The sequence below is a fragment of the Podarcis cretensis genome (assembly GCF_951804945.1).
Source record: "Podarcis cretensis genome assembly, chromosome: 9".
NCBI lineage: Eukaryota > Metazoa > Chordata > Lepidosauria > Squamata > Lacertidae > Podarcis > Podarcis cretensis.
The window spans coordinates 74,795,920-75,080,380 of NC_137178.1; the positions used below are offsets into that span (position 1 = coordinate 74,795,920).

The 284,461-nt window shown below is 47.3% G+C and overlaps 9 protein-coding genes and 2 pseudogenes across 21 annotated transcripts in view; 6 read left to right on the plus strand and 5 right to left on the minus strand.

Moving 5' to 3' along the window:
• Positions 1–10,361: 10,361 nt before the first annotated feature.
• Positions 10,362–24,349, minus strand: UBL7 (ubiquitin like 7). 2 transcript variants are annotated; one of them, XM_079991684.1, is made up of 11 exons: positions 24,196–24,349; positions 19,177–19,422; positions 18,244–18,363; positions 17,925–18,007; positions 17,691–17,775; positions 15,597–15,654; positions 15,264–15,397; positions 14,385–14,434; positions 12,705–12,872; positions 11,983–12,105; positions 10,362–10,981 (listed from the first exon to the last, which is right to left on the minus strand). In XM_079991684.1, the coding sequence occupies exons 1-11, from the start codon at positions 24,257–24,259 to the stop codon at positions 10,844–10,846; spliced, it is 1,269 nt and encodes a 422-aa protein (XP_079847810.1). In that variant the 5' UTR covers positions 24,260–24,349; the 3' UTR covers positions 10,362–10,843. The 2 variants fall into 2 exon arrangements, with proteins under 2 accessions (XP_079847810.1, XP_079847811.1); XM_079991685.1 differs by lacking the exon at positions 24,196–24,349 and adding an exon at positions 24,035–24,148.
• Positions 24,350–28,870: 4,521 nt separating this feature from the next.
• Positions 28,871–68,496, minus strand: LOC307224656 (actin, cytoplasmic 3 pseudogene; annotated as a pseudogene). Of its 3 annotated transcripts, none has more exons than XR_013843868.1 (2): positions 68,475–68,496; positions 28,871–30,413 (listed from the first exon to the last, which is right to left on the minus strand). The product of XR_013843868.1 is annotated as an actin, cytoplasmic 3 pseudogene (transcript). The 3 variants fall into 3 exon arrangements; XR_013843869.1 differs by lacking the exon at positions 68,475–68,496 and adding an exon at positions 38,504–38,583; XR_013843870.1 differs by lacking the exon at positions 68,475–68,496 and adding an exon at positions 31,285–31,399.
• Positions 46,479–48,728, plus strand: LOC307223527 (actin, cytoplasmic 3 pseudogene; annotated as a pseudogene). Its single transcript, XR_013843871.1, has 2 exons — positions 46,479–46,598; positions 47,360–48,728. The product of XR_013843871.1 is annotated as an actin, cytoplasmic 3 pseudogene (transcript).
• On the plus strand, positions 58,769–63,090 carry LOC307224653 (actin, cytoplasmic 3). Its single transcript, XM_079991700.1, has 2 exons — positions 58,769–58,910; positions 61,931–63,090. The coding sequence occupies exon 2, from the start codon at positions 61,942–61,944 to the stop codon at positions 63,070–63,072; it is 1,131 nt and encodes a 376-aa protein (XP_079847826.1). The 5' UTR covers positions 58,769–58,910; positions 61,931–61,941; the 3' UTR covers positions 63,073–63,090.
• Positions 67,217–124,902, plus strand: ARID3B (AT-rich interaction domain 3B). 2 transcript variants are annotated; one of them, XM_079991604.1, is made up of 9 exons: positions 67,217–67,329; positions 73,236–73,894; positions 90,641–90,712; positions 91,154–91,226; positions 111,055–111,238; positions 112,102–112,361; positions 115,459–115,719; positions 117,504–117,608; positions 118,148–124,902. In XM_079991604.1, exons 2-9 carry the CDS (start codon positions 73,316–73,318, stop codon positions 118,303–118,305), a joined length of 1,692 nt encoding a protein of 563 aa, XP_079847730.1. In that variant the 5' UTR covers positions 67,217–67,329; positions 73,236–73,315; the 3' UTR covers positions 118,306–124,902. The 2 variants fall into 2 exon arrangements, with proteins under 2 accessions (XP_079847730.1, XP_079847731.1); XM_079991605.1 differs by lacking the exon at positions 67,217–67,329 and adding an exon at positions 67,426–67,446.
• Positions 124,903–132,240: 7,338 nt separating this feature from the next.
• LOC307224635 (synaptotagmin-5-like) lies at positions 132,241–153,451 on the plus strand. Its single transcript, XM_079991658.1, has 5 exons — positions 132,241–133,041; positions 145,116–145,963; positions 147,234–147,399; positions 148,839–149,005; positions 152,059–153,451. The coding sequence occupies exons 1-5, from the start codon at positions 132,966–132,968 to the stop codon at positions 152,218–152,220; spliced, it is 1,419 nt and encodes a 472-aa protein (XP_079847784.1). The 5' UTR covers positions 132,241–132,965; the 3' UTR covers positions 152,221–153,451.
• A 2,293-nt stretch (positions 153,452–155,744) lies between these two features.
• Positions 155,745–185,015, minus strand: LOC307223800 (uncharacterized protein; the record flags this gene model as incomplete). The annotated part of the gene is made up of 15 exons (XM_079990102.1): positions 155,745–157,006; positions 159,018–159,078; positions 160,144–160,260; positions 162,248–162,349; positions 165,606–165,698; positions 168,437–168,659; positions 170,191–170,426; positions 171,390–171,578; positions 173,705–173,788; positions 175,338–175,445; positions 176,145–176,247; positions 177,639–177,733; positions 181,241–181,505; positions 183,971–184,122; positions 185,001–185,015. 15 exons carry the CDS (start codon positions 185,013–185,015, stop codon positions 156,450–156,452), a joined length of 2,400 nt encoding a protein of 799 aa, XP_079846228.1. The 3' UTR covers positions 155,745–156,449.
• A 3,223-nt stretch (positions 185,016–188,238) lies between these two features.
• On the plus strand, positions 188,239–208,162 carry CLK3 (CDC like kinase 3). Of its 3 annotated transcripts, none has more exons than XM_079991615.1 (14): positions 188,239–188,392; positions 193,665–193,816; positions 194,604–194,820; positions 197,718–197,811; positions 198,078–198,144; positions 199,193–199,309; positions 201,651–201,698; positions 202,050–202,216; positions 202,572–202,666; positions 203,026–203,155; positions 204,534–204,616; positions 205,381–205,460; positions 205,776–205,866; positions 207,100–208,162. In XM_079991615.1, exons 2-14 carry the CDS (start codon positions 193,665–193,667, stop codon positions 207,283–207,285), a joined length of 1,527 nt encoding a protein of 508 aa, XP_079847741.1. In that variant the 5' UTR covers positions 188,239–188,392; the 3' UTR covers positions 207,286–208,162. The 3 variants fall into 3 exon arrangements, with proteins under 3 accessions (XP_079847741.1, XP_079847740.1, XP_079847739.1); XM_079991613.1 differs by lacking the exon at positions 188,239–188,392 and adding an exon at positions 188,759–188,905; XM_079991614.1 differs by lacking the exons at positions 188,239–188,392; positions 201,651–201,698 and adding an exon at positions 188,757–188,905.
• Positions 208,163–208,354: 192 nt separating this feature from the next.
• Positions 208,355–284,461, minus strand: part of EDC3 (enhancer of mRNA decapping 3) — a 296,364-nt gene continuing 220,257 nt past the window's right edge. The window contains exons 1-7 of one of the 5 annotated variants that reach the window (XM_079991631.1): positions 230,408–230,524; positions 228,557–228,734; positions 224,915–225,234; positions 217,594–217,926; positions 212,206–212,359; positions 210,996–211,213; positions 208,355–210,167 (exon numbers count right to left, since the gene is read on the minus strand). In XM_079991631.1, coding sequence (XP_079847757.1) covers positions 209,833–210,167; positions 210,996–211,213; positions 212,206–212,359; positions 217,594–217,926; positions 224,915–225,234; positions 228,557–228,734; position 230,408 — 1,539 coding nt within the window. In that variant the 5' untranslated portion in view covers positions 230,409–230,524 and the 3' untranslated portion in view covers positions 208,355–209,832. Of the gene's footprint in view, positions 210,168–210,995; positions 211,214–212,205; positions 212,360–217,593; positions 217,927–224,914; positions 225,235–228,556; positions 228,735–229,833; positions 230,031–230,399; positions 230,525–284,461 lie in introns of those variants that run through there. The other 4 variants (XM_079991632.1, XM_079991633.1, XM_079991635.1 and 1 more) reach the window with 4 other exon arrangements.
• CYP1A1 (cytochrome P450 family 1 subfamily A member 1) lies at positions 235,790–244,406 on the minus strand. The gene is made up of 7 exons (XM_079991626.1): positions 244,266–244,406; positions 240,731–241,586; positions 239,556–239,682; positions 239,085–239,174; positions 238,862–238,985; positions 238,271–238,357; positions 235,790–237,254 (listed from the first exon to the last, which is right to left on the minus strand). The coding sequence occupies exons 2-7, from the start codon at positions 241,565–241,567 to the stop codon at positions 236,966–236,968; spliced, it is 1,554 nt and encodes a 517-aa protein (XP_079847752.1). The 5' UTR covers positions 241,568–241,586; positions 244,266–244,406; the 3' UTR covers positions 235,790–236,965.
• LOC307224627 (cytochrome P450 1A5-like) overlaps positions 277,970–284,461 on the plus strand; it is an 11,530-nt gene continuing 5,038 nt past the window's right edge. The window contains exons 1-5 of the mRNA XM_079991625.1: positions 277,970–278,090; positions 280,475–281,345; positions 281,979–282,090; positions 283,258–283,347; positions 283,594–283,717. Coding sequence (XP_079847751.1) covers positions 280,512–281,345; positions 281,979–282,090; positions 283,258–283,347; positions 283,594–283,717 — 1,160 coding nt within the window. The 5' untranslated portion in view covers positions 277,970–278,090; positions 280,475–280,511. The remainder of the gene's footprint in view (positions 278,091–280,474; positions 281,346–281,978; positions 282,091–283,257; positions 283,348–283,593; positions 283,718–284,461) is intronic.

Below are 284,461 nucleotides of genomic sequence, written 5' to 3' on the forward strand. Positions count from 1 at the left end.
CAGTTCCATGGATTAAAGTGATCAAGCAGGAGCATGTGGGGTAAGGCCGTTTTGCAGGTAAACTGGTCCCAAGTTGTTATGGACTTCATATGCTAATAGTAACACTTTGAGCACCTGGTAGCGAATCGGCAGCCAGTGCAGATCTCTGAGCGCAAGTGTGATACACTGAAGAGGCCTCACTCCCATCTACAATTGTCCTCTCTAGCTAGTCTTTGAGGATTTCATCAAGCCACACCTTGCCCTGCTCCTGCCACCTGTGTCACCCTTTGCACCCTCCTCGAGGGTTTTGCCCGGCTGGGATTCCTCCTCCTTGAACTCTGACAAATGGTTTTCTGCTCACCTGGAATCAGGAGGAAGAGGTGTGGAAATTGGTGTTTGTTGCCCCACCCACTTTCATCTCTGGCCCTGGGCATGTGGCCCCTGGAAGAGAAAGTGGCCATTGGGCTGGAAAAGGTGCTTTGCACCTTACATAATTAAGATGGTGCAGCAATAACAAAACTTCCGTGCATCTTCTGTAAATATTAGACAATAAGGAATTTTTATGCACATGTCTGTTTCAACGTAACTTCCTCTGCAATTTCTGAAACTGCCACACATTTAGCAATTCTGCTCTTGGGAGATGCCACTATAATCTGAACTTCTGCATTTAGTGAGCCGGTTAAAAATTAGCTATGGCTTCCTCCCTTGGAAATATGGAGAGGAGGGGGGGGGGATATACCAGGTGCTCAAATCCTTGCTCAGAATTGAGTACCACAGAGCTGCCTGCATCCCAAGGAAATGAACACAAAATGGCAGAGCCTTTTATTGCCTCAGGACACAGCATACCTTTAGGGCACATGGCTCCCCCCAAAGAATCCTGGGAAGTGTAGTTTAAGGGTGCTGGGAAATGTAACTCTCTGAGGAGTGCAGTACAGTTCCTGGGGTTTTTTGTGGGGGAAGCAATGTGTTTTAAGGATATGGTGTGTATGCAACCCAGACCTCAGTGCCAAGTGTTTTAGAGCTAAGATCAGGAGAGGAAGGAACCTGCCTGCCCTTGAGGCAACGATCCAAGGGCACGTCAGCTCTTTCCTCTCAGTTTTCCCGCTGAAGGTTCTCCCCCCCACCACCACCCAGCTGCTTTTTCCCTGCCAGCAAACAATATGGGTATTAATACCTTTTGTGTGTCTGCATGGAAGACTTTTAAGGGAATAAGTTTCAGCAGAAAAATGGAACAAAGATGGGCAAGAGTCGGAAACCCCTTCTCTCCTGCTTCCCCCTCAAATGCCAACAGGTCTTGTTCGGTGGTTGCGTTGCATAGGAATTAGAAATGCTTTAACATGGCATTGTATTTCGGTGTTGATGTAATAAGGCATATATTGGATTTTTGTAATTGAAAACTAATAAAAAGTATTTATATAAAAAAAAGAAATGCTTCAACATGGGAATTTATCCTAAAACTCCTGTATTGGGAAGCTTTTTCCTTCTTTTTGTGGTCCACTAAGACCCCTAGAAGAGGGACGAGGGTGGTGCTGTGGGTTAAACCACAGAGCCAAGGGCTTGCCGATCAGAAGGTCAGCGGTTCAAATCCCCACGACGGGGTAAGCTCCCGTTGCTCGGTCCCTGCTCCTGCCAACCTAGCTGTTCGAAAGCACATCAAAGTGCAAGTAGATAAATAGGTACCACTCTGGCGGGAAGGTAAACAGCGTTTCCGTGCCCTGCTCTGGTTCGCCAGAAGCAGCTTAGTCATGCTGGCCACATGACCCGGAAGCTGTACGCCGGCTCCCTCGGCCAATAAAGCGAGATGAGCGCCACAACCCCAGAGTCGGCCATGACTGAACCTAATGGTCAGGGGTCCCTTTACCTTTTTAAGACCCCTAGATCCTTTTCACATTTACTTCTGGAAAGCCAGGTGTCCCCCATCTTATATTTGTGCATGTTGTTCTTCCAGTGTCACCTGCAAATTGAATGAGCATCTCCTTGATTCCTTCATTTGCAGACATTGAACAGCAACAGGCCCAGGACAGAACCCTGCAGCACCCCACTTGTCACTTTTCCCCAGGATAATGAGGAGCCCTTGGGGGGCACTCTTTGGGTCAGTCAAACCAGCTAGAAATCCACCCAACAATAAGGTTACCAGATAATTTTCAATGAAGCCGGGGACACTTTTCAACTGCAATGGATTTTGTCAGGGGACTGATTTGTAAATCTGGGGACTGTCCCCGGGAAACGGGGACGTCTGGTAACCTCACTCAACAAGTGCCTTGTCGGGTCCACATTTTACCAGCTTCCTCGGAAGAATATCATGGGGAACTTGGTCAAAAGCTTTACTGAAACTGAGATACACTGTTTCCACATCATTCCCTTGATCCACCAAGCTTGTAACTCAAAAACAAACCAAACCAAAAAAAAGCAATGACATTTGTCTGGTATGACTTGTTCTTGAGAAACCCATGCTGGGTCTTAGTAATCACAGCATCCTTTTTTAAGTGCTCACATGATCAAAAAGGATAGAGTGAAAATAAAGGGGTGTTTGTGGGTGGGTGTAGCAGCCAGTCTACAGACAAAAGGGGATTCCATTCGGATTCTGTTCTTAGACCAAGGTAAAGTTCTCAAACCAAGACACTATTTCCGGTTTTGCGGAGTTTGTAAACCAAATCATTCTTAAACCGGACTGTTCTTAAACCGAGGTATCACTGTGTTTCCATTTGTTGCCCTGCCCACACCCACCAGGATCGTGTGGTTGCCAGAAGGAAATGTGGCCCTTGGTCTGGAAGGCACTCTCTGGCCACAGGATGGAGGCCCCCAGAGGTCTTGTTGTTGTGGAAATCTCCTCTGCCATTGCTGCTCCACCAGCAATTGCAGGGGGGGGGGGAGAGAGAAATGGGGGAGGGGTTTTTTCCACAGGGTCCTAAGTCCCCACATTCACCCAAGGTGCTCATAAGCTGCACCCATTCTGGAATTGTGCCCGTTGGTGTTTAGGGAAGCTTTTAATATTTGATGAACCATTGTATTTAATATTCTGTTGGAAGCTGCCCAGAGTGGCTGGAGAAACCCAGCCAGATGAGCAGGGTATAAATAAATAAATAAATAAATAAATAAATAAATAAATAAATATAATAATAATAATAATAATAATAATAATAATAACCAGAGGTGGTGGTGAGGAGATTAAGAGGAAAGAGATATAAGGACACAAGAACCCTGCCAACTCCTGAACTTCCCTCCAGGACAATGAGCCCGTAGGGCATTGGATGAGATGGGTGGGCTACAAAGGATTTCCAACACATTCACTGAAGGATTGTGCTGTAAGGATGCCTGCCTTTAAGTTTCACCAAAATTATTTTGTAGGCAATGACCGACTTTTGGATTGTCTCTGAAAGCTTTTCCTCTTTCAGCAAAATTGTTTTCAGATAATCCACTTTTAATGTATGATGGTTAGTTCCACACAAACACATTGGTCAGCAACTGCACTGCACTTCTCTCCTCCAGGTCATTGCACAGGAAATAACCTCCACAGTTTCTTGCGTACAGGAATTGATGTACATAAAGTCCACCAACCTCTTGTGATACCACTGAGTTTGTGGCTGGACGCACCCTTCCATGGCATTTCCCCCGAGAAGATTCCAGTTAACAGGCTACAGGCATGGATGAAAAAATGCAAGCGGAGGCATAACATGGAAAGCCGCTGACATCAAATATAGCAGGAATCCGCAAGGCCAAAGTTAGACAGGGCCCACCTGCCTTTCAAGTGGGAAAATAGGTAATTGTGTGTGATGGAAACTGCTAGCTCATAACTTGTTCTCTGAGATTACAAAATGTATTTGTCCTTCCCACTAATTGCATTCAATGAGATAAAAAGAGGCACTTAGAGTGGAATATCTGGAACATTTTGTCTAGGGAAGCAGGAGAAATTTGTTTCAGTCCCCGGCCCAGGTAAAGGCAAATCTATCAAAGCTGCTCTTTTAGAAACAATATGCAAACCAACCCACAGCTCTGATCCAAAATGTTCATTTATCCAAATTTTGCAATGCAGCTCTCCAACCAATGTTTATGAATGTGCATAAATTAGGAGGAAGTGAGCTAAAATTGAATATATTACTGCAAATAACGTGTAAGTTCACCTTTCTTGTTCCATTTTGAGCCCTAGCTTTCAAAGCAGGTTTACAGAGCTGGCCTGGGTTTCCTCAGGCACAAGTCACTCCTGTTGGCTCTCAACATTGGGGGGGCCGGCACCAGTTCCCCACCTTTCCCTTTAAAAACATTGTAATTATACACACCCACAGCAGTTTCCCATATTTTCCTAAGAATTTTAAGATGCTTTAAAAATTTATGGATCTGTGGTGAAGTCATTGTAAGCTCCAGAAAGGAAACTACTAAGGGTTCCTATTAAAACAAAACATCATGTACCGTATTCTGTTTCCAGTTAACTACATCATAGAAATTATTATCACCACTTGCAGTTGCCTCTACACCTAAAACTATGCCTTATTATTATTATTATTATTATTATTATTATTATTTATATCCCGCCCTCCCCAGCCGAAGCCGGGCTCAGGGCGGCTAACATCAATAAAATAATACAACATTCTAAAATCATTCCATTAAAATCAATTCAGAATCAAATTAATGGCAACCATTGGGCTAGAGTTCTATGAGGATTGCCAAAGGAGGGGGTGAGACTGTGCCTTGGCCAAAGGCCTGGTGGAACAGCTCCATCTTGCAGGCCCTGCGGAAAGATGTCAAGTCCCGCAGGGCCCTAGTCTCTTGTGACAGAGCGTTCCACCAGATCGGGGCCACAGCCGAAAAAGCCCTGGCTCTGGTTGAGGCCAGCCTAACCTCCCTGTGGCCCGGGATCTCCAAGATGTTTTTGTTTGAAGACCGTAAGTTCCTCTGTGGGACATACCAGGAGAGGCGGTCCAGTGGGTACGAGGGTCCTAGGCCGTATAGGGCTTTAAAGGTTAAAACCAGCACCTTAAACCTGATCCTGTACTCCACCGGGATCCAGTGCAGCTGGTATAGCACTGAGCAGTGGCGTAGCGTGGGTTGTCAGCACCTGGGGCAAGGCAAGTAATTTGCGCCCCCTAACCCGTGGATTTGCGCCCCCTAACCCTAACCCCCAGATGTTGCGCCCGGTGCGGCCAGCCCCCCCTGCACCCCCCACGCTACGCCACTGGCACTGAGTGAATGTGATCCTGCAGCGAGGACCCCATAAGGAGTCTCACTGTGGCATTCTGCACCCGCTGGAGTTTCTGGGTCAGTCTCAAGGGCAGCCCCACGTAGAGCGAGTTATAGTGCACGTAACACACTCTCCTGCTTCATGGTTTGTCTTCATGGCCTTACTACACATTTAGGAACTTGTTGACTTTCTCCAGAAAAGCTCAGGGCCAAAAATGTGTTGAGCATGTGGCTGCATTTGGCAAATCCTCTTCTCTTTCTCCTCCTCCTCATCATCATCAGGACTGCAGTGTAAGGCTTACCTGGGAGTCAGCTTCATTCAATACAATGGGACTTACTTCTGAGTAGACAGTGTCAGGCTCCATTTGCAATAAAGGAATAAACATTCCCCATGCAACTGTTGCAGGAATTTATGTATAGGTTTGGGGGGGGGGGGTTGCCCCTCCAGCAGATATCATGCACATGCAGCCCACTACCAAAACCAGCACAATCACTTTTGTGACTTTGGTGATTTGTCCCCACAAAACACTTCATCACAGTTTATTCCTATCTATTCAAAGGGCCCTTGCTGCACGATACCAAATGTAAGAATTCACTGATAAATGTATCTATGTACTGGCTCACGGGGAAAACTTCAGAATTTCATATAGACACGTGAGCTCAGCTACTCAGCAGCCCCTCTGCCTGAGTGATAATCCCTGGCATCTTGATACCTGAGTGCCGGACAGGTAGCCATTCCAGAAATAACAAACCCAGATGAAGACAAAAGGGTGTGATTAACTTGGCTGGGAAACAGGGAAATGTAAATATCTCTTTTGTTACACTTGATAGGTGTTTGGTGGAGGGCAAGGAGAACCATGGGGCAGGGTCCAGGATGCTCAGATTACTGCCACCAGACCTCCCCTTTCATGATGTAACTGTGATGCATGAGTGATGTAGTTTGGGGGGGGGGTGTAACATGGGGATTAGCAGCTAATAAGAGTTTGGGTTCTCTTTTGTTTGGGGCTCCCATCTTGTTCCACCTTGTGGCAGGTGGGAGTCCTGTTATGACAGTCTTCAATAAAGACCAAACCTACTGGCTGCTGTTTTGCTCTGATATTCCTGGCTAGTGTCCTTGTTTTTTGTCCAAGGGAGCCTTCAGATTTCTCCATTAACATTTCCTTAAAAATGGCTGGCTTCAGAAGCATTGCAATTTAATAATTTAAAGCGGATTGATGAGCTTTTTCTTCAAAACTATAGGAAGGGCTTCGAAAGCCAGCTTCATTTCCTTCATTTGGTGCAGGTATTTTCAGACCCTCCAAGTGTCCCTATTTTCCAGAGATGTCCCTGATTTAGAGAAGCCATGTCGGTTTCTGATTTGATCCCGGAATGTCCTGCTTTTCCTTAGGATGTTGCTATTTTCATTTGATAAATGTTGGAGGGCGTGGAGATATCCAACCTGTGAGCCATCTGAAAGCAATCTTGTATAGGAAAGTTTTTTTAAAAGTTTAATGTTTTATTATGTTTTTTATATATGTTGGAAGCTGCCCAGAGTCGCTGGGGCAACCCAGTAAGATGTGTGGGGTATAAATAGTAAAATTATCACTATGGAATGGGGTATCCCTATTTTCATCGGAGAAATGTAGGAGGGTATGCATTATTTTTCTTGTAGAAACAGAAGCCCATTTTTTCACCTCTACACACACAATACTTTTCATTGTTCTCTGAGATGTGGAGGGGAGGAAAAAGGAAAAGCGGGACATTCTGAGATCAGATCAGAAACTGGGACAGCTTCTGTAATTCCGGGACCATACCTGGAAAATCAGGACTTTTGGAGGGCGTGTTTTCTACCAGCTGATCAAAGCAGCTTACAGACTATGAAGGTCAAGAAAAACAGCATCAGAAGGATGATGGTTGTGCTATTGGGGCAGGAAGTTGTGGAGAAGAAGAGAAGAAGAGTTTGGATTTGATATCCCGCTTTATCACTACCTGAAGGAGTCTCAAAGCGGCTAACATTCTCCTTTCCCTTCCTCCCCCACAACAAACACTCTGTGAGGTGAGTGAGGCTGAGAGACTTCAGAGAAGTGTGACTAGCCCAAGGTCACCCAGCAGCTGCATGTGGAGGAGCGGGGAAGCGAACCTGGTTCACCAGATTACGAGTCTATCGCTCTTAACCACTACACCACACTGACTCCAGAACTCCAGAAAGAGCAGGACAGCCCCCCAACTCTGGAGAGATGGTTTACCGAATCTTAAAGTTAGGGGAAATAACGCTCCTCTTGTAAAGGTGATGGCCTATAAAGCTTTAAACATGCCTCTCTCCATGTGAACTAACCTGGATCCTGACCCTGAGATCATCCTCTGCGGCCGTTCTTCGTGTGCCTCCTCCAAGAGAGGTCCAGAGGGTGGCAACACAAGAACGGACCTTTTCTGTGGTGGCTCCCTGGTGGTGGAATGCTCCCCCCAGGGGGGCTCCTCTGGTGTTTTCATTATGTGTCTTTAGGTGCCTCTTCACCCAGGCCTTGGGCAGTTAAACAATCTATGGCCTTTTAAATGTGCTGGGGGTGATCTATAAACATAATGCATCAATAATAATTGTGGAACCACCAAGTGCAAAGTCTAAAAATTCCTCCTCTATCCTGTAGCTATGGCACCTCCCAAAAGCAGAAGTGCTCGCTAAGTCTTGCTTGTTCAACATAGAGTTCTTTCCACAACTCCAGCCTGAAGATTGTCTCAGATTAAAGTTTCCACCCCGTGCCTTGCGAGTGGTTTGCTTTGCACTCCGTTTCCGAAATCCTGCTTATTGCTTTATCACAGCAACATTCCACAGTGAAGAGAAGAATGCTGATAAGTGAGAGAGAATTTCCAGAGAAATGAATAACAAGGTGTGGAATGGAGCATCTTGAAAGGGGCATGGCTGGCTTGCACCCTGAGCAGGACTCCACACTGCAACACTTTGTTGCAGGCCTTCCTTGTAAGGTAGAGTTCATAGAGAGACTCCAGTGTATATACACCATACGTCCAAAGGTCGTTTAAAGCGCATAACTTCGCCCAAATAATCGTGGGAACTGTAGTTTACCCTTCAAAGAGCTACAATTCCTGACACCCTTAACGAACTACAGTTCCCAGGAGTCTTTTGAGGGAAGACATGCGCTGTACACAGCCAGTTTACTAAACGTCAGCCCCCACTGAGGCTTCTAATAGGGAGAAGTGTAACAATATTTGGGTCCCACCCCTTTCTTCCTTCAAGCTTATGGTTGCCTTTTACTTCCACCCAAAAATGGTTTATCATAATAAAGATACAGTGGTACCTTGGGTTAAGTACTTAATTTGTTCTGAAGGTCCGTTCTTAACCTGAAACTGTTCTTAACCTGAAGCACCACTTTAGCTAACGGGGCCTCCCGCTGCTGCTGTGTCGCCAGAGCACGATTTCTGTTCTCATTCTGAAGCAAAGTTCTTAACCCGAGGTACTATTTCTGGGTTAGCGGAGTCTGTAACCTGAAGCGTATGTAACCTGAAGCGTATGTAACCCGAGGTACCACTGTACATGTTCATTGCCTTGCGTTTTTGCTTTTGTAGTGGAACAGAATGCCAGAACAGCGCTTGGGAATTGGGAGTTTCAGGATGTGGGGAGATCACCCCTCTCTCGGAGACCTGCCCACGGATTTCTATTCAGTCTAAATGCTCTTCCTTCCCAGCTCATCCTGGCAGGCAGCTGGGACTTCCCTGGAGCGCTGCACACCCTCCGTGCGAAGAGCACCGCCTGCTGCCTCTGAACTTCATGACAGCCAAAGATGTGGAAACTGTGGGCCTCTAGAGGTTCACAGAATCGTAGAGTTGCAAATGCAGGAATTACAGCTAAATGGTTTTTTGGATTACAGCAACATGGCCAGTTGTCTGAAATGACGAGAGTTGGGGGGGGCAGCAACATCTGGAGGACATGTTGACTAAGAGGTTAAGAAAAAAGTTGAGAGTATTCTTGAAGATTCAGTGCTTTCAAGGTTGACGTAATATGTAGCCACACCATTTACTGTTGATCAACACATTGCCAAATTAGAACTGAAACCCTTCGTGCATTTTCAGAATTTACAGATAATGATGTTGCTGGTGTGTGCATTTTGGTAAACTGAGCATCATACCATTGGGTCTAATTAAATAAATGTTGATAATTTTATTAAATATTCAAGGTACAGTCATACCTCATGTTACGTTTGCTTCATGATACATTTTTTCGGGTTGCGTCCTGCGACGACCCGGAAGTACCGGAAAGGGTTACTTCTGGGTTTCACCGCTCGTGCATGCGTAGATGCGCAAAATGACGTCACACGCATGCACAAAAGCGGCGAATCGCAACCTGCGCGTGCACAGAAGTGCCACTGCAGGTTGCAATATATTCATGTTGCGAGCGGGCCTCCGGAACGGATCCCGTTCGCAACCAGAGGTACCACTGTAATGCATATTTAGCACAGCTAATTTTATATTTTCTTAATGGGTTTATTATGTATTGTTTTTATTTTTTAACAGAGGATAGTCTGTTACTCCATGCACCACCAGAAGATGTCCACTGGAATCACCTGCATATTTAAACCTACATCTCAGGCAGAGATCTTTCCCATTCACCTGCTACCTGATCTTTTCAAAAAATCCAGGAGCTGGAGATGCCATAATTGAAACTCGGTCCTTTTGCATGCATGAAGCAGGCACTCTGCACTCAGCTACAGTCCCTGCCTTAATCCTGATCTGCCTTCTGTCCTCCCATAAGAACACCAGAAGGTCCTGCTGGATGAGGCCAATGGCCCATCTGGCCCAACCTTCTGTTCTCACAGTGGACAACCAGACGCCTGTGGAAAGCTTGCAAACAGGATCCAAGCACAAGAGAAACCCTCTCCCCTCTTGTGGTTTCCAGCAACTAGCATTCAGAAGCATTGCTGCCTCTGACCGTGGAGGCACAGCATAGCCATGGGGGCTAGTAGCCATCAATCCCCCTCTCCTCCATGAATTTGTCCAATCCTCTTCTAAAGCTGTCAGGTGGCCAGCCCTGTCTCTTGGGAGAGCCAGTTCCATACCTTAACTGGGCACTCCACGAAAAACTCCCATTTTTAAGCTGCTCTAAATCTTCCAACATTCAGCTTTGCTGGATGCCCACCCTTGTTTCATGAGAGCACTAGGCGGCTGTCAGCTGGGCACCAGAGGCTCAAAACCTTAATGGACAACAGAAGCACAGCCTGTTGGGAGAAGGGCAGCTTTAATTAAGGTGCCTGAGAGTCATATAGACTAGACAAGAGTCATGAACACAGGAGGAAAAAGCATGCAAGTTACTCAGAACGATGGAGGATCCCTTCAGAGAGGGCAGGGCCCGATCTTCGTCCACAGGGGAACATGGGCACCCAGCTGTCTGGGGTGCAGAGTCTTTTCACCCAGCCCTGGAAGCAGCTGCTGGTTCATCACAATCCATCCCAAAGTCAGAGCTTCTGCCTTGTTGCTGTCCATCAGCCCCTCTGCCTTAAAAAGGCTTTTCTTCAGACAAGGAAAATGGAGGGTGGGGGAGATTGTGGGCTGGCCCAGTGCAGCGTGGACGGAGATCAGGGCAATGATGGGTGCTGGGTGCCCAAAGACGGGCTCAGTGGGTGCAGGGATCAAGCGCAATAGAATAACCTCCCAGGGTCCAAGGCCTCTCCGTCAGAGGCACACAGGTAAGCATGCAGAGACATTAGGGGGCTCCTCCAGCAAATATGAGCTCCAGAGCGGCCTGGATATCCCCCCCAGTGGCCTGGAGGGCTCGGAGGCTCAGCTCGTCGTCGTGGATGCCCATGTCCCGCAACTGCTGCAGCTGCAGCTGCCACTGGCTCTGTAGGCGGAAGAGAGGGAAGGAGCAGAGTTAGCCCAAGTCCCAACACAGTCAAGTGGGATGGCTGGATTTGGAGGGGCAGTGGGAGAGAACCAGAGCCAGGGCTGCTTAAGTTGGCACGGTGCTCTTGGGCAAGTCAGTGGTTGCCAGTTCATTTCCAGGCCCAATTCAAGGTGAATGTTTGAAAGCCCTAAATGACTCAGGCCCCAAATACCTGAGGCCACCTCCTTCCTTGGCAGTTCCTCTGCCTGCAGAGATGGGGGACAAGGGGAGAGGGCCTTCTCCGTGGTGGCCCAAGCTGTGGAACGATTTTCTCCAAAGCTGTGCCCGACACATTTATTGCACAGCTTCTGGTGGATTCTGAAGACACAGCTGTATCCCTGGCTTTGAATACTCAAGGTGTATGTTTTTAGGACCCACCTTAATTTTATGGTTGCAAGTTGTTTTAAATTGTTTTAAATGTTGTGTTTAATGCTATCACCTGCCCTGGGACCTTAATCAATCAATCAATCAATCAATCAAGATAATCGTCTGCCTGACCCACCTCATAAAGCTGCTCAGGGAGAAGGAGGGGGCACATGGAGGCTGCAGAACACTAGGCTTAACTCACAGGAAATCTCCAGGGAAAATCCAGGTCTGCCTGCAATCACCTCAGACAGCCTCAGGCTTGGCTTCCCTGCCCCTGCTGGGTTGTCATGAAACTAAATGCTCACTTGAATTAGCTTCAAGCAGGGGAGACAGGGTAGGGGAGAGATAAAGAAATTGGGCAAGTTGCTAGCCCTGAGCCTAACCCATCTTGTGTAGGGTGGTTAAAGAGGATGTAATGTCACCAGGTTGATTTATTTATTAATTACATTTCCACCCCACTCTTTCTCCCAAAGGAGCCCTCCTTGCAAAAGTGGCTTGTGGGTGCATTGCGCTGCAGGCCACAAAAGCAAGGAAGGCATCAGCCAAGCCGACTGCGCCACTGGGGTGGGCAGGTGCGCCTGAAGGTTACGGACCTGAAGGTTTGGCTGCCCGGAAGCCTGCAAGGCGTGCTGCAAGGCCTGGCTGAAGAGGTCATTGGTGATGGGTGTTCCTGACTGGACGCTGGAGGACATCGGAGACGTGCCTGAAGAATGCCCCTGGGAAAGGAAGAGGAGGAAGAAGAAGAAGGTGCTTTTGGTGCATAGAAGGGAATGGAGGATTTCCCATTATAGGTCTCTTTACCGCAGAGGTGGAGAAACCTGTGGCTCTACAGGCAATATTGGACTCCCAGCCCAGCAACCAGGGCAGCAAAGTCAATGGTCAGGCTGGAAGGGAGCTAGAGGCCACCAATAACCCCTGGAGGGCCACAGCTGCCTCATCCCTGTTGCAGGGGGAGCAGAATATTCCCCTCCGAAGTTCCTGTACCACTAAGGCAGTGCTGTGTCCCAGAGGGCACTGTAAAGAGGTGGCCCACAGGGCCCAAGCCCTAGGGCTTCTTCTGCCAGGCCCCTCCCACCCCTGGCCTCCAGCAAGTTGTCAATGAGGGGAATGTGGCCCTCAGCTGGAGAATAAACCCCTCACCCTTGGCACATGTATGTATACAGCATGGGCAGGAAACGGGCCTGCACCCCAGGTCTTTTTAATACCATAGAATCCTAGAGTTGGGAGGTCCTCCCAAGGTCATCTAGTCCAGCCCCCAGGAATGCCTCTGAAAGGTGCCCAGCAGCATCCGGCCGCACCCCTGCTTCCCCTTTACCTGGGTCCCGGGGGTCGGAGTGTGGGAGCTGCTCTCAGGGGTACTGGCCAGAGCCAGGGCCGTCGCCAATTCGCTCTGGGTGATGGGCCGGGGGCCGGCTGCCCCAGTGTAGCCAAGGGACGCCGGGCGGGACCCAGAGGTGCTGCTGGAAGGCGTGCTCCTTGTGCTCTGCAAGAGCAAAGAGGAAAAGATGCTGCTTACTGCTTGCACAAAAAGGTTCGTTTCAACTGCACAGCTGACTCCCCAACCCAAGTGAGCAGAGACCAGGAGCGGGACCTCCAGGTTCTGTTTTTTTAAAGAGTGATTCTATTTCTGAACCAGTTGGGAACATTCAGAATCCCCACTGGAGGAGTCTCTGCCTGCCACAGAGACACCTGCTCCCTCTCTAGAAAGGAAATACGGCAGAGTTCCAGGAGATCTTTGGATGACTTCATAGACTGGCTGCATTCACACATCAGGATAAGCCAGCAAGCACTCAGCGCACTTATGAGAAATTCATGGCGGAGAGGGCTATCAACGGCGCCAAGCCAAGATGGCTGCACTCTGCCTCCACTGTTGGGAGCCGTAAATGGTTCTGAATACCAGTTGCTGGAAGAGGAGAGGCTCTTGTGCTCGGATCCTGCTTGTGGCTTCCCGCAGAGACATCTGGTGGGCCACAGTGAGGGCAGCATGTTTGACTGGGTGGGCCATTGGCCTGATTCTGCAGGGCTATTCTAACATTCATTCTGCTCCTACTACACTTCTCTCACGATGCAAACAACAGGAGGAATCAGCTTCTAGACTCTTGCTATTTTTGAGTGCAATTCAGTTGCATCCTTGCAAATCCAGTCGATACACAGCTCCTGCCAACTGCCCAGCATAAGAAAGGCCCTTCTGGATCAGACCTGAAGCCCACCAAGAAGGCTGTTTTTACCCCAAGCACCTGGTATTCGGTGGTATAGGCTGTGTTTTGAACAAGGCAGCTCAGTAACTTGAGAGTCGGAGGTCCATGTTTTTGCTCTGAGAGATTCCCATTCAGTGCTGAAAAATCTAAGTAGCACTTAATATTTAAAAGGCACTCCAAAATATAAAAAACAGACAGCTCCCTCTCAAAGCTTACAAGTCATATCAAATTCAACCCCAACGTATTTTTCAAGGCAATGTGTGGTCTTGCTGCAGATACATATTTCAACTTTTTGAACTAAAAGGTATGGAGAGGGGACATGATCAAGGCATAACATTAGGCACAGTGCAAAAATCTTTTCTCCCTCTCTCACAATCCTATAACTCAGGACCATCCAATGAAACCGAATTGTGAGCAATTCAAAACGAAACGAAACACTAGGAGGCCCTCCAAGCAGAGTGAAACTACTGAATTTGCTGTAAGAGCTAGGAATTTCTGCTAACGTGAGCAGCTTCTTGAACAATTTAGACACATGCATGGGGCATAAGGCTACCAATGACTAGTTGCCAGGGCAACTGTATGCTGAACTCTGGTAACAGAGGCCGTATGCTTCCAAATGCCAGCTGATGGCCAGCACAATCGGGTTGAGTACAGTCGCCTTTCTGTCCTGCAGTTGGGCTTGTCAGAAGAGGCATCTGGTTGGCCCCGTGGGAACAGGAGGCAGGAGTGGCTGGTCCTTTGGCCTCGTGTCCTTTAGAGAGACACCCCACGCAACTCTCAGGTCTTTTCAACATTACCTGATGGAAATCGTCTTCATCATCAGAGAGACCTTCAAACAGGAAGCCACCTGCCCAAGGAAAGAGGCCAGAGGGAAGGAAAGGGTTCTCTTCAAACTCAGGTACCATTCAAAACCGATGGCACAAATTCTGATGTGCTAACTTCCCATTTTGGAATTCCAAAACATCAGAAATGCACTACATTTGATACTACCATAATGGGTCTAATTACAGGTGGAGATGAATCAGTGTACAGGGGGGAGGTTCAAAAAGTATCTACATGGTGCCTAGAGAATAACTTGCACCTAAATATTAGCAAGACTCCATTTCCGCAGGGTCTTGTGAAAGAACAATTTTAAGCAACAATTGATGACCTCGTTCTACCGGTCCACAATAGAAAGTGTCCTCTCATATTGTATCACAGTGTGGTATGTTGGCTTGACAGCCACGGACAGAAAGTATTTACAGAGGGTGGTGAACACAGCACATGATATCATGGGCTGTCCCCTGAGCCCGCAAGGGATCGATGCTTTAGGAGAGCGAGAAAAATTCTCAGGGACGATTCACACCCCAGCCAGAACCTCTTTAATCTTCTACCCTTGGGCAGGAGATACAGAAGTATAGTTAGTCATACCAACAGGCTAAAAAAAAGTTTCTATCCATGGGCTGTTAGGTTGCTGAACAGAAAATAATATAGTACAGCTGACTTTCAGGCTTGGTGTGTTGTGCGACAAGCACACAGAGTGCAATGAGATTGAGTGTTTGTGGGGCGGGGGGTGAGGCTCGGTTAATTTCATTGTACACAGGTTGTACATTGACAGTAAAGGTATTATTATTATTATTACATTTGCTTCTCAGCCCCTCAGAGATCTGTGCCCCACGCGGGAGTACCTCACTCACCTGGCATGTCCCGGTAGGAGCTGGAAGGCATGCTGCGCGAGGAAGTCTCTCCCGTAGGCAAGGGGGTGCTGCTGGCCACAGAGTGGAGAGCCAGGATAATGGCATTCACCAAGGCAGGGTGGGATGGGATGAGCCTAGAAAGAGTGGCAAGAACAAGTAAGCTGGGGGAGGCCCAACAGCCACAGGACCCCCCAAGGACATCTACCCTGGCCCCACCAATGGCAGAAATCAGCTCCTACAACAGGAAATCTGTTTTGTCTGTGAAAACCTCTCTCCGGAGTGACTCAGGAGGACACCAGGACTCAGGTCTATGATGCTTAAACAAAAACTTACGTGTCCAACATATTCGGGTCAGCAAAGACAGAGAAAAGATCCTTATCCTGCAAGACACCTGTCAAACAAAGAAATTATTGTATTCAACAAGAAAAATCTGTAACATCCAATCCACCAATAAATGTTATTATTATTATTAAATTTACATACTGCAGAATTTATATACTTTAGAAGAAAACTTACCGGTATATACTTCAGATATATACTGGTATATATCTCAGGAATATGTGAGCAGTGTTAGAAACTGATACAGTGGAACCTGAGGTTGTGAACGTGATCCGTGCGGGAGGCATGTTCACAACCCACAGCATTCGCAACCCGCAGTGCCGCATCTATGCACGCACAGGTTGCACTTCTGCACATGTGTCAAAACCTGGAAGTAACCCATTCCGGTACTTCCAGGTTCGGCGCGGTGCGCAACCCAAAAACACATGACCTGAAGCGTCTGTAACCCAAGGTACCACTGTATATGAAAGCTAGGAGCTAAATGGCACCATGTACCATGGTTATGGGTGCAACAACGGAATGTCTAGGCACACTTTTTTATAACAAGAATACAAAGCCGAAAATGAATGAACTGCAGCTAAAATATTATGTTCATTTTTCGCGCGGTCTAGTCCTCCCCCTGCCCAACCCCTCTATTATTCTTAAAAGAGTCTTCTCCAGACTTCAGTGAGTAACTGAAAGTGGGGAGGCAGAAGAAGGTCCTCCTTTCCTTCCACTCTGCAGTTTTAACCTGCAGTACCGTGGTCACAGCTCAGAAACTACTAACACTAATGAAATTCTCTGTTGCAAAATGCGCCTAGAACAATGGGAGTTTCAAACACCATCTGTGAGCCTTGTCTGAAACTGCAGAGGAAACCCCTTCCTTAAAAAGGGCAAACCTGAAGCCTGTAAGCAAAACAGACCTAAACTGACTTGGCATGAAGCAATCAATCCTATCAGTCAGGAAGCCAAATATGATTGGAAATCTCATTAATTTAGTGTTTTCCTAGGGGTAGGGGTAGTGCAACAACATTTTGCTGCAGCCCCAAGAACATTTACAGTGGTGCCCCGCAAGACGAATGCCTCACAAGACGAAAAACCCGCTAGACGAAAGGGTTTTCCGTTTTGGAGGTGCTTCGCAAAACAAATTTCCTATGGGCTTGCTTCGCAAGACGAAAATGTCTTGCGAGTTCCTGCGGGTTTCCCCCCCTTTCCCCAAGCCGCTAAGCCGCTTATCAGCTTATCCGATAAGCCGATAAGCCGCTAAAAGCCGCTAAACCGCTAATAGCGCTAATCCGCTAAGCCATCAATGGGCTTGCTTCGCAAGACGAAAAAACCGCTAGACGAAGAGAATCGCGGAACGGATTCTTTTCGTCTTGCGAGGCACCACTGAACTTGGAGAGAAGATCCACTGAAACCACAAGGACCTCCTTTCAACTGAAAGTACTGAAGATTAGAGCACTGAATGATAGAACTGCAGAGTCATCTTGTACAACTCCCTGCAATGCAGGAATCACAGCTAAAGAATCCGCAGCAGATGGCTGTCTAACCTCTGAGGATACAGCAGAAACATTCCTGGATCAAATCAAAAGTCCTCCTTTTCCAAAATCCTACTTCCCAAATGGGTCCATTGGTGTACCCCACTGGTCCCGGCCCCCCTATTTCACCCCCTCTATTTCCAGTCTACAGAGGGAGAGCCCTGTCACTTACTTTGCCATCACCCACCAAATTGGCACCACTAAGACTCAGAGGAACCCCAAGGTACGCATTAAGCACATTTTGGCGGGGAGAACCCCATAAAAAGCCAGCCCAATGTGGACTGAGCGTGCTCAGTGGGCATAACATGCTGACTGACCACCTGGTTTGGGGAGGTGGTCAGAAAACTGGATGATAAGGGGAATTGAAGGCAGTATCCAGACAGAAGGAAGGCAGGCCTGATTGCAATGCTTCTGGTACCTGCAGTAGGTGGTAGGAGGGGTTTCAAGAAGACAAGACAGGTTGACCTCACACAGTTAAATCCTAAGTGTCAAACTTTTGCCAGCTCAGGTATGACAGCCTGAGATAAACACAGAATAGCAGTGTCTTTGCCTACACACCAAGCCTACCTACCCAAAGCGACTGGGTCGCTGCTGAGGCCAGGGGTAGCAACAATGATCTGATCGAGCGACTCCTTGTTCCCCAGCATCTTGAAGACCTGCGTGGGGGACACAGAGAAATCAGCAAGGCTGACAGAGAAAGCCACAAGCTGCCTTTGAGAACAGCAGCAGCAACGTATCGACGCTTCCCACTTCCCTGTGAAAGGGGCGCAGTGGGCCCAGGAAGGGCAGCGTCAGCCACGCTCACCGAATCCCTGAAGACAGGACTGCTGTGCAGAGCGGTGTGCAGGACCCGGAACTCCCGGACTGCGGCAGCTTTGTCCACTGGCTCTGGGGGGAAGAAGGGCAGAGAAAGAGATCAGACACTCGGTGGAATCAGTCAGCAAAAGGCGACAGCAGCAGCTGGCATCCATGAGACAAGGGTCAAGCATATTTTGCAATTCCACTGTCTGAGGTGCCAGAAGGGGACACAGAGCAGGGATTTGATGATGCAGGGACATCTTGGCCTTCATGCGCCATGCGCTGGATCAGTGGTTCCCAATGTTTTTGGTCCCATCCCGGCTTACCTGGCTTCTGTTCTGGCTCTGGCCAGGACTTTCGGAGGACATGGACTGTGGAGCCGGACTGGATGCCATAGAATTCAAGTGTCTGGTCATCCCGCAGCTTCCGCCCACAGTAGATCAGATCTGAAAGGCAGGCAGTGCAGCATGGCACACGTAAAAAAGCTGGGCTTGTGGGCCGGGGAGGTACCAGCCCCATTTTCTGAACCAGAGCTGGACAACATGGTGCCCCCCTCCAGATGTCTGATTGTTTGTTTCATAAAAATTAATACACTGGTTGATTGTAAAAAGAAAAAACCCTGAAAGTGCTTTGCAAGAAGGTAAAACATAAGATCAAGATAAATTTACAAGAACATTTTAGCAGACACTAAAAGGAATACAGTGAAGGTGCCTGCTTGAGATCAATAGGCAGGGAGTTCCAGAGTTTAGGTGCTGCCACACTAAAGGATCGAGTTCTTACAAATGTGGAGTGGGTCTTGTGTGGCGCCTGTAATAGGGTGAATTCCACCAATCAAAGCTGTTGAACGGGCACATGCAGAGCAAGGAGATCTCATGGGCACACTGGTCCCTAGTTGCTAAGTGCTTTCTAGTAACACCAATCTTTCTAGCAACAACAATCATGACCAGTGGTCAGGGATGGTGGGAGCTGGCGTTCAACAATAGCTACACCTGGATGAAACAGAGTGGTTAGCCTTGTCTCTGAGAGACCTGGATTGTTCTTCCCTGGAACTCCAGGAACTGTAGCTCTGTGAAAGGAATGGGGTGCAGATCTCTGATCAACTTTCAGCACCCTGGAGAAACTACATTTCCCAGGATTCTTTGGGGGAAGCCATGACACAGCTTTAAATGTGTGGTGCAGGTGTGGCCAGGGCATTTCACGACCTTGAGTTCTGATGATGGTGATGATGATATGGCAGGAAGTTAAGAACAGCAGCTCACCAATGAGTTCCGGGTCGGGGACAGATTCCTGCAGCTTCCCTGTGATGAGCTGCTTCAGGTAGGAGATGCTGCAGCCCCCCAAGGGCCACTCGCCCAGCTCCGTTTCTGGCAGACGCAAAATAGACTTGGGAGCCAGCGGCTGATCTGCCAGCTTGACTGCGATGTAGCACTCAGAGAGAGCCATGGCGTCCGATTCCCTGGGAGGACTTGGTCCGGTGAGGCCCCAATCTGAGCTCCAAGTGGAATCTGTAAAAGGAACACAGGGAGCTGCCTTTTACTGAGTCAGACCATGGACTCATTGAGCTCAGTACTGCCTACACTGCCTGGCAGCAGCTCCCCAGGGTTTCAGGCAGGGGTTTGCCTATCGAAAGCACACCATTGCAAGTACATAAATAGGTAGGGCTCTGGCGGGAAAGTGAACGGCATTTCCGTGCACTGCTCTGGTTTCTCCAGAAGCGGCTTAGTCATGCTGGCCACATGACCCGGAAAAACTTTCTGCAGACAAACGCTGTCTCCCTTGGCCTGTAAAGCGAGATGAGCGCAGCAACCCGAGTCGTTTGCGACTGGACTTAACTGTCAGGGGTCCTTTACCTTTTTACTACTGTACAGTGGTACCTCAGGTTAAGTACTTAATTTGTTCTGGAGGTCTGTTCTTAACCTGAAACCGTTCTTAACCTGAAGCATCACTTTAGCTAATGGGGCCTCCTGCTGCTGCCACGCCGCCAGAGCACAATTTCTGTTCTCATCCTGAAGCAAAGTTCTTAAACCGAGGTACTATTTCTGGGTTAGTGGAGTCTGTAACCTGAAGCGTCTGTAACCTGAAGCATATGTAACCCGAGGTACCACTGTATATAAATCTTGCAAGTTAATAACATTAATTTCTTTTAATGCATTAATGCTTCTTTCCCTATCCTTCAGCTAAAAGCCTGGATGGTCATGTGTTGGGATTATTGGGGAAATGGCTGGAATAAAGACCTCACTTCTGTACTTCCAAAATTGTTCTCTGTGTCGTTCGTGACTGGACTTAACTGTCAGGGGTCCCTTTACCTTTTATGTACAGTGGTACCTCTAGATGTGAACAGGATCCGTTCCGGAGGCCCGTTCACATCTAGAAGCAAACGTAACCTGCGTCCGCACGTCACATTTTGGCACTTCTGCACATGACGTCATTTTGAGCGTCTGCTCATGCGCAAGCGGCAAAACCCAGAAGTAACACACTCCGTTACTTCCAGGTTGCCGCGGAGCGCAAATCGAACACGCTCATCTCGAAGCACATTCAACCTGAGGTATGACTGTATATGTAAATATAATTGCCTCTGCCTTACCCTGTCCTGTATTTTGCCAGAACAAAGGCAGCAACCCTACAGTCCGCCCCCCCCCCCCCCCCAGTCCTTGAAGCTCTCACAGAAGAAGAAGAAGAAGAAGAAGAAGAAGAAGAAAGAGTCTGGATTTGATATCCCGCTTTATCACTGCCCTAAGGAGTCTCAAAGCGGCTGACATTCTCCTTTCCCTTCTTCCCCCACAACAAATACTCTCTGAGGTGAGTGGGGCTGAGAGACTTCAGAGAAGTGTGACTGGCCCAAGGTCACCCAGCAGCTGCATGTGGAGGAGCGGGGAATCGAACCTGGTTCACCAGATTACGAGTCTACCGCTCTTAACCACTACACCAGTGTTTCCCAACCTTGGGCCTCCAGCTGTTTTTGAACTACAATTCCCATCATCCCTGACCACTGGTCTTGCTAGCTAGGGATGATGGGAGTTGTAGTCCAAAAACAGCTGGAGGCCCAAGGTTGGGAAACACTGCACTACACCAGTGTTTCCCAACCTTGGGCCTCCAGCTGTTTTTGGACTACAATTCCCATCATCCCTTGCCACTGCTCTTGCTAGTCAGGGATGATGGGAGTTGTAGTTCAAAAGCAGCTGGAGGCACAAGGTTGGGAAACACTGCACTACACCACACTAGCTCTCAGCTCCTACTTGTATGCCAGCAGCAGCGGGGACGGGGATCTCTCAGCTCCGAAGGGATGCTTCGCTGCCTATCGGAGCTGGAGTGCAAGCAGGAGCAGGGACGGGGATCTCTCAGTTAGGCAATGGGAAGCCTCCCTTCCCAGCTGAGGGATCCCCGGCCCTCCTGCTTGCACGCAAGTAGGAATGCCGCTCAGAAAATTAGGTGGTTTTGGTAGAAATGATATAAAGGATTAAGTAAAAATGAGTTGATGAAAATGATGAAAGAAAGGACGTTAATTATAAATATATTAAATTAAATTATTTAAATGGAAATAAGGTTGGAAGGATTTGCTGAAAAAACGATTTGAACTAAAATACAAAATTGGGAGGTGTGAGGTGGTCAAGGAAATAAGTAAAGGAAGAAAGCTATGTAAAGGTTTAATCTGTTCTTTTTTTTTTCTTTAAGTGAATGTATTTTTATTTTTTATTTTTTTTTCTCCGTTGTTGGTTTTTTTTTTGTATTTTGTATTTTTTTTTTAAATTTCATATTTATTAAGATTTTTGAATACAAATGCATAAATAAAAATTACTTATATCATAACATAATTTCGTCTCTTCTTTGGACTCCCTCTCATCTCCCGCTCCCACTTACATCGTTGCAAAAGATTTTTTCCAAGCAAATTACCCACTTGTTTACAATATTTATCACCGCTCATTTAGGTAAAATCTAACAATTCTCCAAAATAAATTTATATTTTCCTTATTTCTCACTTATCATCAAAATCATATCTAATTCAATGGTAGGCAATTATTTATGATCTAGCATCCTTCTTAGCATTCAACCAAATTGCAGTATTTCTGTAAATAAGTCTTAAATTTCCCCCAGTCCTCCTCAACCCTCTCTTCTCCCAGGTCTTTTTTTGTATTTTGTATTCTTTTCTTTTTGTAACTCTTAAACTCTGAATAAATATTTTATATATATATATATATATATATATATATATACAGTTAGAACTGGATATGGAACAACTGACTGGTTCAAAATTGGGAAAGGAGTACGACAAGGCTGCATTTTGTCTCCCTGCTTATTTAACTTATATGCAGAATTCATCATGCAAAGGGCTGGGCTGGATGAATCCCTAGCCGGAATTAAGATTGCCGGAAGAAATATCAACAACCTCAGATATGCAGATGACACAACCTTGATGGCAGAAAGTGAGGAGGAATTAAAGAACCTTTTATTGAGGGTGAAAGAGGAGAGTGCAAAATATGGTCTGAAGCTCAACATCAAAAAAACGAAGATCATGGCTACTGGTCCCATCACCTCCTGGCAAATAGAAGGGGAAGAAATGGAGGCAGTGAGAGATTTTACTTTCTTGGGCTCCATGATCACTGCAGATGGTGACAGCAGCCACGAAATTAAAAGACGCCTGCTTCTTGGGAGAAGGGCAATGACAGGCCTAGACAGCATCTTGAGAAGTAGAGACATCACCTTGCCAACAAAGGTCCGTATAGTTAAAGCTATGGTTTTCCCAGTAGTGATGTATGGAAGTGAGAGCTGGACCATCAAGAAGGCTGATCGCCGAAGAATTGATGCTTTTGAATTCTGGTGCTGGAGGAGACTCTTGAGAGTCCCATGGACTGCAAGAAGATCAAACCTCTCCATTCTGAAGGAAATCAGCCCTGAGTGCTCACTGGAAGGACAGATTGTGAAGCTGAGGCTCCAGTACTTTGGCCACCTCATGAGAAGAGAAGACTCCCTGGAGAAGACCCTGATGTTGGGAAAGATGGAGGGCACAAGGAGAAGGGGGCGACAGAGGACGAGATGGTTGGATAGTGTTTTCGAGGTTACCAGCATGAGTCTGACCAAGCTGCGGGGGGCAGTGGAGGACAGGAGTGCCTGGCGTTCTCTGGTCCATGGGGTCACGAAGAGTCGGACACGACTAAACGACTAAACAACAACAACAACAACAATTTCGTCTCTTCTTTGGACTCCCTCTCATCTCCCGCTCCCACTTACATTGTTGCAAAAGATTTTTTCCAAGCAAATTACCCACTTGTTTACAATATTTATCACCGCTCATTTAGGTAAAAATCTAACAATTCTCCAAAATAAATTTATATTTTCCTTATTTCTCACTTATCATCAAAATCATATCTAATTCAATGGTAGGCAATTATTTATGATCTAGCATCCTTCTTAGCATTCAACCAAATTGCAGTATTCCTGTAAATAAGTCTTAAATTTCCCCCAGTCCTCCTCAACCCTCTCTTCTCCCAGGTCTTTTTTTTGTATTTTGTATTCTTTTCTTTTTGTAACTCTTAAACTCTGAATAAATATTATATATATATAGGTAAAGGTAAAGGTACCCCTGCCCGTACGGGCCAGTCTTGACAGACTCTGGGGTTGTGCGCCCATCTCACTTAAGAGGCCAGGGGCCAGCGCTGTCCGGAGACACTTCCGGGTCACGTGGCCAGCGTGACATCGCTGCTCTGGCCAGAGCCAGAGCCAGAGCCGCACACGGAAACGCCGTTTACCTTCCCGCTGGTAAGCGGTCCCTATTTATCTACTTGCACCCGGAGGTGCTTTCGAACTGCTAGGTTGGCAGGCGCTGGGACCGAGCAGCGGGAGCGCACCCCGCCGCAGGGATTCGAACCGCCGACCTTTCGATCGGCAAGTCCTAGACGCTGAGGCTTTAACCCACAGCGCCACCTGCGTCCATATATATATATATATATATATATATAGTAGGAATGCCGCTCTTGGCCCTCCTCCACCTTCCATGCCTGACCCACCGCTTCCCCCCCACCACCACCGAAGAACCAACAAGTCAGGGGCTGCCCAGGCTCGTGGAGAAAGCAGATAGGAGCCTCGGAGGAAGGGGAAACTGGCCCACTCAGCCTGGCCCACCTCGCAGGGTTGTTGTGGTGCGGATAAACCGGGGAGGGAGAGGCGTTTGGCTGTCCTACTTGCGGCCCTGGGAGGAAAAAGCGGGCCACAAATGCCGTAAAGAACAGCAACCGCAGAAGCCCCCATTTTCCTACAAAATCCCCCCTCCTCGCTCTGCCTACCGGGATGTTTACAGCCGACGGTCTCCTCCAGCCGGAAGCGCTTCCCTGACCCCGCGCGAGGCATGCTGGGGAGTGGAGTCCGCGCGGAGGAAGCGGCCTCGCGTCTCTCGCCTGGGCGGCCGGAGAGGGAAGAGGAGGAGCGACGGTAAGCTCCGCCCCCTCGAGAGTCGATCCGCAAGGCATCCTGGGAGCGGCGGTCCCAGCTCGGATGGTGCGGGGGGGGGGAAGACTGAAGCCCATGGATCGGGGTAGAAGAGCAGCGTCGTGACGTTCAGCGCCCGAGCCAATCAGAAGAGAGGAGGGTGCCAGGAGGGGCCAATAGGCCGGCGGGAATTCGGAGCTGCCGTGAGTTTTGAAAGAATCTGGGCGCGCGATGTTTCTAATGCGCTTCTCTTCCTCAGTTACGGTAGTGGGAGGTCTAGCGCCTTTCGTCCTTGAATTGAGTTTTGCTTTTATTTTTAATGTCATTAGTGACTGCTTAAAGGAGTTGGAAGAGTGCAAACTTTCCTTTTATATATATAATTTTTAATATTTTTTTCTGTTTTACAATTTAGAATACTCATTTAAACATTCTTAAAATATCAGTGAAATTCTTCTCTTTCCATGGTTCATTTTGCATATCATAAATTCCTGCATATTAAACATAAACTAAACCATTCGGTATTCAGTTATTACATCCATCAAATTTACATCGTTGAATTTATCTTAATGCTGCCATCAAGTGTACACAATTTCCCCCATATATTTAATAAACATTTCCCAATCTTCTTTAAACGTATGTTCTTGTTCTCTTATTCTATATGTTAAAACAAAATAAAAAAATTCCTTCCAGTAGCACCTTAAAGACCAACTAAGTTAGTTCTTGGTATGAGCTTTCGTGTGCATGCACACTTCTTCAGATGCCTAATGACATCACATGCATGTGCAGAAGCGGCGAATCACAACCTGCGCACACACAGATGCGGGGTGCGTCCCTTTCAGGTTGCAAACGGGCCTCCGGAACGGATCCGTTTGCAACCAGAGGTACCCCTGTACAAAGATACAGTGCAGCTCCAAAACTGACGAAGTCTTGACTCATACAAGGATTGTCTTTACAAATCACTGACTGGCATAAAATGCATCTTGTTTTGCAAACGCCGCAGCCTTTGTGCCATTCGCAGGGGCAGCTCACCCGCTCCCCAGCACCCAGCCTTGCAGAAGCCCAGTTCACAGAGTGAGTGGGCTAGGCTGGGGGCAAACACCCTCCCAGGTCCACTTCCCTCTACCTAGGCTTCTGCCTTTTCCTGCCCTCTCCGGGGGGGGGGGGGTGGCAGCCTCTCCTCTCTTTTGCCACATGTTCCCATGTTCCGACAAGAGCGGGTGGCCAGGGAGCATGGGGGATGGGGCAGGGGGTGCAGCTGGACTTTGAATAAAGCTCCATGGGGGACAGTAACAAAATGGTTGCAGGTGGGCCGTGGAGAAACAAAATGCTGACAGAGTTGGGGGCACAATGGGTGGTGCATCATAAAGAGCGGAAGAAGAGGAGCGCCAGATGCCCCTGTCCCGAGGGGAAAAGCACATCAACCACTGTCACAGAGATGCTGCTTGCACCTTGAAACAAAAGGGTGGGTGAAGGGTCCAATCCTGACACACAATTAAGTGCAGGCCTCTTTTAAGTCCCTTACCTTTCCTGCCCCGATCTGGCCACAGTGATCCATGCGACGGTCACCTCCAGGTTTGACTACTGTAATTCGCTCTACGGGGGGCCGCCCTTGAAACTGTCCCAGAAACTCCAGTGGGTGCAGAATGCTGCAGCGAGGCTCCTCACGGGGTCTCTGCCATGGCAGCATATTCACCCAGCACTTTACCAGTTGCACTGGTTCCCAGTGGAGTATAGGGTCAGGTTTAAGGTGCTGGTCTTGACCTTTAAAGCCCTTTGTGGCTTAGGGCCCTCGTATCTATGGGACCGCCTCTCCTGGTCTGCCCCGCAGAGGACCTTAAGGTCCATGAATAACCATAGTTTAGAGGGCCTGAGCCCTAAGGAAGTTGGATTGTCCTCCATCACGGCCAGGGCCTTCTCAGTGATGGCTCCGACCTGGTGGAATGCTCTGTCCCATGAGACCAGGGCCCTGCAGGATTTAACCTCCTTCCGTTGGGCCTGTAAGACAGAGCTATTCCGCCTGGCTTTTGATTTGAACTTAGCCTGATCTTTTATTCCCCTTTCTTCCCTCCCCCTCCCCTTTTTATGAAGATCACCTGCTCTGGGATCCCACAGCTAATTCTCCCCTGGTCTCCTCGCTGGCCCAAGTAGGACTAATTTAGCCAGCTAGCCCTGGTGATCATCTAATGTTTATTGGATAGATTTTCCCCCTAAATTGATTTTTGAATTCTGAATTTATTGTTATTCACGTTTTATACTGTATTTTATGCTGTTTTTTGTTGCATCAATTAAGTGTTTTAAATTTGTTGTTAGCTGCCCTGAGCCTGGTTTTCTGAACAGGGAAGGGCAGGGTATAAATAAAATATTATTATTACTATTATTAATTATGTACAGCCAGTTGCTCACCCTCAGACTAACGCAAGGTTAAAAAGGAGGCAACACGTCGTGAGGATCAAATGGGAAGAACATGCATGCAAACTTGAGTCCCTTGGAGGAAAGGTGGGATATAAATCATACAATGTGAAGGGACCCTGCGGATCATCTAGTCCAATCCCCTGAAATGCAGAAATCCCAACACCGTAGAATAAATGCAGACTCTCCAAGTGTCAGGCTCCATTTACAAGAAAGGAATAAACATTCTCCATGCTTCATAAAAAATGGCTGGCTGAAGAAGCATTGCAATTTAATAATTTGAAGTGGATTGGTGACCTTTTTCTTCAAAACTATAGGAAGGGCTTCGTAGGCCAGCTTCATTTCCTTCATCTGGTGCAGGTATTTTCAGACCCTCCAAGTGTTCCTGTTTTCCAGGGTCAGTTCCAGATTTACAGAAGCTGGGCCGGTTTCTGATTTGATCCTGGAATGTCCTGCTTTTCCTTAGGACATTCCTATTTTCATCGGAGAAATGATGGAGGGTATGTAAATGACATAAATGAATATGCCCCGTGGCTATAGAGACAGGGCCTTGTCTGCTGCAGCACCCAAACTTTGCACCTATTCTTGTCCTCCCATGTATTTATGGTATTTAGGATCATTTACCATATTGACCCAAATATAAGCCACACTTTTTTTTCAAATTCTGACCGTGAAAAGTTAAAGTGTGGCTTATATTCGCGACCTTACAAAAATGGGCTTTTCTGATATCGTTGCTGAAACAGCTGCCCTAGGTCTGTGGCTGTGCCTTGCCTACCAAGGCCCAAATGGAGAGCGCCCCCCCTCCGCCCCCCAGGATGCCACCATGAGGGCCGTCGGGGGTGCGGGACAACAATGCCCGTCTGAACCGCTGTTCACAAGCCTCCCCAGAACCGCTGGAAAGAAGGGGGAAGGGGGGAAGGCCGCCGGCAAAGTGGTGTGGCTCCCCCCCAGGAAGCAGACTAGGAGCGCGGGGGAATGGTACCCGTAGGATTTTCTTCTACTTTTGCCATTTACGGGCGTGAGTGCCTGCAGAATTTTAAGTGAGCGGCTTATATTCAGGTATTGACTTTTCCCCCCTTTAATTTTAAAAGTGCAGCTTATTTGCAGGGGCGGCTTACCGTATATTCTGGCCAATACAGTAATTGGGTTTAGCACCCATTTTTATCATGCTCTTGATTATTATCTGTCTTTGTCATTTTTTTTTAGAAAACACTCTAATAAATTCTAGTAAGGCACAAAATTGATGGTGGTTTATAAGGATTGGCCTTCTAAGGTACTTTGGTGGTACCTGTCAAAAGGTAGATTAAATCCAGTTAATAAACAAACCAAAGGTTCCTATTACTTCCTCCAGCTGCTGCTCAGTGATCAGGGATGATGGAAGCCAGAGGTCATATTCATAAGTTAGGCCTCCCCTTTGCTAAATTCAAAGCTTAGCATTAATTTTAACTACCTTCTCAAATTTTAAGAGCAACCATGTCTCAGATTAAAGCTGGAGAATGTGAGGCATGATCCCTCTAGGACAGGGATCAGCAACCTTTTTCAGCTGTGGGCCGGTACACCATCCCTCAGACCATGTGGTGCGCCGGAGTATATTTTGAAGGGAAAAAATGAATGAATTCCTATGCCCCACAAATAACCCAGAGATACATTTTAAATAAAAGCACACATTCTACTCATGTAAAAACACGCTGATTCCTGGACCGTTCACAGTCCGGATTGAGAAGGCCATTGGGCCACATCCAGCCCACGGGCCTTAGGTTGCCTACCCCTGTTCTAGGGAGCAAACTGCACTGGGGAGATTGTATTTGTAGCCTTTGTAACCCTGGGAACTTCCTCAGAGTAAGCCCTGGGTCAGTGCAAACATGCGATCTGGTCGTGGTCTGTTTGGAACGAGACCAACCATAAGGCCCGTGTCCAGAGGTGATGCTCAGCCAAACTACCGCTCAGCTCTGGACATTGTGGCAGCAGGACATGGGGACAAGTGAAGCAGAACCACAAGTGTGGCTCCCTGTACCCCCAATCTGACTCACTGCAACGCTGAGCAGTAGATCTGCTTCATGTTACGTGTTAGCTCCAAAAATTTGTGTTTATCAAAAGAGTCGTTTACTACAAGAAGCACGCCAATTTTTACTTCATTTAGCATGACTTTATTGGCTTGTTTTGTTTGACAGAGAAAATGGATAGTAATAAAGTACTGAACTCCACATGAATCAGAAAAAAGGAAAGGCGAAGGTGGTACACAATCAGAGTGGCTGGGGAAACCCAGCCAGATGGGCGGGGTATAAATAATATATTATTATTATTATTATTATTATTATTATTATTATTATTATTATTATTATTATCATCATGAGTGCAGCTGTGGACAAGTCTAGGCAAAGCGGTGGACAAAGGTTGCCCCATGCAGGAGCCAAAGCAAGAACTGGAGAAATGTTAGATATCCTGCAAGAGAACAGAATTCAACAGAAAAAAAAGCAAGGCCCCCAATATATATTGACTTGGCCAGAAGAGGTTGGCTGCTTGGATTGTTAGAAGCATATGCGGTGGACGATGGATGGGCCAGACTCATCGTACTCCTGCTTGCTGATCCACATCTGCTGGAAGGTGGAGAGAGAGGCCAGGATGGAGCCCCCGATCCACACCGAATATTTGTGCTCTGGCAGGGAGATGATCTTGATCTTCATCGTGCTGGGGGCCAGGGATGTGATCTCCTTCTGCATCCGGTCAGCGATACCGGGGTACATGGTGCTGCCACCAGAGAGCACTGTATTGGCATACAGGTCCTTGCGCATGTCCTTATCGCATTTCATGATGCAGTTGTAGGTTGCCTCATGGATACCAGTCCACTCCAAGCCCAGGAAGGGGGGCTGGAAGAGGGCCTCGGGGCACCGGAAGCGCTCGTTGCCAATGGTGATCACCTGCCCATCCGGCAGCTCATAACTCTTCTCCAGGGAGGAGGAGGAGCTGGCTGTGGCCATCTCCTGATCAAAGTCCAGGGCCACGTAGCAGAGCTTCTCCTTGATGTCCCGAACTATCTCCCTCTCAGCTGCGGTGACAAAGCTGTAGCCCCTCTCAGACAGGATCTTCATGAGGTAGTCAGTCAGGTCATGGCCCCCAAAGGGCATGGGCCTCTGAGTGCGTTGCAGGGCATAGCCCTCATAGATGGGCACGGTGTGGGTCAACTTGTCCCCAGAGTCGATGACAATCCCGGTGATGCGGCCAGAAGCATAGAGTGACAGCACGGCCGGGATGGCCACATACATGGCTGGCGTGTTGAAAGTCTCAAACATGATCTGTGTCATCTTCTCACGGTGGTTCTTCAGGTTATTGGGGGTTTCTGTGAGCAAGACTGGGTGCTCCTCGGGAGCCACCCGCAACTCGTTGTAGAAGGTGTGGTGCCAGATCTTCTCCATGTCATCCCAGTTGAGGACGAGGCCAAATTCAATGGGGTACCTCAGGGTGAGAATGCCCCTCTTGCTCTGTGCCTCAGCCCCCACGTAGCTGTCCTGCCCTAAGCCTGCCATGGCATCTTGGTCCCTGGGCCTCCCCACAACCATGGGGAAGACCACCCGGGGGGCGTCCTCTCCTGAAAAGCCTGCTTTGCATGTCGCAGAGCCATTGTCAATGACCAGAGTGGCAGCCCCATTCTCAGCCATTTGGAGCAAGTCTGCAGGAAATAAGCAAAGAGTTGTTTACCCCCCCAGATAATATTCATGTTGGGGTTTATGAATATTCCAGAACTCACTGCAAGGGAGGAAATGTGCTCATATAAACAATTATCAAGTACAGTGGTACCTCGGGTTACAAACGCTTCAGGTTACAGACTCTGCTAACGCAGAAGTAGTACTTCGGGTTAAAAACTTTACCCCAGGATGAGAATAGGAATTGTGTGCCAGCAGCGCGGCGGCAGTGGGAGGCCCCATTAGTTAAAGTGGTACCTCAGGTTAAGAACAGTTTCAGGTTAAGAAGGGACCTCCAGAACGAATTAAGTACGTAACCAGAGCTACCACTGTATCTAAGACTGCTTATTCCCATGTTCAACTCTCCATTTCCATCCCTTTTCCCTGCCAATCTTTGGAGAACTGGAACGACACATGGAGGAGCTGTCTCAGTGACCCAAACCAACTGCCACTAGAACAGTTCTCCTAATTCAGGGTCTCCTTCCGTAGCCACTCCATTTCATGGTTTTGTTGGTAATGGGTTTTTTAAATAATAAATATCTATGTACAGTGATGCCTCGCAAGACGAAAACAATCCGTTCCGCGAGTCTCTTCGTCTAGCGGTTTTTTCGTCTTGCGAAGCAAGCCCATTAGCGGATTAGCGCTATTAGCGGCTTAGCGGCTTTTAGCGGCTTAGCAGATAAGCGGCTTAGCGGCTTAGAAAAAGGGGGGGAAAGTCGGAAAAACTCGCAAGACATTTTCGTCTTGCGAAGCAAGCCCATAGGGAAATTCGTCTTGCGGGCCTCCAAAACGGAAAACCCTTTCGTCTAGCGGGTTTTTCGTCTTGCGAGGCGTTCGTCTTGCGGGGCACCACTGTACTATGACTTCCGGCGAGGCATCATGGCGGAAGCCACGGCAGCGAGCAGCTCCTGAAGCCAGCCAAAATCAGTTGGGTTACCTGCTGGCGCCGGACCGCTGGGACTGCTGCTGCTGCTGCTGCTGCCGCCAGAACCGACAAGGAACCAGGTGAGCCCAGCTGCCAGGAACGAAAGCCAGGACACTCAGCCACCCGGCCGACTGCCCAGGGACAATCGGAGACCTAAGCCAGGAGAGAGGAGAGGGGAGAAAAGGGGGGGGGGACAACCAAACAACAAACATAGAGCCCCACCTGCTGCTGCTGCTATCTGCAACCCTGCTGCCGGGAGGGCAAGGGAAGCCGTGTTGAAAAGGGTGGCTGAGCCTGACCCGAGCTTCCCCCCCAAGCAGGAAGAAAGCAAGCAAGAGGAAGGCTGCGCAAAACCCTGTCCTGCTTTTTTCAATTATTTTTTTTACTTCCTTTTTGTGTGCGAGTGTTTTTTACTCCCCCCCCTCTTTTTCTTCTATTTTTTTAAAAAAAACATATTACCAAGCAACTTTTTTATATTATATTATTCTCATTAACTCTATCCTCTACTTTTTTTAATACACAAAACTCCCCCCCCTTTTCATGTATTTTAACCCCCTTTTTAAAAAAACAAAACTCCCCCTTTTTCCCCCTTCCCCCCTTCCCTAAATCTTCAGCCCTCTTGCTAAATTATTATTACCACCATTTTTAAAATACGTCAATATATTACCTAAAAACACATTTTCCATCCCCCCCAAAAGGGAGGGACTTTTTGCTGTTGCTGTTGTCCTCTTTCCTTCCCTCCCAATATTTTTTACTTTATTTTTATCAGACAAGCTGCCCCTCACTAACATATTTCCCCTATTTTCTGTATTTCGTTTTATTTTTACCCCAGTCTCTACCCCCATTTCTATTTTTTTTAAAAGGGGGAAACACTTTGTTTTTAATTAATATTTTTTATCATCATTATTTTTTAAAAAATCCTTATTATTATTATTATTATTATTATTATTCCCCTTTTCCTCTTAGTCCCCCTTTAGTTTCTTAGTTTGTCTGTTTTTGAGGAGGGAGCCTTCCCTTCCCCCCTTTGTCCTGCAACTACAATATTACCATCCTCTCTGAAAATTAAAATAAAATAAAAATACTTTCCCCCCCCCCCCCATATCAGTGCTATTGCCACTGGTGCCCTTCCCCCCTCCCTTTTTCTTTTCCTTTCTTTTCCTTTCCTCCCCCCCTCTCCTTCTCTCTCTCCCCTTCCCCCCTCCTTTTTAAAAAGAACACATACATGTTATTATATTAAATTTGCCCCTCTCAAAAGGGCTCTTTATACATTTTCATTTCTTTTTTTTTTTCCAAATACATTTTTATTGAGGTTATACACATAACAAACATACAAACAGATACAAAAGAAAAAATTATAACAAAAAACAAAAAACAAAAAAAGCGTCAGGATATATAAGCCAACTTTTTCCTCTCTCTAACTATACAAAGATAGATTAATCTGGCTGTTTCACAAAACAGTAAACGATTAAAAAAAAAAAAAAAACCACACGCAAAAACCACCTCCTGGACTTCCTTCCATACATTTTCATTTCTACATTATTTTTACCTTTGGCATTTGATATACAAATACTACTGCCAGGCCTCACAACTTCAACATCTTCAGATCTCTCACCTTCCTAACCCCCCCCCCACTTTCACTCTTTGATTTAGTCTGCTTCTCTACTCTCTCTTACCCTCCTAACCCTAAAATCTACATACACACACCTCCCCACACACTTTCATTAACAATCCCCCCCCCCCGGGGTCTTACCTCATACTATAACTAGAACCACCACTGCAACCAAACATTTTCATCTTTCCTTGTCTCTTCCCCCCTTTTTCTCTTTCCCTTCCTTCCTTCCTCTCCTTCCCTCCTTTTCTCTCTCCCCTCTTTACTTTACTCTGACCTCCATCCCTCCCCTCCCCTGCTTCTCCCCCTTTCCTCCCCTCCTTTTTCACCTTCAACCTCTATACTGCTTTGCTGGGTTCTGTTCCTGAACACATCCTTGCCAACCTTAAATATCTTAATTCTTTACTACGAACCCCTAACCCCTCCCTCCACCCTCGACTGGACCCCAATACTCCTTTCGTGAGGATCCGTGCACAGACGTGTACACACAGGTGCACCCACGAATAACCCCCCCCAAACATACACTCTCCCTCTGACCCCACCCCACCAATCTCTCATACCCTTGCCTATCAGCCCCTTTATGTGAGCCGTCTGTCTGTTGGCTTACGCATCTGTCTGCTTGGCTGCCCCCCCCCCCCGGCAACACTGCTGAGGTGACTGCGGGAACCCCAGAGAAGCTCTTAAAGCACAGCCCAGACGGGACACTAAAGGTAAAGGTAAAGGTACCCCTGCCCGTACGGGCCAGTCTTGACAGACTCTGGGGTTGTGCACCCATCTCACTTAAGAGGCCAGGGGCCAGCGCTGTCCGGAGACACTTCCGGGTCACGTGGCCAGCGTGACATCGCTGCTCTGGCCAGAGCCAGAGCCGCACACGGAAACGCCGTTTACCTTCCCGCTGGTAAGCGGTCCCTATTTATCTACTTGCACCCGGAGGTGCTTTCGAACTGCTAGGTTGGCAGGCGCTGGGACCGAGCAGCGGGAGCGCACCCCGCCGCAGGGATTCGAACCGCCGACCTTTCGATCGGCAAGTCCTAGGCGCTGAGGCTTTAACCCACAGCGCCACCTGCGTCCCTTAGCGCCACCTGCGTCTCTTAGCGCCACCTGCGTCACTAATGACACTAATGACTGCCTAATCTAAGCCACCAGTCAACAACGCCTGTTTAGCTCAACAGATCAGCAACACCCAGGAATCACCACAACTCTAACCACAACACGCCCTCCTCCAAGAGGATGCCAAGCAAATTTGAAACCAAAAACACCAACGAGACTGCGATGACACCAACCAGGGAGATGGCAAACTGCACCAAGAACACAACACCCCCCCCCCAAGATGACAACGACCCAGCAACGAAACAAGAACTGAAGGAAGCGAAAATGAGACTAACAGAACTACTCAAAGCATTCAGTGACATGACCTCCAAAGTGGAAACCTTAGAAAATAAGAACCAAATACAAGAAAGAATAATAGAGAAGTACCGAGAGGAAAACACACGTGTCAGTAATGAAGTGGCTAAACTGGAAAGCCACCTGGAAATAAGAGATATGGAAAACACAGCCATGAAAATCAAACTGGCAGACTTAGAAGACCGTAGTAGACGCTGCAACATCCGCTTCTGCAACTTTCCTGAAAAAGTGGAGGAGAAAAGCCCAGTAGACCTAATTGTACGCTGGCTGAAAAATACAATCCCAAACCTGACACTCAAGGTAGACGACCTGGAGAGGGCTCACAGAGCCCTAAAACCTATACCGAAACCCAAGGCCCCCCCACGAGACATCATTGTAACAACACCAAACAATTGGACAACAGTAAAGATGAAAACAAAGACGAAACAACACCAAACAATTGGACAACAGTAAAGATGAAAAAGAAGCAACAGAAGTGACACAACAATGCAAACCAGCACATCCAACCAGTGGCGTAGCGTGGGGGGTGTAGGGGGGCCAGCCGCACCGGGCACAACATTTGGGGGGGGGGGGGCGCTCGCACTCGCAGCTCTCTGCCCCTATCTGGCTCACTCACTCTCTCTCACTGCAGTGCTGGCTGTGCGAATCCGATCCGAGCTGCCGGGTCGCCGCCCACTGTGGGGGGGGGGAGGGTGCCAGGCGTGCGTTGCGGTGCGGAGCGGAGAGAGCGAGGGAGGGACTATCTGGGGGAGGGACAGTGCAGCGGCCGCCCAGCGCAGCGCTGAGCGCGGGAGAGAACCACACCCGACCAGCCCAGGAAGCAGCAAGAAGAAGCTGGCAGCGGCGGCAGGTTAGGGGTTAGGGGTGCAAATTACTTGCCTTGCCCCGGGTTAGGGGGCGCAAATTACTTGCCTTGCCCCGGGTGCTGACAACCCACGCTACGCCGCTGCATCCAACCACCACCACGCACAGAAGCATCCTGCCGAACATGCAGCACAAGGCAACAGACCAGGATCAACCAAATCAACACATCACAGATGGGCGACCCGACAACAACAACCACAGCTGAATGAAGCACCCAGAAAACACCTCAAACTGAAGGACTGGTGATTCCCCCCCCCTCCCAGGTCATAAATATAGCCAACACTATCAGCACCCCCCCCCAGCCCTGCATCTCCACCCCAACACCAGTCCAGATGACTTCAAACCATATTCCCCACCACCCAACAACCCACAAACAAGCTAAAATCTGACACCCAATCAGCACAATGGTGGCACCAGAATGTACCAACACCCACATCCCCACCCCAACATATTGCTAATAACATGTTGCTAATAACACTGGCAACACTGCTTATGAACCCTATACCCGACATTGGCGTCACAAAGACGCTTAACACCGTCTCACTGACCACCCCCTATCGCAAACGACAGGGAGGATGGTCTGCCCCTGAACTAGGCCATCCACACCAGCTAAGACCCAGGGCCAAGAAGCTAAATGCCAGATAGCCCAAAATACCCCTAACAAACACCTATATGACTACATATAGGATACTCTCTATAACCTATCCCCCACTCTTTAACCCAAATTTGATCCTAATCCCACTAATCCCCCACCCACCACATGCTAGGTCAGTGCAACCCCATTGGTTTGTTAAACAACACAAAGTGAGACACACAGGACAATCTGGATGGGTTGGCAAAGAATCACCCTACATAATAGATAAGCAAGATGGCTAGCCTAAAAGCAATTACACTAAATGTGAGGGGGCTGGGAAACCCCATAAAAAGAAAACGCATCACCTCATACATAAACACCATGAAACCACACATCACCTTCCTACAAGAAATACACAACCCACCCAAAGGGAGCAAACTCCTGAACGACACCCCCCCCCCAGTCAACAGTGGGCCACACGAGGCTCAGAGAAAGCTCACGGTGTAGCCATAATACTCAGTAGAGACCTGAACTTCACTGCCACAACAGTCCTAAAGGACAAAAAAGGCAGATTCATTTTTGCTAAGGGGACACTAGATGACAAAATCAAACTGACAATCGGCTCCATATATGCCCCAAACTCGAAACAACTAGAATTCTTTCAGAAGACACTAAACAAATTCCTCTCCTTCTCTGAAGGGGAAGCAGTCCTAGGAGGGGACCTCAATCTAAATATGAAAGGTATATCTCTGAAATACATCCACCCTACAACCCCATGGGCAACCTTCCTCCAAAGGAAACCCCCAACAACTAGGAACTCTTACAGGTTATTAAAAATGCTAAAAAACAGGGGTCTCTACGGCATTTGGGGTGAGCAAAACCCGGGAGACACCAGCCATACATTCCAATCCGGACGCCATGGTACAGTGTCCAGACTGGACAGCATTCTGCTCACACAGGGTCTGATCCCCTCAGTGGAATCAACAAACATAGGTAACATTAAAATCACAGATCACGCTCCAGTATAAGTCACCGTTAAAATAGGAGGAACACAAACCACCCAATCATGGTCCTTCAGTCCCATCCTAACTACAAACAAACAAATTAGAGAGAGTCTCACAAAAACTCTCCAAAACTACTTCAAGGAAAACGATGTAGACAATATAACAACTCCCCTCCTATGGGATGCAATGAAAGCGGTCACCAGAGGAGCTTGCATAAAAGAGAAAACATTCCTTAAAAAACAAACCTCAAAAATTAGCAAAATAGAACAAGACATCAGAGCCCTCTCATCACACTACAAACAAACAGGGTCTAAAAAACTCCTCAAACTTAGAGAACAAAAAAGGAGAGAACTAGACTCCCTAGAAATCAACAAAACAATGATCAACATTCTATACTCTAAACAACATTTCTATGAATATGGACGGAAAAACTCCAGATTACTAGCAAATGTAGGAAAAAAGCACTCAAAACAAGAATGCACTGCATCACCAAAAAAGACGGCAACATAACATTCTCCCCCAAAGAAATAACCTCAGAATTGCAGAATTCTACTCCAACCTATACACCTCCCATAACCCACCAGAGAAGGAAATCAGAAAATTTCTAGCAGGACTGACCATGCCTATCCTAACTGATGAGGAACAGGAATTCATGGACAGTCCTATCACCCCAGAGGAAATAGATACGGTCCTCAAAAATCTGAAACCACACAAAGCCCCAGGCCCAGACGGCTTCACAGCAGGAAGGAAATTGAAAGAACCCTTGATGTCCTACATGACCCGCCTATTCAATGACATCATAAAAGAGGGGGCCATCCCCAAAACCTGGACCCACTCCAAAATAGTCTCCATCCCAAAATCACTAGAAGACAGCCTCAAAGTAGAATCATACTGCCCAATCTCATTAATAAACCAAGACTACAAGATATTCACATCAATCTTGGCCAACCGCCTAAAAATCTTCCTACACAAGTTAATAGCCCCAGTCCCTGGCCGCAATATAACAGACCCCATCAGGAAACTACTGAACCTGATTGAACACAGCAAGGCAACTAAACTCCCATGGACAATTATGTCCCTAGACATCCTCAAAGCCTTTGATTGCTTAGAGTGGAAATACATATTAACAGTACTAACTAACATGAAATTTGGCCCCAACTTCCTACAAATCCTCAAACAAATATACTCCCAAGCCTCAGCAAAATGCAGAACTAACAATATGGATTCTAATACTATAGCTATCGAAAGAGGCATGAAACAAGGGTGCCCACTGTCTCCCTTCTTATTTATCCTGGCTCTGGAACCCTTAGCAATCTTAATCCGAGCAGCCACAGACATCAAGGGTGTGGAAATAAAAAGAACCTATAAGTTCTTAACCTGAAGCACTATTTCTGGGTTAGCGGAGTATAACCTGAAGCGTATGTAACCTGAAGCGTATGTAACCTGAGGTACCACTGTATTAAAGCAAAGTAGGGGTGTGTATGGCAGGCTGAGCTGCTTGAAGGGGCTTTCTATGAAATAAATAATCATGACGGGTTAGCCAATTTGGTGTTTTGCGTACGTTGCATTGCAGACTAGATGAGCTTTGTGGGTCCCTTCCAGCTCTACAGTGATTCTTCAGAGAAGAGAGGAGACAAACAGTACAGGTAAGGATCAGGCAGAGAAACCGTGGGTGCTGAGCCCCATTTCATACTTACATGAGGGAGATGCGGTCGCCTTTGCTGTTAATCTCACGATGCTTCCAGTAATCACAAAATCTTTTCCTTCCTCATCACACATACCTGTTCCTGGCCAATCTGTCCTTGATCTTATATCTCTGCTTCTCTATTGACACAAGTTTTATTGGAAACCATGTGTGCAATTAAAAAGTATCATAAATACACCTGCTGTGGCTTTTCAGGGCAAAGAGCAAAAGGGCAAAGAGCATTTTGCAATATGGCCAAATATGGTCAGATTGAAGCATCTCTGGCCATATTCTAGCAATTCATGGTGTGGCTTTGAAAAAAAAGTCCTGCTGATTCAACATCTCCTTTCCGTTGCCAGATTTTACGAGCTCTCTCTGGAAAGCTGACGGCAGCCTCCCACATATCTTTGGAGATGGATTATTGGTTTTGCTCAGAAACGTATCCCAGATTGTGCCTCTGTAAAGGCCAAGTAAATGGTGGGCTTAGGATGCAACGCTGTTAACACCTGTTTAGCAGTAGGGATGGAGGAAAAATTCATTTGCATTTAATGGTGAACCCAGCTAGTGGAAATAAAAGGTAGAGCCTATAAATTAGGGCTCTTTGCAGACGACCTAATGGCCACAACACCAAACCCCATAAACACAGCAACCTCCCTAATCAGAGAGCTCAACACATTTGCAATGGTGTCGGGCCTTCAGGTAAATTTTGCCAGGTCTGAGGCTAAGTGCTTCAACAACCCCCTCAATTCACCAACATCACCAAGATAAAACTTTGCCACACCAAGTTCAGATACCATGGGGTACAAATAACCAGAAAGCTCAACAAATTATACCTCCACAACTACAACTCTTTGTGGTGACAAATCAACAAAGACCTGAAGGAATGGAACAACACCAACTTCACTCTCTCAGACAAAACAGCCATGATCAAAATGATCACCCTCCCAAAATTAACCTCCTGATCCCAGTCTGGATTTCCCCAGCCCAGCTTCGCAAATGGCAGAAAAAATTACACTCATTTATCTTCTCACACAAAAAAACAAGACTAAGCCCCAAATACCTGCACCTCCCCTCCTCAGAAGGAGGATGGGGAATCCCCAACACAGAAGCCTATAACATTGCCAACCAAATATGCCACATAATCCAACCCCCTTCTCTTGCGGGGGCCCAATTAGTGCCATTGCCTTCTGTTAAGAGTTTGGGTGTAATCCTTGACGCCTCCCTTTCCATGGAGGCGCAAGTTACAGCAACAGCCAAGGCGACATTTTTCCACCTTCGCCGCATCAAGCAGTTGGTCCCTTACCTTTCCCGCCCTGACCTGGCCACAGTGATCCATGCGACAGTCATCTCCAGGCTTGACTACTGTAATTTGCTCTACGCGGGGCTGCCCTTGAAGCTGTCCCACAAACTCCAGTGGGTGCAGAATGCTGCGGCGAGACTCCTTACGGGGTCTCTGCCATGGGGGCATAATCACCCAGTGCTTTTCCAGCTGCACTGGCTCCCGGTGGAGTACAGGATCAGATTTAAGGTGCTGCTTTTGAACTTTAAAGCCCTTCACGGCCTATGACCCTCGTACCTAGGGGACCGCCTCTCCTGGTATGCCCCATGGAGAGCCTCAAAGTCCATAAATAGCAACACCCTAGAGGTCCCTGGCCCTAAGGAAGTCAGATTAGCCTCAACCAGAGCCAGGGCCTTTTCAACACTGGCTCCAGCCTGGTGGAACGCTCTGCCTCATGAGACCAGGGCCCTGCAGGATCTGATTTCTTTCCGCAGGGCCTGTAAGACAGAGTTGTTCCGCCTGGCCTTTGGCTTGGAGCCAATTTGATTCCCTCTCTTTCTTTTTTCTTTTCCTTCTCCTCCTGCAATGAGGCTACATTTTAATGTTTCAATATTTTAATGTTGTATTTTAATTTTGATTTTAAGTTGTAATCATTCAACTTGTTTTCATATTTCTTGTAAGCCGCTCTGAGCCCAGCCTTGGCTGGGGAGGGCGGGGTATAAATAAAAATTATTATTATTATTATTATTATTATTATTATTATTATTATTCTGTATATATTATATACATTAGAAGATGAGACAAAACAATGGGTACACCTGGAGAGGGACACAATTGAAAATACCTGCACCACAGCATACTCATTCCTCCCGAACAAACTAAGGAAAATACCCACAACACTAAACAGGTTCACACAGACCATGCTTACAGCATGAAAAGAAGAAGTAGGTAAACTGTTCCCAACCCCATCCCCACTAATTCCCCTGGCACACCACCCACTATTCCACCATGCAGCACAAAACCTCCAGTTAAAAACCTGGCCAACCAAAGGCTTATACAGCCTAGCAGACTTCTACAGAAATAAAAAATCCACATCAACGCAAGAAATACAAGACAAACTAGGGGACACTCAAATGCCCTGGGCTAACAAACCTCCAATTACTGTATTTTTTGCCCTATAGGACACACCGGCCCATAGGACACACCTAGTTTTCAGAGGGGGAAATCAAGGAACAAAATATGATTCCCCCCCCCCCCCGCGCAGCTCTGGAAGCAGCGGACAGACTGCACGCAGCCTGTGTGCTACTCCAAGACCTTCTCCCTGCTTTTGCGGGGGGTGGCGGAATTCCCCCACCTCCCGCAAAAGCCCACAAGAGCCGCGCGCGACTCCTGCAAGCTTTTCGACCAGGAGGGAGAAGGGACTGAAACGGCCAGTCAGTCCCTTGTCCCTCCTCGGGGAAAAGCCCCCAAGAGCGGTGCGCTCATTAAAGAGAGCGTGGCTCCTGTGGGCTTTTCAACCCAGATTGTGCCACCACCACCCCCCATCCTCTGGGGCTGGCGATGGGGGAAGCGCTGTTTCCCCCCACTGCCAGCCTCAAAGCCGGGTTGGAGAGTAGTGGGAAGGCGTTGCGCGCCTTGCTGCTGCCCCCCATCCTCTGAGGCTGGCGATGGGGGAAGCGCTGCTTTCCCCCACCGCCAGCCTCAAAGAGCAGACTCTCCTGGCTTCAGCAGAAGCAACACAAAGCCTCCGGAGCACAGGCTTCAGAGGCTTCGCGTTGCTATCGCTGAAGCCAAGGAGCCTGCATTCGCCCCATAGGACGCACACACATTTCCCTTTCATTTTTGGAGGGGAAAAGGTGCGTCTTTTAGGGCGAAAAATACAGTACATGCCCTCCTAAACAATCCAGTAGTGAAATCAGCAGCAACTAGGCCCTTGACAACCTTTGAAAAACCCCTCCTAACAACAAAGGGACACAGCAAAGGGATGGTATCCACAATATATAAAATACTGCTCCAAAATCCCACAACCCCCCTAGACGTAATCTAAAAACAATGGGAGGGTGACATAGGCTATGAGATCAGCCCCATCCAGTGGACCAGAATGTGGTCTAAACGTCCCTTTAAATCCATATCAGCGAAAAGAACTTACTCTGAAACTCACTAACAGGTGGTAACTAACACCACGGGAACTAGCACTAATACGCTCACCAAAATGCTGGAGAGGGTGCACCTCCACAGGCACATACCTCCACACGTGGAGGGAATGTCCTAAAATCCAACTCTTCTGGACATCAATCATGCAAGAAATAATGCAAAATAACTAAGCAAGTCACCCCAGAACTGGCCCTACTAAATATCTTCCAATATAATAATGCCCACTCACATCACAAAGAGCTCAGAAGCATCATAGCCAGATACTGGAGAGAGCTGTTAGGCGTAAGCATAGACCAATGGTATCAAATAGTATGGGAAACAGCTTTATTAGAAAAACTAATGTAACACTACTGTCTCACAACAAATGAAACTGACCTGCAGAAAACATAACTTGAAAAAAGAGACATTGTACATACTTTTGTAAACCAAGAAACCTTTAATAAAAATAAATAAATGGTGAGCCCAGCTAATTTGTGCTTTCCAAAACAAGAGATGAACTGAAGCACAGCCGTCAAAGTTGACATTTCGACAATTTTGGCAATACAGCTTTCCAGTTAAGTACAGAAATGCATATACCCGGGCAAAGTGTGCGTGCAAATGCATATGTGAAAATACATATAGGAAAAGATACCTAAATGCAATATTTAAATGCATTCTATCAGGGGAAATTTTTTTGCAAAAATATGACTATTAAGCTAATTAGAACACAAACATGTGTATATTAGAAGATAATCAGCCTGATGAAGACAATATCTTGGGGCAGGATGTCACCAACACTCCATGCATCAGCACTGGTGAGGGGCAAGACTATGTTGTCTCCCTGGGTTCCACCATAACTAGCAATCTCTCCATTGACACCGAACTGGACAAGAGTATTGGTAAGACAGCTATGGCAATCGCCTTTCCAAAAGGGTATGGGAAAATGTGATGCCAACTGCCAATACCAAGTTGAAGGTCTACCAGGCTTGCGTGTTGAGGACGCTGCTTTATGGAAGTGAGTCGTGGGCAACTTTTTTTTTTTTTTTTAAATATTTATTAAAGTTTTAAATGTTACAAAAAGAGAAAGAGATAATTCCAAGTTAAACAAAAACATAACAACACATCACAGTAAAAAAAGAAGAGAATAGAAAAAAAAACACCCACAGAAAAACAGAAAAATAGAAACAATTAAAAAACACAACGAACCTTCCCATAACTTATCTTTCATTTACTTGTTTCCTTGACCTCCTCGCACCTCCCTTTTTTTGTATTCTAGTTCGGTTAGCTATTTCAGCAAATCCTTTCCATCTTTCCCAATTTTTATCCTATAATTTATCTTAATATAATGTAACTTTACCTTTCCTCCTTTCATCCATTAACAAAGACTCTCCTCCCTGAAAGAGAGGGGAGTGGTTGTGGGCGGGAGCCCGAGCACCGCCCAGCAGGGGGGCATTTGCCCCCTGCCTCCAGCTCACCTGGCTGGTGCTCACGCCCCCCTCCTGTGGCCATCCAACCAGGTGCCACGGAGGGGGCGTGTTCAGCAGCCTTTTGCTGCAGCACTAGCCTCTCCCTGGCCTCATTCCTCATCGTCGTCCCGTGGCGAGTCACCCACCCTCCACTCCCTTTTAGTTAGGGCCTAGGTCATTGGCCTTGCTATGGACCTTAGGTTGGTCGCCCTGGTTGTCCGGGGGGCCTGGTAGGAGTTTTTCCATTGGCATTAGGCTTTTTGGTTTTTTCGCCTACCTCGTAGCAATCGTCACAACTTTTGTGGTATTGGTGCGTAGGTTAGGCATTGGAATAATGTGTTGTGGTGTGTCAAAGTGCTAGGTGTGGCCATCGCCTATGCCTTCAATGTTTAGGGGTATTCCGTTAAAGGAATCTGGCGGTCGTGTATTCTGTCCGATGCCTGCTTGGCGGGAGGCCATGGCACGACCCTCGGTGACAGCAGGAGGTGAGCCTATAGTTGGATCAGCATCAACAGGCTCCACCTACTGGTGAATAAACCCACTTGTTTCTATCCAGTGCCTAAGCCAATACCTTTTCATTGCTGTAATCAATAAAGTTGTGGCCTTTTCTAGCCCATTAACCTTATATCACGTGTCCTTGTGTCTTCATTTCACTTCGCGGGGTCGGGTCCTCGAACCACAATCTATTTTTACTTAATCCTTTATAATATTTCCACTAAAGCCACATAACTTCATTCCAGCCTCCTTCTAACATTCCTCAATTTTACAATGTTTCTGTAAATAAACTTTAAATTTCTTCCAATCTTCTTGTCGTGGGCAACTTACAACCGTCAGAAGCAACTCCTCAATGGTGCCCAGATGTGCTGCATCAGGAAGATTTTGAGCATCACCTGGCAGGACAGAATCTCAGACAAAGATGTGCTCCCCCAAGCCCACATTCCCAGCATGTTCACACTCCTGTCTCAGCGATGTCCATGCTGGCTTGGTCATGTCAACAGAACAGAAGATGGCAGGATCCTGAAGGGTGTGCTCTATGGGGAGCTGGCTTCATGCACCAGGCCCGTTGGCAGACCAACTCTGTGTCACAGAGATGTTTGCAAATATGACATCAAGGCTGGCAACATCAACCCCACCGGGTGGGAATCCCTTGCAGACAACCACTGTGTCTGGAGAATTCCACTCCTCCCGCGCTGCAGATGTGTGGGATTGATACATGTCACATGTCTGTTTGCATTCCAGGACAGATTGTTGGAGTCTCATGAGCGGAACATCCGCTCTGTATTGCGTTTGTGTTCTCTCTCCAAGAAGAACGAGGAGAGAAGCCATGTTTTCTTTGTCCTGATATATGTACAATAAACGTAGCCTAGTATCCATGGCTTGAAAAGCAATGACAAACCTAGATAGCATCTTAAAAAGCAGAGATATCACCTTGCCAACAAAGGTCCATATAGTTAAAGCTATGGTTTTCCCAGTAGTGATGTATGGAAGTGAGAGCTGGACCACAAAGAAGGCTGATAGCCGAAGAATTGATGCTTTTGAATTATGGTGCTGGAGGAGGCTCTTGAGAGTCCCATGGACTGCAAGAAGATCAAACCTATCCATTCTGAAGGAAATCAGCCCTGAGTGCTCACTGGAAGGACAGATCCTGAAGCTGAGACTCCAATACTTTGGCCACCTCATGAGAAGAGAAGAATCCCTGGAAAAGAACCTGAGTTGGGAAAGATGGGAAAGAAGAAGGGGACGACAGAGGACGAGATGGCTGGACAGTGTTCTCGAAGCTACCAACATGAGTTTGACCAAACTGCGGGAGGCAGTGGAAGACAGGAGTGCCTGGCATGCTCTGGTCCATGGGGTCACGAAGAGTCAGACACGACTAAACGACTAAACAACAACAGTATCCACGCTTCAAGCCAAATCTGTTGTGTGTTTACTCTGCTGAGTAACGTATGCTCACGCACAGCAGCATGAGTCGCAGACGTCCGTTGGAGGAGGGTGACTCATGGATCTCCGCAGTGGCAAGGCTGAGAAGGGAGACGCTTCAGGTGGGGTCTGTCCAGCTGGCTTTCCATCCCACGGTTCCGACAGCAGTGACCAGAGGAGGAATGACTGCGCAACGGGGACGCCTTCCTCTGCCCCAGCTGCAGATGAAAACTTGTCTCTCATGTATCAGTCTCTACAGCCACAGAAAGTGCTGTAACTCTGCAACAGTTTGTCTTCACCCCTGATGGTGCACTTTTCCACGGTTTCTCAAGACAGACGGATGCCTACAACAGGCCAAGGGCTGCGAAAAAGATTTTCAGTGCGATTTTAAAACAAACCAAGGCTGACAGTGAAGCAATGCCCAAGTGAATGGCTCACTTGCCAAACCTTCACAGCACCCATCAAAACCAACCCTACATGTGCCCACATCTCCCCACTTGAACCACTGTGAACGGTGGAATTGGCACTCTAACAGGTGCCACGTAAGACCCCGTCCCACATTTGTAAGAATGAGATTGCTGAGTGTGGCATCACCTACATTTCAAAACTCCCTGCCTATTGGTATCAAGCGGGCACCTTTTCGGCACCTGCTAAAAACATTCTGTCCAGATACTTAGAAGGTTGGTGTGAATTTTAACCTGTTTCAGTATTTTAACTTTTTGTGTGTTTTAAAGTACTGTAGATCTTTCATGCTTTTATTGTTTTGTGATTTTGTAAGCCACCAAATTTCTCCCCCACCCCTACTTCTAAACAGGTGTGGACAGATTTGCATCCTAAGCCCACCTTTTACCTGGCACCTCAGAGGCACAGTCTGGAGCACGTTTTTGCAAGAGAGCGAATAATCAATCTCCAAAGAGCAGACTGGATCAGTCACCTCTTTAAATGGATTTCCAGAGGAAGCTACTGAAATCTGGGAACAGAAAGGAAATGTTGAGTCAGCAGAAGGACTTTAGACAAACCAATGAATTGCTAGAATATGACCAGAGATGCTTCAATCTGACCATATTTGGCCATACTGCAAAATGCACCCCTTTTGCTCTTTGCCCTGAGAGGCTACAGGAGATGTATTTATGTATTTATGATATTTCTTTATTGCACATGCAGTTTAAAATAAAACCTGTTTCAGCAGATAAGCTGAGGTATAAGACCAGGGGCAGATTGGACAGGTAAGTGGAACGAGGAAGGAAAAGATTTTGCGGTTACTGGGATCCCCGTGAGATTGACAGCAAAGGCGACTGCATCTCCCTCAGGTAAGTATGAAACAGGACTCAGCACCCACGTTTCTCTGCCTGATCCTTCCTGTTCTGTTTGTCTCCTTTCTACTCTGTAGAATTACAGAACTGTAGAGTTGGAAGGGACCCCCAAGGGTCATCTAGTCCAACCCCTGCAATGCAGGAATCACAACTACAGAATCCCTGACAGTTGGCCATCCCACCTCTCTTTAAAAAAACTCTAACTTATGATCAGAAGCAAGGTGAGCTGTGGTGGAAATAATAGCTTTCTTGCCTTGCCTTTGGGCAAAAATGGCAATGCAGAGAGAAAACCGGCAGCACTGATTTATCAGGGAGAGGCAAAATGCATCAGTCTGTGCTGGGTAAGTTGACCAAACCAGGGGCAAATTGAGTGGTGCCATCTTAATTCGTATTGACACCAGAAGGCACCTTTGCTGTACTGTTCTCAGAGCCTGATGGCACTTTTTTCCATCAGGCAAGCTTCTCTAAATGTGTAAAGTTGACGTGTATTCCAAGGAGTAATTTTTTTTGTATGTGTATGTACTTAAACGCCAGCTTTGTTTGCATTTGGCAGATCTCTTAGCTTGATTTGTTTCTTACTTCTGACTCATATGGATAATTCTAAAGTGCATTTTTAGAGAGTTGTACTCTCAAGGTATATGAAGCTGGAGAATACATTAGTGTTGTATAGCTTGTCTCTAATCTCTGTTGTCTAAAGTGTCCCCGCCCTTGTCCTAAAGCAGCTGCCTGAAGTCTGTCCCGTCTTGCATTCCCTACAGATCCATTCAAAATGGCGGAGGATGAGGTTGCCGCTCTGGTCGTGGACAACGGCTCCGGAATGTGCAAAGCGGGATTTGCGGGAGACGACGCTCCACGGGCCGTGTTCCCCTCCATCGTGGGGCGGCCCAGGCACCAGGGGGTCATGGTGGGGATGGGCCAGAAGGACAGCTATGTGGGGGATGAGGCACAGAGCAAGAGGGGAATCCTCACCCTGAGGTACCCCATCGAACATGGCGTCGTTGGCAACTGGGATGACATGGAGAAGATCTGGCACCACACCTTCTACAACGAGTTGCGGGTGGCCCCCGAGGAGCACCCAATCTTGCTCACGGAAGCCCCCCTGAATCCGAAGGTGAACCGCGAGAAGATGACGCAGATTATGTTTGAGACTTTCAACACGCCAGCCATGTACGTGGCCATCCAGGCCGTACTGTCGCTCTATGCTTCTGGCCGCACCACCGGGATTGTCATGGACTCCGGGGACGGGGTGACCCACACGGTGCCCATCTATGAGGGCTATGCCCTGCCCCATGCCATCAGGCGCCTGGACCTGGCTGGTCGTGACCTGACTGACTACCTCATGAAGATCCTGACTGAGAGGAACTACAGCTTCGTCACTACGGCCGAGAGGGAGATAGTGCGGGACATCAAGGAGAAGCTCTGCTACGTGGCCCTGGACTTTGATCAGGAGATGGCCATGGCCAGCTCGTCTTCCTCTCTGGAGAAGAGCTATGAGCTGCCGGATGGGCAGGTGGTCACCATTGGCAACGAGCGCTTCCGCTGCCCCGAGGCCCTCTTCCAGCCCGCCTTCCTGGGCTTGGAGTTGGCTGGCATCCACGAGGAAACGTACAACTCCATCAGAAAGTGCGATGTCGACATACGCAAGGACCTGTATGCCAACACAGTGCTCTCTGGTGGTAGCACCATGTACCCCGGCATTGCTGACCGGATGCAGAAGGAGATCACATCCCTGGCCCCCAGCACGATGAAGATCAAGATCATCGCCCCACCAGAGCGCAAATATTCGGTGTGGATCGGGGGCTCCATCCTGGCCTCTCTCTCCACCTTCCAGCAGATGTGGATCAGCAAGCAGGAGTACGATGAGTCTGGCCCATCCATCGTCCACCGCAAATGCTTCTAACAATCCAAGCAGCCAACCTCTTCTGGCCAAGTCAATATATATTGGGGCCTTGCTTTTATCTGTTGAATTCTGTCCTCTTGCAGGATATTTAGTATTTATCCAGTTCTTGATTTGGCTCCTGCATTGGGCAACCTTTGTCCACCGCTTTGCCAAGGCTTGTCCACAGCTGCACTCTTAATTATAATAATAATAATATTAATAATATATTTCTACTCCAGCCACTCTGATTGATTGTGTACCACCTTTGCCTTTTATTTTTTTCCGATTCATGTGGAGTTCAGTACTTTATTACTATACATTTTCTCTGTCAAACAAAACAAGCCAATAAAGTCATGCTAAATGAAGTAAAAATTGGTGTGCTTCTTGTAGTAAACGACTCTCTTGATAACCACAACTTTTTGGAGCTAACACCTAACATGAAGCCCATCTACTGCTCAGCGTTGCAGCAAGCCAGATTGGGGGTACAGAGAGCCACACTTGTGGTTTCTGCTTCACCTGTCCCCATGTCCTGCTGCAACAGCATCCAGAGTGAGTAAATTTTTATTTACTGTTAAGTTGTGGGCGAACATATCAGACGACACAGCGATTCTTCAAACAGCTCTTCTTTATTCTGAGGCCAGAACTGAACTGAACTGAAAGTCAGCCTGCTTATATAGAGCTCCAGTACCTTGTTACTGTAACAACTTTCTAAAACTATCCAATCACTGAACGTCACTTTCGATCCTTCATTTGCATAACTATCTACAGTATCCCCCTGCTGGCCCAGGGTGAGAACTTCAGTACATAACATTTACCGTATTTTTCGCTCTATAACACGCACCAGACCATAACACGCACATAGTTTTTAGAGGAGGAAAACCAGAAAAAAAAATATTCTAAACGAAATAGTGGATATATGATTTTTGTGGTTCATGCTGTGGCCACAGGCATGTGATCTGACAGTGAGTTTGGAGTAGCCCAATGCAAAAATCCTGAGGATCCATGTGGATCCATGCTTTGTAACCACGGAGGAGGGAAGGAAGGGGAACCATGGATCCTCTGCTCACGACTGCAGCAGATCCCCCCCCCCCCCGCTCACCAGGCCCAACTGTTTGTGCTGAAATTATATGGGCCTGTGAGAAAAAATTGGGAGGCCACTTTCATGCAAGTTCTTATGAAAGGGGAGAGGGAGTCAGACTGAACCCTGACCAAAGGCCTGGCAGAACAGCTCCATCTTGCAGGCCCTGCGGAAAGATGTTAAAACCAGCACCTTAAACCTGACCCTGTACTCCACCGGGAGCCAGTGCAGCTGGTATAGCAGTGGGTGAATGTGATCCAACAGCAAGGACCCCATAAGGAGCCTCGCAGCAGCATTCTGCACCCGCTGGAATTTCTGGGTCAGCTGCAAGGGCAGCCCCGCGTAGAGCGAATTACAATAATCAAGCCTGGGGGTAATTGTCGCATGGATCACTGTGGCTAGATGAGGGCGAGAAAGGTAAGGGACCCACAGCTTAGCATGGCGAAGGTGGAAAAATGCCGCCTTTGCTGTAGCTGCAACCTGCGCCTCCATAGAGAGGGAAGTGTCAAAGGTTATACCCAAACTCCTGACAGAAGGCGCAGGCACAAATTGAGCCCCCGCAAGAGATGGGAGTTGGCTCCCCAACCCCATGTCGTCCCAACCCAGCCAGAGGACCTCTGTCTTCAAAGGATTTAACTTCAACCGGCTCCCATGCAGCCATCCAGCCACAGATTCCAAGCATCTGGTCAGTGTGTCCGGGGCCAAGTCCGGATGGCTGTTCACCAACAGATAAAGCTGGGTGTCAACCCAGCTTGACAACAACCCTGCCAAAAATTCCAGACGAGCTGGGCAAGGGTGCGCATAAAAATGTTAAAAAGCAAAGAAAGGAACGCAGCCATTGTAAGACTTTGCCCTGAATCCAAAAGTTGGTGGTCGAGAGCTAAGCGGCATTTTGGCTGAGCGTCCCCTCTGGACACGGGCCTTATGGTTGTTCTCGCTCCTAACGGACCACGAGCTGTAACCAAGGCTTGCTTGTTTGCACTGATGCAGGGCTTACTCTGAGGAAGTCCCCAGGGTTACAACGGCTGCAAATGCAATCTCCCCAATGCAGTTTGCTCCCTAGAGGGATCACGCCTCACATCCCCCAGCTTTAATCTGAGACATGATTGCTCTAAAAATTCGAGAATGTGATAAAAATGAATGCTAAGATGTGAATTTAGCAAAGGGGAGGCCTAACTTATGAATATGACCTCTGACTCCCATCATCCCTGATCACTGGGCAAGGTGGCAGCAGCTGGAGGAAGTATCAACCTCTGGGGGTAACTCTGAATATATAGCTCCATGCGAGTCAGTAGTCAGGATCATTGAGCAGTTTATTTATTATAGATTGCATTTATGCATCTCCTCAAACGTCATAATCAGGGCAACCTCCATCCAACTCAAAGCCACCTTGCAATATCTGTTTGTTTTATTAGCTGGATTTAATCTGCCTTTTAACAAGTGCCCCCAAAGTACCTGAACAGACAAATTCTTATAAACCACCACACATTCTGTGCCTTATTAGAACACCGTTTTCTAAAAAAGGATGAAGTCTGCTGTGAAAACCGGTGAAATGGATGAAAATAAATACCTGGGAGAATAGGTGCAGGGAGAGAGCCCCAGAATTTGGGTTCCACAACAGAAAGGCCCTGTCTCTGATAGCCATGGGGCACATTTTATTTATTTCATTTATTCTATGGTATTGTGATTCCTTCCTGCCAACCTAGCTGTTCCAAAGCTCGTCAAAGTTCAAGTAGATAAATAGGTACTGCTCTGGCGGGAAGGTAAACGGTGTTTCCATGCGCTGCTCTGGTTCGCCAGAAGCGGCTTAGTCCTACTGGCCACATGACCCGGAAGTTGTACGCCGGCTCCCTCGGCCAGTAAAGCGAGATGAGTGCCGCAACCCCAGATTCAGCTGTGACTGGACCTAATGGTCAGGGGTCCCTTTACCTTTACCTACATTGTGATTCCTGCATTTCTTTTTTTTTTTTTTTAATAATTTTTTATTGATTTTCCAACACAAATTATAAACAAAACAGCACACACAGAAAAACAAACAAAAACATATAAACATGTATAATTTCAAAACCTCTTTTTCATAACCCTTGCTTCCCAGACTTCCCCTTACCTCCCCTTTTCTGCATCCTGTTTTAAACTTCTTTCCAGCAACCCCTCACGTCAATCAAATAATAACATTTTCTTATTTTAGTTCCATTCTCATACTTAATCAGTTACAGCTGTAATTCTATATTTTCCTTTCCCTTGACATTTTAACCCTCATTAATTTTGCAGCAGTTCTTGAGATATGCTTTAAATTTCTTCCAATCTTCTTCCACCGTCTCTTTTTCTTGGTCATGGATTCTGCCGGTCATCTCTGCCAATCCCATATAGTCAATCACCTTCGTCTGCCATTCTTCCAGCGTGGGTAGTTCTTGTGTCTTCCAATACTTTGCTAAGAGAGTCCTTGCTGCTGTGGTAGCATACATAAAAAACGTTCTATCCTTCCTTGACACCAATTGGCCGACCATGCCCAGGAGAAAGGCCTCTGGTTTCTTGTGAAAAGTACATTTAAGTACCTTCTTAATTTCATTATAAATCATTTCCCAGAAGGCCTTAATCCTCGGGCAAGTCCACCAAAGGTGGTAGAAGGTACCTTCAGTCGCATTACACTTCCAACATTTGTTGTTGGGCAAATGATAAATTTTTGCAAGCTTGACCGGGGTCATGTACCACCTGTAAATCATTTTCATAATATTTTCTCTTAAGGCATTACATGCCGTGAATTTTATACCGGTGGTCCATAACTGTGGTCCAGTCAGCAAACATAATGTCGTGACCAAAGTCTTGCGCATTTCAGGGGGTTGGAATACTAGATGATCTGTGGGAGTCCTACAGTCAGAGACCTTCAGGGTCAATATTCCAACCCCCTGCAAAGCAGGAATCAGCTGGACAACATGCTGGCTGCAAACACCGAACCGGCTGATCCTGGCTGCCCTCCATGCCCTGCCTTTTAGCATGGCATGGCATATATATATATATATATATATCCGGGATCGAACCCGCAGCCTTCCAAGTGCGAGTTTCAGGCGCTCTGCCTCCAGGCCATGGCCCCCATCGAAAGGGAGCGCCATAATCTGAGCGAAGAGCTACTGGTGCGCGTGCGCACTACCTCTGAGGAGCCGCTATCAATGCTGCTGCGCCACAAGCCGTTCCTATTTCCCGGAACGAACTCATCCTGATGCCCATTGGCTGTTGATTATAGAGTCCCGCCCATCCACTCCTTGGCCCCGCCCCTCTCCCTCCTCGGCCTGCTTCTTATCGGTTGCTATGGTGATTTTGCAAAAAGAGGTGCCTGCCCCGCACCCTCAGTCTCTATGGTTGAGTCCTTGGTGGAGATCTTTCCCTCTTTTTCTTTTTCTTTTTTTTTAAAAAAAATATTTTATTTAGGGTTTTATTGTTTTACAGTATGAGTGTAATGCCTCGTATTTTTTTTTTCTTCATGTAACATTTTTACAAATCTGTTTCATTTGTTGAGGCATTAGGGGGAGAAGAAAAAAAAGAAAAAGAAAAAAAGAAAGGGGGTGGAGGGAGGGGAGATGGGTGGGGGTGGGGTCGGGTAGCGGTGTTTCTATTATGCTTAATGTATGTAGAGTTTGGTGTCAGCGTTGCTTGTGCTGTTCACTTGTGTTTCTTTGGTGGTGAGAGAGGTTGGGGTTGGCCTAGGGTGTGGTTGTTCATTTGTGGTCTTTGTTTTTGTGTGTGAGTGGGGTGGGTGGGTGTTTTGGATCAGGTTAGCCATATTGATTTGTATGCTGTAGGTGGATTATTGTCATTGTCTTGTTGGGCTGTGTATGTGATAAAGGGGAGCCATACCGGGGTAAAGGTGTCTTCTTCTGTTTGTCCCCGTGTCAGTTTCAGTTTATTAGTTAATTTTTCTGTCAGGAGTAAGAATGGACCAATGGTACCAAATAGTATGGGAAACAAGGGACGCAGGTGGCGCTGTGGGTTAAAGCCTTAGCGCCTAGGACTTGCCGATCGAAAGGTCGGCGGTTCGAATCCCTGCGGCGGGGTGCGCTCCCGCTGCTCGGTCCCAGCGCCTGCCAACCTAGCAGTTCGAAAGCACCTCCGGGTGCAAGTAGATAAATAGGGACCGCTTACCAGCGGGAAGGTAAACGGCGTTTCCGTGTGCGGCTCTGGCTCGCCAGAGCAGCGATGTCACGCTGGCCACGTGACTCGGAAGTGTCTCCGGACAGCGCTGGCCCCTGGCCTCTTAAGTGAGATGGGCGCACAACCCCAGAGTCTGTCAAGACTGGCCCGTACGGGCAGGGGTACCTTTACCTTTTACCTTTTAGTATGGGAAACAGCCCTCTTTTTCTTTTTAGTGCCACCTTCATTTTGTCCATGCACCTGCCTGCCTCCATGATTTCCATGCGGCGTACCCCAGCAAGCTGAGTCCGGACCCTCGGTTGAGGGATGGTGTGATGGCCTGGGAATCTGATTCAGAGGCTGAACCTGAGGAATCCCAGCCTGCACAGGAGTCCCTGCCTCCAGGACCGGCTGAGCCAGGGCAGGGGCTTGAATCTGAAGGGCCCTCACCTGTGCCGGATCCTCAGGAGCAGACACCAGATGAATCCACTCTGGCTCCAGAGGCGATTGAGGACCCATTGCCTGCAGGTGCTCCTCTCCCAGCCCTGTCAGGGGAAAGTGAGGTTGCCTCTGGGTCCAGTAACCCTCCAGCTTCTCCTGAGCTGCAGAGGCTCAGGGCAGAGAGGGGGAGGGAACTAGGTTCTCTCAGGAGGAGTGTTCACCTTAAGGCCGGGAGAGGCGGGTCACCTGTGGGCCAGGACCACCCTAGACCTCAGAGGAGATAAAGGCCAGTCAGCTCAGTCCCAGGTTGCGGGAGCAACATCGCTGGAAACATGTTCCTGCCAACACCCTGACCTGCTCTTCCGGAGGTCCCGGCCACGCCTGGCTCCTAGCCTTGGACCCCACTTCGCCCTTGATGGACAGTCTCCAGACCCTCGACCCAGGACCAGACTCAGACCACGCTGCACGGGACCAGCACAAAAACAAGAATAAGCCCCAAATACCTGCACCTCCCCTCCTCAGAAGGAGGACGGGGAATCCCCAACACAGAAGCCTATAAAATCACCAACCAAGTATGCCACATAATCCCGTATATATTAGAAGATGAGACAAAACTATGGGTACACCTGGAGAGGGACACAATTGAAAATACCTACACCATAGCATACTCATTCCTCCCAAACAAACTAAGGAAAATACCCACAACACTAAACAGGTTCACACAGACCATGCTTAAAGCATGAAAAGAAGAAATAGGTAAACTGTTCCCATCCCCACTAATTCTCCTGGCACACCACCCACTATTCCACCACACAGCACAAAACCTCCAGTTAAAAACCTGGCCAACCAAAGGCCTAGCAGACTTCTACAGAAATAACAAATCCACATCAACGCAAGAAATACAAGACAAACTAGGGGACACTCAAATGCCCTGGGCTAACAAACCTCCAATTACATGCCCTCTTAAACAATACAGTAGTGAAATCAGCAGCAACTAGGCCCTTGACAACCTTCGGAAAACCCCTCCTAACAACAAAGGGACACAGCAAAGGGATGGTATCCACAATATATAAAATACTGCTCCAAAATCCCACAACCCCCCTAGACGTAATCTAAAAACAATGGGAGGGCAACCTAGGCTATGAAATCAACCCCACCCAATGGACCAGAATGTGGTCTAAAGCTCCCTTTATATCCATATCAGCGAAAAGAAAAGAATTCACTATGAAACTCGCTAACAGGTGGTAACTAACACCACGGGAACTAGCACTAATACGCTCACCAAAATGCTGGAGAGGGTGCATCTCCACAGGCACATACCTCCACACGTGGAGGGAATGTCCTAAAATCCAATTCTTCTGGACATCAATCATGCAAGAAATAATGCAAAATAACTAAGCAAGTCACCCCAGAACTGGCCCTACTAAATATCTTCCAAGATAATAATGCCCACTCACATCACAAAGAGCTCAGAAGCATCATAGCCAGATACTGGAGAGAGCTGTTAGGCGTAAGCATAGACCAATGGTATCAAATAGTATGGGAAACAGCTTTATTAGAAAAACTAATGTAACACTACTGTCTCACAACAAATGAAACTGACCTGCAGAAAACATAACTTGAAAAAAGAGACATTGTACATACTTTTGTAAACCAAGAAACCTTTAATAAAAATAAATAAATGGTGAGCCCAGCTAATTTGTGCTTTCCAAAACAAGAGATGAACTGAAGCACAGCCGTCAAAGTTGACATTTCGACAATTTTGGCAATACAGCTTTCCAGTTAAGTACAGAAATGCATATACCCGGGCAAAGTGTGCGTGCAAATGCATATGTGAAAATACATATAGGAAAAGATACCTAAATGCAATATTTAAATGCATTCTATCAGGGGAAATTTTTTTGCAAAAATATGACTATTAAGCTAATTAGAACACAAAACTGTGTATATTAGGAGATAATCGGCCTGATGAAGACAATATCTTGGGGCAGGATGTCACCAACACTCCATGCATCAGGACTGGTGAGGGGCAAGACGATGTTGTCTCCCTGGGTTCCACCATAACTAGCAATCTCTCCATTGAACTGGACAAGAGTATTGGTAAGACAGCTATGGCAATCGCCTTTCCAAAAGGGTATGGGAAAATGTGATGCCAACTGCCAATACCAAGTTGAAGGTCTACCAGGCTTGCGTGTTGAGGACGCTGCTTTATGGAAGTGGGTCGTGGGCAACTTTTTTCTTTTTTAAAAATAATATTTATTAAAGTTTTAAATGTTACAAAAAGGGAAAGAGATAATTCCAAGTTAAACAAAAACATAACAACACATCACAGTAAAAAAAGAAGAGAATAGAAAAAAAAACCCTAGAAAAACAGAAAAATAGAAACAATTAAAAAACACAACGAACCTTCCCATAACTTATCTTTCATTTACTTGTTTCCTTGACCTCCTCGCACCTCCCTTTTTTTGTATTCTAGTTCGGTTAGCTGTTTCAGCAAATCCTTTCCATCTTTCCCAATTTTTATCCTATAATTTATCTTAATATAATGTAACTTTACCTTTCCTCCTTTCATCCATTAACAATCTATTTTTACTTAATCCTTTATAATATGACGTCCAGCGCCGAAGGCCTTCTGGCGGTTCCCTCATTGTGAGAAGCAAAGCTACAGGGAACCAGGCAGAGGGCCTTCTCGGTGGTGGCGCCCGCCCTGTGGAACGCCCTTCCAGCAGATGTCAAGGTGATAAACAACTACCTGACATTCAGAAGACATCTTAAGGCAGCCCTGTTCAGGGAAGTTTTTAACGTGTGATATTTTACTGTATTTTTGGTTTTTATGTAAGCCGCCCAGAGTGGCTGGGGAGGCCCAGCCAGATGGGCGGGGTATAAATAAATTATTATTATTATTATTGTTATTATTGTTATTATTATTATTATTATTATTATTATTATTATTATTATTATATTTCCGCTAAAGCCACATAACTTCATTCCAGCCTCCTTCTAACATTCTAACATTCCTTAATTTTACAATGTTTCTGTAAATAAACTTTAAATTTCTTCCAATCTTCTTGTCATGGGCAACTTACAACCGTCAGAAGCGACTCCTCAATGGTGCCCAGATGTGCAGCATCAGGAATATTTTGAGCATCACATGGCAGGACAGAGTCTCAAACAAAGATGTGCTCCCCCAAGTCCACATTCCCAGCATGTTCACACTCCTGTCTCAGCGATGTCCATGCTGGCTTGGTCATGTCAACAGAACAGAAGATGGCAGGATCCTGAAGGGTGTGCTCTATGGGGAGCTGGCTTCATGCACCAGGCCCGTTGGCAGACGAACTCTGTGTCACAGAGATGTTTGCAAATATGACATCAAGGCTGGCAACATCAACCCCACCGGGTGGGAATCCCTTGCAGACAACCACTGTGTCTGGAGAATTCCACTCCTCCCGCGCTGCAGATGTGTGGGATTGTTACATGTCACATGTCTGTTTACATTCCAGGACAGATTGTTGGAGTCTCATGAGCGGAACATCCGCTCTGTATTGCGTTTGTGTTCTCTCTCCGAGAAGAACAGCAAAGAGAGAAGCCATGTTTTCTTTGTCCTGATATATGTACAATAAATGTAGCCTAGTATCCACGCCTCAAGCCAGATCTGTTGTGTGTTTACTCTGCTGAGTAACGTATGCTCACGCACAGCAGCATGAGTCGCAGACGTCTGTCGGAGGAGGGTGACTGATGGATCTCCGCAGCGGCAAGGCTGAGAAGGGAGACGCTCCAGGCGGGGTCTGTCTAGCTGGCTTTCCATCCCATGGTTCTGACAGCCAACAACAGGCTGCGAAAAAGTTTTTCAGTGCGATTTTAAAACAAACCAAGGCTGACAGTGAAGCAATGCCCAAGTGAATGGCTCAGTTGTCAAACCTTCACAGCACCCATCAAAACCAACCCTACATGTGCCCACATCTCCCCACTTGAACCACTGTGAACGGTGGAATTGGCACTCTGCAGGTGCCACGTAAGACCCCGTCCCACATTTGTAAGAATGAGATTGCTGAGTGTGGCATCATCTACATTTCAGAACTCCTTGCCTATTGGTATCAAGCAGGCGCCTTTTCGGCACCTGCTAAAAACATTCTGTCCAGATACTTAGAAGATTGGTGTGAATTTTAACCTGTTTCAGTATTTTAACTTTTTGTGTGTTTTAAAGTACTATAGATTTTTCATGCTTTTATTGTTTTGTGATTTTGTAAGCCACCAAATTTCTCCCCCACCCCTACTTCTAAACAGGTGTGGACAGGGTTGCATCCTAAGCCCACCTTTTACCTGGCACCTCAGAGGCACAGTCTGGAGCACGTTTCTGCAAGGGGAGCCAATAATCCATCTCCAAAGAGCAGGCTGGATCAGTCACCTCTTTAAATGGATTTCCAGAGGAAGCTAGTGAAATCTGGCAACGGAAAGGACATGTTGAGTCAGCAGAAGGACTTTTTTTTAAGACACACCAATGAATTGCTAGAATACGACCAGAGATGCTTCAATCTGACCATATTTGGCCATACTGCAAAATGCAGCCATTTTGCTCTTTGCCCTGAGAGGCTACGGGAGGTGTATTTATGATATTTCTTTACTGCACACGTGGTTTCCAATAAAACCATTTTCAACAGATAAGCTGAGGTATAAGACCAGGGGGCAGACTGGATAGGAACAGGTAAGAGGAACGAGGAAGGAAAAGATTTTGCGTTTACTGGGATCCCCGTGAGATTAACAGCAAAGGCGACCGCATCTCCGTCAGGTAAGTATGAAACAGGACTCAGCACCCACGGTTTCTCTGCCTGATCCTTCCTGTTCTGTTTGTTTCCTTTCTACTCTGTAGAATTACAGAACTGTAGAGTTGGAAGGGACCCCCAAGGGTCATCTAGTCCAACCCCTGCAATGCAGGAATCACAACTACAGAATCCCTGACAGTTGGCCATCCCACCTCTCTTTAAAAAACCTCTAGCTTATGATCAGAAGCAAGGTGAGCTGTGCTGGAGGCTGGGCGAGGGAGGAAAGGAAAGGCTGTAGCTCAACGGGAGAGGACCTGCCTTGCACTCAGGTCCTGGGTTCAATCCCAGATAGGACTGGGAGAGGCCCCTGCGTAAAATCCTGGAGAGCTGCTGCTGCCCACCAGTGTGGACCACCCTGAGCCAGATGGACCAAAGGTCTGATCTCATACAGGGCAGCTTCCTGAGCTCCTAGGCTAAATTCAAAACAGCAGCCTGAGCAGTTGGAGGGGCCTTGGCGCAGCAGCCGAGCACAGATGTTGTTCCTGGCATCCCCAGGTGGAAAGCAGCAGTTGTTCCGGAGACCCAAGAGCTGCTGCTGGTCAGGGTAGGCAATGCAGCCGGCTAAATGGACTGACGACCAGACTTGGTATATGGGCAGAGTTTTGCCTAGAGAGTAGCTGTAGCCTGTGGTCTGAATCGGAACACAGGAATCATTTCCAAGAAGCCGTAGGACTGAGCAGCTATGCAGGAGCAACTGGAGAAATGGTCACAATCGTCCCTAGACCCTGAACTTCCCACCTTACATTCCAGGGAAATGGGGTACCCACCAGATGCTGCTGAACTACAACTCCCAGCGGCTCCAGCTAGCACAACTAGTAGGGCAGCTATAGTCCAGAAACATCTGCTGAGCCCCATATAGGCTACCCTGTCATGATTACTTATTTCACGGTTATGCCACCTTTCCTTCAAGCAGGTGTGGGTGCCATACGTGCCCCCTGCCCTGCTTGAATCTTCACAACAACTTTGCAAGGTAAATTATCCTGAGAGACAGTGACTGCCTCCAGGTCATCCGGTGATTTGAACCCAGACATTCCTGGTCCTAGTCCAACATAACATCTGGATCAGGAGAAAGCTTTGGACCGGTGTCTGGATGCAGTGCTGGACTGGGCGAGGGCCCAACGTCTGTACCTGACTCCTAGGAAGATGGGGGATCTATGCAAAGGTAGCTCCCATGTTCGGGAAACTCCATCCACCTGTTCTGGATGGAGTTGCACACCCTCTGAAGAGGCAGGTGGGACGACATGGAGAAGATCTGGCACCATGTCTTCTAAAACAAGATGCAGGTGGCTCCCAAGAACATCTGGTCTTGTTTAGCAAACATGCAACAGTGAAACTGTGTGGTCTAGTTACCCCTGCTTCCAATTTGTTTTTATTTATTCATATACCGGCACCCTCATCAAATAAATCATTTGCTTTCTCTTCTGAATCTTCCGACATTCAGCTTCATTGGATGTCCACAAATTCTCATGTCACAAGAGAGGAAGTAAAATTTCCCCCGTCCAATTTCTCCACGCTATGCACAATTTGTTAGAAGTCTATCGTGTTGCCTTTCTTTCTTTAAACCAAAAAAGGTCCTAATGCTAATTTCTCATAGGACGGAAATATCAAATACTTCAGTAATAGAAAAAGATTTTTAAAATACTAATAAATTAAGCAGTTCAGAACTATAATTAAAATGATTGGCTAAATGTAAAGGGACCCCTGACTGTTAGGTCCAGTCGTGGACGATCTGGGGTTGCGGCGTTCATCTCACTTTACTGGCTGAGGAAGCAGGCATACAGCTTCCGGGTCATGTGGCCAGCACGACTAAGCCGCTTCTGGCAAACCAGAGCAGTGCACGGAAACACCGTTTACCTTCCTGCTGGAGTGGTTCCTATTTATCTACTTGCACTTTAAGGTGCTTTCGAACTGCTAGGTTGGCAGGAGCAGGTACCGAGCAACGGGAGCTCACCCTGTCACGGGGATTCAAACCGCCAACCTTCTGATTGGCAAGCCCTAGGCTCTGTGGTTTAGACCACAGCGTCACCCACCTCCTAAGGAAAATGACTGGCTACTCAAGAAAAATTAAAATGACTGCATAAAAATGTAACTGATGGGGCAAATACGGCTTTATATAATCATAGAATTGTAGAGTTGGAGGGGGCCGCAAGGGTCATCTAGTCCAACCCCTGCAATGCAGGAATCTTTTGCCCAATGTGGGGTTTGAACCCACAACCCTGAGATTCAAAATCTCAGGCTCTAGTGACTGAGCTATCTTGAGTTGTCATAAAAAAATACACATGCGCTTTTCCTAAAATGGGGGAACAACCTGGTAATGAAAATGCTTATTAGTGTGATGTGAAACTTTTTCAGAAAACCTCTGCTTCTTTAGAATGGGCTGAAGTTTGAAAGTGACTGCAGAATAGTTTTAGGGAGAGAAGCACTGTGACTCCTCACTCATGAGAATGGGTGGCCGTAAAGGGGAAATAGCAGCTTTCTTGCCTTGCCTTTGGGCAAGAATGGCAATGCAGAGAGAAAACAGGCAGCACTGATTTATCAGGGAGAGGCAAAATGCATCTGTCTGTGCTGGGTAAGTTGACCAAACCAGGGGCAAATTGAGTGGTGCCATCTTAATTCGTATTGACACCAGAATGCACCTTTGCTGTATTGTTCTCAGGACCCTCTGGCACATTTCTCCGTCAGGCGAACCTCTCTAAATGTGTAAAGTTGATGTGTATTCCAAGGAGTAATTTTTTTTGTATGTGTATGTACTTAAACGCCAGCTTTGTTTGCATTTGGCAGATCTCTTAGCTTGATTTGTTTCTTACTTCTGACTCATATGGATAATTCTAAAGTGCATTTTTAGAGAGTTGTACTCTCAAGGTATATGAAGCTGGAGAATACATTAGTGTTGTATAGCTTGTCTCTAATCTCTGTTGTCTAAAGTGTCCCCGCCCTTGTCCTAAAGCAGCTGCCTGAAGTCTGTCCTGTCTTGCATTCCCTACAGATCCATTCAAAATGGCGGAGGATGAGGTTGCCGCTCTGGTCGTGGACAACGGCTCCGGAATGTGCAAAGCAGGATTTGCAGGAGACGACGCTCCACGGGCCGTGTTCCCCTCCATCGTGGGGCGGCCCAGGCACCAGGGGGTCATGGTGGGGATGGGCCAGAAGGACAGCTACGTGGGGGATGAGGCACAGAGCAAGAGGGGAATCCTCACCCTGAAGTATCCCATCGAACATGGCATCGTCGGCAACTGGGATGACATGGAGAAGATCTGGCACCACACCTTCTACAACGAGTTGCGGGTGGCCCCCGAGGAGCACCCAGTCTTGCTCACAGAAGCCCCTCAGAATCCGAAGGGGAACCGTGAGAAGATGACGCAGATCATGTTTGAGACTTTCAACACGCCAGCCATGTACGTGGCCATCCAGGCCGTACTGTCGCTCTATGCTTCTGGCCGTACCACCGGGATTGTCATGGACTCCGGGGACGGGGTGACCCACACGGTGCCCATCTATGAGGGCTATGCCCTGCCCCATGCCATTAAGCGCCTGGACCTGGCTGGTCGTGACCTGACTGACTACCTCATGAAGATCCTGACTGAGAGGGGCTACAGCTTTGTCACCACAGCCGAGAGGGAGATAGTGCGGGACATCAAGGAGAAGCTCTGCTACGTGGCCCTGGACTTTGATCAGGAGATGGCCACGGCCAGCTCGTCTTCCTCTCTGGAGAAGAGCTATGAGCTGCCGGATGGGCAGGTGATCACCATTGGCAACGAGCGCTTCCGGTGCCCCGAGGCCCTCTTCCAGCCCTCCTTCCTGGGCTTGGAGTTGGCTGGCATCCATGAGGAAACCTACAACTCCATCATGAAATGCGATGTGGACATACGCAAAGACCTGTATGCCAACACAGTGCTCTCTGGTGGTAGCACCATGTACCCTGGTATCGCTGACCGGATGCAGAAGGAGATCTCTTCCCTGGCCCCCAGCACGATGAAGATCAAGATTATCGCCCCACCAGAGCGCAAATATTCGGTGTGGATCGGGGGCTCCATCCTGGCCTCTCTCTCCACCTTCCAGCAGATGTGGATCAGCAAGCAGGAGTACGATGAGTCTGGCCCATCCATCGTCCACCGCAAATGCTTCTAACAATCCAAGCAGCCAACCTCTTCTGGCCAAGTCAATATATATTGGGGCCTTGCTTTTATCTGTTGAATTCTGTCCTCTTGCAGGATATTTAGTATTTATCCAGTTCTTGATTTGGCTCCTGCATTGGGCAACCTTTGTCCACCGCTTTGCCAAGGCTTGTCCACAGCTGCACTCTTAATAATAATAATAATAATAATAATAATATATTTCTACTCCAGCCACTCTGATTGATTGTGTACCACCTTTGCCTTTTCTTTTTTATGATTCATGTGGAGTTCAGTACTTTATTACTATACATTTTCTCTGTCAAACAAAACAAGCCAATAAAGTCGTGCTAAATGAAGTAAAAATTGGTGTGCTTCTTGTAGTAAACGACTCTCTTGATAACCACAACTTTTTGGAGCTAACACCTAACATGAAGCCCATCTACTGCTCAGCGTTGCAGCAAGCCAGATTGGGGGTACAGAGAGCCACACTTGTGGTTTCTGCTTAACTTCGCCCCATTTCCTGCTGCCACAACGTCCAGAGTGAGTAAGTAAGTAAGCCTGGTCAAGACCGGGCTAAGGGTGGCTATCAAATATCAAATACATTAAAACACAATCAAACAATTGATTAAAATACAGCTTAAAAATTAGAATCAGGATAAAATTAAATGACTGCTCATGAATTACAACCATGGGGTCGGAGACCTCAAGTATTCATCAGGACCAGCTATCCATGTTGGTCCCACATGAGCTGATAAAAGGGCCAAAGAGGTAACTTACAGGGTCCCATAGGGTCAAACTGGGCCCAGACCGAAGGCCAGGCGGAACAGCTCTGTCTTGCAGGCCCAGCGGAAGGATGTCAAGTCCCACAGGGCCCTAGTCTCCTGTGATAGAGCATTCCACCAGGCTGGGGCCAAAGCCAAAAATGCCTTGGCCTTGGTTGAGGCCAGTTTAACCTCCTTGAGGCCCGGGACCTCCAAGATATTATTATTTGTGGACTGTAAGGTCCTCTGTGGGGCATACCAGGAGAGACAGTCCCATAACACGAGGGTCCTAGGCCACATAGGGCTTTAAAGGTTAAAAGCAGCACCTTAAACCTGACCCTGTGCTCCACTGGGAGCCAGTGCAGCTGGTATAGCACTGGATGAATGTGGTCCCGTGGCAAGGACCCCATAAGGAGCCTCGCAGCAGCATTCTGCACCCGCTGGAATTTCTCGGTCAGCTTCAAGGGCAGCCCTGCATAGAGCGAGTTACAATAATTGAGCCTGGAAGTGATTGTCGCATGGATCACTGTGGCTAGATGAGGGCAAAAAAGGTAAGGGACCAGCAGCTTAGCATGGCGAAGGTGGGAAAATGCCGCCTTTGCTGTAGCTGCAACCTGCACCTCCATAGAGAGGGAGGCGTCAAAGGTTACACCCAAACTCCTGACGGAAGGCGCTGGCACTAATTGAGCCCCCGCAAGAGATGGGAGTTGGCCCCCCAATCAACAGATAAAGCTTGGTGTCATCAACATATTGATGACAACCCAGCCAAAAATTCCAGACAAGCTGGGCAAGGGTGCGCATAAAAATGTTAAAAAGCATCAGGGAAAGGATTGTGCCCTGCGGCACTCCACACACCAAGGGGTGCTGCGACAACTCCTCCCCTAGAGCCACCCTCTGTCCCTGACCTGAAAGGAAAGAACGCATCCGTTGTGAGGCTTTGCCCTGAATCCTAAAGTTGGTGGTAAAGAGCTGAGTGGTAGTTTGGCTCAGCGCCGCCTCTGGACATGGGCCTTATGGTTGGTCTCGCTCCTAACAGACCACGAGCTGTAACCAAGGCTCACTTGTTTGCACTGACGCAGGACTTACTCTGAAGAAGTTCCCAGGGTTACATCGGCTACAAATACAATCTCCCCAGTGCAGTTTGCTCCCTAGAGGGATCACGCCTCACATCCCCCAGCTTTAATCTGAGACATGCCTGCTCTAAAAATTCGAGAATGTGATAAAAATGAATGCTAAGATGTGAATTTAGCAAAGGGGAGGCCTAACTTATGAATATGACCTCTGGCTCCCATCATCCCTGATCACTGGACAAGGTGGCAGCAGCTGGAGGAAGTACCGGTACCAACCTTTAGGGGGGTAACCCAGAATATAAAGCTCCATGTGAGTCAATAGTCGGCATCATTGAGCAGTTTATTTATTAAAGATTGCATTTATTCATCTCAAACGTCATAATCCATCCAATTCAAACCCACCTTGCGATATCTGTTTATTAGCTGGATTTAATCTGCCTTTTAACAAGTGCCCCCAAAGTACTTGAACAGACAAATTCTTATAAACCACCATACACTTTGCCTTACTAGAACACCGTTTTCTAAAAAAGGATGAAGTCTGCTGTGAAAACTGGTGAAATGGATGAAAATAAATACCTGGGAGAATATGTGCAGGGAGAGAGCCCCAGAATTTGGGTTCCACAACAGAAGGGCCCTGTCTCTAATAGCCACGGGGCACATTTTATTTATTTCATTTAAAAGGAGAGACATCACCTTGCCAACAAAGGTCCGTATAGTTAAAGCTATGGTTTTCCCAGTAGTGATGTATGGAAGTGAGAGCTGGACCATGAAGAAGGCCGATCGCCAAAGAATTGATGGTTTTTGAATTATGGTGCTGGAGGAGACTCTTGAGAGTCCCATGGACTGCAAGAAGATCAAACCTTTCTATTCTGAAGGAAATTGGTCCTGAGTGCTCACTGGAAGGACAGATCCTGAAGCTGAGGCTCCAGTACTTTGGCCACCTCATGAGAAGAGAAGACTCCCTGGAAAAGACCCTGATGTTGGGAAAGATGGAGGGCACAAGGAGAAGGGGACGACAGAGGACGAGATGGTGGGACAGTGTTCTCAAAGCTACCAACATGAGTTTGACCAAACTGTGGGAGGCAGTGGAAGACAGGAGTGCCTGGCGTGCTCTGGTCCAGGGGGTCACGAAGAGGCGGACACAACTAAATGACTAAACAGCAACAACAGTATTGTGATTCCTGCATTTCAGGGTATTGGAATACTAGATGATCCGCGGGAGTCCTACAGTCAGAGACCTTCAGGGTCAATATTCCAACCCCCTGTAATGCAGGAATCAGCTGGACAACATGCTGGCTGCAAACACCGAACCGGCTGATCCTGGCTGCCCTCCGTGCCGGGCCTTTTAGCATCGCATATCTTTCTCTCCCACTTGGGGATCGAACCCGCAGCCTTCCAAGTGCGAGTTTCAGGCGCTCTGCCTCCAGGCCACGGCCTCCCACGAAAGGGGGCGCCATAATCTGAGCGAAGAGCTACTGGCGCGCGTGCGCACTACCTCTGAGATGCGGCTATCAACGCTGCTGCGCCACGAGCCGTTCATATTTCCCGGAACGGACTAATCCTGACGCCCATTGGCTGTTGATTATGGAGTCCCGCCCGCCCACTCCTTGGCCCCGCCCCTCTCCCTCCTCGGCCTGCTTCTTATCGGTTGCTATGGTGATTTTGCAAAAAGAGGTGCCTGCCCCGCACTCTCAGTCTCTATGGTTGAGTCCTCGGTGGGGATCTTTCCCTCTTTTTCTTTTTCGTGCCACCTTCATTTTCCTTTCCCCTCACTTTTTCCTGCGGAAACAGAGAATAATTACACAAAAAAACCCTCAGGCAGAGATAATAAATAGCAAACATTCTACAAATTTTAGTCCAAACTTCCGGTCGGAAGTGTCCCGTCTATGGCCACAGGGGTCACTCTAGCTGCCGTCTCTATGGCGGGAGAGGCATAGAGATGGCAAGGGCCAGAGAGTATCGGAGAGCGAGCCATAGGGAAACGGAACAGAGCGTCGTCTCCGGAGTCGCGTGACGCGCCTCTCGAGCCGTTCCATTTGCAGGGAGGGGGGAGCTTCTCCCTGGAATAAGCTCCACTTAGCCTAACGGGTCTCCCACCCTCTCTTTTCCCCGATTATCTTAATTGTTATTCATTTAATAATTAAAAAAACCCGTCTTTTTTCCCTCAACCCGGAAGTGGTTGTTCGCCTCCCGAGTCCCCGTTGGTGACGCTGCTTCCGGTGCTCTGTCAAACAGGTCCCCCGCACCGCCTGTGTCCTCCGCTTCCGGTCCGGCCGAGGGAGGGACCACGGGACGGGGCGGGGGTGTTTGGGGGCGCGGCTGAGGCGGCGGCTGCTGCTGCTGCTGCTGCTGCTGCGCGCGAGACCCGCCGGAGCGGGCGGTTGCCTGCCTGCCTGCCTCCCTCCTGGGCTTCCTGGCTGTTGTGGTCGCCGCGCTGAGGTAAAGAGGCGGCCTGTCGGCGGGGGTGGGAGTGAGGGGAGTCGCGGGGCTGCGGGAGTTGGCTCCGGGGAGCGTCTTGGCGCTGCCTCCGCCCGGCGAGAAGGGGCTTCCTCGCGAGTAAGCCGGCGGCGCTTCCTCCCTCAGGTTCGGGTTGCAGAGCAGCTGCTGGTGGCTCCGGGCGCGCGTCGACCTGGCGGTCTCGGCGGGGCTTCTCTCAGGACCGTGGCGGGGGCCTTGGGCGCCCCCGGGGAACGCGGCTCGCCCGCAGCCTCCGCCACGCGTTTTTCCCCGACCCTGACTGAGAGGAATCCCATCCTGCTGCGCGCTCTTACTCTCGAGGAAGGGCCGCGGGGCGCCTTTGGGCTGCTCCACCTCCCACTGACTTGAACAGTCGTTCCTATCGGGAGCCGCTTTTGAGGAGGGATAAGAAAGTTCTCTATAGTCTGTGTAAAAAAGAGCTAAGTCTAAAGAGATCCTACACACGAATCAAGTAACCCCCTATTTATTACAGTGGGACTTATTTTCTCTGAGAGGGTTTGTGTCTCTGTGTGTGGAAAGCATACAATTTCGTAGTGAACTTCAGAGGGTGTAAGAAATGCCTTTTCTGGGAAGGGAAGTGTACAAACTTTCACCATTGCCACAGTTTGAAGTTGAAGAATTCTGGATGCTCAGTTGTCTTTTCTACTTCAGTTGAATGCACCATATCCTGAATCTGCTGCCACCAATTGAATTCCACTTGGGATCTAGTGTCAAGGGGGTGAGAGAACTGTTTTTAGTTGTGGCCATAATTTTATAGACCTATAACATTATAAAGCTTCTGTGATTAGAAGCTAGGATAGGTGCAGCCCAGAGAAGTCTACGGAGAAGTGACTGTTGAGCGCTCTGGTTGTACCAGTACAAACCATTAATTCATCAGATGGGGCTAAAGCTTACTATAGGAGATAAGGCAGGGAAAAGGTTAAGAATAACAGGGCTTTTTCTACCAGGACACCTAAAATCAGAGCAGCCTAGTTATGTGTACATCCAATCCCATTGTAGCACAATTTCCAGCAAGCAGCAGTGACTCTTACCCCCAATTATATTTTTTCAGGTGTGCTTTTACCCAGTGCTCCCCCAACCCCCCAAAAATAGGGGCTGGTACTCACCAAGGAGTTGTTGCAGTAAGTGCAACACTTTTTAACAAAAGAGAGAGAAAGTGGGTGGGGGTGCGCACGCCGGTACTGCACACCCTTGAGTACCCCCTGACAAAAGCACTAGTTTTACCAAGTTCTTTAGTACTGTTTTGGCTGTGACCTGCTGTTTTTGAACATACACATTTGTAGATAATGTGTACTGTTAGTGAATTTTCTTATTTTTATTCATCATTAGTAGTCAATATGATTGCGTGTTATGTGAAGAAGGGGATGTGAGTGATGGAAACAAGTACACACATATCTGATAAAGGACCCCTGACCATTAGGTCCAGTCGTGGCCAACTCGGGGGTTGCAATGCTCCTCTCGCTTTATTGGCCAAGGGAGCTGGCGTAAAGCTTCCAGGTCATGTGGCCAGCATGACTAATCCGCTTCTGGCGAACCTGAGCAGTGCATGGAAATGCCGTTTACCTTCCCGCCGGAGCGGTACCTATTGATCTACTTGCACTTTGACGTGCTTTTGAACTGCTAGGTTGGCAGGAGCAGGGACCAAGCAACAGGAGCTCATCCCGTCACGGGGATTCGAACCGCCAACCTTCTGATCGGCAAGTCCTAGGCTCTGTGGTTTAACCCACAGCGCCACCCGCGTCCTCACATAGATGATACTAGAGTATTAATTGGAATGGGCAGTGATGTTGGTTGTGTTTTTCTCAGAACATTTGCAGAGGGTTTTTTTTTAGTATATTGGGGGGTGTATATTGATCTTTAGGGTCTTGCATGGTGTACCCTGAAGAAGTGATGGTACGGTGTCAGCAGGCTTTTCTTTCTCCTTTAAGGCTGCAATCTGAAGTACCTATATCAGGATGCAGGACTTGGTGGGGCTTAACATGCACATAAGCATGGTTAAAGTCAGTGCACAGATACTGTTCCAAGATTGAAACGCAGATGCAACTGGATGTCCACAAATGGACACCACAAATCCAACCTGTATTTGCTGGGGACAGGGATATTTCAATGAAACAAAGGGTATGGCAAGCACATGCAATCTGAAATTGATTGTGCACATTGAAATTTGGGGGAAGCACTCTCAGGACTGAACTGCTATGATAGGGATTTGATGGTTGCCTGAATACTTAAGGTGTGGCTGCCCTTGCTCAGGTCCCTTTCTTTGGCACTGGAGGCTGGTAGGGTTTTGCATTCATGTCTAATTGTAGCCTTCGGCAAGGATGCATCCGTCTTGCTGGAACCTGCCAAGTAGAGTTGTTCTGGACCTGGGTAAGACCTGCAGGAACCAGAGAGAGAGCACAGCAAATGTTCCCACGCCTGAAGTGTTTACTGGACACAGCAAGAGAATACCAGGTCATGAATTATAGTATTGGACCTGTAGCACATGTTCCCTGTCTGTTCTTTTGTGGATCTTCACCTGAGGCACTGTAAACAACTTACAGTAATGTCCTTAAAGCATGTTCCAAGAAAAGTAGAGATTTTATAGATGTCACAGCTCTTTTATCCAAAATCCATAGTTGTCCTTGCAGTTTATAAACAGTATGTAAACAGTATGTCAAGTACTAGTTCAGGCATTACAAGATTGTTTGTGGCATTCTAATCTAACTGAAAGCATGGGGTTGGGATTGATGGGATGATTGCACTATGAGCTCTTGAGCATTTCTCCCTGACTTATAGCTAAGGGATTAGTTTGATTTTGATTTACTGTAGCTTAGCAGAACATTTGAGACGCACACTGGAAATTCTTGGTCTTCTTTTGGTTGTTTGGTGTTCTCCAAAATGAGATATGGGCTTGTTCTACTTGTTCTTGAAACTGCATACTTAGTCTTAGCAAAATAGCCTCTTTCATTTAGAGAGAAGTTATTTTGCTAAATGTCAGAATACAATCTTAAGAGGGTAAGAAAAAGAAGCAAGTTTATTTTAAAGTTTCAGTAGATGGACGGGGGCTAGAGGAGTAAAGGGTCAACACTTTGTTCAGTTGCTGTTTGCCTTTTGCCTTCTTGTATATTAAAATTCTGTTTCCTGACTATCCTTCTTGCCTTTGTAAAAATGATGTGTACAAAATTCACACTGGGAGGTGAATTTTTTCATTAAGTGCCATCACTGCATATGGCACTTTTGGCAGGCCGTTCCTCTTATACTTTCTAATGTAAAATTTGATATGGGGAAGAAAATTGAAGTATTGCAGAAAATGGGAGCATAATACGTTTAGTTCAACTATGTGTATTAGGCACAGCTACAGTAAGGGACAGGGAAAGGGCCTTCATGTCTACCTTATGTTTACCCTTGTACAGAAGAGATCTCACCAGGACCACTGTTACATTTAAAACCTGCAATCGCTAGCTTAGTTCTTAGTTATCAGGAGGTAACTTTCCTTGAGGAGAGTTGATCACATAATTACGAATTGCAAGTTTTCTTGGTGTATCTTGTGAACCATTTGATATTCGCAGGTTGCTATTGTGCTGTATTTTCCTTCATCCAAAACTGTGAGGCAGGTCTTACTATTATTGGGGCAGTTGCTAAGGGAGAGTGGAACTCTTTCTTGGCACCCTGTTGTTGCTGCCCTGTTGATTGATAGTGCTGAGGCTTTTCTCTCGCCTCTTCTCCCCCCCCCCCCATCAGTTTTCACACACATTTTGCTTCCCAAGTTGTATGAATGAGGGGCCTGTTGCTTCAACAGTTTTGCAACTGGAGACAGAGTCCAAATGAGTATATAATTGTGTGAATACAAAAGTAGTGAAATCCCTAGCATGTACAGTTGTTGTTGTTGTTGTTTAGTTGTTTAGTCGTGTCCGACTCTTTGTGACCCCATGGACCAGAGCATGCCAGGCACTTCTGTCTTCCACTGCCTCCCGCAGTTTGGTCAGACTCGTGTTTGTAGCTTCGAGAACACTGTCCAACCATCTTGTCCCCTTCTCCTTGTGCCCTCCATCTTTCCCCACATCAGGGTCTTTTCCAGGGAGTCTTCTCTTCTCATGAGGTGGCCAAAGTATTGGAGCCTCAGCTTCACAATCTGTCCCTTCAGTGAGCAATCAGGGCTAATTTCCTTAAGAATGGATGCGTTTGATCTTCTTGCAGTCCATGGGACTCTCAAGAGTCTCCTCCAGCACCATAATTCAAAAGCATCAATTCTTCGGCGATCAGCCTTCTTTATGGTCCAGCTCTCACTTCCATAGCATGTACAGTAGTCACGTAAACAATAATAAGTAAAGGTAAAGGGACCCCTGACCATTAGGTCCAGTCGTGACCGACTCTGGGGTTGCGGCGCTCATCTCGCATTATTGGCCGAGGGAGCCGGCGTACAGCTTCCGGGTCATGTGGCCAGCATGATGAAGCCGCTTCTGGCGAACCAGAGCAGCGCACGGAAACGCTGTTTACCTTCCCACTGGAGGGGTACCTATTTATCTACTTGCACTTTGACATGCTTTCAAACTGTTAGGTTGCAGGAGCAGGGACCGAGCAACGGGAGCTCATCCCGTCGCGGGGATTCGAACTGCCGACCTTCTGACTGGCAAGTCCTAGGCTCTGTGGTTTAACCTACAGCGCCACCCGTGTCCCACGTAAACAATAAGCCCCTATTCAGAGTGTGCAGATTGGGCACACAAACTCTTGTGTCGGATGCCTTATCACCTTAAGGATGTTTCCACATCTTTGATCTAATCAAAACTGATGCAAAGGTAGTTTCTTGTTTAAAAACATAATAAGAGCTCTTCTGGATCAGGCCAGTGGCTCATGTAGTCCAGCATCCTGCTCTCACAATCACCAACCAGAGGTCTGTAGGTAGCCTGTAAGCAGGATCTGAGTGCAACAGCACTCTTCCCCTCCGGTGGTTTCTAGCAAATGGAATTCGGCAGTATCTGTTTTATGACATTTTATCCCATCCTCCCACCTAGGAGCTCAGGGTGACGCGTGTTCTTCCCACCTTCCCATTTTATCCTAAACTGGTGAGATTGATTAGGTTGCAAAAGAGTGACTGGTCCAATGTCACCAAGGGAGCTCTGTGGCTCAGTAAGGGATTGTACCCAAGCAAGCCTCCTCACTTCTGGGCACATACTCCAAACTCTGCACCACGCTGGCTTTGGCCAGCCTAATCTGATGCACTGACATAACTGGATGCTGGAGAAAAGGAACAGAGAGAGTTAAAACAGCCCCTGTTAGCCCCTCGTTGAGTCTAAAAGGCTCCTGCCTGGGTTTTGACTGCCAATGCATACAAACAAAGCTCCAGATTTTCTTATGTTCCTTAAATACTATTGAATGATCAGATCAGTCCATAGTAAAATAGCAGGCAAAGGAAAAAGTTTATTTTGTATGCAAACAAGCTTCTGAATAAAGAGTCATCTGGGGCACGTGATTCAGGATAGGACTCTGAGTACTTAAATAGGTCTCAGTGCTGCTTTTTACTGCTTGGATTGGATTTTGTTTGCTTCTAATTGTGCAAAATTTAAGTATTTTGGGTCTCATTGTGGAGAGATGACAAGAGGTATGGACTTAATAAAAATAGGCTAAAATCTAACACTCAAATATTTCGTAAATTTGACAAGATGGGAGGATGTTCCTTTTGCACAGATCATGAAGCTGCTTCAGAGGCTACACTTCATTAGGGAGAGGAGTTGTAAATGAAAAGGTGCCAAATATGCAGTGAAATCTGGAACTGAATGGCGTGGTTTATCATTCAGGGGGCGGGGGAATATGAGCTTTGCGTTTTTTCTTCTTGTCCTGGTGGGAGGACAGCGGCAAGTAGCTTACACAGGTCAATATTTGTTTTTCAGATTCCACTGCTCTCCAAAGGCTTTGGCTGGAGTCTTCTCCAGCAGAACTCTCACCTTATCGCAGCCATGTTAACAGCAGGATGAAACTGGAGGCTGTCGTGGAGCAGCTGCAAAAGCAGAAGCAGCAGCAACAGCAAGCAGCCCCTCTGCAGATGGATTCCAGGGAGAGGCAACAGAGGCAGATGAGGGAAACCCAGCTGCATTATGCCCAGCAGCTGACAGTGCAGCAAGCTGCTCTCGGTGCCACATCTGGAAAGGCTCCAGGTGGCCCCCTCCTTGGTCCTTCTGCCCGAGTCCCACCTGTGCTTGGGGCTGCCCAGACGTTTGATCAGAGCAGTATGAACTCGGAGGAGGAGGAGGAAGAAGAAGAGGAGGAGGAGGAAGAGGAGGGAGGAGAAGAAGATTTGGAAGATGGTGACCTTGAGGATGATGCACCAAGAACTGGGAAAGAGTCATGTTCCGCTTTGAAGTATTTTCATGCTTCCAAAGTTGTCCCCCACAACCAAAGAGTGGCTTCTTCCTCTAATCCTTTGCCTATTCTAGGAGGGCAGCGGGGACAGCAGGGAAAGGATGAGCAGAGTAATGAGTCTGCCAACCCTCCATATTGTGGTTCATCATCTGGAAGGCAGGCCTGGAGGCTGGATGAGCAGCTCAAGCAGGTCAGTAATAGTGGTTGTTACCCCTGCCACTCGGGTTGACTGTTGGTGGTCCTGGAAGCAGGCACTTCCCTTGAGGGGATTCCATTGGTGCAGCCTTTGCCAACCTGGTGCCCTGCAGATGTTTTGGACTGCAAGTTCCATCAGCTGGTCAGGGCTGATGGGAGTGGTAGTCTAAAAGCACCTGCAGGTAGTAGGTTGGCAGAAAGCTGTGTTAGAGCTTGCCAAATGACTGTCTTGGGCAGATCAAGTATCAGTCAATTAAATCTTTATTACGGTCATAGACCAGCATAAGGGCAGATCAAGTAGTTTACCTGCCTATAATATAATAGGAAAGACTGCAGCACTGTGGTGAAGGCTATTGCAGTCCAATCCCTTGAGAAATGTCAGTTCTGAAAAGGGGGAAAGGTAAATCATAGAGTTGGAAGGGACCCTTGACGGTTCACCTAGTCCAAACCCCTGCAATGCAGGAATCTCAACTAAAGCATCCAGGACACATGACCCTCCAACCTATGTTTAAAGACCTCCACCTTTCATGGGAGTCTGTCAAACTGCTCTTACTGTCAGAAAGTTCTTCCTGATGTTTAGTCGGAATCTCCTTTCTTGAATCCATTGGTTTAGGTCCTCTCCTCCAGAGCAGGAGAAAACAAGCCTGCCCCATCTGCTGTGTGACAGCCCCCTAGCCATTTGAAGATGGCCACCATATCTCCTCTCAGTCTCCTCCCTCCCAGGCCAAACGCACCCATCTCCCTCAACCATTCCCCACAAGACCCTTTCTCATCCTGGTCACCCTCCTCTGCATACATTGCAGCTTCTCAATATCCTTCTTAAATTGTGCACCAAAACTGGATACAGTATTCCAGATGTGGTCTGGCCAAGTTATAGGAGTGGTCCTATAACTTCCCATTAACCTAGACATTATACTTCGATAGATGAAGCCTAGAATATCATTAGCTTTTTTTGCTGCTGCATCACTTTGTTGGCTCGTGTTAAGCTTGTGGTCTGCTAAGACCCTTAGATCCTTTTCACATCTACTACTAGCAATCCAGGTGTCCCCTGACTTATATTTGTGCAGCTGGTACCTGTAGACTGTCATGCAGCCCCTTTGTAGCTTTTTCAAAAACAGAAGGGAAGCCTTTTGCTTTTTGCAGCTCCTGCCTGCCACTGTGGGCCCAGGAAGGGAAGGTGAAGTGCATGGCATGAATGTGGCGAACCCTCTGAGCACAGCCTGGGACGTCTCCCCTGCTCTCTTAACATTTTCCATTTGCAGCTAATGCTGGCAGTTTGATATTGTTGATATTGTGTGACTCTTCTGTGGTCAAAGAGCTTTTCGGGTGTTGCAATTCAAATCATGCAGTGTGATGCAACTGGCAGAAGTTCAGCCAGTCTGCTGAGTCAATTATAAATTGGTCTCTAGGTGTTCATGAACCATTTTGCATGGGGGTTGACTGACCTTTAGTAGCACATCCTCTTTGCTTTTTTCTGAGGAGTGATTACTCTAAATGGTTCTAGAGAATTAGCATGTTGGTATTTTACAGCAAGTACAAAAGACACAGGTGGCGCTGTGGGTTAAACCACAGAGCCTAGGACTTGCCAGTCAGAAGGTCGGCGGTTCGAATCCCCGCAACAGGGTGAGCTCCCGTTTCTTAGTCCCTGCCCCTGCCAACCTAGCAGTTCGAAAGCATGTCAAAGTGCAAGTAGATAAATAGGTACCGCTCCAGCGGGAAGGTAAACGGTGTTTCCGTGCGCTGCTCTGGTTCGCCAGAAGCGGCTTCATCATGCTGGCCACATGACCCGGAAGCTGTACGCCGGCTCCCTTGGCCAATAAAGCGAGATGAGCGCCACAACCCCAGAGTCGGTCACGACTGGACCTAATGGTCAGGGGTCCCTTTACCTTTATCTTACAAAAGAAAAAAGGAAAAAATCCTGTGGTACCTTAAAGTTGAGCTGTTTTGCAGTAGCATCAGTGTTTGTGAAGTATAGTCTATTTCTTGCTCCTGATGAAATGTCATCCTCAGGTGAGAGAGAGATATGACAGAAGTGTGTGTGTGTGTGTGTGTGTGTGTGTACACACACACACAGAGAGAGAGAGAGAGAGAGAGAGAGAGAGAGAGATCTGTGTACCCATATGGGAAGAAAACACAATAAAGGTCATAGCATGCAATAGGTTCAGCTTCTGCCATTTCTGTGCATGGATGAAATGTATACAGATTAGTCCCATGACCATTCACAACAGCAGTAACTGGTGTTGCAGTGAGCACATCTGCAAAAGGAGCAGGGGGAGTGTCAGTCAGGTGGTGGCAAGCCGTCTGGCAAATGATCATTGGCCCTCCACAGATAAACTGCACAGCTCAGTTGAGCTTTTTTTTTTTTTTTTTTTAATAATATTTTATTAAGTTTTCTCAAGAATAAAGACCACAAAGATAACAAAAAAAACAACAACATCAGAGACAGAAAAAGAAAAATTACAATAATCAAAAATCAAAAATTCCACACAGAAAACAAAAAGATAAGAAAAATAAAAATAAAAATCTCTCCTTTCAAATTCTCAACATTCTTTAACTTATTTTCCTGACTTCCTCTCACCTCCCTCCCTGTATTCCATTTTAAATTTAATTCAGCAAATTCATAGCCACTTGTCTTACCCTTAGTTATATGTCCCCATGTGATATTTACCTCATATTTTCATTTATAATCAACCCATTCTTACAAATTCTTATTTCCCCAATTTCATCTTGTCCTCAAATCTTTAAAATTCTTAGATTTAAACCATTGCTAAAGCCAATTACTTCCTTTCCGGCATCTCAGTATTTCATTAGAATTACACTAATTCCATAAATATGAATTTATTACAAAAGCATTTCTCATTTTAAGTTTCTCCAACGTCCCTTTTCCTGGTTCCGGATAATGTCAGTCCTTAAGTCTTTAACCCTTGTCAGTCCGGCGTTCTAATATCTGAGGCACTCAAGTCACCTCCAGGCCCCCTCTGCGAGTTTTCTTGTTTCTGTTTGTAGTTACATAGATCCTTGTTCCCTGTTGTATTCTTTCGCATTTTCTTCTCTTTCTCTTTTCTTTCTTTTTCTCCCCAAAGAGAAACAGTTGAGCTTTTGATGTATAGAAATCCTACTGGACAATTACCATCTGCCATATCACAACCTGCTCGATATAAGCCGACCCTGACAGAGGTGTGCAATCTGTGTCATTGTAAATAGTGTGATGTGAATTCTGTCACTATTCTGTCATGCTATGTGAAGGTGCTGTGCTGGCTGTTCAATGTGAGCAGTCCCTAAATAATTCCAGAAATTCCTGGCCTTTAATGTTATAAATAGCCAATGGTGAAGGGAGTGCTGGGTGCCAACGGTTTGCATTCCTGTTTGTTTACTTAGAACAATAGAATTGTAGAGTTGGAAGAGACCCCCGAGGGTAATCTAGTACAACCCCCTTCAGTGCAGGAATCTCAATACGTGGTTCCCCATCCAATTTGAAATCATACTGGACCCTGCTTAGCTTTGTAAATGGGCTTGCTTGCTTGCTTGCTTTATTTTAGGATTTTTATTCTGGCATTTTACTTTACAGAGTTTTCATATCTAGTTAAAAACAATACATACCTTTAAAATAAAAACATTCTAAACAATAAAATAGCAGATATCAGGCAAACTGAAAACTAATGAAATGAACAGGTCTTCAGCCTACATTGGATGGTCCACAGAGAGGGGGCTAAGCAAGTTTAACAGAATCGTTGAATTGTAGAGTTGGAAGTGGTGCTCAAGGGTCATCTAGTCCAACTCTGCAATGCGGGAATTACAGCTAAAGAGTCCTTGACAGGACCAGCCAACCTCTGTTTGAAAACCTCCATGAAATCAGAGCCCATCACCTTCTGAGGGAGTCCGTTCTACTGTTGAGCAGCTCCTACAGCCAGCAAGTTCTTCCTAATCTTTAGTCGGCATCTCTTTTCTTGTCATTTGAATAGTTTGGTTCTCCCATCTGGAGCAGGAGAAAACAAGCTTGCTTCATCTTCCATGGGACAACCCTCTAACTATTTGAACATACCACCTCGGTCTCCTCTTCTCCAGGTGAAGCATGTAGCCTCATGAGACATAGTTTCTAGCCACATCTGGAAACCACATCTGGGCACTGCACTCAAGTAGGCCTTTCCCTCTGTGCCCACCAGCTGTGCTTCTGATGGTGGCAGGATACACAGAAGGATCTCTCTCACTGACTTCAGTGGACAGCTGGTGTGTATGGGGAAAGCTGGTTCTCTTCCGTTTCCTAAGCCCATCTTGCTTAAGACTTTAATGGACATACTGAGCAGTTTCAGCTGTGCTTGGAAATAGACCCACAGGTCGAGCAACATGCTTCAAGGCCTGGGTTTGGTCAGCACTTTTCACAGCTATAACCGAAGTTCCTGAATGCCCTCCAAAATCAGCCCACGTGGAGTTTGTTATCAGTCATCCAGTCCTGATGTCTCAAGGAGGACAGTGTTACAAGCCAGGACTGGTCAGCCTACAGTACTCCACCTGCTTTTGGGACTCCCTCTTCCAGCAGCCCCAGCCATCATGGCTACTCATCAGGGAAAATGGGGGTTATCTGCCCATATCTGAAGGAGCTACAGGCTACCCACCCTGTTTCAGGCTATGGTGGGCAGTCGCTCCAGAGCATTCATGGGCACATGATATAGTGATGGCTACTAGCTTAGTTGGCTTTGAAAGAAGGCTAGGTAAATTTGCAGGAAACATCTGTCTTTGACTGTTGGTCATAGATGGTCATATGTAAACTCCAGGTTGATTTAGAAGTTGATCAGGAGGCAAAGATGAGAGCTGTTGCCATCATACCCTGCTTACTGGCTTCCTTAAGGCATCTGGTGGACCAGCTCCCCTCACCCCATACCCTTGGCAGAGCCTAATGAGATTGTAGTCCCACAACATCAAATGCTTACCCTTGTGCAGGTGGAAGAAATGGAATCATTTGATCTCTCTTGGTAATGTTCTTCTGTCAGATAGTTAGCATGTTCTCCTTAAATGGTGTTTTACATTGACCAGTACATATGTTTGATCTAAAAATGGCTCTCTGCTGCAGTAACTTCACTTGAAATTGACACTCTGAACCAAAATGTGTTTTTGGCATGATGCCACTTTCCCCGCTCTTCAAACTCATTTTAAAACTCGAGCTCCATCCCACTGTAGGCAAGTCCTGTTTTCAGTTGCTAAATACTACTGGAAGGCAGGCAGGTGGTGATGCCTGGCTGCTTGGAGTTCCATTCAGCCTCCCACAGTCAAGTAAATAATTGTAGAGCACCCTTGCAGACAAAAGAGCTGGCTCAGCTTATGACACAGGGGCGGTGAGAATCTTGTCAGCACAAAATGAGGAGGGAAGGGTTGGCCGCTTGTCAAGGGACTGGCAAATCCCCAAAGGAAAGCAGAGGGAGCCATTTCGGCTTTTTAACTCCCCTAAGCTTCCCAGATCCATCTGGGCTCAGTCGGCTACAGTAGGAAGGTTATTATGGCCGGCTGCAATTGAGCAGAGGAGAAATGAAAACTTTGCAGGGGAAGGGTGTTCCTTGCAGAGGTGTGGGCCCCTCTCCAGTTGTAGGCATAGCTGAATACTTACTCAGGTTACCAGGGAGAAGAAGAAGTGCAGAGAGAATTGCATCAAGTTCTGTTCACTTGGGGTAATATTTCACAGCAAGTTACATAACTCTTCCACTGCATGTTTAAAATTTATATGACTTTGTTGCATAGAAACAGTGGCACAGATTTTCAAGCAGATAAGTTTATCTTAATATGTGTACACTTGTGGATGTTTGAGTTCTCCATCAGATCCATTTAAGATGTGTCAGATTGAGGTCAAAAGCGAAGAAACAGTCTTGAAGTCCGGAAGCTGAATGTGGTATGGTATGGGTTTATTATTATTTTAAGCCTTGCACATGCAGCACAATGCTCAGTTTAGATGCTGATGATGAATTTGGAATCTGAAGCATCTCTGCCATGAACATAAAATCTTCGAATGCTCTCACACACATAAATTTATGGCTGGAGGAGAAAATGTGATGCTCCTAGGACAGTGTTCAAAATAGTCATGTCCTTGCATTGAAATTTGTTATTTATTTTCTCTTGATGTCCCAAGTCCATTTGTGGTACCTCGGGTTACATACGCTTCAAGTTACATACGCCTCAGGTTACAGACTTCGCTAACACAGAAATAGTGCTTCAGATTAAGAACTTTGCTTCAGGATGAGAACAGAAATCATGCTTCGGCGGCAGCAGGAGGCCCCATTAGCTAAAGTGGTGCTTCAGGCAGGTTAAGAACAGTTTCAGGTTAAGAACAGACCTCTGGAACGAATTAAGTACTTAACCTGAGGTGCCACTGTAATATGAATTTTAATCTGCTTGGGACAGGAACTGCTGTCTTGTTTGTTGCACTCTTTGCAAAGTTCTGTCACTGTATAGTGACTAAAACATCTGGAATGTAGCTAAGCAGACAGAAGCAAGGTTGATTCTGAGTGACTGAGGCCATTTATGTCTCTGGGACAGGACACCTGCATCTATCCCAGTGGCCAGTATTAAGGATGGACAGCAAGTCCAGCCTTCATTGCAACCAGGGCTTTTTTCAGCTGGAACTCACTGGAACTCAGTTCCTGCAGCTCTCAGAGGGATCCTTTGCTATTTTAGGAGAACAAGGAAGGTGTCCGTGGTGAGTTCTGGCACCTAGAAGAATTGCACAGATTGTAACCAAGAATGCCATTGAATGTGGAGATGCACAGCAACTATTTACTTAGTTGAGAGAAAATAATAGAGGCAGTGGTACTTGGAGCACTGCTGGGGTAGAGGCAAGTGCCCTGTCCCAGAGACATGATTGGTCCCAATCCCTGAAAATCAACTTTGCTTCTGTCTTCTGAACTACATCCTAGATTCAGTTTTGTAGCGGTTGCTGTGGAAAGTGAGGGGTGTGTGTGCAAAGATGTGTGATCAAACTGGTGTCTGGATGCAGCAGTGGGATGGATAAGGTCTAATGAACTACTTCTGGATCCTGGCAGGATGGACACTCTGTCGGTGAGTGGTTCCCAGGTCTAGGAAGTAATTCAGATGCCTGTGCTGGATGGGGTTGCTCTCTCCCTGAAGGAGTAAGTGCGTAGTTAAGAGGTGCTCCTGGATCCAGCTCTGTTGCTGAATGCACAGGCGTTCTTGGTGGCTAGGAGTGCCTTTTACGGCCTTCAATTGGTAAGATCACTACGGTCAATCTTGGATTGGGTTAGTTTGAGCACAGTTGTCCATGCATTGCTAATCTCTTGGTTGGATTACTACAATGCACCATGTGTGGGGCAGCCTTTGGCTGAGTTGGAAGGTGCAGCTAGTGCAAAACCAAATGACTAGGTTGCTGGGGCGGGGGGCAAAATAACCTCAGCCTGCTTGCAGGATATGTGCTGGTTGCTAATCTGCTACTGGGCAAAGTTCAAAGTGTTGGTACCAACATATAAGGCCCTTTACAGCTCAGGACCAGGTTACTTGAGACCCTGCCTTATCCCGTAAATGCACAGGGGATAGTTGCAGTCGCAGGACAGTTTCTCCTGCAAGTTCCAAAGATTTCAGAATCCTGCTCCACAGTAACCTGGAGCAGGGCTTTTCTGTGGAATAGTATTCCTGTCAAAATAAGACAGGCACCCACTGTCTGCACTTTCCAGAAACAACTGGAGACATTTTTGTTCCAGCTGGTTAAATGGGTCTTTGCCACGAGTGTCTAGTTTGTATGGTTTTATCATAGGTGTGTAATCTGATATGTGTAGCATCTGGGAGGGACTTAGTCAGCCTGCAGGCTTCATTTTGAAAATAGGTCTCTAAGCTGAGCTCATGGTTACAGCGTAAACCTAGTATTTGTTGCCCCCACTGCTGACCTGCCCACTCTGAGTAACTTGTGTGTTGAAGAGTTCTGGAGAACTAAGCAGCTTGCCACACTTTTGTGACATTTTGGTTGGTCCCAACTGGGGCGTTGCCTAACCATGGATTTTAAAGTTGTTAAGGAAGTCTAACGAAAGAGTCAACTGGTCAACTACACATGCAAAATTTAGTGTATTTCCTTTTTTGTCATACTTAACCTTGATTGGTTTCATGTTTCTCAAGCATTTAGAAAGCCACAGGAGCTTTCACACCACTTGCTGGTGGGGGGTGGGGTGGGAGAAGGATTTCCCAGCTCTTATTATTATACTTATTTCTTAGTCTTCTGCCTTTTCCCCAGAAAGGGACTCAAGGCAGCTCATGCAAAGTATAACAGGCAATAGAAGGTGTACATTGGGGGGCGGTGTATGTGTGGGAGAGAGAATTACTACAGCATTCTTCTCTGCTAGTGCTTAAGAGCTTCCAGCACAGGATAGTAAACCTGATCTTATCATAGTGTTGTACTACAACAGTTTTTCTTTTTAACAGCATCTGGTTCACTTCTGAGGGCTCCTCTCTCCACCCACAGAAGGAATTTCTGCTGCTTCCCCAGGAATCTTCAAATACCCCACCACCACCACCTCTCTCACTTCTGTGTGTGTGTGGCAAAGCTGGTGGGCAAAACCAGAACATATCCTTGGTCAACCTTTCCTTGTCTCAAAATGAGTGCTTATTCCTGGAGAATCCACCACTTTAGATATTCAAGCCTTGCTATTTTCTAAATAAATAGAATAGAAAAGGGGGGGGGGGTTACAAATCAAAGAGGACTAAAATAATGAAGATGGTTAGTCTGTGATTTGAAGAGCCATCGTCAGATACGCCTGAACCTCTTAATTTTCACGGCATTCACATTTTCAAATGGTCCTACATTCACTGCTGCTCCCATAACCTCTCAGTGGTAAGAACAATTCTCACAAATTCAGGCTGATGATTGGAGAAGGCTTTGGCCTTTCCCTGCCGGAGATTCTGGTTCAGCCATTGTGATTTGTACTTGAGGGCCTTGAGACTAGGCTACAGCAGCAATCTGTATGTGAGATTTGCTCATGTAGAACAATGTGGACCACAAGCTTAACATGAGTCAACCATGTGATGCAGCAGCAAAAAAAGCTAATGCTGTTCTAGGCTGCATCAACAGAAGTATAATGTCCAGATCAAGGGAAGTAATAGTACCACTCTATTATTCCTTGGTCAGACCCCACCTGGAATACTGTGTCCAATTCTGGGCCCCACAATTTAAGAAGGATGTTGACAAACTGGAACAGGTGCAGAGGAGGGCAACCAAGAGGATCAAGGGTCTGGAAACCAAGCCTTATGAGGAATGGTTGAAGGAGCTGGGTATGTTTAGCCTGGAAAAGAGGAGACTGAGAGGAGGTATGATAACCATCTTCAAATATATCAAGGGTTGCCTGTCACATGGAAGAGGGAACAACTTTGCTTTCTCCTGCCCTGGAGGGTAGGACTCAAACCAATGGCTTCAAGTTACAATAAAGGAGATTCCAACTAAACATCAGGAAGAACTTTCTGACAGAGCTGTTTGACAGTGGAACGGTCTCCCTCAGGAGATTGTGGACTCTTCTCCCTTGGAGGTTTTTAAGCAGATGTTCGGTTGCCATCTATCATAGATGCTTTAGTTAAGATTCCTGCATTGCAGGGGGTTGAACTACATGACTCTACGATTCTATGATTCTAAGACTAGTCACAGGTTGTTCCGCATTAAATGCCATGGCACTTCTTCGACAGGGTGAAACGCATTACAGCAACTGAAGCAACTGCAGGGTTGCAGTTTGCAGCCTTTCTGCTCTTAAGTTTGTTTCTGACATTTATAGCCCTAAATAGCTTGGGTGCGGCATATAGCAATATCAGATGCCTTTGTAGACATTGCTTTGAGCTCTTGGAGTGATTTTATAAGAATCTAGTGCACAAATATCTGAAATTACTTCCCTCTCTGAAAAATTGAGTGTTTCTATTACAATCATATCTGGGCCCAAAGGGCACAGTCCACTGGAAGTTTTCCTGTGTGGGTGCTGTTGGTAAAGGCTTAGCAGTGCTGGAATCCTTTTTCCATGGCCTGAATTTCTTGTGGAGGTGCTGCAAAACCATTGCTCTTTGGGCTGGCATTTGGTGGCTGAAGCTAAGCCACTCTGGAGTTTGTCAGTTCAGCCTTATATTTAGGTTTTGGTGCAGTTTTTATTTGGATGATGTGCTTTAGATTTTTATCTTTTTCTTTTAGTTTTGTTTTCAGGTGGTTGTGACCCCCCCCCCTTTAGGCTGGGGCAGGATATAAAGTCTCACAGATAAAATTAACTGCAAGTGTAATAAATAATAGGAAGCAAAGTGTTCAGTGGAGTGGGTGCATGGAGGAAAGCAGTTCTGGGAAGCACCAACAGAGAAATGGAACCGAGGGCGGCTGCCCATTTGACAGCAGTTGTTGAAAGAGTTGCACAGTATTAGGCAAAACGTTTTTGTCTTATGCTTCAGTTTTCTGTTGCACCAGTTTTTATAAGGTTTGCAGCAGCAAGTATTGCAATAACGGTAATAAATGCCTCTGATGGTCCTTGGCATGTTCCTCCAGAATGAAGGTGTCATAGGACTTTGATGTGAGAGATCTTAAGTGCTGCTACATCCCCTGCCAAAAGGCAGCCTTTTGAAGGCTAGAGTTCTGCATAGGCAGGGCCCATGGTGCATAAATGAAAGAAATGGTTCATCCTTTTGGTGGGAAAAGCTGCCCCATGGGAGGGGCCCTCCAACCATTTACAAGTTTGGCTTCTGAAGAAATAGAAATGGAGAAGTGTCGTTGTGTCAGGAATTTCCACTTCAGTCTTTGAGGAAAGGGTTAAGTGGCTTTGGGGGTGGGCAGTACTAGGGAAACTGAAATTGTTTTGGACATCTGAATTCCACTCTAATAAGATGTCCCAGGTGGCTGGGGAGTAATCCTAAAATAGCTGCAGCTCTTAATTGCTTTTGTAAAGTCAGGCTTGCAATCTCTGGGGAGGAACAGCTCCCTGGCATGCTTTGATAGCTGACTAACCTTAGAAGGTGTGTTTGTGGATCAGAGATGAAGGGGAATGTCGCCAGCAGGTTTTAGGGATGCCCCTAAGGCCTAAAGCTGCCTCTCTTTTCTTCTCTCTCTCTCTCTCTCTCTCTCTCTCTCTCTCTCTCACACACACACACACAGAGAGAGAGAGGAATCCTTATCTGTGATATGTCTGTTAGAGATTTCAGGTGAACACAAGGAACACAGCATTTACCACCACCCCTCTGCTTTGTAAAAGCTTTCTGGTGTTGATCCAAAACATGCCATAGCTAGCATGCACCATAGCCAAGTATGTATTCTAGTAAATATGCAGGAAAAGAAACTTCTAGAGTAACTACAAGTTGCCAGTGTGCAGCGAGTGGTCCAAGATCAGATGGGAGCAAAGACTTAAGCAGGAACAAGATGTGGAGGAGCAGGCAGGAGTTCAGTTACCTGCTCAGTTGCTTGAGGCAGGCAGGGGAAATGACTGCTAGGGTGAATCGGTTGGGGGAGGAAGTCCAGAAGCTTTTGTTTGTGTGCCTGGAGAAGGAGTGTATGACCTTTTTTACTTGGTTAGTGCCAAGGCTTTTTGTATTCTGTGTATTATTAATACAGTGGTACCTCGCAAGACGAAATTAATTCGTTCTGCGAGTTTTTTCGTCTTGCGAATTTTTCGTCTTGCGAAGCATGGATTTTGGAAAAGCTTCAAAAATCACCAAAGTCTTCAAAAACCTCAAAAAAGCCTACCACACCGCGTGCTATGAGTTGCTCCTCAAAGTCAAGTCGCAACTGCACCCCCTGAATGCACCCTGGGTATTAACGGTTTTAAGAAAAAGGAAACAAACTTGCAAGATGTTTTTGTCTTGCAAAGCAAGCCCATAGGGAAATTCGTCTTGTGAAGCAACTCAAAAAACGAAAAACTCTTTCGTCTTGCAAGTTTTTTGTCTTACGAGGCGTTCGTCTTGCGAGCTACCACTGTAATAATAAATATTAAGATGACTCATGTTGTGCAAGTGACCAAGAAACATGAAGGGTGAGAGAGCTGCTGCAGTAACCCGCAGCACCTGTGCCATATTTGTCTGGAGAACATGTAAATCTACTTGTAGCAAGTGCAAACTGGTTGCCTTGCTAGAAGAGAAGGTATAGCAACTTGAGGCCCACCTAGTCACACTTTGAGCTGTAGGACAAGACGCATAGTTTCTTGATAGAGCTGAGTGGACTGTGCTGGAACAGCAGCACAGGTGGGGTGCCACTACAGAGGAGAAAGATTGCCCATTGCAAGAGACAGCCCCCTGGAGGAACATGACACGCACAAGTAGGACTGTCAGGGTCCATGCTGTGTCATTGGAGCTGCAAAAGCAATTTTATGCTCTCATCTCAGATACCGATTCTGGGCCTGAGGAGCTAGGACAGCAGTTGCCAACCTCAGAATATACCAAAGTGGCTGTGAAAGGTACAGTGCACAGAATGATTCCTGCCACCCCCCAGAAGACGAAGAGACTGGAGGAGATGGACTTGGAGGAGTCATTTTTATTCTTGACCTTAACCCTTCAGATGTGGATGAGTATGATGATAACCCGCTTGCTACCTTTCAAGGAAATGAACTCTGAGAAAGAGAATTGCAGTCTGAAGAAGACAAGCCAAAAGGAAGTAGCAGCAAGTACTTGAGCCATTAGGCTCCTGGCTTTGTAACCTATCCCAATAATATCCAGCTAAGCTCCAATATACAAGAGGGGAAGACTCAACAGCAGTTGCAGACCTTAGAACATTCCAAGGAGCCTTTAGAAGGCACACTGTATAGGACGATTCCTGCCATTCCCCCGAGGAGGAAGAAACTTGTGGTGGTGGTAAGTGACTCCCTGCTGAGGAGGAAAAAGGCAATAGTGTGTGAAGGAAACAGGATGTCCCAGGGGGTGTGCTATCTTCCAGGTGCAGAGATTCACGATGTGACAGAGAAGTTGCCGAGTCTTATAAAGCCCCCTGACCACAACCGCTCCTTCTGATTCATGTGGATACAAACAATACTGCCACAGACAGCCTTCCAGCTAGGGACGATGAGACTCTGGGCAGAAGCTGTAGAGCCTTGGGGCACAGGTAGTCTTTTCATCACTTCTTCCTGTTGAAGGTCATGGCCCAGGAAGGAAGAGGAAAATACTGAAGGTAAACCACTGACTGTGTAGGTGGTGCCATCAGGAAGGTTTGGCTTCTTGGATCATGATCTTCAGTTCCTTGAGGAGGGACCTCTGGCAAGAGATGGGCTGCACCCCACAGGGGGTAGCAAGAATATGTTTGCTAAGAGTCTCACAAACCTGATCAGGTGAGCTTTAAACTAGATCTTGAGAGGGAGGGAGACAACATTACAGATGACAGAAGACCACCTGGTTCTGGAGATAATAGCTTCATTGATGCACAGGAAACTGAGGTGGTACTCAAAAAACCTGTCAAAGGGCAAGAAACTACAATAAGGAAGCAGAGAGAATGACTTTTGGTTTCAGTTGTCTGTACTAATGCACAGAGCATGGGAAACAAGCAAGACAAATTAGAGCTCTTAATACAAGGTGGCAAATATGACCTAATAGGTATTACTGAAACCTGGTGGGATGAGACTCATGAATGGAATGTAGAAGTTAAGGGGTATAATCTATTCAAAACGAATAGACCAAGCAGGCAGGGAGGAGGAGTAGCATTGTATGTAAAGGGAGTGTCCACTTGTGAACAGATCCATGACCAGAAGACGGATTGAGAATATATGGATAAAAATGGTAGGAGAGGGAAACAACAGTGACCTTACTGTGGGCGTCTGCTATAGACCTCCAAGCCAGACTGAAGACTTAGATGATGCCTTCCTACAACAGATTACCAGACATTCACAAAGGAGCAATATAGTAGTCATAGGAGACTTCTACTTCCCCTATATCTGTTGGAACTCAAACTCTGCCAAGAACGTAAGGTCGAACAATTTTTTCCATTGCCTTGCCAACAATTTAATTTCCCAGAAAGTGGGAGAAACAACAAGGGGATCATCCATCTTGGACCTGTTTCTCACCAACAGAGAAGAACTGATTGACGAAGTGGTGGAAGTACTCTGAAACTTGGGAGGAAGTGATCATGTTGTATTGTGTTTCATTTTATACAGGCAAGGGAAAGCTTTAGGAGGAGCTTTCTGAGGGTAAGAGCCGTTCGAAGGTAGAATGAGCACTCTCAGAAAGTGGTGGACTCTCCTTTGTTAGAGGTTTTTAAGCAGAGGTTAGATGGCCATCTGTCTTTTATACTTTAGTTGAGGTTCCCTCACTGCAGGGGGTTGGACTAGATGAACCCTCAGGGGATCCCTTCCAACTATGATTAATATAATGCCAAATACTCCCAACTCTATACCATTAAGTAAATTCTGCAACTTGTACGATTTAGGTAAATGAAGCAAGTTTGTCTGACAACTCTCTCTGTATAATTCTGCTTTTTCACTATTTCATACATCTATATATTTTCCTTCTGCCAGTCATGGGAAAGAGCAAGCTGCCATGTCTTGCCCTGAAGCCTTCCCACCTGCTGGAAGTCAGAGTGTATTGGTGTATTGGTATGCTATAAATAAAGTTTCCATTTTTTGTGATTCATGAATTCCCTGAATATGAGTGCGTAGAATGAGTGCGTACAGCAACTGTGGTTGCTGTAACAATTCAAAATAGTTGTTTGCAACCAAATGGAACGTTTATATTGCTGAGGAGCATGAACTAAAGCCTCTGGTTATGCAGTTCACAACCCTTTTGCCACTGCACAGTTGTTTCTGCTTAGTAATAAGGGCTGCAGTTATAAAATTCATATATTTCTTCTTGGCTCTCAATATACATAAGGACACTAAGTAAGATCACTTATTTAAGGACAAGTGCTACTAACACATTGGATGTGTTGGATTCTGGGCTAAGTGCCCAGAACTCTACAGAAACAAGGCGTAGTGTTAGTGAGCAAAAGTGTTTTCTCTAGTGAAATGGAAAGTAAATGTCCATGTTGTCTGTTTGAATAATGCATATTTTTAATTTGTTGCAATAAATACATTAACAATACAAAAAATTAATGGACGCCCAGTTGCATCATACCTTTAACCCAAGACAAATATTTCCCCCCATTCTTTCTCTCCCCCACTTTTAACAAGAAAAGCAGGTTTTAATTCAGTGGCTGCCTTCAGATGACACACTAAAATATGGTGAGATGTGAATGAGCCTTTCTCTGCCTCTGTGTTCTTTACCAGTAAAATATGAGCATTCGTTGACTGCCTTTGACTATGTCTTTGTGCATCTCTGCTGATCAGTTTTAGACGTTTATGTTTAAAGTCCTGATCTGTAGTCTGGGACCTTCATACTAACTGCACAGGATTGTGTCCAGGGGAGGTTACTTTGATGCTGCTAATGCAGTGGTTTGAATTCACCCCTGTAGGTGCACTCCCATTGTCTCTCAAGACAGACGGATGCCAACAGTCCACAAACGAAGGAACAATTCAGCTCCTGTTTATTTTGGGCTGGGGGTGGGGGATCTTCCTCCAGCTTGTGTGTCAAACAGTCCTCACAGGGTGGTGGTAGTCGTAAACTACTTGCTTTTCCAGTACATTTTGGAGCATCTGTTGACCGATGGTGCAGATGAGCGTGGAAGAAAGGTGTGCATGATTTCTGCATATGATTTCTGCACAAAGGGTAGATGAGTGGTCATCCTTCCATATATACAAAGCTTGTTTTCTGAGCTCTTTCTGAAGAAGGGCTGGGAAAGCAGTGTGCTGTGATAAACAGCTGACATAACAGAAGTGGCAATAATCCTCCATTAAATATCTTTCAGCTGATGGGGCTCACCGGATAATTGACTTTCCAGCAGGAATTACTGGCTCAAACTAAATCAGCAGGCATTAGGGCAGCCTGCTGCTGTTTCGAAAGGGAGAATGTAGCTTTGCCTGACTCTGACAGGGACTATTCATCTTGGTAATTCAGTGTATGTGTCACTACCAGATGACACTAAGACTGTAGACACTAAAGTGGCTCTAATTAAAAACTGTTTTTGTTTGGAATTCCCTTCGTGAATTCAGTAGCTTTTTATCTGATTTAAGATCCTATGTGCTCACCACCAGATGGTGGGTGGGTGACCTGAACCAGCCGGTGGTGTTTGACCTCCCCCAGTTCGCTTTTTGTCTGTTGCCCAGGCTACCTTTTACACTGTGGTGTTTGCAGTTCAGATGGCAGCAGAATTTGTCCTTCCGTTCCCACAACCATTAGAAGCAAATGCTGCTTGGCCACTTCTTCCTGCTCTGGCAACTCCTTGGGATGATGAGTTTCTCATTGAAACGTGTCTGCAGTGGGAGCAGGTCCTAGTGGGAGGGCAACTGCACCTCAGTCCCATGAAGTTAAAAGGTTCACATAATCACAAAGTGGGTACATGTTAAATGGTGTTCAGGGGTTTGCTTGAATGTAAGATGTTAAATATAGGGCTGAAGCAAGGTGCACATGCCGTGTCTTGTGGTTCCATTACAGTGGGGGGGGGCGTGTAACCCATATACACAAGCAGGCCATGTAAAGGGCTTGAAAAGAGTTTGTGCAAATTGAAAAAAAACAGTTGCTTTTCATATGCACTGTTCCAGAACAGAGTCAGAAATCGCCCTTCCTTGAGCAGGGGGAGGTCTTCAACTCTTAGTTCTTGCTGATGTTGACCCACAGAAGGTGGCTGTAGCAGTTAGGATTTCCTGTTTCTTGACCTAAATGCTTCCTCTGTTGTAAATAACCCATTAGCGTTCTACCTTTTAATCACTGCCTCTTTGTTCATTTTCTTCTTTAGAATGGGAGCCTGAGCTGGAATGAAGAAGCTGATGGCAGCAGAGGAAGAGAGGTATCTCGAGACTTTGCCAAGGTCAGTACAATGACTTGAGTTTGAGTGTACATTTGAGCCTAGTGGGAAAACAACATTTGAGTTGCATTCTTTAGGGTGTATCTGATGCTGCGTCGAGCCTGCTTTCACTCACACAAGACTTTATCCTCTCCTCCCCACTGTAGCTCCCCATGCACCCCAAAATCTGTTTGGAGCAGAATTTGAGGGGGCACTGGTGGGGTGGGCTTCAGGCGAGGATAAGAGGAAGGGGTAGTCCTGTTACACAAACAGCAGTGCTCAATGCAGCCCATTGCAGTGAAGACTGTGTTAATCCCTGGTATGGTTCTGCAGCTGGAAGAGAATCCAACAAACTAGATTTCAAGGTCCAAAGATGCAGCCCAAATTCATCATATGTCTGGGTTGCCTTGTTTTTTTCCAAACCCAACCCAGCATGAATTATAATCTACTTGCTTTATTCCCCAGTTGTATGAACTGGATGGTGATCCTGAACGGAAGAAGTTCTTGGATGACCTCTTCATTTTTATGCAGAAGAGGGGTGAGTAGAACTCTTACGCTGAGTTTTGTTTCGATAACCTGAAAAGTCACAGAGAGGACTACACCTGCTAGTGTCCTTTGCTAGAATTGGAGTCCTTCTAATGAAGCTGCTGCTTGGATTGGCTTCAGAGATTTTGTTTCTTGGTGGGTGGGGAGGAGAAGAAACAGTACCTGTTGCTTCGAAGGTGGAGCGTTATGAAAGAGAATCCCATGAAACAGACAGCTTAGTTGAAGTTTAAGTAAAAGAGATACTGTCGTTTCCCCCGCTTCCAGACTTGGTTTGAAACAAGGATAGACTCATTATTATTGAGACCTGTTGCGAGGCGGTTGCAGTGTAAACATTGACAGCGGGAATGGAAAGAGGATAGGAGGAAAGGAAACAGCAGGAATGACAGCATTTGCGCATACATGGGTTTCCATTTGCCCTACGCCAACCCAAGTAGAAGCAAGAGGTCTGTTAGGTAAATGTGCCTCACTCTGCAACCACAAGTTTCTTGTCCTCGTGGTATGTTGAAGTATTTAAATAGCAAATGTTCTTAAAGGAGCAAAGAAAAGAAGCTGCGTGTGTGTGTGTGTGTGAGAGAGAGAGAGAGAGAGAGAGAGAGAGAGAGAGAGAGAGAGAACGAGCTGGGGGGGCGGGGAGAGCGAGAGGCTTCTAAACAATCTCAACAGCTAAGGCAGCCCATAAAAAACAGGTTTTTCTGTTACTGTCAAATAAATACAACAAATCTCCCTGCTTAGTGCCACTAAATTTGGAAGCAAAAACATAACCTCTGTAGTCTGTAGTGTGTTTTGCTTGCGTCAGTCACAAAATTCAGGGTTGCTGTGAGGCCCTTTTAGCTCTCTAGATAGATTTCTGAAGTTGAACAAGCTGCTCATCCTTTCCTAGGTGGCACCAGTATTGTAAGGTTGAATCGGCACAGGCTGGTAAGTTGAGGATTGATCTTGGAGGCCCAGTGTGAAAGACAAACAGCAGATTTCACATGAGCTCCCGAAAAAAGAGTTGAGGATGAAAAGCCCTGGCCCTGGATACCATCCCCTGACAGGCTATTTGTGTCCAGTGCCCTGCTGCATCAGGCCTAATGCAGATCAAATGTGCGGGCCTCCTCTGAGCACAGCAGGTTGCCACAAAGCAGCTGCACCTGCAAGTGATAAAATGCCTCTTCAGTGGCAGTAATGACGAGAGAGGAGAGGAAGGCTTTAACACACTGGGGAGGGGGGAGATTGCCCCCTCTGTGACACTAAAATAGAGAAATGAGAAAAAATGGAGCTGGTTCGTCAACCTTTAGCCCATGCCTTCAAATTATAGGACTGTTTTGGATTCATGAAGACCTCGTCCCTTTCTTGGGCTCTCCTGAAGATGAAAGGTTGCCTTGGAGAATTGCATTTCTGCAAAAGCACTCTCATCTGTTTTAGGGCCAGCAGACTTCCTGAGAGCTATTCAGGTGTTATGGCTAAGGTTTGGTTAAGCAACCGACGTCCTTGTCCCTTGTGCATAAAGTTACATGAGTTTAAAAATGGATTAAAACAACAAATTTCAGAGGAGTGGAACTACTGCTACCTGGCGCACCCACCCACAGGCACAGGCTGCATCCCAGAAAAGAGGGAGGGATTTGCTATATAAGCTTAATGAGAGTTATCATGGTGGATTCCTTTTCATCAGTGTCTGGATTGATCCTGCAATGACTGAGTGAGAGGAAACAAGGAGGAGATCAAAGCAATAGGGCTCTGTCTGGAAAGACTGAATCATTCAAATTGGATGGTTCAGTCTGTAGAGCAGGCATAGGCAAACTCGGCCCTCCATATGATTTTGGACTACAACTCCCATCATCCTTAGCCAGCATGACCAGTGGTCAGGGATGATGGGAATTGTAGTCTTAAAAAACCATCTGGAGGGCTGAGTTTGCCTATGCCTGCTGTAGAGCATGAGACTCTTCATCTCAGAGTCATGTGTTCAAGCTCCATGTTGGGCTAAATATGCATTGCAGGGTGTTGGACTAGATGATGCTCGTGGTCCCCTCTGTTTCTATAGAATTGTAGAGTTACAAGCGACCCCAAGGGTCATCAAGTCCAAGCCCCTGCAGTGCAGGAGTTTCAACTAAAACATCCAAGACAGTTGGCCATCCAACCTCTTCTTAAAACCTCCAAGGAAGGAGAGTTCATAATCTCCCGAGGGGGACCGTTTCACTATTGAACAGTTCTTGATTGTCAAAGAGTACTTCCTGGTGTTTAGTAGGAATCTCCTTTCTTGTAACTTGAAGCCATTGGTTTGAGTCCTACCCTCTGGGGCAGGAGTAAACATGCTTGCTCCATCTTCCATGTGACAGCCCTTCCGATAGTGCCCAATGCTGTCATACACTTCCCCTTGTCAGAGAGCTCTTGCCAGAGAATCTTTGTTTCTCATAGCACACAATAAATGCAGAAAGGGACAATGCCATAAAAGTAATTTATTAAGGAGAGAGAAAAGGCCAGACTTTGTTAGACCCTCCACGAAAATTTTGTAGGCAGCCTCCCCCTTCCTAGTATTGTCTTCCCTACAACATTCTATGTCAAGTAGGGATTTTTAGAGGTGGGGCATGGGGGGGGGAGAGTTTCTGCTTACAACCCTCCTGGATGATTTGGTGGCTGTTGTGTGAGAGAACTGACATGTGATGGTCATGACTTTGGGAGCTCACTTATTATACTCATGCGCCCCAACAGCTGTTTTCCTCTGCTTATCGAGGCTGCCTGTGACGGAACTTGAGCTCTAGTTCAAAGCTTAAACAAGGTAATTCATTGTAAGAATATAAGAGCCTGGCTTCTGGATCAGACCCATCTAGTCCAGCATCCTGTTCTTAAAGTGGCCAGCTAGATGCCTCTAGGGGAAGCCCACAGACAGGACTTAGGTGGCCCAGGCCTCTCCCCGCTTGTAAGTCCCATCAGCTGGAGGTAGAACATAGTCATCATGGCTAGTAGCTAGTCACCTTGATCAAGTGTTTATTTGTGAAAGATATTTCTATCCTGTCTTTCCACATCTGAGGAAATGCTCTGAGTGGCTCATGTAGTAATCATATAGTAAAAACAGGAACACAATAAAACAAATAATTAAAGTAAGACAAGCACCATAAAAATATTCCAAGCAACAGGGACCAATGCCTCAAATTTCAGCAGGCAAGCTGTCAGTTTGCTTAAACTTCTTCATTAGGTTTTGAGGGGAAATGGGAGCAAGCATCTCCAGTGGCAGATAGTTCCACATCCTGTGAAATTAGTCTTAGGTTCAAGCTATAGAATTTGTGTTTGTTTATTATTTATTAAATTTGTATACCATCTGAAGACCATGGCGTGGTTCACAACATAAAAATACAAAATGCATAATGAAACAAGAGCAAGAACAAACAAAATAACACCCCCCCCCAAAAAAAAGACACTTTTTAAAAGCCATAGAATGTTTAATCAGCCAAAGGCCTGGTTATAGAAAAACATTTTTGCCTGGGCCCTAAAGATATGTAAAAGTGCCAGGTGAGCCTCCCTGACCGGATCATTCCGCAAATGGGGAGCCACCACAGAAAAGGCCTGTTCTTGTGGACCTCTTGTGGAGGAGACACATGAAGAAGGGCCTGACAGCATTATCTTTCCCTTTCCCTTTCCATTCTTCTGCTAGCTCAGCATCTTATTCTCACAGTGTCCAACAGATCCATTATATCAGAATACCATTGTCTGGATTCGTTTAGAAATCTTCTGGAAAAGGTAGGTTGTTTTCCAGGCGAATAAACTATGCTACATAGGGAATATGGGTGTGCATCAATTCTCAAGAAGGCAAGGATGCTGGATTGCAAATGGTGTTGTAGCCAGGAAAACTGTTTTGTTCATTTAAGTTCCTCCTTTGTGGAGATCTCATAAAAAGCTTCTGATTGTGCCATTCTGCTGCTGCTCAAGGTTTCCTACGTGACCTTAGTTTTCCCAGATGGCTTGTCCGTTCTGAGTTTGATGTATATATACATAGAAGAGGCTTTGTAAGCCCAAGCGTGTGGTTTTAATGTTTTCCTGCTGTTGTATGCCTTATCTGCATGTTTTCAGATGTGGAAAAGCTTGCAGCAAATACTGATATTGATGAAAGCGTTTGGCAGGGGGTTCTTTTATCTCCAGGCAGCAGTGGCACTTAACAAGCCTATCTAGGGAATACCCTTAATACCTCCCCCCCCCCTTTCTTTCCTGCAGCTTCACCACTAAGTTTTTGCTACCTGGAGGATATCCTAGAGTCTGAATATTGCCGATATTTCTCCTTCAGTAGCAGGCCAAATCAAGTGAGCTAACAGGAGCATGTTTACCCTAATTCCACTATACAAATTCCTTACAATGGTGTTGTGGACTTTCTGTTGCGGGTCCTGGAGGAGATTAGTGATGAGCAAAGAAATAAGGAAATTGTGCTCTGTTGCTTTGAACTAAAACTAGTGAAAAATTCCCATGCCTTTTCAAACTCCTGAGCTCCAAACTATTGTGACACTATAATTCAGTTATTTGCTGCTGTGGGCAAATTGGTCCATATCATGAACTTGGAGTATTTGTATTTGTATGGAAAAGATAAGAGAAGAATACTGATGAAAAGCGGAAGTTTCTTTTACCATATACACGGTTATTGGCTACTTTTTCCATCTCTGAGCTTGGAAGATGCTATTCCATTAGGCTTTTGTCTGTGGAACCTTCTGTGGCACTGTCTTGAGGAATTTGGAAAGGAAGTCATGGCTTCAGAGAGAGTTAAGCCATTTACCGATTCTAGCTTTCGGATACTTTAATTACTAAGTAAGAATGAAGGAACATACAGAGTGCTGTAAAACAGCCTGCTCCTTCTTTGTTGGAATTTCCCTCAGAAGGAGCCTTTTATAACTATGTAGAAGTGCCAGTCTCTTTCCAAGTGTGAATTAGGTGTGAGCACGGAGAACTTTTGGAGAGGGTATCAATGGTTCATACCAGCAAGATCTCCCGCCTTTCTCTGGAGCTCACAGGACTGTGCATTTTGTTGTTGTTGTTGACTGCCAGTCTTCCAAATTTGTGGGCCCTTGCTCATCAGAGAAATCTCGATGCCCTGTTTCACTTCATAGCAGCGTACGTCTCATGTTAGCATAGCTCCTTATGAGTCTGAACTTCCATTCATCCACACTTAGCTTTCTTTAAGGTAAGTCACATGAAGATACTTCCGTCTTCCTGTGTTGCTAGGGATACCCTTGGGCTCTTTCCCCATCCAGCTTAAGAGCTGGTGACTTCTGTTCAGATGCTTCAGTTAATGTGTTTTACTAGTTTAATGCTGGGCACTCAGGCCACATGATGAGGCCGAGTCTCCTGAGTGCCAAAGGAAAAAGCAGGCCTCTTCGCCAACATGCCTGTGGAGGCCTTTGCTTCATATCTGAAGCCAGTGGGCTCAAGCCTGCCCATTTAAACCTTTAAGACATCAATGGATCTGCTTTTACTTCTTGAAAAACTGTGTTTCTGCTTCAGATATCGCTGGGGGAGTTAGTTCAAGGGTCAGAGGGGTGAGAACCCCACCAGTAGCAGAGCTGTTGAACATCTGGTAAAGATGTTATGAGCGTGAAGTATATTGAACCCAGCTGTGCCAGTAGCCATCGAGCAACTGAACACTAGCGAGGCTTTACGTGAACAAACTCCATGAGAACAGGCCTAGGGAGTAGTGTTGGGACACAGTGGGCGCATCGGGGCAGATTAGGCAACTTTGGGTCGGTCGCCTTGACACAAGGACACATGTGTCTGTTAAGTAGCCTTCAGTTTGGCAGCTCATCTAATAAGCAGAAGCAATCCGTCAGTCTTGTGTTATTCAGGGGGTGAAGGGGAAGCGGAGCCCAATGGCATTTCCATGGCTGCAGATAAGAACTGGGCCTCACATCAAATAGAACATGATTAATTGCTCTCCTGCCTAGCTCCTGCTTTGATAAACATATGTGAGGGCCCACAGGTTAGCAGATCAGGTAATGACTATCACATCAGGAGGTGTGAAGATTCACTGTGGAACTAGACTAGGGGCTTTGGGCATGGGATGAGTGATGACGGCTGCTATGTGATGGCCGGGGGGGGGGGGGCAGACAGACAGAGAGGGCTTCTTTCTCTCCGGACTGTATTTTCTTACCTTTCAAACAAGTCCTAAGGGCAGAGCCTGTAACTTCTTGCTTTGCCACATGCACAGAGATTCTGGCAACAGACGTCAGTTGTGTCTGATGGGAGTGGAAGTCCAGAGCATCTGAGGGCACCAGGTTGTAGAAGGCTGATCTGGAACATTTTTGGCCCTTTATTGAAACATTGAGGTATGTTATTTCCTGCATACTGGAAAAGTATGCAGGATTGGTTGCTCTTTGCCGCCTGTGACATAAAAACATAAGAAGAGCCTTCTGGATCTGGCCATTGGCCCATTCAGTCCAGGATCTTGTTCTCATAGTGGCCAAAGAGATGCCTCTTCCAGGAAACGAGCAAGCTGAGCCCCAGCACAAGAGCCTTCTCCCTTCCTGTGGTTTCCAGCAACTGGTAAAACCAGATGGTGGCAATTCCTCCAGGGCCTCCAGTCACCTCCCCCAAGCACCATTATTTCTTATACTTGTTAAAGCTTTTCAAAACCACATTTGGGCCCAAATGAGGGCCCCCAAGATTATTTTAAAAGCCAATCACAAATACAAATTTTAAGCAATAACTTGAAATAAACCAGAGCGTTAAAACAAAGACGAGCAGAATTTAATACTTTCTTACCATTCAAAGTGGAGGGAGGGGAGACCTAAAAGGGGTCTAGCATGGGGCCAACTTCCCTTGGAAGGGAACTGCAAAATTGGGGTGCTGCCACTGAAAAGCCGCTTCCATCAGCAAGGTATCCTGCAAGGTTGGGGCATACAACAGATTTGGGAGGTGACAAATTAGAAAGGGTTTCCCCACAGGTGCTTTCAGAAAGCCCACAAGCAGGAATTGAAGACCCTAGCCCCCATCCCCACCCCCATCCCCGCCACCATAACTGTGTCTCTCCTGCATCAACTGGTGTTCAGAGGTACACTAGCTCTGAATATGGAGCTTCTGTCTTAGCTAGAGTAGCCACTGATAGGCTAGTCCGCCTACAGTTTGCTTAATTCTGTTTTTAAATCTATCTGAGACAGTTTTCCCAGTGCAAAAAGAGTATTTAAGCTCTTTACCATGCTTGCTGAGAAGGGCTGCTCAGCACACCTGCTCCAGAAGGCTAAGGATGCTTGTGTGACATCTTTCAGAAGCTCTGATGCCCCTGCGAGCACCAGGAAACCCTGGAGCAAAAATAACTCCTCTGCCTTGCTTGTGTTAATTTGCTGGATTTCAGCTGGCGACATTTACCCTCTGGGTATAGGGCGGTATATAAATTCAGTAAATAGTAATAATAATAACCATGTCTGGCTGAAATTGTGCAAGTTAAGTGTGTGCAAGACTTGATTGTACTAGGACATTGACTCCATTTTGGGGAGGCAGAATTGTGGCACAGAGCAGAAGAGTGGAGTTTTGGTAAATTTTCAGGCTCACAGAGAGCAAAGGATCCAGGTCTCCTGGTCGTGATCCTTTTGCATGCCCATTAATACTACCACACTGTCTTCCTAGCCAGTATTGAGATTCAATAGGAAGTTTTTTTTTTATTTTTCTAGCAAAGTGTGTAGGCTGCTGAGCAGTGAGAAGGAAGGGCATAGTGTTATCATTGTTTCTTTTTTTCTGTCCTATGGTGATAGGACTCTCAGGCCTTTGTTACCATGTCTCATTTTGCAGTCTTAACTGTGTTTGTACTTTGTGAATGGATAATTGGAGGTCAGAGGGAGTCATAGAATGGTAGAGTTGGAAGGGGGGGGACCCCAAGAGTCACCTAGTCCATCCCTTTGCAATGCAGGAATCTCAACTAAAGTATCCCTGGCAGATGGCTAGAGTCATCTCTCCCAAGACCTGACATGCGTGTTCCCCACTCTGATGCCTTCCAGCTGTTGCTGGACTCCAGTTTGTATCAGCCACATGCATGAAGGCCAGTGGTCAAGGCTGATGGAACTTGTACTCCAGATTCTATGGAGGGCACCAGGCTGCCATGCATAGAGCTCATGGCAAAGGTAGGATTTGAATACACATCTGTCAAGAGGCAGGCCTTGCCCTTCTGCTTAGCAGAGGTGTAGTCAGCACAAAGCCCTCCCAATATTGCTGGCTCACAGTTGCCGCCTCCTTCGACCATTGGCTGGGTTGGAAGGGAGCTGTAGGCCCACAGCATCCGCCAGGCAGCACGTTGGCTACCCCATAGCAGTGTGTGGTAATTAGCTTGTGTTCTTACATTCTGCTGTAAATTGGAAAGGTGTCAGCTAGCCACTGGAATCTCCTTTCCTTTAAAATAAAGTCATGGTCTCAAAGCTAAGCTGCCGGGATGGGCAGCTGCCTAGGAACCACAGACATGCCACCTTATTTGGCAGGGGACATGCTGTTGGGTGCACAATATTTGCCACCAGCCTGTGTCTTGTGACAGCAAATACCTTTCTTAATTTTGCCCTACCTCTGGAGTTGGGCACCAAGCACCACAGCTCAAGTAGCACCTTTGCTGTCCTGGAGATCTTTCTACCAAGGTCCCAAACATGTCGATTTTGGGGCAGGGAGTCATGCATGCATGCAAGTCCGTTGCAGCAACTGAGCTCCGTTTATTTTCTTTAGATTAGATTACATTTATATACTGCCCTTCATCATAAGATCTCACGGCGGTTCACACAATAAAATACAGGATAAAAACAAATAAATAAGTAAAACCAAACAGCAAAACAATACCACCACCCTTCCCGCAGACACATTTGAAAGGGTGTAGACTATTAATAAGCCAGAGGCTTGGTTGAAGAGGAATGTTTTTGCCTGGTGCCTAAAGGTGTGTAATGAAGGTGCCAGCTGAAGCTCCCTGGGGAGAGCATTCTACAAACGGGGGACCACTACAGAAAAGGCCCTTTCTCATGTTGCCCCCCCTCCGGATCTCACATGGAGGAGGCACACAAAGAAGGGGCTCGGATGATGAACGCAGAGCCCGGGACAGTTTATATTTTAAATTGCTGGCACAGAGCCCTGGAGAATTATTCCTCTCTCCAGGCTATAGACATTTTGTCATCTCCAGTTCTGGACTCAGAAAAGCCTCTGTAGTCCCCTGCGCCTGAAAGCAGACTCCTTGGGCTGCTGTTTATTATCTGTGCCCAGGGCTCCATCTGATTTTGATTACCCTGTATCAGAGGTGAGGTGGCTTGGGATCATGTAGCAGCAGGAGTGAAGCAGGGGGGGGGGGTCCTCTCTTAGTGAAAAGGGGAAGTGCATGCAGAATGTAAGGACAGAGGAAACAGCCCATTCCCTTTGCTGGCAAGAGGTTGGGCCCTCTGTCTGCATCGCCGCAATCCAAGAGGTCCCTGCGTGCTGTCGGAATAGAGAGAGACACTGGAAAGTACAGTAGAAACGAGCTTGCCATCAAAAGGCAACAAGTCCTGCCCCGTGCCCCCGGTCAGTGACCTTTCCCTCTGGAATTCTCCCCTCTGACCCCCAGATCATTAATCCCCCCACTGCCAGATGACAGTAATCCATCATGGGCCCTGACAAGCCTCGCAGCCGGCCGTGAAAGGATCTGCTCAGCCTCCGTCTCTCTCTTTCTGTCCCATGATGCTCATTTCTCAGCCTTTCCTGTTCAGCACTGGGGGCTTCCAATAAAGACTTAACGCCTTTCTCTTCCTACCAGGGCGCTTTGAAGGGAGGCGGCTGAGGGCTGTACCAGGAACCTTTCCACACTTACTGTGTCTTGTTTGCTTCTCTCAGTCTCCACCTGTGAACGGCTCGAGCATCCAAAACAGCACTGGAATGGAAAATGGAGTCTGCTTTCCCTTTACTGCTAAATCTATTTTTAAAATATATTTTAAATGGCTTTTGTCCAGCCTTTCAAATAAGCACCAAACTGTGCATTTAAAATTAAGCAGTTCATGTTAAGTAAAAGCAGCACAGTATTAAAACCTGGAAAACCAGCACTAAAAGCAGAGGAAATACGAGAATAAAACTGGTCAAATAAAATTTTCCAAAAAAACCACCAACAAAATAAAAATAAAACCCAGGCAAGCAGATGCTGAGCATGTGCTGGAGAAACAGCATCTAGCAGGATTTAATGCCCGCTTATCAGCTGATGAGACAGAGGTTAAATCCTGCTTTGGCTGTCTGCTGCTTACTCCCCTGTTGGGAACTGGCTGGGGCAGCCAACACATAATTGACCCCACCCCACATCAGCTGATGTCTCCCAACACAGCTGATTGACAGGTGGGTGTTGTGTGGGGGAAATTGGCTGGACAGATTGGACTCGCTGGCAGGCCAAGATTGGCCCCTGGGCTGGAGTTCCCAGCGGCGTAGCGTGGGTTGTCAGCACGCGGGGCAAGGCAAGTAATTTGCGCCCCCTAACCCGGGGCAAGGCAAGTCATTTGTGCCCCCTAACCCGGGGCAAGGCGAGTAATTTGCACCCCTAACCTGCTGCCGCTGCCAGCTTCTTCTTGCTGCTGCCTGGGCTGGGGTATTTACGGTAAGGTAGCCACGGCGACGGCGACGGGTCCGTGCCAGGTGATCTGAGGCGAGTTGTCGCTGGCGCTGCCGCCCAAACGACGCCGCTTGCCCGGAGGAGGAGGAGGAGGGCAGAGAGGCGAGGAAAATGCAACATGGCCCAGCAGCTGCAGCAGCGGCGGTGGGGCTGTGAGGAGGGGCTGCCTGGCGCGCCCTCCGCGGCCAACGCTGAGAGCCGCTGCCTGCCAGATGCCTTCAGCCCAGACGCGCACACAGCTCGTCGGTTGCGCGAGACATGGGGCTCTGCTACAGCCTGCGCCCGAGGCTCTTCGGCGACTCTGGAGGCGGCGAGCGCCCCCCCACCCCACCCCAGATGTTGCGCCCGGTGCAGCCGCCCCCCCCTGCACCCCCCACGCTACGCCACTGGGAGTTCCTCAGCCCTGGTGTAGACACAAGGCTATAACTCTGTACAGGTAACTTCCTATTTTCTTAACACATATTTGTATCGTGGATTTCAAATACGCATATAGCCCACGTGGTTTATTTTTTAAAAATTCACTGTATATGAGGAAGTTAATGCACTGTTCGCATCTGTTACCCCAAGGCCAAGCAAATACTGATGCAGTTCTTTAAAAATGAGCAGTGCTATTTGGGCTTTGCTTTCTGCTACTATTATTGTTATTGTTATTATATAGAAGTTCTGCACAAAGAAACAGTGCTAACAAATAACATTTCCATATGTTTGCTGGTCCTTATTTATTTAGTCAGAGGGAGCAGTGACTTCCACAAAGACAATGAATCACAAACGTATCCTTAGACCTCCTCTGATTTCAGATGGATTTTTTAGGCATTATTGGTGGCTGGCTGATTGGTATTTTGTTTATAGACCGCTTTTCAACCCCAGGGAACACCAAAGCAAAAAGGAAACTGGGTAATTCTGGAAAGCTTTTTGGAAGGGTAAACAGAGCAATATAAATGCCCCCTTGATTGGAGCACCTACTTATCTTGAAATATGCCACTTTAGTTGCAGAACTATATTCTTTGGGCATAGGCATTTAGAGCAAAGAAAGTTGAGAATGATGTTAACCTATTTGAGTCTAATGATCTTAAGATTAAAGAATCAAGGAGCTGGCAGATTTGTAGATTTTTTAGAAAGAGTACAGGAAACAGATAGGGCTGGTTTATTCTACCCCCTCCCCCCAAGAAATAAAACTTAGATCCCTTCTGAATGGAGTGTGTGTGTGTACTCATGTGCGCGCGCGTGCACACACGCAGGAGTCTTTAATTTTAGCTCTCCATGTAATAAAAGGGTTTCTTCCCCTCAGAGGGTATAGACCAGTGGTTCTCCAAGTGGGCAGTAACAGTCCCTGGGGAGTGTTGGGGTTACCTAGGGTGGGTGGTAAGAGGCATGGTGGGGCAGGAGAGTGCTGGAGGTATAAATGACTATCAAACTTTGAAAAGTGGATCAGTTTTGTTGAATGAATTAAACTAAATAGCTTGAATTGGATTTTAATAAAATGGCAATTAATTGTTACTGTTTTGAATTGGGGATGAGTTTATGGGAACCAAGTGGGTAGTGTCCCAAAAACATTTGGGAACCCCTTATATAGACTGATGGTAGGATGTCTGCCGTTGTCTTTTAAGATGGTCACTTGTTCATTCTATGGCCCTTTACAAGTGTGAGAGAGGCTATGTCCTCAACATCTTGTTTCTTCAATGTGAATTTGACTTCCCCACTCCTTGGAAGAAGCAACACTCTGAAGTTGTAAAACAGCCTAACTACCCTCTGAAGATGGTTTGGTAATTTCAGCTAGTACAGATGGCAGACAGCTTGTTCACTGGGGCAAGACAGTTTGAGCTTATTGCACCGATCCTGGTCCAACTGCACTGGCTGCCAATTACCTTTTGGTCCCAATTCAAAGTGCTGGTGTAGACCTATAAAGCATTAAACAGCTCAGGACCCCAATACCTCAAGGACTGCCTCTCCCTGTATGAACCTGAGATCATCCTCTGGGGCCCTTCTTTGTGTGACTTCTCCACGAGAACAGGGCCTTTTGTGTGACAGCACAAGAACAGGGTCTTTTCTTCAGTGGCTCCCCATTTGTGGAGTGCTCTCTCCAGGGAGGTTTGGCTGGTGCCTTCATTATACACATTTAGGCACCAGGCAAAAACATTCCTCTTCAGCCAGGACTTTGGCTGATTAAATGTGTTGTGGGAGTGGGGATTATTGGTTTTTGTTCTTATTTTTATTACGTATTTTGTGTTTCATATATTGCTGTTTTATGTTGTGAACTGCCCTGAGATGAAGAGTGATATTCAAATATAATAAATCTAAATCTATATCTATATCTAATAATGTAGTAATATATATAATAAATAATAATGCTTGGTGATTTTGTGCCCCATTCAGTGTTTGTACGCGGTGCATTTGGTGTTGGGTCCAGGTTTGAAAGCGCCTCATAGGCGAGATGCCTTCAGATCTGCAGTCTGAGGGCAGCATGCAAACATATTTTTAAAATGCAACTATAATAACGCAAATAAGCCAACAACATAACCCACATTCAACCTCCCATTCATTCAGAAAGTCACAATAGTGTAAAAACTGTAGAGCACCATCTCTGAAATCATATCAGTGCAGGCAAACTCAGGTTTTCACTTCTGGCATCCCACTGTAAATCCTGCTGTCTTGAGCGTTTGACAGTATGTTCTGCACGTGGCATCCAATGTATATTGCAGGGACCCAGGACTTGCCAAGCTGTCTTCCTGCAGCCACCCTACATCTGTCCATTGGTTACATAGACCAGCCTTCAATGCTGCCCCTTGTCTTCCTGGGAAAATTTGTTAGTTACCTCCCCTTTCACTCTCTGCCTTCCCCATCTGGTCACTGGATCAAGCATGCTTAGGGATAAGTTAATACCATACGCTAAATTGGATTGGGGAAGAGTGGGTGGGTAATTAGTCCCACAGGAGGCCACAGGGGAGTGTAAAAGTGCATTTACTGGATATGCAAAGCATGCATTCTGGGCTTAATCTTTATTAATGTTTTCACGCACTCAGCTCTCTCCTGCCTTTCTCACAGAGAATTCACCAGGGCAGAAGAATGACACCCATCAGTGAAAGGAAACACTTGCACACACAAATGTGCATATCAGTTTTATTTCTGCTTTTGTGAAAGCAAGACTATGGGTAGTTGGCCTTGTTCTTTATTTGCAGTTTTAGCTGGTGGCTCCGCAAAGCTCTGCAGTGCCTTTTGAATCATGTCATGTCTTGCACAGAGCCACTAGCACAGATGTTAAGTGGGCTGCCATAAAACTGGTTCAACAGAGGATTGGGAGGTCTGTCGGATACTTGTAAAACCATTTCATGCAGAGGCTGGATTCCTCTTTGTTCTCACAACTGATTCCCCTATTTATGTATTATTTATTTCATAAAATTTATACACTGCTTGACTTTAAAAAACATAAAACAAGAAAATCAAGAAACATACAGCAATACTTTAAAACATACAAAAAGTTAAAATACTAAAGATTAATCTAAACTTTCCAAGCATCTGGGTGGGTTTGTCTACACAAGAACAAGTACAGTGAGGGCACCTGCTTGATACCAATAGGCAGGAGGTGCTGCTACGCTAAATGACACATGTCTTACAAATTCGGAACACCTGTGGCACCTGTAATAGTGCCAGTTCTGCTGATTGAAACGGTCAAGTGAGCCTTTATGCTTATGGGGTAAGGCAGGGGTCAGCAAACTTTTTCAGCAGGGGGCCGGTCCACTGTCCCTCAGACCTTGTGGGGGGCTGGACTATATTTTTTTTGGGGGGGATGAAAGAATTCCTGTGCCCCACAAATAACCCAGAGATGCATTTTAAATAAAAGCACACATTCTACTCATGTAAAAATACCAGACAGGCCCCACAAATAACCCAGAGATGCATTTTAAATAAAAAGGCAACACGCAGTCCAGATTTAGAAGGCGATTGGGCCAGATCCGGCCCTCGGGCCTTATAAGGGCTTTATATACTAATAGAAACACCTTGAACCTGACCTGCTAGCAAACTGGCAACCAGTGGAGATCTCTGAGCACAGGCTTATATGCTGACAAAGCCGGACTTGTGTCAGCAATCATGCTGCAACATTCTGCACAAACTGCAGCTTCTGCATTTTTGGTACTGATGTATGTATTGGAAGTAGAACATCTCAACCAAACTATGTTTTAGGCCAAACCCATGTCTGTGAGGACTGGCCTGGTGTATCTACCTCTGCCGTGAAGTTGTTTGATGCAAGGTGAATTCTCTGTCTCAAGCCAATGTGCAATATGGAGATGATGATGATAATACTCTCATACCTTGCAGGGCTGTTGCAAAGATCACATTCCAAAAGTGTACATAAAGCTCTGTACAACATTCAGCAGCACTGTACAAATGCTAACTACTCTCATTGATTCTTATTAGTCTTTCTTCAAATGTTATGGCCCTGTCTGTACAAAAGTATAATGTTGGGAATATTTCCTCAAGAGTACCACTGAGGCGGTATGTGGCTGAGTACAGGTTGCTGCAGAGGGAGAAGGCTGCTGCCTTCATAATCTGCTTGTTGGGTCCCTAGAAGATGCTGCTTGGCCACTGTCAGAAATGAGATGCTGTTTCTCCGATCCAGCAGACCATTTCTTGTAGGGCTGCAGCTTAGTGAGGACGGTCATGCTGCTTGTTTAGTGGCCACAAGGCTTAAAACTTCTCAGCATCTCCAGGTTAGGCGTAGGAAAGTGTCTCATCTGAAGCCCTGGAGTGTCACCATCAGTCAGTATAGGCAGTTCTGAGCTGGATTGGTCGCTGGCCTGACTCTGTAGGACTCAGCTGCCTTTGAGACCCATAAAAGCAGCAAGAAACATCTGGATCTCTTAACTTTTGGAAGGACGGACCACTAGGCTGGAGCAACCATTATTCTGCACCAGTAAAGCTGCTGCAGCCCCCAGAGTATTACATTTTAAGCATATGGGATGGTAGTCAACTATTTTTTGGTCAAAGTAGACCTCTTGGACCTAACTTAGTCCAGTTCATTCATTCCAGTGGGTCTACTTAGTTGCAGATCACCCATGAAAGGTTGAAACACGCACACAAGCATACATACCCTGTTAACTTGTCAGGCTTTTTGACATTAAAAATATGTGGCATAAAAGAATTCCAGAGAGTTGGTTAATAGGAACTTTTGCTTATCCTAGGAAGAGCTGCAAAGCAAACTCAAAGGATTATGAATGTTTTCTGCTGCGGAGCCTGACAACATTTTGCAGGAAATCTGTCCTCTGGGCAGCATCTGTCATCTTTGGTTGGGGATTCTTGCCCTTTCCTGTCAAACTGGCCCTTAATATGTGATCTACCCACTGTGGCATTTCCTATTCTGCCTTGCTTGCCTGTTTTTGTGGTATTCCATTGCCTAGAATTGTTTACAATGTATATGAAAAGAAAAGAAAAGGAGCAAGCTTAAGTTCAGAAGTGATAAAGTAGTTTTTAAAAACATCCCTGCCAGAAGAGGAATTTCCTTACAGAGGCTTAAAACTCCTGAGGTTGTAAAAACCAAAGTAATCCTTCAAATCAAGGACACTTTTTTATTCTTAGCCGTTTTTCGCTTGCCTCAAACAATCAAAATGAGAGTTGCATGCTTTAATCAGCTTGATTGATTTAAAGCTTTAGCTTAATTATTGGGAGACTGATTTTATTCAGCAGTGCTTAGACTGAAAAGCCAACTTAGGTGTTTTTTGGGGTTTTTTAATGTTTTGACCTGGTGGTGTAATAAAGTTGACCTTTTCTTTTAACATTAAGGAACGCTTAGTTTAATCACGTGTACGTGTCTCAGACCCTTACTAATTATCTGGGAGCAACATGGGCTGCTAAGACTTCCGTAAGCAAGTGTTTTGCTTCTGTCGGACAGGTGAAGACAGCTCAGAAATGATGCCACAGCCTGGCTTGGCATTATTTGAGTGAGCAGCCAGAATACTTGGAACTCTGGAGCTCTCTCATGATTGTCAACCCTCCCACTCATTTTTTTTGGCTTGAAGTAAGCCATAGTTTAGGGACGCAGGTGGCGCTGTGGGTTAAAGCCTCAGCGCCTAGGGCTTGCCGATCGAAAGGTCGGCGGTTTGAATCCCTGCGGCGGGGTGCGCTCCCGCTGCTCGGTCCCAGCGCCTGCCAACCTAGCAGTTCGAAAGCACCTCCGGGTGCAAGTAGATAAATAGGGACCGCTTACCAGCGGGAAGGTAAACGGCGTTTCCGTGTGCGGCTCTGGCTCTGGCCAGAGCAGCGATGTCACGCTGGCCACGTGACCCGGAAGTGTCTCCGGACAGCGCTGGCCCCTGGCCTCTTAAGTGAGATGGGCGCACAACCCCAGAGTCTGTCAAGACTGGCCCGTACGGGCAGGGGTACCTTTACCTTTACCTTTAAGCCATAGTTTGCTATTTTTTTACAAACTGGCAATGGTTTGTTTCACACTAGGATCGGAGGGAGAGAAATCTGTGGGAGGGAAAGAGGGAGTACCTGAACCCAATAATCGTTATGCTCATTAAAGGCAACACCAAACCATGGCTTGCTATTTATGAACTGCCATATAACACAATAGTGTTTGCTAATGTTGCCAAGAAATCCCTTGCTTGCAAACTTTCTGGTTAGGGAGAAGTTTTGATTTAAAGCTTTGGATCTAACTGTGTGCAAGTGTCCTGACACCTCTTTCTCCAAAAACAAAGGCACCAGAAAAACAGATGGGGAATTTAGCTCAAAGAAGCAATGGCATGGGAGGGACATTTCTCAACTCTATATCACCCCCCCCCCCAAAAAAAAGCACAGTTATGGTGGCAAGATATAATGATCCACCTTTCTAATGCATCCATTGAGCTCCAGCCTCTACTCCAGGCCCAGTATTGGGCTTCCTTGAGAACCATAGATTGGGAGTTCTGTTTCAGCTATGCATTGTGTTCACAATCCATCCAGCAAAGAGGACCTGCTGAAAAGGGCTTGTCTTCCATTTGAGGGTTTTGTAGTGTTCCTCTAGTCATTAAGTATATATCACTTGAATTCTGCTTCCTTGTGTGTGTTTTTTAAAACGTGCCAAACCCTACTGTGAATTTGGCCCCCTAGTTTCCAGCATGTCAGCTGAGCTTTGTTCCTTGACAAAGGTGTTGGCCTGTGTTCCATTTTCACATTTCTGGCAGGTGGCGTATGCTTGGCTTGTTCTTTCCATCTTCAAAATATTAGGAGACTTAACAAGACCAGATTGTGCTGGCTGACAGAAGGAAGTTGTGCTGGAACAGAAAGGAAAGTTAGAGGCAACGACCCTAAAACATGCAACCTCCAGTCAATTTTGAAACCCATATGTTGCATGCTCACCGGCTGCCCATGACGGGGTGGGAAATAAATGCGTCATTTTGGTTACCAAAGACTTGAGTGGTTAGGAAATAGGTCCGGAATGGCACCATGGCCAGACTTCAAAAGAGTTGTTCAGATAGTTAATACTATTGCACCATAAAACCTCTCTTTTACACTCCTTCCTAATGAAGCAAATCAGAAACAAAACACCACCTTGTTATACATTCGTACCTTGGAAGTTGAATGGAATCTGTTCTGGACTAAGAACTAAGCTGTTGAACACCAAGGTACGACTGTATTCTCCCCTGAGCTGTGCTACCCAAAAGCATGACACTTACACAGGCACAGTAGGCAGCACAGTGTTCCTTCTGCAACGATTATGCGGTGAAAACTTTGGGATCAATTTTAGGGCCTGAAAAAAGGGGTGTGACTATTATGCGGTGGCGGTGATTATGTAGTGAAATACGGTATTTAATTATATAAAAATAAGACAAGAAGAGGGCCAGGTGCTTTTCTCTCCCCTCCTCACTCCAGCTCAAAAAACAAAGTATTTTGTTTTTGTTTATGTTTCCATTTCTAAAATGAAGGTGCTTTCAGCTCGCTTGCTCTCTCCACACCCCCCCCCCCCCGCCCGAGTCACCATTCCAGGTTGTGAGTGCTGCAGAACTGCCATGCAATTCCCAGTGGTTGCAATTTGACTTCTGCCACGGTCAGGGAAATGGAAGGCAAAACTTAAACCACAATAAATTCAGTTAAATACAGGAAAAGCTGCCCATATCTGGTGTACTGGTACATGGGAACCCCTGAGGAAGAGCATTAAAATCGTGCTCAGAAATGCCATAGTAATCCTGCGCATGAACCAAAACTGTAGGGTTTTCACACCTTGGCCCTCCTAAACATAATAATGCCGGCTGTTCCTCTTCCCCTAAGCCGGGCCTCTTCTCTGTCCGTTGCCTAGGTGCAGAGCTCTTCCGTATGGTCGGGTGTTTTTGCTTGCCCTAAGGGGAAGCGGGTGCCAGGAGGAGAACTTTAGTGGTGTTACTGCACTTCTGTCACAAATAGGGACCCTTTTCTTCTTGCTGGGTAGGTGGGGATATTCTTATATTTTTTAGAATGCACACAGCACCAACAGTGTGAATAGCACTTTGAGTAACAGGCAAAGGACAGGTCACTCATAGGATCATAGAACTGTAGAAGTGAAAGGGACCCAAGGGTCATTATCTGAGGGATAGCTCAGTTGGTTGAGTGTGAGACTCTCAGTCCCAGGGTTGTTGGTTTGAGCTCCACTTTGGGCAAAAAGATTCCTTCATTACAGTAGGTTGGGCTAGATGACCCTTGTGGTCCATTCCAGGTCTACAGTTCTATGATTCTGTGTTCTAGTCCATCCCTCTGCAATGCAGGAAGCACAGCTAAAGAATCCCTGACAGATTGCCATCCAACTTCTGCCTAAACACCTCCATTGCAGTAGAGTCCACCTTCTTCCAAGTCAGTCTGTTCTACTCTAGAACAGCTCTTACCACCAGAAAGTTCTTCCTAGTGTTTAGTCAGAATCTTGTTTCTTGTCGATTAAATACATTGCTTAGGGTACTCCTCTCTGGAGTGGCAGAAAACAAGCTTGCGCCATCTTCCATGCCCTCACCTGCCATTCAGATATTTCAAGATGGCTAGCCTATCACCTCTCAGTCACTGCTCACAGCAACTTACAATCTTAACTTCGGCTCCAGGAGGGCAACGGAAGGAGGAAAAACAGAGAGAGAGAGGAGATGGGAAGAATACACATGCACTGGGGTTTACACATACTTGGATTTGGATTTAGGATGGGACTGAGTGGTTGAGGCAAAGGCTTTACAGGAACTGTGGGATCACAGAGGTAGTCCAGCTGGAGTCTTAAGTGGCTTTTCCTTGCCCTCATTCTATTCTTCCCCTTCTCTTTCTTTCTTTCCTGCTTCCTTCGTTTTGGCTGCAGGGACGCCAATCAACCGCATCCCCATCATGGCAAAGCAGATCCTCGACCTCTACATGCTCTACAAGCTGGTGACCGACAAGGGAGGGCTGGTGGAAATCATCAACAAGAAGATCTGGAGGGAGATCACCAAAGGCCTTAACCTACCCACCTCCATCACCAGTGCTGCATTTACACTTCGCACCCAGTAAGTCCTGGACCTTCCACAAGCCTGTGTGATATCTCAGTCTAGAACTAGATTAAGAGTTTGCGGCTGAATTCTAAATGGTGTAGTTGCAAGGAGCTTCCAGTCTCCTTGCAGCTACCCTAGGAAAGGAGACAGGGAACACCTGATTCCGAGGCCCATCACAACTTTTTCCCATCTCAGTAAACTGTGATTCAGAACCCTGAAATCTCTACATTCCTGCTGTAATTAGTTATAGAAAAACATACTATTTTGCTTAGCTTCTTCTGTATTTTGGGTTGTGCCTTCTTCCAGCAACTGATAGAACTGTTGATTTACTGAAGTTATCACCAAATTGAAGCCTGCCATCTCCATCTCCTTCTCCTTCCACCTTTTTAATAGCATTTCCATAATGCCATTTTTTAACTTACTTTTATCTCATTTATTCTCACCCTCCCCTGCAACCCCTATGTAGTATAACTGCAGTCAAATGAAATTTCCTGGCATTATATCTGAAATTTTGTCTGTTTATGAACCATGCTTTAAAAAGAGCTTCCAAGTTGGCCTGTCAAACCACAGTTTGTGCTAACTGTGGTTCGTTGTTATGTTTGGATCCGCAGATCATTGGCAAATGACAGGGCGCAAAGACATGAACACAAATTTACAGGAGCGGAGTCCTGATCAGATGAGCACTAAACAGACACGCAGCTCAAATTATGGTGGGGTCTGTTGTAACTATGGTTAGCACAAACCATGGTTTGGCTTGATGTCTGATTGAGTCCTGTGACTGGGCCTGGGCTGAGTGTTGACTAGAGTCCATCTCTGCTGTACCAAATGCAGCATTCTGTCTGGTTCTGCATCTCCTGTTCTTTGTTTTGTTTTTCTAGGTATATGAAGTACCTCTACGCCTATGAATGTGAGAAGAAGTCCTTAAGTTCTCCCGCTGAGCTGCAGGCTGCCATTGACGGCAACAGACGGGAAGGCCGGCGGCCCAGCTACAGCTCCTCCTTGTTCAGCTACTCCCCTGCTGCCACGGGGCCTCCTTCACTCCTGTGCCCTCCAAAGATCCGCTTCCCCATCGTTAGCCTCGCCCCTGGTGGCGGAACCAGCAACCCTCACCTGTCTTCAGCAGGCGCTCTCAGGAAAGGTCAGCCACTTATCTGGTTCGTCATTTGGGTGGCCCGAAGGGCCAGGTGCTCAGGTTTAGCAGTCAGATGGATACAGTGGGTGAAGGGTGTGTTTGCACACACACACATACATGCACACACACACACACACACACACACATGGTGTGGCTCACAAGTGGCCACTTCCTCCAACAGATGTGCGCATTTCAGCTGGTTGTGTGCTACATTGGCATCCACCATTTTTAGTCTTCTTGGGTCAGAGCCATGTGAGCGAAGGCAGCAAAGTTTGTCACCTGGTCTTGGGACTGGTGTGTGGAAGGGAAAGGTGGCTACCATCTTCCTATTTGTTCCTCAGCTGCATTGACTGGCTCCCCTTCCCTCATGCATCCAGAATAAACTTCTTTTTTCACCCCTAAATGTGTTCTTCCTACTCTCTGCCTTATTCTCTCTCTTCACCATTCTTCATCCTTTTGACTCCTTTGCTTTTTAGCCGTTTCCATCATAACCGTGCAGTCCTTCCCTGAATTCATTTACACTAAACTTCTTTACTTCTGCCCCCTCTTCTTTTGTCCTAGTTTTAGCAGGTTGTCAGCTGCCTGCTTGTGATCTCCCTGAAGCATTTACATTCCTGTTAGTGCAAGGAGGGGGAACAACTGTCATCCCTTCCCTGCCAAGTACCACGGGGGGGGGGGAGCATAATAATAATAATAATAATAATAATAATAATAATAATAATAATATATTATTTATACCCCTTCCATCTGGCTGGGTTTCCCCAGCCACTATGGGCAGTTTCCAACAAAATATTAAAAATACAATAAAACATCAGACACTAAAAACTTCCCTAAACAGGGCTGCCTTCAGATGTCTTCTAAAAGTCAGATAGCTGTTTATTTCCTTGACATCTGAGGGGAGGGCATTCCACAGGGCGGGCACCACTATTGAGAAGGCCTCTGCCTGGTTCCCTGTAACCGCTTCTCGCAGGGAGGGAACCGCCAGAAAGCCCTCGGAGTTGGACCGCAGTGTCTGGGCTGAACGATGGGGTGGAGATGCTCCTTCAGGTATACTGGGCTGAGGCCATTTAGGGCTTTAAATGTCAGCACCAACACTTGGTGCTCGGAAACGTACTGGGAGCCAATGTAGGTCTTTCAAGACTGGAGTTATGTGGTCTCGGCAACAGCTCCCCGTCACCAGTCTAGCTGCCGCATTCTGAATTAGTTGTAGTTTCCGGGTCACCTTCAAAGGTAGCCCCACATAGAGCGCGTTGCAGTAGTTCAAGTGGAAGATAACCAGAGCATGCACCACTCTTGCGAGACAGTATGCGGGCAGGTAGGGTCTCAGCCTGCGTACGCCTCCATGGGCAGCTGTGAGTCCAAAATGACTCCCAAGCTGCGCACCTGGTCCTTCAGGGGTACAGTTACCTCATTCAGGACCAGGGAATCCTCCCCATCCGCTCACCTCCTGTCCCCCCAAAACAGTACTTCTGTCTTGTCAGGATTCAACCTCAATCTGTTAGCCTCCATCCATCCTCCAACCGCCTCCAGTCACTCACACAGGACCTTCACTGCCTTCACTGGTTCCGATTTGAAAGAGGTAGAGCTGGGTATCATCTGCATACTGATGAACACCCCTGATGATCTCTCCCAGTGGCTTCATATAGATGTTAAAAAGCATGGGGGAGAGGACAGAACCCTGAGGCACCCCACAAGTGAGAGCCATGGGGTCTGAACACTCATCCCCCAACACCACTTTCTGGACACGGCCCAGGAGGAAGGAGCGGAACCACTGTATAACAGTGCCCCCAGCTCCCAGCCCCTCAAGGCGGTCTAGAAGGATGTCATGGTCGATGGTGTCAAAAGCCGCTGAGAGATCCAGCAGAACTAGGAAACAGCTTTCACCTTTGTCCCTAGCCCATCGGTGATCATCGACCAGGCAGTTTCAGTCCCATGGTGAGGCCTGAATCCTGACTTGAAGGGATCCAAATGGTCCGCATCCTCCAGGCATGCTTGGAGTTGTTCAGCAACTACCCGCCCAGTGACCTTACCCAAGAATGGAAGATTTGAGACTGGGCAATAGTTGGCCATATTGGCTGGGTCTAAAGATATTTTTTTTAAGAAGGGGTTTAATAACCTCCTCTTTCATTGGGTCTGGGAAGGCTCCCTTGTAGAGGGAAGCATTCACCACCCCGCAGAGTCCATCACCCAGCCCTTCCCGGCTTGCTTTTATTAGCTAGGATGGGCAAGGATCAAGGAAACAGGTGGTCGGTTTCACTCGAATCCTTACCTTGCACGAGAAGAAGAGTTTTGGATTTGATATCCGCCTTTCACTCCCTTTAAGGAGTCTCAAAGCGGCTAACATTCTCCTTTCCCTTCCTTGCCCACAACAAACACTCTGTGAGGTGAGCAGGGCTGAGAGACTTCAGAGAAGTGTGACTGGCCCAAGGTCACCCAGCAGCTGCATGTGGAGGAGCGGAGACTCGAACCCGGTTCCCCAGATTAGAAGACTACCACTCTTAACCACTACACCACACTGGCTCTCTTTTGCTGTCAAACTGCTCTTTCCTTCAGAAAGTTCTTCTTAACATATAGCCAGGATCTCCTTTCTTGTCATTTGAATCCATTGATTTGAGTCCTATCCTCTGGGGCAGAGATTTATAACTGCTCTCAGCCAGTCTCAAGCATCCTCCTCTGGGGCGGTGTACTTAGTAAGTGGTGGCTGGGCAACACTGTGCTGTGTCAGATGAAACTGAATTTCTGGACCTATTTCCAAAACCACTTTAATCGCCACTATGGATGATGACCAGGAGAAAGACAGCGAGCAGAACCCTACTGATTTCTTTCAGACCACCTGGACCCAGCTCTTCCTTCTCCCCAGAACCCCTATGTTCTCTTTCCTCATTGGCCTATTATGTATTTAACATATATACTGCCCTACACCCAAAGATCACATAATTTTTTGATGTCAGTGCCAGGGATGAAGCAGTTGCTGCCTTAGAGGGGAAACGGAAGGGCAGTGCTACTAATAGCATTGTCAGGATGGTGCTTCCAGCCTTGGGCAAGTTGCTGGTTGAGCCTCAGCTTGCCGCGAGGTCCCTGAGTGGCCCATTTGCTTTCCTAGGTGACGGTGTCCCCTTGACCGTGTCCACGCCAAACCGCATTGCCGTGCCTGTGGCCTTGGCGAATCAGCAGGCGGCTGTGACGGCAGCGGCACGAACCGCTACCCTGGACCAGCTGAGGGAGAGGCTGGAGTCTGGGGAGCCCGCGGAGAAGGTGGCGCGGATGACGGAGGAGGAGCAGCGCTTCATCCAGCAGGCCTTTCAGCGGAACCTCTTCAGCATGGCCCGGCAGCTGCCCATGAAGATCAAGATCAACGGCCGAGGTGAGGCCGCCCTGGCTCTGCTGCAGCCTTTGGACTTTAACTCCCATCGGCCCCAGCGAGCCCACATAGTTCAAAGCATCTGGAGAGCGTCAGGTTGGCAAAGGCTGATGGGAGTCATAGTCTAAAACTAGCCGCCAAAGTGGGTGGTAGCATCCCCTGGGGGGGGGGGTTTCCCTAGGGGGCTCTAAGAGGCAAGGAGACAGCAGGGGGGCACTGGAGGTGGTGATTTAAATCTCTTGCTAAGTGACCTTAAACCAGTTACAGATAGGTAGCCGTGTTGGTCTGCCATAGTCTGCCATAGTCAAAACAAAATAAAAAATTTCCTTCCAGTAGCACCTTAAAGACCAACTAAGTTAGTTCTTGGTATGAGCTTTCGTGTGCATGCACACTTCTTCAGATATCTGAAGAAGTGTGCATGCACACGAAAGCTCATACCAAGAACTAACTTAGTTGGTCTTTAAGGTGCTACTGGAAGGAATTTTTTTATTTTGTTTTGACCTTAAACCAGACATTGGGAAACAGGTGTCACCATCAAGCCAACCCATCGCATTAAGAGTTTGCTGAACAGTGAAGCCATGACTAAATATGGTATCTAAGACTTGTTCAGTGACTGACAGGCTTATCTCATATCAGGTTCATCAGTTAAGCTGAATTAATGGAACTAGCTTTAATTGGATGTTGAATAAAAGTGCAATTAATTGCTACTGTTTTGAATCTTATTGTGTTATTATCTTCCTTAGTGGGCTGTGCAGACTGCTATTCTGAATAATGCTTTTTGGAGGGGAGGGACTTGATGCATGAGGGAAGCCAGATAGGTGCAACTTCTTGGTTTAAACCAGTGATGAGCAAACCACAGCCCTCAGACCACATTTGGCCTTGTGGGAGTTTTTACCCCTTGAGAATCACCCGGCTTCTCCTCCTTCTCACTCCTGACCCACTTGGAGTGGACCAGAGAGCTGATCTGTCCCTTCCCAATAAAGCTGGCTTGGCAAACTGTGCAAGCAGGGGGGGGGTTTTCAGCCGGAACTCGCCGGAACTCAGTTCTGGCACCTCTCAGGTGGGCGCCATTGCCATTCTAAGAGAACGAGGGAGGTGGTGTTGATGCATTCCGGCACCTCTTTTTCCAGAAGAATAGCACTGATGAGGTGCCTGCCAGAAGTCTCATGAGATGTACTGGACTTGCTTTGTCACTGATGCGTCTTCATCACCTCAGCCACAGAGGCATGAGCACAGAATGGTAGTTGGAAGGGACCCAAAGGGGTGGCGAGAACGGCAGGTCTACAGGGTCTATCACAGTCAGCTGCATGTTGGAGGAGGAGGGTGCTGGGGGCCGTTGCCCAGCCTCAAAGCCCACCGCCAGCTGGGGTGTGGTGTTTTCCAGATGCAGGGATCAGGCCTGCATGCTGAACAGTTTCCACGCCAGATGTGACCCTCAGTCCAAGCAAGAAAAATCGCCATCCCTGGTTTAAACCCCTTGTGCATGGTTTCCCGTGTCCAGTGTTTCTCCAGCTGGTACTTTGAGCCATTCAGGGCCTGTTGTTCCCTTCCATTTATTTTAATGGTGGGTTAAGGCGTAGTGCGGAGCAAGGTGAAATCTCTACCAGTTGACCAACTATGTTACAACTATCAGGTCTGGGGAGGTGTGTGTGTGTGTGTGTGTGTGTGTGTGAGAGAGAGAGAGAGAGAGAGAGAGAGAGAGAGAGAGAGAGAGAAATACCCAAGCCGGGTCTGTAGTGGGATGAGCATAACACAACTCTCACTATTCTTTTGTCCTCCCCCACCAGAGGATAAATCAGATTCAGCAGCGACATCAGCAGCACTGAACTGGACCCCCTCTGGCTTTGGAAGCATTAATATGTCTGTGGAAATCAATGGCACAATCTATGCTGGTGAGAGAGAAAGAGTCCACTTCTGAAATGGGGCAAGGGATGGAAGCAGGTGGATCCCTTGGAATCAGCCACCCAATATTTGGAATAATCCAGCTTCAGACTGAGCATTCTGCCAAGCTGCGGAATGGCTGGTCTCTGGAGAACAATTCAGAACAATCCTCTGATATCACACACACACACACGGCTATTGATACGCCATTGCTGCTCTGAGGAAGCCAGAGCAGGGAGCTGCATGAATGTGGGTGGCTTTAAAAGAGGAGAGGGCTATCGATGGCTCCTAGCCAGGATGGCTATGCTTCTGTCTCCACAGATGGATGCAGCAATGCTTCTGAATACCAGTTGTTGGGAACCACAGGAGCGTAGCGGGCTCTTGTGCTTGGATCCTGATTGCTCGTTTCTCACAGGCATCAGGAAGGCCACAGTGAAGAACAGGAAGCTGGACTAGATGGGTCCCCTTTGGCCTGATCCAGCAGAGCTCTTTTTGCATTCTTATGTTATCCTTGTCCTGCTAATCTTCCTCCCTTCTCTCTGCCCCGCAGGGGTCTTGTTTGCCCAGAAACCTGTCGTCCACCTCATTGCCGGATCCAGCACGCAGAGCACCGGCGGCGGCAGCAGCAGTTCCTCCCACTGTTCTCCCAGCCCGACCTCCTCCAGGGGCACACCTGGTGTTGAGCCCTCAACCAGCTGGTCTCTCTGAGGGGGAAGCAGGGAGGAGGTGCTTTCTCTCTCCCTGGCCCCAAGCGGTCCTGCCGGTGACCTCGCCTCGAGGAGCCCGCTTAGAAGACCAGCCAGTGGCAGAGAAGCAAAGATCCTGTGCTGGCAAGGATCCTGCCGAGGTGGTCTCTTGCTGCCCATCTCACCTTTCTTCAGGTCTTGCTGTGTCCTCGGTGGGAAAAGGAGGGCCATGGGGCGGGGTGGGGGGCGGGAGGGGACACAGGGCGTGTTTCAATCAGGGATTCTCTGGACGGGCTGTGTGAGTTTTTGTAGATGACTGAGCATCGCCACTGTAGCAAAAGGCGAAGGCAAGAAACCCATTTTTCCATGCTTCAAACGACTCCCCCCCCCCAACGTGACTGCAGTGTATTGACAATCCTACCCCCCCAGAGGCAGGGGGGGAACATAGCTCTCTTCTCTCATATACCACCCCCACATCCTTTAATTCCTCCCTCCAGCTTGCTTTTACACACAGAGACACACAAACCCACATTTCATCCCTCTGTGTGTTAACATGCAGGTCTTACTGGGTCTCTTTCCTCTTCCCAGTTAGCCAGCCTTGACTCAAACAGCCAGTGCATCTCCTGCCTCCCTCTCTCCTTCTGGCCTTAGGTTTGGCCTGCTAGCTTCCTCTGGAGGAGTCTGACAGCATGGAAGTTCCCTTTCGTGCTGCTTCTGCAGCATTGAGCAAGGCCCCTGGGAGGCTGGACAGGCCCCTGGAGGAATCTGCACCAGCTGCCCTTCGCAGCTTTGCCCAGCCTTCCCTGCAGAACTGGGGCTCAGGCGCCAGCATTGGCAGGTTCTTCCACAGCCTCACTCCTATCCAGCCTCCCCATGAGGTCAAGTTGTGCAATTCTGTTTCTCCATTCTTTCTGCCTGAGGGGCGGTTGGGGATGCATGGAATTTTTAAATTTTATTTTAAAAACTCTACCAGTCAGAAAGCTAAAGGTGAAAGTGGTTAGGGGCTCATCTAGGTCAGGCACATTTTATGCTCCACCCACCCTTGCTTCCCTGTCCCCCCCCCCCAAATGTAACTGGGATTGGGCACCTTGATGCTGAAAGAACACAGCTGTGTCCACTCACTTAACACTTGCCGAGAATCCTCTGTGATCCCAGCCTATCAAAGGGGGATTGGTTGCTTCCTTGTGCATTGGTGGGGCCAGCCCTAATTGACTGCCCCACAGCCCTAGAACAACCAGGGGCTTCTGAGCACCTTCCCCCACATCTTCCCTTCTAAAATCTTGATGAGGGAGCCATGTGTTGTTCCTCAGGACAGATGAACTCCTCAATTGCTTCCCCCTCCACACTTGTGCACACACTTTGCACTTCCGTGTACCTGCCCCCTTGAACGTCTGCCTGTTTCTGCTTCCTCCTTGTAGCAGAAGCCCGCTGCCTGTCTGTGCACCGGCAGCCCCCACCTCCTTGCCAACAGGGATCCGCCCTCCCTCTCCTACCCTGACGAGTCTCAGTCATGCTACAGATCTGCATCAGCTTCTCCCGAGCAGATGAAATACCTCAAAAATATGTACTTATTGCTGTGTTGTTGTTGGGATTTTTTTTCTCTTTCTCTCTTCTGGAAGGATTTGCATATGTTAAAGCTTCTTTTTATATGTCTTGTTGACTGCTTTTTATTTTAAATTTTATATATTGTAGCACCAAAGACACACCAAAAAAAGGAGCCCCCTGAGTTGAAGGATCAGAAACCTTTGATGTCCTCAAGATAGCATGGAAGCACTTGGCTCATGGGGTAATAGGTGGTGGTGGAAGATGCAGGTTAATTTCTCAGGCTGACTTTCTCTCTTTCCCTCTTGTTGTTTTGATGTTGTTTTCTCCTCGAAGGGCTTATTAGTTGTTCAGGATTTTCAAAACAATCCATGTTAGGTGCATCTCAGTCCCAAAACAATGAGAGGACTTTGTTTCCTTATTACCCTTGAAGTAAAGTCCTGGGCTGCAGTTCTGATTATTTCTGGCCTCTTGAGAGCTCGCTGGTTCTCATGGGATTCTAACCCAAGTCCTGCATGGTAGGCGGAGCTCTGGAGGCAGCTAGGCCCTCTCAGAAATGCAGGGTGTTTCTCTCCCCTCCCCTCTTTTTTAAAGGCTCCCTCAGAGGGAAAGCAGAACCCCCAGCTTGGAAAAGCTAGGCACATCTGTAACTGTGAAGCTACTGGGAATGGCTGAAGTGATTTTTTTTTTTTTTCTGGCTACAAGAAATCGATTGGGGAACACACATGTACTAAATCCTCTTCATTCCACGATGTTGCTTTTGGACAAATCCCTGCAGAGGAAAAATACGCCCTTGGGAGGGAAACGATTTGTATTTGAAGGGTGCATTTAAAATGCATTATGAGTTAATAAATAAGAATGTTCCTTTCTGGACACATCTTTGAGCACAAGAATGGACAACCTGAGAAGGCAGTGGACTCTCCTTGCCTGTATGTTTTTTAAGCAGAGGCCGGAAAGCCACCTGTCAGGGATTCTGTAGTTGTGATTCCTGCATTGGAGGGATTGGACTCGACGGTCCCATCCAACTCCACAATTCTATTAGTCTTTGATGGTGCTCGGTCCTGCAGGTTTTCCGTTTTTAAAAAAATACTGGATTTCTAGGTCCAGTATGTTTCTCCCAGGCATGTTCCTCTGCAGTTACTTACCCAAGGCACTCCCAGCCGCTGTGTATGTGAGCATGTACCACTGGGCCAAGGAAATTGCTGTGGTGCCAAGTTCACACACCCTTCCAAGTGACGCCACATTCATCCCTCCACCAAGCAGATTTATCAAAGAGGACGTGAGCAAGAGAACACGCCATTCCTGCTGGAAGGCCTCAAGTCTGCACCAGGGAGGGTCAGCTGGCAAGCCAGATGTGGCCTGCACAGCATTCTTTCCTGGCCTGCAGCCACCCTGCCAAACTTCAAGCAAGGCATTGTAAAAAGTCTAGCCTTTGTAGGAGAGAAAGAGATTCCACGCTTCAGTGTTATCTCTCTTCAGCCAACAGCTGCTTGGAAAAGCAATGGGACACTGGATGCTTTCCAGCAGACCAAAACTGCAGAGAGCCAAGTCGGTCCATCAGAATCTTGTTTTTAAAAATGCAACAGCAGATTAATCCTGCAACTAAATTGTCACAGAATACAAACAAACCTTGAAGAAAAGATCTGCTGAAACTGAAAGCTTGCTCATAATTGGGGTGTTTTAGTTGACCCGATAAAGGTTTTACACTGCTGTTACTGTAGGAGATTCCCTACCCATTTCATTGTATTGCTGTCTCATGCAGATTCTGGGAAAAACAAAGCTCCACACCCAAGCTACCTCTTCTGCAGATCTTTGCGAAGCAATTCTGCCCCCCTCCCCCAACCGATTGCCTTAGCCCAAGTGACTGCATGGCTCCCAAACTGTGACACTCATTCGTCCTGGATGATTCGGGGCAGATAGTGTGTCAAAATACACCTCTGGCCCCTGGGCCGCTGCTCTAGGGAACACAGAAGCCTGGGTCAGATCTGGCCAGCTGTGGACCGAATAGTCTGCAAACATATTTTTTTTCTCCCTTGCCACAACCTTGCTAGATTTGAATGAAACATGTGGCTGGAATTCTCCCCGATACTCAGTGATGGGGATTCCACAGGATAGCATTCTTTTTGTGTTTGGGGCTTTGCAAATAATATCCCAGACCTGGCTACGCTAAGGTGTGTTGCAGATTGTGCAGCAAAATCCAGCTCTCTCCCCTGCAGCAACAGCGACCCCCCACCCCCACCCCCAGCTGACTTGATAAGGCCTTATCTGTGGCCAGTTCTCAGGGCCCCTTGCGATTCTACTTGGCTCCTTTACTGTCAAGAGTATGGCTGTTCCTCCTCTTGAAACAGAGAAGGTAGGAGAAGTGGCAGCTGGAGGCTGTGGTGTCGAAAATCCAAAGGCTGCCTTCAGCTTTCCACAACGGCATATTGCTTGTTGCTCCCATTTGCATTGGAAGCCCCCAGCCAAAAACATTTTGTCCTTCTAGGTGTTTCCTCCACCAGGAGCCAGGAGCTAAAGTATCTGTTAGCAGTAAAACCTGTAGTCCACCTGCTTTCCTTTGGCAGAGATGGTCTGGTTGTAAAGGCAGCTGGCTGACTTTATTCTAGCAGGCAGGAAGGTTGCCAAACTTGGCATGAGATTTGTGCCCGTGGGTCTCTTGGCTCATTGCCTCAGGCCTCCTTCACTTTTAAGCAGAACCTGCACCACAACCAGGGTTGGGTGTGAATCTTCTCGGGCGTTTTGCTGGCTAATTCTTTTTCTTCCTCTATTGTTTGTGTGTGTGTTTTCCCCCACCACCACTCCCAGCAATGGAAGGTTGTCCCATTTGCAGTGGTGGTTGTTTTCCAGCTTAGCATCCTACAAGGCTGCTTTGTACAAAGCCAGGCCGTGGGTCCATGGAGCTCAGCACCCTCTGCACCAACTGGAAGCAGCTCTCCAGGGTTTCAGGCAGGCCTTTGGGGACAGAAGCTCCAAGCAAAACAGGTGCTGCAGCACTGAGCTGTTCCCCTTCCATTAGGAAGTTGAGATCCGCTGAGTAATTCTAAGGAATCCTGATAAGACTGCTTTTGTCTTGTAAGCGTAGGCTTCCAGGCCTCAGTTTTGGGGGCTGGTGGTGGTGGATGAGCACTTGAAGGTGTCCAGTATGGTTTCTGCATTTAATACGGCTCTAACCTTTCCTGCACAAATTTCCCCAATACTCATGTGACTCTGACACTTCCTCTCCCAATCCCTGCCCAAGTGGAACACACAGAACAAAATCCTGTAACCATATAAACATGTGAATATTGTGCAGAGTTGCCTGATCTGCATAGCTCGGTTTCCTGGTTTCAGAACTTGTGGCTTCAGCTTTTCTTTTCTTTTTTACCCTAGTGCAGAGTTCTAAGTTTGGGGGGGGTGGCTTTTTCCTAAACACCTTCTCTCCCCCCACCCCAAGCTCTGTCAGCAGTGGATTCTGGGATTTCTTGCTTTAATGTGTACCAAGGTAGACACAGAAGTGGCAGAGAGAACTTGGGTCTGTTCTGATTTATGTGTGAAGCAGGCGTGGGAGGATAAGGGGCCTGATTTAATAATAAATCACTGAAAGCATAAAAGTTCATATAGTTACTGGGAGGTGAACCTTCACCCTCCAGCACTTTCCTCTCAACGCTTTCCTGGGTGTCACAGTTTGGCTCTGGGCACGGGGAACACCTGGAGGGTGATGGGAACTGGCTTGGAAGAAGGATAAACTGTGGGGCAACCTCCAAACCCATGTGCCCCAATTGATTTAAAAAGGAGCCCACTCCTCCCAGTCATCTGCATTACCTGGAGTTTCAGGCAGAGCTGAGTTTCCTCCAACGGGTCTCTCACTGCTCTGTCCAGTTTGGTCCCATTGCACTCAATACCATTTGCATTTCTTGCACAGGAAGGTGCTTGGAGCCCTGGTGTGGCCTCTGCCCTCCAGGCCCATCAGTTTCCTCACTCACCTAAACTGAAAGCAGCCAGGGAGCTAAAGGGTCGTTCTGAACCCAGTTCAGGGAAAAGGGTAGATTTTGGGATTTGTAACGACATATATAAGTATATACCTCATTAAAATAAGCTGCAGCATCAAACTTCAGGCCCTTGGCTGTTTTCTGGGTCGGCCATTTCAGGTTGTAGAAATCCACCCCCTCTCCTTCCTTCCCCTCTTTTGGGTGGGCTGGGTTGTATCTATGTTTGTGCTGTGCTTTGCCAGGCTTTGGAGGTCGGTGGAGAAACCAGCAGCAGGTTTTTGGCTCGGTAAGGTGTAGGTGAGCAGGGTGGGGCATTACTCACCTTACCCAATTCTGAATATTGAAAGATTGTATGACGCTCAGGGCTTTTGATATGACAGAAAGGGCTGCTCCTCCACCCTGGTCTTAGTTTCATTTGCAGAGGCAGTTTCCTTTCCACCCCCAACTCAAGCACGAAATCCCACAGCAGACATGCTGGTCTTGTGGGTGAGGTGCATCCCCACAAGAAAGGATCCTCCAGGCTCTCCTTGGCTTAGCTCTGGATTGTGCAAAGGGTTGCACACAGCCTGTGCTCTGCCACTGAACTACGGTCCCTCTCTCACAAAGTCTTTTAAAAAACAACAACACCCCTCCTTTCTCTTGCCCTGGGAAAGAGGGCCCAGTGCTTTTCAGGTGTCACCAGAAGACTCCAGGACAAGGTCCCTTCAGCCATGGAGGTGGAAGTGGGGTTGCTGTCCCAGAGAGGCGCTCTGGGTCCTCCCAAGCAAATAGGACATGACAACACACACACACACACACACACACACAGCCATTTCTTAGCGGCTGCCTCTTCCAGGCAGATCCAAAGGAGGGAAGGAGGCAGGTGGTTCTGAGATATGCCACCACTTTTGCAGCAGCTGCACAGCTAGGGGTGTTTTTCTTCTCTCTCTCTCTCTCTTAACTATTTAAAGGAAGAAATAAAATGTGATAGCCTAGATGGTGAATAAATAAATACCTCAGATGTTTCCTTCCAGCAAGTGTCTGTATATGTTGTTGGTGGGTTGTTTTTTTCTATCTTACATGTTATCTGAATGTTTATATTCCAATAAACTTCTACCTCTTCATACAACGGCTATGCATGTCTTCCTCTTTGTGCTGTTTTTTGTTTGTTTCCCCCCCACTGCTGCTTCCCCTTTTGTAGCTCCCTGGAAAAGCCAAACAGCAGCTCTTCCATTCCAACACTTTGGCAGAATCCTGTTGTGGAAAAAGATTTAAAAGCCCTTCCAGGAAGCGGACATTGTTCTTGTTGTTATTTAAATTTATGCACTGCCCTTCATCAGGAGACCATGGGGCAGTTTACAACACAGAACCTAAAATACATAACATAATATCAAACAAAACAGAACACACCCACCTACCCAAAGGGTGCTCATCAATGGTTCCTCTTCATCCTGGAGAAGAGTGACTAGTGGGGTGCCACAGGGTTCTTCTGTCTTGGGCCCCGTCTTATTCAACATCTTACCAACGACTTGGATGATGGACTCAAAGGCATCCTGATCAAATTTGCAGATGACACCAAACTGGGAGGGGTGGCTAACACCCCAGAGGACAGGATCACACTTCAAAACGACCTTGACAGATTAGACCTTGACAGATTAGAGGACTGGGCCAAAACAAACAAGATGAATTTTAATAGGGAGAAATGTAAAGTATTGCACTTGGGCAAAAAAAAAAAATGAGAGGCACAAATACAAGATGGGTGACACCTGGCTTGAGAGCAGTACATGTGAAAAGGATCTAGGAGTCTTGGTTGACCACAAACTTGACATGAGCCAACAGCGTGACGCGGCAGCTAAAAAAGCCAATGCAGTTCTGGGCTGCATCAATAGGAGTATTGCATCTAGATCAAGGGAAGTTATAGTGCCACTGTATTCTGCTCTGGTCAGACCTCACCTGGAGTACTGTGTCCAGTTCTGGGCACCACAGTTCAAGGACACGGACAAACTGGAACGTGTCCAGAGGAGGGCAACCAAAATGGTCAAAGGCCTGGAAACGATGCCTTATGAAGAACGGCTAAGGGAGCTGGGCATGTTTAGCCTGGAGAAGAGGAGGTTAAGGGGTGATATGATAGCCATGTTCAAATATATAAAAGGATGTCACATAGAGGAGGGAGAAAGGTTGTTTTCTGCTGCTCCAGAGAAGCGGACACGGAGCAATGGTTCCAAACTACAAGAAAGAAGATTCCACCTAAACATTAGAAAGAACTTCCTGACAGTAAGAGCTGTTTGACAGTGGAATTTGCTGCCAAGGAGTGTGGTGGAGTCTCCTTCTTTGGAGGTCTTTAAGCAGAGGCTTGACAACCATATGTCAGGAGTGCTCTGATGGTGTTTCCTGCTTGGCAGGGGGTTGGACTCGATGGCCCTTGTGGCCTCTTCCAACTCTATGATTCTACCCATACACACAGTTTAAAAGGCTATACATTGTTTTATTAGCCCAAGGCCTGCCTGAAAAGGAAAGCTTTTGCCTGGCACCTAAAGATATGTAATGGAGGTGCTAGGTGAGTCTCCCTGGGGAGAGCATCCCACAAATGGGCAGCCACCACAGAAGAGGCCCGTTCTCATGTTGTCATCCTCCAGACCTCTTGTCGAGTAGGCACACAAAGGAGGGCCTCAGAGGATGATCTCGTGTAGGTTCCTATGGAAAGAGCTGGTCCTTGAGGTTTTGTGGTCCTGAGCTGTTTAAGGCTTTATAGGTCAAAAGCAGCACTTTGAATTGGGCCCAGAAACTAATTGGCAGCCAGTGTAGTCAGGCCAGGATTGGCATTCTCTGCATGGCTGATGGTTGGCATGGTGGCAACATCTAGAAAGTCCACAGGTTCCCTGTCCCTGGCTTGCTTTGACAGCTGGGTCTTGGACAGAGATGAGTCTTTCCCCTTCTCTGCTCCCAGATGCTGAACATCCTGCTTTCTTCTTTGTGAAGCTCAAGGTGCCATAGAGGCCCAAAGAGGTCTCCCATCCAGGGAGCGATGGCCAGAACTGCCACCTCTTGATTTGCTCTTATTGCATTTGCATTCTGATCTCTTAAGAAGAGAGTGGGGGGGGCTTTCACATGTTGTTGGACCCCAACCAACATAGCCAATGGCCAGTGAGGATGGGAGTTGGAGCCCAGCATCATCCGGACCAAGGGTCAGCAAACATTTTCAGCAGGGGGCCGGTCCACTGTCCCTCAGACCTTGTGGGGGGCTGGACTATATTTTTTTTGGGGGGGGGGGAAGAATGAATTCCTATGCTCAACAAATAACCCAGATATGCATTTTAAATAAAAGCACACATTCTACTCATGTAAAAACACCAGGCAGGCCCCACAAATAACCCAGAAATGCATTTAAATAAAAGGACACATTCTACTCATGTAAAAACACACTGATTCCCACTGTCCACAGGCCGCATTTAGAAGGCGATTGGGCCAGATCCGGCCCCCGGGCCTTGGTTTGCCTGCCCATGGTCTGGACAGACAAATGCTCCCTAGCCTTGCGCTTGGGAAATTTAGGTGCTGCCCAGGGTTCCCCCTTTTATCTTCACACCAAACCTATGAGGTAGATTAAGCATAGAGCTATCTCTATCAAAAATTGTTGACCTATAAATACATCTTATGAGCTGACAACTTTAAAGTCAGTAAATAAAAAACCCCAGTAAAAATACTGGGAGAAAGAGAGCACCTCGAATTACCACATCTGATATGTCCTTTGTGATTGGTGAGCTGAAATCTGTCAGAAGGCCCAGATATTCCATAGAAATCACTTGGGCTTCCTTTATAGCAGGCACGTACAAAGTCCGTTTTGGGGTGTAACCTGGCGGCCCCTCAACAACTTTGGTTGGCCCCTTGGTCCGTCTCCTCACGGCCCTTCATTTCATCAAATTCATCCTCACTGTACTAAAAAAACAGACTGGGGCTGAGTGGTACCAGGTTTTCAGTATCATGCTATATCAGAAATTAAACTGTGATATTCCAATACAGTGGTACCTCGGGTTAAGTACTTAATTTGTTCTGGAGGTCCGTTCTTAACCTGAAGCACCACTTTAGCTAATGGGGCCTCCCGCTGCTGCTGTGCCGCTGGAGCACAATTTCTGTTCTCATCCTGAAGCAAAGTTCTTAACCCAAGGTACTATTTCTAGGTTAGCGGAGTCTGTAACCGGAAGCATATGTAACCTGAAGCGTCTGTAACCCGAGGTACCACTGTAGGTCACAATGTCAAATTGGGAGATCAGGCGTGGGGATGATTGGGTGGGTGAGAAGAGGTGAAGCAGCATAGTCGCCTCCACCAAATGGGGATGTGGGTGCATCAAGCTGCGTCTACTGTGGCGGAGGCTGCTTTCCTGCTGGCTGAGAAAAGCTGTTCCTCCTCAGTGCCAGGGGAAGGCAGTGCTACGGTGCCTTGAAGTGAGGGCAACCAGCTGCCCTGTGAGGGAAGGCAGCTCAGATCAGCAGTGTTACTGGCTGAGATCATTGTGTGATATTGGTGATGCCTTGAAATTGGACGCCCTGCTCTCCCTCACGAGAGGAGTGATATATTGCTGCTTATTGGAGGGTCAAAACTCTTATTGTGGTGGGATTTCAAAACAGAGTTTGGCCAATGTGCTAAAACAGGCCATAAAATCTGTGATATTACTATGCAAAAATGACCAAAAAAAAAAAAAATTAGTTGGGGAGAGGCAAGGGATGGATTCATGGTCCCCCGGGGGTCCCCGGACCCCTAATTGGGAACCACTGCTCTAGAGGGTTGTGCTTCTTTCTCTTAGGTCGGGGTCAGCAAACTTTTTCAGCAGGGGGCCGGTCCACTGTCCCTCAGAACATGTGGTGGGCCGGACTATATTTTTTGGGGGGGGAATGAATGAATTCCTATGCCCCACAAATAACCCAGAGATGCATTTTAAATAAAAGAACACATTCTACTCATGTAAAAACACCAGGCAGGCCCCACAAATAACCCAGAGATGCATTTTAAATAAAAGGACACATTCTACTTATGCAAAAACACACTGATTCCCAGGCCGTCCGCGGGCGGGATTGAGAAGGCGAATGGGCCTGATCCAGCCCCCGGGCCTTAGTTTGCCTACCCATGCCTTAGGCTTTATTGCCTGTTGATGTTTGGGTTGCATTTCTGTAAATAGATGAGCACAGTTACAAAAAAAAGAAAATGTCAATAAGGAAACACAGATATGAGTCTCTGCGGAGCTGTGGTTAAGAGGCTTGTAGGAGGATGTGATAGGCTTGGTTCAGAAACCCAACATGGCTGCACAGCTCTCGATGAGTGACCTCGAACCAGTGACCCTGGGCTCTTTGGGCCTGACCTACTTTGCAGGCCTTCTTCCCCTATCAATTTCAGAGCATGTTAGAAGCCCTCTCGGCTTGCAGTTCTCTACGCTTCTCACTAGATGGCAGTACTGGCGAGGAACTTGAAGGAACTCCCGCAAGGAGTGTTACTCCTTTTTGCACCCATGTTTCTTCCTTTGACTGATTGAATTAATCATGGTTGCTTGAATCAATAAAGGTGGTGACCAGTGAAGACCGTCCTTCCTTGGAGGTTTTTAAGCAAAGGTTGGATGGCCATCTATCATGGACACTTTAGTTGAGATTCCTGCACTGCAGGGGGTTGGACTAGATGACCCGCGGGGTCCCGATTCTATGATTCTATAAATTGATCGGTTGCATTTCTAGCCCACCTTTTTTCCTCCAAGGAGCTCAAGTACAGTGATACCTCTTCTTACGTGCCCCTCTTGTTACGTATCCTTCGGGATACGCATGCGGCAAACCCCGAAGTATATTTTTGGGCTTCACCGCGCATGCATGCGCAGTAGTGCTCTACTGCGCTGCACGTATGCACAGAAGTGTTCTATTGCGCCACATGCATGCGCAGAACAGGCACCTCCGGTTATGAAAACCTTGGGATCCAACCGGAGCTCCGGAACGGATCCCGTCCGCAACCGGAGGTACCACTGTATATGATTTTCTGCCTCCTCATTTAATCCCCACAATTAATTTCATACTGTGTCTTAATGTTGTAACCTGCCCTGGGACCTCACGGTAAAGGGTGGGTAATTAACAACAACTAAAACTACAGTAATTGTGCAGTAAATCCACTTTTAAAAAGAAGCTGGCTTTTCTTTTTGCAGTTTGGAAAGTGACAGGGAAATAAATTGAAGCGTGGGATGAATGAATATCAAAAGGGAAATTGGGGTGAGTGCCAAATGAGCACCTCTTGTCGTATGACCTTCCTGCAAACAAGTCAAAACTCAAAGACCAGAGATAGTCTAACCCAGGGGTCAGCAAACCTTTTCAGCAGGTGGGCCAGTCCACTGTCCCTCAGACCTTGTGGGGGGGGCTGGACTATTTTTTGGGGGGGGTGTAAATGAACGAATTCCTATGCCCCCCCAAAAAACAGAGATGCATTTTAAAGAAAATGCACCCAACCATAAGACACACCTAGTTTTTAGAGGAGGAAAACAAGAAAAGACAGCAAGAGCCACAGCCACGCTTGCTCGGCGTGGCTCTTTAAAGATAGAGTGGCTCTTGCTGGCTTTTCTGGGTTGCTGCCCTCTGTCCCTTCTCCCACCTCCCTGAAAAGCCAGAGCAAGCTGCGCAGCTATCTTTGTTTTTTTTCCCCTTCTTTCTTTCTTTTTCTTTTTTTAAAATAATATTTATTAACATTTTTAAGGGTTACAAAAAGCAAAAGTAAAAACACCATATTAAACAAAAACAAAACAACACATCACAATAAGGAAAAAAGAAGAAAAGGGAAAAAGGGAAAAAAACACAACTAATCTTCCCATAACTTATCTTTCATTTGCTTGTTTCCTTGACCTCCTCACACCTCCCTTTTTTGTATTCTAATTCGGTTAACTATTTCAGCAAATCCTTTCCATCTTTTCCAATTTTTGTTCTGTAATTTATCTCAATATGATGTAACTTTACTTTCCCTCCTTTCACCAATTAACAGTCTATTTTTTCCTAAACCCTTATAACATTTCTGCTAAAACCACATAACTTCATTCCAACATCCTTCTAACATTCATTAATTTTACAATGTTTCTGTAAATAGTCTTTAAATTTCTTCCAATCTTCCTCCACCGACTCTTCTCCCTGGTCTCAGATTCTGCCAGTCATTTCCGCCAGTTCCATGTAGTCCATCACCTTCATCTGCCATTCTTCCCGGGTGGGTAGATCTTGTGTCTTCCCTGCGCAGCTATCTCTGAAGCCAGCAGAGCAAGAGGGAGAGCTGCACAGTGCCTCTTGTTGTGCTGCCTTCCCAGCAAAGCAGGATGAGGGACAGAAGGGTGCCCTTACACGAAGCCCCTTCCGTCCCTCATCCTGCTTCACTGGGAAGCCAGCAGACCAAGAGGCGCTGCACAGCTCTCCCACTTGCTCTACTGGCTTCAGCGATCGATGCAGCCTGCATTCGCTCCATAAGACGCACACGCATTTCCCCTTACTTTTTAGGAGGAAAAAAAGTGCGTCTTATGGAACGAAAAATACGGTACCCAAAAATGCATTATATTTGGCAGGGGGGGGGGTGCTTTGCAAAAATATGTGCTTTAGGCAAAATTGCTTCTGAAAAAATGTGCCTTTTAGGTGAAATGCACACTAACATGCTGGTGCATTTTCACGAGGACTTTAAAACACACATAAGACGAAAGGAGGATACAACTTTTTTTATGTACGCCACAACAACAGCAAGAATACTCATCGCAAAGTGTTGGAAAACACAAGATCTACCCACCCAGGAAGAATGGCAGATGAAGGTGATGGAATTAATGGAACTGGCTGAGATGACTGGCAGAATCCGGGACCAAGGAGAAGAGTCGGTGGAAGAAGATAGGAAAAAATTTAAAGTTTATCTTCAAAAATATTGCAAAATTAAGGATTGCTAGAAAGATGTTGGGAAAAGAAAATTATGTGGTTTTAGCAGAAATGACATAAAGGATTAAGTAAAAATGAATTGGTGGAAGAGAGAGTGTAAAATTATAGTATATTAAGACAAATTATTAAGATAAAAATAAGGTTGGAAGGATTTGCTGAATACAAAAATGGGAGATGTGAGGAGGTCAATGAAATAAGTGAATGTAAGCAAGTGATGTATAGGTTTGATTTGTCCTTTATCCTTTTTTCTTTTTTCTGTTTTTTGATGGTGCATTGTTTTTTGTTTTTTCTTTATTTTGATTGTTATTTAATCTTTAAAACTTTAATAAAAATTTATTAAAAATTTAATAAAAATAAAACACACATAAGAGCATAAGGAAAGCCGGCCAGATCAGGCCAATGGCCCACCTAGTCCTGAATGCTGTTCTCACAGTGGACAACCAGATGTCCCAAAGGGAAACCAGCAAGCGGGAAATGAGCACAAAAGCAAGACTTTCCCTCCCGTGGTTTTCAGCAGTGGTACCTCGGGTTACAGAATCGTGCTCCGGCGGCGCGGCGGCAGCAGGAGGCCCCATTAGCTAAAGTGGTGCTTCAGGTTAAGAACAGTTTCAGGTTAAGAACGGACCTCCAGAACGAATTAAGTTCTTAACCCGAGGTACCACTGTATTTAGAAGCATTGCAACCTCCAACTGCAGAGGCAGAGCAAAGCTGATCGAGGCGGGTAGCTGCAGAAATGTGGAGAAACTGAATTGAAGAATGGAAAACTGAGAACTCAAGTGGACAGGCCTGTCTGTCCCTGGCCAGTGCACTCCTGCATTCCCCTTGTGCTGGGCCTGCCCCTCCACCCTGCTGCTTGGCTGCCCCTCCTGCCATCCTGCCTCTCAAACACCACATTCCCTGGCAGCAAACACTTAAGAATGGGCTTTGACTCCACCGCTGTTCTGGCATCCTCCCTCCCACCCTCTGCTTTGGGAGCCCGCCCTTTCCCTGGATTGGAAGGGGAGTAAACACTCCAGAATATATTTTTTTTTCCACCTGTTTGCTCAGCTCTGTGGGCTTAGAGAACTTTATTGGCTTCTGTTTATCAACCCTGCCAATGCCACCCCGCTCTCCAGCGCTGCCAGCGACAGGCACCTGCCGCCTGCAAACCTTACTGCCAGTTCTAAGCGGCTCCCGGTTGGGGACCTAGCACTTATTTCTTTTTCCTCCTCCTCCTCCTCAACCTCTCCACAGTGACGCTTTGGGCACCTTCCCTTTGTTCCTGCCAGGCGCCTCCATGCCAGGACTTCCAGGGCCGCTACAGGACTCCTCCATCCTCTCAGCTCACTTTGGGAGGAAGGCTGTGGAGAGAGGTAAGTGGAAACTAACAGGCCTGGTTTGGGGGGCATCTTGGGGGGGTGGATGGGGGAGAGCAAGGCCAGCGACCCTTATTGGGGCACAAGGTTCTTTTAAAATGAAGTGCAAAGGCCTCGGGCTATTTTCCACTCTAGGGATCTGTTTTCCACATCACTTTGCAAGAAAGAAGAATTTGAGTTATGTGAAAAGTGCACCAGCATTTTACAGTGGTACCTCGGGTTAAGAACTTAATTCGTTCCAGAGGTCTGTTCTTAACCTGAAACTGTTCTTAACCTGAAGCACCACTTTAGCTAATGGCGCCTCCTGCTGCTGCCGCACAGCCGGAGCGCAATTTCTCATCCTGAAGCAAAGTTCTTAACCCAAGGTACCATTTCTGGGTTAGCAGAGTCTGTAACCTGAAGCGTCTGTAACCCAAGGTACCACTGTACTGCAAATTTCTCCTACTGTGCCCATCCTGCATGCAATTTTTGCAAAGCGATCTCCCCTAATATGCTTGTTTGTTATTTTCGCTGTACAATGCATTTCCAATCACCCCAGTATGTATGTTATGCGTACACATTATAGGGGCACCTCGGGTTAAGAACTTAATTCATTCTGGAGGTCTGTTCTTAACCTGAAACTGGTCTTAACCTGAAGCACCACTTCAGCTAATGGGGCCTCCTGCTGCTGCCGCACAGCTGGAGCGCGATTTCTGTTCTCATCCTGAAGCAAAGTTCTTCACCCAAGGTACCATTTCTGGGTTACCAGAGTCTGTAACCTGAAGCGTCTGTAACCTGAAGTGTATGTAACCTGAGGTACCACTGTACTTGGTTGGAGAACTGCCTTGCAGCGAAGGAAGCAAAAATACAGAGACCCTGAAACAGTGGCACCAGCCTGCTTGTAGCTTTTGCTTGGCTCACTGAAAGACGCCTGATACCAACTCAGACCAGTGCTGTCTACTCTAGCTAGCAGAAACAACTCTCCAGGGTTTGAGGCAGGGGACTGACTTCCCAGCCCCACCTGGAGATTCTGCTCCTGGGGACTGAGCCTCCTGCATGCAGAGCAGGTGCTCCAGCGCTGAGCTCTAGCCCTCCCCTCGCAGCATAGGTGGGCAGCGGAGGAGGGATGCTGAGGAGCGGCTGCAGGAGGCCAGTCCATTTCCTCTCTGAGCCTCTTTTGTTTGCTTGTGGGGAGAGGACGGCCCTTCTCCCAGCAGAACAGCAAGGAGCTTTGTTCAGAGGGATGGGAAGGAGGGGGCCGCAGACGGGTTGCAGCCAAGAGGTTGCTGCTGGCTGCGGGATCCCAGGCATGTTGGCAGGCAGCGGGGGCACCCTACAGTTATTTATTCATTTGAAGGGGGGTCCCCAGGTTTTTGTTTATTATTTACTTATGATATATTTATTTATGAGAAAACACAACAAAATATAATACCAGATGCTAACTAAAACAAAAGGAGAGGCATATCTGCAGCCAAACATATAGGAGCAGAATTCCAAACCAAACGTAATAAATTAATATCACAAACTTTCAAGTGACACAAATTTGTTTCAGTTCTTCCATACCTTCTTACTCCAGTAAGCTCACCATACATTTAAAGCACGTCCTCCCCTACAAAAAAGGGAGCTGTAGTTCACCCACACAGAGAACTATAATTCCCAGCATCCTTAACAAACTCCAGCTTTTTAGAATTATCGGTGGAGGTAGGAAATGTGTTTCAGTTGTGTGGTCTGTAGGGGGTTAGAGCATGTTGAGGTCACAAGGGCCCAACATTAGAGTAGGGGTAGAGGATCTCTGGGACGCGGGTGGCGCTGTGGGTAAAGCCCCAGCGCCTGGGACTTGCCGATCACATGGTCGGCGGCTCAAATCCCCGCAGCGGGGTGAGCTCCCATCTTTCGGTCCCAGCTCCTGCCCACCTAGCAGTTCGAAAGCACCCTTAAGTGCAAGTAGATAAATAGGTACCGCTTTATAGCGGGAAGGTAAACGGCGTTTCCGTGTGCTGCGCTGTTGCCGGCTCGCCAGAGCAGCTTTGTCACACTGGCCACGTGACCCGGAAGTGTCTCTGGACAGCGCTGGCCCCCGGCCTCTTAAGTGAGATGGGCGCACAACCCTAGAGTCGGACACGACTGGCCCGTACGGGCAGGGCTCCCTTTACCTTAGAGGATCTCTGGGGCTGGTGGATTTTTTCCAGACCACCCACAAATGATTTCCGCTTTAGCAATTGTTCTGTGATCCTGATGGAATCATGGAACTGTAAAGTTGGAAGGGACTCCAGGGGTCATCTATTCTAACCCCCGGCAATGCAGGAATTTCAGCTAAAGATGGCCATCCAAACTCTGCTTGAAAACCTCCAAGGAAGAAGAGCCCACTATTCAAAATGGGATCATGCAGAACTGCCTCAAACCCATCCTGAGCACAATCACAAAAGCACAATCAAAACGTAGTCTGAGGGTCTCCATTGTGTATCATTCACAGACAGAAAGAGGCAGATTTTGTTGTCTTTTTTCGTAAAACGCTTAGGGACTGATCTAGAATTCAGCTGCATATAAATGCAGGAATAAAAAAGTCACTGTTCTTCCTAGCCTTGAGAGCTAAATAGCACATCCAGGGTCTGAGGCAATTTACTGCAGGGTACCCTTGGCCAGGGAACGCAGGTGGCGCTGTGGGTTAAAGCCTCAGCGCCTAGGACTTGCCGATCGAAAGGTCGGCGGTTCGAATCCCTGCGGCGGGGTGCGCTCCCGCTGCTCGGTCCCAGCGCCTGCCAACCTAGCAGTTCGAAAGCACCTCCGGGTGCAAGTAGATAAATAGGGACCACTTACCAGCGGGAAGGTAAACGGCGTTTCCGTGTGCGGCTCTGGCTCGCCAGAGCAGCGATGTCACGCTGGCCACGTGACCCGGAAGTGTCTCCGGACAGCGCTGGCCCCTGGCCTCTTAAGTGAGATGGGCGCACAACCCCAGAGTCTGTCAAGACTGGCCCGTATGGGCAGGGGTACCTTTACCTTTACCCTTGGCCAGGGCAGGAGAAGCTTGCTGGCTTCCTGGACTGCATGTGGGCCTCCCAAAACGATCTTCTTGGCCACCATGGGGAAATTTCCTTTCCACCTTCTTTCTCCTCTTCTTCCCCATAGAACTACACATGGCCACCCATCCAATTTTAAAACATACCAGGGACCCTGCTTAGCTCTGAAAATGGGCTAGCAATTTTATTGCTGCACCACTAGGTCAAATCAACCTTACCTGATAGCAGAAGTGGAAATCAAAGGCCATTGTTAGTGGGGAGGGAAAGGGGCCCACTCTGAATCATGCCGGCTGGGTGCAGAGGCCAGGGAACCCCAGAGAGCAGCCCCTGCCATTTCTTCCCTAGGAGGGACAAGACCACCAGTGCCTCTGATTTGCCTAGAGGTGCTGTAGAGGAAGCAGAGGTGGGGCTGTTGAGGAGTCAGTTCCAGCCTGCAAGGGGTGGCAGTGAGCGATGCACACCTCGGAGGCTGGATCTGCCACCCCTGTTGCCTGAGGCAGTCACCTCACCTTGCCTCATGGGTGGGCTGGCCCTGTCTGCTTATTTCACGGGATTAATAGCTGTACTTAAGGGATGCGGGTGGCGCAGTAGGTTAAACCACAGAACCTAGGGCTTGCCGATCAGAAGGTTTACAGTTCGAATCCCCACGACGGAGTGAGCTCCCGCTGCTTGGTTCCAGCTCCTGCCAACCTAGCAGTTCGAAAGCACGTCAAAGTGCAAGTAGATAAATAGGTACCACTCCGGCGGGAAGGTAAAAGACGTTTCCATGCACTGCTCTGGTTCGCCAGGAGCGGCTTAGTCATGCTGGCCACATGACCCGGAAGCTGTACGCCAGATCCCTCAGCCAATAAAGCGAGATGAGCGCCCCAACCCTAGAGCCGGTCATGACTGGACCTAATGGTCAGGGATCCCTTTACCCTTTAATAGCTGTACTTGGGTTTGGGCACATTGAAGATCCTGTGGAACTAGCGCTCTTCCTCTCCGATCTCCTCCTCCACCTCCATTAGGGATGGATGAAAAGGTCCTTGGGGTCACTGGGACATGTTCCATATCATGGTCCCCTAGAGCAACCCAAGGGAGGGGCGGGACGTAGAGGGAAAGCTGGCCCAGGGTTATCTCAGGTCAGTCCTCCAGACCCAGCCAAGGACGTTGGCACCACGGCAGCCTGGAAACTGCAAGTGAAATATCTTTTTTGTCGGAACATTTTCTCTTGGCCTCTGAGCACGGAAGGGAACAATCATTGACAATCTGTACGGTTGTAGATTTTCAGATAAGCTAAAAATAGATGGGCTCTGCTTCGGACCCTTGTCCACTGCTCAGGCGCTACTATTTCCCTGTTGAACAATGATTACAAATTGTTTGCAAAAATATTAGCAGATTGAAAAAAATGTTAAATGAGTATATATATCAAGATCAGGCAGGGTTTCTTCCAGGTAGACAAATGAAGGAGAATATAAGGAATATTATGAATATAATTGAATACCTGGAGGTCAAAAATGAAAAGGAAGCAGCAATGATGTTTATAGATGCTGAAAAAGTCTTTGACAACGTCTCTTGGAAATTCATGACAAAGCTGCTTGAAGAAATTAAATGTGGCCCTAAGTTTCTATAGGGAATACCAGCAATTTACTCGGAACAAAAAGCAAAATTAATTATAAATCAGGTGATAACGGACGAATGTCAGATACAAAAAGGAACTAGACAAGGATGCCCACTATCACCATTGTTGTTCATCCTGGTACGGGAAGTACTTGCCAGAAACATAAGAGCAGATAAAGAGATCACGGGTGTAAAAACTGGGAAAAGTGAGTTTAAACTAGAAGCATATGCAGATGACTTAGTGATAACAGTAGAAGATCCAAAAACTCCACTCCCTAAAGTGATAGAAAAGAGTCAGAAATTTGGGGAAGTGGCAGGGTTTAAATTAAATAGGAATTAAACAAAACTACTAGTTAAAATTTGAAAAAAGGCCACCTGTACCTCTGCTGCTGGTCTGCACACGCCCTTGGAAAAGCCGAGGCGGCAGAAGCATGCCAGCGTCAGACTTCTTGGCTCTGAGCCACCCTTCCTGGCATGCCCTTGGCCATGTCCCCCACTGCTGCAATCCAGCAGGCCAGGACGGGGAGCCTTTTGCCCTGTGGATGATAAGCAAATAGAATCAGAGAACTGCAGGAATTGTCAGAAAAGAACCCCCGAAAGCCAGCCATCCACCTACGAAGGAGAGTCCACTTCAATGTCTGACAGCTCTTACCTTCAAACGTTCTTCCCAATCTTTAGTTGGAATCTCCTGTCTTGCGATTTGAATCCATTGGTTCTGGTTCTAGCCCCCAGAGCAGGAGAAAACAACCTTGTCCTGTGACAGCCCTTCAGATCACCTCTCAGCTTTCTGTTCTCCAGGAGAACAAAAGGCCATCACATTGCATAAAGTTTATCCATTTTTCTGTTTATCACTTTTAAACAAGTGTTATTTTCTCAGCGATGGCCATTCGCCAAACGTTGTTGGGCCATAAATCTGGGGGTGGTTCCTTTAAGACCTTCCAGGTTTGAGCTACAGAGAGATGAGCCTTTGAAGAGGTACAGAGGTACCTCAGGTTAAGAACTTAATTCGTTCTGGTGGTCCGTTCTTAACCTGAAACTGTTCTTGACCTGAAGAACCACTTTAGCTAACGGGGCCTCCCACTGCCACCACGCGATTTCTGTTCTCATCCTGAAGCAAAGTTCTTAACCTGAGGTACTATTTCTGGGTTAGCAGAGTCTGTAACCTGAAGCGTCTGTAACCTGAAGCGTCTGTAACCCAAAGTACCACTGTATAATAAACAAGAATGGAGGGAGAAATGCAGAAGCTCCCAAATTATTTTGAATATTTCTGAGGATATCAGTCCCCAAAGTGTCTGTATTAGCAGGCAGCCCCACCATGAGGGATAATACATTCCCTTAGTACCTGTTTCTTGAGCATCCACCCTGATTTGCTGGCCCAAAGCTTGCCCTGTCTTTTACTGAGCATTATGATTTTTTTGGGGGGGGAAAGGGCACACAACGCGAATATGTCCTGCCCCCATCCCGATTTGCTCACAGTGTGTTTAGGCAGCTTCCTCTTAGTCATTCATTCGCTCCACACTTTTAAGGGCATTTCCTTGCCACTCTCTATTCCGCAAAATGCCCTATTCTTTTTACCAAGTGGATTTGTTGCACTTGGGCAATAGAAAGCTTGCATCCACTTGAAATGCACAAACCCAAAGTTCTGCTGTGCACTTGAATCCCTCCTGCAAAGGACTGACAGTTTGGTGGCGTTTGGCTGCTTGCCAGGAGGTCAGGCATGCCAACTCTAGGGGGCGGAGGTGTCTCCTGCCCCCTTAATATTTGTTTGAAGGGGCCCAGCCCATCAATATTGAGGGGGGCTGGCGGAACATTGCAGAAGGCTGCACAAGGCTGCGTAGTGTTGGGAGACGTGTGGTGTTGTGACACACTTGCGTCACACATAGATGATGCACAACATCCCCCAGGCATCACCTGTTCAGTGTGGATTGGGGCCATGCAGTGAGGCCCTTTCAGAGCTACCATGCCTCCTCCTGGGTGCAACGAAAAATGGTTTTCATTCTTAGATGAGAAATATCACTGTTTCACTATAAACAAAACATAGCAGAAAGCAGTAATTCACTCCTTCTACAGAAACAGGGGCTAATGGATGATGCGAGGGACCAATAAGCTATTCAACTTTCAGGCTGTTGCCACCCAACAAAAGGGGCAGAAGCTGCAAATGGGAAGCTTTTAACTAACTTTGCAAGGGGCCTTCTCTGGATGGGCATGGGTTTTGCATGAACATTATAGGTAGCACTGCAGGGACAGGCATTGCAGTACAAGATATCCCTACATGAAGTTAAATGTTCAACTACCATTCTAATTCCGCTCAGGTGAGTAATCTCTGTGGAGTAAAACGCCCCCTGCGCATGGTCATCTACATGGCAGCTCTCTCAACACCAAAGACAAAAGTGAGAGATCAAAGAGCTGCCTTCCCTATCAGAAAGGCGCAGTTGATCTTCACAGCTGTCTTACCACATCACCATCTCTTGCCTGCAAGATCTACGAAGCGGGCAGCATCTCTCGCCCTGGATCTATTTATACCTCCTTCTCTGTTTCGCAAGGAGCCCACCTTTGGGGAGGTCATGGGCCTTCCAATAATGTACCTGCCCTGCAAGGCAGATGACATTCTGCGTGGCTAGTCTTGTTGCTCCTGATGCGGAATGGCAACTCATGGGGGGCGGGGGGAGGAAGGAAAGGGGGTCACTGCCTCAAGCGGACCGGAATAGATGTGGTGTGAACCAGAGGATCTGCCTGCAGAGCTCTGGATTATTTAAAGAGAGACGCGTTGACTTGCACACTGTCAGGTAGGTTCCGGGGATGCTAGATCCTTTGCGCCCCACGAGCCCCTTTCCTCCGTCCCCCCAGGGACCTTGCTTCAGGGAGGTCACCTAGGGTACCACTCCTGCCTGCCAAGTCCTGCTGCAGAGCTCTCCCCGGGTGCTGCTGCTGCTGCCTTGCTCTTCTTCCATGGCTGATCTCCACTGTCCTCCTCTGTCCACCCCAAGTGCCCGGTTCAGGTGAGCAAGGACCCTCCTCGGGCTCTCGCTCCCATCTGGGGCAAGGCAGGGGATGGCGCTCTTCAAGGACCACATCTTCCAAGCTCTGTCCCTCTGCCAGTCCATCATCTTTTTCTTCTGCAAGGGGATGATTGAAGGGTTGGTGATCCTCCTCTTCCTGTGGCTGCTGGTCCAGGTCCTGCTAGACAAACACCAGCATGGTGAGTATGCCCTCCTCCTCCATCCTCATCCCCTCCCTGAAGTATCATGGGAATTATAGTTTCCTAAGGAGATTGTAAAAAAAGGTAAAGGGACCCCTGACCATTAGGTCCAGTTATGGCCGACTCTGGGGACATGGTGCTCATCTCTCTTTATTGGCTGAGGGAGCCGGCATACAGCTTCCGGGTCATGTGGCCAGCATGACTAAGCCACTTCTGGCAAACCAGAGCAGCACACGGAAACTGTAGCACTGTGAGAATAGGGGTCTCCTGTGGGTTAAACCACAGAGCCTAGGACTTGCCAATCAGAAGGTTGGTAGTTTGAATCCCCACAATGGCGTGAGCTCCCGTTGCTCGGTCCCTGCTCCTGCCAACCTAGCAGTTCAAAAGCATGTCAAAGTGCAAGTAGATAAATAGCTACTGCTCTGGCGGGAAGGTAAACGGCGTTTCCGTGCGCTGTTCTGGTTCACCAGAAGCGGCTTAGTCATGCTGGCCACATGACCCGGAAGCTGGACACTGGCTCCCTCAGCCAGTAAAGCGAGATGAGCACCGCAACCCCAGAGTCGGCCACGACTGGACCTAATGGTCAGGGGTCCCTTTACCTTTTAACTGCTCTCAGCACCTTCAACAAACTACAGTTCCCAGGATTCTTTGGGAGAAGCCATGGCTGTTAACATGGCGCTAAAGTGCCTTTTAAGCCTGTGGGGTGGGCATTCTGCAGATGATTATCCTTTGTATGGGTGAATCTGGAGCAACAGCATTTTGCAGGAGGAGGGATTCATCTTTTAGCTTTGCGCTTTGAAAGGGGACTAAAGCACCCTGGCCTTGGGCAGTTTGGGAAGTGATGGGAAGATGCATTGCAAAGTTTGTGGGATGAACAGGTGACTAATGGGGAGACAACCCTGCAAGCAAATCAGGGTGAGCAGTCATTGTCGTATAACCACCCTGTAAACAAATCAGAATCAATGCTCAGTAAAAAAAATGGACACAGTCTAACCTTTAGCCCCAGCACCCTGAGCCAACTACCGTCCTCAGGGTTCTTTGGGTTTCCATGGCTCCTCAAAGATATTGCTCCAAGGGTATAAGATAGATAAGGCCCCAGATAGGTCCGTCCCAGAGTTCCCTAGGAAGAGGGCTGGACTGTTAAACCACTTTGGGACTTGAACCTCTGTGAGGGGGGCGGAGGGAGGGGCCTGCCCGCTACTCTCAGGGCCCTTAACAAACTACTAGATTCCTTGGTGGAAGTCATAGCTGTTTGTTTGCTTTGTTAAGTGGTATGATATACCATACTGTTTTCAAAGTATAGTGCAGATGGGGCCTGTCGCTGCTACATCACATCGTTGGCATTAGGATATTTCATTACCTCATTGCAGGGGGTTGGACTAGATGATCCTTGGGTTCCCTTCCTGTCCTACTATTCTATGATTCTACGATATCTGGTTCTATTTCCCATCCCTTTTCAGGGAGCGGGAAAGCATTAAAAAGTCAGCTGTGGGTCAGATGCTCTAAAAATCAAAGGCAGCCTTCTAACACAGATCTCCAGGTGTTGTGAGGCTTCCAGCTGCCATTAGCCTCAACCAACATGCCCAGTGCTCAGGGATGGTGGGAGCTGACAGTCCAGCAACATCCTGGGGGCCACAGTCTGCAAACAGGAGTAGCAGCAGCCACTATTTATGGGTGTCCTCTGGATTGATTTCTGTTCTGGACGTGAGATGAAGAAAGGAACATTGGCAAGTTCCTGCACTGCCGGGGATTGAGATAGATGACCCCTGGGATCCCTTCTAGCCCTACAATTCTTTCCCCCTTTTCGTTAGAGGTGCAGGGGATTGGTCCAGGGCCTTCTACATGCGAAGCATGCGCTCTAGCCTTGCACTGCAGCCCTCCCTCCTCCCATCTCACGGGACAATGCAACATTCTCCCTCTCTCTCTCTCTCTCTCTCACACACACACACATTCTGGGGTCAGCTGCCAACTGACCTGGAAGCCAAGCATAGATTGAGTGCTTTGCAAAGGGCTGTTTGACTAGGCAAGGGCCTCTTAGCTCCACAACAGCCCTGCGTCAGCAAAACTGCAGGCCTGATAAGCAGAGCTTTTCTTTCCCTGGGGTTTATCTGGTTTGAGGAGAGTCTGGCTTTATTTTAGCTCCTGAGCAAACATGTCGAACTGATGTCATCAGCCAGAGCTGCTCTGCAGGCGTCTTTTGGAGAGAATGGAAGTCGGGATGGGGTCCCTTCCCTGCCTTCTCTACTCTCCTTTTGAGCTGCCCCTCTTGCCCTTCTGAGCCTTAGTGGTGGTAGTTGTTGCCACTCTGTTCCAGCTGTTGTGAGCAGAGATGGGGAGGAATCCAGTTCACACTTAAAGGAGATACTGTACAGTACTACCTAATCCAGGGGACGCAGGTGGCGCTGTGGGTTAAAGCCTCAGCGCCTAGGACTTGCCGATCAAAAGGTCGGCGGTTCGAATCCCTGCGGCGGGGTGCGCTCCCGCTGCTCGGTCCCAGCGCCTGCCAACCTAGCAGTTCGAAAGCACCTCCAGGTGCAAGTAGATAAATAGGGACCGCTTACCAGCGGGAAGGTAAACGGCGTTTCCGTGTGCGGCTCTGGCTCGCCAGAGCAGCGATGTCACGCTGGCCACGTGACCCGGAAGTGTCTCCGGACAGCGCTGGCCCCTGGCCTCTTAAGTGAGATGGGCGCACAACCCCAGAGTCTGTCAAGACTGGCCCGTACGGGCAGGGGTACCTTTACCTTTACCTTTTTACTACCTAATCCACACATTCCAAAGCTGCTGATAGTGATAGTGCAATGTCATTATACAGATCTATGGTGCGGCTATGGGAAGTGGGTGGCGCTGTGGTCTAAACCACTGAGCCTAGGGCTTGCCGATCGGAAGGTCGTGGTTTGAATCCCTGCGACAGAGTGAGCTCCCGTGCAAGTAGATAAATAGGTACCACTCCGGCGGGAAGGTAAACAGCATTTCCATGGGCTGTTCTGGTTCGCCAGAAGCGGCTTAGTAATGCTGGCCACATGACCCTGAAGCTGTCTGCGGACAAACACCAGCTCCCTTGGCCAGTAAAACGAGATGAGCACCGCAACCCCAGAGTCGTCTGCAACTGGACTTAACGGTCAGGGGCCCCTTTAAAGGTAAAGGTAAAGGTACCCCTGCTCGTACGGGCCAGTCTTGACAGACTCTGGGGTTGTGCGCCCATCTCACTTAAGAGGCCAGGGGCCAGCGCTGTCCGGAGACACTTCCGGGTCACGTGGCCAGCGTGACATCGCTGCTCTGGCGAGCCAGAGCCGCACACGGAAACGCCGTTTACCTTCCCGCTGGTAAGCGGTCCCTATTTATCTACTTGCACCCGGAGGTGCTTTCGAACTGCTAGGTTGGCAGGCGCTGGGTCCGAGCAGCGGGAGCGCACCCCGCCGCAGGGATTCGAACCGCCGACCTTTCGATCGGCAAGCCCTAGGCGCTGAGGCTTTAACCCACAGCGCCACCTGCGTCCCAGGGGCCCCTTTAGCTTTACCTTTATGGTGCGGCTCCATTTGGAATGTGCATGTTAGGCAAAACTGCAGACAGATTGCATAATAATTTCCAAGGTGACTTTGTTATACTTCAAAAACCTGCAGATTTATGAGGACATGTGAGCAGAACTCACAAATGAAAACAAAAAAAGCAAAACCCAAATGGACATGTTTGGCCATCTCTACTTGTGAGAGGAGAAGTGAGTACATAGATGGAGATCCAGTGGTGGTGGTGAGATTACAGAGTTAGACTAGGACTTGGGAGACCAGGGTTCGAATCTCCACTCGGCCATGAAGCTCACTGGGGGTCCAGTCTCAGCCTCTCAGCCTAACCTACCTCACAGGGTTGCTGCAGGGATTAAAGGAAGCCAGGAGAACCAGATAAGCCAACTTGAGCTCCTTGCAGAAAAAGGTGGGGGTATAAATGCAGTAAATAAATTAAATTGATGGCCCATGATGAGCCCTCCCCTGAAACTGGGACCTGCCCCCTTAAGGCTCTGCAGTTGCTTTTCCTACAACCCTCTTCTGCAAACAGAAAGAAAATTCGGACTTAACATTTGGAGTAACTTTCAGGTGGTAAGACTCCCTCGGAAAGGAATGCACACTCATTCGCTGGAGGTTTTTAAGCAGCGGTTGGATGGCTATCTGTCAGGGATGCTTCAACTTAGATCTGATTCTTGCATTGCAGGGGGTTGGACTAGATGACCCTCGGGATCCCTTCCAACTCTAGATTCTATGATTCTCCTCCTCTCCTCTGCTCAGTGCACTTACAGGTATTCCTGGGCGTGGGGCTGGCCCTGCTCTGCTTCTGCCTGCTCCTCGGCTGCGCGATTTGCTGGCACCGGCGGAGGACGCGGCGCCCGGACTGCGGCGAGGCGCAACCGTCGGGCCGCCCCCTGGTGGATCTGGGCCCCGCTCTGCCCTCTCCGACGACGGCGGTGCCCATCCAGCAACAGTATGCCCAGCTGGCGGGGCAGCTTCTGGAGAGCCTGCCTGCTGCAGCTGCTCGTGCGCCGGCCTCGCCCGACGGCAGCCCCCCGACGGCCCTCCTGCGCGGCCGCGCCTCCCTGCCCAGCCTCGTCCTCCCGCCTGGGCTGAGCGCGCCGCCGGCCCAGCGCCCTCGGGGCCCGCAGCGCCGGAGCACCATTGCCGCGGGAGACAGCGGCCCCCTCGCCGTGCGCCCCGTCGCGGGGCTCCTGCCCGCCGCTGCCCAGGCCAAGCCGCGACCTCGCCTGCACTTCGCCGTCGGCTACTCTCCTCCGGAGGCCACGCTCACGGTGAACGTCGTCGGCGTCGCCCACTTGCCCGGGGGCCTCGGCGCCAGCCGCAGCTGCTACGTCGAGGCGCGCCTGCTGCCGGGCTCCGCGGAGCCGCAGCGCACCGCCCGGCGCCGGAGGAGCCTCCACCCCGAGTTCCACCAGCAGCTCCGCTTCCCCGGCTGCGCCCGCCAAGAGCTGCCGGGCCTGACGCTGCGCCTCGCTGTGTACGCCAGGGCTTTCGCCCGTCGGAAGGACGCCTTCGTGGGCGAGGTGCTGTTCCCCTGCGCCCAGCTGGCCGGCGAGCAGGGCGCCTCGCCCTCGGCGCACGCCCAGGAGCTGTCGCTCCCGAAGGTGAGGCTCGCGTCGCCCAGAGGCCAGGGAGTCGTCGCCTCCCGCCCGGCGGGGACCCCCAATTCCCCCTTCGCCTGCGGACCTCTTGAGGGTCTTGGGGCAGCAATGGTAGTTCTCTAAAATTCAAATTGTGATATAAGAAATAAAAAGAGCAACAGAAAAGCAATTGAGAACCAGTCCCCAATATTCCGAGCGATGGGTGGGCTCACCTGCAATCACAAATGCTTGCACCCTGCTGGTCGCCCATGGGGCACAGTTTGAGAATAATAATAATAATAATAATAATAATAATAATAATTTATTATTTATACCCCACCCATCTGGCTGTGTAGCCTTTTTAGGCCTTTTTCACGGGTAGAAAGAGCATTGGGCGGCTTCCAACAAACCACTAAAATACAATAACCTATTAAATATTAAAAGCCTCCCTAAACAGGGCTGCCTTCAGATGTCTTCTAAAAGTTTGGTAGTTATTTTTCTCTTTGACATCTGGGAGGGCGTTCCACAGGGCGGGTGCCACTACTGAGAAGGCCCTCTGCCTGGTTCCCTGTAACTTGGCTTCTCGCAGCAAGGGAACCGCCAGAAAGCCCTCGGAGCTGGACCTCAGCGTCCGGGCAGAAACCCTGCATTGGATGGGTAAGGGCTGGTTTTATTTGTATTTATGTGTGTAATGAGCGTAGCCAGGATTTATTTCCGGGGGAGGGCAGAACCTCGGTTAGTTATGTATTTTGTAATGATTTACTTGATTTAGGGAGGGGCAGCTGCCCCTCCCCCCCCGTGGCTACGCCCATAGTGGGTGGGTGTTCCCTTTGGAGCAGGGTTAGGAAACTGGCCCTCCAGATGTTATTGGATTCCAGCTCCTATTGGCTGCTGCCCTGGGGGGTATGTAGGCCCCTGAAGGGCAGGCTCATGCAGTTTTATATAAGTGAAATAACTAAACAGCATTTTAAAGCCTTAGGCAAGTGACTTTGACACGCAGGCATCCCAACAAAGAGGCCGTAAGCAGGGCAAAGTGACATGTGCAAAAACTCTGTGGAGGCAAGAGTTGCTTTTGTGCTGGAAACCTGCTTCCTGGTTTCCCATTGAGGCTTCTGGTTGGCCACTGTGCAAAGAGGATGCCAGACTTGATGGGCATCCACTGGCCTGATCCAGCAGGCTCTTGTTAGGTTCTTAAATCCATGTGAAATATAAAACTGGAGCTGGCTAACTCCTGTATGTGTGTGTGTGTGTGTGTGTATCTATGCCATGACGTGTTCATTCTCTCCCCGTTCAGTGCCACAGTTCCCAGGACATGAGCTCCGCCTCTTGGCTCTCTCAGCCCACGTCCCTGGGGCAGCTTTTCCTCCTGCTCCAGTATCAAGCTCTGGCCAATCGCATCAAAGTTCTGGTTCGCAAAGCAGAGAACCTGGGACGCGTCAGCCGGATGCTGGGAACACCAGGTAGGATGCAAGTACCAACGCATGTATAGGAACACACAAACATAGGAAGCTGCCTTCTGCTGAGCCAGACCATTGCTCCCTCAGTGTTGTCTACTCTGACTGACAGCAGCTCTCCAAGGTTCAGACAGGGAGTCCCTGCCAGACATACCTGGAGGTGCCAGCAGGGATTGAACCTGCCACCTTCTGCCTACAAAGCAGATGTTCTGCCACTGAGCTATGGCCCTTCCCTGTATATGCCTTCCTCTGTGATCTCCACATGCAATAATTCTGTGTTTAAACTGGGATCTGGTGCAGGTATTGCTCAGTACCTTAGCAGATGTACGGTAGGTACGGACTCAGGACACAAATTTTCACAAGATTTGCATATTTTAATCTATATGCACACACACACACATTTTTAAAAAAATCTGTGAGCAAATTAAGATGGGGATCTCTCAGACCCCATCTGCATTATGCATTTAAAGCATTAGGACACCACATTAAACACACATTGCGTCCCCCAAAGAATCCTGGGAACTGCAGTTTGTTAAGGGTGCTGAGAGTTGTTAGGAGACTCCTTTTCTGTACTTACAGTCCTACATTTCTCAGAGTTCTCCAGGAAGAGGTCAGGACTGTTAAACCACTCTGGAAATTGCAGCTTGAAACTGCTTTCTTTGCAGAGTGAGAAATGCTAGCTTAGGGGAGCTTTTCTCCCTCCATAGCGGCTACCAACGGGCTCCCTGGGACTGAGGATCAGGTGACGATCCATTATAGGAAGCTTCTGCTCCTCATCAACAGATGGCCAATGAAAGCACATCTCCAAAGACGATGGCTGTAAATGCCAATCAGCAATTTTCTTTGAACTTTGACAGGTTATATCAGGTGGTGGGCAGGGACGCAGGTGGCGCTGTGGGTTAAAGCCTCAGCACCTAGGGCTTGCCGATCGAAAGGTCGGCGGTTCGAATCCCTGCGGCGGGGTGCGCTCCCGCTGCTCGGTCCCAGCGCCTGCCAACCTAGCAGTTCGAAAGCACCTCCGGGTGCAAGTAGATAAATAGGGACCGCTTACCAGTGGGAAGGTAAACGGCGTTTCCGTGTGCGGCTCTGGCTCTGGCCAGAGCAGCGATGTCACGCTGGCCACGTGACCCGGAAGTGTCTCCGGACAGCGCTGGCCCCTGGCCTCTTAAGTGAGATGGGTGCACAACCCCAGAGTCTGTCAAGACTGGCCCGTACGGGCAGGGGTACCTTTACCTTTACCTTTATCAGGTGGTGGGCAGTCCTGTCCACCTATCAAAGTTGGGAGAGAGGAATCTCTCTTGTTCCCCTTCTTTCATAGAATGGTGGAATTGGAAGTGACTCCAAGGCTCACCATCTCTGCCTCTTCTAGCCGTCAGGCACAAACCTGTCCGTCTTGAGGATTCCTGCATCTCCCATCCCTTGTCCTCTGCTTTTCCTCTTTCTAGACCACTACGTTCTGATCCACCTCTGCCACGACGGAAAGGTCATTGACACAAAGGAGACCAAGTCCATAGCGGGCTACAACCCCGTGTGGAATGCCCCATTCCTCTTCAGCTTACCTGCCGGAGACATCCAGGAACAGCAGTTGTCCCTGGAGTTCACAGTCATGCAGGTAATGGATGGAAGATTTGAGCCAAAGTATGTTAGGGAAAGGGACTGATCTCTCCCAGATGACCAGTGATGGAGATGGTGACAGTTGCCACATTTAGTAGGGTGAAGACAGATGCAAAGAGCTGTGGTTTCCATTGAACCTCTGACTCCACTCTGGCCGTAACTAAGCTGAGTGCTGGAAGATTTGGGGTAGATAAAATAAAAGTCCTTCACGCGATGCCTAGTTAAACTATGGCACTTGCTTCCTTAGGAGACAGGGATGGCCTCTGGCCATCAACGCAGATGGCTTTAAAAGAGGCTTAGACACATTAACAGAGGAGGGGGCCAAGGATGCCTCCTAGCCAGAAGGGAATCCTTTCTTGAATCCTGCTTGCTGGTTCCTCACAGCCACTGTGAGAATAGGGTGCTGGACTAGATGGGCCATGGGCCTGATCCAGCAGGCTCTTCTGAACAATTTTTATGGCCAGGATTCTATATGCAGCTCCCTAGCAAAGGTCCCTAGGAAAGGGACGCGGGTGGTGCTAGGACTTGCCAATCAGAAGGTCGGCGGTTCAAATCCCCGCGACGGGGTGAGCTCCTGTTGCTCGATCCCTGCTCTTGCCAACCTAGCAATTCGAAAGCACATAAAAGTGCAAGTAGATAAATAGATACTGCTCTGGCGGGAAGGTAAACGGCGTTTCCGTGCGCTCCTCTGGTTTGCCAGAAGCCGCTTAGTCATGCTGGCCACATGACCCGGAAGCTGTACACCGGCTCCCTCGGCCAATAAAGTGAGATGAGCACTGCAACCCCAGAGTCGGCCATGACTGAACCTAATGGTCAGGGGTCCCTTTACCTTTACCTAGCAAAGGTCTGCAGCAGGGCTTCTCCTAGCCCAGGCTTCCTCAATCTTGGCCCTCCGGATGTTTTTGGCCTACAACTCCCATGATCCCTAGCTAGCAGAACCAGTGGTTAGGGATGATGGGAATTGTAGTCTCAAAAAACATCAGGAGTGCCGAGGTTGAGGAAGCCTGTCCTAGCCCATTGCAGGGCGGGCGGGGGGGGTGGGGAGGCAAGCAAGGGTAGAGCAGCTTGCAGCCTGGGTTGACCTGAAAGGTGCAGGCATACAGGTAATTCCCTGGGCCCAAATGCAACATACGATCTTGAGTGCTGAGCCCAGCCCACTCTGGATCCACACTTCTGGACTTGCTGAACAGTTGTACAAATGTATAGATTTATTATTTATCTATTATTGTGATTTTTAAATCCTCCCTTCACCCTAAGGTCCATGGGCAGGTCACAACATTGAAACACAATGTTAAAAACAGTTCCAAACAATTTACAGTCACAAAAATATTGGGGTTCCAAAAATATGCTCTTTGAGTGTCAAAAGCTGGGGTCAAGAGGTATGTCTTAAGCCATTGAGTTGAGCTAAAGAGAAATGAGGTTTTAGAAAGACAGTGTGGTTCAGTGGTTAGAGTATTAGAGTAGGACCTAGGAGAGAGCAGGGTTCAGAATTCAGGCTCGGTCAGAGGTATGTGCCTATCTCTCCAGGCACCGGCTGAATTCTTTCGACCTCCCTCCGGCGACTCCCGGCAGGAAAAACACACGAGGTCCGTTCCGGCGATTTTCCTCAGGCTGTGAGAAAAACACACCAACTGCTTTTCCTCCTCCCTGCTCTCCAGCATATCCCCAGGGAGGGGAATCAGACACAGTCAGAAATGTATCTACATTCTTTTATTCCTGTCTTCCACTTCAGTACAGAGAAAACATGTCTGCTCTCTTCAACAAACAGAGAGAAACTCCAAACTCCACCCATGTACATCCTGTACAGGTCATATGACACACACACTGAGCTAACATCCGGTGCTCAGTACAGAATGGACTGCCCCTTTGTTTCCATGGCAACAGTCACATACGTCCTGTCTGGCTTTGCAGCCACAAGCAGCTGACTGAGCTGCTGGTGCCTTTGCTTGCTGCAGCATTGCTGCTTTAGAATAACACTAATCTCCACTCTGCCATGAAGCTCACTTACCCTCAGCCTAACCTACTTCACAGGGTTGTTGTAGGGATAAAAGGAGGAGTAGGAGAACCTAGTGAATCCTTTCTGCCCAAGGAGGAAACAAAACAATGCATCGATTCCTGCTTGTTGTTGTGCCAACTTACACAAGAGGGTGCACTTCCTCAAGAAGGAATTTGTAGGTGGAAAAGCTTGGGCTGAGATTTCCTATAGGCAGGAAAAACCCCTGAGGTGAATGGGAAGGTGCTGCCATGTCCCTCTGCCCAACTTTGCTTGCCAGGGTCCTGTGGTGGCAGTGGCGGCTTCCAGGTTCCGGTGGGATATGACAGGGTCTGGGGGATCTTGCCAGAACCTGGAGGTCGCTGCCGCTTTGTTCTTGCTTCTCTGGCAGCAGCGGGAGGGTGCATGGAAGGGGGGCCACCAGCAAGAGAGGCCCCACGGAGAGCCTCAAGGTCCATAAATAACAACACCCTAGTGGTCCCGGGCCCTAAGGAAGTTAGATTGGCTTCAACCAGAGCCAGGGCCTTTTCAACACTGGCTCCGGCCTGGTGGAACGCTCTGTCTCATGAGACCAGGGCCCTGCAGGATCTGATTTCTTTCCGCAGGGCCTGTAAGACAGAGTTGTTCCACCTGGCCTTTGGCTTGGAGCCAATTTGATTCCCTCCCTCCCTCTCTCTCTTTTTTTCTTTTTTCTTTTCCTTCTCCTCCTGCGATGAGGCTACATTTTAATATTTTAATGTTCCATTATTTTAATGTTGTATTTTATTTTTGTTTTTAAGTTCGTAATCATTCATCTTGTTTTTATTATTGCTTGTAAGCCGCTCTGAGCCCGGCCTTGGCTGGGGAGGGCGGGGTATAAATAAAAAAATATTATTATTATTATTATTAAGAGAGCCCTGCTGGAAGCCATCCAGTTCTCCTCACTCGTCCTGCATTGGGGGGGGGTGGCAGGGCTTGGATTCCACCTCGCACAGTGGCTGTCTCAAGATGGGGTAGCCCTGCTATAGGGCAGCCCCACAACTATCCCTGACTCTGTTCCCCCCTCCATCTTGTCCCAGGCTCGCCTCTACACCCGCAGCTGCGCTGTTGGCAGAGTGCTGATCGGTCCTGTAGCCCCTGAGATGGGGCAGGTCCACTGGAAGGAGATGTGCAGCCGGGGGAACATGGAATCTGCTCGCTGGCATGCCATTCAGTCTGAAGGCTTTCAGCTCTGCCCTTGAGATGCCCGTCCAGAGGTTCCTGCTGGGGAATCGTCTGCCTGTCATGGTGAAGGATGGCAGCCAAAGCAATGGCACTCTGCGAGAAATGGCCTTGGTTTGAGGGGAACTTGGCATTGCGACACCTTTAAGGTACGCAGGACTGCAGGAAGTCCAGCTGGAGAAATCCAAGCCAGTTCCAAGTCCTGCCAAGGCAGGGACTTTTTGCCCAAAGAGAGGTGTTGCTGCTTGGAGCCCTTCAAAAACCCCGGGGTTGAAAAGTTGACTGCAAGCTCTCCAGGAGAGCCAAGGAAGGCGGAAAGAGCAGGTGGATCAAGCTTTCTTCCTCCATAATGCTCCCCAACTGCACCGGGCACGCTGACCTCAGATCTAAGATTCGTTGCAGCAACAGCAGCTTCTGGGGCATTGCATTATCTGCATAACTTTCGGCTGCCAGCCATAACGAAAGAGAACCGAAAACCGCGTCAGCAAAGCTGGATTTGGATGGCGCTCAAAGGCATGGCACTGCTCTAGGTGGGGTGCTGACTGCTCTCCTGTTGCTGTTGCAACGAGGAGAAACTTGAACTGGGGCAGTTGGGTGCAAACAGAAATGTCAGAACAGAAGGTGTTGGTGGCATCACTGCAAGGCAGCCTGGAAGGGTTGTTGTGTTGGAGGCTGCGATGGACAGAGCTCTGCAAGGAGAGTCTCTCTGTATAAAGCACATGCATTGCCCATTAACAGCCTTTATTGCATTCCTTCTCAGAACATGCTTATTTCATTCCCTTATCTCACCCTTCCCTCCAGGGGGTTCAGGGCCAGCACACACGGATCTCCCCAACACCCCCCCCCCTTCGTATCCTCTCAACAACCCTGCGAGGTTGTATTGTTGGGCAATGCCATGTGGAAGATGTTTCACACTATATGTTAACTTATCCCCTACATGCAAATCCAAAGAGGCACTTTTTGCAAAGCCCTGTTTGTGCAGGATAGCATGCTCTTCCTGAGTGAGAGGGTCCAGGAGTTGTTGAGGGACCACATTGCACTGGGAACAAGAAGCATCTGGATAAAATAGCCGTAAAAAGTGAGGGGGAATTTGGAGCACTAAACTGAAACAGGGGCATCCCTGTTATCATATATCTCACATTATATGTTTGCTGCTTTTATTTGCAGATGTTTGAGTCATATTTGAAACTGTTTATGATTGTATGGAATTGTCATGGCCTTCAGTTAGTACAATAAACTTATTTTGAGTGATGTAGGTTAGACTGGAGGGCAACCTACCAGCTCAAAATCTCCTCAGAAACTTTATGACTGAGCAAGGATTTGAACTCTAGTTTCTTGTACTATGAGGGATGCAAGGAGCTGCCTTGTACTTAGTTGGATCCCTTGGTGCATCCAGCTCAATATCGTACAAACCGACCTGCAGCAATGGCTCTCCAGGGATTCATGCAGGGGTCTCTCACCTGGAGATGCTGTTGCAGACTGAACCTTCTGAATCAGGTGGCTCTACCACTGAGTTACACTGAGGAACGCGGGTGGCACTGTGGTCTAAACCACAGAGCCTAGGGCTTGCCGATCAGAAGGTCGGTGGTTCGAATCCCCACGACGGGGTGAGCTCCCGTTGCTCGGTCCCAGCTCCTGCCAACCTAGCAGCTCGAAAGCACGTTAAAGTGCAAGTAGATAAATAGGTACCACTCCGGTGGGAAGGTAAACGGCGTTTCCGTGTGCTGCTCTGGTCCGCCAGAAGCGGCTTAGTCATGCTGGCCACATGACCCGGAAGCTGCATGCCAGCTCCCTCCGCCAATAAAGTGAGATGAGTGCCGCAACCCCAGAGTCGTCTGCGACTGGACCTAATGATCAGGGGTCCCTTTACCTTACCAGTGAGTTATGGTCCTTTGAGAATCATAGAATTGTAGAGTTGGAAGGTACCCCAAGGGTCATCTAGTCTAACCCTCTGCAATACAGGAATTGCAACTGAAGCATCCCTGACAGATGGCCGTCCAACTTCTGCTTAAAAACCTCCAAGGAAGAAGAGCCCACAACCTCCTTAGGGAGTCTGCTGCAGCTGCACAGCTGTTACCATCAAGAAGTTCTTCTTGTCATTTGACTCTGTTGGTTTGGGTCCTACCCTCTGGAACAGCAGAAAAGAAGCTTGCTCCACCTTCTTGTGACAGCCCTTCAGGTATTTGAAGATGGCTCTCATGTTTAGCCTGGAGAAGAGGAAACTTAACATCCTCAATTCCTCATGAAGCTTGGTTTCTACGCCCTTGGTCATCCTGGTTGCCCTCCTCTCTTTTCCCTTCCTAATTCAGTCCTTTTTAGGAAAGGCAACCTTTGACCTCCAGGGGTCACTGGGCTCCAGCTCCCATTGGCCCTAAGGCTCAATGAGATTTGGAGTGCAATGCCATTGTGGGGGCCACAGGTTCCCCACCCCAGCTCAACGGCTCAGTCTGCTTTGCCACAAAGTTCTTGCCCTTTCCCCGCCAGGAGACAAGCTTTCGCCCTGCTGCAGCTGAGCCAGGTGTGTGTTCTTCTCTATATGGTGGTGACTGGAAAGATTTTGGCAGGTGGGAGGGATCCTGAGCTTCCCCCTTGGGCCATTTGGACAGGTGGGACGTCATGATCATGTCAGATAACCCAAAGGGGGGGAGGGTATAATCAGTGTCTGCGTATCATCTATAAAGCCAGCTAAGATCCAAGCGGATGGCTCAAAGGCAGAAACAGGAGCACGTGCAGGAGAATGCCCAGTTTACATTTAATAATAATTATTTATTATTTGTACCACGCACATCTGACTGGGTTGCCCCAGCCATTCTGGGTGGCTTCCAGCATATATATAAAAACATAGTAAAACATGAAACTTCAAAAAGCTTCCCTGTATAAGGCTGCCTTCAGATGTCTCCTAAAGGTTATATAACTTAGAGGCGAACCTGACCAATTACGCTTTGTGAAACGAGGGGCAAACTGAAATGCAGCCTTTTAAATCTGCACTTCCTCAAATTTTGCAGTGCAAAAATTTGCTCTCCAGCAAAGCCAAGTGGAAAGGGCAGATTGGCAGGGTTCAAACTTTTCCCCTCTGCATAAAATGACCTTTGGAGGCCCACAATTTGGGATGATTCCGGGGCAGGTTGCAAGATTATAACACAATAGGAAAAACAATTTAACCATAAAAATAAGACGAGTCCTACAAAAATACCACACAAAACCAGTAAAAATGTAGTATGAAAGCACGCAGAAACAAGAATTCAGGGAATTTCTACAGATAAAAACTGGCCTTATGCTCCAGGAGAGCCTGGGGGGAGAAGAAGGGGTGTCTCAGCAAGATGGGTGATGTTTCATGGTGGAAGGAAAACAGCAGAAAAGCCCATATTGGGAATCACTGCCCTGTGACACCCTGCAAGGAGACTCTCCCCAGATGATCTAAGTCAGGGGTCAGCAACCGTTTTCAGCCATGGGCCGGTCCACCGTCCCTCAGACCATGTGGTGGGCTGGACTATATTTTTGGGGAAAAATGAAAGAATCCCTATGCCCCACAAATAACCCAGAAATGCACTGGAATACATTTCTCTCATACTGTATTACAATGTGGTAGGCTGGTTTGACAGCCATAGACATAAAGTCCTTACAGAGGGTGGTGAAGACATCACACGATATCATGGGCTGTCCCCTGAGTCGGCTAGATGTCATTGCAGGAGACCATTGCTTCAGAAGAGCGAGAAACATTCTCAGGGATGACTCACACCCTGGCCAGCACCTTTTTAATCTCGGGCTGGAGATATAGAAGCATTATAAGCCGCACCAACAGGTTAAAGAACAGTTTCTACCCATGGTCTGTGAGGCTGCTGAATGGAAAACAGCAACATTGCAGCTGATGTTCGGGGTTAGTGGTCGTACGACAACACACAGTGTGTAACAAGGACTGAGAGATTGTGGAGGGGCTCGTTTAATCTCACTGTAAACAAGTGGTACAGTGACAATAAACTATTTCTATTTCTATTCTATATTAATTAAAAGCACACACTCTACTCATGTAAAAACACCAGGCAGACCCCACAAATAACCCAGAGATGCGTTTTAAATAAAAGGACACATTCTAGTCATGTAAAAACACATTGCTGGGGGCCAGATTGAGAAGGTGATTGGGCCTCATCCGGCCCACAGGCCTTAGGTTGGCTACCCCTGATCTAAGTGATCTTCCCATTGAATTTCCTAATGTTCAAATATGGCAGAGTTTCTCCAGCTCTCCTTCAGTTCAGTCCTCTGAAGGTTCAGGGCTACCTGTGAATTTAAAGGGGGACCATGGTCTTGGGGACCCAAATGGCCTTGGGGACAAAAGAGCTGAGCTCCGGGGGCTGAGCAAGGTCCCTTCGCCCTCCAGGTGGCCCTGGCCTTCTTGGTGGGAAGTCGTGTGGGGCAACGACAGCGTTACAGAAGGCACAGTGGGACCGGAGGACCCCGGGGGTGAGGGGAGAGGCCATGCAGAGAGGAGATTTCCATGGGCAGAAGAGCTTGTGGCTGACAAATGTGCGACACTTGTGTCAGAAGAGACACGGCTTTGCTCTTCTTCAGCACCAGAGCGGAGCTGAGCGTCCTGTGCAGCCACAGGCCAGTTCTCTCTGCCGCAAATGGAGGGTGTGAGTTCGTTCCTTTGTGGCGAAGGCACACGGCTGTTGCACCCATGAGCGCTTTGCACATCCTGGTCCGGGTTAGCGGAGAGCTGGGGAACCAAACACTCAGCCCTGCTCCTTTCTGGTCCTTGCTTCGAAAGTCTGCAGATCTCTTGGATCTGTTGCTGGAACCTCAGTTTGGCTATTTGGGGAGTGGAGAAACAGGAGCAGAGATTTAGTAAAGAAATATTATCTCCCCCACCTTCAGCTCCAAGAGATTCCAGGGCAGCAAATAATACAGTTGGGGTTTTTTAAAAATCCCTATATAAAACTGTAAGGCACATCTGGTTGGCCACAGTGAGAACAAGATGCTGGTCTAGATGGGTCCCCTTTGGTCTGATCCAGCAGCTAAGTTCTTCTTAGGTTTTTAAGTTCTTCGATAACATTTAAGCATCGGTAGGAAACTACCAACGGTTCAACCTCAGCTGCTCCAAAGTTAAGCTGTCTAAGAAGTCCTTGCAAGAAAATGCCACCATGGTGTTCGGTGGCCCCTTAAAGACTAATAGATTTATTTCAGCATAAACTCTCTCTCCCTCCCTCCATTAAAGCTTATGCCAGGGGTCTCCAACACAGCCCCACTCCCTGCAGTATGTCCGAAGGTGCTTGGGAATGTCCTCAGTAAAGTTCCCCTAAAAGATCTGTAACAGATGTGGGACTGTTTCCTCTTCTTCCTCTGTTCTCGTTTCCATTGACTGGGCCACTCCTGCCCTGCCTCTCTTCTTCCGCTCTTTCAGATGTGGTAGCCATTTTGTGTTGCACCATGCCCTCACAGTAGCCATTTTGTGACGGGCACCCATGGCAGTTTCTCAACAAGGGGCACCATCTAGGGTGGGCCAAGGACCCCCCAAAGAAATTCAAGGAGGCCTTCCTGTGGGCATCACTGGGCCTTCTCATGGCTGCAACAGACACTGTTGGGCCTCCCTTTGGCTGCGATGGGCCCCATCCGGCCTCACTGCCTCCTCCCGCTGTGTGACGCCAAGCACATGCACTGGGCCCCCCCTAAGTTGGGCAGAACCCGGCACCTAAGAATGCCCACTGGTCCAAAAAGGAATGGTGACCCTTGCTTATAGCAAACAAGCAGAAACATAAGAACCAGTAACACAAAAACAATCCTTGCAGTCTCAAATATAATAAATTAGCTATGCCACTGCAGATTAGATTACTGCAATGCGCTGTACATACCTCTTTTTGAAAACAGTTCAGGAGCTACAGCTGGTGCCAAATTTCAGCAGCCAGATCATTGACTGGGAGCAGAAGGACTGAGCGCATTGCAATAATTCTGCCTGATGCTCCTGTCGATTATTTTCTGGGCTCAGGTCAGAGAGCTGGTTTCACCCACAGAGCCTTAGGCAGCTCAGGACCATCTCCCTCCACAGGAACTGACCTGGGTCCTGCAGGGCCTTTTCTGAGTTGGCCTCCCAAGAATGGGAAACTCTCCCCAGGGAGGCTCATCTTGACCCTTCCTTATACATCTTCAGAAAACATTCCTTTTTGGTCAGGCCTTTAGCTTTTATCTATCTATGGCCTTCTTGCATGTGTGCTTTAATGTAGGTGTTTCAAAAATATATCTGCTCCTTTCAATGGATGTACAGTGGTACCTCAGGTTAAGTACTTAATTTGTTCCGGAGGTCCGTTCTTAACCCAAAACTGTTCTTAACCTGAAGCACCACTTTAGCTAATGGAGCCTCCTGCTGCGGCCGCACCGTTGCTGCTCGATTTCTGTTCTCATCCTGAAGCAAAGTTCTTAACCTGAGGTACTATTTCTGGGTTAGCGGAGTCTGTAACCTGAAGCATATGTAACCTGAAGCGTATGTAACCCGAGGTACCACTGTATGTGTTTTTTGCTTAGCATACTGTAAGTCACTTTGAGTTGCTGTGGCAAAAAAGTGATTAATACTTCTTCTTAAATAATGTGGAAGGAGAAAAGAGGATTCTATCAAAGTGGGTTTTGTCTACACTACCCAGGGAATCTTTCCCAGTCCTACCTGGTGATGCCAGGGACTGAGCCTGGCACCTTCTGCATGCCAAGCAGGTGCTCTAACACCTTACAGCAGGCCAAAGGCCTACCGAGTCCAGCAGCATCCTCTTCTCACAGTGGACAACCAGGTGCCTATCATCATCATCAGCAGCAGCAGCATCATCATCCTTCCTACCTTTCATTAAGGCTTCATTCTTCTGCTTCAGAGCTTGGATCTCAGAGGCCATGGAGGTGATCTGGAAGGGAGAAATGAATTATAAGGGGGGTGTGTGTGTGCCACATCTGCACCATACATCATGTTTAGCAGTCATGGCATCCACCAAAGAATTCCTGGGGAACTTTTCTTTTACAGGGTCAGATTTAAGGTGCTGCTTTTGACCTTTAAAGCCCTTCACGGCCTAGGACCCTCGTACCTACGGGACCGCCTCTCCTGGTATGCCCCACGGAGAGCCTCAAGGTCCATAAATAGCAACACCCTAGTGGTCCCGGGCCCCAAGGAAGTCAGATTAGCCTCAACCAGAGCCAGGGCCTTCTCAAAACTGGCCCCGGTCTGGTGGAACGCTCTGTCTCATGAGACCAGGGCCCTGCAGGATCTGATTTCTTTCTGCAGGGCCTGTAAGACAGAGTTGTTCCACCTGGCCTTTGGCTTGGAGCCAATTTGATTCCTTCCCTCCCCCTCTTTCTTTTTTCTTTTCCTTCTCCTCCTACGACGAGGCTACATTTTAATATTTTAATGTTTCAATATTTTAATGTTGTATTTTAATTTAGTTTTTAAGTTGTAGTCATTCAACTTGTTTTTATTATTGCTTGTAAGCTGCTCTGAGCCCGGCCTTGGCTGGGGAGGGCGGGGTATAAATAAAAATTATTATTATTATTATTATTATTATTATTATTATTATTTGACCTGAACCTTCCAAATGCCGGCTTCATCAGATTGGGAAGGTGGACTTGTCAAGTGGCCTCTCTGAATGGGTGGCAGGAGCAGGGCCATCCACCAGGCGGACTGAGGCAGCTGCTCTGCGGTGAGTAGAGGTAAGGAGAAATCTCTCAAGAGCCCTGTGGGATCACACAGAGGCCTTGAGAGATCTCACCGGAAACTGGAGGCCACAGCCTCGGGACCCTGGGAAGCAAGGCTTTAGCGCAGGCAGCAGTGGGGGGCAGGCGGTGCACAGCACAAGGTGTGCACCCAGGGCAACACCTCCCTGTTTTGCCTCAGGCGGCGAGGCAGGCTGGTCTGCCCCTGAGTGAGCAGGAGGAACCCCTGGCATTTTCCTGCCACCCCCATCAACAGTCTTCCTTACTATTTCTGTTTTCTCTCTCAGCTGCTGCTGTAGACTCTGAGCTTCTCCACTGGTGCTGGGAACACCCTGAAGTTCTGCCTGACCTTCCTCAGGAAGCCTGATGGGTTTGGCGACAGTCTGCAGGAAGCACAAAGAAGAAGCTATAGAACTCCTTGAAATTCCAGAGGGCACCATGCCCTGAAACCCGATCACAGACATCATGCACCCGGAGAGGTGTAGGAACCACACACTAGGCTCTGTGCTCTGGGGTTGGGTTCCCCCTTCCAGCCAGCTACTCTGTTTCCCATTGTGATGGTGGTAAGATCATGAAGGTTTGGTGGGTTGGGCGCACAGAGGGCATCCAAGGGTTACAAGCTGTCCGCGAGGCTTAGGTTGTCCATGTTGGGAAACTGTGTACGTGCAGCTACTCACACAGAGTCGATTAAGGTTTGGCAGACAGCCAGAAGGCAATCTGAAGGAGTAAGTCTGCCTGGTGATAACAGAGACATGGAGACAGCTACCTGATTGGTCAAGCTCTCTCAAAGGAGTGATAATTATGTAATGGCCTACTAAGTGGAATGTGTTAGTTCAGAGGTTCAGAGTTCTGTGTATCAGTGTAGAAGTTGTGAGTTGTGTCAGAGAGAGCTAGCAAAAGATCCGTGTTCTGTTCCTGAAAATAGTCCACTGTATATAATAAACACTTAACTACAAGTTCCTGGCTCCTGCTTCGTCTATCCTGTCTGCAGCCAAGTTGCCAATTGCTTCTGTGGATTCTGCGTTTACTCTGCTAGGTCTGGCTAAGGTCCTGCAACTAGTCAGAAGGTTGCGAAACACCAATTGGTTTTGCCAATAGTCCACACTTGCCTTCAACACTTAAGGGTTTCCCCTGGAAAGGCACATTTGGGTGAAGGGTCCTTCTGTATCTTCTCCACTGCTCTAAAAATAGTGGGGCAGAGGGTGTGATGTAATGATGCTTCCATTGCCCTTAAAGAATAAGTGCCCCCCCATACAGTGCTGGGGCAAGTCATTTCTGTCAGGAGTTCAGCCTACACTCGAGTAGGACCCTGGCAGAGACACATGCCCGACTGGCATGTTCTCTCCCTCCTGGTCTTTCGTTCGGGAGCTTCAAAAGCTTTCTTCAGCCCGAACATCACAGCGACTAATGCCAACTGACGCTGGCACACTTAGGGATCCGCAGAATCTTCACAGCTCATGCGCAACACAGCATTTTGGCTAATCTACTTTATTTACATATAAACACACATGGAGCACTGCAACATGGCTCCCTCTCTCTCTAGCATCAGACAGCAAAGAGGAAAGAACAAAGGACAATAGTCCCACTTCACGGAACACAGTAACACAAACATCCTGTCTCCGTCACTTCCCACTCTGTGGAGTAAAAACATACACCGTCATGTGATAGACAAAAATCCCACGACTGCAATCATGGAGCAGGAATTCTAACACCTTCCCCTCAAAAGAAAAGGGTTTGAAGGGTTTGGGCACGTTGTTGAAGCAGAGAAAGCCAATTCCTTTTCTGATGCTCGTTGTGTTACAGCTCGGATGGGAACATCAGAAGCGGCCTGCTGGATTAGGCCAAGGGCTCATTCAATCCAGCATCCTGCTCTCATGGTACCCTAGTGGTACCCAGATACCCTAGTGGGGAGCACACAAGCGCAAGAGCAGTCCTCTCTCCTCCTGCAGTTTCCAGCAACTGGCATTCAGAAGCATTGCTCCCTCTGATTGTGAAGGCAGAGTAGAGACATCCTGGCCAGGAACCATGACCAGGGACCAGGAGCCTTCTCCTCCTCCATGAATTTGTCCAGACCTTTTCTAAAGCCATCCCTGCCTCCTGCAGGAGCGAGTTCCACAGTTTAACTCTGCACTGTGTGAAGATGGACTTTCTTTTCTCTGTTCTGAATCTTCCTATCTTCCAGCAGGCCTCTCCTTAGGTTCTTATGTAATGTCTGGAGGACACCATATAGGGCTGCCCCCAGCCTCATCTCTTTCTTTCTCCCCACCCTTCCTCTGACAAATGTGGTGGATTTTGGGACTCTTGTCACTCTCAACACCCAAGTGCAGTGTTACTCCACGAGAAACCCATCAGGGAGGGAAGACTTCTTACCAGCATCCTTTGCGACTTCAGAGGCGCCACTAAACTTTCTTCCTTCGGTCCTCCGGGATGCTTCTTGTATCCTGCCTGCTGCTGCCTGAAAAGCTCCTTCAGCTGTCAGAAGGGCAGAAAACAGATGCAAGGTTGAGCTTAGCCAGCAGGGATTCCCAAAAGCAGCTATGAAAAATTTGGTAATCTGGGTTAGATGCAATATTTGAGCTGTGCCATGGTATATTCCAAGTTTCCTGGCAACAGCTGGGGAGGCATCACAGAGCAAGAAATAAAGCAGAATGCTGTGTGGGCGGTGCAGTATAAACCCACTTCTGATGCACCATCAATAACATGTTGCAGAATACTCCCACCCACCCAAAGACAGGAGAGCACCCTAAACAGTAACACTGCTAATTTGGATTACATATTTTGGGTGCTTCTGGGCTGTCGGTGTTTTGCAGAAGCGAATTAAGTTCATGCTAAAACTGAGAGCCCATGTGGCATAGTGGTGTGTCAGGCTAGGGCCAGGGTTCAAATCCTGTCTCAGCCATGAGGCTCACTGGGTGTGACCTTGAGCCAGCCACCCACTCTCAGCCTAACCAGCCTCACAGGGCTGCAGTGGGGCTTAAATGAGGAGGTGGGCACAGCCATATACGCCACCCTGAGCTCCTTGGAAGAAAGATGAATATAAACATAATAAATGAATCATGTATGCAATTTTAAAGCTGATTAAAAGTGTTCTGCTGCCCCTAGTACAACAAATCCACTTTGTGAAGAAGAAAAAACAGCAGCGACAACACAGACTTCTTTGTGGTTTGGAAAGTGACAGTGGAAACACATTGAAAAGTGTGGGGTGGACGGATTATGAACAGGAATGTGTTCCACAAGCAGCTCAGGACACAGGCTCATTTTCACGTAACTGCCACACAAAGAAATCCGAATGAATGCTGCTTTTATAATTAAGTGTTTTAAAGTACTTTAAATTTGTTGTTAGCCACCCTGAGCCCGGTTTTTGAACCGGGAAGGGCGGGGTATAAATAAAAAATTAGTAGTAGTAGTAGTCTAGCTGCCTTGTACCCTTTTGCAAACAAATCAGGATTGGTGCTACATAATCTGTAGTATTTCTGGAGGAGCCCCCAAGTCAGTCACACGGAGGGAATTCCTTCTGTTGGTGCAGGAACAAAGTTTCCTCTGAGGGGATGTTTAACCTGCCAGGGGCATTCCTGGCGCCTGTGCAATGTCACGTCACTCGGCCCCATGCCAGCTCAAACATTCATTTTGCTGCATGCACTTAATCCAGTGCAGCGGAGGGCAGAATTTCACACCACCTTGACAGTTGGATGCCTAACCTTTATGGTGCTGTGCTGCAAGCTGGGTAATTTTGAGGCCTGATGCCCCTTTTAAATCTGTCCCTGTGCCTTGCTTGCCCTGCTGTGCTTGGTTGAGCAACACTGGAAGCTGCTTGAGTCAGACCATGGGCCCACCCTAGCTCAGTATTTTAATGTATTTTTAATCATTTGTTGGAAGTCGCCCAGAGTGGGCAGGGTATAAATAAATTATTATTATTATTATTATTATTATTATTATTATTATTATTATTAACACAGTGGTTCTCCAGGGTTTCAGGCAAGGAATCTCTCTCAACCCTGCCTGGAGGTAGCAGGGGGAAATGAGTTCAGCACCATCTGCCACTGAGCTATGGCCCTTCCCCAAGTCGGTTGGTTGGTTTGATTGCTTATACAAGCACCTTCTCATAAAATGGCAGCAATACTGTATAAACACACCCACACACCCACACCCATTAAAAGCAGTGCAACACAATAATTGAAATGTCTGGCTACTCAAGGACATTTTAAACACAGACACAGGCTTGCCAGCAGAAGCAAGTCTTCAAGAGACACCTGGAAGTCAAAAGGGAGAATACCTGCTGAATTTGTCCGAAGGGGGGCCAGGGATGCTGGCCTTGTGTTCCCACTCTGGTTTCCCATGCACTGTGTTTCCAGTCCTGGGTTTCTTTTATCAGGCCAGTGGCCCACCTAGGCTTTCAGCAACTGGTATTCAGAAGCATCTCTGCCTCTGACCGCGGAGGCAGAGTGTGGCCAATGTGGCTAATAGCCATCGGTAGCTCTCTCCTCCTCCATAATTTTTTCTAAACCGCTGTTAAAACCATCCAAGTTGCTGGCCATTGCTACCTCCTATGGGAGGGAGTTCTGCAGTTCAACAATGTGTTGCATAGTGTACATAAACATAAATGAATTGAAGCGGGGGGTTGAGGAAGAGCTGTGAAATGCACGGGGGGACAGGGGACGATGACCCGACTTCACTGCTCTAAATAGATAACAGCCCTGCTCCAGATGGAGACCAGAGGTTGCAGAGCATGCAGGAGGTCCTGGGTTTGATCCTTGGTATCCCCACACAGGGCTAGGAAATGCCTCCCCCCGCCTTAAAGTCAAGACAGCCTCTGTCGCTCAGCGTGGCGAGTCCTGGGCCAGATGAGCCAAAAGTGTGATTCGATATCAGGGCAGCTTTCTAGCAAGCTTTCCCAACCTGGTGCCTTCAACACACTTTGAACTACGATGCCCATCAGTTAGAGGATGTCAGGCAGGCAAAGGCTGCTCTGGGTTCCAAAATGAAAACAAGTGTCGTTCAAAACCATATATTTAGCTGAGGGTTGGGCTAGATGACCCTTGGGGTCCCTTGCAACTCTACAATTCTACAACCCTATGTATGTATGGAAGTGAGAGCTGGACCATAAAGAAGGCTGATCGCCGAAGAATTGATGCTTTTGAATTCTGGTGCTGGAGGAGACTCTTGAGAGTCCCATGGACTGCAAGAAGATCAAACCTCTCCATTCTTAAGGAAATCAGCCCTGAGTGTTCACTGGAAGGACAGATCCTGAAGCTGAGGCTCCAGTACTTTGGCCACCTCATGAGAAGAGAAGACTCCCTGGAAAAGACCCTGATGTTGGGAAAGATGGAGGGCACAAGGAGAAGGGGACATCAGAGGACGAGATGGTTGGACAGTGTTCTCGAAGCTACAAACATGAGTCTGACCAAACTGCGGGAGGCAGTGGAAGACAGGAGTGCCTGGCGTGCTCTGGTCCAGGGGGTCACAAAGAATCGGACACGACTAAACGACTAAACAAAACAATGAATATAGCGCCAAGTGGACTCATGCTCATACTTCAGAGCAGGAAGTGGTGGGCAGATGAGTCAACAGAGGCTCTTGAGCATCAGTACACACACAAACACACACCTTGTGAACGCTCCCAGGATGACATTTCGCTTCTCCTTGGCTCTCCAAAGAGCCGTGAAGAACATGGTGAGTCAGGGAGGAAGAGGCAAAGGTGTGGAGGGGCGATGACAGAGGTAATGCCTACCTGCTCGGTCACCAGCTGATGCTGCCGCCTCAGGCACTCCTGCTCTCCCTGGGGGCTCCTGGTGACTTTTGCTTCCGAGTCCTGACTCTGTTCCTGGGGGAGGAAACGGACCTGTGTGGGCAGAGAGGCCGGAGGATGGCAGGGCCCTGTTCTGGTTCCCGTCTCTTTCACAGATCTTGGCGTCTGGAAGTGGGAGGTGAAGCCTCGGTGAATTTCGGCAACCCAGCTGGGTGCTGTGCCAGCCACAGCAACCCTCCCAAGAATGCCCTGCACCTGCCTTCCCAACACCCTCAAGGACAACCTGGGGGGGGCCCACACAGGCTTAGCAGGGAGGCTAAAGGTGAGGGAAGAGACACAGCTCAGCGGCAGGGAGTCTGCCTTGCAAGCAGAAGGTCCCAGTTTCTGTCCCCGCAGGTATCTCCTGGTGGGACTGCGAGAGACCCCTTCCTGAAGGCGAGGAAGACGCCACATGGCAGAGGTTCCTAGGGACTACTGCAATGCGCTCTATGTGGGGCTACCTTTGAAGGTGACCCGGAAACTACAACTAATCCAGAATGCGGCAGCTAGACTGGTGACTGGGAGCGGCCGCTGAGACCACATAACACTGGTCTTGAAATACCTACATTGGCTACCAGTACGTTTCTGAGCACAATTCAAATTGTTGGTGTTGACCTTTAAAGCCCTAAACGCCCTCGGCCCAGTATACCTGAAGGAGCGTCTCCACCTCCATCGTTCTGCGTGGATGCTGAGGTCCAGCTCTGAGGGCCTTCTGGCGGTTCCCTCATTGTGAGAAGCAAAGCTACAGGGAACGTGGCAGAGGGCCTTCTCGGTAGTGGCGTCCGCCCTGTGGAACGCCCTCCCACCAGATGTCAAAAAGATAAACAACTACCTGACATTCAGAAGACATCTGAAGGCAGCCCTGTTCAGGGAAGTTTTTAATGTGTGACATTTTAATGTATTTTTCATCTTTGTTGGAAGCCGCCCAATGCGGCTGGGGAAACCCAGGCAGATGGGCAGGGTGCAAATAATATATGATGATGATGATGATGATGATGATGATGTTGATGATGCATGGCATGGAGAGAGTGGACAGAGGAAAGTTTCCCTCCCTCTCTCATAATACTGGAACTCATGAACATCCAATGAACAGCTTGGCTGTAAAGGAGGACTAGAAAAATTAGTGGAGGAGAGGGCTACTGACGACTCCTAGTAAAACATGGCACTCCTTGCCCCCTTAACAGTTTCCTGCAGGCTGGCCTAAAGGACTTCTGCAGTTCTATGACTTAAAAGCAAGGGAAGCTTTTCCTTGGTCACATCCATGCCATACACAGAAAGCACACAGCTCCTCAAAGAATCCTGGGAACGGTATTTGTTTAGGGTGCTGGAAACTAAAGCGCTATGGTGGGGAAACCACAGCTCCAAGGGCTCTATAGGGGAAGCTGTCTGCTGCAAGGCATGGGCTGGCTGTGGCCAGAGAGAACGGAAAAGCTTCACCCGTTCAGATTTCAAGAAAAGAGGCTATGGCTAAAGGCGCTCACAAAGGAACAGGGAAGCCTTTAGGGCCAGAAGGCTGCCTTCCCATCAGGGCAACCTTCCGGGGACCACATGACAGTGGTGGGAGGGGCCTGAAGCAAAAGTGGGTGGAGCAACAGATGCAAATTATTCCAGCTGGCACACTTAAGCACAAGGCAGGGTCAGAGCTCCAGGATATATTTCCAGCCAGACAAAAACACTTCAGGACAGGGCTGTCCAATACACGGCCTGAGGGCAGCATGCAAGCCTTGTGGCCTTTTGGGGTGGCCCTTGGCAACATTTGACGCCTCCCCCAGCCCCAATGCTACCTTCCCAAAGCCTGGTAAGGAGGTGCTGGGCTTTGGGAAAGAGGTATGATGTCTCTGGCAGAGAAAGAGCCTGCGGGTTACGTGTCAAAGCCTTCTTGAGGGCCACTTGGTATAAAAAGCTGGACCTCCCTGCTCCAAGAGGCTGTGAAGTAGGGCCAGGGAGAGGCCTGGCTTGCAGAGGGTCCTGGTGGCTAGATGGCAAGCCCCCCGGAAGTCTCCCTGCACAGAGCCAGATTCAGGAGAGCGCTACCCGTTCTGTTGCACTGGGTGCCAAGCCTTGGGGGCGCTGCAGGGGGCGTTGCAATTGAGATTTTGCATGAAGCGCAAGAGTTGGGGGGTTGCCGGCAGATGAAGATGATGGACTTTTCAGAGATGGCTGACCTGACTGGAAGAACCCACGACCAGAAAGAAGAGGAAACACAAGAAGATTGGGTGAAATTTAAAGAATATTTAGTGAGATATTGTAATATAAGATAAATTAAGAAACTCCTAGAAGTAACAGATTAGGCTAAGGGATAGAAAAAGATTAATAAATAATGACTATTATGGATTACAATTGGAAGTAAGGATAAGAAGTTTGTAATGAAAGAGGATATTGATGTTATAAATATGAAATTGGGAACTGCTAAATATGTGTTATGATGAAATTCAGATTGGAAGGTGTCAAGGAAGCCTTCTAGCAATGTAAATATACCAGGGTATAAGAAGAAGAAAAATTCTTCTTTTATCTTTTGCGTTTTTATTGTTGTTAAGTTTTTATGTTGTATTAAATGTAATGTTCTTTTCTGTGTTTATGTTTGTGTATTATAAGAGAAAACCAATAAATTGGGGGGGGGGGGAGAGTTGGGGGTGCCAAATTTTGGAGTTGCACAGGGCACTGCTGACCCCCAAGGTCCACCACTGCCCTGGAGTTCCCCACCCCTGCAGTAGCAAAAGGGAAGAAAAAGGCAACAGCCTTAGCGGGGTGTTGTCTCCCCAGTGGCCCCACACCTTGGCAGAGAGGCCTGGGGCACTCATGTTCTGCAGCTCCTCCTCCCTGGTCTTCACGGCTGCCGTCCTCTGCCCCTGCCGACCTCTCCCGTCCTGGGGGGTGTGCTCCTGGCTGTCCAGCCGGCTGCCCACCTCCTCCTGCTTGGCTTGCAGAGCTGCTTCTAGCTCCAGGGTACGAGCCTGCAGCAGGTCCTTCTCTCTCTGTACGAGCCTCCAGGATTCCCTGCAAGAACCAGAGGGGACAAGGCAGATGCTCACTCGCTTTCTGACCTCGTGGTGACAGGGGTTACTTCAAGCCCCATGTGGGGCTTCCTTTGCTCTTGGTCCAGAAGCTGCAGTCGGTGCAGGATGCTGAAGGGTTACGGCTGACAGAGGGGAGCATATTGCCCCTGTGCTCAGATATCTGCACTGCCTGCCAATTTACTACCAGACCAAGTTCAAGGTGTTACGATTAGTATATAAATCCAGAACAACTTGAGATCTCATTTCCCCATATCCCCAAATATAGCGCCCCCCCCCCCATCTGACTGCTTCAATTGCTGGAACTGGCGTTTTTACACCTACTGCGTAATACCCATTCTACAATTGTAAGAGCACTATCTTTGAAACTCCCTGCCTATTGATATCACTGTACTCTTTCCAGTACCTGCTAAAAATATTGTTGCTTAGGCAGATGTTTAGAAAGTTGATGAGTTTGAATCAGTTTTTAGTCAATTGCTGGGTTTATCTTTTGAATGATTTTAAGAGTTGTTTTTATCAGGTAATTTTATCATTTTATTCTCTTTGTAAACTGCTTTGAGGTTTTATTTTCACAATTTTGCTGTGTATAACACTTTAATAAATAAACAACTAATAGCCAAATAGAAGCAACAAACCTCCACTTGGCTGTTAAGCTCACTTCATGACCTTGAATCATTCTCTTAGTCTAAGCTACATTGAACTCAATTTCTGCCCCATCCCTGCCTCTGGGCAGCAGAGAACAAGACTTTGCCCTCTTGTGACAGAGGAATGTACAAAAAAAAAAAAACCACTCCTCAAAAAGCAGAATATCAGGCTGCAGGATCTCTGCCATCTCCTAATATTTACTACTGTAGCAGGTCAACAAATTGCTGTATACCAGAGCTTTCCAAACTGTGTGTCACGATATGTCATTGTGTTGACTGCAGTGTGCAAGTGTGTGGCATAACTGCTCCCCAAACTCCTCCCAGAGCTGGAAAGGGGGTAGTTTAACCTGCAGTTTGCTAATAAAACTGAATTACTGCGTCACGAAATGATGCATGTCTAAAAAGTGTGCCCCCAACAGGAAAAGTTTGGAAAGCTCTGCTATATATACTGATAGGGGAACTACAGCTAAGAGAATATGCTTCCACAGACTGTATTAAGGATGTGTCAAGGACATTTGTGCAGGGAAAACTCAGCCTTGAGCCAAACTGATGGAAAGTAGACACCAAATTCTTCTTGCTAATTCAGGCATCCATCTCTGATAATACAGGCACACTTTTCCTCTGGAACGTGACTTAATTCCTGTGCACATGCAAAGCTAAGGGGAGGGAATGCCTCTCTGGAAGTCTGTGTGGCTAACAGTCCTTTGGACTCTACTCTTGGAGGGTTCCCAACAGCTGCTGTTGCTTTGACCAAATAAAAGCCATATTAAACATTGTGACTGGAGTGGTTAATTGGAGAACGTGACTTAATTCCTGTGCACATGCAAAGCTCAGGAAAAAGGCTATCTCCCAGTGTTTCCTGCCAAGTACCTGAGATTCGCACAGGTTTCCTGGAGAGCCTTCACCTCTTCCTCCAGCTTCCTCCTGTTCTCTTGACTCAGAGAGGCTCCTTCCGCCTCTTTCAGCATCTGGCTCTGCTCATTCTCCAGTGCCTGGATGCGGCTCTCAAGGATCTTCTTCTCTGCTTCGGAGCGATGGAGCTTCTCCAGAGAGGCTTCCAGCCTCTGGCGGCTCTCGGCTGCTTCGGAAGAGAGCGTTTTGCACGCCTGCAAGGGAGATTGCAAGGCCTTTGCTCTATTCACTTAGCCCGGAGACCCTTCCAGGTGAATGCACACGGCCACTTGGTAAACTCAAGACACTGCTGATCTAGTGAACAGTTGGGCACAGGGCCAGATCGCTACCTAACCACAACTGTCCATCTATGAAAATATTATTAGAATATAAAATGGTAATATAATATAATATAATATAATATAATATATAGCCTAGCTTTTTCCCAGACAGGGACTTAAGATGCCAGATAAAATAGAAATAGCTAAAAACAGAAAAACACAATCATTAAAAAACAATTAAACACTAATTAGAATTAAAATTCTGTGTGAGTGTTTGTGTGTGTGCATGTGTGATACCTATTAAAACATACAGATCATTACAATAAAAACAGCTCAGCACCTGCCCTTTCCTTAAAAACAGTCATTCCCCAAAGACCTTTTTGGAACAAGAAAGTCTTCACTTGCTAGCAGCAAGGAGGGAGCCAGTCTGGCTTCCCTTGACAGGGAGTTCCAAAGTTGCTTGAGAGCAGCCGCTGAGAAGGCCATCTCCTGCATCGCCACTGAGCGTACCTATACAGAGCTGATTCATATGTAAATTTTTTGATGTTGTTTTAAGCTGTTTTTGAAGTTGTGTGATATCGTGTGTTAATATTACTACTGTTTTAACTCTTATAACCTGTCCTGGGACTTTAGGACGAAGGGCGGGTGATAAATTGTAGTTAATAATAGTAATCTTTCAGGGATGGAGAACATTTTTCCGTGTGAGGCCCACATTCCTTTTCAGGGAAGGGGCTGCATTGCAACAGTGCGTGGGCCAGAGACAGAAGTGGGTGAAGCAATTTAATATAATGTATTGCATTTCTATCCCACCTTTTTCTCCAAGGAACTCAGGGTGATGTAGGAGTTTCATGGATCCCACCCACAGCTGGGGAAATGGGCCAGAATGGGGGAACTCACCTGTCTGGTGGACTCCAGCTCCTCCTCCATGAGAACCTTCTCCTTGTCCTGGTGGTTGACTTGGGTCTTGGCACAGACGAGCTCTGAATGGAGGGCTGAGTCTTGGTCATTGGAGCCTTCTTGCTGTTTCCGTGCACGCTCCAGCTCCAAGGTGAGATGTTGGACCTCCTGGTGGAGAGCCACCTTCTCCTGCAAGACAGTCACTATGGTCGTTTATGGCTCACTCTTCTTCATCAAAATGAAAGCAAAGTGGCTGGCAGGATCAAAACACGAATGTTCAACACCCGACTGCAGTACTCAGAGCAGCACAGGTAGCTATGCTGCCCCATCAGATGGCAGCAAACCAAGGGCACTAGGAACATGAGAACGTAAGTTTATGCCCAGGTCAAGGGAAGCCACGATGCTGCTCTGCTCTGCCTTGGTCAGAATCCACCTGGAGGCTTGTGTCTAGTTTTGGGCACCTCAGTTTGAGAAGGATATCGACAAGTTTGATGTATTACAGTATTTTAATATTTTTTTGGAAGCCGCCCAGAGTGGCTGGGGAAGCCCAGCCAGATGGGCGGGGTATAAATAATAAATTATTATAAATAATAAATTAATAAAAAATTATTATTATTATTATTATTCCAAGGGTCTGGAATAAAAAATTATTATTATTATTATTCCAAGGGTCTGGAAACCAAGACTTAAAAGGAGCAGTTGAGGGGGTTGGGTATGTTTAGCCTGGCAAAGAGGAGACTGAGAGGAGATAGGAGAGCCCTCTTCAAAATGAAATTGAAATTGAAATACTTTATTGTCACTTGTACAACTTGTATACAGTGAGATTACACGAGCACCCCCCACTCAGCTCTCTTAGTCTTAATTCCCCTCGTTTACCGATGCACACCCACCAAACCCGAAAGTCAGTTGCCCTATTGTTATCTTTTCATTCAGCAGCCTAACAGCCCACGGACGGAAGCTATTCTTTACCCTGTTGGTGCGACTAATCATGCTTCTATATCTTCTGCCTGAGGGCAGGAGATCAAGAAAGTGCCGGCCAGGGTGTGAATCACCCCCTAGAATCTTCCTCACTCTCCTGAGGCAACGTTCTGCTATTTCATCCAGCGGATTCATGGGACAGCCCATAATATCTCCAGGGCTGTCCCATGGAAGAGGGAGCAAGTTTGTTTTCTCTTGCTCCAGAGGGTAGGACTCAAACCAATGGATTCAAGTTACAAGATAGGAGATTCTGACTAAACATCAGTGGAATGGACTCTCTTGGCAGGTTGCGGACTTTCCTTCATTGGAAGTTTTTAAGCAGAGGTTGGATGGTCATCGTCCTGAATGCTTTATTTGAGATTCCTGCATTTCAGGGGGTTAGACTAGATGACCCTCCTCTATGACTGTAATAAGAAGGAGGTGCCAAAGCCCCCAGATTAGCGCGGTTCATAATTTTTTATTTTTTTTTAATGCCTGCTCCAAAGGTCTTACCTTACTACTCTAGGGATTATACAGCTATATCTGAAATTTCATGCATATCAGTTAATATCTTGACCATCCTCCATGAAAATAGCTGTTCATTTGGCCAGTTTCCTATGTCGTGAAGGCTGAAATTTCAATACAGTGGAGGAGGGTCAAGATATTAACTGATATGCATGAAATTTCAGATATAGCTATATAATCCCTAGTTTAATAAGATAAGACCTTTGGAGCAGGCATTTTTTTAAAAAAGTTTTTTATGAATCACCGTACCCTGGATTCCAAAATGCAAATACAGACTCCCGATCAAGCAGAATGCTCCCTTGGCCTCTGTCTCCTCACTGCCCTGCCCCCTTCTCCCTGGACACCCACCTGCTGCCCTCTCTCCAGACCCAGAGCTGTGCCTAGGTAATCTTGCGACCCTGCCAGAACCATCCAGATTGCGCCCCCTAGCCACGGACAAATTAGCTCTTCTTTCCGCCTCTCCTCCAACCCCCTCCCTTCCACCCATTCAATTCACCCTCTATTTAAAACCATTTCTTATAAGGCAATAATAAATTATTTATATTTTGGACATATTTTTAGCCAATTTTGGTGGGCCCCCATCGCCTGTGCCCCTGGCGCCGGCCCACCTCAACACCCCCTAGCTACGACAAATTTCCACTTTTTTTTGTCTTCGGGGCCAGTCCGCTAGACCTTTTGAATTTTGAATTTTATTGTTATCCATGTTTTTAAACTGTATTTTATGCTGCTTTTACAATTAAGTGTTTTAAATTTGTTGTTAGCCGCCCTGAGCCCGGTTTTGAACCAGGAAGGGCGGGGTATAAATAAAAAATTATTATTATTATTATTATTACCTGAAGGAGTCTCTCCCAGACAGAAAGGGCAGATTCCAACTTCAGGCTAAGCTCCCTCACTTTCTCCTCCAGCCGATCCTTCTCCTGTCAGGCAAACCAGCACATTTTCCCCTCAAAATGTCATTCAAACATATTTCGTCAGAGTGAATCATAGAATAGAATCATAGAATCACAGAATCATAGAGTTGGAAGAGACCACAAGGGCCATCGAGTCCAACCCCCTGCCAAGCAGGAAACACCATCAGAGCACTCCTGACATATGGTTGTCAAGCCTCTGCTTAAAGACCTCCAAAGAAGGAGACTCCACCACACTCCTTGGCAGCAAATTCCACTGTCAAACAGCTCTTACTGTCAGGAAGTTCTTCCTAATGTTTAGGTGGAATCTTCTTTCTTGTAGTTTGGAACCACTGCTCCGTGTCCGCTTCTCTGGAGCAGCAGAAAACAACCTTTCTCCCTCCTCTATGTGACATCCTTTTATATATTTGAACATGGCTATCATATCACCCCTTAACCTCCTCTTCTCCAGGCTAAACATGCCCAGCTCCCTTAGCCGTTCCTCATAAGGCATCGTTTCCAGGCCTTTGACCATTTTGGTTGCCCTCCTCTGGACACGTTCCAGTTTGTCAGTGTCCTTCTTGAACTGTGGTGCCCAGAACTGGACACAGTACTCCAGGTGAGGTCTGACCAGAGCAGAATACAGTGGCACTATTACTTCCCTTGATCTAGATGCTATACTCCTATTGATGCAGCCCAGAATTGCATTGGATTTTTTAGCTGCCGCGTCACACTGTTGGCTCATGTCAAGTTTGTGGTCAACCAAGACTCCTAGATCCTTTTCACATGTACTGCTCTCAAGCCAGGTGTCACCCATCTTGTATTTGTGCCTCTCATTTTTTTTTTGCCCAAGTGCAATACTTTACATTTCTCCCTGTTATAATTCATCTTGTTTGTTTTGGCCCAGTTCTCTAATCTGTCAAGGTCATTTTGAAGTGTGATCCTGTCCTCTGGGGTGTTAGCCACCCCTCCCAGTTTGGTGTCATCGGCAAATTTGATCAGGATGCCATTGAGTCCATCATCCAAGTCGTTGATAAAGATGTTGAATAAGACCGGGCCCAAGACAGAACCCTGTGGCACCCCACTAGTCACTCTTCTCCAGGATGAAGAGGAACCATTGATGAGCACCCTTTGGGTTCGGTCAGTCAGCCAGTTACAAATCCACTGAGTGGTAGCATAGTCAAGACCGCATTTTACCAGCTTCTTTACAAGTGAAGAATGCATACCTGGGGGAACCCCAATGTTTGCAGAATTAGGGAAAAGTACTTTTGCAGGGGACTAAGGAGGCAACATGCCCTTCCCCAAGCATAGGTCACATTCACACCATATATTTAAAGCACATTTAGCAAGTGTATAAAGCATGTGGCTTTATATCCTGGGAACTGTGGTTCCTGGCCCCTGAGAACTATAGTTCCCCACCTCACAGAACTGCAAATTCCCAGCCCCCGTAACAGAATATAGGACCCAGGAGTGTTTGGGGGAAGTTGTGTGCTTGAAATGTACAGTGTAGGTCCCTCTGCAGCTCTATATCTTAGCTACTCAGCAGCCCTAGAGGGAATTTGCAGTCTCCTTGGCAAACCTCTTTTGCAGTTTCCAGCTTCTGCACCATCTCCTCCTGTTTTTCTTCTAGGGCCTTGATGTGGCTTTCGTGAGCCAACAGGCTGCTTTGAAGGCTGACCAGTCCTTCCTGGAAATCAAGAGTGCATTTGAATGACTTCTGTGGTTTTTAAATACATTTGAAACATGATGATGATGATGAGTTGTACCCCGACCATCTGACTGGGTTGCCCAGTCAGGGCTTCCAGCTGAATATACAGAAACACAACAACAACCACAACAACACAATAGAACATCACGCATTAACCCCTAACACCTTAACCCATCATCGATAAGGACATTATATTTGTGGCAGTGGGGCTTCTGACCTTGGTGAGCAGGGCTGCATGGATTTTGTGCTAAGGAAAATGAAAATTATGTTGCCAAGCAACCCAAATTCTGCATGGGGGTAGGGATGAATTCTGTGATCTGAATTCAGTAAGCAATCTTTCTTATTTTCATCATTCATTCTGGTTTTGATTGTTGTGTGGAGTGGGTAAGAAGTTATGCAGGCACCAAAGCCGCCCCCCTTCTAACAACTGGGAATCGGCCTTCTTAGATTTCAAGAGGTATCACTCAGATGTTTTCAAATATATCGGTGCTTTCATGAAGACCAGCAACTTTGTTTTTTTTACTGAAGGCCTAGGACACTTAAATTCTGTGCCCATACACCACCTTTTATGAATTCTTGCAATTTTAAACATGATAACCTATCTATGTCCGATCCTATGCTAAGTCCAGACATACCCACACACCCCGGCTGAGGTCAATTTTAGGAAGCCATGCTTACCACAGTGGCGTTCTGATTGGAGCCCGGGGATGAGAGTGTTCCATGGTTCCTTTTGCCTAGAGAAGATCTGGCCTTTACCAGCTCTGTTTCCAAACTGAAGAGCCTAAAAGGTAGGCACATCCAGACAGATATTAGGCTCCTGCCCACCATGCTAAGAATAGTTCATTCCTGTTTCCTAAGTTTGCTTACGCATCAAAAGAGTAACAGTACCCAGAACATACCATTTACATGCTCTGCAGAAATCATTCCCTCCAACATTTCTCCGATGAAAATAGAGACGGGCACGAAGTACTGGGCAGGCGCTGGGCACAGAGGGTTCACAGGGCTGCGCTGCCTGCCTGCCCATCCATTGAGGGGGGAGCCCAGAGACCCCTGACGGCAAGCAGGGCAGGGAATCCTGCGAGGAAGTGCCTGACTCAAGCCCCCTCAAAACTATGCGACTACGTCCCCCCACCCCACCCCGGCCCTCCCTACTCTACGCCCAGCTTCTGCTGGCAGGCAAAGACTGTTATATTCCAACAGGGCCTTTGGGAACTGACTGTTTTTAAGGAAAGGGCTGGTGCTGTGATGTTTTTATTGTAATTATCTGTACAGTGGTACCTCGGATTAAGAACTTTATTCGTTCTGGAGGTCCATTCTTAAACTGAAACTGTTCTTAACCTGAGGTATCACTTTAGCTAATGGGGCATCCCACTGCTGCCAAGCCGCCGCCACCGCGTGATTTCTGTTCTCATCCTGAAACAAAGTTCTTAACCCGAGGTACTATTTCTGGGTTAGCGGAGTCTGTAACCTGAAGCGTCTGTAACCCGAGGTACCACTGTATGTTTTAATAGATCTTAGATATGTTAATATTTAATTGTTTTTTAACAGTTTCTTTTTTCCTATGCTTTTAGCTGTTTCTGTTTTCTCTATAAGCCGCTTTGAGTCCCTGTCAGAAAAAAAGACAGGATGTGAATGAATGCAATAATAATAGTAAGTAGGGAGGCAGGGGCTTGCTGAGGACCAAGCTTAGCGGAGCAGAAAGGGCCCCACTCGCTCTAATGGACCAGCCTCAACTGGTCATGCGAGCCTTCTTTCCTGGAAGGGAATCAGCCATTAACAATAAACATTAGGAAGAACTTTCTGGTGCCAAGAGCTGTTCAAGTGTAGAATGGAACCCTCGGAAAGCTCTCCTTCGTTGGAGGCTTTTAAACAGACGATAGATGGCCATCTGTCAGAGGTTCTTTAGCTGAGATTCCTGCATTGTAGAGGGATGGACTTAGATGACCCTTGGGGTTCCTTCCAACTGTACAATTCTGTGATTCTATAATAATTCAGACTAATCTATGATTTTATATTCCCTTTTTTTTTGTTTCTTTCCAACTCAAATGTATTTATATCCTGCTTTTCTTCCATGGAACACATGTGTGGGACTCCCCTCCAGACTGCTTAGCTTCATCAAGTTTGTTGTGCACCAGTTTTCTTGAGGTTACGCCCCGGGAAGACCCTACTCACTTAACATCCAGGTCTCCTTTGTGCTTCCTGTCTTCTGAGCAAGTCATTTCCAACCACTGCTTTTCCTTTTCTATGTGAGCGAAAGAGCTCTCCATCTGCTTTGGAAAAGGCAAGGGATCAGAGAAGATTTCAGAGGCAAACTGTGCATTAAGACCCATTTGCATGAAGCGAAGGAGGTCCCAGACTGTGTTCCCAGGTGAGAAGGCATTTAGCCCAACAAGGACCTGAGCGCAAACTGTTCCAGACGCTTGAAAGTGGTGCTCTGGCAGCAAACCAGATTCTACAGGTCATAGATTTTTAATAATAATAATAATAATAATAATAATAATAATAATAATAATAATTTATACCCCACCGATTTGGCTGGGCTTCCCCAACCACTCTGGGTGGCTTCCAACCAAATATTACAATACAGTAATGCATCAAACATTAAAAGCTTCCCTAAACAGGGCTGCCTTCAGATGTCTTCTAAAAGTTTGGTAGTTGTTTTTCTCTTTGACATCTGGTGGGAGGGCATTCCATAGGGCGGGTGCCACTACCGAGAAGGCCCTCTGCCTGGTTCCCTGTAACCTGGCTTCTCGCAGTGAGGGAACCGCCAGAAGGCCCTCGGAGCTGGACCTCAGTGTCCAGGCAGAACCATGGGGGTGGAGACGCTCCTTCAGATATACTGGACCGAGACCATTTGTGGCTTTAAAGGTCAGCACCAATACTTTGAATTGTGCTCAGAAACGTACTGGTAGCCAATATAGGTATTTCAAGACCGGTGTTATATGGTCTTGGCAGCTGCTCCCAGTAACCAGTCTAGCTGCCACATTCTGGATTAGTTGTAGTTTCCGGGTCACCTTCAAAGGTAGCCCCACATAGAGCGCATTGCAGTAGTCCAAGCAGGAGATAACCAGAGCATGCACCACTCTGGTGAGACAGTCCACAGGCGGATAGGGTCTCATCCTGCGTACCAGGTGGAGCTGGTAAACAGCTGCCCTGGACACAGAATTGACCTGTGCCTCCATGGACAGCTGTGAGTCCAGATGACTCCCAGGCTGTGCACCTGGTCCTTCAGGGGCACAGTTACCTCATTCAGGACCAGGGAGTCCTCCACACCAGCCCGCCCCCTGTCCCCCCAAAACAGTACTTCTGTCTTGTCAGGTTTCAACCTCAATCCATTAGCCACAATCCACCCTCCAACCGGCTCCAGAAATTCACACAGGACCTTCACTGTCTTCACTGGTTCTGATTTGAAAGAGAGGTAGAGTGCCCTTCTGGATCAGGTCAGTGGCCCATCTAGTTCAGCATCCTCTTCTCACAGGGGCCAAACAGATGCCAGTGGGAAGCCCACAAGGGGGATTTGAGTGCAAGAGCAGCACTCTTCCCGCCTGTGGCTTCCAGCAACTATTCAAGAGGCACGCTGCCTCTGATCGTGGAGGCACTCTGGAATCATCATGACTAGCCACTGAGAGCCTTAACCTCATGCTTGCAGTTGTGGTCCACTGGGGTTAAATTCACGGCATGTAATGCCCTAAGAGAGAATATTATGAAAATGATGTACAGGTGGTACATGACCCCAGTCAAGCTTGCAAAAATTTCTCATTTGCCCGATAATAAATGTTGGTAGTGTAAAGAAACTGAAGGTACATTCTTTCACCTTTGGTGGACGTGCCCAAGGATTAAGGCTTTCTGGGAAATGATTTATAATTAACTGAAAAGGGTATTTAAATATACCTTCCTTAAGAAACCAGAGGCCTTTCTTCTGGGCATGGTCGGCCAATTGGTGCTAAAGAAGGACAGAACTTTTTTTATGTATGCGACAACAGCAGCAAGAATACTCATTGCAAAATATTGGAAGACACAAGATCTACCCACTCTGGAAGAATGGCAGATGAAGATGATCGACTATATGGGACTGGCAGAAATGACCGGCAGAATCCGAGACCAGGGAAAAGAGGCGGCGGAAGAAGACTGGAAGAAGTTTAAAGACTATTTGCAGAAATATTGTAAAATTAAGGAATGTTAGAATGATGTTGGATAGAAATTAAGTGGTTTTCAGCTGAAATGTTTAAGAGATATGGAAAATAAGGTTCTGAAATAATTAAAAGAATTAGTGGTGAGGATTTGCTGAACAAACAATTTGAATTGGAATATAAGAAAGGGAGGTATGAGGAGGTCTGGAAAATAAGTCAAAAGAAAATAAGTAAATGGAAATTCTATGTGTTTTTAAATTGCTTTTATTTTTGCATTTTTGTACTTTTGTTTTTTCTTTCTTTATGTTTTACAATGTATTTGTCAGGGGTTCAGGAGCAGAAGCACAGGGAAGAGGGGAGATGGAGAGCGAAGGGGAAGAATCTGAGGGCAGCGTAGGAGAAGATGACAGTGGCCCGAGGGATTCCATGAGCCTCTCCAGCGAATCGGAAGATTCACAGAAGGGGGCGCCAGTGGCCAGGGGAAGGGGGTTCCCAAGGGGAACGCCCCAGGAGCAAGAGGGCAGCAGGGACTCCCAGAGCAGCAGTTGGAAATCAGGACCAGCTTCCCCACCAGAGCATAGTGGGGGGGGGGGAAGAGTCCCAGGTATCGGGGCCAGTGGATTCCCCACCAGGGAGAGAAGATAAGGCAGGGCTGACCACACCTCCATCGGAGAGTCAGACAATGGAGGGGAGGTCAGATCCGGCCAGTATCCCGGAAGAGGGAAGCAGTGACAGAAGTAGTGTAACGGTCAGGAGGAAGGTCACTGGGTTGGCGCGAGAGGCAAGTTCAAATGTACAGGAGCGCGGGACAGCAGAGAGTGAGGATTGGGAACCGGGTCCTAAAGCCCGCCGGAGGCAGGGGGAGGAGCTAAGCGACTCAGCGTCAGAAGAGTCCAGAAAGGGGAAAGCCCCAGCGGGCAGGAGGACCCAGAGGAGGAGAGAGCAGCGGAAGAGGTGGAGCAGGGCTAGGATCTTAAACTGGTGTCAGAGGGGAGGAGATTCAGACGGGACTTCGCCGGTCTAGGGTTTAAGACGTAGAGCTGCGCGCTGCGGCTTTGGAATGGAAACTGAACCTCAATAAAGACTTTTGTACATAACGACAGCCTGGCGTTGGTCCTCTGTGAGCTGGGACCTAGGGGCAGCTCTGACAGTATTATTTTTGAAAACTTTAATAAATATCTTATAAAAAAAAAAGAGAGCCTTAACCTCATGAACTTGTCTAATCCTCACGGAAAGCCACCAGTTAGTGGCCATCACTACGTTTCCTGGGAGCAAATTCCATAGTTTAACTACGTGCTGCGTGGAGAAGTATTTTCTTCTACCTGTTCTGAATATCCCAACATTCAAAGAACCACAGAAACATCAAATTGTAGAGTTGGAAGGGACCCCAAGGGTCATCTAGTCCAACCCCCTGCAAAGAAGAAATCTCAACTAAGGCATCCATTACAGATGGCCTCCAAAAATGTCTCTCTAGCCTCTTTCTCCAAACCTCACATGATCTCACACATTAGGCTTTTCCCCGAAACTGAAAAGCCCAAATTTTCTCCAGAGAGGAGTTGCTCTACCCGCGTTGGTTGCCCTTTTCTGAATCTCTCTCGTTTCTGAGGCACAGCATCCAAAACTGTGCACAACACCCCACATTACCTTCTGCTTCAGGGAAAGCAGCTCAAAGTGCATCATGTTGAGTTCCAGCTCGAGGTTCCTCACGGAGCAGGTTTCTCCCGCCTCAATGTTCCTTGGCAGCTCTTCTGGTAAAGATGCTCGCAGGTCCAACTCTGAGCAGCTCTGTCTCCTTCTAGATAGTGGCTGTGTGGAACTATCCTCCCTTGTATTCCAGTTTGGGAGGCGACAGAAATAATGCCTTCTTCTGACGGTTGCGCTATTGTGTTCTGCACCATCTGGTATATCTCTGGCAAGAACAAGGAAGAACATAAGGAAAGCTGTGCTGGATCAGGCCAAAGGCCCATCTAGTCCAACAAGTGGCTTGCCAGAGTCATCCCTTCATGTCAGGGTGTTGGACTTGACAACTTTCCGCAGGGCCTGCAAGACAGAGCTGTTCCGCCTGGCCTTTGGTTTGGACTCAGTCTGACCCTTATTTTTCCCTCCCCTTATGGTCTTGATTTATCAGCTACTTTAAAATGAGGCTGCATTTTAACCTGTATTTTAAATTGTTGTTTTTTTCTTTTCTTCTGCCCCCCCCCAACTTTCCCCCCTATTATGTTTTTACTGTGATTTTTATTGGTGTTAGCTGCTCTGATCCTGGCTCTGGCCGGGGAGGGCAGGGTATAAATAACATCTATTTATTTATTATTATTATGACTCTTTGGGTCTCCTCCAATTTTATGCCTGTAGGAAGCACGCAAGCAGCACAATAGCAACCTCCCCTACTACAGCTTCCAGGAACTGTATTTAGTAATAATAAATAATAATAATAATAATAATAATTTATTATTTATACCCCGCCCATCTGGCTGGGCCTCCCCAGCCACTCTGGGCGGCTTCCATAGAAACCAAAAATACAGTAAAATATCACACGTTAAAAACTTCCCTGAACAGGGCTGCCTTAAGATGTCTTCTGAATGTCAGGTAGTTGTTTATCGCTTTGACATCTGATGGGAGGGCGTTCCACAGGGCGGGCGCCACTACCGAGAAGGCCCTCTGCCTGGTTCCCTGTAGCTTTGCTTCTCGCAATGAGGGAACCGCCAGAAGGCCCTCGGCGCTGGACCTCAGCGTCCATGCAGAATGATGGGGGAGGAGACGCTCCTTCAGATATACTGGATCGAGGCCGTTTAGGGCTTTAAAGGTCAGCACCAACACTTTGAATTGTGCTCGGAAACGTACTGGGAGCCAATGTAGGTCTTTCAAGACCGGTGTTATATGGTCTCAGCAGCCGCCCCCAGTCACCAGTCTAGCTGCCGCATTCTGGATTAGTTGTAGTTTCCAAGTCACCTTCAAAGGTAGCCCCACGTAGAGTGCATTGCAGTAGTCCAAGTGGGAGATAAACAGAGCATGCACCACTCTGGCGAGACAGTCCGCAGGCAGATAGGGTCTCAGTCTACGTACCAGATGGAGCTGGTAAATGGCTGCCCTGGACACAGATTTGACCTGTGCCTCCATGGACAGCTGTGAGTCCAAAATGACTCCCAGGCTGCGCACCTGGTCCTTCAGGGGCACAGTTACCCCATTCAGGACCAGGGAATCCTCCACACCTGCCCGCCTCCTGTCCCCCAGAAACAGTACTTCTGTCTTGTCAGGATTCAACCTCAATCTGTTAGCCGCCATCCATCCTCCAACCGCTTCCAGACACTCACGCAGGACCTTCACCGCCTTCACTGGTTCTGATTTAAAAGAGAGGTAGAGCTGGGTATCATCTGCATACTGATGAACACCCAGCCCAAACCTCCTGATGATCTCTCCCAGCGGCTGCATGTAGATGTTGAAAAGCATGGGGGAGAGGACAGAACCCTGAGGCACCCCACAAGTGAGAGCCCAGGGGTCTGAACACTCATCCCCCACCACCACTTTCTGAACACGGCCCAGGAGGAAGGAGCGGAACCACTGTATGACAGTGCCCCCAACTCCCAGCCCCTCAAGACGGTCCAGAAGGATGTTATGGTCGATGGTATCAAACGCCGCTGAGAGATCCAGCAGAACTAGGAAACAGCTCTCACCTTTGTCCCTAGCCCGCCGGAGATCATCAACCAGTGCGACCAAGGCAGTTTCAGTCCCATGATGAGGCCTGAATCCCGACTGGAAGGGATCCAAATGGTCCCTTAGAAGTTTCCTGCCTCTGACTGTGGAGACAGAGGATCATACGGGAAGCCTGCATACAGAACCTGAATTCACAAGCCCTCTCCCCAGTTATGAGGAGGCAGATCAGAGCCATCATAACCAGAAGCTACTGATAGCCCTCTCCCCCATGAATGTGTTTAATCCTCTTTTAAAGCCATTTCAATTGCTGGCCATCACGACATCTTGTACCTCATGCTTCCTTTCCTAAGAAGGATTTTGAAAGCAGAACCTTGTGTTATGTACTAAGCTTGGATCCTAGAACAATAGGCAAGTAGGATCCTAGAATGCGACAACTGATTGGCTTGCAGGGGAAGACCAATCAGGCTCCAGGAAGAAGTTAATCAGCCTATTAGGCTGGTAGGATCGTAGAATGCAGCAACTGATTCGCCTGCAGGAAAAGACCAATCAGGCTCCCGGAGGGAAGCAGAATCAGCCAATCAGACGGGACTCCTTGTGTAAATAATGTATATAAAAGCCTGAGGTTTGGGGGGCGCAATTCAATCACTGTTTTACAAGCTGCGATAAAGAGCATGAAATCAGTACAGGACTCCGAGTATATGTCACCTTGCCTGACACACGTACATTCTGCTGCCTTTCGTGTGGAGTACTTGTGGTGGACTCATAGACTTGGCTCTCTGGGGATGCTTGCGATGAAGGGGTTCCCCGCTGTATTCTCCCACTCGGCCTCTTGAGCTGCTGAGCTCCAGCCGTCCTGATGCCCCATTGACAACTATCTGATCAAGAATTTGCATGAAAAACTTAAATTAAAAACTGTTTAAAGACAATTTAAAATGTTTGTGTTTGTTTTTTCTTTGGAATTGCACAGTTGCACAATGGTTAAAATTGTGGGTTTCAAAGTCATTGCAACACACTTTAAAATAAAATAAAATCACTTTAAAGAAAAGTGAGTGCTGTTTTTCTGAAACCTCCCAGAGGACTGTGCATAGGCTTATCCATTACTGACATCCTGAAATCAATCCCTGCTGGGATTCAAACAGCGTGCAATCCCAGGGGTATTGCAAATAGCTGAATAATGGTGTGCAAGAATCAGCTTGGGAAAGTGAGGCCACTTGCAGATTACCTGCCTATTGAGCAGTCATTCTGATTTGTTTGAGGGGTGGTTAAATACCATGCCTTTATATCCCTCCCCTCCTCCCCCAGAATTCTAGGAACTGTAGTTTGTGAAGGCTGCTGGGCATTGTAGCTCTGTGAAGGCTAAGCTACAATTCCTGGAGGGGTGCTTTAAACTGACATTGCATCAAAGGAAGTGCTATCCCACACTTCCCAGTGTATTTTCCTGTCACTTTCCCGACTGCAAAAGGTCAGGGAACCAGGTTTGTTGCACAAGATCTCCCAAGGAACCAGAACTGTGCGACTTGAATCTATTGGTATGTGACTGAACCCCACTCGAAATAGTGGCTGTTCAACTCCCTTTGCAAAGACAGAATCCTTCTGCAAACCCCTTCTGAGACCCTTCTAGAGATTCTCACAGGTAAGCTGCTCCAGAGGTCAGCTGCTCTGAGTAAGTGAGCCCAAAAAGCATTCTTAAGGGGGAAATCACTTGCAGCAATGAAGCATCCAGAACTCTGGGACTTTTCTAGACTTACCATACCTCCTGACAAAGCATGCTGGGGTGACTGATTTCCCAGTGCTGAGAGAGAGGCCTGCAAATACGTTCTTTTCTCTTCCGTACGCACCAGCTTTCTGTGGGGAAATACATATCCCATGCCAAGACAAAAAGCAGGGCAGCTGCTGCTATGGAAACTGTGGTGGCAACGAGGCAGTGCCTGCTTCTGGCCTGCTAATAAATTGGCCATTGTGAAACGTGGGTCACCTCTCAAAAAGGGAGGAGCCGCCATAGCAGGGAGGAGAAATGAAGAACACAGAGAAGGGTGTGTGTGTGTCAATAGAAATGACACACCCTTGAACATTCTGTAGGTGAAAACAAAGATAGAGTGGTACCTCGGGTTAAGTACTTAATTCGTTCTGGAGGTCCGTACTTAACCTGAAACTGTTCTTAACCTGAAGCACCACTTTAGCTAATGGGGCCTCCTGCTGCTGCCGTGCCACCGGAGCCCGATTTCTGTTCTCATCCTGAAGCAAAGTTCTTAACCTGAAGCAATATTTCTGGGTTAGTAGAGTCTGTAACCTGAAGCGTATGTAACCCAAGGTACCACTGTAATTGGTTGTGCTTCAGATCCAGATCATAGCTGTCAACGTTTCCCTTTTTATAAGGGAATTTCTCTTATTCCGAATAGGATTCCTCGCAAGAAAAGGGAAAAGTTGACAGCTATGATCTAGATGCTCTTCGAGAAAACTGATTTTTTAAAAAATCAATTTCAATTGGGGTTTAGGCCCGGTTTTGGCACAGAAACTGCTTTGGTTGCCCTGTATGATGACCTCTGTTGAGAGAAAGACAAGGGAAACTTGTTCCTGTTAATTCTTCTTGATCTCTCAGCGGCTTTTGATACCATTGACCATGGTATCCTTCTGGAGCAGCTGTCTGAGTTGGGGGGGGGGACTGCTTTGCAGTGGTTCTGGTCCTACTTGGATGGTCGCTCCCAGAGGGCGATGCTTGGGGAATGCTTTTCAGCCCCATGGAGCATTCAGTGTGGAGTTCCTCAGGGCTCAATTTTATTCCCTGCTACATAACATCTCCCCTTCATGGATCACTGCCTTGTCGTGGCGAAGGGGCTTGAATAACTCAGAGAAGCTATGAGCTATGCCGTGCAGGGCCACCCAAAATGGACAGGTTATAGTGGAGAGTTTTGACCAAACGTGATCCACCTGGAGCAGGAACCGGCAAGCCACTCCAGTATCCCTGCCAAGAAAACTCCATAGACAAAAGGAGTGCCTGGCGTGCTCTGGTCCGTGGGGTCACGAAGAGTCGGACACAACTAAACGACTAAACAACAACATAACATCCATATGAAAAGACTGGGTGGGGTTAGCCGGAGGTTTGGAGTATGTTGTCAGCAATATGCAGATGACACTCACCTCTATTTCTCCTTTACATCTGCAGGTGAGGTAGTGGAAGTGCTGGACCAGTGTCTTGCCTTGGTAATGGACTGGGTGAGAGCCAACAAACTAAAGCTCAATCCAGATAAGGCTGAGGCACTGTTAGTGGGTGGTTCCCTGGACCAGGTGGGTAGGAGGTTGCCTGCTTGATGGTGTTACACTTCCTCTGAAGGAGCAAGTTTGTCACTCAAGGCTCAGGGGGCCCCAGCGGCACAGAGTGCCTTTAGTCAGCTTTGGCTGGCGGCCCAGCTATGCCCCTATCTGGACAGGGATAGCCTAACTACTGTTGTCTATGCTCTGGTAACCAATAGGCTAGATTACTGCAACGCATTATACATAGGGCTGCCTCTGAAGACGGCTCAGAAGCTTCGGTTGGCACAGAATTCAGTGGCCAGGTTGCTCACTGGGACAATATGGTTTGAGCATATTACACTGATCCTGACCTGACCGTACTGGCTGCCAATTAACTTCTGGGCCCAAGTCAAAGTGATGGATCTGACCTCAGAAGCACGATACCTCAAGGATCATCTCTGGCCATATAAACTGACCCAGACTTTGCATGCATCAGGTGAAGCTCTTCTTCATGTGCCTCCTCGATGTGAGGTTGGGGGGTGGGGGTGACAACACAAGGACTCCTGTTTGTGGAATGCTTTCCCCAGGGAAGTTCATCTGGCACCTTCATTATATATCTTAAGGCGCCAGGCAAAACTGTTCCTCTTCAACTTTTGACTGATCAGGCCTTTGACTGATTAATATTTTACAGCCTTTTAATATGTGCCTATGGAAAGGGGGAGTGTTATTGTTTCACTGTTTTGTTTTGATTATTTACTTGTGTTTTTATCTTGTATTTTATTCTGTGAATTCAATCTTATGTTGAAGGGTGGTATACAAATTAAATTAAATTAAAAACATACTCTTGTGTACTGGAATTTGGACACTGGAGGGCGACTGGGATGATCAGAGGTCTGTTAACCCAATGTATGTACAAGCCATACATTTAACACCTGGAGACGAATGACATTGGATTATTTGATTTTTGTAACTTGAATTTCCCCCCCCCCAAAAGAACATGAAACCATAATCTGTTTCTAACAAATATTTCCGTCTCCACCCAGCTCCCCCAGAGTACAGATATGTTGTAAGCCGCTAAGAGTGGCTGGGGTATAAATAAAATAACAACAGCAACAACAATAATTGCAGTCTTATGGCGAAATGTTGTTCCAAAGTTGCACAAGCGAGCTCTGTGGATGCCACTGTAGCTGATGTTCCCTTGCACATGAAGGGATGCTGTGTCTCTGTAGAATCACTTTCCAGCTATAGCTTTGACTCCCTTCATTGGTCAGTTTTTCTGAAAGTGCTAGAGTCCAATTTGGGGCAGCAATAAGTTGTCCAGCTGCTTTGGTCCGTCCCCCCGTAACCCGCTTCTATAGGGATGGTCTTGGTCCAGCTGGTCCCTCCTGCTCTGGGTCAGGGGCGCTATGGGGTGGGAGGTGGGGTCAGGTAAAAAGCACACGACACAGGCAGCTTGGGGAACTGTGGTTTTAATGTAAGTTTGTTTGCCTTTTTAAACATAATTGTCTGTTAGGGTATTTTTAAATGCTGGTTTTAATACATAATTGCGAACCGGAAGTCTCCACAGTAACCTCTTTAGCCCGCATCCCCTTGGACTGCCTATAGCCGCCGCCACGTAATTCCGGTCAATCTCTCTCTTTGCCGCATTCCTCCTCCACCATGAAGTCGCGCGGGTAGAGCGGCCCACGCTCCTCAGACTCGTCGCGTCAAGGAAAGGAGGAAAAAGAAGCGTCGGCCGCTCTAGCCCGCGCGGCGGCGGCGGCGGCGGCTCCCTTCTGCGCATAGGACGGCAGAGTGCGCATGCGCAGGGTGCCGTTTGCGTCGCCGCCGCCTCCGTTCTGTCGCTGCGGCCGCCGCCGCTGCTAAGGGGAGAACGAGCGGGACCAGGAGAGTCGGAGGAGCCGCGGGACAGCGGTGAGGGACGGAGGGGCGGGTGGTGGTGGTGAAAGGAGCCCCAGAAGCGACGGGAGAGGAAGGCCTCAGGCCCCGCTGCGTCGGGCCTTGTCGGGTCGGGCCGAGCCTTTGCGGTCTGTGCGGGAGGGGAGGGGCCTCGAGTAAGCCACGCCCCTCGGGCCTCGCCATTATTCTCCCCTCGTCCCGACCACCCCTGGGCTATCTTGGCTCTAGGCCGCGCGGTCTCGCGGTGCCGGGGGGAAGTCTCGCGGGACTTGGGCGTGGCTCTGCGGCTCCGCTTCGGGAAGCGGCTGGAACGCAGGAAGCCCAGGCCGCTGCCGTGCCCCGACTTCCCTGGAAGCAAGACTCCGGCCCCGTGGCCCTGCCCTGGCTGGCTGGCTGGCTGGCTGGCGGCTGCCCAGGGTTTGGGGCAGGGAGATGGCCAGCCCTACCTGGAGATGCTGCCAGGGATCGAACCCGGGACCTTCTTCATTCGAAGCAGATGTTCGGCTGCTGAGCTGCGGCCCTTCCCAAGTAGGAACAGGGGCAGCCTCTTTTGCGGTGGCCCTTCCTTTTAAAAGAAGGCTCTAGTCCTCAAGATTCTGAGGAAGGGGCCGATTTAAACGAGAGTGCAGGAAGCGGCTTTATTCCGAGTCCGACTATCTGGCTCAGTATTGTCGTAGCTGTCAACTTTCAGATTTGAAAATAAGGGATCAGCAGCCTCGAAAATAGGGATCAGCAGCCTCACCTGTCCCGGGGACAGTCTACGGGATATCTAACAATCGTGGGAAGCGGTGGGAAACGGCGCTGGAATAAGGGGGTTTCCCGCAGAAAAGGAAAGGTTGAGAGCTATGGGTATTGTCTGCACCATCTGGTATCAGCAACTCTCCAGGGTTTCAGGCAAGGAACTCCCCCAGCCCCACCAGGGGTTTGAATTTGGGGCCTTGTGCACCCAAAGCAGATGCTCTATCACTGCCTGTTACAGCCTTCCTCCTGGGTTTATTCCCATCACCCTTCATTCCTTGGCTAGCATGGCCAATGGAGATGATGGAGGAGGAGGAGGAGGAGGACAGTGATGGGTGTTGTAGACCAGGAATATCTGGAGGAAAGCCAGGTGTCTTACCCTGCTCCTACTTGCCTCTCAGAAACTTGATCTACTTGTCACTGTGGGATGGGGTGTATTAAATCTGGTGTGCTTTTAGTAATAACCCAGTAATCAAAATTGTGAGAGCGGCGAAGGGAGAAGAGGGTTTTTCCATGGTCTGGCTGTCACTGGAGCCCTCCCCCAGCCCTTAATTTGAGCACCAGCTTAACACAAAAAATTCTTAAGTTTCAATATAGTTGCTCAAAAACAAGGAGTGGGATTTTTTTATAAAAATACAACCCTTCAAATATAGTCCTTTAAAAAGGTGGTGATTAAATAGTCTGGGAGCTGTGGTCATCGGGGTCATTGGTGCTAGGGCATATCCTTTGATAAATGTAATTTTAGGGGTGTTTTAAAATTCTATTACAGTCACATCTTGGGCTGAAATAGCTTCGGGTTGAGCGTTTTCGGGTTGTGCTCTGTGGCGACCCAGAAGTAACGGAACGCGTTACTTCCGGGTTTCGCCGCATGCGCAGACGCTCAAAATGACGTCATGCGCAGAAGCAGCGAATCGCGGCACGCGCAGACGCGGATTGTGTTCGCTTCAGGATGCGAACGGGGCTCCAGAACGGATCCCATTCACATTCAGAGGTACCACTGTAATTTTGCTAGATTTTTATCCCACCTCAGACAAGTATTGCCTTCTATGGTGACTCACATCAATTAAGAGAGAGGCTGAGAAAGAGGCAGGCCATTCTTCCCATCAGACTTAAAACTAGAAAGACTGGCCGTGCAAGAGAAAGGGAGTAGAGGGAGGGGGATCGGTTTTTCAAGGCCAGCATATTAATGTGAACTACAGTCAGTAACTTTTTAGTCAACGGCAACCAGGAAAATAGTTTATAATTTTTAAAATATTTTATCAAGTACATATAGGTAAAGAGGGAGAATTCATTTCTAAGTGCTAGAAATTGCAAGTATCTAATGAAGTTGATGGTAGAGTTTGGGGAAAGAATGGAAGTATTTTTCTGTGTGTGGATGTAGTGCTGTTGTTTTTTTCTTGTGAATCATTGCCACCAGCTCTGGTGACATTTAAAAGGCAAGTTCATGGGAGAGAGGTTGACTGTTGCTTGTCCTGGCTAAAAATCAGCCTGAGTGTTTAGATGCAGCATACGAGCAGTGAATGGCCATCCTCATGCCCTCCTGATGAACTTTTTGGGGGCTGCTGCAGCTGATAAAATGTTGATATGTCAATCTTACCTGGCAAGGCCGTTTTCCTTTAAAAGATAAAAAAGAGTTGGCTCACAGAACTGTCTGTTATTGGGGCACTCCATCCACTGAGGTGTTCTGTGAAATTCAAGCACATGCATACTTTGGTATGAAGGGATACATATACTTGGGTTTCACATAGCACTTCTGTAAATGGAATGGAAAATGATCACCTCTGAACTATGTAGAGAACAGTGTTATTGCCATTGCAAATATTGCTAGTCACTTTAAAATGCATGTAGGAGATAAGTTTTAATTTGTGAATACCCCTTCCAACCCACATGCTTCAATTTTGAACCCATCTCACCCAAATAAAAGTTTATTCCTGCACATGAAAACATGTGAAACAGGAATGCTTGAGGCTGCTAGTGAAGAAAGGAAAGGCTAGAAAGACACCAAGAACTAGACCAGAAATGGTTTTATTATATATTTCAAGATAGAAGAATATTTATTCTACTTACACTCCTCCCTTCATACTAAACATGCCAACAGATAAGCACAATCAAACTTCAGAATGGGCAGGTACACAGGAAGGAACCCCTCCTGCAAAAATGCTCCTTTTTGTCATAATTTCCTCCCCATCCTCATGCTCAACCTGCATTCCTAGAAAAAAAAATGCAGCAGAATCCAAAAAAGGGGGCAAGCCACAAAAATATTATTATGAGAAGAAATGAAAGGCAAAGCAAGAAAAGAAGCATTGCTGTACCGTACTGCTAGACCCATTTCACTTTTGAGAAGCAAGATCACCAAGAAAGGGAAATGGGAAGGTGTTTTTTCCAGCCCTTATTTAATAAAAAGTTTAAATCCTAGGTGATAGAAGTAAAAGATCACAAAGGAAATATTCTAGATCGCCTAAAAGCGCAGCAAGCTTTCTTAAATACCTCTTGCATCCATTTTCTTAATTTTGAGTTGGATTCATCAGAATGCTGTGGCCTAACTGCTGATGGAGAGCCTCTGGCCGAGAATATGAGACACAATTGTTTAAACAGCTGCACTAGCTCACAATTTACTACTGAGCCAGGTTCAGGGTTCTTGTATTAATTTACAAAGCCTTGAACAGCTTAGGTCCAGGGTATACCTCAGGTCTGATTATAGCCCAGCTCAGTTTGCAGGATCATCTTTCCTTGGTCTTTCCCCAAGTTGGCAAAGCTTGTTTGACAACAGTGAGAAACCAAGCTTTTAGTGTCACCTGCCCCATCTTGTGGAACACCCTACCGATAGAGATTTAGTGGGTGTCTTCTATGCCAACTTTTAAATGTCTGCTGAAAACTTTATTATTCCGCCAGGCCTATGCAGGCAGTTAACAGCACATCTCCCACAATGGTTTATTGATACTTGCTTTTAACCTTTTTTGCTTTTAACTTGTTTTTATTTTTTGTGCTTTTATTGTATGGCTTTTATTGTTTAATGTTGTAAACTGCTTTGATATGTTTTGTAAATTAGCAATATATAATTTTTTTATAAATAATATTACTGAGAAACATTTTATTTTTTGAATGTAGAAACCTCTATAAAATAGCCATGGCAATCATTTAAATTAAAGCAGATTGATTTTCAACTCATTATTAAAGGTTCACCTTTATTAAACAAAAATAGCCAGTAGAGGGAAAGGACACAAGTTGATGGGAAGGCTCAAAGCATTAAGTGAAGTTGCCCAAGGAAACATTCAAAATTTTACTAAATTCTATAGCTAACACTCTGTTCTCTTGGGCTGCTAATGCACATACATAGGAACTCCAATTGTATGTACTTGGGCAGACATTAGATTTCTAAGTTATATTGATAACTAAAGAACCGCCCTTTGTGACCAGCATATCCTCGTTGAGTGGGAAATGAACTTTTTTTTGCCATGTGTTCCAATTCAGCATCTATTTAATATTTGCTCAAGCGTTTATTTTCTGGTAACTTCGTAGAGATGACATAATACTAGATAGTGTGGAAAGTGAAACAAGTGCTGTGTTTAAAAGAGACAACTTATTTCACACCCTTTAATAAGTAGAATCTATCTACAAAGTACTACAATTTACACTTGCATTTCATCTTGTTTAGCAAAACACAAAATTGCAGGTTAGGAAGAATTTGAAACTAAATAATATACAGATGTCAAACGTAGAGATGAGAAGGCCTGGAAAAAAACAGAAAAATGGGGGGGGAGTGTGGAATATTCAAACTATATCAAACTTTTCCCCCCCAATTTTTCTGGAGGAAAACAGCTTTGGGAAAATTGGGGGGGGGAACAGACCCCCCCCCCCCAATTTTTCTGTTTTTTCCCCAGGCCTTTCCATCTCTAGCAATATACATTTGTTCAATCTGTCAATATGCTGTAAATAATATTGAGAAAATAGCTAGGATAAAAATACTTTAAATCCAGTTTATTTTATTTCATGAGGCTTGGCAGTATCAGTCTGTAATTCCAGGGTTCGTAAGAAATGCTCTCAGAAGCTGGTAGAGGCAGTAACGAAACTGATCTAGCCTGCAGTCCTAAAAGCTCTTTGCATAAGCATAACTTCTAAAATAGGATTGCTGGTGAGAAACGAATTCCAAAGTGGCAGCCCCTTTGCACTACTCATCTTACGGCAATCAGATTGAAAGTATGCCTCTCTTACTGACGTTTCCCATGTATACTTTATGACTTTTCTAAATGGGTTGGGGGTAAATAGGTAGTATTCCTTTAACTAGATAGCTCTTGGTGAAGCTGTTGATTATGTCACAAAGGCCCTTTTAGTGCCACTGAAATGACCATTCCTGTGTTTCATAGCACACCGGCCTGGTTCTCTTATAGGTATTTTTAAAACATGATGTTTAAGATACAGCAAGATTTGGGAGGCTTGTAAAAGGTGGTGAAATGTTGTGGGCCAAGATTGCTGAAGATTCCCGGGATGAATTTGTTTTGCTGGAGAGGTTGTTCTGGTGTTCATACAGGTGCCTTCCTTGTATGTCTAGATGCATCACTGTAAGCGCCACCGCTCCCCAGAGCAGGAGCCCTACATGAGCCACAGGTGGAAGAGGAGGCGGTCTTGCAGCAGGGAGCAACATGAGGGAAGAACACGATACCCAGTTCGCCGGGATCTGTCAAGGAGGTCACGGTCTAGAAGGTGAGCAAGAGATTATCTTGGAACAAGCAGTCATAACCCACATGGTGAATGCTTGCTTTGGTACTAAATGGTCCTTCTAAATTGGAATTGTAGATATCCAGATCCCTTCTAGTCCTGTGTAGCTACCCCTGCAGCTACCACAAGACTCTCTTTGTGCCCTGCAGTGAAATGACAGAAAGCAGTGTCTAGTGCAGGTTAATAATAATAATAATAATAATAATAATAATTTATTTATACCCCGCCCTTCCCGGTTCAAAAAACCAGGCTCAGGGTGGCTAACAACAAATTTAAAACACTTAATTGATTAATTGATGCAACAAAAAACAGCATAAAACATGAATAACAATAAATTCAGTACAGTGGTGCCCCGCAAGACGAATGCCTTGCAAGATGAAAAACTCTCTAGACGAAAGAGTTTTCCGTTTTTTGTCGTTCTGCAAGACGAATTTTCCTATGGGCTTGCTTCGCAAGACGAAACGTCTTGCGAGTTCTTGTGAGTTTGTTTCCTTTTTCTTAAATCCGCTAAGCCGTTAATAGCCGCTAAGCCGCTAATAGCCGTGCTTCGCAAGACAAAAAAACCGCAAGACGAAGAGACTCGCGGAACGGATTAATTTCGTCTTGCGAGGCACCACTGTATTCAAAAATCAATTTAGGGGGGAAATCCATCCACACAGGTTACACACAGCATTGCACTGGGGTTGCTGCACAGATTCCTGTCTCCCCCCCCCCCCCCACTCCCAGGGCACCTTTCCCATTTCCTAATCACAGGTTTTTATTTGCCACACAGCCATGACAGAATGCCCTACCAGAGAAGATACAGAGAGAGAGATGACAGCGATGTCTACAGGTTTGAAGAGCGGAGCTCATCTTTTGGAGAAGACTATTACGCTGCACGCCATTCACGGCACCACCGGAGATCTCGAGACAGAGAGCGCCACCGGACAAGGAAGCACCAGCATCACTGCCGGAAACGCAGGACCAGGTCTTGTAGCAGTACCTCCTCGGTGAGTATCATCCAAAATGAGATCAGGATTGGTCAGGGCCTAACTAACTTGTAGCTTTTTTCCAGCTTTGAATCATACTGGGTGAGTACTTCTAATCCCCTGTCTTTCTCCTCAATTCAGAGTTATGTTTTTCTTCTGCTTGTGTGATAACTGGTTATATTAGCTGTTCTTAGTCTTGATGATACAGCTGTGAATAATTTTAGCGTCTGAGACTCATGTGTGTTTCTCAGGATGCATTGGGAGGGAGAGAAGCCAAACATGGCATCAGTGACAATGTGGGGGTGAGGGGGGACGTTTGTGCACATGGCTCAGAATGGCTGTGCCACACCCTTTGTTTTGCACACATGACCCTCTGCTCTCGACTTTCACGTCCTGTGTTGCTCAGCGGTTGTGTTCAGGGGCACAGAGCAGTCTTGCCTTTGCAGCTGTTTTGGAGAGGCCATTTCTGCCAGCACCCTCTCCTTCCTAGGGCCAGGTCAAGCTGTGTTAGAGTAATTTCTCAGGACTTTTAAGTTCACAGACTTTCCTCTCCTCTCTAAGATCCTTCATGGGTGAACAGTTCTGGTATAAGATGGTGCCTTCCTCACACGGTAGCGAGTCTGCACAACTTGTGTCACTGCAGCCCACAAGTTGTATATGGCAGCCCAGGAGAGGTTGAATGCACCCCCAAGAGAGGGGACGTGAAGAGTACCAGGCAGGTCTCCATATATGGCTGGTGGGCTGCATCTGACTTGTTGGATGGCAGATTGTACTGGCTTCGGGTCGGGGGGGATTTTTGGGTTGCAGCACATACACATATCATCTTCCTTTGTTAATATACCGTATTTTTCGCCCTATAGGACGCACCGTCCCATAAGGCGCACCTAGGGGTTTTTTTGGGGGGGGGAAATAAAGGGGGGGGAATTATTTCCCCTCCAGGCACGGGGCTGGGGCGGGGGAAGCCCGAGCTTCCCCCGACCCCAGCCCCCAGAACAGGCAACTCTCCGCAAGCCGTGGGAGCCCGGCGCTGGGCTCCCGCGTCTTGCGGAGAGCTGCGCGAAGTCCGGGCGTGCTGAGCTCAGCGCGCCCAGGCTTCAGCATGCAGGCAACTCCACGCAAGCCGCGGGAGCCCGGCGTCGGACTCCCGCGCTTTGCGGAGAGCTGCGCGAAGTCTGGAGAGCGAGAGGGGTCGGTGCACACCGACCCCTTTCGCTCTCCAGGCTTCAGCGAAAGCCTGCATTCGCCCCATAGGACACACACACATTTCCCCTTCATTTTTGGAGGGGGGAAAGTGTGTCCTATAGGGCGAAAAATACGGTAATTTTTTTGTTAGAATTCCCAAGCAGCTCACAGACCTTGCCCATTCACTCACCCCAACCACAAAGAAAAAAGTTGAAAGAAACCCGAGAGGAATGAGCCTTGAAGCACACACCCAGTTTTGCTTCATTGAGTCACAGACCTGTCAGTGCTCTAATCAATGTGCAATTTTATGCACATTGATGTGATATGAGTTCTGTTGTTGGTCTGGAACACACTACAATTTCTTCTATTCCTCTGTTTTTCAGTTAAGCTTGCTTATTTTGTAAAGCTGAGGTTAATCTCATTTAATCCCACTCTTTCCCCCTCATTCCTGCTCTTGGAATTTATCCCAAAGTTATGTTTGTACAGTGCTAAGGGTATGGATTTTGGTTGGCGTGGCTTAAACTGTTTCAATATTGTACACCTTCTTTTAGGGTCTTGTCTCAACTTCTCTCCATTTCAGACAGTCTCTTTTAGGATTTGTATGTGGTTTGTTCTACAGTGGAAGGGAGTGGGAGAGGAAAAGAAATGCAGGCCTGGAGTCTGTAACCTATTTTTGCAACTCAGCCTTGGGAGACTGCAATTCATTGCATTTTGAAAGGTTAAAAGTGGAGTGGGGGGGGGATCAGGGATTGGAATAATTCTTCACGGTAGTGGAACCCTTCAGGTTACTTGACTGTTCTCCCCCACCTTCCCCACTTCAGTAGAAGTGAGTAGCAATGCCAGGTTGATTTTGCATCCCCTCCTTCTCTTTGAGAAAGCAAGATGTTTTCCTGAGGCCTGGGGGGGGGGGGGTCCTAGTTGGATTTTGATGCTTCGCACAATGCTTGTCAGCAGCACAAGACATACTTGATTCTGAATCAGGACACAGCCACTGCTTCTAGATTTCTTCTAGGCTTGATTCCAGCTCAGAAGTGAAAGCAAACCGATCTGGCACAGGTCAGACTTGCAAGCACATAGAAGGGTCAGATCTGTAGTGGTTTCTTTCAGGCAGCGACATCCAAATCCGATCCTGCTGGAATCAGAGGGGCTTTATAGAAACTGGCAGGCAGGGAGAGAGTCTTCATGGGAGGAAGAGGAGGAGGCGGCCTGGGGTGGGGAAGGGAGCTGCTTAGACTTCTGCTGACCCAACTGCCTTTGGGCTGCCCGTCGTCCCAGATGCTGGTGGAGAAGCTACTGTCCTTGGGTCCTCCTCTCTGCGCTGCTTGCTGTGTCTTTCCCTGGTGGTTAAGAAGGGATGGTAATTCTCTGTGGGAGGAGGGTGCTCAGGGGCTGGAGCATCCCAGCCGCTGCTCCCCACACGAGGACCGCGTGGTTCTGCTGCTGCTGCGAGGCTCCTGCGCCTGCCTGCCTGCCTTCCATAGCTAATCAGAGTTTCTTTACATACCTGTAGCTGTTTTTTAAACTTTTGTTTTGAAGTCGGTTTGTGTCTTGACGTGTCCCTTGCAATATCCCTATCGTTATATATGCTGTGTGCCTTATGAAATGCTGGGATCTGGAAAATCCAACCACCGACGCATCGTCGTCTCTCCGCCTCTGAATGACAACTCAATCTGCCAATCGGAACTGCCCGCTGTGTGCGATTGGTCGGATGGCGTTTCGGGGGGCGGTGTGTGCAGAGAAGCCAACAGAGCAATAAGCGCAGCAGGAGCGTGGAAGATGACAAAGAAGGTCACCTGGTGTGCAGGATCGGCGATTGGCTCCATGAGCGATGTACAGCCACCTTTCGTAAAACTTTACCTCTCTACTTTCTATCCCCATGTTAGACGAGATCGCTCTCAGTGTACGGGAGGGGTCTCTAGTGTTTATTGCTTATAAATGGACTGAACAGTAAATACTTGAAACAGGAAGTAGACAATTGTGTGTTAAAGAGTGTAGCAGTGAGAGCCTTTCTTGAGACTTGAATGCTTTGAAATTGCAGGACCTCACACACTCATTAAGTCTCCAGGGCTCACATCTGCTTTTGTTTTCTCTCCTAGATGAAATTGTGGGGAGCCTGGGCGAAGGCACATTTGGCAAAGTTGTGGAGTGTGTGGACCACGCCAGGTAAGCTGTCCTGGTGATCTTATGTCAAGGAATATTGGGATTTATTGGTTTGGCTTGAGGCTAAAAGAGGATTGTGGCCCCGAGCTCCAGAACTTGAGAGAAGTTGATGTGGGGTAGATAGTAGTTAATGAGCCCTTTCCAGGTAAGAATTGTGGGTAGTGAACCTATTTAAATTAATGAACATGACAAAATTAGGTTTATAAATTTCAGTGACTCTACTGTGAATAAAACTTAGTTGAATGGTGGGGGTAGAGAATATCTGGGTTGGTTCCCACTCCCCTTGTGCACTGTTTCTGCACTGCTTTTAATTCCTAATGATTATCCTTATTAAAACAACAAATAGAACCAAAGAGCAACATTAAAACAGCGGATCAGCTGTATATGTTATAACCAATTTAAACCCTAGACAACCAAGACAATAACACAAACTGTGTGTAACAGTTCTGAGCAAAAAAGTCTTGTGGCAGGTCTGTGGTTGCAAGTGGCATGAGGACCTGGACAATAATCCGTGCTCATTCCATCTGCAAGTGCTTCCCTGCCATGAAAAGAGTGTGCCTAGGTTGGTATGAAATATGTTCCCTGACTCACTTAAGCTCTATAGGCCTGGCTGTACCAGATGTGACCCTATTGGATTGAATCCAGACTGAGTTAATTGAACTGAATGCCCAATTAAATTAGTAGGACTGGTGGCTAACTTGTTTCATTGATTTTAGTGGGAACTGAGTTCAGCTCACTTAGTCTGGATCCAACCCATGAGTAATGAGCAGGAGAGAAAGTTAAAGCCTGGGTCCTCCTTTTCAAACTGTAGTCACATCCAGGACACCTTTACTAAAGAATATAATGATGAATGCTTTACTTCTTTTTTCTTTCTTTAATCTTTGGCTCCATGGGGAGCAATTGCAGAGAAGGGATTGGAGTTGATTCCTCTCCCTTCAGGATTTTGTTGTGTGACCAAGAGTTAGGCTTGAATTCCGTTGCAGAGATCTCTGCTGTAGTTCCTTATATCTCATTACTCAATTTTTTCCCCTGCCTGCCTCCCCTTCTGTAGAGGCAAGTCTCTGGTAGCTCTGAAAATTATTCGAAATGTTGGCAAATACCGTGAAGCAGCCAGACTAGAAATTAACGTCCTAAAGAAAATTAAAGAAAAAGACAAAGAAAATAAACAGTAAGTCTTGCTATTGGGTTTGGGTTGAGGTTGGCTACTCCTTTCCTAAAGGAAGGGTCCAGGTGTGAACTCTGGTCAGTCTGCTCAGTGTGGTAGAACATGAAAGCAACCAGCTCTGCCCACTGCAGGGGAAGCAGAGGATACCACCTTCCCTCTCCCCTCAGGAATAGTTGGCAACTAGAACTGGTTAGTGCAGTTCTGTTAATTGCTTTGAAACATAGATATTTAACTGCTTGGGTTAGGGCTTGGTGCTTATGCATCGGGGGGGGGGGAGTGGGAAGTCACAGGATGAAAATTCAGTTTTGGAGGAACGTACGTAGTCATTGTCTAGTTCAACCCCTGCTCAATGCATGATCTGTAGTACAGGATGCGACTAGCTCATGTCTGACGCATGCCCACCCAAGCGTCTGATTAGCATCTCCCACAAAGGAGAGCCTCCACCTCTCAGGGCAGCCTGTTCCACTGAGCTGTCGCTCTTAAGTGGTTTCTTCTTCTCATGTTCAGCCAAACCTCCTTCCCTGCAGTTTCCACCCACTGGTTCTAGTTTCGTCCCCTTGCTTGCTCTATCTTCTGCATGGCAGCCCTTTATATATTTGAAAATAGCTATCCTGTCTCCCCTTAAATGTCCCCAGCTTCTTCCACCATTCTTCGTAGGACAGGGCTGGGGAAGCCTTCAGTCCTCCCCATGTTGTTCAGTCCCATTAGCGCCCCGCCCCCTGCATGGCCAGTGGTCAGGGATGGTAAGGTTTGTACTTCCATGTTAGCCAGGGGACCACAGCTCCCCCCCCCCCACTCCTAGGGCTTGGATTCAAGACCCTCTCAACATCCTGACTGCCCTCCTCTGGACAGGCTCTAATTTCTCATTAAAATATGCCTGGAACTGGAGACAGTATTCCAGGTGTGTAGTCTGACCAGTGCAGAATATATTAGAACTGTAGTCACGTGCAGGCATTCATCTGAACACGTGTTAAGTGAAACTTGAGGACTGACCTCAGATTTCATCTTGCTGGTTTCAGCCCAGTGTTCCAGCCTGGCAATATACTTTTGAATCTCAAGCCTGTTTGCTGGTGATGATAGCTGACCCTCCCAGCTTCATACCATTGCAAATTTAATCAGCATTCCCTCTACATCTTCAAGTCATATTTAAATTTTTTGAACAGGATGGATCCCATGCTGGCTTGTCGTAATCAGTGCATATTTTTTTAGACACTCACAGACCAGCTTTTGGAATTTTGCCTAGTTTCAGCATTAGGCTGGCCCACCTCTTTTGAAGATGGTAACAACATTTGCCCATTTCCAGTCTTCAGAAACTGGCCTGTTCTTTAAGAATTCTCAAAAGAATTATCGGCAAGCACCTTCAGGATGTGACCCTGGAGACTTGAATTCATTTGAAGTAGCTAAATGTTCTCTTATCTCCTTACTTATCCTGAGCTGCTTGTGCCTTCTTGTATCATTTGTTCTAACATTCCCATTGCAGGAGAAGACTTAGGTGGAACAGAAGCTGAGTAGTTCTGCGTTAACTCTGTCACCTATTAACATCTCACTGTCTGCTCTCAAGCAGCAAATTTTCTTTTTCTTCTTGCTCTGAATGTAGCCAAAAAGCCCTTTTAAAAATGTTATTAGCATCCATTGTAGATCTCAGGCAATGCTGGGCTTTAGCCATGCTACTGTATCACTTTCCTCATTGCTTATATTTCCAATTCTCAAGCGAAGCGTGTCCTTTTAAAATCTCAGATAATGAGAAAGCTCCTTGTGCAGCCACACTGGCTTCTTCAGATGTCTCTCATTTTTCTTTCTCATTGGAATCGTTTGCTGTTGTACCTTCAGTATTTCAGTTTTTTTAACGCCCCATGCCTCTTGGAGCTCCTCCCGCCTTTAGAATTTCTAGCCATGGATTTTAGAATTCCCACCCAATTTCTTTCTTTGATTTTTGAAATCTGCTACGCTCAATTTTTACATCCTTTGCCATCACAAATTCCAAGATGCTATGGTCATCTTCTCCTCAAGGTTCCTGCTGCTTTCACTCCATCAACCAGTTCTCCCTTGTGGGTTACGATAAAGTCCAGAATTATAATACCCTTGTTCCTTTCTTTCCCTTCTGAAAGATGCTATTGTTGGCAGGGCATGGCAAGAATATACTGGACATTCCATTCTTAGCAGAGTTAGACTTCCAAGGGGTGCCAGAATAGTTGGAATCCCCCATTATTGCTATTGTTCACTTATGTGACCATTTTGTAATGTGTTTAAAGAAACCATCACCCATATCTTCTGCTCAGCTGAGAGGTCTGTAGTATACTGCCACAACAATGTCATTTTTGTTTCTCTCTCTATCCTTACCCAGATGCTTTCAACAGGGCTTCCACTCTCAGACTCATGGATTTTCAAGCAGGTGCAAACATTAACATTCTCTGTTATACATCTGTTATGTACATCTTTATCCTCCTTTAAGAGAAGGAAGAATTCCCTGATACCTGTGTTCCCTGCACCCCCATTTCCCCCAGGCCTGTCACTCACACTGATGGGGCCGCTGGCTGTGCTGTTGTGTGTTGGGCCCTGCTGGGTGAGGGGTGGCCTGAAGATGGAATTTTAAAGGCAACTCCAAATGATTCTAGAACAGGATGAGACAGGCAATCATCTATGTGGCCCCCAAGTCTAGCCTCAGCGAGGGAAGGGAATGGGCAGTGTGACCTCAAGAGCCACAATTACAGCTACTGTGTGTTTTTTCTCTCCACTGGCCCAGCCTGTGTGTCCTGATGTCGGATTGGTTCAACTTCCATGGTCACATGTGCATTGCTTTTGAACTCCTGGGCAAGAACACATTTGAATTCTTGAAGGAGAATAACTTCCAGCCATACCCTCTCTCCCACATCCGACACATGGCCTACCAGCTGTGCCATGCCTTGAAGTGTAAGTATGGCATGTGCTCTGCTTGCTTGGGAAAAGAGGAAGGCGGGGGGAGCCTGTTCGAAAGTTTCTTCGCTTCCACCTTAATGCTGTTTCAATATCTTGAAGTTGGGAAGGCAATATAAACTTGAAGGCAAAGTTTATATTGCCTTCCCACAACCTTTTATGAGCATTTATTTAAATCATTTATATACCCATATAAATCACTAGAACATTTGGGTCTGCAGAATCTTGATTCTATACTTCTGTTTAGTCCTATTTAACATCTGTTGAAATAGGCTTTGCTTGAGAGCCAAAGTGTATAGCAGGAATGTAAGGCCTCTTAAAACCTCTTTTTTTCTCTCCCATTTTTCTGTAGTTCTTCATGACAACCAGCTAACTCACACTGACCTCAAACCTGAAAACATACTGTTTGTAAACTCAGAATTTGATACCTTGTACAATGAGAAAAAGGTGGGTTACACCTAAGAGCATAGAAGTTGCAGAATAGCCTGCCCTTTTTGAATGAAAGATAGGGGAGGGGTATTGGGAAGTGGGTGCAACTGAGGAACTGATGGCAAGGATCACATTCAGCATCTCAGATCACCCAGAAATTGGAGAATGGGATGGGTTACACCTTCCAACTTCTGAAATCTGGGCTCCTTGGCATGTGGTGTGTTGGCTTTTTGAATGTACACCACCAAGTCTGCAGACTTACAATTTCTTCGTTTTTGAAAGGAAAAGCCCACTGAAGGCTGCAGGGCCTTCTGTCTGGAACTCTCCACCTTTTCAAAGGCAGCTCAGTAACCATGGGTGTGTCTTCTGCATTACAGAGCTGCGAGGAAAAGTCTGTCAGAAATACGTGCATCCGAGTAGCGGACTTTGGGAGTGCCACGTTTGATCATGAGCATCACACCACTATTGTGGCCACTCGGCATTATCGCCCACCAGAAGTGATCTTGGGTGAGTTGGCATTAACTACTATGGCGCTGGGGAGTCGAGTGTAGCAGTTCAAAAAATGGCTCGGTTTGCAAATGGGTTGCTTTGCATAAGCAAGAAGAGGAACCTACATGTCAGAGGGGGCTTGTGGGGAGTAGTATGCCTGAAATGAAAAGGAGTGAAGCAACTGGGCATCAAGGTTCAAAAGGGGACAACATCTTTCATAGCAGATAGTTGGGTTTTAGCTTTCTTGGGTGAGCTAGCCCTGTAACGGGGGTGTCTGTACCTTCACTACAGCAGTTTGCACACACTTCGTGGCCTGCAGATGAACTGGAGATTCTAGTCTGCTGCCTCTGATTAAGGAACTCACTCTCTACTTATTCCCCCAAATGAGGGTCTCTCCGTGTGACCCATTCAAGAGGGCAAGTGTGACTTCATCACATTTAAATAATGTTGATGAGTGGGGAGTAAACTTGAAGGGGTTAAGAGGCAAGTGCTAGTTTAGATGTTGCTAATCCCCACTTCAATGTCACTATAGATTAACCCGTGGCCTCTTGGTAAGGGCTTGCATCACTTTCACCCCTAAGTGATTTTGCACAAAAGCAGTCCTTTATCAACTACAGAAATGGGAGGGCACTTAACAACAAAAATGGCAGCTTTAAGATCATTTTGATTTAACCATGATGGCATTTGATGGGTGGAGGGAACGTAGTCCTCCTCAGTCCTTTTTAAACCCACTGACATTCTCACAAAGTGGCCAAAGAATATATTGGGGGGGGGTCTTCCCCCCCCCCACAATCGCATTCACCCTTTAGTCACACTTGCTGTTACTGAACAGTAGGGGGCACAGTCCCCAAGATGTGCAGAGGGCATAGTAGCCAGAGCATATCTACACAGTCTGCATACAATGCGGGAGTATGGCTGTGCCCTGCAGCCTTGCGCAGAGACCGCCTGCCACATCCTGAACATGCAGGCCTACCCGCATTGCCCTCTTCTGCTGAACATGCACATCAGCATGTGAATTCCCACCCACTGTCAATTTGCAGTTCTTTCCAAACTCTGTTGTGGCTCACCTTGCGTAAGACAGAGCGGCAGCTCCTTTCTTTTATGGAGCTGAAGGATGGCATCATTACTCGTCCAACCTTTTTCCGCTAATGGGCAGGAAGGGGGAGATTGCATAAGGAGGAATGTGCTACCATCTACTTTCACTGAGCTCAGCAGATATCCCAGTTGGTGGTTTTTTCCTTTGGTAGATTCCCTCAGCCCCCTTTTAAAGGGCAAACCACAGAAAGGTTTTCCTTGGCAGCTGAGCAGAAAAGCCCTACTTAGCAACTGAAGAACAAAATGGCGGCATTTGGGTACAGAGTAAACGGCAGTCTTCATTCTGTATTCTCCTTTGCAGAGCTGGGTTGGTCACAGCCATGTGACGTCTGGAGCATCGGCTGCATCCTCTTCGAGTACTACCGTGGATTCACACTCTTTCAGGTACAGGAATTGCTGTACTCCTTTTTGGACCAATTCAGCATAGTAGTTTGCTTTCTGCTGAATAACCTGCTGCGTACTTCTCAGTACAATATTGTTTATTGGTTTTTGCTCAGTGGAAAGAGCTTTGCAGAGAGCAGAATAAAATCATTGAATCTTCCCTAAAAGCTGGCCTGGCTACACCAAGGGATAGAGATGGCATCACAGTGTCCAGTATTTGCTGAAAGGGAGAACCCAACCAGGATGCAGGCCCTATGGTGTTTTTTATAACAGCCAAGAGGTTTTACTTGAATGGCTACAGTTCCTTGCTCTGCCTGCCAGGTTTTTCTGCAGTTCGGCTCCTGCTCTGCAACCTAGAGATCTAGTTGTGCTCTTGAAGACATTAACCAGCATGTTTTCCCCTTCTGTTTAAGGGGTCTTTGCTTGTTCTTTTCCTTGTAACGTGCTGGAGAAATCACTAACACAAATAGGCATTTTAGCCATTAGCATGCTACTTACTTCAAAACCCCAAGGCTGGGATTGTTGGAGAGACCAGTGGGCCTGGTCACCTCTCCCAGTTTCCTGGAAATGCTGCCATACATTTCACTCCTTATGGAGTGACCATTTCCCAAGAGGTATATAAGATGAGCCCTGCTGAACCAGACCGAAGGCATGCCTAGTCCAATATCCTGTCTCCCACACCAGCCAGCCAGATGCCTACGGAAAAGATTCCTGCTTGAAGCCCCATACCTGCCCTGCTAATTCAGCATATATTTTTCTCTCTACAGACTCATGAGAATAGAGAGCATCTTGTGATGATGGAGAAGATCCTTGGCCCGATCCCACAGCATATGATCCGCAAAACACGGTAGGAATGCTTGGTTTTGACTGGTAAATAGGTCGTCCCCAAATTAGAGAGAGGCACTTTGGGCAAATAAACCAGGTCAGTGAGATTTGTTGACAATTTAATATGGACTCTCCTGTGTTTTATGCTCTCAAAAAAAATTACACGAGGCAGCAAAGCCTGTAGATGGCATGTTTAGATGTGCAACTCAAGTGCTCTTTACATTTTTGGAGGCTATGGATTTATTCAACTGCTTGGGGGGGGGGCGGGAGATGCCATTTCCTTTGCCTAACTCAGCCCAGTACATGTGTTCAATTTGAGCTCTCTCTCCTCACCCAGGAAACAAAAGTATTTTCACAAGGGAAGTCTGGTCTGGGATGAGAACACCTCTGATGGGAGGTACGTCCAGGAAAACTGCAAACCATTGCAGGTAAGAACCACTTGATCTGCTCTGGTCAGAATGCATTAAGCAGTTCTTTATGAAAATACTTGTTTGTAACTGAGCACCTGAAAGCTAAATTACTCTCATCTGTGTTCATCCGCGTTGCTTGCTTCTCAGCAAGGCCTTTGAAACTGGAAGCCAAGCCCATTAGAAACACCATCTTCTGAATATACTGGACCTTTCTTTTATCTGCTTCCATCTTTTCTGCTTGAGGGGATGCAGAGTGGAATAATTATGTTCCACTCTCCCCATCCCATTTTTTCTGCACCACACCTTTCCACATACCAGGTAGGAGCTTTGCATGAGGACGACACTTCACTTTTGTGGCTGCAAGGGGACTCTGTCAACTGAACTCCTGGTCTCATATTTTGTGGAAAGAGCTTTATTTACTTTCCCCCAAAACTCTTAAGCCTTACCACTTTTTGATGCAGTTATAACCTGTGTAATTCTGCTTGTATTGATAAGTGAAGCAAAAAACATGCAAGCCAGCCCGTACTGTCCGTAAGCAGTTGTCCCACCCTAAAGAAGAGTTTTGTCTTCTGAGGGGTTGCAAGATAGCTCTTCACAAGTCTACCACAGCACCCTGTTGGCTTGATAATGCTGGGCAGATTTTGTGAATGTGTGCTTGCATGGAGAAATTAGTCAACCCATCCCTAAAAGGAGCTACTAGTGGTGACTGATGATATACTGTTTGTCCCTTTTTTGAGAAACCCCAAATGCTTTGACTTTCCTAAATTGTGTGTATTGATCAATTGGCAGGTGCTTCTTTGCACACCTGTTTCTCTTAGCCAAGATGGAAAGCCAAGTTATGTCTCCATAGCCAGAACCCCTTGGAACTACATTAACAATGAAAGCTGAGCTCCTCTGGCATTGTGTGCTTCAGACAGCCACGATGCAGGTGCAGCCCTGCTGGTACACTGGGTAGTCTTAGGACTACTTGGGACACTTCTGTGTTGCCTGCTACTCTGCCACTACTAGTTTTACAGTAAAAGTCCTGGGACAGCGACTTATTAAACTCCCTACTATTTAGACCTTACACCAAAATAATAGAGCTTGGCACTATTGTAATCACGTAACTTGATTTCCTTTAATACTTCAGGGCAATACTAAACCGGTTCTCTCCATTTGTTGTTGTTTAGTTGTGTCCGACTCTTCATGACCCCATGCTCTGGTTCTCTCCATGTCAGGTCTAATTCCTCCCCTGCTTATTCCTTTTTCTAGACATACATGCTGCACGATTCTGCTGAGCACATGCAGCTGTTCAGTCTGATGAGGCAAATGTTAGCGTTTGATCCTGCCCAGCGGATCACGTTTGGCGAAGCCCTGCTCCACCCGTTCTTTGCTGGCTTATCTGCAGAGGAAAGGCGGCTTAGTTGCCGAGATTCAAACCGGGACCTGAGCAGATGACAGATGGGGATCATGGAGATTCCTGCAGGATGTGTACATACTCCAAGACTGGCCTGACATTTATTGTGGATACTCCAGAGACCCTTCTGTAGCAGTGTTCCAAGGGGTTGGTGCAATGTCAGGTGGACCCTGGGCCTGGGCGGGGGGGAGACAGCAACCCAAAAGCACAGATTTGTCTCATATATTTATATGTTGTAAAGTTCAAATAAAGTGTTTCATATTGTTTGATAATTTACTTGTATGACTGTGTCCAGCTATTTTTGCTCCCTGCCCTACTGAATTTTTCTGTTAACAATAAAATAGTGGTTTTATAGCTTGCCACCAATCTCTGCTGGGCGTTTCCAAAGTAGTTTCTTCCTTGCTGTGCTATCAGTCATCTTTCCTTTACAAGAAACCTGCATGAAGGAGGGAAAGAGGATGGAGGTTTGTTCCCCCCGCCCCCAATTGCTTCCTTCATATTGTGTGGGTAATGCAATCTTAGCTATTGCCTGCATTTTGTCACAGGTATGTGCTTGTTCAGTTCACTTCAAAGTTTTGGAGGAGCTTAAATCGGGCAGTTGTTTAGAAGGCTTTATGGCCTGAATTATGCCTGCAAAAAGGCATCTCAGGCCATCTAGCAGGCTGTCCTGCCATTTTGGTAAATCAGAGATGTATGCAGGGCAGCTAAGTGGCTTGATCAATTCTAATAGTAAAGCTTTGGTCAGTGTAGGTTCTCAGTGGTTGTAATAAACATCTGTTTTTCTCCCAGAGGTACAGGGTTCTCTTTTAAAATGTTTTGGCATGAATGGAAGGTTCTTGGAAGAGTGAATCTGCATTTTCCAGTATAACTGTAGTTGGGAGTTTTTAGGAAATAAAATTAGTGAAATCATTTAAATATTGAAGTGAATTCTATTTTTTCTCAAATACATTGAGATAATAATTATGCCTTTAAGTCAAAGTGATTAAGTCTTCTTGTGATTGTCTTTTTTGGACCCAAGATGGCTGCAGGAAAGTGTGAATGAACTATGGTCACTTGCAAACCAAGAAAACCAGTTTCTGCACTCTAGAAATGAAAACACAGAACAACAACTGTTTTACTGCACATTTTAATCATTGTGATTTGTGAGAGTTCTGTATGGCACCTTTAGAGACAGGAAGGTCAAGCATGGCTGATTTCTCAGAGCTAACAGGTATTCAGCTACTTAACAGTGCGTTGCACCCCTGAACTCCAGAAAAAGCCTGGCTACAAACCAAAATGTTCTGCTGACAGCATTCGGAATAAGAACAAGCCAGTGACAGCAATGAGTTGGTCCCCAGAGAGCAACACAATGTTGTGCCCTTCCCACTGAAGAACGGCACATCGGGAGAGGGAGGCAGTAGCTGAGATGCACAATTCACCAGTGGGTCATTATACAAGCTCATGCCTGAAGCACAAGAGGACCAGACATGGGTGCAAAAGCAACATGCAGGAAGAGGCGGCTTTGCTTGGCCATTTGTCTCACTCCACAGGCCTTTAAATCTTAAGCCGCTTCTGTTCCAATGCCACTTTGCAACTGTTTGCACCACTAGACAAAGCCCCATCACATTTCATTGCTTCACTTAAAAGTGTAGCCTTGTGCTTGTTCTGGACATATTGAGGGAACAGGACAGTGCCACCATCAAGAACATGAATTTTTCTATGGGTTTCAAATCCAGTGGCAGCTAGACAGTCTCAATATTCTCTCTCTCTCTCTCTCTCTCACACACACACACACACACACACACACACACACGCACACGGGCCCTGGGAAGTAGGTATTTTTTTAAAAAAGGAGCAGACGCCAGCAACGTGAATTCTACAGTAAGATGGCAGGACACGACTTGTGGAGAAGCACAAGTAACAGCACCAATGAGTCTGCTTCCTCAGTCTTCTTTTAAGCCACAAGTATTGCAACCACATTATCATTCACTCAAATAAGCAAAAAGGAAACAAGTGTATGCTGGCAGTGGCTCAGAGACACAATTGCTGCTCTACAAACTCTCAAGCTGCCAGCAGGAGAAGCAAATGTCTCCCACCACCTGCCTAGGCTTAGCAAGCCAAGGTACCATATAGCTTGAGAGACGGGGCTGTAGCTGCACAAGAGAGGGGTGCCCTGGTGGCAGCAGGACAGCCCTCATTCCCACATGATCAGCAAGGGGGACACATGTCCCCTGCCAGTCCTGGGGGGGGGGGAGAGAGAAAAATGAAACCATACTGTCAGCTGCATATCTGAACGGGCTGGGGCACCTGCATGTGTAAGCAAGCCCACACCCTGCACTCCCACCACCAACTTGCCGAGCTGGTTGAAGACACCAGCTGCCTCTGCGTTCCTTCATGGCATCAGGAGGGCATCAAAGGCTCAGAGGAGCACGATCCCTCTTGGTTCTCCTCAATACTGATATTTCTCTTGAAAGAAACACAGCTGAGAACTTCCAACATCCTTAAGGCTTCAAAGAGTTTTAATATGGTCAGGATCAGTCGTGCGGTTCGAGGCGGTTCTACCCCACTTTCCTCTTCGGGGCCAAAGCCCACCCCACCCACCCCCCACTTTAGGTAGAGTGCAAAGGGATGACAAACTTGCAGCCGAAAGGCGAGTGGTAGTTTATCCCCACCTCCTGGAAGACTTTCTGTGGAATGCCGATGTCACACAGGTACACGCGCCCAGCCCTCTCACCTAGGGGCAGTGGCAGCCCCAGGGACAGAGACCACTTGGCGTCGATCCCTTGCTCCATGTCATTCACCGGGGGGTCCAGGCTGAGGACGGGGGCTCTGTTTTGGTTGGCCCAGTCCACGGCAGCCTTGTACCAAGGCTGGTCCCTCAGGAAGGCATTTTCATGGCAATCCAAGCAGTTTATCACCAAGTCAACTGGTGAGTCTGGAAGATCTGGGGAGCGGGAGGAACAAGAGAGCACTTTACATGTTTGTCAAGTAGAAACCTTATAAGGGACTTTGGGAAAGCCTCCCCAAGACTCTTCTAGCAGGCTGCCCAGCCGTCAGTAGAGCCCTGCAGGATGCTTCTAGGAGGCTCACAGAAGACGACATGCAGGCAATGCTCCTCTACTGTTTCTGCTTTATAGCAGCTGGGCCCCAAAGGCAGGCAGCCTATGAACAGGAATGTCCCTTACAGACAGCAGGACTAACACCCACCCATAGATCTGTCCTCTACAACTTTTTCAAAACTCCTTTTGAATAAAGTCTAAAATAGGCATGTATTTCAAAGCCCCAGGATTTGGTTAACAGCTTGTGCAACTGACCCAACTCGCCTCTTTCCAACTAAAGTGTTCCCTACAAGTCCAGTGGGGATAAAAATAGCTTAGCTCCTTGCCAGTAGATGGCGCTGCTGCATTAGAGGTTGCCTCCACAGCCCCACAAAGATCACATTAGCATCTACAACCTGTCCCACTCCATCACTTGACCCCCAGAACCTATACAAAGCCAGGATGCAGTGGCAAAAGTGCACCACTTCAGTCTGCGGGGAGGGGAGATGGCAGTACTAGATTCTTCTGCTAACAGAAAAGCAACTGCTATTTCCTTTCTTGGAAGCTGTGTGCTTGTGCTAAGCAGCCATGATTTAGCTTGGCAGGACACATGGACTGGGCCAGTGCACACTTTTATCTTTCTTTATTCAGCTGACTTGAGGCTTTGGCAATATAGCAAATAATTGTTATTTCTATATATTTAGAAAAACTATCCATGGCTGTACCCGGCTCACCTTTGACACTGGACACCTGTTGGCCTTGGGTCTTGCTAAAAAGTGTCAGCTCGTTGGTGATCGATTCCAGCATCTTGACAAAGTTGGGAAGGAATAGAATGACATGCACATCATGATTGGAAAGATGCCGGCCACAACTGATTCCCTGGGCCCCCTTCACGTGAGGGCCACACAGCAAGGCAACCGTGGGTCGCTGGTGAATGTTTTTTGGGTTCAACCTGAAAGTTAGATGTACAAAGGGTCTTAAACATCACAAGCCGTTTCCTAGAACAAAAACTTGCCTTCTTAATGGGAGAGGAGATACTTTCAAAATATTTAAGATGCGTGCAACCAAGGCTCAGAAGTTAAGACATACAAGAGTCACAATAACTCTTCAATCACTCCATAATTTCCCAAACAATTCTTTCTTTATTCAGAAAGAAACACCACTGAATTCAAATGCAGTTTTCTTCCAACTAAGCATGCAAAGGTTTGCAGTGTTAGCAAAACGCAGCATTGCTGATTAGGAAGCTAGGTTTTAAAATAATGAAACCGCTTAGTGGTTTTTAAAATACTGGAATAACAATGTTTTCTTGATGATCAAGGGAGATAAAAATCTAATGTTTAAATCTCACAATCCCTGTGTAACTTCCAGTTTTCTCTTCTGCTTTGCAATCAGCCAGGCTGCATCACCGCCAAACAAGTTTCTGGGTCAGGTCGCTCTGAGGTCTCTTGCATGGAGGGACTGGAACAACTGCTCTCCAGAGGAAGTAGACCAAGAGTCAGTTCTTAGGGACAAAGCCCTAACTTGGCTAGTTTCTTTCAGAGCCAAACGCCCAGCACAGAATGACAGAGGTGTAAGGACCCCAAGGACACTCTCTGTAAGTTCAAGCCCTTGTAGAAATTCATCCACAAAGCCTAGGCCTGCCATGAGCAGGAGCTAACAAGGCAGATGACACCGGATGAGTTAACCAATCAGCTCCAGGTGCCTCACAAAGAAAGCCATCCCAGGCACTACAAGGAATTACACCCTGAACACAGTTCCTGTGTCTGATTGGCAGGGAACCAAGAACAGCTCAAAGCCAAGACCCAGGCTTCCAATCCACAATAATAGCCATATGGCTAGACTGGCTTGCAGCATGGCAGGTCATGTCATTTAGAATTCTGTGATTTTCACAGGAAGCCTGCAAAATCCACTGAGGCTTGCTACTTTCTAGGAAGGGTGTTTTACCTGTTGGGCCCTCCGAGCAGACTCAGAGCCATCTGGCTGGCACATACCCCCGTCATTTCCAGTCTCCGTTCAAGGGTGAGCCCATATTTCTCTGCCACCGAAAGAAGTTTTTTGTGAAGCTCATAGGAGATACTTGGAACGACCAGCCCAGAGTCTGAAATGCAGAGGGAGGGAGCCATTTGTTAGGAGATGCTTGGCAAAAACAGCATTGCTCTTCAGGTCCAGAGCCTGAGCCTGAGACAGCACTCACATGCTCAGTTTTTGCATTAAGAACTGGACCATTCTAAACATGGTCACCCAACTGCCCAGAGGCTTCAGGACAAATAGACACAACCAACAGCTGTATAACTCACATAAATTTCAGTTAACCTGTCAGCGATCCCATTTCTATACACCAGCATGGAAACAAGTCTACAGGAGAGAGGTTTGCATCGTAAGTGTGCATGTCACGTCTTGGGATTATAGGATACCAAAGGCTAGTGCAGCAAACTGAGGAAGACAGAAGGGTAACATCTAGTAACATTCAAAATGCAAAGTTTCTGGTGAGATCACACACACACACACCCCTTGAAGTGTGCCTAGAATTGTATTTAAAAAAAATGCTAATGAAACCTTCAAGATTCAAAATTCTATAGAAATTAAATGAAGCATGATATGCTTTATGGTAATCTGTGCTCATCAGTCCTTTGTAACTTCATGCAGATGTAAACGGAAGCTTCTGAAGTACGAAGAAGCTGCTTTATATAAAGCCCAGCTGTTGACCCACCTTGATCAGTACTGCCTGTTCAAGCTGGCAGGTCTCAGACGGTGAACCATCCCCAGGGCAGGATGCATGAGCTGCAAGGAATAAACCTTTGCTGTGCCACTGAGTGGTGATCCTTCCCTGCCATATATCCAAACCTATCTAAGCCCACTATCTACTCTAGAAAGGCACTGGGCACTCCAATGTCTCAGGCAGCCTTTCCCAGCTTGGCTATCCGTGTTCCAAGGGCTCTGGGTCTGAAGGCACCAGAGGCCACCACCTCACTGGAAGAAAGCATGTCTAGGTCTGATCAAGTGCCTGAACGGGGGATCTGATCTGGCACTTGATCAGGCGCCACAGACACACTGCCTTGGGTTCAACGATGGAAAAAAGGCAGGATGTAATAGAGTGCAATAGAAGAAAGCAAGAATAATTTATACATTTTACTTCACTGGACTGGGACTTAACCTGGGACCTTCAGCACATAAAGCAAGCCCTCTACCACTAACGCTAGAACTTGTGGGCATCCAATGAAGCTGAGTGTTGGAAGGTTCAGAAGGGAGACAAGAAAGTCATCCTTCGTGCACTGCAGAGTTAAAGCGATGGAACTTGCTCCCACCCACAAGAGGCAGTGATGGCCACCGAACTCATATGACTTAAAAAAATTAGACAAGCTCATGGGGGATAAGGCTATTGATGGCTACTAGGCTCAGCCTCCGGTTTGTTGCAGCAATGCTTCTGAACACTAGTTGCTGGAAACCACGAGGGGAGCGGAGCCCCTGCACTCGAATCCTGCTTGCAAGTTTCCCACAGGCAACTTTTCAGCCACTGCGAGAAGAGGGTGCTGGACTAGAAGGGCCATCGGCCTGATCCAGTAGGCTCCTAAGTTCTTACCACCGAGATATGGCTCTCCATAAGTATGTGTTTTGTTGTGCTTTCCTCTAGCTCTTCTCACCATAAAGATTCAGTATAGCTGTGCTTAGCGCAACAGATATTCAGCAATGACACACTCATGCACATGTTTTTAGAAACACTCACCTGGAAGTACAATCAGGAGTCCCAAATCTATGTAGACAGGAGTGTGTTTTCTCACAGCCATGTGGATGACCCCAGTATATGCAGTTATTATAGGGAAAGAGTACTGCTGCATATAGCTCAGAGCTGTTTGCTCTGACAGGCAGTGGCCACACGGCACACATCCTCTTTATCTACCCTTCTTTGGCTATGCGTTCTACTGAAATCAGTGGAACATTCTTCCAGCCAAGGATGGTTAGGTCATCATAGCAACACAGAAACCTTAAATGAGGCTGTATCAGTCCTGCGAGAAAAGCGGCTAGTCACTCAAAAACAGGGTTCCCTCCAGGTGTTCTTGGACTGCAAATCCCATCATCCTTTACCATTGTTCAAGTTGGCTGGGGCTGATAGGATTGGCAGTCCACCCATGGTAGCTACACCTGCTCTGCATAAACAAAGAGCTCTGTGGAGTCCCACTCCACGGAGGGCCAACTGAAGTTGAAATGTCAAGGTTTTGGTTTGTTTTTTTAACAGCCCCTGTGACCGACATGGGAGAGGCAAACTGATTTACACAACTTGACCTTGCATGTTAAGAACCCATTAAGATAATTGTGTTGCCTTAATCAGTTTTATTGCATGCAGCACCCATGTTAATGCTAGTGTGTTATTTTAACCAGCTTCAGGGTGGTCCATAAGTCTGGAGAAAAAACCCAGAACATTCAAAGTCAATCTAGTCTCACTGCATTCAACAGCCTCCTTCCTTTTCAAACAAGGTTCAGCAGTAGTGTTTTGCTTGTAAGCAAAGACTCTCATAGCAATAGCTTAAGGGACAGCTATGTCTTGGGGGTGGGCAACATATTCCCAGGTTTGAAATCACACTACCTGATCTGCGATGCACAGAGGTGATTTTCAAGTTTTGCAGCACACTTTTCTAACCAGGCCTTGGCTAACTCCTGTCAGATCCTTTCAACTTTTGTGTCTTGTACCATGTGGAATATTCCTTCCTTCCTAGTAACAGTAATCAGCCCACCCCCCGGCTCAGTTACTTTGCAACAAAGCTGATAAAGAAGCTGCGTTCTGAACATTTTAGAAACGGTGATGGCATATAAGTATTTTTAGAAATAAAACCATGAGCAGCCCTGCCCTGTTTGATCTGAACAGCACATCTAGACCAGAGTGTTGTTTCCTCCAGTGATCAGCCAGATGTCTCCAGATAGCCCAAGCAAGGCAGGAATGCAACAGCCCTGCCCAGTAACTGGCACTCAGTGCTGCCTCCAAACATGGAAGTTTCATGGCCCCATCACAGCCAGTAGCTGCTCTGATCTATCCTAAATTTTGCCCAATTCCCTTTCAAAGCTTTCTGTAAGCTAGTAGCTATCACATCTTGTGGTAGCAAGTTCCATAAAGGCAGGCATGAAAACAAATAAGAGAGAAGGTTTTCAAGAGAGAGTTTCAGATAGTTCTAAGAAATCTGCAGATCAGTTCTATGCACTATTGGATCAACTTATTTCAAGGAAACATCCGAACAGGGATGACAGAAGTGCCATCACATTGAGATGTTCTCCTGAGCAAGATCTGCTAAAATAAATAGGAGCTGCAAAAGGGCACTGTTCTGTGTGTAGAACTTCTTTGCAGGATTGCGCACATTTAAAGGATGCATTTTGTTTTTGCTGGGTGGGCACCACAACCTGCAAGAAAAGAGGAGCCGCGTGGGTGTCACCACGTGCCCACTCTGCTAGTGTCTGCTTGCCTTTGGGAACTCTCCATACTCAGCATTCCCCCATTCAAGGGGATGTTGTTTGAAGTGGAGGGAGAGGTAAGGTGTGAGATTACACAGCATTGTTGCATGCAATCCCAGCAAAGCAAGAGCTCTATTACACTTTGCCCTAATTGATCTTTGGCAGGAGCGTGCAAGTACCAAGAGGACTTCCTTTCTCCTCACTCACGCAAAGGACAACTTGTCAGACCGGCTTATCAAAACCAGACCAGACCGTGCTAAATAAACTCAGGGTGGAAGGCAATCTAAGAGGTAGCGTGTAACTCTGGAAAACAACAATAGTGCCGCAAATGAGGGCTGGATCAAAGCCAGACTCAAATTACACTTGTGTTAGAAGGTGGATTGTATTATTCCATAATTAAGGTAATAAAAGCAGATCGAGCTCACATAGCCTGGTGTAGAACACTGGAAGGGACATTGCCCACTCCTTCCTTGTTCTGCTCCTTCCCTGCTTCCCACCCTCATGGCTGCTCATTTCCTTTTCCTCTTGTGAAGTGCTGTGCTGTTTGGGGTTTGCCTTGTCCCCATCAATGCCACCTAATAGTTACAAGCAACAGTAACAAAGCAGAAGCATCATTATTCCTTTATAAGAAACACTTTCTTGCACTGTTCAACCTGGACACTGAGGTTCAGTTCCAAGGGTCTTCTAGCAGTTCCCTCACTGCAAGAAGTGAGGTTAAAGGGAACCAAGCAGAGAGCCTTTTTGGTAGTGGCACCAGCCCTGTGGAACATCCTCCCATCAGATGTCAAGGAAATAAACAATTATCTGACTTTTAGAAGACATCTGAAGGCAACCATGTTCAGGGAAGTTTTTAATGTTTGATGTTTTATTGTGCTTATTCTGTTGGGAGCTGCCCTGAGTGGCTGGGGAAACCCAGCCAGATGGCCGGGGTATAAATAATAAAATTATTATTATTATTATTATTATTATTATTATTATTATTATTATTGGCTGCAATAATCCTTCCATTAGCTTGGCTGCAATAATCCTTCCAGTAGCTTGCAAAGGAGGTCAGTGTCACCATTGTCTAACTGTTTGGGGGGCCACCAAGGTTCAGGGTTTGGGGATGCGTCTGGATCCAGCACTGACAGCCAGCATGGTGTAGCAATTGCACCCTGCCCTCACACTGCATACCTGGTGCCCTCCAGAAGTTGCTGGAGTACATTTTCCATCCCTTCTGACCACTGGCCATGCTGGCTGGGGATGATGGGAGTTGGAGTCCAACAACATATGGAAAGTGTGAGCTAAAGTTGTCAGGCTAGAACCAGGGAGACCTGGATTCAAACCTAGCTCAGAGAAGGTGGCAAAAACAGCTGAATCCAATCCAAATATGAGCAGCAACTATGGCAGTAAAGTTGCAATGAATGGAAGCATTTTAAGGACGGACGCCCAGAAAAGGAAAAGCTAGGGCAGCACAGTGGCTAAAGGCATGACCTGTGAACCAAGAGGCCAGTCCTTCAAGTCTCACCTCAGCCATGAAAGTCACAGCATAACCTGTTCCAAACCCACTATCCCTCTTCATCAGCCAACGCCCCTTCAGCCCCTGCAATGTGGGGTGCTACTGGCCTGCTCTGAAGAGCTGCTGTAAAGATTACGTGAATATATGTGAAGCCCTGAAAGTTCTATATTAAAGCCAAACACTCATAAACAGTCACATCTTTGCATGCTTACCTACCTATGTGGGAGACGGAGTGTTTTTGATCCAATCCATGAAAGAAAAAGGGCCGTGCAGCACAGAGCAAGTGGCCCAGCACAGATAAAAACCAGAACAGCCACATTTGTATTAAACAGACATTCCCTTTCAAATCATCCCTCAAAGAAGCCGCTGTGTTCAATTTTAAAAAGCCAGCATACCAGTGCAGAATTCTTTGCTTGCCTGGGGCACAGTGATTCTGCGATACACGATAGGCTCAGATTCCAAGATATTCTCATCATGGCGATAGCGTGCAGATCTCTCATTTGGAGTGCCTCTTGAGCGAGTCCCACTCTTCCTCTCGTAAGTGTCAATCTCCTCAAACACAGCTGCCTTGTCAAAGAGGGCCAGGTTCCCTTCAAAATCAAAATCTGTATCTGGGATTTCTTCAATGTCGTCCCCAAAACACTCATCGTCTTTGTTCTTCATCTGCCCATTCTTCACACCACTCTTCTTTGGAGTGACCTGGTTTGGATGGCGGCTACTGGAGGACCCTGAAGTAAAGAACACGGCAATTCAAGGATTAGTCAACAAGGAAAGCAGATGTTTATGAAAACAAAGAACACAAACTGTTGACTGCACAAGATGGATTCTAGACTATTTTGCCAAGTGATGCAAAGCCACCCACCACATTGTGTTTCAAACTGCCCATAAGGCCAGTGTTTGAAATTTCCCAAGCGTCAGGTGCATTTTTCTACTGGTGTGGGTCCAACTGTAACCAGGTGTAGATTTCTGAGCACCAGGTTGGCAACTGACATCTTCAACAAGCCAGTTGATTCATGTGCAGCAAAAGATGTGCATATTGTTCTTCTGTACTCCCACAAGAATTAACCGGCTCGCACGGTAGCAAACCTTGCTTCTGTGCTACTGCACAAGCTGCAATCCTAGGCACACTTTCCTGAGGGTAAGAAAGCTCTTCTGGACATGGAGGGGATGACTTCCAAGCAAACATGCCTAGGAGGAAAGAGGGCAAAGCCCTGCGCACCCATCTCTCATGAGGCAGTTGGTGCCTCAAAACAGCCACGCTGGGCCACCCAGGCCGCCTTGAGAAGCGCGTCTCCATTGCAGGGCCAGGCTGGGCTCTGGCAGTAGACCAGGGCAGCGGTGGCACATTCTTTCGAGGTGCACTGGAGGACAGACACCTCTGCCACAGGTTTGACTCAGCTTCCACAGGTCCATTTAACTGTAGTTTGAGGGTGGCCCCACCCACTTTTCATGTGGGTGCCACCCTGCATCCCCCTACCCTTCTTCCTTGAAGAAGAGCTGCCCCTTCCCATTTTTTTCTATCATGATCAAAACCAGCACTGCATTATGAGGCCTGGGCTAGAGCCTTGTTAAGCTTTTGACAATTCAGTCCTCTATCATCACATCAAGGAAAGTAAGTGCAGGGCTGAGTGCAGAGATATTTGTCTGTTCTGCAACCTTTCCAAAGGACACCCAAATGGAACTCAGACAACATTTTAAAAACCTCTGCCTTAGTCTATAGCTTACACCATTTCCATTTCCACTGTGTGTGCTTCTCCTTGCATACAGGGACATGGGAATTGTTGTAAGAGCAAACTACAGTCAGGCAATGTAGTTGGCATCACAAAATCAGAGAATTGTAGCACTGGAAGGGTCCCGAGGGTCATCTAGTCCAGTGTTTCCCAACCTTGGCCCTCCAGCTGTTTTTGAACTACAATTCCCATCATCCCTGACCACTGGTCTTGCTAGCTAGGGATGATGGGAGTTGTAGTCCAAAAACAGCTGGAGGCCCAAGGTTGGGAAACACTGATCTAGTCTAACCTCCTGGGGACCGTAACCTAGGTTTAGGATGCTATTTGACGCCTAGCTTATATATCAGAGTTTCTAACACTGCATGAGACTTGTCTGTCTGACCAGCCTATTCTTGTTTCTTTCAGGATATAGTTTACTCTGCCTCAATGACTCAAACATTATCAATGAAAAACTGTTGATCTTGCCCAGTTGCTCTGTATTGTCTCGCTCTCCCAGTGGCTCTCTGGGAGTCACTGCCAGAGACATTTAGAGCACATGGATGGCACACAGCTAAACCAAGAAGCCCACTGCCACTCTTTCCAGCACCAACTTTCAAATGGGAAAAGAGCAGGGGATTATCCCTAACTTCACATGGGGGAATGGGACAGGGAAAGATCTTGGCAAACTCAAGTTTTGGCTTGGCTACCAAGGCCAACCAAAAGTTATGGACATCTAGGAAACGGTTTGACACTTGTTTTCCAGGAAGACCTTGCCTGGTCTCTCAAGCCCCTAAATTTCCACCCAACAGCATGAGTTCAGAAAAGCAAAGCACAGTCACCCATGGAGGCACCTGATAGAAAGAGGTCAGCTCAATAATGCAGCCCTCCTGTTTACGTGCATTCAAAATGTGTGCAACTATGTATACGTGCAGGCATAGGCAAACTCGGCCCTCCAGATGTTTTGGGAACACAACTCCCATCATCTCTGACCACTGGTCCTGTTAGCTAGGGATGATGGGAGTTGTCGTCCCAAAACATCTGGAGGGCTGAGTTTGCCTAGGCATCGCACTGAACCCAGAGGTGACCCAGAAACATCATAAAGACGACACTGAAACATCACTAAAAGAGCAGGGTGGGATGTTTGCAGGCGTTTTCAATGGGTTTCAATACATTATTTCAGACGCATGCGGTGCCTCGGAACTTAACACCTGTGTAAATGGGGAGCTGCCTGTATACTCTGCTGCTGCCACCTCCAAACTGAGTGTTTAGATATTTCCAGACTCATCTGCAAATAAACTGTGTTCTGCTTCACAGCTCTGTCACCCCCTCAAAAAACAAGGACATAAAAACACCCACAGTGGCTAATTCCAAAGGGGATGGGTGGACAGCCTGCCAGGAGTCTAAATGCTGACAGAACAAAACAAGCCACAAAAGCAGGAAAAACAATAGTCAGAACACTCTCTATGGGCTCCCATGAGACATCCTGAATGAAGGCCAAGCTCCAGCTCCACCAGAGTTAAATACACAGTGATTGTGGAGGTCAGCCATGTCATCTACCCTCCTGACAACCAGTTCTGAAAACTTGCTGACAGCTGCAACCAAAAGTGACATCACTTGCATAACCTGGCCACCATAAATATGTTGTTATGTCCCTGAAGGACCAGTCAAGCTCTGAAAGGGCTTACCGTATTTTTCGCTCTATAGGACGCAGTTTTTCCCCATCAAAATGGGCAGAGAGAGAGAGAGAGGAGCAGCGCCCCTTGAGCAACGCGCCTGTCTAGCGAAGCCGGAGGAGGAACAGAAGGGTCTCCTTCTGTTCCTCCTCCCGCTTTGCAGCGACACGCCTGTCCTGGAAGCCGGAGGAGGTACAGAAGAGTCTCCTTCTGTTCCTTCTCCAGCTTCGCTGAAGGGCGCTGCCCCTTCTCCCTCTCTGCGCAGCGCCTCTCCTGTGAAGGAGAGGCGCTGCGCAGAGAGAGAGAAGGCGCAGCGCCCCTTGAGCAACGCGTCTGTCCAGCGAAGCCCGAGGAGGAACAGAAGGGTCTCCTTCTGTTCCTTCTCCAGCTTCCCTGAAGGGCGCTACCCCTTCTCCCTCTCTGCGCAGCACCTCTCCTGTGAAGGAGGGGCGCTGCGCAGAGAGAGAGAGAAGGCGCAGCGCCCCTTGAGCAACGCGTCTGTCCTGGCTTCTGCTTTAGCCCTGCGCAGCCTCTTTGGGCAGGGGGAGCCTTCATCCCGCTGCCCTGAAGAGGCTTGGCACGGTTACCCCAGAAGCCAGAACAGCCACATGGTATCCCGGAAGCCAGATCCCTCTTGCTGTTCTGGCTTCTGGGGTTCAGAATAATTTTTTCTTGTTTTCCGTCTCCCAAAACTATGTGCGCCCTATGGTCCGGTGCGCCCTATGGTGCGAAAAATACGGTATATTTTTGACAGAGGTGGACAGGGATGGTGGTTGCATGAAGCTTTTGGGTCTACATGAGGAAAAGCAATTGGAGTGAGTAATCTAACAAACAGGATGCATGCTCTTTTCACAAGTGGAAGCTATGCCACAAAACCAAGGGATCCACTGTGAGTAGCTACCAATTAACTGCCCTACCAATACTATTATATCCAGTGGGCAGAAAAAGGAATGGCTGCTCTGAAGCAAGCACTTACAACCTTCCTACACCACTCAGGACTTCAAGAGGTGTGTGATGTGGTGTTCCAACAAAGGCTATGTTACACTACTCCAAGTGCACATGCTCAGCAGGCCTACCACTAAGAGTGGGTAAAGCTGTGCCTCTTCCACACAGCACAATGCAGTCAGCCAAAATGCTGGGACAACAAAAAACCTCTAAGCCAAGCTAAACACAGTCAAAACAGTAGATGGGCTGATAAGCAGACTTTACAGGGGCTTGCCTTCAGTGGGCCATTTGCATTTCCTCTATGGACTAGCTTACCTCTAGAACAGTTGGTTGTAATGTCAGATGTTGCACAGCTGAGAATTCAGTTTGGCCACCTGCCAGCAGCCAAGGAGTCCCTCCCTTGGAAAAGGTAAACAAGGGCTCCCAGACAGATTCCGTCATTACAGCCAACAAGCCAAGCACATGAAGCCTCTGGCAAGCCGTCTGCCTTCCTGCAAAACCCTTTCCAAGGCTGCCCTGCCAACCCCAGTCTGAAGCAGGCAGTACCAGCCCTGCACGCAACTCATTGTTGTGTAACCCCAATGCTATTATTTATTGATTCCTTTTGCACAAGCATTATAAAGAGGTAACTTTGCCCCTGCCTTCAGCATGCACGCTACAGGGCATCTAAAGGTCAACAGCTGCTCACTCAATGCAGGGCACCACCTCCAACAATAATAACACTCAGCCACACTGCGCCATCACCTTCCTTGGGTTTTCACAGCCAGCATCTTCTAGTCTATTTAACCTCATGCCCAAGATTCTAACCTAGAACGAGGATGCACAGTGCAGGTACAGGTGGCAAATAAAACAGCTGAACCAGTCTTTGGATATTTGCATAGCTTGTGCTCTCCACAACCTGTTAAATGTTTTTCTCCCTTGAAAGCTAGGCAACCCTGACGGGGCAATATAGTCGGGAAACTAGACAGGATTCATCCATCCAACACTGACTGGGAGGTTTTTAGAGAACATATAAAGGGATCCAGATTTTCTTCCCTTCAAACTCAGTTTTATAGAGCTTATTAGGAAACTAGAGTAAGCAAGTGTTTCAAGTTAGAAAGACTGGGACAAACAAGTTTAAACTAAAGAAGCAAGATTTGATTCGAAAAGGAGATGATCTAGAAACACTGCTTATTTTCACCACAGGACCAAAGAGAAGTGAATAAGTATAAGAAGCTGTCATAGATTAGCCAGGTCACTGTTCCACCTAGTGCAGTGTCTGCTGTTCTAACTGGCAACAGCTTTATGGGGTCTTAGATAGCTGTCTTATTACCAAAGATCCTTTTATCTAAAGATGCCAAGGAATAAATCTGTTTATTCTTTGCGGTTAAGGTACACATTCTCCCTGTGAATTATGTCCCTTCCTGCATTGTCCTAACTGCCCCTCACCTGTCCTTAGAGCAAACTAATTTACAAGGTTATGGTTTAGGCTTAATGTTTGCACCACCTCAAGGCAGTCATATTACAGCCCTAACATGAATAAACACATTTCTTTGGTGCTCAATATGAGAGTCATTCCTGAGTTCTCTTTGATCAAAAGTTTTTTTTACCACAAGTGGTTAATTTGCAGCAATGGCAGAACACAGGGAAACTGTCAGTGAAGCATTTGCACTCCCACTCACTAGGTAATCTTGCTAAACTAAACTTAATGTTAAGTTAAACTTTCCTTTCTGATTTGGCTGACAGTAACTATGGATGGGAGGTTTTTAGAGAACATATAAAGGGATCCAGATTTTCTTCCTTTCAAACTCGGTTTTATAGAACTTATTAGGAAACTAGAGTAAGCAAGTGTTTCAAGTTACAAAGACTGAGACAAAACAAGTTTAAACTAAAGAAGCAAGATTTGGTTTTCACAGCTCGGTGCATTAGCAGAGGTAGGTACAGACACACATTGGTGGTTATAATCTGCAGTGGCTGGCTGCAGTTAAGGAACATTCAAGCATTGACTAGAAGTAAGATTCAAGTTAAAGGGAAGAGCAGTTTCAAAGTGAAGGATTAACAAAAAGACAGTTACTAAAGTACTGAAAGCCATTGCTCTGAAGGCATTACGGTCACCTATTACACGGCCATTTACAGGAGCATGAAACATGAATAGCTGATACCTGGCATTTCTCACTTAAGCCACTGCAGACCAAACACTCCTGCAAACAGGAATACTATGAGCATGACTATTTGCCCACAAGGCAAATGTTAATGAGCCTTTATGGTCAAGTTGATGACATCATAAAAGCCTCATCAAGTATGTCAGGACGAGTCCTAGGACATCTGCAAAGAAAACAGGCCTAGCTTCACAAATGGCATTTCATTACAGCCAGAATGGGCAAACCTATCACAGAACTGCCTTCTCTTATTCCATCCCACAGCTGTTAAATCCTTCTCTCGGCACTTGAAACAGGGTGGGGGTTTTTATGTTGGGGGTGGGGCATGACACAAAAGGGAATGGCAGACATGTTTTAAATGAGTCTTGGTACAGCTGCTCAGTCACCTTTGGAAGACAGGTGGGCAGACTGACCGCTGGAGTGCACTAGCAAAGGGAAGGCTCCCTTTTCTTATCTGAGTGCTGCAATCCCAAGACTTCTTCTGATGGAAGGCTAGACAAAAAAGAGGGACTGGTGGGCATGAGCATGATGAGGTCCTGTTTCCTTGCTAACATGCCCAGCTTCAGGACAGCTGCACACATCTTTGGAATCTGGCAGGTTAAGTCAAAACATGTCTTGCCAACAAGGGGCTCCCTTCCCTCACTGGTGTGCTCCATTATATCAAACTCATGCCATTCCAAGAAGGGGAAATGGGAGCACAATTGTTACCACTGATTTTGGAAGCTGTCAGTACGCTACTCTGAAAGGAAGCTCTGTAACCCTCCCCAAACATTGGCAGGTAAAAGTAGATGACCTGTAAGCCAATGCTAGAGCCCACTTTTTGAGCATCTGTATATATTTCTATACTGTTTTAAATTTAGTATATGCTCTTCAGAAGCCCCCCAGGCAGATTACAACAACACATTTTAAATGTGCTTGGGGGGGGTGTCATTGTTTTGTTGCTTCTGGTTTAAATATTTGTGCTTTTATCTTGCATTTTTATCTTGCAAATCACCCTGAGAACTTTTGATGAAGGGCGGTATATAAACCTAACCAATTAAAATAAAACAAAATAAAATAAAACAAAACAATTTAAGGTTCAGAATTAAAAACAGTTTAAGCAACAAAACTTCATACCCTGATTTCTAAATGTACTTCCAGCTTACAGGCCCCATTTCAACTCCTAGATAGGGAAATGGGTACAAGAATGGCAGTAACAATGCATGCTCAGGACAAAGAGAAAAAAGAGTATTATGTGACCAATGTACTCACATGAGTTGTGCCTCCGGCGAAAGCCTTTGGATTGGTTCAAGGACTCCATGTGCCGGTCCATATAGCTCTTGGAGCATTGCTGCTGCTGCGGAGAAATGGCAACCTCCTGGTTTTTAACGTCTGTTCGCCTGGGGATATTCTGTGGGGCACTACTAGAAGCACCAGGTTTCTTCAGCAATTTGCCTGGGCCATTCTGGCTGGTACCCCCTAGACATCCAATGCCAGGAATACAAAGGTCAGTGTGCTGAAAGTCTCCACATTGCCCATTATCACCAGGGATTGGAATCTCCAGGATCTTCAGTTCAGTAATGTCACCTGCCCTAAACGAAAGGAAGAGGCCCAAACAAGGTGTGATTTTGCAATAGTGCTTACCTCTACATCAGGCATAGGGAAGCTGTGATCCTCCAGATACCAGGATACTCCAATTCCCATCATTCCAGACCTACGGCCATGTTAACCAGCACTGATGGGAGATAAGGGTCCAACAACATCTTGGACAGCTTCTCCAGCCCTGATCTATTGCACCACAAAACCAGCTAGCTGACAAGTTTAGCAGGTGTAAAAATGTGTTAGAAGTGGTGCCAGTAACAACAGATACTTCAGTTACACAAGAGGCAATAACCGCAAAAAACTAAGTACCATCAAATTTTCAGGAATTGGCATATGCTAAGCAGATATGAGAAAAGAGCCAGTTTTTCAAATTGATCACATCATGAAACATAAGCAGGCTTCATCAAGCCATCAGTTATATTATAAATGCTGAAAAATTATTAGCAATTTTTTTAATGCACATCAATACATCATACCATACAGTCAATACCCCCTGGTAGAACTACTCTAATATTTGGGGACAAGAAGGAAGGGAAGGAGAAAGAGTATACAAGAGCCCTGCTAGCCAAAGGCCTATCCAGCCTAGCACGCATTTCCCACAGAGATGAACAGGAGGCTCATGAGAAGCTCAAAAACAATGTGTGAAGGCAATAACTGAGCTGGTTGTTTCCACCCAGTGACTGGCATTCAGTGGGATATTGCCTATTATCATAGAAGTTTCATAGCTGAAATTTTAGACACATTCATTAGATTTGAAGTAAAAAATGAAACATTAGGAAGAAATCCAAGTGGGTAGAGGAAAATAACAAAAAGTATAACAACTTCTTCCATTTCAGTCTAAAAATTCAGCTTTCAGACTATCACACTGGTATCTTCAACTGGGTATTATTGATGGTGGAGCATTAGAAGGGTTGTGTGAATTTCGTGCTGGCACTCAGCACAGGTACTTGGTACTGGGAAACCAATTCATCATTCACAGTATATTAGCTTTCTTTTTTCATTTTCTCTAATATTACTAAGTTTGCAGTCCTTAGGAGTGCAAAGATAAGGGTAAAAAAAATCAAGATGCAGGCAATGCAGACATAACTGTCTAAACGCTAAGCAAGTTGTAGCATTCTAATGACAATAGTTTAGAAACCTTGCCACAGAATTTTGCTTCTTGGTACAAAAAATTCATTTCACCACGGAACACTTGTTATTGTGGCCTTTTGTAAATTTAACATGTATTAGACGTGCCACCATTGTGTGATTTCTGTTCTCATCTTGAAGCAAAGTCGTTAACCCGAGGTACTATTTCTGAGTTGGCGGAGTCTGTAACCTGAAGCGTCTGTAACCCGAGGTACCACTGTATACAAATACAAATTCTGTTCTGGGCCCAATGTTGTTAAATGTCTTTATAAATAACTTAGATGAAGGAAGGAGGAGGATGCTCAACCAATTTGCAGATGACACCAAACTGGAAGGGGTTGCTAATGCCGGAGAAGACAGGATCCGGATTCAATATGACCTTAAAAGATGGGAGAACTGGGCCAAAACTAACAAAATGAATTTCAATAGGGACAAATGTCAGTCTCTACACTTAAGCAGGCAGAAGCCGCTGCAGAAATATAAGATAGGACGATACTTGGCTTGCTGGTAGTACAAGTGAAAAACATCTAGGGGCCTTCTTAGATCAGAAGCTAAACATGAGTCAACAGTGTGATGCAGCAGCAAAAAAGGGAAGTACAGTCATACCTCGGGTTGAATACGCTTCGAGTTGAGCGTGTTCGAGTTGCGTTCCTCGGCAACCGGGAATTAACGGAGCGCGTTATTTCCGGGTTTCGCTGCTTGCGCATCCACAAACGCTCAAAATGATGTAACGCGCATGTGCAGAAGCGGTGAAAAGCGACGTGCACGTGCACAGACGCGCCGTCGCTAGTTACGTTTAATTCTAGATGCAAACGGGGCTCCGGAACGGATCCTGTTCATATCTAGAGGTACCACTGTAACAGTCCCGCTCCGTTCCGCGTTGTTCAGACCACACCTGGAGTCCTGTGTTCAGCTCTGGATGCCACAATTTAAGAAAAGACTTATAAAATTGTAGAGGTGGAATCTTCCAACATTCAGCTGCATTGGGTGACATTCATAGTGTTACGAAAGAGAGATAAAATTCACTTAAGATTTCTAGCAAGCACAGGGGGCTGCCAGGAGGAACTGTAGATACCAGTATCCAAGGAATCAGCCAGAAGCATCTGGCTCATTGAACATCTTTGCACCCCCAACCATCACACTTGTTAGTGCGAAGGAAATTCAGTATGTTTGGGGTGGATTTTTTAAAAGAGTTTGCTAAAAAGGGGGAAAACAACTACTATGAACAAGAAGGCATGCAAGTATCATCATCAAAATTTGTTTTTAACTGTCTAGCCAGTTACCAGCCAGTATATCAAGATCTTTTAAGAGATGGCTCCAGTTTTTCAAATGTGATATGTATCCATTTTTTAAAAAAAAGTTCCAATAAAAAGAAATGTTTTTTACATTGGAGTATGAGCAAAGCTCCTTGGGGATTATCTTTCGGGGGCTGCATGACAGTGGTGGGCAGGGCTGAAGCCAAAGTGGGCAGTGTCTTAGACAATCCTTCCCTGTTACTTACTTCACCCATCCGCTGCTACATAATCCATTCATTCTCTCTTACATCCATTCATATGAAAGGGGCTGGTAACAATCCTGCTGGTCCCATATCATTCCCTACCATCCCTGCAAGTCTTCACTGTTTATAGAAGTTGTTGTTTCTTCCCCCACCCAACTTACAATCCAGTTGTTGCAAAGAGAATGAGAGAGACTGATAGCCAGGCAGGAAACATATGGACTTGGGGCCAGAGCATGGACAACAGCACTTAAAAGGGTTTTTCCAATGATACTGTGCTCCATGGTTGGGTTTCTGACCTACATGCGTGTGACCCACCTGCCAGGCTCCAGGTCTCTCTCCCTCTCATTTTCTTCTTGTGACAGCTGGATTGCAATGTGGAGAATATGAAAGGGAGGCAGACAGACAGACAGAAAAGACAGCAAGGCAGAGGTATTGCAGATACAGTGGAGAAACTGCACCATGGCAGCGATGAGCCTAATCTGGCCTGGAGGTTGAGAGCACCTCAGCTCCTGGTTTATGTACTGATTTGGCATCATCAGCCAGAATCATGGGAATAAGAAAATGTGGTTGTGAACAACATATCAGCATTGCCCCCCTCCCCCACCAGCTCATGGCAGTTTTTCATGATTGGTCTCAAACACTTAAATGGTCAGAGTCTAGAAAAAGCAGACAGATGGGCCATTTACCTGAAGGTGACCTCTGGTACCAAACATTTAACACCATTATGGAAAGGCCGCTTTAAGGAGATGGTCTGGCTGACCTGATCCACAGCAGACACTCTTCCCTGATAGACTCCCAGGCTCTCTCCACAGTTGATTGAGACAATGCTTCCAAGCCAATCTGCAGCCATATTTTCCCTGATCACTGCAAAATGAAAGTGAAAAAGATGGGATAAAGTTTGCTGTTGTAGTCTGATTTTTTTCCCTTGCATCATAACACTGACCACCACTCCAAGGCTTGGCTATCACTCCTTTGTACTTTCTCAGTACTTTAGAACATTAAATATCACTACAATGAATGAATACAATATATGTAAATTGAGCAACCAGAATGGATACACTACCAACTAATCAAGTTAAAAATAAAAGTTAGAATTATTTTTTTCCTCCTTCACATTTTATTCAGTTCATCAGGCATCTTATATTCAGTTCGTCAGGCATCTCTATGCTGGTTCCAGCTAGTTTCCAGACTCTGGTGACTATCTGTAAACCTGTAAGTGGTTTGGAGTCAGGTTATTAGCAGGATCATCTTGTCCCACATGAGTTTGCTGGCCATTAATGATCAGAGGTCTTGCTCTTTGTCCTGTTACCTTCAGAAGTGTGGCTGGCTGGGACAGAGGACAAGGGTTTTTCAGTTGCAGAGGCCAGGCTTGTGGCTGAAAACTCAAGGGGCTCCTTTTTTTTAGCCTTCAGGGCCAAACGATCAAGTCATTCCTGCTCTGAAACACTTTTAAGCCCTGTATCAGGAATTTTTTTACGTCTGATGTTTTAGAATTTTTTTATGTGCTGTAAGCTGCCCAGAGTGGCTGGGGAAACCCAGCCAGATGGGCAGGGTATAAATAATAAAATTATTATTATTAAGTTGTTTTAACATCATACCCTGCTATCAATAATTAATTATTACTATTATTATTATGAATCCTTTGACCTGAATGAACTTAAGAGCCTTGCTGGATCAGTCCACAGGCCCGTCTTGTCCAGTATTATGTGTTTACAGTGGCCAACCAGATGTCACAATGGGAGGCCCACAGGCGAGACCCGAGCATAAGGGCACCTTCCCCTCCCAGTTTCTATAAAAACATAAGAAGAGCCCTGCTGGATCAGGCCAATGGGGGGGGGAGGCATCTAATTTAGCAACCTGTTCTGGCGATAGCCCTCTCCCCCCAGGAGCAGCCAAAGGACCAACCACTTTTTGTTTCAATGTTAGCTCCTTGGGGCAGAGCTCCATAGTGGCACGAGCTTACCTGTACGCTTCGCCTACATCACTCTCCCTCTGAAATACCATGAACATGGTCAAAAACGACAACAAAAAACACCTAACCCTCAACCTGAAGAAAGGGAACGTCACCAAGTTCGCTCGTTTTGTAAGCTCCTCGGGGCAGGGAACTCCCTCCCTCCGCTTTCTCGCGCGCCTCCCTAACTGCTGCCAGGCTTCAGGGACGCCCACGGCGCCCACGTTAGATTGAGGGCAAACAAGGAAATGAAAGAACTGACAGGATGAATCCCTCCAGGGGCTCGGGGGGGGAGGGGAAGTGACGTCACCTACTCCCTTTAACCTCCTGCGCTGGTTTGCAGGGGCCGCGCCGCTCGGGGGAGGGGGCGGGGGAGGGGACGGCGGCCCCTCCCCTTCACGCGACCCCGTCAGTTGCTCTCGAAGGGCCCCGAAAGAGGCCCCGGCGCTTCTCTCCCCCCACCCGCAGAGCCAGAGTCAGGCCCCCCCCCGGCTTCCCTCCCTCGGCCTTTCCCGGCAACGAGGCGAGAGGCGAGAAGCGAGAAGGTAGGGAGCCCACTCGACGGGTCGGTCGGCCACTCACTTACTCGCTTCTTCCCCCTCAGAGCTTCTTCTTCTTCTTCTTCACACCGGAAGCGCCTGGCGTCCTGACGTCACTTCCGTCCGCTGCTTCTGCACTTCTGAGGCAGCGTCCGTGGGGAATGCGCCTGCGCCGCTGCGCACGCGGGGCTTTTCCTTCAGGCATGCGCAGAGCGTGTGGCGGGGGAGCATCTGCTCCGCTCCGGCGGCCCTGCTGGCTATTCTCTCGCTCGTTCATTTCTCCCTCCCCGCCGGGCAGCCCTCGCTGCGAGGCAGGCTAGGCTGAGCGAGGCGGCCACTGGCCCCGAGGGCACTGCAGAGTGAGCCTCGTCCAGCGCGGGATCCGAACCCCGGGCTCCCGGGTCGCCGTCGGGCGCTCTAACCGCGGCGCCACGGTCCCTGCGAGCGCGGCAGGCGGAATTCCTTCGCTTCATCACGTGAACAGAGGCGGAATTAGAAACCCATCCGGACAGTTCTAAGTAAAATGCCAGCGTTGTACACCGAGGTAATTCTAATCGGTTTTAGGTATTTTTAACTTTTGTATGTTTTAAAGTAGGGTTGTGACTTTTTCTTGATTTTTCTGTTTTGTAAACAGATTTGAGGCTTTTTACACTCATTTATTCCATAATATTCATATACTGCTTGCTTAATTAATTAATTAATTAATTAAAAGCTGCTTCGTGTAAACATAACTCATATTAAAAGGTAAAGGTACCCCTGCCCGTACGGGCCAGTCTTGCCAGACTCTGGGGTTGTGCGCCCATCTCACTTAAGAGGCCAGGGGCCAGCGCTGTCCGGAGACACTTCCGGGTCATGTGGCCAGCGTGACATCGCTGCTCTGGCGAGCCAGAGCCGCACACGGAAACGCCGTTTACCTTCCCGCTGGTAAGCAGTCCCTATTTATCTACTTGCACCCGGAGGTGCTTTCGAGCTGCTAGGTTGGCAGGCGCTGGGACCGAGCAGCGGGAGCGCACCCCGCCGCAGGGATTCGAACCGCCAACCTTTCGATCGGCAAGCCCTAGGCGCTGAGGCTTTAACCCACAGCGCCATCTGCGTCCCTTTAACTCATATTAATGCAGCTGATAATGATCTTAAAGTGGCCTAAACTCTGAAAAAGCAGAGTTTTACTTGGGCTGGATTCTAAGTCCGTTCAACCTAGGCTTGTGACCTGGCAGAAGTTCTGTCTGCAGAAAGGATGGTGTAACTCAAACACTATGTTAAAAGCTTGTTTTCCTCTGCCAGGCTTTGGCCGGCTGAGCCAGCAGTAGCCCTGCTGCTGAACAGAATTTGGATCTGGTGTAAATTCATGCCAGTCTGCTTTACACCAGCTTCTTGTGTATAGGATCGTTCCTTTAGGATTACCATAGAATCATAGAATCATAGAGTTGGAAGAGGCCACAAGGGCCATTGAGTCCAACCCCCTGCCAAGCAGGAAACACCATCAGAGCACTCCTGACATATGGTTGTCAAGCCTCTGCTTAAAGACCTCCAAAGAAGGAGACTCCACCACACTCCTTGGCAGCAAATTCCACTGTCAAACAGCTCTTACTGTCAGGAAGTTCTTCCTAATGTTTAGGTGGAATCTTCTTTCTTGTAGTTTGGAACCATTGCTCCGTGTCCGCTTCTCTGGAGCAGCAGAAAACAACCTTTCTCCCTCCTCTATGTGACATCCTTTTATATATTTGAAGATGGCTATCATATCACCCCTTAACCTCCTCTTCTCCTGGCTGAACATGCCCAGCTCCCTTAGCCGTTCCTCATAAGGCATCGTTTCCAGGCCTTTGACCATTTTGGTTGCCCTCCTCTGGACACGTTCCAGTTTGTCAGTGTCCTTCTTGAACTGTGGTGCCCAGAACTGGACACAGTACTCCAGGTGAGGTCTGACCAGAGCAGAATACAGTGCCACTATTACTTCCCTTGATGTAGATGCAATACTCCTATTGATGCAGCCCAGAATTGCATTGGCTTTTTTAGCTGCCGCGTCACACTGTTGGCTCATGTCAAGTTTGTGGTCAACCAAGACTCCTAGATCCTTTTCACATGTACTGCTCTCAAGCCAGGTGTCACCCATCTTGTATTTGTGCCTCTCATTTTTTTTGCCCAAGTGCAATACTTTACATTTCTCCCTGTTAAAATTCATCTTGTTTGTTTTGGCCCAGTTCTCTAGTCTGTCAAGGTCGTTTTGAAGTGTGATCCTGTCCTCTGGGGTGTTAGCCACCCCTCCCAGTTTGGTGTCATCTGCAAATTTGATCAGGATGCCCTTGAGTCCATCATCCAAGTTGTTGATAAAGATGTTGAATAAGACCGGGCCCAAGACAATACCCTGTGGCACCCCACTAGTCACTCTTCTCCAGGATGAAGAGGAACCATTGATGAGCACCCTTTGGGTTCGGTCAGTCAGCCAGTTACAAATCCACTGAGTGGTAGCATAGTCAAGTCCGCATTTTACCAGCTTCTTTACAAGAATATCATGGGGCACCTTGTCAAATGCCTTGCTGAAATCAAGGTAGGCTACATCCACTGCGTTCCCTTCATCTACCAGGCTTGTAATTCTGTCAAAAAACGAGATCAGGTTAGTCTGACATGACTTATTTTTCAGAAATCCATGCTGACTATTGGTGATCACAGCATTCCTTTCTAGGTGCTCACAGACTGTTTGCTTAATGATTTGCTCCAGAATCTTCCCTGGTATTGATGTCAGACTGACTGGGTGGTAATTATTTGGGTCCTCTCTTTCCCCCTTTTTGAAAATAGGGACAACATTTGCCCTCCTCCAGTCTGCCGGGACTTCGCCTGTTCTCCAGGAATTCTCAAAGATGACTGCCAGTGGTTCTGAGATCACATCTGCCAGTTCTTTTAATACTCTTGGATGCAGTTCATCTGGCCCTGGAGACTTGAATATATCTAAACTAGCCAAGTATTCTTGTACTATCTCCTTAGTTATTCTGGGCTGTGTTTCCTCTGCTGAATCATTTGCTCTAAATTCTTCAGGTCGGGCATTGTTTTCTTTATCGGAGAAGACTGAGGCAAAGAAGGCATTGAGGAGTTCAGCCCTTTCTGTGTTCCCTGTTTGCATTTCACCATCTTCTCCTCTGAGTGACCCCACTGTTTCTTTGTTCTTCCTTTTGCTACGAACATACCCATAAAAGCCTTTTTTGTTGCTTTTAACCTCTCTAGCAAGCCTGAGTTCATTCTGTGCTTTAGCTTTTCTGACTTTGTGTCTACACGTGCTGGCTATTTGTTTGAATTCCTCTTTGGTGGTTTCCCCCCTTTTCCATTTTTTGTACACATCCTTTTTTAATCTTAACTCAGTTAAAAGTTCTTTAGATAGCCACCCTGGCTTCTTTAGGCACCTTCCATGTTTCCGTCTCATTGGTATTGCCTGAAGTTGTGCTTTTACTATCTCCCTCTTAACAAACTCCCAGCCATCATGAACTCCCTTTCCTTTTAGTATTACTGTCCATGGGATCTCACCCAGCACTTCCCTAAGTTTTATGAAGTCGGCTTTCTTAAAGTCAAGAAATTGAGTCCTAGTATGCTTGGCTGCTCCTTTCCACTGTATAGTAAACTTCAGAAGAGCATGATCACTCGCACCTAATGATCCTTCCACTTCTACCCCACTAACCAGGTCATCAACATTGGTTAGGATCAGATCTGAAATGGCTGTTCCTCTTGTTGCTTCTCCCACTTTCTGGACAATGAAGTTGTCTGCAAGGCCAGTGAGGAATCTGTTTGACCTTATGCTCTTGGCTGAGTTTGACATCCAACAAATATCCGGGTAATTGAAGTCCCCCATTACTACTATCTCCCTTCCTTTTGCATGCTTGGCCATCTGTTCCAGGAAGACATCATCTATGTCCTCCGTTTGGCTTGGGGATCTATAGTAAACTCCCACAATGAGGTCACAGTTATTCTTCTCTCCCTTAATTTTGACTGAAATGCTCTCACTTTGGCTTTGAGGTTCTAAATCTTGGATCTCTTCACAGGTATACACATCCCTGACATATAACGCCACTCCTCCTTTCTTGTCTGGTCTGTTTCTCTGAAATAGATTGTATCCCTCCATTATTACATTCCAATCGTGGGACTTATCCCACCAGGTTTCAGTGATGCCTATTATGTCATATTTAGTTTGCTGTACCAAGAGCTCAAGCTCATCTTGTTTATTTCCCATGCTTTGCGCATTAGTGTACAGACATTGAAGTCCATTAATCATTCCCCCGTGTCTCTTATTTAAGGATTTTTTCCTCCCACCACTAGGTCTGCGTGCTGTTTGCTCCATTTGGTCTATGACATTTGGATGATCATGTTCATCAATTGATAGACTCCTACCTTCAGGAGCACTGTCTCCCTCCCCCACATTAGTCAGTTTAAAGCCCTCCTGATGAGGTTTCTGAGATTTATGGCAAAAACATTCCTCCCAACCGTTGTGAGGTGCAGCCCATCGCTTGCCAGAAGTCCATCTTCAAGAAACTGCAGTCCGTGATCTAAGAATCCAAACCGTTCCTGTTTACACCATTTGTGAAGCCAGCTGTTCACTTCTACTATTTTTCCCTCTCTCCCTGGGCCACGTCGTTCAACTGGGAGGACAGATGAGATGACAATTTATGCATTTAATTGCTTCAATTTCCTGCCCAGAGCCTCGTAGTCTCTTTTGATCTTCTGGAGGCTATTGCTTGCAGTGTCATTGGTTCCCACATGAACCAAGAGGAAGGGGTATTTGTCAGTGGGTTTTATGATTCCTTGTAGTCATTCAGTTACATCTTGGATCTTAGCCCCGGGGAGACAGCACACTTCCCGAGACATCTTGTCAGGCCCACAGATCACTGCTTCTGTTCCCCTCAGTAGAGAATCCCCTATCACCACTACACGCCTCCTCTTAGGTCTGGTCGGGGTTCTTCCGTGAGCTGTCTGTTCCAAGGTCGCCTGCACATTCCCTGAGGACTGACTTTGCTGCTTGTCTTCATATACCTGATCGACTGTAATGAGGGAGAGATCCTCAAATGGAGTCTGCTCTTCGTCTTCCATGTCATACCAATAGTTTAGATCAAGGTGGGTCTCGTTCTGTGCAATCCCTTGCCGCCATGTTTAAAAGGACTGCGCACCAGATGAGGCACGTCTTCAGTCTATATAGAGGGGTTTGTGCCATTGATCCCTGAATTTCAATGTTGAGCAAAACATTCACTTATGGATTAAATGTCTTCTATCAGCGTTTTATATATATATATGTTTGTAAAACAGTTTTAGATAAACTGGAAGATTTATTGGTGTGAGATATACATTTAATAAAATATTTTTGAGAGTTTTCTAGTTGCTTTTTAATTCCTTTAAAATTATTTAAGCAGATTTTCATTTAAGCTGATCAAGCAAATATAACTGCAAGCCTGAAATTCTTGTAGAAAGCTATTTTTATTTATACATCATCATCAATATACACAGCACTTGTACACATATAGTCTCTGCCTAGAGTTTGGCAGCCACACATAGTTAGTCCTCACCCCCAACCGAAGGGAAGTCAGATCAGACTACTGTTTTCACATCAAAAGTGCCTGCAGAGGAAAAGGGATTTCAAGGAAGACAAGAGATGTAGAAATGTTCTGGGACCAAGTCCCCTTTCTGTCCCGTATGTCTTTATAGATAGCCCCATAAACAGATTTCATTTCTTTACTATTGAGTTTCTCAGTGTACAGCATCATAATATTTAACTATACGAGAATTATTCATGAAGCACAACTTGCATTTAGTAAACACAAGTGAGACCCACAACAAAATGTTGCAGTTTAAAGTATATTCCTGAAGTTTTCAAGGATATTCCCTTTGTTTCTCCTTCCTAGTTTTTCAACATGCTGTCAAAGTTCTGTGACTACTGATCAGACACTGTTCTCGTTTGTCTGTCTGTGGATTCATCAGGGATTTTCCTAAAGTTTGTGTTATTTCTGCAAACTCTTGATCCCAAACCCAAGCTTGCTAGTTCTTCTCATCTTAGGCATGGCTGGTACCATTTTGCTATGTAAGGGCTCACAGTGTGAAGCTGAGTTTGCTATTAGTATATAGAAGTGTGATTATCTGGTTACAATGTTCTGTTAGTAGTAAAGGTTTATAAAAGTGTGAGTCCACTGCCCCTTTTAACAAGGCCTTCAGGAAGCAACATTTGATGGGTCCATACATGCCTCTCCACTTCCTCTTAAATGTATGTTTGTACAACAAGCATGATAACCTCTCAGTTACTTGTCTGCATCCTAGAAAGGCTCTTCCAGTGAAGTCTTAGCGTATGACCAAAGCCACCACAGTATTATGGTCAAATCGGAGAAGTTATTCCATGCCATACAAGCCCACCTAGGGCACAGTTTGTTTCAAGTCACTTAAATGAAAATGATTACAGTGCCTCAGGCCATTACCCAACCTATATAATTTGCCCACTTTTATTATTTTGATACAGCCTCAATCCACGGTTCAGCCTGGGTGACCAACCCACTCCTAACTCAAGCTACAGATACGGCAGGGTAGGAATCCCTCCTCCCCGGTCGTCCCAATCTTTATTTGCTCCCAGATGCCACCACTGGTCCTTAGAAACGCTGTCTAATCTGGAAATGCTCACACTCCTTGTGTTTCATTGTGAGTCCATACTGAGGGGTTAAGTCCACTGTCTTCCCGCTGCACACACTCAGCTCCAGCTTCTGAACGATGGTCGTCAAGAAAAGGAAGACTTCGCCCTTGCCAACGTTCTCTCCAATGCACCTCCTCTTGCCCAGACCAAACGTCAGAACCTTTTCGCTCTCTGCTCGGTTTACTCCCGTCCCGTCAGCTGTGAGAAACCGTTCTGGGTTGAAGGCAGAAGGATCTCGCCAAAGCTTCCTGAAGAAGCAAAGAGCGGGTGTTTTAGTCCAGTGGTTTCCAAACTTTTGGTGGGGCCCCACCCCCTTGGTTCCAGAAACACTTCCCCAGTGGCCCCTGCCCTACCCTCCAAACAGCATTATTCAGAATAGTGGTTTACACAAGCCACACAATAAAATTCAGAACAGTAACAATTAACTGCACATTTATTCAAAATACCATTAAAACTGTTCAGTTTAATTAATTCAACAAAAATGAACTTGATCCAGTGACGCCAGTTTTTCCAATTCTGTCATTTACACCTCCGGTGCCCCCATTTGCCTCTTGCTGCCCCCCAGGTAATTCCCCAAGGAACCACTGGGTTAGAGTCCCACTGCCCCCATTTTGGGAACCATTGGTGTCCAAACTTTTTTCAAAGAGGGCCAGAATTGATGAAGTGAAGGGCCGTGAGAGCCAACCAAAGTTGTTGTTGACCTTTTTTTTTTTAGGACTGAAGTTGTTGAGGTTTTTTTAAGAGTTTACCCCAAGAAATAAACTGCCACAGGGGCCAGTTTAAACGGACTTTGGACATCCCTGGGTTAGACTCTCATTTCATATGAGGTTTGGAGAAAGCACCCAATAGTCTCCAATAGTAAATCCAGCTGCTTGAAACTGAGAAGAGTTATAGCAGGGGAATTGAAGCCTCTTTTTTTGGCCTGTGGGCTGTATTTCCTCGTGGACAGCCTTCTAGGGGCTTCATGCCACTGATGGCTAGGACAAAAGTGGGAAGAATAATTAATGTAACATTTATAAGTAGGCTAGTTTCTGCACACAATGACACGATCCAGCCAGGGAGAACTCAGATGGGGGGTGCAGAGGGCCAGGCTGGGAGGGCTGAGGTTCGACACCATTGGGTTACAGCCTCAGCCTTTCCATCCAGAGCCAAATATCTCAGGGATGCAGGATTTGCACTGAGAATCAAAACCGTTTATTTGGGGCAAACTGGAATACGGTAGCTCTACTCCATGCATTACAAAGCGGGTTCCAGAGATGCTTACGGATCATGGTTGACTTGCCACTGGTTGACAAAGACGCAGAGATCCTTCGGGATGTAGAAGCCATTCAGTGCTGTGTCCCTGGTTGTGCTACAAGGAAAGGAACCAGAACACAATTTATACATACACAAGAAGCTGCAGGTGTTTAGTTCTTATGTGATAAAGGTGGCATGGGCTGAATGTTAAAATGACTGCAATCCTAAAGCATGTATCTCTCTGGAATAAAGTATAATCAAACTTAATTCAAAGTAAAATGCTTTAGGAAAGCAGAGTTCAGACAAGCATGGAGGAAGTCAAGCAGTAAGTTAGGAGACAGGGCAGATTTACAAGTTGACACAGTCTTTTCAGCTGCTAATGGTACAATCCTATACATGCCTGTCTGGAAGTATATCCTATCAACTTCATTCCCAGTCCCAGGTAAGTGGGTACAGGATTGCAAGGATAAAATGGAGCAGGGAGTACTATGTACACCACCTTGATCTCCTTGGAGGAAAGATGGGAAATAATAATAATAATAATAATAATAATAATAATAATAATAATATACCAGGCCAAAACTGTTCCCTTGCCAATCCTGCACTGTGTGAGCCTTACCAGTGAGGGATGGTGAAAGGCAGGAAGGAGGAATGCCTAAACATTTCCAGGATGAAAGCTTCTGTGTAGGGCAACGTGGAACGATCTGACAGCCTAGGCTTCCTTTCTCTGCCAATGGTTTGGTCTGCAGTTTCCGGAAAGAGGCAGAAAATAAGATGGATTCAAATTTAGCCTGGGGCAAACATAGTTTTGAAACGCTTGAATTAGGAATGCCTGGGTTTACCTATTTCTTCCTGCATTTTCTTCTGGATTTCTGGAAACGTCACCAGATACATGAGGGACCAGGAGAGAGCAGTGGTGACTGTGTCAAAACCTAGACAGGTGGGGAAATATTCAGCATCAGGTACAAAACTATTGAACATTAATGCAACACATTCTCTAGGAGCCCAATTCCAAGATTCCATTCTCTGTACTGAAGTATCAAAACCATGCAGACTCTGAATTAGTTGTTAAGATACAGAGACAGGAGAGCCAATGCATTACTTCACAAAATGGATCGGAGATCTGAAGCTACAGTTTACTGTTCTTGTATTTGGTGAATTGGTGTGAACATCATATCAAATGATAATGACCAATGGTTGTAACTAGATAGGCTGATCCAGCAAATTTCCTCTTTTGCTAAACAGCGTGCACAATAACTTCAGTGGGAGGTGGAGGAGGGAGGAGACAGCTGAAAGGATTAGCAGATTCTTACCAGCTCCAAAAAGATCGCTGACGATATTGACAATCTTCTGATCCGAAAGCAGGATGTTTGCATTCTCATCCAGTTTTTTATCTTCGCAGTGGTTGATCAGGGAGTCAGTAATGTCCCGGATGTTCTCCTGAAATACAAATCCAGAGGATAAATGTCGTGCGTCCTCAAGTCTCTTACTGCAGAGCCAATCCCGGTCAGTTAGAAGACAGACATATAAAACTCCCTTATATCAGCTCAGGCTACCTATTGAGACTCACCTGGTATCTTCCCTATATACCTTCAGGCACTAGGCAAAAACATTCCTCTTCTCACAGGCCTTTAGCTAATTAAACAATCAGTGGTCTTTTAAAGTATGGGGGATGTTGTTTTGATTGTTATTATGCTGTGTATTTTTGTGTGGTTTTTTTTACTGTAAAGTGCCCTGTGGTCCTTGGATGAAGGCTGGTATAAAAATTTAATAAACAAAATAACCAAATAGCCCACTGTTGACTGTCAGCACTTTTCCAGGGTGTCTGACAGATGTCTCTCCCATCACCTGCTTCCTGATCCTCTTGCTAGGATCGCCAGCGATTGACCCTTCTGCAAGCAAAGCGTATGATCTACCATGAGCTGTTACAGAATAAGCTACAAGTACAAGAGCTCATTGTAGCTCTCCTGGCTGCAGGATGCTTCAAGGCATACCAATCTTCCTAAAGCTAAGCAGGTCGAGGTCTAGACACTGCCTGCATGGGAGACCATCTGCAACCCTGTAGACACCACCCTGTTCCATAGCTGATACATGGGATGTAATTCAGATGTCAGAATATGGGTTAAATTTCATGTTGTGGTTTCTATTCTGCATGGGCCAGTTACCCAGGCACCATATAGCTTCCTTTGCAAGTGTTAAGCCACACATTGACATGCAATCTGGTGTATCTATAGTGTGGAGATCTACGGCTCCGTCAACAAATACAATCTTTTAAAGTCTGGGTGGGCAGCATGGTACTTGTTCAGATGTTGTTGGACCATGGCAGGTGAAGGGCACCCTGTTGCCTATCCCTGCAGCAGGTTGTGGGCAAGCAAGTCATTGCAATGCCCTGGTCGGTCTTCTACCATGTTGGTGACAGTCCAGGAATACATGCCAGAAATCAAGGATGAAACTTTCCAAACTGAATGGTTCACACACACAAACATACCTTGTCAAAGCTCATGTAATGGTCCTTAACTATCTTCAGCACAAATGCAGTGAAGCGCTGGTTGAGGTCCTTGAAGGCCTTCATGGCACGGCTGGGAAGATACTGGAGGACAGGGATAAAGTCTGCCGGGTTCCCGGAAGCAGCAGCCGCCCCAAACTCATTGTTCAGGTTCACCAGACTGAGCAGTTCCTGGTCTTCATGGTTATAACGCTTCCCGAAGCACATGGCACAGATTACATTAGCCACAGAGACCACCAGGTACCGGTAGGGGTCAAAGCTCTTTTTCTCATCCATCAGCTCCTGGAACTTCATGACAAGGTAGTCTGCCTCTTTGGAGACATGCTCCTCCAACAGACAAGTGGAGGAGTTTGGGTTGGCAGAAGCCGAGAAGGCCTTCAGGGCATTCTGGGCCAGCTTCCTGCGCGCTCGCCACATTTCCCCTGAATCCCTGCCGAAGGTCAAGCTCTGGCCATCCCCAATGTACTGGAAGCTGTAGAGGTCAGGGCGCCCCGAGAACTCTTCTCCTTGCTTCACCAGGGCTTGCTTGATAGTTTCAAGCCCACTCAGGACCAGCACTGGCCTTGTGCCGATATGGATCTGCATCACATCCCCGTATCTCTGGCTCATCTTAGTCAAGGCCAGGTGAGGGTTCTTCTGAAGCTCCAGGACGTTGCCAATCAGTGGGTATGCCCTTGGTCCTGGGAGCTGCTTCAGCCCCTGAGGGATCTGCTGCCGGAAGGATTTGATGACAACCAGGAGCAGGCAGAAAAGCGCAATGGCCAGGAGGATTTCTGAAGGAGACATAATGCTTTGGCTACCCAACAACACTGCCTTCATCTTCCTAGATTCAAGTGTCCTGATACAAGCAGAGAGAAAGAGAAGAGCGGGAGAGAAACAGCATTGTGAGTAAGTGCAGGGACCAAATATCCGATGGTTATAAAGGTAAAGGTAAAGGTACCCCTGCCCGTACGGGCCAGTCTTGACAGACTCTGGGGTTGTGCGCCCATCTCACTTAAGAGGCCAGGGGCCAGCGCTGTCCGGAGACACTTCCGGGTCACGTGGCCAGCGTGACATCGCTGCTCTGGCGAGCCAGAGCCGCACACGGAAACGCCGTTTACCTTCCCGCCGGTAAGCGGTCCCTATTTATCTACTTGCACCTGGAGGTGCTTTCGAACTGCTAGGTTGGCAGGCGCTGGGACCGAACGACGGGAGCGCACCCCGCCGCAGGGATTCGAACCGCCGACCTTTCGATCGGCAAGTCCTAGGCGCTGAGGCTTTAACCCACAGCGCCACCTGCGTCCCCGATGGTTGTAGCACCATCTTAACACTGCAGAAGTTGAACTGCACTTGCTTTTCGACATCAGGAGTGTTTTCAGGACTGAAATTCCTCCAAACTCAACTTTCAAGCTGGAATAATGGATGGCCATCTGTCATGGATGCTTCAGTTGTGATGCCTGCACTGCAGGGGGCTGGACTAGATGGCCCTCAGGGTACCTTCCGATGCTGCAATTCTCTGAGCACCTGGAGGGCCAGAGGGTAATTCCTCTCCTGGGGCATCATTAGAACTGCAGCCATGGGCTCTTTTGCAGGGTAGGGAACCTGCGTCCCTCCAGACATTGCTGAAAGATAGCTGCCATCACCCTTGACCATTGGCCAAGCTGGCTGGGGCCAAAGCCAGCTGGAGTCCTAACAACTTCTCAAGGGCACCATATTCCCCACTGGTGTGAAACCAACCTCAGGAAGTTATGCAGGGTACCCTCACCCTGCCCTTCCTTAGACTGCCCACACCCATTGCCAGAGCCAAGCTCAAGCTAAACGTGCTCTGAGAGCCAGCATGGTACAGTGGTTAGCGCTGGACTAGGACCTGAGAAATCAGGGTTCAAATCCTCGCTTGGCCCTGAAGCTCACTGAACATGACCTTGGGGATCAGTCACTGCTCCTCAGCCTAACCTACCTCGCAGGGGGGTTGTAGGGATTAAATGGGGGCGGGACATGTGTGCCATCTTGAGCTCCTTGGAGAAAAGGGTGGGCTAGAAACGCAATGAAATAAAGTAAACTCAGAGGAGGCAGGCATGATCTGCTTCTGTTCTACATATATCTGATGGGAAGGTGGAGAAGCTCATTCTCAGCTGCCCCAGAGGGTAGGACCTGAACTGACAGATGTAAATTACAAGGAAGGAGGTTCAAGCTAAACCTTAGGAAGAACCTGTTGGAGCAAATAAGAGCTGTTGGACGTCAGAACAAACTGAAAGGTAGTGGACTCTCCTTCCTTGGAGGTTTCTAAAGGGAGGTCAGATGGCCATCTGCCATGGCTTATTTAGCTGTGATTCCTGCATTGCAAGGGATTGGAAGAGATGACTTTTGGGGCCTCTTCCAACCCTACAGTTCCATGATTCTGTATTTAAAATGGGAACAGCCTGTGATGGCTTTTCTATATGTCTCTATATGTTTAATCTCTTTTTATTGCAGCACAAGAGAACTATAGGCCCTGATCCACATTTTTTATATCCCCACATCTCTCCTTGCCTTACGGTGGTGAGAAATAATCTTGTGCGTGTACAAGCAAGGTTATTTGTTTCAGCACTGACAAGTACCGGTACTAGGAAACCATTAAGGCACTGGGAGGAGGCACACACAGAATAACAAAATGTCCCAGGATTCAAAATGACCCAGGGAGGGGGAAGGAGGACTTCAGTGCTCACCTGAAGACTGTGTTGTGTCACCATCCAACATGTGCCCGTGACACACACAAAAAAAGAGCACAAAATTTCATAACTTCAACAGCCACATCTTCCCACCAGCAATTCATTTTGTGCTGGGGAAATGTGAATTACCCCAGGACCAGGCTTGCAGGCTGTAGCAAGGACAGAACATCCAGATCATGCATACATGGAAAACCATTCACACATTCCCTGAAGAGAGGTACCATCTAAAAAAAAAAAATCTCTCATAAAAAATGATTACATAGCATGTGGTGGGTCTTTTTTAAAATAGGGGTGCAGCACGGACAGGCTCACACTGCAATCTACCCTTTCTCTGTATTTCTCAGCTGATCTGAAGCATCCACCAGGTTTGTTCTGAGTGGCATCTAGAAGGCATTCTGTGCATGCCCAGGGGCATTTTTTGTCAAACCACCTCTAAATCAATAAGGCCTTACACACGCACACAGTCAACGTTTGCAGGGCATTAGACTACATGACCCTTTGAGATCCCTTCAAACTCTACAATGCTATAATTCTATGATTTCAGCTCCGCAGCAAAAAAAAAAAAAAAAAAAAGTGAGTGCAACATATAATCATTGCGGGTTAGGAATAACCAGCTCTCTCTTAAACAAAAAGTTCTAATAGCAATTGTTTTGCCTAGAAAGACGACTCGGAGAAAAGGTAAATTGGCCACAGGCAAAAAAAGGTCCTTCCCATCAGCAGGCAAGCGTGCATGCACACATTCAGACGTGCAAGGAAGATCTGGCCCGTTTGCCGGGTCAAGCACTGGGGCTGGAAGAGGAGGAGAAGCCCCCTTGGAGTGCTCAGCTCACCGATCAGAAGTTTCAGCCTGTCTCCACCGCTCCGTCCAGACCAGCTTTGCCCGCGATGCCCGCTTTGGCACCGGATGGGATGCCTTCACTCGCCTCCTCCGAACCCGCTCCCCGAAGCACCGCTTTCGGCTCGCTTTATAAGCGCCTCCTCAGGCTCTGATTGGCCGGCAGCCCTCGGGTCACGTGGACGCAGCGAAAAACTTTGTTTTGCCCGGTTCCTCGCAAGCCTTTGCGCGCTCGCGCCAGGGAAGCCGACCCGCTGCGCTCCGACACTCGCTGCCCAGGAGCTGCGCCCCCACGGCGGGGGCTTAAGTCCTGAGCCCCCTGGCCCCGGCTGCAGACAATGTGAACAAACTAAAAGGATAAAAAAATTCCTTCCAGTAGCACCTTAAAGACCAACTAAGTTAGTTCTTGGTATGAGCTTTCGTGTGCATGCACACTTCTTCAGAACATCCAGATCATGCATACATGGTAAACCATTCACACATTCCCTGAAGAGAGGCACCATCTAAAAAAAAAAATCTCTCATAAAAAATGATTACATAGCATGTGGTGGGTCTTTTTTAAAATAGGGGTGCAGCACGGACAGGCTCACACTGCAATCTACCCTTTCTCTGTATTTCTCAGCTGATCTGAAGCATCCACCAGGTTTGTTCTGAGTGGCATCTAGAAGGCATTCTGTGCATGCCCAGGGGCATTTTTTGTCAAACCACCTCTAAATCAATAAGGCCTTACACACGCACACAGTCAACGTTTGCAGGGCATTAGACTATCTGAAGAAGTGTGCATGCACACGAAAGCTCATACCAAGAACTAACTTAGTTGGTCTTTAAGGTGCTACTGGAAGGAATTTTTTTATTTTGTTTTGACTATGGCAGACCAACACGGCTACCTATCTGTAACTGAAACTAAAAGGAACCATTGATGATTGATTTTATTGCTTTTCAACATACTGAGAACACGGCAAAGAAATTCCCCCATTCCCCTCCCAGTTTATCAAATCCTGTCGTAGCCTTGTTCGCGCGCTCAGCGAATGCCGGTCGTCGGAATGTCCCCACGCGCTCAGTTTCATGCTTCCATTATTAAATGTATATTTTAAAAAAAAGACTAACCAAGTATTCCAGCCAAAGCAGGAAGCAATTGAGGAGATATGGTCAAGTGGAAAGTAAGGAGACGAAAGGGATAAAGGGAAATATTAAAAGAGACTTGTGCAAACGAGGCCATAAGGCAGGATTCCAAGATCTTTTTATACGTTTATTGTGGGGAAAGAAAGGAGCGGGGAGGGGGCGCTGCTGGGTGACTGGAAGATGCCCAACTAAGTATTCTATGCCTCCCCTCCAAAGGAGTCCCCCACACTCCTCAAACTGGACTCCCCATCTGAGGAACAGCTCCGGATTCTCCTGGATGGAGGCCAGAATGCAGTGTTCTAGCTGGAACGGGCCTTGCTGCACAGGTCTCCGAGCATCCAGTGGGTAAAAGCTCCCTTTTCATGCGGATCGGGCCGCTCTAGAATGCTGCAGACAGAGACCCCACTGCAGAAATAGTAATGGGTCTTTGACACACACACACCGCAACACCACACTTCTGCACATCCGATGCAGTTCTTTTATCTGTAGACAAGACTTTTTATGTGCATGATTGAGCTCCTGTCCCTGATATAAAGGCATGGGCAGAACTTCCATATTGTCTTAACAAAATAAAATAAATAAAATAATAAAAAAATTACTTCCAGTAGCACCTTAGAGACCAACTAAGTTAGTTATTGGTATGAGCTTTCACGATGAAGTGTGCATGCACATGAAATCTCATACCAATAACTAACTTATTTGGTCTCTAAGGTGCTACTGGAAGGAATTTTTTTAACAAATTTAATTTTATTTCGACTACAGCAGACCAACACAGCTACCTACCTGTATCCATATTGTCTTGTTTGTCTGTGGTGTCAATAAAGTTCACGCATTCAGCTGCCCCTCCTCTAGTGGCCAATAGTCTAGAGCTGGTAAATCACATGGATGTCCTTCAAGCGCTGCACTGGTGGCCACTTTGCTTCCAGGCAGAAGTCAAAGCATAGGTGATTAACTACTAAAGACCTACCTGGCTTAGGGCCCACAACACTTCAGGGACTGCTTCTTCCCATACCACCTTCTCCACTCATCAGAAGGCCCTTCTCTGCATTCTTCTTCTTCTTCTTTGGCAATCACTCGTAGCTGAGTAAGATGGTCTTCCATGAACATGGTCTCAACAGTGAGTCTGTAAGTGACTGTGGAGGCCAATTCTGGATCCACACGTCCTTCCACAGTGGGGACATAGGTTTCCGGGCAGGAGTTGATCATGGTGAGGGTTTGCCAAATGTGCCTTCCTCTTAGCATGTTTTCCCCTTTCATCCTGAGTTTGAGCGTCTTCAAAGTCCACGACACCTTTGGTAAAGGCTGCTCTCCAACTGGAGCACTCGCAGGCCAGTGTTTCCCAGTTGTCAGTGTTTACAGTGGCGTAGCGTGGGTTGTCAGCACCTGGGGCAAGGCAAATAATTTGCGCCCCCTAACCCGTGGATTTGCGCCCCCTAACCCTAACCCCCAGATGTTGCGCCCGGTGCGGCCGGGCCCCCCTGCACCCCCCCACGCTACGTCACTGAGTGTTTATACTACAATTTTTTTAGATTTTCCTAGAGAGAGTCTTTAAACCTCTTTTGTTGACCACCAGCAATACGCTTCCCATTTTTATGTTCAGAATAGAGTAGTTGCTTTGGAAGACAATAATCAGGCATTCAAACAACATGACCAGTCCAATCAAGTTGATGTTGAAGAATCATTTCTTCGACACTGGTGACCTTTGCTTCTTCTAGTACACTGGCATTAGTTCACCTCTCTTCCCAAGTGATGTGTAAATTTTTTCGGAGACACTGTTGATGGAATTTTTCGAGGAGTTGGAGATGGCGTTTATAAGTGGTCCATGTTTCACAAGGCTGGTAGGGTGGGGGCATGGGGGGCATGGCTGAGTGGGACAAGAGACAGAGCCTTCTTGGTGACTACACCCAGGCTGTGGAACAGTTTGGCCTTCAAAACAGAGTTAACCATTTCCAGGGCTGGCCCTGGCTTAGGCAAGCCTGCCCTCCTCCCAAGTCATCTGGAGCTCACAACCCTGGTCATTTCCTACTGTTGGAGAGCAGAGCTATGCCTGCCACAACCCTGCAATGGGAACCTAAGCCGTGGGAAAGGCAGTGTGGTATAGTGGTTAGAGCGTAGGGCTAAGACCTGGGAGAGGCCTGGGTTCAAATCTCTGATGGCTTGCTGCGTGTGGCCTTGGACCAGCCACTGACCGGTAGCCTAACTCAGGGGTCTTCAACTGGTGGGTCGGGACCCACTCGTGGACGGCGGCCCGATCCAAGACGGGACGCAGCAGGGCCACACCGCCATGCGAAAGCACAGGGAGATCTTGAGAAAGGTTTAAGTGGGTCCTGGATCTGAAAAGGATGAAAGGGGGAGGAGAAGAACCACGCGGCCCCCCCCCTTGAGCTCCTTGGAGAAGATCGCGGGCTGGCGGTGCGGCAGAGAGCCACGTGCGCGCTAAGCGAGCCTGGCGGATCGGGGAGGCGGCGGCGAGCGCGGAAGTGCCTCGCGTGAGAAGGCGGCGCGGCCGGCGGGCGCGCCTCGGCCTCGCTCCCTTTCCTTGGAAACAAACTCGGGAAGCGATCCGGGAAAGGGGCGGCTCCGACCCCTTCCGAGAAGGCGGCGGGCCCGGCTGGCGTGACAAGGGGCGCGCAAGTGGCACGGCAGGCAGATCGCGCGCGGAGATAAGCAGCCCCAGGGAGGAGGCAGCGGGGTGGGGTGGGGACCCCTTAGTCCCCATAAGTCCAGCCCCCGCCCACATAAGAAGCACTCAGCATAGCGGCTTGAACGAAGGTGATAGCTCGATGAAATTCCAGAGAGTGGCAATTAATTGCACATTTATTCCAAGCCCAGTTAAAACTATTCACGTGAATTAATTCAACCACAGTGATGAACTTGACCCAGGGTAATCAGCTGCGCAACGCCCGCCAGTCCTGTCCGCCTCTTGCACAGCTGTCAACTTTTCCCTTTTCTTGCGAGGAATCCTATTCGGAATAAGGAAATTTCCCTTTGAAAAAAAGGGAAACGTTGACAGCTATGGCCTCTTGGCGCCCACCCTGGAGTCACCCCGTCCCAGCGGGAGCTACCTGCCACTTTGGGAACCCCTGGTTTGAAACAGTAAAAAATTAGTTTCGAATCAGCAGTAAAGCGAATGGAAAGATTAAAAACGCCTGTCAACGCCCTACATGTCTGAATTGGCTTCCCTAAACACAAATGTTTCAGGCAGGTACCAAAAAGAGGACAGTAATGGCGCCTACCTGCCTGGTGTCAACTGGCAGGGAGTTCCAAAGAACCGCTCTGAGCATAGATTTCAGTCCTGCCTTTACTATGAACCGAAGGCATAAAGTTCTGAAAGCATCACATTACCTTCCCCTCCCACTTCCCAAAAGCAGCTTCCATCAATTAGGTGATTTTTGTCTTAATTTCAGGGTTGTGGGTTCAAGCCCCACCTTGGGTGAAAGATTTCTACATCGCAGGGGATTTGACACTAGGAGTTCCTTCCAACAGTTTTATGGCTTTTTTATTATTTTAACACCCCCCCCCCTTTCAAATAATTACTTAGGTTAGATGCATTTTGTTTTAGTAGTTCAAAATGTGGAACATTATTTTAAAAACCCACAACACCATGCCACCGTTTGCATACCTCTAGCAATAGAGAAAAATGGAAATAATAATATTGCCTTTTGGAGATTGTCCTTCCAAAATGAAAGAAAAAGAAGCGTGAGAAAAATAAAAGCATTTTGGGGGGAATGGGTCACGAAATCGAACATTTTTTGAGTAATTCTGCCCATCTTAAAAGCACGTCTTTCCAGGGGTGCCCTGAGTTTGGAAGCATTTGCTGGCAGGGAAGACTACACAGGATTGCTGCCCTAAACCTGCTTACTTGTTGGTAAGCGCCAGTAAACTTAATGGAACTTGCTTCTGTGTGAGAGCACCTGCAATTGCTCGATATTAATCTCAACAGGGGTCAAACATATGTTGGAAATGTAAAGAAAAGGAAGGGACATTTTACCATATGTGGTGGGAATGCAGAGAAATTAAAAAATTCTGGGAAATGATATATAATGAGTTGAAGAAGATGTTCAAAATAACATTTATAAAAAAAACCAGAGGCATTTTTGTTAGGGATTATAGGACAAGACCTGCCAAGGAAAAGAAAGAATTTATTTATGTATGCTACAACAGCAGCAAGAGTCTTGATTGCGCAAGGATGAAAGAATGAGGAAACCCTGACAAAAGAACAGTGGCAAGAGAAATTGATGAACTATGCAGAACTGGCGAAACTGACATGCAAATTACGAGACAAGGACAACTGTAACTTCAAAGAAGAATGGGAACCCTTCACAAATTATTTAAAAAGACAACAAAATGAATTGGACTCCTTGGCAGGTTTTGAATAAACATACACAAATTCTCTGAGGGATAACATAGAAGGTAGATAATATAAGGATGTACAGTGGTACCTCGGGTTAAGTACTTAATTCGTTCCAGAGGTCCATTCATAACCTGAAACTGTTCTTAACCTGAAGCACCACTTTAGCTAATGGGGCCTCCTGCTGCTGCCGCACAGCCGGAGCACGATTTCTGTTCTCATCCTGAAGCAAAGTTCTTAACCCGAGGTACTATTGCTGGGTTAGCAGAGTCTGTAACCTGAAGCGTATGTAACCCGAGGTACCACTGTATACAGTTTTATAACATGCAGAAGTTAACATTGGATGAGAAATCAGAGAGAGGGAGGGGGAATGGGGGGGGAATAATGAAGATGATTTGTTTTGATAATTTGCTATGTTGAAATTGTTAACATATATATATTTTTAATGATATTAATCTCAACAGGAGAGATTTAAGCACATGTAGGACTCTCTCATCAAAACCGTTGGTTCTTCTAAGTGCTATACTGTACACCTCAATCCTGTCTATCCACCCGTCTATCTGCCCATTCCTACTCAGGAGTAAGCCAGGCTGAATTCAGTGGGACTTGCTTCCAGAAAAGTATGCATAGAGTTGCAGCCTGACTAGACCATGTCTGTAGTTTGGATAGCTGACATCAACGTGCTGTTTTGTAAAGCGTATTTGATCTCCACAGGTGTGGAATTGATTTGAGAATGAATGAATGAATGAATGAACTGGAGGATATCGCTTGGCTGTGCAATAAGAATCTGCAGCAGCTTACAGGATGTATCTAAGAAAGCATGAAGTCGTCACCTCTAGCCCAGTCTTGATGCTGAAGGCTGTTGTGCTGGGTGGCCTTGATGCGGGGAGCACTTTGCCCTCCTTGGTTCTCCCTAAGGCCGACAGCCCCTCCCTGGTCCTGCCTCCTGCTCCACTCCTCTCACGCGATGTCCTGTCCTGAACGTGACCTCCCCGGCCCCAAGGACCATTCCCCCTTCCCCCCAGTCCCTGTTTGTGTTTGCACGGGAAACCTGATGAACGGCAGCCAAACGCCTTCTCACGCAAACCAGGGCAAACTTTAACCCGAGGGTGAGGGGGGCGGACTGTGGCCTCTAAGAACTGGGATGCTGCCTGATAAACTTTGACCCCTGGGCCAGCCCTGGCAGACCTAGAGGCTCTGCTCTCTCCTCCAGGTCCCAAACTGCTCGGGCTGCATTCTTCTGATTCTACAGCCCCCAAAGCACCACCAGAGATCAATGCCTTTTTGCTAGGGTGGAAATACTTTTTAACGAATTTTTTTTAAAAAAAAATAAACATAGTTTTGATTAAATATACTGTTGGTTATTATTATTGATATACCTTTAAATTATACCACAACAGGGATAGGGAACCTGTGACCCCCCTCCCAGGTTGCTGGCCTCCAGCTCCCATCAGCAGAGCCAATAAGGACAGAAGTAGAGCTTTGCTGGATTAAAGGCCCATGCAGTCCAGCCCCCTCTTCTCACAGTGGCCAGCCAGTTGCGCCAAAGGGAGCCCCCAAGCAGGAACCAAGGGCAAGAGCACTCTGCCCCTTGTGCCCACTCAAGGGCATACTGCCTCCGACAGTGGAGGTCAAATACAGCCATTGCGGCCAGTAGCCATTCCTGTGAACTCAGTTCTCACATGCTCAGTCCTTCACATGCAGAAGAGCATAAGCAGAGCCCTGCTGGATCATGCCATGGCCCACCAAGTCCAGGATCCTGTTCTCACAGTGGCCAGCCAGGTTTTAAAAAATTATTATTTCATTGCATTTCTTTCCATGGTTTCCCCTTTCCTCATTTAATCCCTACAGGTAGGTTAGGTTGAGAATCAGTTGTCTGGTTCCATGGCTGAGTGCAGATTTGAACCCTGGTCTCCCAGGTCCCAGTTGAACACTCAGACCCCTACACCACACTGGCTCAGCTGCCTCTGGGGAAACCCACAAGTGAGACAGGAGTGCAGCAACATTCTCCTGCTTGTGTTCTCCAGCATACTGCCTCTGACACTGCAAATAGCACACAGTTAATATGATGTCAGGTAGCAATGAATAGCCTTGTCCCCCATTAATTTATCTAACCCAGGCATAGGCAAACTCCGGCCCTCCAGATGTTTGGGACTACAATTCCCATCACCCCTGACCACGGGTCCTGTTAGCTAGGGATGATGGGAATTGTAGTCCCAAACATCTGGAGGGCCAGAGTTTGCCTATGCCCGATCTAACCCCTCTTCAAAGTCATTATTGGCAGACATCAGGACATCTTGCAGAAGTGAGTTCCATCATTCCATGGTGTGCTGTGTTAAGGACTTTGTCTCTTTGGGCTCTTTCTCCATTCAGCTTCATTGAATTTTTTAGCCTCAGTGGCTACAATCCTGCACACACTTAACTGGTTCGGAGTAGGCCTTGTTGAACAGTTGGGATTCCTTTCTGAGCAAACATGCCAGCTGTCTGTAAGTGGCTCCCTTGTGTCTATCTCATGATCTCTGCCAAAGCGAGAGAGGCTGCTTGTTCCCAGGGTTAATGAGGTCAAGATATCAGCTTTGCGTGCCAGGCTGCGGCTGAGTCTCACACACCTGAACACACCCTGCTTCCAGAACCTGTTCATGTTAGCACCAGATGAAAGGGACAGAAGAACTGTCAAGCAAGGCTGAAACAAGAGGCCCATTACAGTCACCCAGGCCTAAATTCTTCATGAACGGTGCTGGCCAATGGAGGAGATCGGGACTGGAGCTTCTGTGATTCTGGACTACAATTTCTACCCCCACCGGCTGTTGGCCATGCTGGTTGAGGCTGACTAGAGCTGAAGCCTGACAACATCTAGAGGGCTGCAAATTCCTTACCCCTGCGTTCCCATTAGCCCCAAGCAGCACAGCCCATGTTCAGGGATGATGGGACTCATAATCCTAATGGGAACCTAAGATAGGAGGAAGGACTGCAGCACCATAGAGTACAGTAAGGCCCTTCGTCATAAATCATGGCCCCTGGTGGCTACTCCAATAAGCACATTGGTTCTTTTTTGGAAATCCATTGGCTGGTAGTGTTCCTCCACAACTGACTTGCAAGTGTCAGTTGTGTCTTGTAAAACAATTTCTTTTCTTTTCTTTGCAATGAATGTGTCAACTGCATGATTCCTTGTGTGCTTTCCTGCTCTCGTATTTTATGAAAGGAGGCCTCTATAACGCTACCAGGAATATCAAGGGTGGCTGGTAGCTCACTGGCAGAAAGGCGCTTTGCAGGCAGAATGCCCGAGCTTCCATCCCCAGCGGCACCTCCAGTCCAGTTCAAAGATCAGGTAGTGGGTGGGAGAAAGCCTCCTCCTTTGAGACCACTAGGAGCCATTGCCAGTTGGAGCTGACAATACTAGATGGACAAATAGTCTGGCTTGGACTTGTGTATTCAATGCCTAGCAGTCTCACGGCTTCTGTGGATGACCTGTTTATGGAACATCTACCCTGATGTGCTTCCACAAAGCTTAAAGGTAAAGGTAAAAGGACCCCTGACCGTTAGGTCCAGTCGTGGCCAACTCTGGGGTTGCGGCGCTCATCTTGCTTTACTGGCCAAGGGAGCCGGTGTACAGCTTCCGGGTCATGTGGCCAGCATGACGAAGCCGCTTCTGGCGAACCAGAGCAGCGCATGGAAACGGCGTTTACCTTCCCGCCAGAGTGGTACCTATTTATCTACTTGCACTTTGACGTGCTTTCGAACTGCTAGGTTGGCAGGAGCTGGGACTGAGCAATGGGAGCTCACCCTGTTGTGGGGCTTCGAACCGCTGACCTTCTGATCAGCAAGCCCTAGGCTCTGTGGTTTAACCCACAGCACCTCCCGTGTCCCAAGCTTACAAGGAGGTTAAACTGTATCTTGGTTTTATTGAGCATTTGTCCTGTTTATTAAAAGGGTGGTTATATCACAACGTGCATTCATCAAATCATAGTTGGAAGGTACCCTGAGGTTCCTCTAGTGCAACCGCTGGCAATGTAGGAATCTCGACTAAAGCATCCATGACAGATGGCCAACCAACCTTCTGATGGAGTCTGTTCCACTGTTGAACAGCTCTTACTCTCAGAAAGTTCTTCCCAATGTTTAGTTGGAATCTCCTTTCTTGTAAAGGGACGTGGGTGGCGCCTAGGACTTGCTGATCAGAAGGTCGGAGGTTTGAATCCCCGTGATGGGGTGAGCTCCCGTTGTTTGGTCCCTGCTCCTGCCAACCTAGCAATTCGAAAGCACATAAAAGTGCATGTAGATAAATAGGTACCGCTCCGGCGGGAAGGTAAACGGTGTTTCTGTGCACTGCTCTGGTTTTCCAGAAGCGGCCTAGTCATGATGGCCACATGACCTGGAAGCTGTACGCTGGCTCCCTTGGCCAGTAAAGCAAGATGAGCACCGCAACCCCAGAGTTGGCCACGACTGGACCGAATGGTCAGGGGTCCCTTTACCTTTTACCTTTCTTGTAACTTGAAGCCATTGGTTCAGTTCCTCTCCTCTGGAGCAGCGGAAAACAATCTTGCTCCATCTTCCAAGTGATAGCCCTTCAGATATTTGAAGATGGTTATCATATCTCCTCTCACTCTCCTCCTTTCCAGGCTAAACATACCCAACTTTCTCAACCATTCCTCATAAGGCTTGGTTTCTATGCCCTTGATCATCTTGGTTGCCCTTGTCTGCATACGTTCCAGCTTGTCAATATCCTTCTTCAATTGTGGCTCCCAGAACTGTACTGATTGGACCATAAGAGCATAAGGAGAGCCCTGGTGGATCGGACCAATGGCCCATCTAGTCCAGCATTCTGTTCTCACAGTGGACAACCGGATGCCTCAGTGGGAAACTCACAAGCAGGATTCAAGCACAAGAGTGCTCTCCATGGGCGTAGCCAAGGATAGGAAGGGGAGGCAGCTGCCCACCCTAAATCAAATAAAACAATAGAAATACTTAACAGCTCGGTTCTGCCCCTCCCCTAACATAAGGCCTGCCCCCCAACACAAATCCTGGCTATGCCCATGGTGTTCTTCCCTCATTCCAGCAGCTGCTATTCACAGCATTTCTTTCTTTTTTTAATTTGTATTTCGGGATTTTTACATACATTATATTACGTCTTTCCCATTTTTTGAAATTTCCCATACAATTTTTCCTCCCCCCCTCCTCCAATATCCATTGGAAGGGTTCAAACAATTATCCTCAGCCACGGGCATAGCGTCTTTTGTTTCCACCGAATGTCTTTTTCACAAGCATTTCTTAGCCATCGTGGCTAACAGCCTTCCACCATCTTTGATCTGATCCTCTTTTAAAGCTCTCCAAATTGGTGGTCATCATTGCCTGGAAAGGGAATTCCAGCATTCAGCTGTGTGTGTGTGTGTGTGTGTGTGTGTGTGTCCCCTAAATCTTCAGCCATTGGATGTCTGAGCTCTAGTTGTTATGCAAGAGGGAGAGAAACTGTTCTCTATGGACTTTCTCCATGTCATGCATGATTTTATATACTTCTTTTACACACTTCCATCTTACTCGCCTTTCCTCAGAACTGAAAAACCACCCAAAGTTGCAACCTTCCTCATGGGGGAGTTGCTCCAGCCCCTCAATCATTCTGGTGACCATTCATTCAGATTTCTTTTATCCTGTACCTAGCTGCTTACATGCCATTCATTCACCCCATGCTTTCCAGAGAATTTCTCTGTCATTTTCCAAACCACAAGAAGTGGCAATGTTGTGCTAGGGTGACAATGTGCTTTAATCCTCTTTCAGTACACAAACTGAGAGTTCTGGAAAGCGCTTTAATCCTGCCCTAAAAACACTGACAGCCTGGAGGTTTCCCTGATGCCAGCAGTGGACTGATCTGCATCATCAAGTTAGCTGCCAAAATGAAGGGCTGTAGCCAACTAAGTTCTACTTGGAGTAGTCCCATTGAAATTAATGAGCCTATATAGAAGGAATAAAACTTGGACAAAGAGTCTACAAAGTTAAAGCCTTTGCAGATTATTTAATAATAAAAAACGAAAACCCATATTTTGGAAACATTGGAGAAAATGAACGAATATGGTCACCTATCTGGTTTCAAAATTAATCTAGAGAAGACTAAACTAATGGTAAAAATCTGGACACACAAGAAAAAGCAGAGCTGGAAAAAGTGACAGGGTTAAAATTGACCAATAAGGCCAAATATCTGGGTATCTGGATCACCATGAAAAATATTAATCTTTACTATGTAAGGGTCTGGAGTGAGATAAAAAAAGAGTTGGAATCCGGGAACAGACTTAAACTATCACTATCGGGAAGAATTTCAACAATTAAAATGGTTGTCCTCCCGAAAATGATGTTTCTTTTTCAATCTATTCCAATAATTAATGGACTCAATTGTTTCAAAGAATGGCATAGGTACTTAGCAAGGTATATTTGGCAAGGCAAAAAACCCAGAATAAAATTTAAATTATTGACAGATTCTAAGGATAGAGGTGGTTTTGCACTCCCTGATCTAAAATTGTACTATGAAGCTGCCTGCCTGGCTTGGTTGAAAGAATGGATGATCCTAAAAAATGCTAAGATACTTGATATAGAGGGGTGGGATAATAGAGTAGGATGGCATGGATATTTGGGATACAATAAAATCAAAATACATAAAGGATTTCTCAACCATATCATCAGAAAAACACTATACAAAGTTTGGGACAGAAATAGATTGCTGTTGGAACAGAAAACCCCCTATTTGTTATCACCAGTGGAGGAGGTGGCGGTGAAAAGGAAGAATATAGATACCAACTGACAGATGTAAAGACTTATTAATAAAAGAAAATAACCAATTAAAATTGAAAAAATATGATACAGTGGTACCTTGGGTTACATACACTTCAGATTACATACGCTTCAGGTTACAGACTCCGCTTACCCAGAAATAGTACCTCGGGTTAAGAACTTTGCTTCAGGATGAGAACAGAAATCGTGCTCCGGCGGTGCAGCAGCAGCAGGAGGCCCCATTAGCTAAAGTGGTGCTTCAGGTTAAGAACAGTTTCAGGTTAAGAACGGACCTCCGGAACAAATTAAGTACTTAACCTGAGGTACCACTGTATACTCAAACAAACTGGGCTACGTTGGCTACAGTATCATCAATTAAATGGCATCTTTGAGGATGATAAAAAAACAACAAAAGGATTTGACAATGAAATATCAGATTTAGATAGGGAGTTGCTCTCAAACAACACAAAGAACTTATCCAAAATGTACAAGTTATTATTAAATTGGCATTTAAAAGATGTGATGGTAAAATGGACCCGGGACTTTGGATATACAATAGATTTAGACAAATGGGAAAATCGTTAGAAATATGACATCAAGTTCACAGCCTGCTATTTAATTAATATTTTTTTTAATGATGTATAGGTGGTACCTCACTCCATAAAAATTGGCGAAAATGAATAAAAAACACAGTAGTAAGTGCTGGAGGTGTAATCACAAGGATGGGAATATATTCCACATGTGATGGACATGTCCCAGAATAAAAGTATTTTGGGACATGCTATATGAAGAATTAAAAAAGATGTTAAGATACACCTTTACAAAAAACAAAAACCCAGAACTATTCTTCTTATGTTTATTCACAACAGACATCCCAAAAGATAATAAAAGATTTTTTTCTGTATGCAATAACGGCCACCAGGATAGTGACTGCAAAATATTGGAAAAGCAACATAATCCCAACAAAGAAGAATGGTTATTAAAATTAAGCGAATACCTTGAACTCGGGAAATTAACGGAAATAGTAAGAAACCATCCAAGTGAAAAAATCAGGAGAGAATGGGATGTCTTTACAAATTATATGAAGAAAGTTGGTTCCCAAAATTATAATTGGCATGGTCTAAGACTAAACATTCCACAGCTAAACAAATAGTTTATGGTGCTGGAGGAGACTCTTGAGAGTCCCATGGACTGCAAGAAGATCAAACCTATCCATTCTGAAGGAAATCAGCCCTGAGTGCTCACTGGAAGGACAGATCCTGAAGCTGAGGCTCCAGTACTTTGGCCACCTCATGAGAAGAGAAGACTCCCTGGAAAAGACCCTGATGCTGGGAAAGATGGAGGGCAGAAGGAGAAGAAGGGGACGACGGAGGACGAGATGGTTGGACAATGTTCTTGAAGCTACCAGCATGAGTTTGACCAAACTGCGGGAGGCAGTGGAAGACAGGAGTGCCTGGCGTGCTCTGATCCAGGGGGTCACGAAGAGTCAGACACAACTAAACAACTAAACAACAAAAACAAATAGTCTCTCCATTAATGCAAAATGATTACAGACAACTAAAGATATGAGATCATAGAAACTGGATAGTGGTCAAAGGAAGTCAACTTTTCCTATTTTCCTTTTTAATTTTTTCCCTCTCTTTCTTTCTTTCTTTCTTTCTTTTTCTTTTCTTTTCAATATGTATCACTTTTTTATTTTTTCTTATTATTAGTAGCTTTGTGGTATTCGGTAATTTGTATTATTTGTATATCTGTACTCTTTTTTTGGCATGTATGTAATATTTATATAGAAAATAAAAAATGAAATCAATAAGCCTAAGTCAGCCTATCTTGAATAGAACTAACGTTGTATACCCCCCTAATAATCTGCCATAGTTCTGAATCACCAAGAGACTGAATCACATTGGATTGTGCTGGGATGTGTTTTTCTTTCTCACACTGGTATCAGAGTCAGGGTGGGAGGAGAGGCATCAGTCGAGGAACAACATGACCAGTTCAAATAACATGTTTCATTCAGGATTGCATGCTTCACCAAGGTTAAATGGAATAGAGCAGGGCTCAGCAAACTTTTTCAGCAGGGGGCCGGTTAAGGTCTTAACCTGAGGTACCACTGTATCCTAATTTTATGAAATAAGTAAGTAAATAAACTACCCAACAAAGTGAAAGCAACAAGAGCAGATGAACACAACTAGACTGATGCTCAGGAGTGATCTATTACAGAGCACACCTGGAAGAGAATATTGACTGACCATCACTTGTTGTCACTTGCGGTTCCCAGACCCAGCTGCAGCTCCTCAAATGTATCACCAGTGATTCATGGGCCATCCTAGACCAGGGGTGGGGGACCTAGGTTTCAGGGGTGGGGGCAAAGGCCTCTCTCCAAGCCAAACCTCCCACTGGCCCTGCTTGGCACCCTCCTTGAGTACTTTTGTCTGTCTGGAAATGTGTCCTTGATCTTTGATGCCTGGATAGGGAGTACAGAGAGGAGGGTGTGACTGGCATGTGGCCCTTCGAAGGCCGTCCCAGAGGGGAATGCGGACCTCTGCCTGAAAAAGGCTCCCCACTGCGTGTCCTACACAATGAACCTTTTCTCTCGCAGGCCTGTAGGAATGTGATAGGCCTGTACTGTTTATTTTATTTGAGTTATTTGCTTGCTTGTGAACGGCCCCCTCATTGCTCACCAGCAACAACAGAATGCCAAAGAGGTGTGGGTGCAGGAGCTGGCCCCTGCAAGGAGTCAACTCTGTTTCTATGTTTGTTCCGACAACACTTTTATGGGACTTAATAATGCCACCCACAATGTCATCCAGCTGCCCATTCTTCAAGGTGGCATCAACTGTCAATGGGTGTTCTTCGGCATTCTCTGTATGACAAACAGGCCAGTCTCTACACCAAAGGACACAAATCTGACATCATGGTTCAAAAGTCAGCAAAGGGGGGGGGGGACTTCCAAGGGAAACTGCAACTTGAGACTTCGGAATTGCAATGCATCAAGAGGACCAATGATCTCTCTTGCAGAATAAACTGATCAACACGTGAGATGGTGTGTGGCTAAGGAGAGTCCTGAGGGCCAGGCATAGAAGCTGGGAGGGCCACAAAGGGCCCTGGGCCTGAGGTTGCCCATCCCATTTTTAATAGGTCCTGATAAAGGTTTTTATTATCCTCCTATTACTTTTGGAGTGAAGCCAAACCAACCAATAAGTTTGGAAGAGATGTGCCACTGGGGTCCACATGCCAATCTTTCTCTGCACCAGATTAAGACTTATCTCTTTTCAGATTAATTTTAAAGAGGCTATATTATTTCTCTCTCTTTCTATTTTTCACAAAAATGCTTAAGAAATTATTCTTATAGTTTTAGGAAGGATTGCATTTTGTCGTATTGCTGTTGTTCATATATGCTGGACTACTCTAAAGAAAGGAGGCTAAGAAAAGTGGCAAACAGATGATGATCATAATCCGGAGCACGGATTACCATGTTGTTGTTGTTTAGTCGTTTAGTCGTGTCCGACTCTTCGTGACCCCATGGACCAGAGCACGCCAGGCCCTCCTGTCTTCCACTGCCTCCCGCAGTTTGGTCAGACTCATGTTTGTAGCTTCGAAGACACTATCCAACCATCTCGTCCTCTGTCGTCCCCTTCTCCTTGTGCCCTCCATCTTTCCCAACATCAGGGTCTTTTCCAGGGAGTCTTCTCTTCTCATGAGGTGGCCAAAGGATTGGAGCCTCAGCTTCACGATCTGTCCTTCCAGTAAGCACTCAGGGCTGATTTCCTTCAGAATGGATCGGTTTGTTCTTCTTGCAGTCCATGGGACTCTCAAGAGTCTCCTCCAGCACCATAATTCAAAGGAATCAATTCTGCCTTCTTTATGGTCCAGCTCTCGCTTCCATACATCACTACTGGGAAAACCATAGCTTTTACTATACGGACCTTTGTTGGCAAGGTGATGTCTCTACTTTTTAAGATGCTGTCTAGGTTTGTCATTGCTTTCCTCCCAAGAAGCAGGCGTCTCTTAATTTCGTGGCTGCTATGGATTACCATAGGGGGACGCGGGTGGCGCTGTGGGTTAAAGCCTCAGCGCCTAGGGCTTGCCGATTGAAAGGTCGGCGGTTTGAATCCCCGCGGCGGGGTGCGCTCCCGCTGCTCGGTCCCAGCGCCTGCCAACCTAGCAGTTCGAAAGCACCCCCGGGAGCAAGTAGATAAATAGGGACCGCTTACCAGCGGGAAGGTAAACGGCGTTTCCGTGTGCGGCTCTGGCTCGCCAGAGCAGCGATGTCACGCTGGCCACGTGACCCGGAAGTGTCTCCGGACAGCGCTGGCCCCTGGCCTCTTAAGTGAGATGGGCGCACAACCCCAGAGTCTGTCAAGACTGGCCCGTACGGGCAGGGGTACCTTTACCTTTACCTTATGGATTACCATAGGACCCTAGATTTGGAAGGGATTATCTAGTCCAACCCGCTACAAGGCAAGAATCGCAGTTTAAGAATTCCTCCCAGCTGGCCATCCAACCTCCACCTTCCGGGGGAGCCTGCTAGGAGCCCCCGCTCCCTGCAGGTGGCTCACAACCCCCGCTAGCCCGGCCGGGGAGCCGCCTGCTGGGCTGGCACAGCTGCGTGTGAAGGGGCGGAGGGAGGCGCTCCCAGGGCTGCCGGCGGCCTTTCCCCGCACGCGAAGGAGCCAGGGCGGCGGCGAGGCTGCGCAACAGCCGCTGCGTGAGAAGGAGCCCTTGCCCAGCCCGGGGGACGTGTTGCCAGCCTGCCTGCCAGGGTGGAGCAAAGCGGCGGAGTGGGGAGAGGTTGCCCTTCTTCGCACGCAAACCCCCCCCCCCCGCGTCACGCCTTAAATACAGCCTCCCACAAACTAGGAGCGAGCAGCTGAGAGGGAACAGCTGAGAGCCACCAGCAGCTTTTTCTGAAAATGCCCTAAAAAAAAAAAAAAAAAATCCTAAAATTTATAAACCGCTTGACAGCTACAAAAGCGGTTTGCCAAGAGAATAAAACTGCCAGGAAAAAAACAACCCTTCTCAAAGGATTCAACATTCAAAGGATAACATCAGCAATAAACTAAAAAAAAAACCAGATTGAAACTCACATCCCTTCTACATGTCTGGGTAGGGTTGTCCAATCCAAAGAATGTCACAAAGATGCCAATGCCTCCTATCAAGAGGCGGGGAGTTCCAAAGTGTAGGTGCCGCTGCACTAAATGGCCAGCCGAGTTCTTAAAAGTGCAGAGAGGCTATTGTGTGGGACCTGAAACTCTGCCAGTTCCACTGATCAAAGCAGTCCAGTGGCCACAAGTGGGGTAGGGCAATCTTGTAGGTAAACTGGTCCTAGGTTGTTAAGGGTTTTATATACTAATAGTAGCTCCTTGAACTTGGCCCAGTAGCAAACTGGCAACCAGTAAAGATGAAACAGGTGTGATATGCTGGAGAGGCCTCACTCCTGTCAGTAATCATGCTGCAGCATTCTGCACTCACTGCAGCTTCTGGGTCAGGCGCGAGGGGAGCCCCCCATAGAGCTGGACCGGCAGGGGAGTGGCAGAGAGCTTCTCTGCCCCAGTGAAGATGCCACACGTTCTTGCAAGTGGAATCCTCTCCCCAGCCCTTCTCTGGAAGTTGCCAGAGGCCAGTCACTTTTGTGGGCTTAGTTACATTCAGGAACAGTCAGCCTTGAATGTTTCAGTCATAGCTTGCAGCAGATAAGAAAACAATTAACACATGATTGCACATGCAAAAAAAAAAGATGGTGTTTAACAAAGTTTTACTCAGAGTAGACCTATTGAAATTAAATGGACAACTTAGCCATGCTTATGAATTTCATCAGGCCCACTCTGAGTAAAACATCATTGCATGCCATCCAATATTCACCATAGCTTGGAAACTTTATCATGTTAATGAATAGAGAGATACAATCACAAATCTGTCATGCCTGTTTTGGCCCTGATTTACTAGACTGAACATGAAAGGGATTGTTTGTTCCAGCTGGACTGAAGTGACTACCCATGAGAAAACAAGTCAACTCCAAGTGGAGCCCTCAATGTTGTTTACTTGCTCTTGCTGTGAGAGAAGTGTGGCGCACGTTTTGCGTGGCAGAGAATTATCTTCAAGAGCCCAGAGTCCCAGGTGGAGATCAGCAGGGTGTGTTCAAGTGGGTAAGGCAGAGCTACAGCTGCCTGGCACGCAAGGATGGTACCTGATACCCAGCAGGCAGGAGGAGGCACGGCAGGTACCCAGCCCTGCCTGGCATAGGCAAGGAGCTTTGTTCCAAATTCTTGTTGTCACGCACATGCTGGACTTGTGTGTGAGGAAGCATTCCTGCAATTGCTTGGGCATGATTTTTCAGCTGCATGCCTTCACTCTCTTGACTCTGGGTGCTGGAGGCACCTCTTCTACAGCCTCAGCTTCCCAGACTGTGACTGCATGTCGCATTCGGGCCCCTTCTCTCTTTTTTTAAAAATAATATTTATTAAAGTTTTGAAAGTTACAGGGAAAAAAGAAAAGAAAAAGAATTAAACATAACAAAACCATACAATACAATACAAAGACTAAAATACTACATATACATAACAAAAATAAAACAAAAACAATTAAAAAAAACCACATCCAATACTTTCAATGTTATTAACTTTCTTTTACTTGTTTCAGCGACCTCCTCACACCTCCCATTTTTTGTATTCCACTTCGATTAATTGTTTCAGCAAATCCTTTCCATCTTCCTCAATTTTCTGTCCTATCATTTAACTTGACAAATTCTAACATTATTTTTTCCTTTAATCCATTTACAATCTATTGTACTTAATTCTTTATAACATTTCTGCTAAAGCCATGTAACGTCATTCCAACATCTTTCTAACATTCCTTAATTTTACAATATTTCTGTAGATAATCTTTAAATTTCTTCCAATCTTCTTCCACCATCTCTTCTCCCTGGTCTAGGATTCTGCCAGTCATTTCCGCCAATTCCATGTAGTCCATCAACTTCAACTGCCACTCTTCCCGGGTGGGTAAATCTTGAGTCTTCCAATACTTTGCGATGAATATTCTTGCTGCTGTTGTTGCATACATAAAAAATGTTCTATCCTTCTTTGGCACCAATTGGCCGACCATGCCCAGGAGAAAGGCCTCTGGTTTCTTCAGGAAGGTATATTTAAATACCTTTTTCATATCATTATAAATCATCTCCCAGAATGTCTTAATCCTTGGGCATGTCCACCAAAGGTGAAAGAATGTACCTTCAGTCTCATTACATTTCCAACATTTGTTTTCGGGCAAATGATAAATTTTTGCAAGCTTGAATTCAGGCCCCTTCTCTAAGCAGTGAGACACGGTGACCCAGGTTTGGCTTCATTTTAGTGTGAGCAGGTAGCACCAAACCAAAAGAGTGGGTGAGGTGCCTTCTTTTCCCCTCTGTCTCCCTTTAATTTAATTTGCCATCTATTGAGCCAGCCTTTTCCTCTCTTTCACTCGCATAAAAGGTAAAGGTAAAGGTACCCCTGCCCGTACGGGCCAGTGTTGACAGACTCTGGGGTTGTGCGCCCATCTCACTTAAGAGGCCAGGGGCCAGCGCTGTCCGGAGACACTTCCGGGTCACGTGGCCAGCGTGACATCGCTGCTCTGGCCAGAGCCAGAGCCGCACACGGAAACGCCGTTTACCTTCCCGCTGGTAAGCGGTCCCTATTTATCTACTTGCACCCGGAGGTGCTTTCGAACTGCTAGGTTGGCAGGCGCTGGGACCGAGCAGCGGGAGCGCACCCCGCCGCAGGGATTCGAACCGCCGACCTTTCGATCGGCAAGCCCTAGGAGCTGAGGCTTTAACCCACAGCGCCACCTGCGTCCCCCTTTCACTCGCATACCCATTCACAAAGCACAGAAGCATTTTCCTCTTCATTCACACATCACCCATTCTCTCTCTCTCTCTCTCTCTCTCTCTCTCTCTCTGGGTTTTGGGGAGCACACTTAAGGAGATGGAGAGCCATGTGGCCCTCCAGGCTGTGAGTTGCCCTTTACCTTACCTTAGGGACACGGGTGGCGCTGTGGGTTAATCCACAGAGCCTAGGGCTTGCCGATCAGAAGGTCAGTGGTTTGAATCCTCGTGACGGGGTGAGCTCCCGTTGCTCGGTTCCTGCTCCTGCCAGCCTAGCAGTTCGAAAGCACGTCAAAGTGTAAGTAGTTAAATAGGTACCGCTCCGGCGGGAAGGTAAACGGCGTTTCTGTGCGCTGCTCTGGTTTGCCAGAAGCAGCTTAGTCATGCTGGCCACATGACCTGGAAGCTGTACGCCGGCTCCCTCAGCCAGTAAAGCAAGATGAGCGCCGCAACCCCAGAGTCGGCCACGACTGGACCTAATGGTCAGGGGTCCCTTTATCCTTTACTTTACTAAGCTTGATTGGAGCTTCCAGGCTCTGAATTCAGGAGGATAAACAGCTACAGTTCCTTGGCATGTTGGAGACTTAGTGGACGTGGAAGCCCTTAACACAATATGTTAAGACAAATGTGTGTTTTTTATTTATTTATTTGAATAACAGTAAAATACCACGATGGGTGCATTTGTGACACTTTTTTCAAAAAAGGCTACCTGCCAAAGAGCTGGGCTGAAGGGAAGCACACTCCGACCCCATTTTTTTTTAAAAAAATAATATTTATTCAGGTTTTAAAACATTACCAAAAAAAACCCACAGAAAACACAATACAAAAAAACAAGACATAAAAGAAGCAAAAAAACAAAAACAGATAAAAAGGGAAAAAAAAATAATTAGAAAATACATACAATCAAAACAGAAAAAAACAAGTTAAACCTTTACATAATTTTCTTTCTATCACTTATTTCCTTGACCTCCTCACACCTCCCCTCTTTGTTTTCTAGTTCAAATAGATATTTCAGCAAATCCTTCATCTTTATTTTTATCCTAATAATTTATCTTAATATACTGTAATTTTCCATTCTCTCTTTCACCAATTAGCCATCCACTTTTACTTTATTTAATCTTAATTTAATCATCTGTTGTCCAGAGGCCCATGTGCCCCTGTGAAGGGGACCCTTCTTCCTACCAGGAAGGACCTCGTGGCCAGGGGAAGGCCAGCCTGGAGCCATCCATCAGCCAGAGCAGCTGCAGGGAGGGCATAGGTAACTCTTGTGCTCCCTAGCAGGGATGGGCCAATGTGTCCATTTCAGCTTCTTCCAGTTTCACAGTCTTCCAAGCACCAGAAGTGGTTTAGTCCTGCTGGCCACATGAACCAGCAAGCTGTCTGTGGACAAACGCCGGCTCCCTCGGCCTGAAAGTGAGATGAGTGCCACACTCCATAGTCACCTTTGACTGGACTTAACCATCCAGGGCTCCTTTTACCTTTTTTATTTCAAGAGTAAGGCACCATGCAACTATTATCTCCAAAACAATTTACATTGTTTACTTTATTTCATAAAATTTATACACTGCTTTTTTTAAAAAAAAGTATTGCCAGCAAGGGGCTTCCTTCCCTCGCTGGTGTGCTCCATTATATCAAACTCATGCCATTCCAAGAAGGGGAAATGGGAGCACAATTGTTACCACTGATTTTGGAAGCTTTCAGTACGCTACTCTGAAAGGAAGCTCTGTAACCCTCCCCAAACATTGGCAGGTAAAAGTAGATGACCCGTAAGCCAATGCTAGAGCCCACTTTTTGAGCATCTGTATATATTTCTATACTGTTTTAAATTTAGTATCTGCTCTTCAGAAGGCCCCCAGGCAGGTTACAACAACACATTTTAAATGTGCCTGGGGGCGGGTCATTGTTTTGTTGCTTCTGGTTTAAATATTTGTGCTTTTATCTTGCATTTTTATCTTGCGAATCGCCCTGAGAACTTTTGATGAAGGGCCGTATATAATGCAATGTAAAAGAATGTGGGGTTTTTTTTTTGTCCGTCCACTTCTGTGCACACTTTACAACATCCCCCCCACAGCACCTACATTTTTGCAAACATTACAAACACACACACCCTTACACGCATTCTACTCACATGTGACCACGTACACGTGCTGTGCTGGGAAATAATTAAATAATTCAATTTACACCTGAAAATGGCCGGAGAAGCTGGAGAGTCCTTGTGGCTCTTGAGGAGATCGTCTATCACTGTTTGAAAAGCCATTCTTACAAGGCTTGGTTCCAACCCCACCTCCTTCCTCCTCTCTGCCCCACAGATCAAGCCATTGGCAGAGAGAGGAAGCTCAAACTGTCAGATGGGAAGCCTTTATCATTCCTCTTACCTGCCTTTCAGAATTCCTCACTGGTGTGTCCTGCTAACAGTAGTGCCCCCTAGTGGGCATCTCAAGCGAACCTTATGAGAGAGTTGCAAGATGATTGGCGCTGGAGATGGTGATGATTATGATTGTTCTGAGCGGTGATAGATGTTCTAGGTGCTTAGCCAGGGTTCAGTTTCCTTGGAAGGTCAGTGGAGACTGTGGCGTCTTTGGGGTCTATACACTTATTTTTCACATATGGACCTCCTGAGCAGAAGATGGAGGGGCTCATAGCACCAGGGGAAAACCCTGAGGCACAGCTCTGGGTCCAGCACAGAGCAAGCAGGTCTCTCTGTCTCCAGCTTCCAGCAACAGCCAAAACCCACACAGCCTGCCATCTTGGCTTCTCGTCCCCCATCCTGGGGTGACACAGGACCTGGCCAGGTAAGGCGGAGAAGGGCAACAGGGCTCACTCTTTACTTTGGTGGGCCATTACTTTGAGAGCCAGTGTGGTGTAGTGGTTAAGAGAGGTAGACTCGTAATCTGGTGAACCAGGTTCGCGTCTCCGCTCCTCCACATGCAGCTGCTGGGTGACCTTGGGCCAGTCACACTTCTCTGAAGTCTCTCAGCCCCACTCACCTCACAGAGTGTTTGTTGTGGGGGAGGAAGGGAAAAGGAGAATATTAGCCGCTTTGAGACTCCTTCGGGTAGTGATAAAGCGGGATATCAAATCCAAACTCTTCTTCTTCAAAGGACCAGGTCTGACTGCTTCAGCAAGTTTCCTCACGTGCACAGGATCCCAGATTTAGAAGGAGCCCACAGGTATCATCCAGATTGATGCTCCTCCAAGCATTGTTGTTGTTGTTTAGTCGTTTAGTCGTGTCCGACTCTTCGTGACCCCCTGGACCAGAGCACGCCAGGCACTCCTGTCTTCCACTGCCTCCTGCAGTTTGGTCAAACTCATGCTGGTAGCTTTGAGAACACTGTCCAACCATCTCGTCCTCTGTCGTCCCCTTCTCCTTGTGCCCTCAGTCTTTCCCAACATCAGGGTCTTTTTCAGGGAGTCTTTTCTTTTCATGAGGTGGCCAAAGTATTGGAGCCTCAGCTTCAGGATCTGTCCTTCCAGTGACCACTCAGGGCTGATTTCCTTCAGAATGGATAGGTTTGATCTTCTTGCAGTCCATGGGACTCTCAAGAGTCTCCTCCGGCACCATTATTCAAAAGCATCCATTCTTCATTATTATTCTTGCTATTATATAGATATTTAAATAACATTTACAACCACTCAAAGCAGTTAACAAAAAGGATAAGACAACAAAATTATTAAGAAAAAATTACAGTAACTGTTTAAAACATACAAAAAGTTAAAATGCTAAGAAGAAAACTCACACCGACTCTCTAAGCATCTGGACAGACCTCTCTGCGCGAGAAGAATGTTTTTAGCAGGCACCAAAAGGAGCACCACAAAGGTGCCTGCTTGATATCTTTGGTTGTTCCCTGAGTTGGCGAGGCTCATTTGACAACAACAAGAAATGGAGACTTTAGTGCCCCTGGCTCAGGCCTGTGGAACCCTCTGCCACTAGAGATTCAATGGGCACCTTCTGTACCAACGTTTAAATGCCTGCTGAAAGCCTCCTGCAATGGTCTATTGATGCTTGTTTTTTAATTTTAATTTTGATGGTTAACTTGTTTTTAACTTTTTGTGATTTATTATTTGGTTTTTATGTTTTTATACTGTTGTAAGCCACTGAGATATATTTTCATGGCCAATAGCACAAGCCGGAGTGTGCTGCCCTTTAGCTCTCCAGCCCAAGGGTCATTGATTGTACTGACCATCTGTCATGTGTGGTCTAGTTGAGATTCTTGCATTGCAGGGGGTTAGACTAGATGACCCCTGGGTTCTTTCCATCTCTAAATTTCTGTGATTCTATTGGATCAAACATGAATAATTCAACCCCAACTAGGTTCCTTCCATCACAGTCTGTCTCTCTTTCCTCTTCCAGGAAGCTCTGGAAGGACCCTTCTTCATTCATGCCAGAGCACTTCCTCACTGCTGAGGTAACTGTGAGGTGGATTTGTAACTGGTTGACTGACTCATTAAAGGTTCCTCATCATCCTGGAAAAAGGTGACAAGTCGCTGCCACATGGTTCTATCTGGGGCCTGTTGCTCCTTAACATCTTTATAAATGACTTGGATGAAGGAATTGAGGGGATGCTCAACCAATTTGCAGAGGACACCAAACTGGCAAGGGTAGCTAACGCCACAGAAGACAGAATCAGGATTCGAAATGACCTTAAAAGATGGGAGAACCGTGCCCAAACCAACAAAGTGAATTTCATTAGGGACAAATGTAAAGCTCTACACTTAGAACCAGAGGCACCAGTATAGAATGGGGGACACTTGGCTTGCTAGGAATACATGTGAAAAGGGTCTACGGGTCTTAGTAGACCATAAGCTGAGTGTGAGTCAACACTGTGATGCAGCAGCAAAAAAGCTATGTTATTTCAGGCTGCATCCACAGAAGTCTAGTGTCCAGATCAAGGGAGGTAATGGTACCACTCTATTCTGCCTTGGTCAGACCACAGCTGGAGTCCTGTGTTCAGTTCTGGGCACCACAATTTAAGAAGGATGCTGACAAGCTGGAACATGTGCAGAGAAGGGCAACCAAGAGGATCGAGGGTCTGGAAACTAAGCCCTATGTGGAATGGTTGAGGGAGTTAGGTATGTTTAACCTCGGAAAGAGGAGACCGAGAGGAGATGTGATAGCCATCTTCAGATATGTTAAGGGCTACCACGTGGAAGACGAAGCAAGCTTGTTTTCTCCTGCTCCGAAGGGGAGAACCCAAACCAATGGCTTCAAGTTACAAGAAAGGAGATTCTGGTAAAACATTAGGAAGAACCTGCAGGTGGTAAAAGCTGTTTGAGTGTGGAACAGACTCCCTCGGAAGATGGTGGAGGTTTTTAAGCAGAGATCAGGTGGCCATCTGTCAGGGATGTTTTAGTTCAGGCATCCCCAACCTGCGGCCCTCCAGATGTTTCGGCCTACAACTCCCATGATCCCTAGCTAACAGGACCAGTGGTCAGGGATGATGGGAATTGTAGTCCAAAACATCTGGAGGGCCGAAGGTTGGGGGTGCCTGCATTAGTTGAAATTCCTGCACTGCAGGGGGTTGGATTAGATGATCTTTGGGCGTGCCTCCCAAGTCTACAATTTTAGGATTCTGTATACTAACCCTATTCTGTCCAATACTGGATGTGGATTTAGATTGTGTGTATCATCATGGACATAATTATTCCCCTACTTCAGACTCAGTCCAAGACAAGGCTGCAGAGGAGGAGGAGGAGGAAGAGATGGTGATGCCCAGTGGCTTGTGGGCTTCCTGCCAAGCAAGCAAGCGATGGGGAAGGTGGAATAGAATAAGGAGTTTGGCAGCTGGCAACGGCAGTGTAGTGGTGGACGCACTGAGGGAGGTGGGCTCAGGGAAGCACCACCCTGAGAGCTTTGGATGAAGGGGCGGTATATAAATTTATTAAATAATTAAACAAAGGCCTCCAAAACCCTGGTGCCAACACTGCACATGGTTCCAGAAAGTGGGACCTCCAGGCCTTCTCGGCTCCTTCCCTCAGGAGGTGGCGGAGCTTCATGCTCCAGCACTGGGGGGGCGGAGAGCAGGCTGGCACTTGCCCTGGGGGCGGGGGAATCTGGCTCCCCCTGCTTTCTCACATTCCGTTCTGCTCAATTCACTACGTCATAGTTGTGACTCTCTGCAGCACCCGCTAGGTCAGGGGTATGCAAACTAAGGCCCGGGGGCTGGATGCGGCCCAATCACCTTCTCAATCTAGCCCACAGATGGTCCAGGAATCATCGTGTTTTTACATGAGTAGAATGTGCCCTTTTATTTAAAATGCATCTCTGGGTTATTTGTGGGGCATAGGAATTCGTTCATTCCTCCCCCCCCCCCAAAAAAAAATATAGTCCAGCCCCCCAAAAGGTCTGAGGGACAGTGGGCCGGCCCCCTGATGAAAAGGTTTGCTGACCCCTGCCCAAGGTTCAGAACCCAGTGTGGCCAAACTAGTTGTGGTGCCCTAAATCTGCCTGTGTTTCCCCTCTCCCTGCTTGTGATGGCAGAGGAGGTTGAAAGTGATCCAACAAGCTCCTCACACAAACCTGGGCAATAGTTAACCTGGGCTGGAGAGGGCAGATTCTGCCTTGTCATCTGAGGATTGTCAACATGCCGTGTGCCGGGAGGAAAGCAGAGGAGAGTCTGGCACGAAATCATGGCGGAATTCTGGGTTCTAAACAAGCAAGCAGGGAGCCCCCATGGATTTTCTCTGCACACTTCCTGCTTCAAACAGTTGCCTTTTCCATGAATTCAGTGGAAGATTCAGTACTGGAAGATTCAGAACAGATAAAATGAAGTTTTTCATGCAGCACAGAGTCAAACTATAGAATTTGTTAGTGTGGGACTAGCTAGACTGATGGCCTGATACAGGAGGCTCTTCTTACATTCTTAATTGGAAGCATAGCTGTCAACTTACAGATTTGAAAATAAGGGACCAGCAGCCTCACCTGTTCCAGGCACTCCAGTCTTCCTGTCCTCCTGCAGTCTGGTCAAACTCATGCTGGTAGCTTCGAGAACACTGTCCAACCAACTTTGCAACCAGAGGTTCAACTGAATAGAATCTGAATCACATGCACCACAAGGCCTATGCAGCCTCAACTTAAGATGGCTCCCTGGCCTGGCTTTGCACTGCAAAGTTTGCAGCAGCACGTGCAACAAAATGGCGTCCAGCATTCAAAAAACCCCTCTGCTTGCATTAACTAGCCACACACAAGGCATGCAAGCTCCACCCCCCAGTCGTTCTTAGACTTCTTATTGGGTGAGCAACACAGCCAAGCAACACAATTGGAGCCTCCCTCCTCCCTGGCCAGGAGGGAGAGGAGCTGCTTCCTTTGAAATTTAAGGGACATCATTTCAGGGACATCCATCAATAAGGGACAGCAGCAGGACATGGTGCTGGAATAAGGGACTGTCCCTTCAAATAAGGGACACTTGACAGCTATGATTGGAAGGCGATGGGAACAGCATCGGGGGAAAGAGGAATGAATCAATGCATCTCTCAAACTTGTTTCTCATTTTTCAAATCTTTAGTTCAGTTCACCCCAATTCATTTTTTTTAATTGTTTGTAAATTTGTATGCCTTTTTGCATGCATGTCTCCTAATATCCACATTTTTGCATGCAATTGCCACTATTATTTATTTATTCTTCTTTTGTTTACCAAAAAGAGGAGGTTTTTAAGCAGAGGTTAGACAACTATGTGTCAGCAGTGGTGTATCATGGGTTGGCAGCTGCTCTCTCTCTCTCTCTCACACACACACACACACATGCACGCGCATGCACATGCACGCTTGCACACACACACACACACACACACACACACACACAGGCCTGTCTTAGGAGAAGACCCTGCTCGCCTGCATGCAGCAAGGGCTGCCCCGCTGAGCCTAGGCTGGCATGCCCCTTGAGAGTTGCCTTGGTCGTTGCCTTGCGCTCTGGAGCCTGCGTGGAGCTTGCGGGGCTCCAGGACTGGGCAGTACAGGACACTGGGGCAAAGGAGGAGGCAGAGGTGGGAACAGCCTGGCAAGGGGGTGGCCCCCAAAGAAGGTGCCTCACCTCACCTTCCCACAGAGCTCTTGCATCTGGGTCGTCCTCCTTGCGCATACACAAATGGCCATTTTAGGTAAACAAGGGTTGTAGTTTGGGTCGTCAATGTAATAAACACATTCAGAGGTGAGGAAGCATACCTCACCCAACTTGTGCCCTCGAAAAAATTTTCGCCAGGACAACAGCCCGCCTGGCACGCCATGCTGCACTGTAAGCAGCTGCATACCACACGTGGCAGGTGCCTGGGGGAGGGTGTGCCCCCGGGATGGTGAGGGCACAGAGGCTCAGAAGGTGAGTGTCGCCCACGCCCAGCCCCTGCTGCCGCTGCTAAGTAAGACTGCGCTGTGTCCCTGCCTGCCTGTGGCCCTTGGTGAATGCAACAAGCATGTGGCCAAAGGGCGCACTCAAACTGCCTTCCAGTCCTGTGCCACTTGGTGACGCTGCAAGGCTGCATGAGGAGGATGCAGTAATAATAATAATAATAATAATAATAATAATAATAATAATATTTATATCCCACCCTCCCCAGATGAAGCCGGGCTCCGAGCAGCTAACAACAGTAAAATGATACAACATTCTAAAATCAATTCATTATAAAATCAGTTCAAATCAGATTAATGGCAACCATTGGGCTCTGTGAAGATTGCCAAAGGAGGGGGTCAGGCTGTGCCCTGGCCAAAGGCCTGGTGGAACAGCTCTGTCTTGCAGGCCCTGCAGAAAGATGTCAAGTCCCGCAGGGCCCTAGTCTCTTGTGACAGAGTGTTCCACCAGATCGGGGCCACAGCCGAAAAAGCCCTGGCTCTGGTCGAGGCCAGCCTAACCTCCCTGTGGCCCGGGATCTCCAAGATGTTTTTATTTGAAGACCGTAAGGTTCTCTGTGGGACATACCAGGAGAGGCGGTCCCGTACGTACAAGGGTCCTAGGCCGTATAGGGCTTTGAAGGTTAAAATCAGCACCTTAAACCTGATCCTGTACTCCACCAGGAGCCAGTGCAGTTGGTATAGTGCTGAGTGAATGTGATCCCGCAGCGAGGACCCCGTAAGGAGTCTCACCACGGCATTCTGCACCCGCTGGAGTTTCTGGGTCAGTCTCAAGGGCAGCCCCACGTAGAGCAAGTTACAATAATCCAGTCTGGAGGTGACCGTCACGTGGATCACAGTGGCTAGGTCAGGGCGAGAGAGGTAAGGAGCCAACTGCTTAGCTTGGCGGAGATGAAAAAATGCAACAGCAATGCGCCCTGAAAAGGAAGGGTCCATGTCTGTTTCATCCTTCTCACACAGGCTGTCAAAACAGCATGAGTGCACTCCTCAGGTGTGTGGCTGCTGTGCCCGCCAAGGGCCACGGGTGGGCAGGGGTGCAGGGGGTGGGGCTGGCAGGGCATCAAGAAGTAAAATGCGCCCCCCCCAATGCTCCCTGCACCACTGCCCCTCTGGCCCTCCCCATGTGACACCACTGACTGTCAGGGGTTCTTTCACTTGTGATTCCTGCATTCCAGAGGGTTGGACTAGTTGATCCCTTGGGATCCCTTCCAGCTCTACAGTTCCATGATTCTATGATTCACCCCAAAGGCTGCTCCCTCTTTGCAGCCCAGCCTCCTCTGCCTTGACCTCTTCTTTCGCAACACTCCTCTTGCCTGCTGGACTCCAGGGCACAAGGAGAAGTTCAGCCAAAAGGCTTCTCACGCAAAGCTGGACAATCTTTAACCACAGTTTGATCTGACCTGTCACAAGCTGCAGCGCTGCTCCTGACCAGGGACTTTGGAGTTTGATCACCTGCTTGAACCAACACTGGCCTTCCTTTCCCTTTCTTCCTCCTTGCCTCAGGTCAGGCCTTCATGGTTAAAAGGTAAAGGGACCCCTGACCATTAGGTCCAGTCGTGACCGGCTCTGGGGTTGCAGCGCTCATCTCACTTTATTGGCCAAGGGAGCCGGCTTACAGCTTCCGGGTCTGTGGCCAGCATGACTAAGCCACTTCTGGTGAACCAGAGCAGTGCACGGAAACGCTGTTTTCCTTCCCACCGGAGCAGTACCTATTTATCTACTTGCACTTTGACGTGCTTTCGAACTGCTAGGTTGGCAGGAGCTGGGACCAAGCAACGGGAGCTCACTCTGTCGCGGGGATTCGAACCGCCGACCTTCTGATCAGCTAGTTCTAGGCTCTGTGGTTTAACCCACAGCGCCACCTGCATCCCCACCTTCATGGTTACCCAACCACATAAGGTTACCAGACGTCCCTGTTTCCTGGGGACAGTCCCCGGATTTACAAACCAGTCCCCATACAAAATCCATTGAAGTTGAAAAGTGTCCCTGGATTCATTGGGGGGGGGGAATCTGGTAACCTTAAAATAGCCAGCATCTCGAGGTGGGTGGGCTGGGTGCCTCACCCACAAAATTTCCACTGTGGGTGCCCTGCCAGGTGATCCAACGCATCACATGTTTGGCGTCACACAGAGCGACATAGTCAGCTAGGTCCAGAGACACGTATGGGACTGCAGCTCAGGAATAGAGCATCTGCTTTGCACGCAGAGCACTCCAGTTTCAGCCCTAACTGACACCTCCAGTTAGGTCTGGGAAAGACTCCTGTCTTGTCTGCTGCCAGCCAGAGTTGGCAATACAAACTAGATGGACCAATGGTCTGGCTCACTATAAGAACAGTTTCTATCTTTCTAGGGTACCAAAATTCCTGCACTGCAGCGAGTTGGACTAGATGGCTGTTAGCATCCCTTCCAATTCTACAATTCTATTATTCAAAATGAGCATCTTCTGCCCCATGAATGGGGACAAGCCGCTCAGAACATGTGTTTCAACCCACCTTTACTCTCTGTTTTAAGCTACAGTGGTACCTTGGGTTACAGACGCTTCAGGTTACATATGTTTCAGGTTACAGACTCCGCTAACCCAGAAATAGTACCTCGGGTTAAGTACTTTGCATCAGGATGAGAACAGAAATTGTGCGGCGGCAGCAGGAGGCCCTATTAGCTAAAGTGGTGCTTCAGGTTAAGAACAGACCTCCAGAACGAATTAAGTTCTTAACCCTAGGTACCACTGTATTTATTTGGTGTTGTAGATATTGTTAGTTTTATTTAATTCTAAATTATGTCGTTAATTTATGGCAACCTGTCCTGGGACCTTATGGTTAAAGGTGACTAAGAAATCCTATGTGCACACAGGCAATATCAGTATTCTTGTTCTTTTGTAGGAATAAGACTTCCTGTCCAAGGTGCTCAGCACCACTCCTCTTACCCAACACACCTTAGGGACCAGCTGTGGACCCCTTTCCAATTCAGATTCATCAAAATCCAATCCTCAGCACCTTTCAAAGATGAGTCGGCCACCAACACATTGTCTTCCACCCTCAAGAGGAAACTAAGGACAGAGATGTCATAGAAATATCATAGAAATGTACATTTGGAAGGGATCCCAAAGGATCATCTAGTTTAATCCCCTGCAATGCAGGAATTGCACAGGTCAAGAATCTCTGACAGATGCATGTCCAACTTCTGTTTAAAAACCTCCAATGAAGAAGAGTCCATCACCATCCAAGGGAGTTCATTCCACTGTCAAACAGCTATTATTATTATTATTATTATTATTATTATTATTATTCCGCCATATACCTGTAGAACTCAGGGCAGTTCACAACATAAAATCACAACTTAAAAAACAGAAAATACGTACATAATATAGTGGTACCACTGGATACAGACACTTCAGGTTACAGACGCTTTGGGTTACAAACTCCGCTAACCAGGAAGTGGTTGCTCCAGGTTAAGAACTTTGCCCCAGGATAAGAACAGAAATCGTGTGCCAGCGGTGCAGCGGCAGCAGGAGGCCCCATTAGCTAAAGTGGTGCTTCAGGTTAAGAACCGTTTTAGGTTAAGAATGGACCTCTGGAACAAATTAACTTCTTAACCCAAGGTACCACTGTAAAACCGAAAACAATCCAATTATCCCCCCTCCCCCCTTCCATAAGACATTTTAAAAGGGCATCAGATGTCGAGCAGCCAAAGGCCTGGTTAAAGAGGAACATTTTCACCTGGTGTAACAAAGATTCCAGATCAGGCTTCCTGGGGAGAGCGTTCCACAAACTGGGAGCCACTGCAGCGAAGGCCTTTTCTTCTGTTGCCACCCTCTGGACCTCTCATGGAGGAGGCACATGAAGAAGGGACTCAGAAGATGATTTCAGGGTCCAGGTAGGTTCATAAAGAGAGAGGCAGTCCTTGAGGTATTGTGCTCCTGAGCCATAGGGACGCAGGTGGCGCTGTGGGTTAAAGCCTCAGCGCCTAGGACTTGCCGATCGAAAGGTCGGCGGTTCGAATCCCTGCAGCGGGGTGCGCTCCCGCTGCTCGGTCCCAGCGCCTGCCAACCTAGCAGTTCGAAAGCACCTCCGGGTGTAAGTAGATAAATAGGGACCGCTTACCAGCGGGAAGGTAAACGGCGTTTCCGTGTGCGGCTCTGGCTCGCCAGAGCAGCGATGTCACGCTGGCCACGTGACCCGGAAGTGTCTCCGGACAGCGCTGGCCCCTGGCCTCTTAAGTGAGATGGGCGCACAACCCCAGAGTCTGTCAAGACTGGCCCGTACAGGCAGGGGTACCTTTACCTTTACCTTTAGGTCAGAGCCATCACTCTTACCCTCAAATGTTCTTCCTAACCTTTAGTTGGAATCACCTCTCTTGCCATTTGAATCAGCTGGTTCGGATCCGCCCCGCCGGAGCAGTAGAAGACAAGCTTGCCCCATCTTCCAGGCAACAGACCTTCCGGCTTTGGATTGCTCTCCTGTCTCTTCTCACCTTGCATAACATGTGCATATGCTAAGTTAAGTGCATAGAAATAATCACCACCATTCAAACAGAAACACAAAGACCTCTTCTTTCTCCTGGTGGGGTGGGCTTTGGCCAAGTCTCCTGCCTGTCTGCTCAGTCTGCTGTCGAAGTGCTAACTGGGGATGGTGGGCAATTTCAAGGCCCCTAACCTTCCTTCATATGATTCTTCATCTTCAAACTGGACAGCTTTACTCCTGGGAAACTCCCTTTGTAGTTGGACATTGGGGCTCAGGCAGGAAGACTGGAGAAACGTCAGTCAGTTGCATTTGGGTGATATTCAGCAAAGTGTAGACCCACAGAAATCAATGAACATGACTAATTTCGGCCCATTAATTTTGATGGGTTTACTCTGAGTAAAACCTGGTTTAATACCACTCATTGTTTTGTTCCAATTTGCTGAGCTGAGTTCGTGCAAGCTATACATTTCAACAAGCAGAAGTCTTTTTAGTTTGGTGAATTTCTCTTGCAATGACCAAGAGCTTGCTTTGATAAAAAAAATGAAATCCAATTTTATTCAATGAAGCGTTACAACTCAAGACAACGCAAAAACTGCAACAGCTCAAGAACACTTGGAATGTGCTTGTGGCAATCAACAAGGCTGTGGCTGGCTGATATGGGACATGTTCTTTGCTTCCACCACAATCTGGAGTGGAGTGGGTTGGGCTTCCTCCAATACTAGCTGTTTGTTAGTCCAGCCTTGGCTGGGAAGATGTGGATTTGGCCAGCGGAAGAGGGCGTGGATTGGCCAATCTGAGGGCAGTGCATAAAATGACCTCTGGAACTGATCAGCACAGCATGTCCACTAGGGGAAGAGAGAGATCTACACAGAAAATCCTGACCGGATTAGCTACGGCACTGGTCAAGACTCCAGTTCCTTCGCCCATCTGAGCTACACAGGTCTGTATTGTGTTAAACTGTAAATGTTTGCATGATTGCCTGCTGGCAAGCCCCAGAAAACATCCTGGGATTTACCTCCAAGTCAACATGCCTAGATTTCCACTGCAGGCCTTTTTCTGCATCATCCTATTATAAGGTAGCATAGCAATGTATTATTTTACCTGTTTACTATAAGTCTGCTATGTGCTAGTTGTTGTATAGGGGATATAGGATAGAGATGGTCCCAGCTGGCAAAGTGTACCCTTCACAGGCAGGGAAGGGGATTTTGAGCATAAGTAGCAGGGATGGGATATGGGGAAAGCTGCAGAAGCAGAGATGGGGCCTGGGTGGACTCTGTTATCTGTCCCAAATGTAGTCTGAAGGCACCTGGGGCCATTGATGGGCTGACACTGGATCTGGCCAGAGCCTGGAAGTTTACTGCAGAGTCATGTCATATGGTGGAATTATTGTTGTTATTATTTTATTATTATTATTATTTATATCCCACCCATCTGGCTGGGTTTCCCTAGCCGCTCTGGGCAGCTTACAGTGTATATAAAAACATAGTAAAATGTCAAACATTAAAAACTTCAGGGCTACCTGAAGGTAGAGATATACATGAAGAAAATAAATAAATCTGGAGAACCTCTCTGCCCACCCCCCAAAAATAAGTTTAAGAAGATTGTCTATAAGTTATAGCACACTTTTGCTGGTGGGGGGCAATCTGGAAAGGTTTCCCCGTTCTCCACAAAGGGAAAGAAGGAAGCAGTTTGGAAGATTGGAAGATTATGACAGGCATTTGAAAAGTTTCTACAACTGGTTAATGTTAGCGACTGTGGTACAGTCTCTGCTACTTCTCCACGAAAATGTCAAAGAATAGATTTCTATTCCTATGATGTAGAACATTTATTATAGGCTAGCAGCCTCATACCTGGCATTGCTCAGCAATTCTGAGACACCAAAAAAACAAACAAACCTAAAATAAAAAACCCACCTCTGTTGTGAAAGGTTCAGCCCACGATCTTGATTCAAATTGGCATTTCCTTGTCTCCAAACACAGGCAAAAACCTGCTCCTTGATCTCAATAGCCAATATGCAAAATTCAATTATGATACTTTAAGAAGTGTCCAGATGCAGAACAAATAAACAACTTCCTCAAACTTTCCAAAATATATAGCAGATGGAGAATGTGTTTTTATTGACTATTGCAAGTCCATTGATAACCAGTAATGAAAGGTCATTGGCAATCAGCTCGGCGCCTGAGAACAGAGAGAAGCAGAAAGACACTGGAAATGGCAAGGCAAGTAGGAAGCAGATGGAGGGAGTTGTGAAAGGAGCAGCGGATAAATTAAAAATAATAGCAAATGCATTTTTAATGGTCATATGAATAAGCCCCAACTAAGGCAGGTCATGCATTGCCTCCATATACATGGTATCTAGCTGTTTTAGAATAATAGAACTGTAGAGCTGGAAGGGACCCCGATGGTCATCTAGTCCAGCCCCTGCAATGCAGGAATCTCAACTAAAGCATCACTGACAGATGGCCACCCAATCTCTGCTTAAAAACCTCCAAGGAGGGAGAGTTCACCACCTTCCGAGGGAGTGGTAGTTTGATTTAACAACCATGAAAACTGGTATTACTCATAGTAGCATCCCTATAGACTAGAGCTGGGGAAACTGTGGCCCTCCAAGAGTGTTTGGACTCCATGTCCTATCAGCCTCAGCCAGACTGGTCAATGGTCAGGCCCCCAGCTGGCTCCAGCCCATTGGCCAGTTGCCGGCTGAACTCCAGTCCTTGGTTCTGCATCAAAACTGTGACTCAGAGCTTCAGAAGTCTTTCAGAAGCTGAGCAAACAAGCCAGCAGAGTAAACAAACTTCACAGCAGAAAGGCAGATAGAGGCATATGTAAAGCGTATTTACAAGCAGTTTATTCAGCATACATCAGGACAAAGGAAAAAACATGTCTTCCCCCTTTCGTGTCCGAGCAAGAAGCATAAGCAAAAGCTATACACAACGGAAGTTCCCAGCAAACTGTGCTGGAAGGTAAACATGCATGTGACACACAACAATCATGCCTGTTCCTTTTAAGGTGGAACGGAATGTTCTAACATCCTCCCCCTTTCCGTGCAACCTGTTTCACCTGTGGTTCAACCCAATTACAACCGCTGTACATAAACCTTAAGTTGTTCTCTATTAACAACCTTAGACAACAGATCTGCAGGAATTTCATTTCCAAGCATGCAGGACACCTGAATGAGTCCTTTCTGAACACACTCTCTTGCACGATGTAACTTAATCTGCAAGTATTTGGTTCTTTGCTTGCAACTCTCTGAGTTCAGCAAAGCCAAACACAGACTTTCGCCCGCTAACCCTGCCTCCTGGGCTGTCCTTTGGCTCATTTCAGGAGGGTTTCTTACCCGTCCACCCTGTCCCCATTTCCCATGTCGCTGATGGGAATCCTGGGCACCATCTCGGCTGCAGAAGCCCTCATCGCCATTGCTGTTTTCTGCCTGATCTTCATCGCTATCAAATCCCTCCAGACGCAGGTGCCACAGGGCCTAAAGAGTCTCCCAGGGCCATGGGGCTACCCATTCATTGGCAACATGTTGGATCTGGGGCAGAACCCCCACTTGAGTCTGACGCAAATGAGCCAGAAGTACGGAGATGTGATGAAGATCCATATTGGCATGAGGCCAGTGGTAGTGCTAAGTGGCCTCGAGACCATCAAGCAGGCCTTGGTGAGGCAAGGAGGAGACTTCATGGGCCGTCCTGACCTGCTCAGCTCCCGCTTTGTGTCAGGAGGCAACAGCCTGGTTTTCAGCACAGACTCTGGGGAGGTGTGGCAGATGCGCCGGAAACTGGCCCAGAGTGCCCTCAAAAGCTTTGCTGCTTCCCCCAGCCCTGACTCCTCCTCTACCTGCCTATTGGAAGAGCACGTCTCCAAAGAGGCCACCTACCTGGTGATGAAACTGCAGCAGGTGATGCTGGAGAAGAAGAGCCTCGACCCTTACCAGTACCTGGTGGTCTCTGTGGCCAATGTCATCAGTGCCATTTGCTTTGGCAAGCGCTACAGACATGAAGATGAGGAGCTGCTCAGCATAGTGAATGTGAGCGAGGACTTTGTGGAGTTTGCATCCTCCGGCAACCCGGCTGACCACATCCCTGCCCTCCAGTACCTCCCAAGCAAAAACAGACAGAAGTTTAAGGCCATCAACCAACGCTTCACTACCTTCCTGCAGAAGATCGTCCAAGAGCACTATGAGAGCTTCAGCAAGGTAAGGGATGCAGGGAACTGCTTCATGCCAGGTTGGGCTATAAGTCCTTCAGGCTCACCATTGTCCATTCTGACTGGCAGCAGTGGTTCTCCATGGTTCCAGGCAGGAAATATTTCCAGCCCTTCCCTGCAATGCCAGTGGGGACTGAACCGGAGATCTTCTACCACTGAGGCAAACTCGGCCCTCCAGATGTTTTGGGACTACAACTCCCATCATCCCTGACAGACTGGTCCTGCTAGCTAGGGATGATGGGAGTTGTAGTCCCAAAACATCTGGAGCGCTGAGTTTGCCTATGCCTGAAATAAGGACTTCCCAGATAGGCCATGAAACGTTATGCCCTCCATGTTACTTCTCTTCCACCTTCTGATTGCATTTCATCTTGTATGTGATGGCCACCACATGGTTGGTTGTTGTTAAAAAACAAAACCAAACCAGAGTCAGCACTAGAAAAACCTCGATGAAGTTTCATTTTAGGAGTGTGTACCCATTAAAATCCAATGAAAATGCATGCTTTAACAAATACAGGCTGTCCTTGATGTCAAATCACAAGAGCAGCACCAGAAAAAAAGCTGGGAAGTCAAGAACTGGCTTCTAACCACCATAATTGTGAACTGAGTCTCTATTCCTTCCCAGGACAGCATCCGGGACATCACAGACTCCCTCATCGACCAAAGCCAAGAAAACGCAAAGCTTCAACTCTCACCTGAAAAAGTAGTGAGCATCATCAATGACCTATTTGGGGCAGGTAAGGAGGTTTCAAGAAAATATCTGAAGGGCTTCCCCATGGAAGATGGAGCAAGCTCGTTTCTTGTGCTCCAGAGGGAGGTTCAGAACCAATGGATTCTAATGACATGAAAGGAGGTTCCAACTAAACATTCAGAAGATCTTTCTGATGATAAGACCCATTGAACAGGTTTCCTTTGAAGGTTGCATGACCATCTGTCAGGGATTCTTGAGCTGTGATGAATTGGTTTCCCAGTACCAAGTACAGTGGTACCTCGGGTTACAGACGCTTCAGGTTACAGACTCTGCTAACCCAGAAATAGTACCTCGGGTTAAGAACTTTGCTTCAGGATGAGAACAGAAATTGTGCTCTGGCAGCGCGGCAGCAGTGGGAGGCCCCATTAGCTAAAGCGGTACCTCAGGTTAAGAACAGTTTCAGGTTAAGAACGGACCTCCAGAAGGAATTAAGTTCTTAACCTGAGGTACCACTGTAATTGTAAGGTAGCTCCCCAATTCTCTTTGGTCTGTCTTGAATCTCCCCACAGTCCGCTGCTTTGGATGAACCTGAGCTCTGGTATTATGAACATCTGGGAGACGTACAGATATGTGTCCCCATTCTCAACAGCATGTCTAATTATATACACACTCACTCAGATGGGAACTATTGAGACTTGGATACTATTTAATTGATGCAGACTAAAATTATATTCAGGGACGCAGGTGGCGCTGTGGGTTAAAGCCTCAGCGCCTAGGGCTTGCCGATCGAAAGGTCGGCGGTTCGAATCCCTGCGGCGGGGTGCGCTCCCGCTGCTCGGTCCCAGCGCCTGCCAACCTAGCAGTTCGAAAGCACCTCCGGGTGCAAGTAGATAAATAGGGACCGCTTACCAGCGGGAAGGTAAACGGTGTTTCCGTGTGCGGCTCTGGCTCGCCAGATGCAGCTTTGTCACGCTGGCCACGTGACCCGGAAGTGTCTCCGGACAGCGCTGGCCCCTGGCCTCTTAAGTGAGATGGGCGCACAACCCCAGAGTCTGTCAAGACTGGCCCGTACGGGCAGGGGTACCTTTACCTTTACCTTTAAAATTATATTCACCTTTAAAAAAGGAAGTTCACTTTTTTTAAAAAAAGGCTTTTGTGTTTTGTTTTGTTTTTAAAAAAACACCGCTCTGTTTCCCTCCGCCCCCCCCCCCAGGGTTTGACACAGTGACCACAGCCTTGTCCTGGTGCCTCATGTATCTTGTTGTCTACCCAGAAATCCAAAAGAAGATTCAGGAAGAAATAGGTAAAACTCTGTTTATAATAATTCACACGTCTCTTTGGCCGACTGGATCCCAGTTTCTTTCTCTCCTCTTTAACCTGGATGGCTTTAAAAGACAAATTCATGGAGGAAAGGGCCGCTAGCCACAATGGGTTGCTGGTTTCGCAGAATGGGCATCTGGTTGGCCCCTGTGAGAACAGGGGGCTGGACTAGACGGGTCACTGGCCTGATCCAGTGGAGTCTTCTGATGTTCTTATGCTTAACCTGCAGATGAGAGCATTGGCCGAGAGCGCAAGCCCCGGCTGTCGGACCGTCCCCTGATGCCTTACACCGAAGCCTTCATTCTGGAGGTGTTCAGGCACTCATCCTTCCTGCCCTTCACAATCCCTCACTGGTAAGTCCTGAGCTTTCCAAAGAGACAGGCAAACTGTGGCGTTTGCCCTCCTAGGTGTGTGACATCTTACTGGGTTCATAGGGAAAGGGTTAACTAATTGTAAAATGACTAACCAATGGGAACCCAGGGGGCAGAGTTAACTGTGTACAGTGGTGCCTCACAAGACGAAAAGAATCCGTTCCGCAATTCTCTTCGTCTAGCGGTTTTTCCGTCTTGCGAAGCAAGCCCATTGATGGCTTAGCGAATTAGCGCTATTAGCGGCTTTTAGCGGCTTATCGGATAAGCGGATAAGCGGCTTAGCGGCTTAGAAAAAGGGGGGGAGGGGGGGAAAGTCGGAAAAACTCGCAAGACATTTCGTCTTGCGAAGCAAGCCCATAGGGAAATTCGTTTTGCAAAGCACCTCCAAAACGGAAAACCCTTTCGTCTAGCGGGTTTTTTGTCTTGCGAGGCATTCGTCTTGCGGGGCACCACTGTATAAGGTTTAAGCACAGAGGTTTTTTAGTGAGAGTTGTTGAGAAGACAGTCTAGAGTTAGAAGAGACAGAGGATAAGTCTGTGTGTTGGGCTAGTCTGGTGTGAGAGAGTGAGAGAATTTGTTAAGAGGAGTCAGTCAAACAGTTGAGATAATCAGTCAGAAGGTATTAGGAAGGTATAGGCCGGTAAAGAAACTAAAGTTAAGATACTGACAGGAATATTATCTGAGAAACCATAAACTTGTTAATGTTTGTAAAATAAACTTGGTTTT

What these genes read in the sequence shown, in the direction of transcription:
- UBL7 (XM_079991684.1), bottom strand. Translation starts at nt 24,259, where the DNA reads ATGCCTCGCGCGGGGTCAGGGAAGCGCTTCCGGCTGGAGGAGACCGTC. An exon ending in AGAGCCAGAACAGAAGCCAG is followed by an intron (nt 18,008 to 18,243) that starts GTAAGCCGGGAT and finishes TCTTCCCCCCAG; the next exon opens with AGCCAGTGGACAAAGCTGCC. An exon ending in GTCCTGTCTTCAGGGATTCG is followed by an intron (nt 17,776 to 17,924) that starts GTGAGCGTGGCT and finishes TCCCCCACGCAG; the next exon opens with GTCTTCAAGATGCTGGGGAA.
- LOC307224653 (XM_079991700.1), top strand. Translation starts at nt 61,942, where the DNA reads ATGGCGGAGGATGAGGTTGCCGCTCTGGTCGTGGACAACGGCTCCGGA.
- ARID3B (XM_079991604.1), top strand. Translation starts at nt 73,316, where the DNA reads ATGAAACTGGAGGCTGTCGTGGAGCAGCTGCAAAAGCAGAAGCAGCAG. An exon ending in CATTTTTATGCAGAAGAGGG is followed by an intron (nt 91,227 to 111,054) that starts GTGAGTAGAACT and finishes TTTTGGCTGCAG; the next exon opens with GGACGCCAATCAACCGCATC. An exon ending in GCATTTACACTTCGCACCCA is followed by an intron (nt 111,239 to 112,101) that starts GTAAGTCCTGGA and finishes TTGTTTTTCTAG; the next exon opens with GTATATGAAGTACCTCTACG.
- LOC307224635 (XM_079991658.1), top strand. Translation starts at nt 132,966, where the DNA reads ATGCCAGGACTTCCAGGGCCGCTACAGGACTCCTCCATCCTCTCAGCT. An exon ending in GAGGAAGGCTGTGGAGAGAG is followed by an intron (nt 133,042 to 145,115) that starts GTAAGTGGAAAC and finishes TCCTCTGCTCAG; the next exon opens with TGCACTTACAGGTATTCCTG. An exon ending in TGGAGTTCACAGTCATGCAG is followed by an intron (nt 149,006 to 152,058) that starts GTAATGGATGGA and finishes ATCTTGTCCCAG; the next exon opens with GCTCGCCTCTACACCCGCAG.
- CLK3 (XM_079991613.1), top strand. Translation starts at nt 188,810, where the DNA reads ATGGCCAGCCCTACCTGGAGATGCTGCCAGGGATCGAACCCGGGACCT. An exon ending in CGATTGGCTCCATGAGCGAT is followed by an intron (nt 197,812 to 198,077) that starts GTACAGCCACCT and finishes TTTCTCTCCTAG; the next exon opens with ATGAAATTGTGGGGAGCCTG. An exon ending in AAAGACAAAGAAAATAAACA is followed by an intron (nt 199,310 to 201,650) that starts GTAAGTCTTGCT and finishes ATCCTTACCCAG; the next exon opens with ATGCTTTCAACAGGGCTTCC.
- CYP1A1 (XM_079991626.1), bottom strand. Translation starts at nt 241,567, where the DNA reads ATGAAGGCAGTGTTGTTGGGTAGCCAAAGCATTATGTCTCCTTCAGAA. An exon ending in ATTACATGAGCTTTGACAAG is followed by an intron (nt 239,683 to 240,730) that starts GTATGTTTGTGT and finishes TTTGTATTTCAG; the next exon opens with GAGAACATCCGGGACATTAC. An exon ending in CAGCGATCTTTTTGGAGCTG is followed by an intron (nt 239,175 to 239,555) that starts GTAAGAATCTGC and finishes CCACCTGTCTAG; the next exon opens with GTTTTGACACAGTCACCACT.